Source organism: Alligator mississippiensis, chromosome 1 (genome assembly GCF_030867095.1).
Source record: "Alligator mississippiensis isolate rAllMis1 chromosome 1, rAllMis1, whole genome shotgun sequence".
Taxonomy (NCBI): Eukaryota; Metazoa; Chordata; order Crocodylia; family Alligatoridae; genus Alligator; species Alligator mississippiensis.
Genome location: NC_081824.1, coordinates 434,520,244 through 434,808,601, shown reverse-complemented (window position 1 = coordinate 434,808,601; position 288,358 = coordinate 434,520,244). Strand labels below are relative to the sequence as shown.

The 288,358-nt window shown below is 44.8% G+C and overlaps 3 protein-coding genes across 15 annotated transcripts; 2 read left to right on the top strand and 1 right to left on the bottom strand.

The window, feature by feature from the left end:
- The first annotated feature begins 72,192 nt into the window (after positions 1-72,192).
- RNF17 (ring finger protein 17) lies at positions 72,193-196,268 on the top strand. Of its 5 annotated transcripts, none has more exons than XM_059720734.1 (38): positions 72,193-72,269; positions 74,297-74,394; positions 78,239-78,324; positions 79,998-80,092; positions 86,584-86,657; positions 89,325-89,438; positions 92,243-92,343; positions 93,953-94,124; positions 95,307-95,383; positions 115,541-115,615; positions 118,942-119,240; positions 122,134-122,211; positions 123,516-123,677; positions 127,745-127,934; positions 133,972-134,143; positions 135,681-135,871; positions 136,759-136,894; positions 137,919-138,072; positions 138,930-139,045; positions 142,183-142,303; positions 143,121-143,244; positions 147,788-148,015; positions 151,229-151,379; positions 151,890-152,008; positions 153,752-153,842; positions 155,512-155,627; positions 155,960-156,273; positions 156,891-157,054; positions 158,670-158,801; positions 159,336-159,416; positions 168,984-169,109; positions 170,865-170,921; positions 177,246-177,359; positions 188,883-189,042; positions 190,432-190,567; positions 192,535-192,724; positions 194,589-194,690; positions 196,064-196,268. In XM_059720734.1, the coding sequence occupies exons 3-37, from the start codon at positions 78,278-78,280 to the stop codon at positions 194,685-194,687; spliced, it is 4,776 nt and encodes a 1,591-aa protein (XP_059576717.1). In that variant the 5' UTR covers positions 72,193-72,269; positions 74,297-74,394; positions 78,239-78,277; the 3' UTR covers positions 194,688-194,690; positions 196,064-196,268. The 5 variants fall into 5 exon arrangements, with proteins under 5 accessions (XP_059576717.1, XP_019337532.1, XP_019337531.1 ...); XM_019481987.2 differs by lacking the exon at positions 72,193-72,269 and adding an exon at positions 72,321-72,402 and having other exon boundaries at positions 89,346-89,438; XM_019481986.2 differs by lacking the exon at positions 72,193-72,269 and adding an exon at positions 72,321-72,402 and having other exon boundaries at positions 158,670-158,789.
- A 5,225-nt stretch (positions 196,269-201,493) lies between these two features.
- CENPJ (centromere protein J) lies at positions 201,494-222,802 on the bottom strand. Of its 9 annotated transcripts, none has more exons than XM_019481984.2 (17): positions 222,560-222,802; positions 219,981-220,141; positions 218,211-218,334; positions 217,355-217,642; positions 216,228-216,375; positions 214,582-214,687; positions 212,697-214,350; positions 210,778-210,910; positions 208,414-208,579; positions 206,682-206,924; positions 205,946-206,045; positions 205,452-205,552; positions 204,680-204,766; positions 203,684-203,824; positions 203,519-203,603; positions 203,316-203,436; positions 201,494-201,857 (listed from the first exon to the last, which is right to left on the bottom strand). In XM_019481984.2, exons 1-17 carry the CDS (start codon positions 222,699-222,701, stop codon positions 201,665-201,667), a joined length of 3,993 nt encoding a protein of 1,330 aa, XP_019337529.1. In that variant the 5' UTR covers positions 222,702-222,802; the 3' UTR covers positions 201,494-201,664. The 9 variants fall into 9 exon arrangements, with proteins under 9 accessions (XP_019337529.1, XP_019337526.1, XP_059576680.1 ...); XM_019481981.2 differs by having other exon boundaries at positions 219,981-220,488; positions 222,560-222,639; XM_059720697.1 differs by lacking the exon at positions 222,560-222,802 and adding an exon at positions 221,986-222,233 and having other exon boundaries at positions 219,981-220,488.
- A 25,598-nt stretch (positions 222,803-248,400) lies between these two features.
- On the top strand, positions 248,401-283,202 carry MPHOSPH8 (M-phase phosphoprotein 8). Its single transcript, XM_006274083.4, has 14 exons — positions 248,401-248,720; positions 253,973-254,125; positions 256,309-257,160; positions 261,734-261,833; positions 264,367-264,618; positions 267,809-267,934; positions 268,018-268,106; positions 270,869-271,009; positions 271,646-271,732; positions 274,774-274,928; positions 278,474-278,628; positions 278,911-279,038; positions 279,981-280,064; positions 281,001-283,202. Exons 1-14 carry the CDS (start codon positions 248,532-248,534, stop codon positions 281,040-281,042), a joined length of 2,553 nt encoding a protein of 850 aa, XP_006274145.1. The 5' UTR covers positions 248,401-248,531; the 3' UTR covers positions 281,043-283,202.
- Positions 283,203-288,358: the final 5,156 nt, after the last annotated feature.

Genomic DNA, 288,358 nt, shown 5'->3' with positions numbered 1-288,358 from the left:
GTAACTTTCAACAGCATTCTGCTATCTGGCTTCACATTGTGCCAAACAGATGTCAACAGGTTCTCCAAAGGGGACTGAGCGTGCCCTGCACCCTTCATCAGGACCACTCATTTATGCAGGGATGGGCAAAATTCAGCCCAGGGGCTGGATGTGGCCCACCAGGCCATTCTATCTGGCCTGCGGGGCCCCTAAAAATTTAGAAAATTAATATTTATCTGTCCTGGGCTGCCTGTCATGAGGTCCTTGATGGCTTGCCAAAACTCAGTAATCCACCCTCCGCCTGAAATAATTGCTCGCCACTGCATTTATGGATATGTTTAAAATAGGGTTTCACCAAAAGACAGTATCCTCAAAACTCTGAGCAATTTTTCAGGTAAATTTCCACTGTTCATTTTAACATAGTACCATGAGTTCATTTCAATTACACTTTTAATATACATATTGGTAAAGGCACATGAGTCATACATGCATCTTTGCAACAGTTAGCCAAATTAATTAAGTGATCCTGAGCTCCCAACTGCATTTTGCAATATGCTACTGAACTGTGGGTTCTGCTTTCTGTCTTAGGCCTAAATTAATTATGTCAGATACTAATAGAACAAACACAGTCCAGATTTACAGTGACTGTTACATTACAAATGTGTGAGGAATCATTAATATGTAGTGAATTACAAAGTTCATAGCAAACTAGAGAACTGAATTTACCTACTGCTGAATGTATTTGTTATGTAACACATTAGAATAAGTGATTAATTCTTTGGCTAGTCACCGCTGTAATAGTTATGATTTATGTACTTTAGAAGAACATGTTTGTGCGGGCCGGGCCCCGATCCCGCCCTCGTCGCCATGCGCAGCGGTGATTCTGATCCCATTCTGGCCGCCATGGGCAAGCCAGGGGCGAACCGGGGTTGTACCGGACCCGTCTCCGGTGCACGCGGGTTGTGGCCAGCAGCCTGGGCACGCGGGGTGGGAGAGAACCACGGGGTGGTTTTGCGCACGCGAGTTAGAATTAGTCATGGAGGCATAATGGTTGATTGAAAAGATTATTTACTTACACCCAAAGATGGTATTGGTGTAGGCTGGACAAGTTTCCAGGCACAGCTCCTGCTTGAACCCTCGTTGGAGGACTCTGACAAATCGATTGCTCCCACGGAGTTTGCTAGGCTCCGCGGGTCCGGTTAAGTTGGGTTCGAAAAGTTTCCCCGGAGTTATTCAGGCTCCGCGGGTCCGATAAGTTTTTCCCGGAGTTTGCTAGGCTCCGCGGGCTCCAAAGTTACAGGAAAGGGATACATCTAGGATTGCACTCGGCGACGGGGAGAGGCGAGAAGCGAAAGCTCCGTAGGCTCGGTTCTATTGCCTCTCTTGCCTGCTTAGGGGAGGCGCGCCGGGTCCGCGAAGGTCCACAGCGCTTGGAGATCTTCACACAGAATCTCTCTCTCTTCCTCCCTCCTCCAGCTTGGGCGGAAACTACCCAAGCCTTTTGTACAGCTAGCAAGACAATCGCTAGCCACCACGTGTGCCTAAATTAGGAATCGACCAATAACATGGTGCGGATCCTAATACAAATGGCGGGAACTTCTTTGCAACGTGTATCACTACAGTGCAAGAAAGAGATGCACACTGCAAAGAAGCTGCAATTTGGCAGGAAATCCCCCGTTGCACTAGAGTTCTCTCTAGCAGCAGAGAACTCTACCGTGCAAAGAAAACGACAAATTTGGCGGGAAATAATTTAGCGGTGCCGAAGCACGCACACAAACAAAAAATCACAACTTTGGGTTGTGACAGTGTTGACTATCATTAAAAGTTACCAGCATGTATTTAAACTCTTCCCAGAAAACACTCTGAAACACACTTTTATTTAGATAAAATAAATTAAACATTTATGCCAAACTTTTATTAAATGTACCATCTAAATGCTTTCTTCAGACATTTCAAAAGAAAGAGAAAAATTCTTCTCTTAGAACTGTCTCAGACAGCCAGAGCCAACTCAAGGTGATCTAATAATTACTCATTCGTTGGGCGGGCTGGTGAATAGAGAGGCGGACAAAGCTTAATGGTTGTAAAACTTTACTTACGCCACTTGTGGTTGCGACGCAAACGGTCCGGTCATCTGAACAACTATGTTAGTTGTTCCAGCTGGTAAGGCTCAGGCCAGTTCATCCGTCCACAAATCAAGCCGGCGGGGAAAGGGTACTTCTGGGATTGCGCTCGGCGACGGGGAGAAGAATCGATAGGTGATCAGTCTATCGATCAGCTCAGCCACAAGTCAGATCTCTTTCAGAAGCACTCTGCAGCGTGCTCAAAGTTCTCCGACTTGGGCCCAAGTGGCACAAAATTTTAAACGGCTAGCAAGCCAATTAATAGCCGCCACGTAGGAATAATTTAGAACTGGACAATAGCAGGACACAAATTTGCATTCGAATGGCGGGAACTCTCTTGCACCGGGGTTTTCTGCTGCAACAGAAAACCTTTACTTTGCAAGAGGCTCTCATGTGGCGGGAAAATTCCATCGTGCCGAGGCACCAAAATCACTGGCTTGTGACAAGAACAAGGAGTTAAAAAAATATTTACAGATTGAATGTAAACTCATTTTCACTGCAAACCGAAACACTAGCCACAAATATTTTTTCCACATCTAGTCCAAACATTGTATTATCTTTTGCCAGTAATAAAGTGATTACTGTAGATCTTTGGCCTCTGTAATGTGAGATTTCTGGCTCTGCACATGATCATCTTGGAAGTGATCATAATGTAATTAATTAGGTTAAATCCCTTGATTAGAATTGTATGTAAATGTAAAAAGTCTTTATCATTTAGATTTTGCTCTTAACTATCTCTTCTTTTTCTCTGGGTAATCATCATCATGGTAATGACAATGATAAAGGGATATATGTTCCTTTATCTTGCATGCTGCATCTTGAGTGTGTGAAGTGCGAGTTAATGTAAAAATGGCCATAGAATACCCTGCATGAGATAAAAATGCCAGAGAAAGTGAATTGCCTAGAAGCCAGGATGTGCACATACTGGAAGACTGCCAAATGAAATGAGGACATGGTTAGTCAGGGGTGTCAGGGATCAGCCAGGAGTGGGAACAAATTTGTTGTATGGTTCCCCCTTGAAAATGATAGATATTGCATTTGTTAAAACTAGATATGTTAAAGGTCCCTGACGCAACATTAACTCACAATGTGCAGGAACCACAGGCTGCAGATGCTCCTGTCAGCACTAAATCCAGTTTCTGAAGACTGGTTATATGTTAGTTTTCTGGGGCCAAATCCAGATTAGTAAATTAGATGCCTAGTGGCACTTAAAGACAATTTAAGCCCCAGAACAAACACAAAAATATAATCCAAAATGCCACCCCTCCATTCACATTCCAATAGCCACATAATTTAGTAGGCATCCAAATTCATACCCTGCCTGCAATTAAGACTGCAAAGATGTCAACATCCTTGTTTTCAGGCTTCTACACATGTTTGGAAGTGGTCCAGTCAGAGTAGCTAGATACTAGCTCCTACCTAAATCAGTCAGAGTGGCTAAATCCCACTGTAATCCAGTTAGGAGGTGGAGAAATGCTTAATCTCTAAGGCAAAGTACATACAGACAAAAAGCCTGAGGCTGAATTGATTCGGCCTTTGCAGGTTAGTCTAAACTACAGAGATTGAACCGGCAAGCAAGTGACTAGACATTCACTTCTGATTCAGGAAATGTAGGCACATGCCTGCAGTGACTCAAACCAGAAGCCAGGGGTTGCTAGAGCATGCCTCCCAGCCTGCCAGCTCCAAAGTTTCCCCCCCCCCACCTTCCTGCTCAAGTGGAGGGGGCATGGCCAAGCTACAGCCCAGAGCTGGCTGGAGGGTCTGCCAGGGTAGAGGCAGCACCTGCCAGGCTGAGAAGTGGGTGGGTGGGGAAAAAGGTAGTGGCACTGAACTCATAAAAGCTTGAACAAGAATAGTCCTTTCTCTGAAGGGAGCATGTAAGTGTAACAGGCTGTAATAAAAGGGATACTTACCTGTAGGGGGCGTCCCATGATGAGCCAAAACCAGGCTGAGCCTGAGAGATTTCTTTATCCCCCTGAGGACACCAGAACAAAACAAATGAAGAAATTCTGCCTTCAGGCCCTGGAAACAGGGTCCCTCTCAGAGCCCCCCAGAATTACACACACAGGATCAGCGGTTGCCAGGGGCTGGGGCAGAAGGTTGACAGCTGGGGACAGCTGGGGAGCTGAGAGAGAGAGAAACTGTTGTGAGGGGACTGCAGAGATCTCACTGGGGGACCAGAGTGGTGAATGAGGGAAGCGAGCAGAGCCCAGAGGCGAGCCCTGACTCAGATTAAGGAAGCACCTGGGGCTGGGAGTTGGTAAGTGGGCATAGTCCTCCCCTCTTGTAGTGGACCCTCACATGGGGAGCCCTGAGGGAGTGAGCAACGAGGACCGTATACCCACCAGCCCTGTCTGAGGCTGTTTCCTCCTCCCCTCCCCTCCCCTCCCTTGAGCCCTGCCCCTTGCCCCCCAACCCCTCTGCTCCAACTTTGAGTGGGGAATGGCCTGGCAGAGGCTGCCCCATTCCCATCCCCTTGTCAGCCAACCCTCAGTGCTTCAGCTAGGGAGCAGAGGGGCGGGGCTAGTCATGCTTTCTGGAGCAGACAGTACAGCCCAGCCCAGGGCTGCAAATCATGCAGGAGGACTCTGATTTAACTTGAACCAGGAAGGGGTCTGGGACAGAAGTTTCATAAACCAATTTGACACAAATCAGTTAAGTCTGATACTACAGTCAACCAGATTTATCTTAAACCAGTTTCAGCCATTTCAAAATGGGTTTAGGTGCACTGAATTTCTGTTCTGTTACAGGTTTAAACCAGTTTCTGACCACTTAAACCAATTTATGTGTAACTTCTTTCCCTAACCTAAGGCTCCTAGACATGTGCAGGGAGCCAGCTCCAACACACTGGAAATCCAGCATGTTGGAGCAGACACAATTAATTGAGCCTGCTGGAGCACAGAAATAAACATGCTCCAGCAGACTCTGGCATCACATGCATTAGTGTCCCCATGCCAAAAATGGCAGTGGAGTGCTTTGAACTAAAGCTTATTCAATAAGCTTTAGTTCAAAGCACCCCATTGCCATTTTTCAGCAGTGCTTGGGCGCTTTTAATTAAAAGTGCTCACTAATTAAAGCGCATCTCCCAGACCCCATGTAAAAATGGCCAAGAGCCTCAGAGGGCCTTATCAGTTATTTAAGACCACTGAATTCAATGCAATATATAACAGCCACAATCATTTTCACTCAAAAACTCAAAAACAGTCAATCAGTAAGTGCAAAACTGGGTCCTTCTCCCCCTGCAGGTATTATATCTCCATCTTCCACCTGTTCCATCCTCCTCTCCTTTGAGAGCTGTGCCACTGTGGAACTAAGAATGCAATAGTCATGGGAATAAGAACAGCAAGAATGGCCCTTACTCTGTAGCCTAGTGGTTAGAGCATTTAACTGGGAGGAGGGCAAACAGGTTCCAGCCCCTGCTCTGTGAGTTATTTTTCATTTTTGCGTCCTCAGTTTAAACGGATTTAGGACTGATTTTTCAGAGGTGCTGAACAATGCATTTTGTATTGACTTAAGAGTGCTCAACACTTTTGCAAATCAGATCCAAGGTGTTTTGAGTTGGGCACCCATGATCATTAGTTGCTTTTTAATATGTTGTTCTTGACCTGAAGTACAGAGGGCTTTTAACAGCTTGGATATACACTTTCTCAACATTCAAAGAAAGGTAGCCAACAAAAAGTCATCCTACTTCAGCATATTTGTGGGCTTGATTTAAATTCACATTTCAGTTGTTGATCCAGAAGATGCTTTGTCTTCCAGAGGCCTAGCCTCATTAATTCTGACTTTAATCCTTTACTACAGAAATAAGGGATTGGTGCCTTAATTTAAAGCAGATTTTTTGATTGCATTTATAAACAACAAGGCAGAGCTGAGATTTTTGTATGACTTTTATCTTCCCTCTCCATTTTTGTCAAATTAAAAAAAAATATCGTTGCTCTCAGTTTTACAATTTTTGTGGGTTGCCATGCTACATTAGAACTGCCAGTTTGTCTCCCTGATCAGAAAGCTACTACTCATTGATCATGATCTTGAAGGACTGACCTTGATTCTCCCTTTCCAAGTGAAACAGTAGATGCTTTTTGGAAAAGAATCCAACAACTTGTTTAACTGTGCATGGAATAGCTTTTTGGTGGAGTCAGTTCTTTTTGCCAACACTGTAAGCCTTGCAGAAAGCTTTCTGGCTTGGGGAAAGATTGACTTTTTCAGCACATGCTGCATGTCCTTGTTCTTCTACCTTAAGGCATGCTTAGTCTTAAATCAGGCAGAATTCTAGGTCAGGTTAAGGAATCTTACTGAAAGGGAAGGTCTCCTTTATGCAATCCCCTGAAAGCCTGTTTCAGCACTTTCTGAAAGCTACAGATGATAAACCATTGTCTCAGACATGACAGACAGAAGGCAAGTCCATCATTAACAGAGTTTGCCATTTCACATCACAGATGACCTCTCTCCAATGCATACTCAAACACATTTGTTGCTTCTGCAGGAATTATGTCCAACAGGGAAAAAGAGCTGCCTCTTGAAAATGCAGTATATCTAACGTAGATCAGAATAAATGTCAAAGTTTTTAATTGTGACCACCGTTGTATTACAGCTATCAAACAAATACTGACTGGTGATTTTGATGAAGCTCCTTTAATGCATTCAGAGTCAACACAATACTTTTGACTCCTATAACAGCTGGTATTACTGAAATCTATTCTGAGTGCTACATATCTGCTTTATAAGAAGTTATAAAAGTGTTGTTGTGACTACAGAGTGGTAATTAAGTTTATAACGATGACCCTGGCAACGCATTTGCATTTTCACAGGCCTGCATTTTGCATATTGGCTTCTATTCCATCCAGGAGAATACAAGACAACAGCAGACTCTCCCTATGCCTGAAGAAGGGTGTTTGTGCCTGAAAGCTTGCAAAGAACAATTTTTCCAACTATTTAGTTGGTCTAATAAAAGATATCACATTTGCCCAAAGAACCTTGTCTAACAATGTCCACTGCATATAGAAAATATGGCATTAAATGAAATAAAAGTGTCAATCAGCACCATTTTCTGACCATAAGGGTGTGTAAGTTACTGCAGTTTAGATTCAGATTTTTCTAGGCTCAAAATTCTTAGCCTTGGATTCCTGGGGATCTTCATACATTTCCCAAAAAATAAATTGGTCATAACCCCTCTCTCTCTCTGAACATAGCCTGAAGTGGTGAAACTTACATGTAGCAGGGGGCATTAAAAAGCATAGTTTAGACAGTCCCTTATGTTCATTTAAAGTAGCTTCTGAATTTGACCTTCCATTTAAAAACTTGGTAAGGAATTTCTTGACAATGGGGATCACTGTTTTTGCCCACCGCCCCATTTCCCTTTCAATGGTGTCTGCAGGTAAACACTGTGAGACAAAGTATCACTGTACTCATATCAGAAAAGGGTCCTGACTGTTCTCTCCAGAGAAAATGACTTTTTATGAAATCTATTTAAATCAGATAGCAGGATGGTTTCCATTTATCTGAAATTTCAGCCTTTCTATAAACCAGTGTCTCCTTATCTCAGCCCTGATCATAAACTTAATAAAAATGTATTTGCATAGCTCACAAATGTCTCTTTCCTGAAATTACTGCAAGTCCCTTGCTGACATCAACTCTGAGGAATTCCTGAGGTTAGTTAGATTTACATTATTCAGTGTTTAGATTAAGAGGAATTTAGGTAGAATTATGGTAATGGAATACCTCAGAAACCTGTTGGATAATTATTTGCAACCCAAGTGGTTAGTACTGTATGCTTAGTTTGAAATATTGCATTTACCATATATATTTTTCTGTATTAGAATGTAATCAGTCATGTTACTTGCATTATATTATATCAGTTATCTTGAAACCTGCAACAGGTTACTTGAAAACAAAAGACTTTAACACTCATTATTGTTTTATATGAAAATGTAGTTGGTGTCAATGATGTTTCTGCTGATGGTTTGGAAACTTCATGTTGAGAAGTAAAGCTGGGGCAAAACAAGATAAGAAATGGCAACAACTTTTTGGAGGGGACAGAGAAGAAAAGTGCAGAAAAAGAGGGACCAGCAGCATAGACAAAGGAAAAGGATGGCAGGAGACAGCAAAATGGAGAAACAATATGAGATACAGCCCACAGTGGAGGGAAGAAGAGACCAAATTAAAATTGTCTTCTTCAATATTTCATGCAAAAAATATTAACTGTTATTTGCACTTTGCAAATATTTTTGCAAAATGAAACACTTTGACGTGTAGCAAATTCTAAAATTAGGGCTTTGTGGGTAATCTGAGTTCCACCCCATTGTACCTAAATGAAACTAGTAGCATCCTATTATCTAGTTAAAACCTAGTATCATTTGTTTGTATAGGCAGCCTATATAGTTGAACTTAAATGTAAGTGCTTGCTGGTGCATCCTAAAAACTTTTTGTAAGTAATTTTGTAACATTAAAAAAAAAAATCTATTACTTTTTAACAAATAAACCTCTGATTACATCTACACAGCAAACATACTGTCCCTGGAAATGGTGCCCTCAAGCATGCTATGTGCTCTGCGCCAGCTGCATCCAAACAAAAAGCAATGTAGCCACGTTGGCACAGCTCTTTGCTGGGCTAATGCCCTCTGATGAGTGACAGTGCAAATTAGGCTGCCCACTATTAATCCTCTCCCAGCACTTTGCTGGTGGGGATACAGTGCTACCAGTTGGGAGGCAGTTGGCACAAAACAGCATAGTATTTTAGCAGCACCACCACTGAAGACAATTCATTTGTTATATAGTCTTAATCTCTGATGCTTTAACAACAAACTCTGAATGTGAACTTTTAGTACAGACTTGAATCATCCATGCTACAGAACTAACTAAACAACCAGCACTGGCAGCATCCTGTTATTACAGACAGAGATGGGCTGCTTATCCCATGTGGTCAATCTGAGGTATTTATTAGGGGAGTATGGCCTAGTTCACTGTTATCCACCTTTTCCCATGAGTAGGGACCTACCAAATTCATGGTGGAAGTGGGGTGTACTGCAGCTCCTTTAATTTTGCAGGTTCCCCTGTGTGCCCCCTCCCCCCCCACTGCTGATTGGTGGAGAGGCCCCACCACTTCCTGCTCCCCACTCACTCCTGATCGGCATGGTTTTAAATATGGTGCTATTTTTGCCTCCCCACGTGTCAGATCAAGCAGCAGGGCTGCTAGGGCTCCTCAGCCAATCCGTGGCAGACGGCAAAAAAGATGCCATATTTAAAACCATGGTTAAAACCATCAGGAGTGAGCAGGGAGTGGCAAGTGGTGGGGCCTCTCTGCCAATCAGCGGGGAGGGGCATTTGAGGGAATCTGCAAAATTAAAGGAACTGCTGCACACCCCACTTCCACCACAAATTTGGTAGCTCCCTAACCATGAGGTGCTCCCAGAACAGGGAATGGGCTGCTGTTCCTATGTGTTAAATGTGGGATACAATCAGGTGTAAGATGGCTGATTCTGTTCAGGTTTTGCTAGTACAATTTCATGGGGCAAAAGCACTTCTCTAGTCTGAGGACTTTCCCCCTGCCAAATTTCAAAGGCCTAGTACAAAAAGTGGCAATGTTACAACTTCTCAAAATAAGTTGCAAGAATCTTTGCATAATGGATAGTGTTTGGCAACCTAAGTAGAGGGCCCCTCTATGATGAAAGTCATTTAGCCAAAAGTGCACATAAAGGGGCAATTCATTCTCTGCATTCTAGCATAACTCTCTACTGACTCTCCACTGTTACCATAGGCTTAAAAAGGTGTGAACTTGGTGTGACAAAGTAGAGAATTGTTTCTTTATAATTTAATACGTGGTTGCAATGCTGCCTCTTTGGTGCACGTGAAGCAATCTCATTACTATTGAAGAAAGTGTAAGTACTGATTTGAGGGCATAATTTTGCAGTGATTTTAAAACCCATGGTTATTTCTACAAACTAGATGCTATACATCAGAGAGCAAAACTTAATTATTTCATAGCTGCCCATAGCAACCTTAATAGTAATTTGATTTTCCAACAAGATTCCTAGGTGTCACTCTAATTGAAATTTAATGGGCTTAAAGTAAGCATAGTATGAACCTAATCAAATCTCTTGGAGTCCCTATGAGTCAGTATCTGGGGAAGATTTAACCTCAACTGCCATGTTTATGCAGTATAAACTCTTTCCTTTTGACTGGCAAGATATAAACAGAAGTCAGAGTGATTCTTAATTAGAAGGATTAGCATCCCATGGCAGTGGCCTGCCTCTTCCCATTGTTTGTTCTCCTTTTGGTCCTATAATTTTTGCACTAGGTCCTATCATTTTTGCACTTTGGTCCTATAATTCTTGACAGCTGCTGAAGCCATCCCCTCCAGCACTTCCAAACCTCCCCCCAGCCCCAGGCACCTGGTAACTCCTCCTCTTCCAACCCCAAAAGAGCCTGGAGCCCCCTCCCCACCCAGGCAGGAAAGGCAGACTGACACACACTCTGCCTCCCCACTCACACAGTTTGGAGTCAGCTGCAGCTCCTTGCTGCAGCCACTGGGGACTGCCCAAATCATCAAAGCTCTCCAAATCTTTGTGGAAGATTTAGAGAGCTTTGAATTGATTCAGACCTTTAAATTGGTCCCCTAATTTGATTTGGATTTGGAGATTCGGCCACCGAATCAGGCCAAATCTCCTCCAAATCAAATCACTACCTGAAGCTTTGCACAGCCCTAGTGAAGCCAGGGGTGCGCTCCAGGCAGCAAGCCCCAGCCACAACCCGCCCCACAGAGCGCAGCGGAGTGGGAGCTATAAGGGGGCTGCAGCCACCCTAAAATTCCCTATAGCCTCTACCACCGGCCCTGCCCCTATCTGGGTGCACATGTCTCCCCCCCCCCCCCCCCAAAGCCCTGCTGGTGCTTGCCCAGCTGTGACAAAGCTGCAGCTTGTCTGGGAGGCACAGGGAGGCTGGAGCGGCTTCTGCCGCTATGCACCATTTGTCTGAGGCAGCACAGCGGCACCATCCTGTGCTTCTCCACCCCGGCTGGACAAATGGCATGAGGGCATAGCCGCCACTCCCAGTGCCTTCTGCCACCCATCCGGAATGCAGCTCAGTCCAGCTTGCTCCACACAGATCCGAGGGCACATGCCCACTCCCAAGCCCTCCTGAACCAGCTGCAGGAGCCATCAGAGGAGTCACCAGAAGAGCAGCTCCCAGGCCGGCAGCACACAACAGCACGTAGCAGCTGGTGCCCTTGTCCCCAAGTCCCATGCTCCACCACCCCAGCTGGGCAGCTTGTCCCAGCCCAGGCCCCAATCCCTCCCTTGCTGTGGGGGCATTGATTTTTCCCCCACCATGCCCCTTCCCTCCCCCCTTCGCCCACCACAACAGACTTACCAGCTGGAGGCAGCTGTGTCCAGCGTGGTCAAGGACTGTTGCCTGTTTAGTCTATGGCCAAACCTCTGAATTAGCACCGAATCTCCAAATCCAAATTGAATCGGGACAGTGTTTTGAATCACCAAATCAAATCAATGTCCCTCTGAATCAGCTAAATCTGAAGCAAATACTTGCTGCTTCACACAGGCCTTATAACAATGATAATGAAGCAAGTGTCACCACACTCATATGTCGATAGTATGAGGGCCAAAAAGCCAGCAACAGGTAGAATGAGACTATGGGTGTCCAAAGGAGGACCGTAAGGGCATTTATAGATGTGGTCAGCTATCTGAGCTCAAGCACCACAGCTGCAGCCAGGGTCATTGGAGAGGCTCCAAGAGTGCATGCTTGCCTTAAACTGTCCAACACCCATTCTGAGGCAGCTAACAGTAGTCCAGGCCTTGCAGGGCAGCTGCCAGACTGAGGGGTGGAAGCTGGTATTGGGGATTGAGTTCTTATGCAGCATATTACCTGCTCCACTGATAGGAGGTCCATGCTGTAGATGACATGCCATCTGCAGATTCAATGAGTTTATTGGCCTGAGTGGAGAACAGGTTCCAAAACTTCAGGTGGTAGCTGGTTTTCTGGTTTACAACTATTAGGCTGGAGTGCAAAGAATGGTCCAGATCTTGGGCTTTGAGGCCTACGGCCAAGGTAGCAGGGAAGAAAAATGCCTGAGAGGACTGGTAAGTAGTCAACTGGAGTTGGCATAAGGCATCCAGTGATGGTCCACATAATGCTGCTAAGGCTGGACTCCATTAACTTAGTGTGCATGCTCTGCCTCCATACTGTTGCACAGTACTCAGCAGGAGCACACACAAGTGCCAAAGCATAGGTGCGAAGTGTTTGGAAACTTGCACCCCAGGTGGTATGATAAATAAGAGCTCCTCTATACATAACAATTAGAATGTACCAGCTGCTTCTTTTATCAAACACTCCCCTTCTGAAGGGGCTCCAAACATTCATGTGTCCACACCTTTATTCTCATCTCATTAATCTGGGTTCATAGGGGTTTCATATGTCCCAGATCATAGTTTTGTCTGAAGCAGAGGAAAGCTCCAAAAATGTTTCCCTTTATTGCATTTGCTGATACCACAACCAGGGAGGCAGTCTTTATACTATCCAGGGCCCATCAAAGATAAGGTCCTCTTGATCCCAAGATGATATCTTGAATGCATGGCATCTAGATAAAGCTCCAAAGCTGATGTATCTATACACTTGTATGATGTGGTGTGTTGAGCCCACAGGTTCATGGGAGACAGCCAAGTTTATCAAATTGCCAGCATCTCCCTGCTACTCAGTGAGACATCATTGCAGATTGATATAGTAGACCCGAGCTGTCAAAGCAAACTGAAGAAGAAGATACTACAATTTTTTATGCAAGGCATGATAACTTGATGGCAAAATGACTCCATAGGAGACCCTTTATTCCTTATACCAGGTACCCATTTATGAACATCTTCTTAATTGTATTCTCATTTAAAAAACTGCATATAGTCTGTTGAACCTGACACAATAGGGAATCAGACTAGCAATACAAACCCTGACCATAATCAGCAAGCTTATAGCAAGGCAATATTTCCATACCTGAGAGCGAAAATAGGGAAATGGGAAAGGTGTCATTTTGTTTTGCAGGGAAAGAGGTAGAAAAACAAGTTAGGTGTGAAGCAAAGCATGTATTTCAGATAGATACTAATGATACTATGGGTATATTTACCCAACATAATGCAGAGCCTTGTAGGTACCCACACTAGATCATCTATTTAGTTAGCTCAGGTACTAGAAGAATAATTGCCATGTTAGTCCATATGGCATGCTGTCCCTGCTAATTAGCCCTGTTCAAAAGCAGGATTTACTGGCCCAGGGAGAGACTCACAGTATACATCTCTACATGTAAATACAGAATTTCATCAGGTACAATATACAATATGCCACTTAAAATGATTTACACACACACACACACGCATTTTTCCAAAGATCATAAAATTAAATCATGACAAAGTTATACGTCAAATATCTTATAATTAAATGTTTCTCATGTACTCCTACTTTCCTTATACAATGTAGCTATGGTCAACTGCCTCAAATGGAACACTAACATATTTCTTTTTCTCTTTGGAAGAGTCAGAAATTTTTCTGTCTTATTGCTTCTAACTACAACATATATTTCTATCTAAATAAAAAGAAACTGCTCTTGTTCTTGCAAATATATTTTCCTAGTTAATTTTAATTTCTGTAAGTGATAAATTTGCATTGGAGAAGATGTAATAAATTTGATGTCTAAATACCTTTTTCATCCATAGAGCACATATTATTTTCTTAATATTTTCCCCTTTGATCTCATACATTATTCAAGATAGATAGATTGTTGCCAGAGAAGTGAGAGTTGACTTAAGGCAACAAACAGGTTTTATATAAAGCATCTCAAATCTTCCAGAGGTGCCATCTCAGATTTAACATATTCAGTCCAACTGATAGGTTTACTGCAGAAGTTTTTAAAACAACGGACAAGTGCCTCAGCCTTTCAAGATAGATTACCTACATTAGTATCATTCTTGTGGAAGTACTGTGCAAAAGAATCTTCTGAAATAGCAGTGCAGCCCAAAAAAGCAAGATATTTTCCTATATCAGTTATGTAAACAGCCAGGATATATTCTTGTTTTCAGAAATGCTAATCTTTCTAGAATTGACTGGTAATTTTCATATGAAATTAAGAGCAGGCAATAAGGTGATGGATCTAAAACTAGTACTCGGGGATAACAAACAAAGCCTGCTTAACCTACAGCCAGGAGTGGATTCAGGATTTGGCAGGGAGGGATGTGAGATCAGCCACCTACACTACTCGGGTGGCTACATCCCCGCTCCCAGCCTCCTCCCTGACATCCCAACAATGCAGATGGGACAGACTGCCGCAGGAGCCTCTGGGGACTTTTTGAGCATCCCAAAGCAGGTAAGAATCCCCCTTACCACCACCCTTCCCTTCTGTAACATATTCCCTCCTCTCCCCCATTTGTCCCTGCTGCTTTCCCCACAGTGTCGATGAGTAGAGTAGTGGGGTTCCCACACCATTCCCAGTCCCCTGGGAGCAGGAGCAGGGAGTGGGCATTCACCCTTTACCACTGTTGCCGTTCCCAGCTAAACCAGGCCCCCACATAGCCTGGCTGACTCCCTGCTGCAGGGACAGTGGTTTGGTTGGGAAGCAGTGGAAGGGGAAGGAGAAGGAGAAAGAAAAGGAGGGGACATATCCCTGAGTACAAAGGGGAAGGGGGAGTTCTCTTTAAGGATGTTATCAAGTCCCAGAGGCTCCAACAGCACAGACCAATCTAACAGGGGAGTACAGCCAGGTCACTGAACCCCTCTGGACCTACCCCTGCCTACAGCTGTGGGACTCTCTGATTTGGATGATTTAGAAACGTCTGAGCTGACTGCAGCTTTTTGTTTTCTGTTCTTTTTCCTTCCAAAGATTCACTGACATAACATCACTGACTTTAGTGGAGTTGTTCCTATTTACATTCAGTTGTAAAGGAGAAAAGAAGCAAGCCCAAATGTTGTGAGTTGTAATGGGTCTTCAGATAGTAGCTGCTACTAAAGTTCTTATGGTAGTAGCTGCTAAAACAGAATTCAAATGGTAGAAGAGAAACCAGGGGGTAAATGTGATTTTCAATACCTTCTACCTCATTATCCAGTAGGATAAGAAAAAGATATGCTATATAGCATTGTACTACGCATTCACACCTTTCCATTATTATACAGTCACCATTTCTGCTTGTAGTAACTTGCAAGTTATTGACTCGTAGACTTACTACAGCCCCTTTAGTCAAAAGAGTATATTTTTATATTTATCCAAGCTTAACAGGGCATATCTGCATGTTCATTAATGTGCAGTGCCTACTGCACATTAAATTTAGTACTTGCACAATCAAGCACTAAATAAATGCACATTAAAGTAATCACATGCTTTTTGTGTAATACTTAATGCACAGTAGACTAATACTACTGCGCATTAGCATATTAGCACAGTTTTGCCAAGCACACTGATGCACAGTAGAATTAGTTTACTGCATATTAAGCATCGCATGTAAACACACTCACAGTAGTGTAAGAAGGGGGGCAACTAAGGGCATTTGTACACATGCTTGCACTAGCATGTACACAGCAGCCCTAGGCACTGGCCCTAGGGTGGGGCAAAAATATCAAGAGCTGCACTACTGGCCCAGCCACCACACTGTCACCTCCATCTTCCTATAGGTGCAGGATTGTCCCTTACAATATATTTTTCTATTTTTTTCTGTAATCTCTAATTCTCCAAAGAATTACGACAATTTCCTTAGCAGCCCTTGCATGGCCATATACATCTTATTGTAGTTCCCAGAGCATGTCACTAATACTCAATCCAACATTTGTAAGAGGTATAAACACCCAATCCTAAACATACAGTCTTAGCTCAAGTAAATCCTTATTCCAGTCAATGGGAATGACCCTTGTTGAAAAAAGCCAGAGACTATGGCTAAGAATGGAGAAAGAACTCAGTCAGGATGTCTTTGCAGATAATGCAGCATAAACAAATCTATATAAGGGTATCTGCTAAAATATACAGTCAGACTAGACTAATATCTAATGACTATGTCCAAACAGCTCCTTTGTAACTCAGAATATACATCCCAAAGTGACTATGCTACTTCAGAAACAGATTATTTCATAATGATCAGAGTGCTTCTCTGTTTGTCCGTCACGCATACAAAATAATGCCATAATTTAGTGCTTAGGCACAATTCAAAAGAGGTTAATAAAAGATCAGAGAATAAGGAAGGCTTCATATATTGCCATGTTACCATGAAAGGAAAGCTTGAAAATAGAAAGGGATGCATATGATTTATAAAGATGCATTTTACAGGCAGCATAGTCACCCCACCAAACAGATGCTTAATATATAGTATCTCTACATTTTGGAAAAGTCTTATGACTGGTGTACGCATTCCAGGATGAACTACATAGAGTAAATCTTTCAGATGAAGTTAACATCATCATGCCTAGCAAAAGACCCTCTCTAGTGAAAAGGGAGTCAGCTGACAAAGTTCAACTGAGTGAGCTTTTCAGTTTATACTTCCCAGGCTAGTTCAGGAAAAGGACTAAACCTCTTGCCAAAAAAACTTTGAAGAATTAGTGGAGAGCTGTATATTTATTAGAAGGTGTGTTTGGACAGCCCTGTTGGCAGAGCATGGTAGTAGACGAGAACAGGTTGAGAAAGTGCCAATTTACTGACAGTATGGTTTATGCTAATGAGATTTTAATTATGTTTAATGATGTGAAGGATGCCAAGGGTACAAGCTATTAATATATAAAGAAATAAATAAAGTAACAATGGATTTTGATTTGCCTGCTTTGCAAGATCTTTCCCTTCTGCTTTTATTTAAAACTGACTGGGAACTGCTGCCTTAGGTCTGATCATTAGGCATGAGTCTTGGCCCTCATTTCAGACACAAATTTACTTTTATTTCATACAGACTGTGTATGATGTCACCTCTATTATCATATTCTATATGAGAAATATTGAAACATGAATCTGAAGTAGAACATGTTATTCAGGCAAAAGAACTGATTTCACAACATTATAAATTCTTTTACAATTCTTGAGTTCCTTATTCTAGGCCTTATCCTACCTTACTTGCCACATTTAAATCCACAGAAGGTCTGAAGGTATTATGTATGTATAGCATGTGCTCAAGGCAATATTTATATCATTTCATGGACATACTATATCATCAACAAATCAGCATAATGCAACACCACTTTTCAGAATAAATTGAAATGTTCTGTACATTTGACACAGAGAACACCACCAAAATTCCTGTCCAATTATTCAATCTACTCCTATCAACCTAACATCCATCTACAGGTGAGCTTTTCCAGAAAATATGTGAGCAAACATACATGTCTTAGAACATGTATGATAACCCCTAAGGTCATAGACAACACGTAGGGGAGGAATGGGGGGGTATATGCCCCCCCCAAGATTGGCCAATGCCGAAGCCACCGCTGGCTTCTTTGGGCAGTCACCGTCCCCCCCCTCGTTGCTGACACAGCCATCGATGGCTGCAGGCAGTCCCCACTCACCACCCGCTCTTTACCACCCCCACCCCCCTGCTGCTGACACTGCCAGCAGCGGCTGCGAGTGATCCCCACTCTCTGCTGCTAACACCATGGGCAGCATCTTTGAGCGGTCCCCACTTGCTGCTTGTCGCTCGCTGCCATGGTGCCCCCCCAGTTGCAGGAGGGACCAGTTGTTCATGCCTAAGGTTATCATACTCAGACTGTAGTGAATCGAAAACTGAGTTGACTTCTACAACTGAGATTTCTCCACCAAGAATGTCTTCCCTCTATTTTCTAAGATAATTCCCAACATTTGTCAATTAAAGCAGCATGGAAGATCTCAACTACCTACAGTATGCATACTATACACAGACAATCTCCTACCTACTCAGGAACTCAATCATCTAGAGCTTTAGAGTTAAATACTTACCTGTTTAAGCTATTTCTCTGATCGCAGATGTATTGTAGATGCATGTGAACATTGCTTCATTCTCATTTCAATTAGATATAAGTTAGCTTACTGCTGTCTGGACAAGTTGTCCTCATTTGCTTGTCTTTGGTAACCCACTTAAGCCCAGTAAAGGCCAACATCTTCCTCTAACAGAAGGGCTGTACTATGTATACAGTACCACAGTTAGCTTTTTTAAGTGAGCAGCAATAGAAATTCCATCACTCAAGATTCCTAAAGCTATATTGGAAAATGTGGAAACTGTACTGTAGGAAATAGTACTGAGCTAGCACAGATGTACTCATATTCCACTATGCCTCTCCAATCTCTGTGATTCTATGGCATGCTTACAATTCTAATATTATAAAAACCTAAGTCTGTCTGTCTATCCATAATGCTTTATTCACACTCTGATTGGTTGATGAAAACAGCCAATAAGAGTGCTTCAAGCATGGGGGAGCACCACCATGATTCTGAAGCCACGCTGAGGACTGGACAGAGGGTGGGGGAGCCAAGGCCAGCCCTGCAAGAGGCAGAACAGCAGCAGCATGGGGCATTAGGTGGTAGAACTCCATCCCAGCTCTCTCCCGGCCGCACCCCACCATTCTTGACAGGCAATTGGCTAGTCTACTTATAATCTCTTAGAACTACAGGCCAGGTAAAGAGGTGTCTAACATTATGCTGAAAGGATTGTTAAATTTTATTTTGATATTAATGATACAACAAAGATCAATTCTATCATTACAGTCCATGCCATCAAGATGTGCACCTACTTAGTCATCCAGCAAAGACGATTAAATGTATGAAGGAGTTGTTTTTCACTTTACAGCAAAAGTACTAGGCCTCTTCCTTATTCATGAGCTTAAAATAAAAAAATCCACTATCAAAATTCCTATTACACAAAGGTCACAGGCTGTATTGGAGTTTTTAGAGGTTTTGAGAATTAATCACTTGCCAGGCAGGCTAGAGTAGAGACAAGTTTTAAGGCCACTCCCATTTATTCTTCCCTAGAAACGGAAGCTTATTCAAAGCATAAGGCTATAATTTCCCTGAAGGTGATCATAATTAAACCTTTTTCATATGAAGTAGGTATTCCATGTCCAACAGTTACTTAGGAAAAGTGGCATTGTTTAAAATATCCTACTGCCAACATATCATCCACAGTATTTTCCACATCTTTATTCTTAATCAGTGGCTTTGTACCTGTCCTCAAGGTAAATGCCAGTGGTATTCTTACAACATGTGTTTAAAGCACATAAAAACTATTTAAAGCATGAATGGCAAAAAAAGAGAAAAATACCAGAAAACCCTTTGTACTGTTCCTAATCTTTACAGAACTCTGAGGACAAGGATGTTGATATTCAGATCCTGATAATGAACATGACATTTTCAGTTACATTAACGTCTCTAAATGTCAGCAGTACAGAGTACTCCAGTCACAACACATTATGGCAAAACAATCAGTGAACTTAAAGGGCCTGATGCTTCACATCCTCACACCAGGTTTATGCCAATGTGACACACTGACATTAATGTAGGCATACCAATGGAAAGCAGGTATTTTGGAATGGAAAACAGAGCCCAGTGTGTTGAATCTAGATTTTCATAGGTGACATTTTTAAAGTAAGTTTTCTCTGTATTGCCAAGAATGCAAAATAATTACACTTTAAACAGAAATCAGCTAAACTATTTTTTTAAGATTTTGGACAATAAAATGCCTAGAGCCTCTCTTACATCTAAAGCAAAGTGGACACTCTCTCTGGTGTTTGACACCTTTATAAATGATTCTGAAAATATGAGCTAGACTTGTAAGAGGGAAATTTCCAAGATGGTGAGCAGAACATACAGTGAAAAAAATCAAGCACAATGAAACACAAAAGGATTGATGCATACATTTCAAAATACTGTTCCAAAGCCCAGAACATTTTTAATCAATGCAGCTGGAAGTGAATTTGAGCCAAGTAAGAGCACATTCGTATGTAAAAGAGCTGTATCCTTAATGTTTTCTAGATTTTGCTACTGAGAGAAAAATGGTCTATCACATTGCTGAACTCTCCACATTCAAAATATGAAATTTGCACCTTAAAATACAAAATATATACTTGTTCCTTGACCAGTATATCTGTATGAAATATATTGGCAAAATAATTTGGGAAATAATGTATAGACAAAATAATTTGTCTGGAACATGCTATTCATGCAGCTTGGGAAGACTGGAACGATGTCAGAAACTTTAGGCATGTTGGCCTCTGCTTCTAATACAGCAAATTTTCTGGCTCAAAAACCCAACTTTGAGAGATACACAATAAAAGTATTCCATTTTAAGTCTATATTAGATGTATATCAGGCCCTCTGACATTATACTTGTAGATCACTTCCTGATTAGGAGGAAAACACAAACAAGTTACCACAAGATAAAGAAAGTGGGACTTTACATTGGTCACTTCACAGAAATTGTCTAACCTGTGGTAGGTTTCTATCATGGTAATAGCATGCACATGGACTATTACCATGAAGCAGCTGAGGCACTGTAAAAGCTCTGTCTACCTTTACCTAGTGGTAACTTGTGCCTATGTCTTTTTTCTCCTACTTTGCCTAAAATGCAGATTTTAGAAGACAAAGCAAAAAAAAAAAAAATTAAAGTATAACTAAAAAAATGTGAGATTTTATTTTGGAATGTAGTGGTGTGCTGTACTGTGTTCAGTTTCAGGGACCTCACTACAAAAAGGATATGGAGAAGTTGAAGAGAGTCCAATGTAGGGCAACAAAAATGGTGAGGGGGCTGGAGCACATGACTTATGAGGAAAGACTGAGGGAACTAAGCTTGTTTAGTCTATAAAAGAGAAGACTGAGCGGGGATTTAATAGCAGCCTTCAACCACCTGAAGGGGGGTTAGAAAGAGGATGGAGCTAGACTGTTCTCAGTGGTGGCAGATGGCAGAACAAGGACCAGTGGTCTCAAGTTGTAGCAAGGGAAGTTTAAATTAGATATTAGGAAGAATTTTCTCACTAGGAGGGTAGTAAAACACTGGAACAGGTTACCCAGAGAGGTGGTGAAAGCTCCATCCTTGGAGGTTTCCAAAACCCCGCTACACAACACTTTGGCTGGGCTGATCTAGTCGGAGATGGCCCCCTAATCTCCCCTAATCTCCTGCCTCTTGTCTACCATGTCTGTGATGGTCATAGTGATACACTCAGGAGACAAGGTAGCAATGTCTCAACCACCTACATACCAGGTTTGGATGCTCCAAGGAACTAATGAAGAAGTGAAGCTATGCCATTGGTTCAACCACCTGTAACTGGCACAGAGCCTCAGACTATGCAACACCTGCTGCAATGCCCACTGTTTGAAGGCACATGTATAATGAAAGACCTCACAAAGTACAATAAATGAGCCCAAGCATGTGTAACAAAATGTTCAAATGTGGTATAGAGACACGAGGAGAAGAAAACTTGGGAGGCTGCCTCTAGAGCAGGGGTGGGCACTTATTTGGGTTGGTGAACCATTTAATGAGTTTTGGTGACCTGTTGAGAGCCACACTTCTCTCTCCCTCTCCCTGTTGATGTCCTTCCTTCTTGGGACACTGATTAGCATGGAAGCCTGAAACCTCAGTTACAATTCAGACACAAACCCTGCCCTGGGTCTCTAATAGCTGCAGCACTCCTGCCATAAGGAGCTGACTTGTTTCCAGCCTCCTAGGTACCTCCATTATTCTTTGGCAGCCAGCTCTGTCAGTAGCTCCTCTCCCTATAGCCAGGAGATCTAGACTGCCTGCCCTAGTGCAGAGACTGGGCTTATATTCACCTAAACCCTACTCCCTTCCAGTCACCTGACAATAGTCTTTGAATATGAGTCCAGGGGTTTCTACTCAGCTCAATGGCTGGCTTAGTCCTTTAGCCCTGCAGTCCTCCTTAGCTATTCTGCAGTCTCACAGCTTTAGAGTTTGGGTTTTTGTTGTGGCTGGATGTTTTGTTGTGGCTGACAATCTTACAAGTAGTCATCTAATCCAGTGGTGCTCAACCTTCTGGGCCTGTTGGCTAGATGAGTGGAGAAGACCTGGTCTGAGACTGGATCCTGTACACAAGGCTGGTTTCATGTGGCGGTCCAGCCCCTTGCATGGGATCTGGCCCCAGAGAGACCCCATTTGCCAGCCCCTGTGTGCTGGCATGATATAAGAGACAGGGCCATGTGATTTGGACTGTGGGGCTCCCCCCGGTCCTGAAATTTGGCAGCAGGGGAGCAACAATTAATGCTACCATCATTCCCCCTATGCCAAATTTTTGGACCTGTGGAGAGATCCATGGGGTGGAAGGCATGACCTCAAGGGCCAAATCTGGCCCACTAACTGGAAGTTGAACATTAATGATCTAATCCAATGACTTGAAAAGAAAATATATGGCAAAAATCCCCAGTCTACAACACAGCCTATGATCTTTGTCCTTTAATCTACCATATGCTATTAAACACGAGACTAAAACAACTGTTCACCCAGGAGAGTTTATTGGCTAAGGCATCTATATTACTTCAGTTTTGGGATATAGAGCACACGAAGTTAAGGTGATATGTGTCACTGTGATTTCCACTAGCTGGATCTTGAGGTAGATCTTGAGGTTTGCTCTCACCCCACAAAAAATTTCATAGATTTCATAGACATTAGGGCTGGAAGGAACCTCGGAAGATCATTGAGTCCAGCCCCCTGCCCCAGGGGCAGGAAGCCAGCTGGGGTCATAGGATCCCAGCAAGAAAAACATCCAGGTTTCTCTTGAAGGCATTCAGAGTGGGTGCTTGAACCGCCTCCGGCGGCAGACCATTCCAGACCTTGGGGGCTCAGACAGTAAAGAAGTTCTTCCTTATGTCCAGCCTGAAACGGTCTTGCAGGAGTTTATAACTGTTCGAACTTGTCATCTCTTGGGGCGCCCTGCTGAACAAAAGTTCCCCCAGATCCTGGTGGAATACCCCTTATAAACTTATAGGTGGCCATCAGATCACCCCTGAGCCTGCACTTTTCCAGGCTGAAGAGTCCCATGGCTCTCAGCCTCTTGTCGTAAGGTCTGTTTTCCTGACCTCTGATAATGCACGTAATACCAGATAAATTACCTCCCTGATACCATATCCTCAGGGATGCTCAACACTTTCACTCCCCATAAGTGACCCTTGGTACCAATTTCTTCTTCCAGTAGAAAGTGGAGCAGCCTCTGTGTTTCAGGGGGAGATGCTGTGTTTTCCTTCCCTGGCTCCATAGAACCTCTTCTAATAAGAACACCATAGATGGCTGGACCAATTTTCAAAGTTATACAATATACGTGGTGATGAAAATGATAAGAGCAGACTCTTCTTCAGTTAAGGGTCAGGAATAAACTCAATACAGATTAATACACCACTTCAGAAATCTAAGGACCTGATGACTACAAACAATAACGTGAACTACTCCAGCCACTTCTCTGCACCTTGGTGCAACTCTCCTGCACCAGTGTAACTGAGAAAATAGTTGAGGCTAAAGTTTGAGGTTCTCATAGTTTCATAGTAGTTTCATAGTAGCTAGGGTCAGGGGGGACCTGAACAGATCATTTAGCCTGACCCCTTGCCACAGGCAGGAATGAATGCTGGGTTCACAAGACCCCAGACAGGTGATCATCTAACTTCTTTTTTAATTTACCCAAGGTAGGGTGAGGACTACTTCCCTAGGAAGCTGGTTCCAGATTCTGGCCACCCTAACTGTAAAATATTGCCTCCTGATACCTAGCCTAAACCTATTCTCCATCAGCTTATTACCATTGTTCCTCGTCACCCCAGGTGGTGCTGGGGAGAATAGGGCTCTGCCTATTTGCTAATGATCTCCCCGATGAGTTTGTAGGCAGCCACCAGGTCCCCCCTCAACCTCCTCTTGCCAAGGCTGAACAGGTTCAGGTCCCTCAGTCTCTCCTCGTAGGGCCTGTCCTGCTGCCCTCTAACCAAATGGGTGGCCCTCCTCTGAACTCTCTTCAGGCTGGCCACATCCTTTTTAAAGTGCGGCACCCAGTACTGGACACAGTACTCCAATTGCGGCCTGACCAATGTCACATAGAGGGGGAGTATCACCTCTCTGGACCGGCTTGTGATGCATCTTTGGATGCATGAGAAGGTATGGTTGGCTTTGCTGGCTGCGGTCTGGCATTGGTGGCTCATGTTCATCTTGCAGTCAATAATGACTCCAAAATCCCTTTCCGCCTCTGTGCTTTCAAGAGGGGAACTCCCCAGCCTATATGTATGTTGTGGATTCCTTCTCCCAAGGTGCAGCACCCTGCATTTGTCTACGTTGAACCCCATCCTATTCTCATCTGCCCACTTTTGTAGTCTGTTTAAATCTAGTTGCAGCCTCTTTCTCCCTTCAAGTGAGCCCACCTCGCGCCACATCTTAGTGTCATCAGCAGACTTGGACAGCGTGCTTTCCACCTCCTCATCCAAGTCGCTGATGAAGATGTTAAACAGTGTGGGCCCCAGGACTGAGCCCTAGGGGACCCCACTCCTCACATCTCACCAGGTTAAGTATGACCTGCCCACCACTACTCTCTGGGTGCACCCTATCAGCCAGTTTTTTACCCATCCAACTGTGTAGGCTTCAATGCCACAGTTGCTTAATTTATTAATGAGACAGTGTCAAAGGCCTTCTTAAATTCTAGAAAGACTACATTCACGGTGACACCATCATCCAAGGATTTAGTTACCGGCTCATAAAAGGCAATCAGGTTGGTCAGGCTGGACCTGCCTTTGATGAACCCATGCTGATTGCCCCTGAGCATGATATTCCCTGTTGGCCCCTCAAAGATGTCCTCCTTGATGATTTTCTCTAAGAACTTCCCTAGGACCAAGGTGAGGCTTACGGGCCTATACTTACTTGGGTACCCCTTCCTCTCTATCTTAAAAATGTGGACCACATTAGCTAGTTTCCAATCCCCCGGCACCTGGCCTAATGACCACGAATGCTCATACAGCCGGGCTAAGGGCTCCGGAATGACCCCTGCAGCTCCCTCTGAGCACTCTTAACACCCTTGCTTTTCTCAGGGACTGTTACCCTTTGGGCCTGGAGGATCACCCCCTAAAGGTACGACCATCCCTCATGGACTCCCATCTCCTCTACCTTCTGGGCCCTCAGTGCCTCCCCCACTAATCTCCAAAGCTCATTGAAGTTGGCCTTTCTGAAGTCAAGGGCTTTAGTCTTGCTATAAGCCCTTGACACCCTGTGCTGGATAATGAATTCCAGCAGGTGATGATCACTATTGTCCAGGCAGTCAAGGACCTGCAGTCCCCTCACCAAGTCATCCCCAGTGGCCAGGACCAGGTCCAGCAAGGCATTACCCCTAGTGGGGCTGTGCACCTCCTGGATAAGGTGAAGGTCCTGTAATACAGCCAGGAACCTATGCGATCAGTCAGACCTGGCTGTCTGCTCCTCCCAGCAAATGTCTGGGTAGTTTAGGTCACCCATGACAATAACATCCCTTGACCTAACTTCCTCCATAAGATGACCGGAGAAGTCCCAGTCCAGCTCTTCCCCCTGGTTGGGTGGTCTGTAGTAGACACCCACCGTAAGGTCCCTTTCACCACACCCCCTTTGTAGTTTGACCCACAGTGTCGCCACCCGACCCTCCTCTAACCCGAAGCTAATCCTTGATGATGTGAGTTGCTCTTTGACATACAGCGCGACTGCCCCTCCTTTCCTCTCTGTCCTGTCCCTTCTATATAGGGTGTATCCCCGAATGCCCACCACCTAGTCGTGGGTAGGGTCCCACCAGGTTTCTGTGAGTCCTACTAGGTCTGGATTCTTACTCGCAATCAGGAGGCACAGTTCCTCCTGCTTGCTCCCCATACTATGAGCATTGGTGTAGAGGCACTTGAACCCTTCTGAGGGTGCTCGTGCCTCCCCCCTACTCCCAGGATGTTGTTGCTTACCTGGGCATCCCTTTCTCTTGTCACCCTACATGCTGGCAAAGCATCCTCTCCACTCGGAGTGGCCCCTTTAAACAGTGAAGCTAGTTTAAAGCCCACCGTATGAGATCAGCCAACCTAGAAGAAAAAATACATTTGCCCTTAGGGGAAAGATGAAGCCCATCCCACCCCAGCATGCCCTCTATACAGAAATATGGGTCATTGTCAAAAAACCCGAAGCCCGCCTCATAGCACCAGCTCCGAAGCTGCCGGTTAACTACATTAATGGGGGCCTCATGATGCCTACCCCGTCCACTTACTGGGAGAATGCAGGAAAATACCACCTGAGCTCCCATTTTCTTGAGTTGCTGTCCCAAGGCAAAAAAATGTTTTTGCCCTCTCACTGCAAAATGTAAGCTATTTCATTTGGAATTCATTCTTTTTTGATGTTGTGGTTATTTAATGCAGCCTGTATGCCATTGCAAGGATTTATACTGATTCTTCTATGCATTTATTTTTTTTCTATCTCTTGGTGCTATATTCATTTTTTCTATCACAAATGAAATAGTTTCACATGAGTTATGTAAGATGACAAAAGATATTATAGAGAATAAAATATTGGAAATGTCTTGATCCCAAAGGGCAAGTTGATACAAAGTAATTTAATGATAACAGGATTTTTCCTCTCAAGAGATCAGTTTTTATATTTTTAATCCTGTTGTTGTATGCAAGGGAGAGAGTTAAGTTAAATCACTCTTTTTAATGTAGGATAATTTGATTGAAATAGGCAAACATAAAATCACATCTCCTGGATGTTGGTTACATCTTCCTTTGACAGCTTGTGCAGGGCAGTAGTCAGTCTTTCATCAGTCGGTCTTTCATCAGTCCCATGAGACGCCCATGCCCGCTACAGAACAGGAAGGTCCGGGTGAAGGACATCCCCTGCCCTCCATCAATGCTGACCTCATAAAGGAACACCTTGAGAGGTTGGATACCTTCAAGTCAACTGGCCCTGACAATCTACACCCCAGGGTACTCAAGGAGCTGGCAAGCATCATAGCCCAGGCTCTGGCATGGATCTTTGAGAACTCCTGGTGCTCTGGCGTAGTGCCTGAAGACTGAAAGAAGGCCAATGTGGTGCCTATCTTCAAGAAAGGGAGGAAAGTGGATCCAGCAAACTATGGGCCCATCAGCCTGACTTCTATCCCAGGGGAGATCTTAGAAAACTTTATTAAAGAGGCCATCCTTAATGGACTGGCCGATGACAACATCCTGAGGGATAGCCAACACAGGTTTATTGCAGGTAGGTCTTGCTTGACCAATCTCATTTCCTTTTATGACCAGGTGACCTATCACCTGGACAAGGGAGAAGAGATTGATGTCATGTATCTTGACTTCAAAAAAGCCTTTAATCTAGTATCTCATGATCACCTCTTGGCGAAACTGGCCAATTGTGGCCTTGGGTCCACCACGATCCGCTGGCTGGGAAATTGGCTCCATGGTCAGACCCAGACGGTAGTAATTGACAGAAGTCAATCGTCATGGTGCCCTGTGACCAGCGGGGTCCCCCAAGGCTCTGTCCTTGGACCCATATTGTTCAACATCTTCATTATTGATGTGGACACTGGAGTCAGAAGCGGACTGGCCAAGGTCACCGATAACACCAAACTTTAGGGCAAAGCATCCACACCTGAAGACAGGAGGGCGATCCAGGCTGACCTGGACAGGCTCAGCAAATGGGCGGACAAGAACCTGATGGTGTTTAACACTGAAAAATGCAAGGTTCTCCACCTTGGGAGGAAAAACCTGCAGCATCCTTATAGGCTCGGCAGTGCTACTCTGGCTAGCACTACGGAAGAAAGAGAGTTAGGGGTCATCATTGACCACAAGATGAACTTGAGCCTGCAATGTGATGCTGCAGCTAGTAAAGTGACCAAAATGCTGGCTTGCATCCATAGCTGTTTCTCAAGCAAATCCTGGGACGTTATTCTCCCTTTGTCCTTGGCCTTGGTGCAGCCATAGCTGGAGTACTGCATCCAGTTTTTGGGCTCCTCAATTCAAAAAGGATGTGGAGAAGCTTGAGAGAGTCCAGAGAAGAGCCACGTGCATGATCAGAAGACAGGAAAACAGACCTTACAACAACAGGCTGAGAGCCATGGGGCTCTTTAGCTGGAAAAGCACAGGCTCAGGGGTGATCTGATGGCCACCTATAAGTTTATCAGGGGTGACCACCAGTATCTGGGGGAACGTTTGTTCACCAGAGCGCCCCAAGAGATGACGAGGTCGAATGGTTATAAACTACTGCAAGACTGTTTCATGCTGGAAATAAGAATTTCTTTACTGTCCGAGCCCCCAAGGTCTGGAACAGCCTGCCATTGGAGGTGGTTCAAGCGCCTACATTGAACACCTTCAAGAGTAAATTGGATACTTATCTTGCTGGGATCCTATGACCCCAGCTGATTTCCTGCCCTTCGAGCGGGGGGCTGGACTCGATGATCTTCCAAGGTCCCTTCCAGCCCTAATGTCTATGAAATCTATACTCTGAAGAATGTACTGTGGTTGGTGTAGCATAGTGCAACTGTGTTTAAACTAGTTCCTGAATATAGTGCAGGTGTTATATAGGATATTGCACTTAGATTTATTGGTGATCAAAGTACACCTGGTTTATTAGCTTGTGCTAGTCATGCTCCTTCTGACTGCTGCTGAACTTAAGGCTTGTCTATACTGGAAAACTGACCACAACAAAAGAACAGGGCCCCACTTGTTCTGGAAGTGGATTAAGCTTCTAGAAAAGGGCGCTCTTTCCAGAATAAGTGTGTCCATGCAAGGATTTCAGTATAGCTATGGCTTTCTAAGTAGCGTTGAAGCGATGTTGTAGCTGTGATGGTCTGGGAAATGTGTAAGGCAAGGATTTTTGTGGGTGATGTCTTTTACTGGACCATCATTAGGATAGATTTAGACAAGTTTTGTGTATCACAGTATCCTGTGTACCTAGGAAAATGACTAGTAAGACCCAAGGAAGGATACTGTGATACCTAAAAGCTTGTCTAGGTCTATCCCAACCATGTAGTTGATCTAAAAAAAGATATCACCCACAAGAATTCTTGCATATGGCTTTCTAAGCCATTTTAGGCAGTAACATTGAAGAGGTAGATTCATGCAAGTATTACAAAAAGGCCTCAGACACTATTTCAGTCTGTAGGCAGTAAGTTGGAGTGTTGTTGCACCCATTAAGGTCCAAGAAGTATAAAAAAGACAAGGATTTTTTGTGATACCTTTTATGAGACCAACTGTGTCCAAAAAAAAATCAGCTTAGATCTGAGGAATGGGTGCCCAAAAGCTCTATGGTGCTTAGTGAACATCCACATTGAATATATTGACAAAAGTTTTCTTAAGTAACTGAAATAAAAAGATTTTTATTTAACATTTTTTCAATAGCCTATGTTAAATTGTTCTGCTGCAGAATAGGAACAAAAAAAATAAGCTCGTAATGGTAACTCATGTACAATATATGGATGGCATCCAATATAACTTGAGTTAATCCTTAGCTAGGTTTTTAATTTCACATGAAAACAAATCTTTGCTTCAGCTGGATCATGAAGAGTAACAAAGCTTTGTTATTTTTGGTAATGATAGTAGTAATAGTAGTAGTAAAAACAGAATTAGTAGTTTAAATGGTAAGTCTGGTATTTTTTTAAATAAAATATATTTTAAGAATTATTGAAAACAAATAGTATTTATTTGTGCAGAGTTTAGGGAAATTTTTTCAAAATATTTTGTCAACCCGAAACCTGGATGAGCTAATGTTGGCAAAATACAAGACTGATCTGACATCAATCCCTTATATGAGACAGATATCAAACATACAGCCAATGAACCTATTCTGGCCCATATAATGCATTTATATAGTGCACATTACACATACACACAAACACACATGCACACATGCACGCACACGCACGCAGGTACACACACACACAGATTCTCCAAAATTTCAACCTTCATTTTAAAAAAAGGCAGCTAACCTTCACGTCTGCAGAGATCTACAAACCTGAACCAACCAAGTGTAACCAATGCAGTAATACCTGCATTGGTTACACTTGCAGATGTAGCCAAGTAATTCTAATATTAGAAAAGCTTACGTCTGTCTGTCCATAATGCTTTATTTGCACTCTGATTGACTGACAAACAGCCAATCAGAGTGGAAAGAAGCATTCTGACAGAAGGCAGCCTGCTGCCATGATGGTGTGGATATGGGGGTCAGAGCATGGGGGAGGGGGAGGCCAGAGCAGATGGCCTCGCCCCCCCCCCAGCTCCCTGGAGGCAGCAGAAACAGAAAGGATGGAAGGGGGGGTGAGGCCAGCAAGGCTGGCTTCACCCCCCCTGCCCTGCTCCCTGCAGGTAACACAGGGGGGAGTGAGCCCAGGCCCAATGTGGAGGGGAAGGCAGCGGGCCTGGGCCCAACACAAGGAGGGGGAATGGGCCAGAGCGGGAAAAAAGCCGGCCTGCAGCAGCGGGAGAGGGGGTGGGAGGGAACAGCCGGCCCCACCCCACATGGGCAGGGAATGAGCCCGAGCCAAGGAAAAAGTCGGCCCACCATGGCAGTGTGGGGAGACAGCGGGTCTGGCCTGGCCCAGTCCAGCCCAACATGGCAGCTGCGGGGGGAAGGGAGAAGTGAGCCTCCTCATCCTGTCGGGCCCGGGCTCACTCCTCCCTCACCCCCGCTCCCCTACATTGGCCCTGAGCCCACTCCTCCCATCCCCCTGCTGCCTCCAGGTCTGCCCAGGCCCACTGCTCCCCCCATCCCCCCACCGCAGCAGCCCAGCTTCTCCCCACCCTTGAGCCTGGTCCTCCCCCGCATCGGGCCTGGGCCTGCTCCTCCCTTCCCCCCGCTGCTGTGGCGGGCCGGGGGGAAGTGGACCCAGACCCCAAGCAGCAGGAGAGAAGGGGGAGCAGGCCCAGGTGGGGGGGGGCACCCCATCATCATTCTTGATGGGCAATTGGCTAGAAACAGCCAATCAGAGTGCTCCAAGCATGAGGGAGCACCGTTATGATTCCAAAGCCGTGCCAAGGACTGGACAGAGGGTGGGGGAGCCAAGGCCAGCGTTGGCCTTACCTCCCCCACCCCACTCCCTGCAAGAGGCAGAACAGCAGCAGTATGGGGAGTTAGGTGGCAGCACTCCATCCCAGCCCTCTCCCTTCCTACCCCCCACCCCCCGTCATTCTTGATGGGCAATTGGCTAGTATAGTAATATCTACCTGACTGCAGACAGCTCCAAAATGGACTGTGATGGAAGAGAAACAGGTACAGGCAATGGTGGCCTAAGAGAGATTTGTTTTTAATTCAGTGGTAAAAAACATGACAAGGGAGCACCAAACAAATAATAAATAATTAAGCATTTAGTTTATATAAAGCCTTATTCTCCCTTTATTCCATAGGCAAGCTTCCTACAGATGGCAATGGAAGAGCACAGTACACTCTGCAAATATCCAGCCCTAAAATTAAAGCCATGGACCATACGTAATTACACCATCCTTTAAATAATTTTTTCACCTCTCTTGAAGAAAGTAAAGGTATCCCTAAAAGTCTAAAGAATACCAGAGTATTTTCCAAGATTTAAGGTAAATCTTTGGGAGTTACATCAAACGTGAAGGCTCCATGCAGGCCTGTGTCTATATACAGGTCTGGAGTCGATGCTGGCTTTGGGTGTTGCCAAGAGTGGATCTAGAGGGAATGCAGTGGTGTAGCTGCAACCCCTTTTGGACTGACCAGGTTATGGGTGTCTCTGGTAACTTATGTAAAGTCCCCAAAGCAGATGAGAATCCCCTCCCCCTTCCCCTCTGTGCTCAAAGTCATGTCCCCTCCCCTTGCCACTTCTCCCACCTGCCACTGCTGCTTTCCCCACTGTCCAGGGGGTGGGGGAAGCTTCAGAGCCACTCCTGTCCACTCTATCCAGGCTGCACAGGAGCTGGACTCATCTGGGACAGTGACAGCAAAAGTAGCAGCACCTGCTCCTGGGAAATCAGGCAAGGTGTGGGAACCCACCCCTCTGCCCATCACCACTGATGCTGTCAAAGCTGAGCCCATCCCCTGGGCTCCCTTGCTGGAGCAGGCAGCAGTGGCTCTGAAGCTTCCCCTGCCCCTGGGACAGTTGGGGAAGCAGCAGCAATGATTGGGGGAAGTGTGGAAAGCGGGGGAGGGGACTTGCCTCTGAGCATGGAGGGGAATGTGTGGGGATTCTTACCTGCTTTAGAGACTTTAAAAAGCCCCTAGAACTCCTGCATAGTCTGCCCACACTGGTGGCAGGGGCCAGGGGGCAGGGAAGCGGGGGGAGCATGACAGCAGAGATACAGCCACCCCTGCAACTCAGCTCATTTCTCCCACACCCACCTTTACCAAATCCTGGAACCACACCTGGGCAGTGCATAACCTGGCTTGGATCCCTGTGCTGTAATGTCTCACAGGAAGATGTGTCCAAGGGCAGATCCAGGAAGGGTGCCATGGTATGATTGCACTCCCCTTCCACCATTGCCACTGCTGTCTCCAGCTGAGCCCAGAACTCCATGCAGCCTCTCCCTGCACTTAAAGCCCCCCAAGCTGGCAGGGGACACTGTAGGGAAGGAGGGGGACCTGGACAGGGGGCAGGAACAAAAAAGGAAGACCCACCTGCTCCTGCCACTGACCCCAGCTGACCTTAACATGGGGAAAGCCCAGAGCCACACCTGCCCCACTCCAACTGTGAGGGGCAGCTTTTCAGAGTGCTAGGCTCTACAGGGAACAGCTGCAGTGGTGGGGGGGAAGGGTCTTCCTGGCTTGCTCCCATCCAGCAGGGGACATGGGGGGAGGGGGCAAGTAGGGAGCAGGCACAGGAAGGAGGAACCTGCTCTCCACCACTGCTGTCCTCAGACAAGCCTGTCAGCCTGCCCAATCACACCCTCCAGGTACCCTTCTGCCCCCCCTCAGGTCCTATGACATAAAAGGAGGAGCTCTAGGGCTCTCCCTTGCACCCAGATCAGCCAGGAAAGTGGCAGCAGGGGGCAGGTTCCCCCTTTCCTATATCTGCATCCTGTCCTGCTCTGCCCCTTAGTGTCCCTGCTAGCCCCAGGGCTCCAACTGCGCCTCACCTGCGCCCCCCACCACAGTCTAAGCAGCAGTGTGCCACACCCCCCTTTACTAAATCCTAGATCTGTCCATGGAGGTGTCCATGATGGACAGTGGCCATTCCTTCCCTCCACCTGGTAGCCTAAAGAGGGTTGACATCACCCACCAAGTGTGCAGCTGAACAAAGATAAGGCATGAGGCGGGCATTTGTAATGGAGAGAGCCAAGCTGTGTTGTATTGAGTGATCACAGTCCATGATGTCTAGGTCCTTCCATGTTACTGCAGGATATATCACTGGGAGACTACTTTAGTCAGAACTGTCAGTCTGGAATGAAACCAGCATTTATTAATTTGTTTGCTGTAAATCAGAGCAGAACAAATGCTCAATACTAATTACTTCAATTTGGCTTAGCTCCTGATAAATAAAGCAGCACATTCCGTTTCTTGCAAGAACAGAAGTGTGTTTCCATTAGGGTTCCTTCCACTCCCCAAACTCTCACTGAGTTTAAGTCATACTCAGATCTCTATGCATCAAGTCCTTGTACTATACACTGTATACACTGTATATATTTGCATGCAGTGGTCTTGGACTTGATTGTCCGGAAGTCACAAAGAGAAGTCTATTGACAGAGAAAGGAAATTTCTTAGCAGGCAGTAGGTAGAGGTAATACTGCTTTTCAATCCAAAGATCTCTGCAGCACAAGATCTAACAGAGAGAGAATCCTCATGTAACCCTTCTGCCAGGTACTGGTTGGCAACAACAAGGGCTAGGTTCAAATTTCAGGGTATCTGTAGGAGTTCGGTGGCATGCCACCTGGAGCCGAGTCCTCTCTCTGTTGAGATTGTAGTGTTCTGTCCTTCGAAAAATCTTCTGCCATGCCTTGATGTTTGAGAGAGAGGTGCCAAAATACTCTTGAGAGACAAAAAGGTTGGTTGTAGGGTCCCAATACCCTGCCCTAACCACACCAGATGTTCCAAGAGTACTGTTGCTTGCCTATAATGCTGAGGATCTGGTCTCAGTCTTATGGGCCCCTTTGCTGGAGTCCTCTTAAATTGGCTGCTTGCCCCATTCTTCCCTGCACGGGTCCCAAGACAGCCACTTCTTAGTTCTAATCCCACCCATATCTTCAGGGCTGGGATGGATTTACCCACTCCTTGGGTGCAATCTCATCCATGTCTTTGTTCTTCTCTAGGTTGCCAAAGTGGTTACCTTCACCCCGCCCGGACTGGACTCACCAGCAGACCAGTCTCCTCCGTTTTTGTGCTGGCTCTCAGCAACCGAGCAGCCTCTTCTTACTCTTTGCTGGCTCTCACCGACAGAGCAGCCTCTTCTGCCTCTTCACTGGCTCTCACCAGGTAAATTGGGGGGCTGGGGCTTTCCTATAAGCCCTGGGGTCAGTTCTCTCTCTCCTCGGTCTCCACTGTCTTCTTTCTTCTTGCCTCATCTCCCCCTTCTTCTGTCCAACCCCCGACACTCCCTCAGCATCCCTTTAAATTTCCTTTCTGTCCGGCTGGGTCCACCATGGCAGCGTCCAATTCGCTGCCTTCCTGACTCAGCTATCTTCTCTTTAACTTTTCAGCGTGGCTTTTTCTCTTTTCTTTGGCTGTGCTGTTCTTCCTAACTTGGGCTTGAGCCTTGGCAGCTGGATTTGCCATGGCAGCCTTTCATCTGCTGCAGCCCCAGCTGGTTCCCTTAATTAGTCGGGGCGTGCCATCTTTCCCACCCTGGCTCGCCACAGTTTCCTCAGAGTCTCTTGGTCAGTTTATTGCCTTTGTTTTATTCTTCATGTTCTCGTGGCAGGGTGTTTCAGCCACCCTGTCACAGAATCCAATAAGTTTTCACTGTGGCTTGAGCCCCCACACAGAAATATGGAATCACTGAATTTTGCTGGGGTGTCCCGCATAAACAAAATCCCCTCCGCACAAGCACTGTAAACAGAGAACAGATTTATTACAGAAAAGTCAAGAAAAACAAAGGAAAACATCAAATTCAATTTTAAACACTACCAACTACAAAGTAGTCTCTAGTTTGCACCCTTTTTGGAGAGACTCCACTCATGCCCAGGCAGTCTGAGACGTGGGAGCTCACCCAAGGGCTAGTTCTGGGGGCCTGTGCCCCTATACCTGCTAGTCAGCAGGAGAGTCCTATAAGCTGCTTCTTGGGTTTCACTGCATCTCAGGGAACTGCTAGTGAGCATAGGTCCTCTGCAGTGCAAAGTGCCCCTTGTTGCTCCCTGGGAAGCTTTAGACCTGTGATCTCCACTTCCACATGGTGGCTTTTGGGGGAGGGTGACCGCACCCCAAAATTCCTAGTCCCAAATCCCACAGCTCCACCTGGGACAAAAACTGCAAAATAACTCAAAAAAAGGGGAACCAGGCCTATCCTATTTCCTGGGCTTGCAGATTGGCTCAGCTACCAAGCTAGGCTATGACACAAGAACTGCTACAGCCACAACAGGAACCAGGCTTCAGACCCGGACCCACACTTTACCACGTTCTAATCCTTGTGGTTTGCTCCAGGGTTTAAATACCTGCCACAGTATTATCCCACCCCAAACCCAGAAAAGCAGAGAGGGGACAAGAAAAGGGAGAGGAGAGGAGTCCCAAATTAAAAGATTTTCTTACTCTCCTGTACTGAGTTCCCCTTCACATTTTTTTTCTCTGGCTAGGGCCCTTCCTGGGGTTCCCCCAGTCCCCCAGCTCCCTCTTCCTATGTACCTCAGGTGACATCACCCCAAGTATCCAAGCAGGGGTCACCAAGCTTCTAGGTTTTTTTTCTCTTAACCAATTAATTTGAAAAAAGAACACTGCCCAGTTAGCCAGTTAGACCAGGGGTCTGATTTCCCCAACTTACATGACAAGAAGCTAGGTTTCTTGTTCACAGTAAACAGAAGGGTAGGTTCTAAACAAAAGGTCTAAACAAAGGAGCGTTTCATGCCTACATGCTAGCACAGTTCTTTTCAGTTAAGAAACAGACAAGATACAGCAGAGCAAACATATTAAACCTAGTCATAATCAAACTAAAACAATATTTTACAGCAACATAAAACTAGAATACTTTGCAGTACAAAATGCTTATACATTTTACACTCATTAGAGATGATGTAACTTCTGTTAAAGTTTGGTCACATGCAGATGTTCCTGGGATCCAATCTACAATCATATGGCTGACTTTAAGCAGCGTGATCATAGATCAAGTCCCCACTAACATACACATTTGCTGGTCCTGGGAGCTGAACTGGGAATATGATCTAAGTAAATCAGGGTGCAGGGAGAGGTGGACAGGATATGGGGATCTAGCAGCTCTGTGTAGGGTTTTTGGGGTCTGGAGGTTAGGGGGAGAGTTCACGGGAACAGGGAGGTGGGAAGATCCAGGACAGTATGTTGGTGGGTCTGCAGGGGAGTTGTCCATCCAGAGGTGTGGGGGGAGGTGGAAGGCTAAAGATAGCCCAGTCAAGGAAGCTGGATGGTAGGAAAAATGCAGCCCTAGGGCTGGGGTGAGTGGCTGGACTTCTCAGTCCCAGGGCCGCACTCTAGCACGTACACATATTCAGTGGGTCATGTGCCGATCTTACTGGAACTGGATCTACAGTCACGTAGCTTACTTTTACTCTCAGTTCTAATCCTCAAAGGGAATTACAAAACACCTTTCGTAGACAAGCCTACGAACTTCAGTTCATAAATCTACTGGATACAAAAGTTCATGGACTAAATATAGACATTGGATCAGGTCCCATTTGTATAAATGTTTGCTGGTGCCAGGAGCTGTGCCACATATGTGATCCAAGTAAATCAGGGAGGGGCTAGTGGATCCACAAATGGGGGGTGTAGGTCAAGATTGGTTTGGGTGGGATTGTGGGGAGAACATGGCAAGTCCACAGAGAAGGTGTTGGTTGATCTGCAAGGGGGGTAGGGTGTTCATAGATTCATAGATTCATAGATGTTAGGGTCAGAAGGGATCTCAATAGATCATCGAGTCCGACCCCCTGTGTAGGCAGGAAAGAGTGCTGGGTTTAGATGACCCCAGCTAGATGCCTATCTAACTTCCTCTTGACCCCCAGGGTAGGGGAGAGCACCACCTCCCTTGGGAGCCCATTCCAGACTTTGGCCACTCTAACTGTGAAGAAGTTCCTCCTAATGTCCAGTCTAAACCTGCTCTCTGCTAGCTTATGGCCATTATTTCTTGTAACCCCCAGGAGCGCCTTGGTGAGTAAAGCCTCACCAATTCCCTTCTGTGCCCCCATGATGAACTTATAGGCAGCCACAAGGTCGCCTCTCAACCTTCTCTTGCGGAGGCTGAAGAGGTCCAGGTGCCCCAGTCTCTCCTCATAGGGCTTGGCCTGCAAGCCCTTAACTATACGAGTGGCCCTTCTCTGGACCCTCTCCAGGTTATCCACATCCCTCTTGAAGTGCGGCACCCAAAATTGAACGCAGTATTCCAACTGCGGTCTGACCAGTGCCCGATAGAGGGGAAGTATCACCTCCTTGGTTCTGTTCGTCATGCATCTCCTGATGCACGATGAAGTGCCATTAGCTTTCCTGATGACTTCATCACACTGACGACACATGTCCATCTTGGAGTCCACTAGGAATCCAAGATCCCTTTCTGCTTCTGTGCCTCCAAGCTGGTCATTTCCTGGGCAGTAGGTATGCTGGATATTTTTCCTCCCTAGGTGCAGCACTTTGCATGTCTCCTTGTTGAACTGCATTCTGTTGTTTTCTGCCCATATGTCCAACCTGTTCAGGTCTGCTTGTAGTTGTTGCCTGCCCTCCGGCGTGTCCACTTCTCCCCACAGTTTTGTGTTATCCACAAACTTGGACAGAGTACACTTCACTCCCTTGTCCAAGTTGCTGATGAAGACATTGAAGAGTATCAGTCCAAGGACCGAGCCCTGCAGGACACCACTGCCCACACCCTTCCAGGTCGATACCAACCCATCCACTACGACTCTCTGGGTACAACCCTCTAGCCAATTCGCCACCCACCAGACTGTGTAGTCATCCAAGTCACAGCCTCTTAACTTGTTCACCAGTATGGGGTGGGATACCGTATCGAAGGCCTTCCTGAAGTCTAAGTATACGACATCCACCCCTCCTCCTGTGTCCAGGCGTTTCATAACCTGGTCATAAAAAGAGGCTAGATTAGTCAGGCACGATCTGCCTGCCACGAACCCGTGCTGGTTTCCCCTCAGCATAATTTGTCCTGCTGGGCTCTCGCAAATGTGAGCCTTGATAATTTTTTCAAAGACTTTGCCTAGGATGGAGGTGAGACTGACTGGCCTATAGTTGCCTGGGTCCTCCTTCCTCCCTTTCTTGAAAATGGGGACCACATTGGCCCTTTTCCAGTCCTCCGGGACCTGGCCCATGCGCCATGAGTGTTCAAATATTCCCACCAGTGGCATCCAGTTCCTCCAAGTGCCTCTGCACCATCTCAGGGTCTACGCTTGGCAGTCTGGTGTCCTGCTGCTGCCTCTCTACTATCCCAGTGAGAGCCCTGTCTTGCCCCTCATCAGGGAGTGGGAGGGTTGGAGAGCTAAAAATAGCCCAGTCAGGGTTGGATGCATAGAAAAAGCACAGTTGCTTGGCTTCCCAGTCCCAGGGCTGCACTTGGGATAATTCAAGTTAATCTGTGTCCAATGGAATTTAGTGCACCTCTCAGGTGAACTAAGTTAGATCAGGCCAGCCATTTTTTCCTTCAGTTTAACCTCCCTGAACATATTCAGCACTTAGACTGACCTAACCCTCATTAGCTCAATCTAAGTAAAGTCTTCAAGTACTCTTAATTTGTCAAGATGGTCTTTGAGCTGCTTTGCTTATTTGTGTCTGGGCTTTCAGACCTTATGAACTCACAGTCAAATGAAAAGCTAAAATGTATGAAACAACATAAATTGCAGAGCACTGGAGTGCAAAAGGTTAAATGAAAAGGGCATACCAAGAGGTTGTTGGTTATAACTATATTGGTCTAAGGATATAGGCAGACAAGATTCTTTGGGTAAATGTGATATCTTTTAACTAAATAGCTGGAAAGCTTTCAGGCACAAACACCCTTCTTCAGGCATAGGGAGAGTCTGCTGGTGTTTTGAGTGCTCTCCTGGGTGAAATGGAAGCCAATATGCAAAATGCAAGTCTGTGAAAATGTAAATGCATGGCAGTGAGAATCAGAGGGAATGGGAGACAATAGGTGTGAGAGGAAAGGTAATGTTGAGTTGGTGATAGAATGTAGCTGGTAAAGTGCAGACAGGATACTAGAAGAAGGCCCAATTCTTAAAGAGACCTTTCCAGAACCACCCATCCTAGCCTTTAAACAAGCACCGAACCTTGCCAACCTCATCACCAGAAGCAAACTTCCTATGGCTCAAAGCACACCAAATTGATCCAGGCCACACCGCAACAAGAAATGTAAAATCTGCCAGTACATCTCTACCACTCCCACACCCTCTCCCCAGAGGAAATACAATACCCACCAAGGTGTGTTTACTACTGGCTGGAGAAAACCATGAACGTGGCAGGAGGTAATATCCTGACTGAGGTAATGCATAGTTAGCCTCCCACTTTCACTTCCATTGGGAAGATCTTGGCTATACACTGACTTTATCAAAATGGGAGACTCCTCCCTAGCTTGCTCCTGTGACCATATGGTTGAGGGCAAGCAAAACTCAGGGGCATCTGAATCCCAAGCCTCCAGGCTTGGGTCTGCACATAGGATGCCTACCAAAGGATTTGGATGTATCTGAAGCCCCAGGTGCAAGTGGAGGGTGCTTTCTGATAGCAAGGCCACATATGGTTCTTAAATGATTCACACGGATTTATAATTGATTTGGCCGATTTGACTTGGGACACAAAAAAAATTCCTTTAAAAAAAAACAACAAAAAAACACCACTCCCACAATAACCACACCCCACAACAGAACCATCACTAGTCCTGGATCTTATACTTGCACCTTCAGAAATGTAATATATCTCATCCCATGCACTAAATGCCCTGATGGAAAATACATAGGAGAAACCAAATAACAACTGCATACCAGAATGAACGCACACTGAAAATCTATCAAAGACAAAAACATTCAGTTACCTATGGGTACACACTTCTCATAAGACAACCACTCTCTCTCCAGTATCTTAGTTCTAACCCTCAAACAGAATTTACAAAATACCTTTCGTAGATGAGCCTACGAACTTCACCTACCTGTCTCACATCTATTGTCTCCCATTTCCACTGATCCTCACTGCCATGCATTTGCATTTCCACAGACCTGCATTTTGCACATTGGATTTCATTCCACTCAGGAGAGCATACAAAACACCACCAGACTCTCCCTATGCCTGATAAAGGGTGTTTATGCCCAAAAGCTTGCAAAGAACAATTTTTGCAACTATTTAGTTGGTCTAATAAAAGATACCACATTTACCCAAAGAACCTTGTCAGCCTAAGGGCATACCAAAGCACCTGCTACCAAAATGATATATTCCTATAAATATACATGTATAAATATTCTGGTCTTCAGAACTTGTAGTAGAGATCATATCTTTTATTGGACCAACAAAATTATTGCAAAAAAATGTTTTTTAATTTTTTTGCAAAAATCTTGTTGGTCTAATAAAAGATATCATCTCTACTACGAGTCCTGATTGCTTTTTACTCTAGACCAATATGGCTACAACCTGGATACCTGGTCTTCAAAGGATTTAAGACCACTGAACTCTATTGGATACATTTTTTACCTAGTAGATTATGTTAAACTGGGTGACCCTGCACCCTAGTGGTCATTTTCAATTCCGCTACAAGGTGGCTTCTTCCTTCACAGTACTTCTGTAATTCAACTTTTCTTTCTGTGAGAACATCTGCATTAAACTTAAGTCACACTGCCACAGCACACAGAAGTAAGAGATGAAATAAAAGGGCAATAAGATCTTTATTTAGATTCTGAAGAGAAAGGCAAAAATTAAAAAGGCAAAAATTAAAAAGTTAGCATATCATTTAAAGCTGGAACTTGGAAATGATAAACTTCAATGCCTCTGCAATGAACAGTTGAGTAATCAAAAGATACACAGGAATCTGTTTTACCAAAAAGTCAAAGGATTGTGATGAGATCCTCCTGGAGTAAAGGGTTCTCAGAGTGTAGAAAGAAAACAGGGAAGCAGGAACACCAGGACCTCTCTTCCCTTTTTTGCCACTGTTTTGTAGAAACGTAATCCTTCTTTGCCTCTGTTTTCTAATCCATCAAAATAGAGGAGCCAGTTGCCTAAATACCAAGGTTTTAATTACAAAATTGCAAATTTCATTGAAAGTCTCATTTAATGATACTTCAGAATCAAAATATTACTACTTATTTTCTACCACTTGTGCAGACAGTAAAATCAAATTTAATTTTAAAACATTATACTCAATAAATTCACTTAGGGAAAGAAAAGACAGCAATATACAGCAGTCTTTAAATCCTTTTGTTTACTGTGGCACTAGACTTTCTGTAATGTTTTTCTTTCTGAAATATGTCTGCCAATGATATAAAATTATTGTAATGCAATATCCTAAATGATTTTATCATATGTAATTATTTATTTTCATACCATTCGGAAATCCTAGGCAAATTGCCACCTTGATGATTATTTTTTCTCCCACAAAATATTTAACAAACAAGAGACAAAAGTCTTCAAAGGATCAAAAATAGAAATGTTTATATAACTTGCCACTTGAACTATTAGGAGAGTGCTGCATTTTATTATGCTAGGACAAACTGATATGTTCTTATCAATAGTTTCTTTATACTGTTTGCCTTGAGCTTCTCTCAGTTAATTGCAGTAATAATTACAAATGAAAAATAAAAAATACACAATGATTGCAAATACTATAGATCCCACTTGTTAAACTGGACTTGGGCCAAATATCTGTAATCAGAACAACTCCTTTTATTTGTTAAAATGACTGCATGGCAGCGCTTTGTGCCTCGCAAATGTACCCTAAAGCCCTGGGAATGATTTCCCCAAGGCTAGATTCTTAAGCTGTCAGATGAAGGATGACAACTATAGCCACATTTTCTTATAATTCTGGACTGAATTAATTCTGAAAATTCAACTGCTGTAAGAATATAGAGCTAAATGCCAGGGTTTTTTTCCATTGGGTTTGAGATTTAGAGCCCTTTTACACTTCTGCACATTATCTTAAAGCCTCTGTACTAGCAAAGAAATCCCTTATGAGTCCCCTTCAAGTTTGCTTGCAACAATTAACAAATTCTGATCCAGACTTGAGGGAAAGTCCTCTGTCTAAGAAGTGATTAACAGAGCTGCTTTTTGACCACAAATTCATTCTCAGAACTGCACTAGTCCCAAGACCTGACAAGCTTCCCCTTCTTGAGATCCCAGTGCCTGTTTATTGATTCTTCAGGTGATATGCCTAATGCCAAGTACCACTGCTAATGAGACAAATCCTGAGCATCAGCAGCTGAAAACCAGAGCAGCTGGCCTTCCCATGTTCTATAGCAGGGCTTTTAAATAGGCTCTACAGGCGGGATAGAGAATAGGCTTTTAAATAGGCTCTGTAGGCTCTACAGGCGGGATAGAGAAGGAAGGAAGGAAGGGAGGGGGTGTGGCACTCTATATCAAAGAGCAATACACATCTTCTGCCAGCAAAATGGGGTCAGAGGAGAGGCAAGCTGAAGTGCTCTGGGTCAAGATACAAGGGGGTTGTGGGGAGAGGGATTTAACAGTGGGGGTCTACTACAGACCCCCCAACCAACCAAGGGGAGGAGCTGGACCGGGAATTTTCAGGCCAGCTTGCAGAGGCACTTAAGGCAAGGGATGTAGTTGTCACGGGTGATCTAAATTACCCGGACATCTGCTGGGAGGAGCAGTCAGCCAGGTCAGACTTTTCCAGGAGGTTCCTGGCCGAGATACAGGACCTCCACTTAACACAGGAGGTACACAGTCCCACCAGAGGAAATGTCCTGTTGGACCTGGTCCTGGCCACAGGCAATGATCTGGTAAGGGGGCTCCAGGTCCTTGACCACCTGGGTGATAGCGATCATCGCTTGCTGGAATTCACCATCCAGCGCAGGGTGTCAAGGGCCTGCAGCAAGGCGGTAGCCCTAGACTTCAAGAGGGCCAACTTCAAAGAGTTGAGGAGATTGGTGGGAGAGGCACTGGGGTTCTCGAGGGCAGGGGAACTCAGTGCCCAAGATGAGTGGTCGCTCCTTAAGGAGACGATACTCGGGGCCCAAGGGGTGACAATCCCAACAAAAAGCAAGGGGGGCAAGAGTGCCCAAAAGCCTCCCTGGCTCACCAAGGAAGTCTGGGAATGCCTGGTAGCCAAGAAGGTGGTGTACACCTGGTGGAAGGGGGGGCTATCTCCAAAGAAGAGTATACCTCCACTGCTCAGGCCTGTAGCGGGGCTGTTAGGAAAGCTAAGGCGGACATAGAGCTAGGACTAGCGTCCAAGATCAAAGATAATAAAAAGTCCTTTTTCAAATATATAGGGAGGATGAAGAAGGCACCGGGAAATGTGGGGCCCCTGCAAGATGCACTGGGCAATCTGGTGGTTACACCAGAGGAGAAGGCAGACATCTTTAACAAATTCTCCACCTCCGTTTTCTTGTGCAGGGACCAGGACTCCCCCACCGTATTTCAAGACGGACTCGAGGGGAACGCCTCCAGACCTAAGGTTGAGGAGGACCGGGTTAGAGTGCTTCTGGAGGGGCTGGACGTGTTCAAGTCAGCAGATCCAGATGCTCTCCACCCCAGGGTGTTGAGGGAGCTAGCAAGGGTTATTGCTGGGTCCTTGGCACAGCTTTACAAGCACTCGTGGTGCTCGGGCCTGGTGCCAGATGATTGGAAGATAGCCAATGTGGTCCCCATCTTTAAGAAAGGGACGAGGGAGGACCTGGGCAACTATAGGCCTGTCAGTCTTATCTCAATCCTGGGAAAACTCTTTGAGAAGATCATCAAGGAGCACATCTGTGATGGGCTGGCATCGGGGTTGATGCTCAGGGGTAACCAGCACGGTTTCATTAGGGGCAGGTCATGTCAGACCAACCTGATTGCCTTTTACGATCAGGTCACAAAAGCATTGGATGCAGGTGTCGCTGTGGATGTAGTCTTTCTGGACTTCAGCAAGGCCTTTGACACTGTCTCACACCCCATCCTCATTAAAAAACTAAGCGAATGTGGCATTGATGCCTACACAGTCAGATGGATTGCTAATTGGCTGAAGGGTCGTACTCAGAGGTGTCGGGACCCAGGGCAGCCGGCCAGCAGCTCTCCCTGACTCCCACCCGGGCAGATAAGGGTTCGGGGCTGTAGAAGGCCGTCAGGCGGGAACTTGTGACACGTGGAGTGGAATTAATTAGGCGGACGCTTATCGGTTGCAAAGCAAGATTGTTTACTCATGTCAAGGTGGTGTAAGACGGAGGTCAGAGATACTTAGTTAGTTACAGCTTAGAGATCGTCGTTCAGTCGTTCTGCAGATATATATATACGGGCCGGCAGTCGGCTTATCGGGCATGTGGGGCAAGGGTACGCCAGGGAGGTCGCGGCGAGAAGACGCTGACAACTGATCAAATTGTCAGATTTACTCCAAGGTATGGGCAGAGTTGTCTTCGACTTTGCAAAAAATGTAAGCGGGTTTTGTTTGTATGATAGCCAATTGTTTTTCGCCACGTCATAAATCTAATTAGAATCGCCAATTATCTAGCGGGCTTTGCTAGGATGTTATTTTCACAGGGTTACTCCTTGTTTTCTTTCACCAATTATAATGATTTATATAAAGCAAAGAAGGCAAAAGTTTTTATCTCTGTTAGTGGCGCAGCTATAAATTTCTTTTTGACATGCGCAGAAAAAAGCGGTTACTATCATTATTGTTAACTCTTAGTTAACCTAGTGCAGAAAAAACTGTTTTAAATGGTTATTACTTGTTTGTGACATGGGCACTACTTAATTTGGTTGTGACAAGAGGGTGGTGGTGGACGGGTCATATTCGACCTGGGGGGACGTGGGCAGTGGAGTCCCCCAGGACTCTGTCCATGGGCCAGCACTGTTCAATTTCTTTATCAGTGATTTGGACAACGGGGTGAAAAGCAACCTGTTCAAATTTGCTGATGATACCAAAATTTGGGGTGAGGTGGGCACGCTAGTAGGGAGGGAAAGACTGAAGAAAGACCTGGATAGGTTGCAGGGGTGGGCTAACAAAAACAGGATGCGTTTTAATACGGACAAGTGCAGGGTGCTGCACTTGGGCAGTAGTAACCGGCAACACACTTATAAGATGGGAAACTCCCTTCTTGAGAGCACAGAGGCAGAAAGGGATCTTGGAGTTATTATTGACTCCAAGACGAACATGGGCCGACAATGCGAGGTCACGGTCGGCAGGGCTAACCGGACCCTATTGTGCATCCACAGGTGCATCTCAAGTAGGGCCAAGGAGGTGATCCTCCCCCTCTACGTGACACTGGTCAGGCCACAGCTGGAGTACTGTGTCCAGTTCTGGGCACCCCACTTCAAGAGGGATGTGGACAATATTGAGAGGGTCCAGAGGAGGGCCACCTGCATGATCCGGGGACAGCAGGGCAGACCCTACAATGAGAGGCTACGGGACCTGAACCTGTTCAGCCTTCACAAGAGAAGGCTGAGGGGGGACCTGGTGACCATCTATAAACTCACTAGGGGGGACCAGAAGGGTTTGAGGGAGACCTTGTTTCCCCTAGTGCCCCCTGGAATAACAAGGAATAACAGCCAAAACTTGTTGGAGAGTAGGTTTAGATTAGACATCTGTAGGAACTACTTCACAGTTAGGGCGGCTAGGATCTGGAACCAACTTCCAAGGGAAGCGGTGCTGGCTCCTACCCTGGGGGTCTTTAAGAAGCAGCTCAATGCCTACCTGGCTGGGGTCACTTGAGCCCAGTTTGCCTCCTGCCCAGGCAGGGGTTCGGTCTTGAAGATCTACAAGGTCTCTTCCAACCCTACTTCTATGATTCTATGAAATCTTTTTTAATAAGTGTCCCCCTTCTGACTCAGAGTTTCAGCTCCAGTACCCTGTATTTTTTTTCCTGTTTTTAAGGGGGGAGGGACAGATTGAGGCCCCTATGGTGCGGGAGGGAGTGGGGCTGCAGCAGGCATTGCACAGCTGGGGCAGGGTGCAAGACAGAGCTGCAAGCAGCTTGTCCAGGGGCACGCGGGGTGGGGCAGCTCCTGCTGCTGCACACACTTCAGGAGGGCTTGAGGGGTATGTGTGCCCCCGGATCTGCACGGGACAGGACATACTGCGCTGCCCCAGCAGTGGGAGAGACAGTGAGGCTGGGGCTGGGGCTGGGGATGCCCAGCCGGGGTGGTGTGTGGGAGTGAGCCATGCAGGGGGGCAGCTCCCACCGTTACATGCACCCCAGGAGGGCATGGGAGGCGTGTGCCTCTGGATCGGGGAGGAGCAGGCTGTGGGCTGGGGTGGCACCGGGCTCTTCCTGTTGGGGGCTGGGCCAGGCTGCATTCTGGGCAGGTGGCAGTGGTGACGCTGGGAGGAGGCTACAGAGGGGGGCTGCAGCCACTCCTGAATTCACCATAGTCCCCCCAACCCCCCTCTCAGCAGAGCTGCTACCCACCCCAAGCACAGCACAGCTCAGCCCCCCCACCGGGGAGCCTGGTGCAGCCTGCACCGCCCTGCCCTGCCTCACACAGACCTGGGCTCATGCTCACCCCATTCCCCTGGGGGTGCACATAGCAGTGGCACTGGGAAAGGGGGCTGAACTGGGAGAGAGCTCACAGGCAGCGGCCGCCATTACCAATCAGGGGAGCAAACTGGGATAGGGGTTGGGGAGGCGTCGCAATGCACTGCATGGGGCCAGCAGTGCCCGGCACACCCCTCCCCCAGGTACCAGGCAAGCACACTGGGGGAGATGCCACCACCGCACCGTGGGGCGCACTCCATCCCCTCCCAACCACACATACCCCTGAAGACCTTTCTAAGTACCTCTGGGGGTATGCGTACTCCTGATTGACAACCCCTGTTCTATGGGTTTCATGCTATATTTGACAGCTTACTCCCATGTAGAGGAGTGGAAACTGAATTCATTGATTCATGGACATTCATGGATTTAACTGAGAGTAGAATATAATCCAACTATGAAAGGACTATCAAAGTTGGCATCCCATATGTGCTGTGCTCTTCAACGGGATTAGAGCTACATTGACAGAAACAATGTTTTAGATCAGCTCCTAGAATATTAAAAAACAGAAAGAGGAATAAACAAAATCCTGTAAGAACTCTCTGGGTATCTTCTCACTTCTCCTGGGAATTTTTTCGGGGGCAAATACTTGCTATTTATTGAAATACAATGTGTTAAGAACAAATGTAAAACTAATTTGTTCTGCAAAAATATTTTGACCAGGGATAATTGCCACTTCAAAAAATATTGATTTCTTAAGGTGTGGGAATAATCAACCAAAGAGCATATGCTACACACAATGTCGTACTATTTTGTAGTGCTGTAACACTGACTGCCTCAACATTTCTGCTTATTGTTCTAAATAGAATTTACTGTATACTTTTTTGAGTTTTAAATTCAAACAACTTTTTTGTAAGCTGGAGTACTTCAGTTTTGTTCTCACCATTTTGTTTTTGTTTTGCATCTTTCCATCCAATTTTACCTTCCATTAGTATTATTCTTCCGCGCTTTCTTTACACCTTTCTTGTCTGTGTCTCTTCATTTTCCTCTCTTTGGGTGCTGTAACTTGCTGTACCTGTCTTGAGCTCCCTGCTTAAGTTTTTCTAATTGCCCAAAGCTAACTGCGGCCTTGCAGACTGACAGTTTGACCACTGGCACCAGTTACTAAGACCACTGATGGTTCTCTCCTGCCACATCTTTGATGAAACTTCACTCTTGGGAGAATGGTGTTAGACCCCGGATCAGTGGTATCTTGTTAGGTCTAACTGTTAGCGTGAGAACGCTAGGGCCCTGCCTCACCTACACCCTGCCTAGCACCAACCTGTTGTTGCTCTGATGTTGCACGGAAGTAATTTCACCTTGATTTAGTTCAGTCCCACTCTCGGTTTGGTTCTCCAAGTCTATATTTGGCCCCTTTTAGGCTCATTCCGAATCAACTAATATACCCCAAAAGGATGCAAGAGGATCGTCAACTGCCTCTTGTCCTTCACTCATAGTTCTTTACTAGTTGTCTCTCTCTTCCTGTCCTGCAAATCCACCGCTGCCTCGGCTCCACTCTCCAAAGTTGGACCTCCACGTCCCTCTTCCCGGTAAGTCATCTGACTCCTCCGAGTCAGCTTGTAGGGACAACTCCTCTGTCAGAGGCTGCCACCAATCACCCCTCCCAGAGCTTGTAGCTTGACTGCAGCATTCCTTTGGCTGCCGGGAACCCACTTCTGGTTCCCCTTTTGGGCAGGCTCACGGGGGTTTTGACTGCATCCCTCGGTCCCTGCCAGTAAATCGGTGTTGGCACACGCTTACAAAGTGCATCCACGCTGGCAGCAGTGGTTTTTTCCTTCGGGTACCCCTCGCCCCTGCTGGTTGTGGCTCGGGCCGCAGCAGTGCCTCTGGTGATCCTTGCGGTGTGGCGGTCTCACTGTTGCTGCCATGGTTCCACGATGTGGCAATCTTGCTGTCCCTGCCACGGGTGTGTATACACATGAATATTAATGTAACACAATAAACTTTGGCACAGTTGGCACCAGCATGTATTGCTCCCAGGCATAGCATTTACACATGTGCCAGGACTGCAGCACTTTGAGCCAGGGTGGTGCAGTCCCATCTGGTAAGGGGCCCAGAGGATCAGCCTGCTAGCCTAGGGCTGCTCCAACCTGACTCAACAGGATGCAAAGGGGCTGGCTGGGGCACAAGGGTGCTATAGTGTGGCACTAGCTAGCAGGCAGCCCTGCACTATAGTGCCCTCGTGCCACAGCCAGCCCCAGTCACCATCTACACATGCATTGTGGCAGAGTAAATAACTCCACCAAAGGATAGTATTCATATCAGGTAGTACTAACCTACAGCACAGTTAGTTAGTTTACTCCAGCCTAATAGCTCCACACGTGTAGACGCAGACACTTTACTGCAGAACTAATTAGACAACTCTTCAGTAAGTGTCTTGTGTAGATGCCCCCAATTTTCTTTGTTCCTGCTCCTCTTCTATCTCAAATCCTCTATCTCACCATCTCTTTTCTCATCTACTCATTTAAGCTTCACTTTTTCAGTCCTTACTTCCCCACTTTCTTTTTTCCCATGCACATTTCTAGCACCACTACATATCTTCCTCTGTCCTCCACTTCACACTCAACTAATCTCCCCTCATTTTATATCCATAATGTTTTCCATAAATTAATAAGAATCTGCTTTGAACATCCTGGATTAGCTTTCTACCTATTCTAACCATTGCTTCTGTCCTTCTGCCTGGCTGCCTGTGGCTATGCTGTCCAGGTTAGAAGAACTGAGTTCAAATTTTCTATTTAGGGACTCAAATGATTCCCAGGACACATCTAAATTAAACTGAGGAGTTTCCACAAATGATTTCACTGAATAGCATGAAGAAAACACCTGTGACATCCTCTTTCTTCAAGATAGACAAAAAATTGTGGAAAAAGTTTTCAGTCTATTTATTTTCCTTTGGATAAATTGTTATCGGTGAATTTTATTAACCGTCCTCTGAAACTCTGTAACATTGAGACTTAGTACAAATATTCACAAACATACTCTTGAGCTAAATTTAGTAAAAAGCCAGATTGCAAGGTCTGGGGAAAACAGACCTCTACTATCATGAGTGCCTCCCCCCTATTCCCACCTACATGCCTTCAGCCTACAACAGAGGGATAGCTGGAGGAGAGAGAAAGGTTTCCCACTATCAGGTAAAACAATCCCTTCCCTGCTAAGGTTAATGTGCCAAATTAATAAGACAATCATGATGTTCTCCACATAGCAAGGAAGGACTGGACTGAAAATGCTAACAGTTTAATTGATTCTAATAAACAGCTATAAAGCATCTGCTTTCAGTAACTAATGGCTACTGCATTTAAGCCAAAGACCTAGAACTAATTTTACCCACTGATATGTGTGGCTGTGTATGCATGACTATGCAGGTGGTGTCACCAGCAGGGATTCAGCTTCTTCAACCATGGGATGTTGTTCCAAGAAGAAGGATTGCTAGGAAGAGATGGGACCCACCTGATAAAAAGAGGGAAAAGGATCTTTGCAGACAGGCTCACTAACCTAGTGAGGAGGGCTTTAAACTAGCTTGGCCGGGGGATGGAAAACAAAGCCCTGAGATAAGTGGGAAAGTGGGGGACCTGAAGAAGCAGAAGCAGGAGGGGGCAACAGGGGAGGCCTCATTCTCCTGAGGAAGTAGGGCAATCAGCTAGTGACCTCAGGTGTCTATACATGAATGCATGGAATCTGGGAAACAAGCAGGAAGAATTGAAAGTCCTCACACAGTCAAGGATCTATGATGTGATTGGGATAACAGAGACTTGGTGGGATAGCTCACATGAATGGACCACTGTCATGGATGGGTACAAACTATTCAGGAAGGACAGGCAGGGGAAAAGAGGAGGAGGAGTTGTGCTATATGTAAAAGCTGTGTGACTGCTCAAAGCTCCAGTATGAAATTAGAGATAGGCCTGCTGAAAGTTTCTAGGTTAAACTTATAGGGGAGAGCAACAAGGGTGATGTTGAGGTGGGTGTATGCTATAAACCACCAGACCAAGAGGATGAGGTCAGACAGCTAGCAGAAGTTTCCAGATCACGGGCCCTGATTCTCATGGGGGACTTCAATCTCTCTGAATCTGCTGGGAGGGCAATACAGCAATGCACAGGCAATCCAGCAAGTTTTTGGAGAGTGTTGAAGACAACTCTCTGGTGCAAGTGTTGGAAAGACCAACTGGGGGTCATGCTCTTCTTGACCTACTGCTGACAAACAGGGACGAATTGATGGGGGATGTAGAAGTGGGTGGTAAGTTGGGCAGCACGAGATGATTGAGTTCAGGATCCTGACAAAAAAGAAGAAAGGAGAGCAGCAGAATATGGATCCTGAACTTTAGAAAAGCAAACTTTGACTCCTTCAGGGAAGTAATAGGCAGGATCTCCTGGGAGGCTAATCTGGGGGAGATAGGAGTCCGAACCATGGGTGTCTGGTGCCTCTTGAGTCAGGGGGGGCATGTGCCCCCCCGAAACCAGTCAGCAACCAGGAGGAGGTGGGATCCCCCAGTGGCCAATCCTGCTGACCAGGGAAGCAGGGGTCCCCTGGCAGCTGATACCACTGGCTGGGGGCGGGGGGGGCCCCCCAGCAGCCGATCTCACTCCTGGAAGTGGCATGGCCACTTCTGCTGATGGCCCCGCTCCCTGGCTGGTGCTTGCAGGGGGGGGGGGCACCGGCACTCCCACCGGCCCCCCTGCCGATCACCTAAGCAAGGAGTATGGCCGGTCAGGGGGTGCACGTGCACCCCCGTATACCCCCTATGCATTGCCACTGGTCCAGACAGATGGTTGTATTTTAAAGAAACTAGACTGAGGGCACAGGAACAAATCATCCCAATGTGCAGGAAGAGTGGCAAATGTGGCAAATGACCAACTTGGCTTAGCAGTGAATACTTCAGTGAGCTTAAACACAAAAAGGAAGCTTACAAAAAGTGCAAACTCAGACAAACAACTAGGGAGAAGTATAAGAAAATTGCTTGGGTATGCAGGGATGAAGTCAGGAAGGCCTAAGCACAACTGGAGTTGCAGTTAGCAAGGGAAATGAAGGGTAACAAGAAGGGTTTTTACAAGTATATTAGCAACAAGAGGAAGGTCAGGGAAAGTGTGGGTCCCTTACTTAATTAGGGAGGCAATCTGGTGACAGATGATAAGGAAAGACTGAAGTAATCAATACCTTTTTTACCTCAGGAAAGGTCAGGTCCCAGACTACTGCACTCGGCAGCACAGTTTGGGGGAAGGTAAGCAGCCCTCAGTGGTGAAAGAACAGGTTAGTGACTATTTAGAAAAGCTGGACATGTAAACATCCATGGGACTGGATGCAATGCATCTGAGGGTGCTGATGGCTGATGTGACTGTAGAGCCACTGGCCATTATGTTTGAAAACTCATGGCAATCGGGGGGGGGGGGGGGATCCCAGATGAGTGGAAAAGGGCAAATATAGTGCACATCTTTAAGAAAAGGAAAAAGAAGGATCCAGAGAACAACAGACTAGTCAGCCTTACCTCAATCCCCAGAAAAATCATGGAGCAGGTCCTCAAAAAATCCATTTCTAAGCACTTGGAGGTGATTAGGAACTTAGATGGTGATTAGGAACAGTCAACATGGGCAAGTCATGCCTAACCAATGTGATTGACTTCTATGATGAGATAACTGTCTCTGTGGATGTGGGGAAAGCAGTGGATGCAATATACCTTGACTTTAACAAAGCTGTTGATACCATCTCCCACAGCATTCTTGCAAGCAAGCTGAGGAAGTATGGGTTGGATGAATGGACTGTAAGGCGGATAGAATGCTGGATGGATTGTCGGGCTCAACAGGTAGTAATTAATGGTTCAATGTCTAGCTGGCAGCCGGTATCAAGTGGAGTGCCCCAGGGGTTGGTCCTGGGGCTGGTTTTGTTGAATATCTTCATTAATGATCTGGGAGATGGGATGGATTTCATCCTCAGCAAGTTCACGGATGACACCATGCTGGGGAGGTGTAGTAGATATACTGGAGGGGAGGGCTAAGATTCAGAGTGACCTAGAAAAATTGGAGGATTGGGCCAAAAGAAATCTCATGTGGTTCAACAAGGACAAGTGCAAAGTCCTGCACTTAGTATGGAAGAATCCCATGTACCACTACAGGCTGGGGATTGACTAGCTAAGCAGCAGTTCTGCAGAAAAGAACCTGGGGGTTACAGTGGACAATAAAATGGATTAGAGTCAGCAGTGTGCCCTTGTTGTCAAGAAGGCTAACAGCATACTGGGCTGCATTAGTAGGAGTGTTGCCAGCAGACTGAGAGAAGTAATTATTCCCCTCTATGCTGCACTGGTGAGGGCACATCTGGAGTGTGGTATCCAGTTTTGGGCCCCCCACCTATAGAAAGAATGTGGACAAGTTTGAGGGAGTCCAGCGGAGAGCAATGAAAATGGTTTGGGGGGTGGGTCACATGACTTATGAGGAGAGCCTGAGGGAACTGGGTTTATTTAGTCTCCAGAAGAGAAGACTATGGGGGGCTTTGATAGCTGCTTTCAACTACCTGAATGGTGGTTCCAAAGAGGATGGAGCTAAACTGTTCTCCGTGGTGACAGATGACAGAACAAGGAGCAATGGTCTCAAATTGCAGCAAGGGAGGCTTAAGTTGGAGATGAGGAAAATCTGTCTCACTCAGAGGGTAGTGAAGCACTGGAACAGGTTACCTAGAGAGGTGATAGAATCTCCATTCTTGGAGGTTTTTAAAGCCCAGCTTAACAAAGCCCTGATTAGAACAATCTGGTTGGAGATGGTCCTGCTTTGAGCAGGGTGTTGGACTAGATTACTTCCTGAGGTCCCTTCCAACCCTAATTTTCTATAATTCTACGATTTTATAAGGGAAGTTCTGGGTTGACCTGAGCCAACCCAGACCCTTGCATGCCCTCACGTGCCTTGTGGCCACTTGCAAGGACTAAGAGCCCCAGCAGGGCTCATCATTGGCTGCAGCTGCAGCCTCCCAGCTCTAGATGGCACTGGACATGCCAGCTGCTTGCTCTTGGCCCTATCCAGGCTCTGGGTCCAGGTGGAACCCAGTTTCCTGCTCCCAGCCCTGTGCAGGGGATGGGCACATGGGGAGTGTGTCTCCTGACGCTTCCCTGCCATACCCCGTGAGGGAGCATGTTGGGGGACGTGCTGCCTGCCCACAGGCTCACCACCTGCCGCTGGAACAGTCCAGGATCCCACAGACTGCAAGGCACCCCAACAATCATTGCCCTGGTGAGTGCAGGGCTGAGCCGGGTCCCTGCTACAGTGGCATGAAACTTTTTTTCACCTGGCATTGTGTTCTTGATTGCCAGGGTTCAATTTGATCCTCCAAAGAGACAGGACATATTGTATTATGATTACCATATATGACACATAAAGTAGTGCCTAGATACCTCAAAAGAAGTCACAGAGGTTTTGTTGAATTTATTCTAATATACTCTCTATCTGGTAGCAGTGCTTTCCCAAATGGTATCTGTGCATAAGCATCATTAATTAAATAAAAACATCTATGAGAATAATCAATTCCTTTTGTGAAGCCATTAAGGAAAGAATAACATAGTGTGTTGATTTTTTAAGACTGCATCTCAATGATAGAGGGATTTAAAATTTAAAACAAACCAATGCAAACCAAAAAACTTGATCCCAGTTTAAGAAACATCCATGCTGAGATTTCAACTCTTTTGAGGGTATCCCTTTAAATCCAGAATCCTCCTTTGCTATCCATCAATATTCTTGTCAGTTTGGATTAGACATGGACAACACTAAAATCTAAGACATAAAGTACCTTCTGGTAAAACACCTAAACATCATTCCTTGTATGAACACAATCTGAAGTAATGATGGCACCAAAGATCAGTGTTCTGTGTGTCCTATTCATTCTAAACAGTGTTGCTTTCAGTGATATTATAGTGCAAATAAGTGCAAAAAGTGAGCACTAACTTTCAGATGATTCTGTCCACATCAGCAAAAACTATACTGTATAAATATGTAGACAATCAGAAGTCTTTGCAGCTTAGAGGCCCCCCTGGTAGGCCACACCTCAGATGCTCCTGTGACACAGGACAAGACACCTACATGGGCAAATGCCTCTATAGCAACATTCTGTATTTTGTCTTGTGTTACTTTTAGTTATGTAGATCAAGTAGGTGCCCTGTTTATCTCTAAGGAGAACAAAAGACTGGGTATAGTAACAGGTACATAGATACATAGATATATAGATACTGGGGTCAGACTGGACCTCAACTAATCATAGAGTCTGACCCCCTGCCCTGGGCAGGAAAGAGTGCTGGGGTCAGATGACCCCAGCCAGGTGCCTATCCAGCCTTCTCTTAAAGACCCCCAAGGTAGGAGAGAGCACCACCTCCCTTGGAAGCCTGTTCCAGATTCTGGCCACCCTTACCATGAAGAAGTTCTTCCTAATGTCCACCCTAAATCTTCTCCCTGTCAGTTTGTTACCGTTGTTCCTTGTTACCACAGGAGGTGCCCTGGTGAACACAGCATCTCCAATACCTTGCTGCCCACCCCTAATGAATTTGTAGGCGGCTACAAGATCACCTCTCAGCCTTCTCTTTCAGAGGCTGATGAAGTCCAGGTCCCTTAGTCTTTCCTCATAGGGCACGTCCAGATGAGCGCACATGTGCCTCTTGCCCCACCTCAAACCCCTTTGGACAAGAGGCACATGCAGGAATGAAAAAAAGTTCTCTGCGCTGCAAGTTTGCAGCCCAGGGAGAAAATTAGACCCCTGGATATCCAGGGGTCTAAAAAAACCGCTCCGCAATAGAGCAGATCAAGGCAAAGTTCAAGACGGTGCCTTGCAAGCCAGTCCTCCAAAAGAGATGCTCTGGTTTTGGCCAGAGCGTCTCTGGTGTTCCTGCTGCCCCCGGCGCTGTCCAAGGTAAGTTGGGTGGGGGGGGTTTCATGAGTGTGGGTGGATGAGGGGTGGCAGGAGGATGTGGGGGCGGGGCTTGGGGAGTGGAGGGGGGGATGTCCCCGGTGCTGTAGTGTGGTGAGGACCTGGCCCAGATCCCTGCAGCTCACTAATCCAGCTTTGCACCAGAGCAGGTCACACGGCTCCAGGAGGCACGCACAGGAGACGCACCTCCCAGAGCCCTGTGACCCGCTCCGGTGCAAAGCCAGACTAGCAAGCCACGTGGGGCTGGGCCAGGTCCTCACCCCCCCTGCAGGAGCCGGCCCTGGGGCCCAGCCCACGGTGACAAGACCTGGCATGGCACATGGTCCCTGCATGCCACACTGGGTCCTGCTGCCAGGCCGGGCCCTTCCTATAGTGGCAGGATCTGGCCTGGCATGTGGGGACCGCACGGAGCCAAGCCAGGTCCTGCCGGCCCTGGGGCTGTTCATGCCACCCGGCAGCCAAGCAGCACAAGCATCCCCAGGGCCAGCAGGGCCTGGCTCGGCTCTGCGCGGTCCCCACGCGCTGGTCCAGGCACGAGCAGCCCCAGGGCCAGCAGTTAAAGGTTAGTTATGGGCCCTGGGCAGGGGGGCTGGGGCCCTTCAGGGTGGAGCTGAGACCCTGAAGGGGTGCCCTCCAGGGTGCCTGGGCACAGGGGCTGGGGCCCTGTGGGTGATAAGGGCTGTGGCCCTCCAGGGGGGAGCTGGGACCCTGGGCGGGGGGGTGCATTCCACGTGCTGGGGGGGGCTGCACCCTGTGGGGGCCAGGGGACCCACCCCTCCTGAGCAGTCCCCCCACAATGCCCCCCACAGTCCTCTCAGCAATTGCCCCACTCCTACCCAGACCAACCCACATCCCTCCACACACACACCTGCCTTCCCCCCCACCCCTTCTCACCCTCTTTCTGCAAACACCACATCCCCTCATCACACACCCATCATGTTTGAAGAATACCAAAAGCACACAACACATATAGGTATTTAGAATTTATTTTATCATGATGATAGAGACACTGGTAGTCTTCCAAATTGCTTTAACGTTCTAAATATACCAATAAAGCATTAACCAACTTATCGCTGTCTCTGTCTCTATTTCTCTCTCTCTATAGGGGTGTGTGTGTGTATAGAGTGGTTTTTTGTTTTAACTGTGGAAGAACATGGATTTTGGGGTATTTTTAAAAATGGATTTGGGATGCTGCTGCAACAGTCCAGTTGGCACAAGGGGTAATGTCCCCAAGTATCAATTGGCTGGGCTCCAGAAGCTCCTGAGAGCAAGTAGCCCTGAGCTGCTTGCCAGGGCAGGTTTTGTATGGATGGGGCCAGGACAGGGCAGCTTTTTATACTGCTGGGAACAGCTCAGGTGCTGGCCTAGGGCTCTAGCTCCCCCTGGCGGCAGATCCAGGAAAAGCCAGGCAGGGTTATTTTGCCCCAAGTGGCACAATTTGCTCCACAACAAAGTGCATGTCCGAGCACGTGCGCTGAGGCAAAAAGCCCCGGCTCAAATTTGCACTGCTTCTATTTGAGCTGCTGCAAGTGCACATGCTTGCATGTGTGGACGCGTCCAAAGATTCATAGATTCATAGATGTTAGGGTCGGAAGGGACCTCAATAGATCATCGAGTCCGACCCCCTGCGTAGGCAGGAAAGAGTGCTGGGTTTAGATGACCCCAGCTAGATGCCTATCTAACCTCCTCTTTAAGACCCCCAGGGTAGGGGAGAGTACCACCTCCCTTGGGAGCCCGTTCCAGACCTTGGCCACTCTAACTGTGAAGAAATTCTTCCGAATGTCCAATCTAAATCTGCTCTCTGCTAACTTGTGGCCATTATTTCTTCTAACCCCCAGAGGTGCCTTGGTGAATAAAAACTCACCAATTCCCTTCTGTGCCCCTATGATGAACTTATAGGCAGCCACAAGGTCGCCTCTCAACCTTCTCTTGCGGAGGCTGAAAAGGTCCAGTTTCTCTAGTCTCTCCTCATAGGGCTTGGTCTGCAGGCCCTTAACCATACGAGTGGCCCTTCTCTGGACCCTCTCCAGGTTATCCGCATCTCTCTTGAAGTGTGGCGCCCAGAATTGCACGCAGTACTCCAACTGCGGTCTGACCAGCGCCCGATAGAGGGGAAGTATCACCTCCTTGGATCTATTCGTCATGCATCTGCTGATCCACGATAAAGTGCCATTGGCTTTTCTGATGGCTTCATCACACTGTTGACTCATGTTCATCTTGGAGTCCACTAGGACTCCAAGATCCCTTTCCACTTCCATGCCACCCAGCAGGTCATTCCCTAGGCTGTAGGTGTGCTGGACATTTTTCCTCCCTAGGTGCAGCACTTTGCATTTCTCCTTGTTGAACTGCATTCTGTTGTTTTCTGCCCACTTGTCCAACCTGTCCAGGTCTGCTTGCAGCTGTTCCCTGCCCTCCGGCATGTCCACTTCTCCCCATAGCTTTGTGTCATCTACAAACTTGGACAGAGTACATTTCACTCCCTCGTCCAAGTCGCTGATGAAGACATTAAAGAGTATCGGTCCAAGGACTGAGCCCTGCGGGACCCCACTGCCCACACCCTTCCAGGTCAAAACCGACCCATCCACCACGACTCTCTGGGTGCGACCCTGTAGCCAATTCGCCACCCACCGGACTGTGTAGTCATCCAAGTCACAGCCTCTTAACTTGTTCACCAGTATGGGGTGGGATACCGTATCGAAGGCCTTCCTGAAGTCTAAGTATACGACATCCACCCCTCCTCCTGTGTCCAGGCATTTCGTAACCTGGTCATAAAAAGAGGCTAGATTAGTCAGGCACGATCTGCCTGCCACGAACCCGTGCTGGTTTCCCCTCAGCATAATTTGTCCTGCTGGGCTCTCGCAAATGTGAGCCTTGATAATTTTTTCAAAGACTTTGCCAAGGATGGAGGTGAGACTGACTGGCCTATAATTACCTGGGTCCTCCTTCCTCCCCTTCTTGAAGATGGGGACCACACTGGCCCTTTTCCAGTCCTCGGGACTTTGCCCGTGCGCCACGAGCATTCAAATATTCCCGCCAGTGGCTCTGCAATGATGTCGGCCAGTGCCTTCAGCACCCTCGGATGGAGCTCATCCGGGCCTGCCAACTTAAAGGCATCCAGTTCTTCCAAGTGACTCTGCACCATCTCAGGGTCTACGCAAGGTAGTCTGGCACCTTGCTGCTGCCTCTCTACAACCCCAGTGAGAGACTTGTCGTGCCCCTCGCTTAGGAACACTGAGGCAAAGAACTCGTTGAGGAGTTCAGCCTTGTCCCCCCTGTTCGTCAGCAATTGTTTCTGCCCATTTAGCAGGGGTCCTATTCCTCCCTGGGCCTTCCTTTTACTCCCTATATATCTAAAAAAACAATTTCTTGTTGTCCTTTACTTGGGATGCCATCCTCAGCTCCATGGTAGCTTTGGCCCGTCATAGGGCATAGCCTGCAAACCGTTAACCATACGAGCGGCCCTTCTCTGGACCCTCTCTACGTTATCCACATCCTTCTTAAAGTACAGCACCCAAAACTGGACACAGTGCTCTAGCTGCAATCTGACCAATTCCACATAGAGGGGAAGTATCACCTCCTTGCATCTATTTGTCATGCATCTGCAAATGCATGATAAAGTGAGGTTAACTTTGCTGATGATTTCAGCACACACATCTCTGAATCTGTTGTTATGTTGCTCTTTGACTGGCTACTCATTATGCTATGTTTAAATTTTGTATTGAGTACATATTGAACCGTAGATTAAACACTATGTTTTTGCTGCACACTGTAACTGGTGCTAAACTCCCTGGGCTTGTAAGATTGACAAGTGAGTTCAGTAAGACGTTGGCACATGGCCCAGTCCTGCAAGGTGCTGAATGTTGTCTCATTCTCCAGAGGCTTCTTTAGCAAGTCAAAGCAGCACCTGTAATCATATTTTGAACAATCTGTTGTGAATGGGATCCTATTTTACACTTCTCTGGTTCAGTGGTTCTCAGTCTTTTCAGGGTCACGGCCCCCCACCACCACTTTTCGGAATGTGGTAGCAGCTCTGGCTGAGAACCACTGTTGGTGCTGCCTTGGCTTACCCGAGTGCTTCTCAGCTGGGTTCTGCTACCAGGAAGAGCTGTTAAAATGCATGAAACTGTCCCTGCTGCATAGCCACCCCAGGAAAACCATGCCACGTGTGCAGACTCTTTCTGAATTAGGACTCTGACCTGCATAAAGCAGACAGGAACCGTCTTGTGCAGTGCTGCTCCTTCTGGTCCAACACCCTCAATGCTCCTAGAAACAGGAGCAGATTGGAAAGTTCCACACATGCCTGTTTCCAGGAAGAATATAGGGGGTTACAGACCAGAAAGAGCTATCAGGCACATACCAGCTTTGCTACCTGTTTTAGACTGATTAGAGTCCTAATGTGGGGGAAGAGTCCATAGCAGTTTTACCTGGCTGATGCTGCCACCGCAGCACCCCTGAAGGAGTCCCATGGTACACAGCTGAGAACCACTGTTCTAGTTGGTAAAACTTAATGTGTGGGCAGAGGCGGGAAATCTACACTGATTGTCTTTTTCCTTCACAGCCAAAGCTTGACCCCTAGAAAGTACAGTATTTAAAGAATATTGCAGATTCTCTGAAAGAAAATTGAGGCTTCTAGTAAATTTGGCTCCTTATAAGCTGCGCTCATGAATCAGGGGAAATGAAGTAGATTTATTGAAAATGTCTGGACAAATGTCTCTTTTAAGATGTTGAACTATGAACACATTCTGATTTTTAACCATGTTGACTCATTATTTAAACTTTTTCAAGAAACATCTAGAAAGTTGTCAATAGGTTTTTCAAACCTTGTCTCATCTCTACCACAGCAGCACCATTTCCTGGCTGGGGTGTGCCCTAGGCACACCTGGCAAATACACTGCCCACACACACCTGCAGGCATGCTGCAAACCAAGAAGTGCACTGGCAAAGATGCTGAGGCTGCTCTCTACCCCTTGGTTTCTGGTATGTTTAAGAGTAGCCACTGGGACAAGCCAGCCCAGTCGCATTGGTATACAAGGCTGGAGCATGCTTGCAGGTACAGGTGGATGGTATGGGCCATGCTCAGGCTCATCCTGACCAGGACACACCGCAACCGCAAACAATCCCACAGACATTCTTGGCAACAAGGAAAGACTCCTGTTCTCAGGAAATTAGACAATTTCTTTCTACCTTTCACTTTCTTTCAACTTCTATGATGGGGTAAAAGATTAATCTGATTCTGATGTAAAAGCATCACTTTTAAGAAGCTACTTCTGTATTTTCATTAAGATTACTATTGCGTACTTTTTTCTCCCTCCCTGGCAATTCAGTTTTGCTGAGGCTTTAACAGTCAATCTACCTCTTGAACTGCTTGCAAGCTGGGATTCTGATTGTGCTGTTTCCATTTGCACAAGATCATGTAAAACACTAGTTCCAGTTTTAGTGAATCTTGAGAGTGGCCCATAAGTTAAAGGGGAAAAAGACAACCTGGAAATAATTTACCTAGTTGTTTGGTCTGTTGTCTGAAGTCACCACTTCCTAAGGATAGAAGAAAATAGGGAGAAATAGGTCATCCTAGCTTTCCTAAGGATTTTATCTTACCTTCCCACTACTGGTGGACTGCAAGTTAACAGACTTCATAACAGATGATCTCTCTAAAATAAAAATACCAAATTGACAGAAATCCAGGACTCAACAAATTAAATCCTAAACTTTAAACACAGTAAGCTTTGATCCTTGTTCTATCCATGCACATACAATATTACCAATGGTTAATATATGTATTATGTAGCTACTCCAACCTGTACAACCAGGAGTATCCACCTGTACAACTTGTACACAAGGAGTATCCATCTTTTTCTTACTTGCTAACATTAGGCCAAAAACCAAAACAAGGAAAATAATTAATGTTTAAATGATTAAACAGAATATTTAGTAAAATAACAAAGGAAGCTATTTTCTCTTTTTCCATGCCACTTCCATGAGCTTAGATGCCACAGTGATGGGCCTACTATCTAAAACTGTACAGAAACTCTGCTTGTTCTTGATATCATGGGTTTTCCCAGTGCTTTCCTGTTACACTGACTTAAGTGGGGGAAAGAAAGTACACCACCTTTTCTCAAACTCATTGATGAACCTTCCCTTTTTTATTCTTAATTTACACCAATTCTTGCAATTGCACTCTAAATATTCTTAACTCAGCGCCAAAGAACAAAAGGAGATACAGTGGCCTGCATGGGTTCAAAGTGCCAATATGTAAAGGAGAAAGGCTCCTTCATACACTTTCCAGTTTTCACACATCACCTTCCAATAGCAAGGGAGAAAAACTCCTTTGTAGTTGCCCATCTCTAAAGTTTCTCTCTTCATTTCCTGCTCATTACACTCACTTGCTGCAGTTCGTCTTTAGTTAAATTGTAAGCGCTTTGAGGTGGGAGCCATGTCTTTGTATTTGCATTATAATGTAGGATCTTGAGGCACGTATGAAACCTGACTCCTTGGATCAAGGTTGTGATCCTTAACTGTGTAAACAAGCCAGCAAACCCCATTCCTGACACTTTGGAGAGCTGGGCCCAGTTCCATTTTCATGAAAGTCTGATTCTTTTTGTATAACAACAAATCCACCAACTTACTGTTTGAGTTTGTTTGGAGTTTTGTGTTATTGAAAGGAAATTGTCAGCTCAAGTGTAGTTAAAAACTAAGCTTTTGCAGGGTTTCCGATTAATAAAAATTTTGCCATGGCTTTTTAAAAAAGAGAGCTTTTAAACCAATAGCTCCTCTGAAGTGTTTACAGTCCAAATATTGCAGCATGAGAAGTAGAAAAGGAAATTGGCTAGCAACAAAAGTGAAATTCGTAGCTCAAAATTAGAGACCTTCAGCTTTTAAATAAAGGATAAAATAGAAATCTGATATTTTAAAAATGTTTAGTACTAATTATCTAAAATGGTACTAATGTTCCAGCTATAGAAATAGGTCTGGGGGTGTTTCTTAAATATGGGACCAAGCTTTTTTTTTTTTAAGTACATTATGCCACTGTGCTACCTCAGGAGTTTGCAGTGGGAGGAGAGAGGAAAATATGCATTAAAAGATTGCATGTACACTTTACCTTTGGATAGTACCAGTTGCTCCCCACGGCTGCATCAGTGAGTCAGTGGCCATGCCCCATCCTCTTTAGCATGAACTGCACTCCTCAGCTACACACAAAGAGGAGTCTCAATAGTGTAAGAGGGATGTTGTAATCATGATGGTCCAGAAATGATGCAAGAGGCAAGGATTTCTTAGGGAAACATTTTTATTGGACCAACTATGATGTTGGGATAAAGTTAAATAAGCTTTTGAATACATGGCATTTTTCTTTGGTTCTCTGATCACAGAGAGCCAAACACAGAGGAGTCTGAATTCTGGACTGCAAGGGCTGTGATTTTATGTATTCTTTTCAGTCACAGTTTCTTTTGACTTAACAGGCAAGTTTCCATCTCTAACACTGAAGTTATGATTAGGCTGCAATTGGAAGTGTGATTGCATGGAAAGAGAAACCCAAGCTATGTTTCATTCAGTTAGCTTAGATAATAGAACAGTGAAGATGCAGAGGTGTGAGCAGTAGAAGCCCATCACGTCCCTGGGGTGACTGAAGACAGGGCCACCGTATTTTCAGTGCACTGTCAGGCAAGACCACTAAGTTAAAGGTAGCTTGGGTCTGTCTTCCCTTTGTGCTACAATCACCTCCTGATTGCAGACTAGAGATAGCCTGAGATGAATGAAACCAGTTAAACCAGTTAAATCCAAAACCAGTTAAATCCAAAAGCACTCTTTGAGGAAAGTGCATTACAGTATCTTCTGCCTTATTCTCTATCCCTTTCTTAATAGACTCTGGCATCTCTTTTGCTTTCTGACAGCAGAGACACTGAAGGTACATACTTTCATAGAGCTGCCCATAATGATACCTTAATCAAATTTGAAATGCATCAACATGTAAGAAGAGATAAAAATGTGTTTTTTTTCCGGAGTAGGTTATCTCGCATTGGTCAGTGTGTTGGAATGGCCAGCTTTTCAGATTTCCTTGCCAAAACAGCATAACTCATATTAAATTAATTTACCTGCAGGCTCCAGATGCCAATAGTGGCTTAAAGTCTATAATAAAAAGTGAGATAAACAGTCAAGGATTAGCTTTAGGCTAGGTTACAATGGGTTTGAAACAAATAATAAGTCCACTACTTATGCTACTGAGTTCTTAGGAGCTGTATGGTTAGGAGTGAAGAACCAATATACATTACATTTTTCAGATTATTGTTTATAAAATATGCTATAATTTATAATATAGATCAAGGTGTAAAACATAGGGACAGCAGCCAAGGAATTAACACCATCACCACTCAATCCAGCCCCTTGCAGTAGCTGCTAGAGCAGGGATGGGCAAAATACAGCCCGTGGCCTGGATCAGGCTCACCAGCCATTTCCATTTGTACTGTGGGGCCCCTCTGTAAGCTCTTTCCCTGGGCTGCCCCTCTGCAAGCTGGTGCTTCCATGTAGGAGGTGCTGCTCTGGCTGCTACACAACCACACCCCACCCCAGCCTGGCCTGATCTGCCCCAGCCCCAGCCCCAAACTGGGACCACTAGAGAAGAGAAGCTTCTGTCTGGCAGAGGCTTTTGCCTGGTGACCCCCATGGCTGTTTCCAGCCTCCCTGGCTGGAGAGTGAACATTTAGGTAAAGGCCCCACTGGGTCAGGGACCCAGGACTCCTGCTGGGGGAAAGGGGACCAGGAGTGCAGGGAGCCACATGCTATGGGACCAGGCTGGGCTGGTCCCACACACTGCAGGAGCACAGAAACTGCACATTATGGGGCTGCGTCGGGCTGGCCTCGCTCGCTGCCACCACATGCAACTCCAGGTACTCTCACACTCCAGAGACTCCAAGACTCCAACACATTCTCCACCACACATACACACCCATTCCCCAACCACAACCCCCCCAGCATACACCCCCTTACCCCCACACACACTATACAATGTATTTAGAGCAATTATGCAATTGCCTCTAGATACACTACACAAACGCACATAAATCAGGACATAAATATATAAATATATTTTTTAATAAAATTAAAATAAATTATAGTAGATGCTTACTATTTTTTTAGTACAATTTGTTTTTTTCCATTTGTTTCAAGATGGCAATGCCCTCTTCCCAAAAGGAGTACTTCCAGGGCAAGGGTAGGGACTTTCAGTTGCAAAGGTCAAAGGTTAGGGGCAGGACTTCTGATCCCAAGATGGTGACCAGGGGCTGGGGCACCTGTCAAGGGGCGGAGCTACCCTTGTGGCCCTCGACAGCTCACCAAACTCATTAAGTGGCCCTCCAGCCAAAACAATTGCCCACCTCGGTGTTAGAGCCACAATGTCAGTGAAGCAAGTACCCAGGAGGTGAGCCGTGCCTCAAAATTTAGTGTATTTAGTGGCCTCTGGAAATTAAAATCAGTAGTGCTGACCCCCTGGGTGAAAGCTGCCTGACACTGAGGCTCCAGCAGCCACTACAGTTCTTTAAATGCTCTACAAATCTTCAACATCCTTTGAGGGTCTTATCATATTAAACTGTGGACACTGAACCAGGACATGCTATTTCAGTAGTAGTCTCACGTGCTGCATACAAAGCTAATTTGTCTTCCAGATCCCAATTCCCTCCTGCTCTAAGTTTCAATAAAGAAAGTAGCATTCAAAATTAACAGACATTTACAAGGAATTTAAAAGAACAGAACTTTTTTCAAGAATTCAGAATGCATTACAAAAAGCCAGCTAAGTTTTAAATACCCAAATATATAATTCTACAAATTTTCATTTCATATTTTACTCCTAATATAATCTGTCTGAAAATAGGACCAGAATATTGCATATACTGTCAAATAGAAGACAATTTTTAAATAAAAATATTCCACAAAATAAGTATACTTGATACAAAAGAACATAAGGAAAAATTCTGCTTGCAATTCCAGATGATTCATTGCATGTAAGGGAGTTGCATGGGATGAGAAAAAAGCATGTGGTTCACTCTAGTGTTAATTTCATAGGTAGCAAACTAGATAGTTAATAGAAACCTAGCATATGCTTCCACTTATTTAACCAACATGCCAAAGGAAAGAAACACAGTTGTGATGACTTACATGTAACTGGTGTTCTGTTTTTTAAAAAGTGGTTTCTGTGGATTTCACACAATAATAACTGTATGAATTTGTTCGATACGGGATGTATTTTATGCTTGGAAAACAGTCAACTCAATAATTACAGTAATTTCACATTTCCACCCATAATCTAATTGCCTGGCATATTCATATGGTCAGTTTGAAATGTATTCCTTGATTTGTATTAATTCCATACTGAATGGATACTGGTAAGATGAGCTAAAAATGTGCACACATTCTCCCTGGTTAAGTGCAACTAGCTAGAATGTTTAAACACAACTGTCCTGCCCCGCTAAGACAAAGTTCTGTTTAACATCATGCTTCTACTGCAGTAAATTTTGTACTATATGTAAAGGCAATGAAGTCAATAGGACTACTCATGTGAGTAAAGGTGTAAAGGGCTTGCATTAGACAGAGCGAACATAAGAGTTAATCCATGCTGCCATCTTGTGGCTATTACTTAAAAAGAGTCTTACCAGTTTTCAATGTGTGTGTTAATTTTAAAAACTAACATGATATTAACATTTAGGAAAAGGGTTTTTTCCTAAACAAAAAAATTCAGATGTAAAATGTTCAACATGGATAATTATTGCGTTCTTTGTTGAAATCAGATGTAATATTCAATGTGCATAACTGTTGCATTTTTGGTGAAATTATACAGTATTTAGCCACTTTTCCTTGGACTTGAGGAGAGTGGTGAACAAAAGGCTGAAAGGGATTAATGGACATTTATACATGAGAAGTTTTTTATTATGCAGTTCATCTTAATTTGTTGGACAGCCATACAGCAGAGTATGAGATTTAAATGAATTAATAAGAATAAGATAGTATCTACTAGTGGTGCATGGATAGAGATTTTTGGGGCCAATACCAATAGCCAATTTTTAAGGAGGCACATGGGCTACTACTGATCTGATTTCTGATACGCAGCCTGGCAGTTTGAAGAGAAGTGTCCAGCTGGTAAGTCTGTCGTGGTGGAAGGGGAGGGGGAAGTGCAGGGGCATGGGGGTGCAGATTGAGGCTCCTGCAGTGGGGGAGAGAGTGTGGCTGGCCAGGGGCTAGGCCAGGCACTACCCAGCCAGGGCAGGGTGGGGCAGTGCATGGGATGGAGCCATGTCTTGTCCGGGAGCGGCTCCTGCCACTGCACGCACCCTGTGAGGGCATGGGGGGGCAGTGTGGCCCCAGATCTGTGCAGGGTGGGGCAGCTGGTCAGGCTCTTTCTGGCAGGGGGGGGCTGGGCCAGGCCGCGCTCGGGGTGGGCGGCGCTGGAAGGCAGGGTTGGGGGAGCAATGGCAAATTTTGGGGTCACTGCAGCACCCCCCCCCACCCCTCTCCCAGTGCCGCCACTGCCTGCCCCAAGTGCAGCCTGGCCCAGCCCCCACCAGGAAGAGCCCCACCTCTTGCAGATCTGGAGGTACATGCCCCTCTCCCCCCCCCATGCCCTCCTAGGGTGCATGCAGCGGCAGGAGCTGCCCCCCTCCCCATGCCCCCCAGATAAACCGCAGCTCCATCCCATGCGCTGCCTCTTGCTGGCTGGGCAGCACCTGCCCCAGGCCCTGCCCCACTATCTCCCTCACTGTGGGGGGCCTCAATCTTCCCCCCCAACTCCCTTTCCCTTCCCCCTCCCCTTCCACCACAACGGACTTACCAGCTGGACTCAGCTCTCCAAGCTGCTGGGCTGAGCTCCTGGCCCCATGCATGCTGCAGCTGCGCACATGCACAGGGCATTTATCAGCCACATTATGAGCCGCATCAGGAAAAATAGCTGATTTCCAATACAGTCAGTTTTCTTTATATGATGCTGATCCGATATTGGATGAATGTATTGGTGCACCTCTAGTATCTAGTCTATGAAAAAATTGATTTGTTCATTCATTTATTAAATGTATCTAAATTCCAAACAAAAGCAAAAATAGACGCATCCCTCACTGAAGAGCCAACTCTGCCTGTGATTGTCCTAGAATGTGCTAATTTGAAAGGAGAAGGGCTGCGTAGGAGACTGGGCAGGAAGAGACATTACAGGAAAGGGGATCTTCACACAACTTTTCCCTCCACTCCTTATTTATCCTATCAAACATAAACTGCTTGTCTTTCCTTTCATGCAAACTTATCTATACTGTAGCTATCTGTCATCTTCCATTCATGTCAAAATATCAACTCTTCCATAACTGCTTTGTTAGATTTCAAACAGGCACCATCCCCATTCTACCCCTCATGCTTGAGAGGAGCTGCCCAAAAATATTTGCAAAGTCGCTCAATTTTTTTCTCAAAGCTTTCCTTGGCTGTGATGCCTAGAAAAAATCTGCATCGTTGTTAGGTCAGAAGTGTGCTGAAACCACTGTCTATAGTGCTGACCTATTATTGTGACCTATGTTAGAGAAGTACCTTGGAGTACTAGGGATGGATTAGGACTTAATTGTGATAGACACTGTATACATACAAAACTAAAAAAAAGTCCCTGCTCCAAAGGTGTTACAGTGTAAGCATATAGGAGACAACAGATGGGTACAAACAGATGTGGGAATACAGATATTATCTATTTTTTGCTTGTATTCCCTCTACCTCATATTTGGATTATAAACTCTTCAGGGCAGGCACCATCTTTCTGTTCTGTATTTAGTTGTCCCTATCAAAATGGGGATGCTGTCTTTGACTACATCACCTGGGTGTTACCATAATACAAATAATTAATAAGCAGCTATTTTCAAGCAAGACTACCTTTAGGACCGTAGCTGCCATAGGCATACCAGAAAGTGTGTACCCTTCACAACATAGTCATGCAACTAAGCACTGTTAATATTAAACAGATAGACAGTAGATAACAAATAATAATTTATAACAATCAAAACTTGTCTCGTTTGGGATTGTTTGATAATGTGGGTGAAATCCTGTTTACATTGAAGTCAAAAGTAAAAACTATACATTTCTTAGCTTAATCACTGCTCTGCTAATGATAGTATTCTTCCCTTTGTACCATCCCACTCTTATCACTATGCTTTCTTCCATATTACTCCCCTTTCAAAGGAGAAATGAGAGTAAAACATTCAAATAAGGGCTGAACCCATCAGTAAATCTAAAGTGGTCTGTCTAGTGCCTCCCCACTGGACCCTATGAATGCCCAAAAGTAAGAGCTTCCTGGTTTTCTGACTGGAATCCCTCTCCATTCTTGGGTGACAAGGACCAAAATCTGCTCCTTCAGCTCCTTTCTCAAAATGCAGCTGTGGTCAGCATAAACAATAACCACAGAAATATTTAGACTACCAGTTATAAAAATGTTAAGTACAAACCAGTGTGGCAGACTGTGCTTTGTTGCCTGAATCACAGGCTCATAGTATTCCCCTTCACATTTGTTTTAAATGTAAGAGTAAGCCTTATGTTTATCCTTGACATTATAGACTTGGGTAGAACCTAGCTGAACTGTGGACTATATTAATTTAATAAAATGGCCTTAGCTTTGCTTAACTGACTTTACAGCTGAACTGGGTTGGTTTATTGGTTCACATACAAACTATCTAAAACATGCAATTTTCCCTAGCCCTGGCATAAAAACCTGGAGAAATTCAGTGGGTTTCACTAACTTTTGCTTCAGATGATTTGGAACAGAAATCCAAAGGGGAGGTGTCCATGCTTAGCAAAAACAACATATGGGCATGAGGAACAAAGCAATGATCAGTCATTATTATATTATTATATAAGAACATAAGAACTGCCATTTACTGGATGATAGATTCATCTTGCCCAGTATCCTGTGTCACACAATGGCAAAGAGTAGATACTGAAAGGGAGAATGAACTGGGTACAACCAGGGTTTTTCCTCTGTTCCTCTCCCACTTGAGCCTCTAGCATTTAAAGTCTAGGAAGTTCTGATTCAGAGGTTGAATCCCTAACATGTTCAATAGCTACTGGTGCCCCTTCCTCCAAAATAATTTGTCCAACCCCTTTTGAATATGGCTAAACTGTCAGTGTCCACAACCTCTGGTGTCATGAGTTCCACACTTAAGTTACATGCCATGTAAAAAAGATCTTCCTTTTGTTCATTTTTAATTTACTACCTGCTCATTTCATTTTGTGAGTCCTAGCTCTTATGTTGACAGTAAACAGTAAATCTCTAGTTGCTTTCTCTTTGCTTTTTAGCATTTTGTAAACCCTTATCGTGTCATCCCGCCCCCCTGCCCAAGTGTCTCTTTTCTAAACTGAATAAGCCTCACCTCTTTAGTCCCTCAAATACAGCCCTGCTCTGGTTTCAACTTAAAGCTGGGTAGCAACCAGCTATAGAGTTATTACACATTTTCAAGCACTAGCTTTATAGCTGGCTGGCCCTTTTTATATCCAGATAGTCATTTCATGGTGTGATAATTTTTGCACAGTTGTCCCATATACATTTATTGGGCACTTCACCAGTCAATTGTTAAATATATGTAAGGTGTAACAGGGACCTCACCTGGAAGCCCCTCCATGCCACTAATCCTTATGGCCCTTCCCTTTAGAAAAAGAAGGATAGAGAGCAGTCCTGAGGAAAGGAAAGAGAGAGCAGCAGAGTAAGGACCCTGGACTTCAGAAAAGCAGACTTTGACTCACTCAGGGAACACATGGGCAGGATCCCTGGGAAGCCAGAATGAGTGGGAGAGGAGTCTGGCCAGGAGAGCTTGCTGTACTTCAAAGAACCCTTACTGAGAGTGCAGGAACAAACCATCCCGATGTGCAGGAAGACTAGCAAGTATGGCAGAATACCAGCTTGGCTTAGCAGGGAACTCTTCAGTAAACTAAATCACAAAAAGGAAGCTTATAAGAAGTAGAAACTTGGACAAATAACTAGGGAGGAGTTTAAGAGCACTGCTCAGGCATGCAGGGTTGAAGTTAGGAAGGCCAAAGTGCCCTTGGAATTGCAGCTAGCAAGGGATGTGAAGGGTAACAAGAAGGGTTTCTACAAGTATGTCAGTAGCAAGAGGAGGATCAGGGAAAGTGTGGATTCCTTACTAGAAGGGGGAGGCAACCTAGTGACAGAGGATACAGAAAAGGCTGAAGTGCTCACTGCCTTTTTGCCTTGGTCTTCACAGTCAAGGTCAACTACCAGACGACTGCATGAGGCAGAACAGTTTGGGGAGAGGGTGAGCAGCCCGCACTGATGAAAGAACAGGCTAGGGACTACTTAGAAAAGCTGGATGTGTACATGTCCATGGAGCCACATGGGATGCACCCAAAGGTGCTGAGGGAGTTGGTGGATGTGATTGAAGAGCCATTGGCCATCATTTTTGAAAGCTCATGGCAGTCAGGAAAGGTCCTGGATTATTGGAAAAGGGCAAACACAGTGCCTATATTTTAAAAAGGGAAGAAGGAGGATACAGGGAAGCCGTAGTCAGCCTTACCTCAATCCCTGGAAAAATCATGGAGCAGATCTTCAAGGAATCCATTTCTAAGCACTTAGAGAAGGTGATTAGGAACAGTCAGCATGGAATCACCAGGGTAAAGTCATACCTGACCAACCTAATTGCCTTCTATGATGAGATGACTGGCTTTGTGGATGTGGGAAGACCAGTGGATGAGGTGTACCATGATTTTAGCAAGGCTTTTGATACAGTCTCCCACAGCATTCTCACAGGCAAGCGAAGGAAGTACAGGCTGGATGAATGGAATGGATTTTAAGGTGGATAGAAAACTGGCTGAAGCATTGGGCTCAGAGAGTAGTAATCAATGGCTCAATGTCTAGTTAGCAGACAGTATCAATTGGAGTACCCCACGGGTCGGTCCTGGGGCTAGTTTTTGTTCAGTGTTTCCATCAGTGACCTGAAAGATGGTATAGAGTGTGCCCTATGGAGCTAAAGGATGGAGCTGGACTGTTCTCAGAGGTGGCAGATGACAGAACAAGGAGCAAGAGTCTCAGTTGCAACCAGGGATGTTTACGTTAGATACTTGGAGGAATTTTCTCACTAGAAGTCTGGATCAGTTTACCCAGAGCAGTCTCCATCCTCGGAGGTTTTCAAAATCCATCTGGACAAAGCTATAGCTAGGATGATGTCTTTGGGGCCAGTCCTGCTTGGAGCAGGGGTTTGGACTAGATGACTTCCTAAGGTCCCTTCCAACCCTAATTTTCTGACGTATGAATGCATTTAACTGAAGGAGCTGGAGTGTTGGTGTCACCGTGAGGAGCCAGAGAATATGCAAGAAGCCAGGAGGGGCTTTTCTATGCCCTCTTGTACCAGACTAACTATCCAGTGGAGCAAGATGCCAGGCAGCTTCCGGTCACCACATGCCCAACCTCAGTTCTGCAAACGTAACCGCTGCTGCCCCGCCCCCCCGCGGGCGGTTGGGCCAATAACCGTCACCAAGGAGCCGTTACTTGCTTCCACGTATCCCCCAACCGCCGGTACTCCCGCCCACCCCGCCCCCGAGGCCACGTGATGCACCCCCACTTGCCTTTCAAATTCGCTGGGAGGCGGGGGCAGCCCCCCGGAGGCGTGTCCGCCGTGCCGTGGTTGGTTGAGAGTAGGGAGCGCGAGCTTCTAATTGGCTGGGTCGTGCGTACGGCGTGTACAGCGCGTGGCCGGCAGGGAGTGGGGGTGCCATGGCGGGCGGAGCGGGGCGGCAGCGGTACTGGAAGCCCCAAGGTGAGCCTGGGCCTCGTTCTCTGCCCGCGGCGGGCCGAGGTCCTGGTCGGGCTGAGGCGACTCCGTCGGTGGCCTCGCGGGCGTCGGGGGAAGCGGCCCGTGTAGGCGGGAAAACCCGGGCTGCAACTCTCGAAGTCCTGAGCCGCCTCCTCGAGGTGGCGGCAACAGGGCTTGGGCTCTTGTTTTCGTATCGGTAGAGCCTGCCTGTGCCTCTCCTGCGCTTCCGCAGGTCGTAGCCCTCCGCCTGGGCTGCCCCGCCTGCCTGCGGCTCTAGGATGGGCCCCCCATGAAGTGCTGACACCCGCCTAGGAGGGAGCCTGAAGAAACCAGAGACTAGCTCCCGCCTTGGCATGTCTGACTGGGAATGAAGTACTGTACCTGCCTGTCTGCGTGAGCTGGAAACTGTTTTGTGCAGAAATGGAAAGAAGTTTTGGCATGTTTCTGGCTTTTGCAGGTTTCTTCTTAGACCGTCCAGTTTGCAGGGTGCTCTGCAGCAGTGAGGATGCCAGAGTGGCTGGGACAGGACAGCAGCTGCAGGAGCTAGTTAGGGAGCAGAATCCCCTTCCAGGGTGTCTAGCATGTATCCCTGTCCCTACCTGGTGATGATGAAAGCAGTCCTGCCCACCCCTGGGTGTTTAGCATGCAGCCCTGGCCCTGGGGCTGCTGGCATGCCCTTTAGTGCCCTGCATGCAAATTGCCTGGGACTTGGAAGTGGCTGCCTGGTCTGGGACTGCTCACAGATTGGGAAGTTTTAAAGGGTGTGCTGGCAGCCTTGACAATGGGAAGCAGCTCCCCATTCCCTGAGTTGGTGGCACAGACTTTAAAGTGCCTGGCCTGTGAGCAACCTGGGACTAGGAACCAGCTTCTTGCACACACAGTACTTCAAAGGGGGCACTGGCAGCCTGGACTGGGAAGTGTTTCTTCATATAGTGACAGATTGACTGCCCTGTCCCTGTTGTCCTTGGGCAACAATGGGAACAGGGCTGCCTGCTAGCTGCTACTGCAGCTGCTGCTTGTGTAGAGGCAAGGGTGAGTGAGGGAGCTCCCTGGAAGTAGTAGCAGGAGCTGATGGAGGGTTAGGTGGCACAGACCTTGTCTTTGCAGGACTTCCAGGGACAACCTTGGTTGTGTGGTGAGGCTGGGGGCACAGCTTTCATCTGTGCCACACTTAACAAGCCAGGCACCAGCTGTGCTCCCGGCTGAGCCCTCTAATTGAAGGTCTGCTCTGGGAACCAGGCAGGAGGCTTTGCCCTGCTACTCCAGTCCCCCTGGGACTGGGAGGAGTGATTCCCACTTGTTTCCTAGACTGATCCCTGGTCCAGGGAAGGTATGAAGGGCAGCGGAGAGGGGTCAGCTGCAGGCTGTATGCTTGTGCTGCTTCCTCTCCCAGAACAATTTCCAGTGCCTGTTGGCAGCCTCTATGCTTGCATATGTAAAAGATGTAACCAGTTTCTAATATCTTTATAAATAATCATGTTCCCTGGTATTTGTAAATTTCCCCTTTCAGAACAATCCAAGAACTCGGGTCCACCTGAAAAAACTGGAGCCCAGTCAGTTTTGCTCTTAATTTTTTGAATCTCAAGAAAGCTGCATAGCTGTGCATAAAAATTGTGTTGAAAAGTGCTAGGCTTTGAAGACATGGATCTTTTTACTTGTTTGGTTTTGATTTTGTTGTTTTCTCTCTCCACCATTCTTTTCAAATATCTTTTTGATAACTGCTAGAAATTGTGATTTTTGTCCTGAGATTCCTGTTTTCTTCTTAAATAATCCTACTGTTTTTGCAAATTGGGTGTCTTTACATGGGAACTGTCACTTAAAAAAATGCTCAACTGTGAAAAATGCTGAAATTGCATTTAGATACTGCTAATATTTACTGCTTAATTGATTTAATCAGGCAGTTGTCACCATGCATCACACCGTGGACAGGACATCTGTGAATTACATTTATCAGTAGCACATGGGTCAAGTACGAAAATACCTCATGATTGTGAGGTAAGTGTTGGTAACTTCTAAATGTCAAGTTAGTTTGCTAATGAAAATGCTGCCCAGCGATAGCTCAGATGCCATACTTATATCCTATTATAAGGAAAAACTTAGCTGTAATTGTTGATCACTATTGACCTTTTAATGCAGCTGTTTCAAATAAAAATGCATTTTTTTTTTAAATCAGTTTCTTTTTCAGTGCTGTTTGTATATGGGGTCTTAACCTTATTTGGTGTGCAGTAAATGTGTTTGTTCAAGTAAATAATGGTAAGAGATTAACTTTGTAATGAAGGTAACTTGAGTCATGGCTTGAGTTTTTCCTATCTTTAGTCCCATCCTTACACACAGATGCTTAGATTAACTATGGTGATGCTTTTGTTTTGGCTGACTTTGGTCTGCCAAAGCTCAAAATAATACAGCTTGTTAACTGTTAACAGTTCCTCCATAGTTCACAGGGAAATTCTAGTGATTCTCAGGCAGGGTGCCATGGTATCCTTTTAAAGGTGCTACACAATATTAGCCCCAATAGGTGTGCCAGGTACCTACCATGCGTGATTTTTCAGGACAAACCCAGATATTTCAAGTAAGAACCCATAATGTCCAAAACATTCTGGCCTGTTGTGGTCTTTGAGTTCATTGCAACAGAAGAGTTCCTCTAGTATTTTTCCACAATCAAAAAATAAGTGAAAGATAAGAAGTGGCATTTTTCAAGTGGAGTCTTGAAAGCTTAAAAAGGTTTAAAACTACTGCCATAGTGACTTAGTTTACTGCAGTGCAAAGAACCATAGAATATGTCCCAGAAGCCTAGTTGCTACATGTGATTAGGTGGGATTACAGCGGGATAAATAATTGTTGGGGGGGGGGTGCTTTGGGGTTTTTTGCAAAGTGGTTACTCGGGTGTTAATTTTTTTTTTAGGAAAGCCATACTCTTAAGACAGTATCTACACTTAAGACCTGATAATTGGTCACCCAGCCAGATGTTCAATCCATTAATGCTGTGATGAAAGGAGGAATAAGCCATAAAGTTATTCCACAAAAATATATGTAATAACTTTGTGGTGCGTTACTATCACGCCATTAATTAAATGATCAGTTGGTATGGTTAGGCTACAGCCCTGTGCCCTGCTGTGGTCACAAAACTCATGGGTCCCTTCCCTGCCCTCCTATGTATCACCTATGCCCCCACCCTCTCACACATCGCCTATGCCTTCCTCCACAGACCTTCAAGTAGGGGCCTGGCTGCATGCTCGTGATGCGCAATGTGGGTGTATGCAAATGCATATGGCCCCCTGCCTCTGATCACCCTCCTGCCCCTAAGCAGCTCCTTGCAGGCTAGAACTTTGCCAGCCTGCAAGGGGAAACCTATGGTTTCCTGGCTTTTTCTCCTTTTTAAAAAATCCAACTATAAGGTTAGTCCAATAAAAGATGTTATCAAACACAATTTTGCCCACCTCTAGAGTGGGGAAATAAAGGAGTTGGGAGCATAAGTCCTGTTTTGGGAACTGGTTGTTGGGCATCTCTATGATAGATCCTGTCCAGTGATGCCATATAAGCATGGCTCAATGCTAGTGGTGTTTGCTTGAGCCAGAATGCTGGCATTCGCTGTTCTGTCCTTCCGGTTGACATGGAGGACTTTCTGCAGACATCACTGATGGTCACATTCCAAGGCTTTCAGGTGTTTCTGGTAAGTTGTCCAGGTTTTGCAGCCGTACAACAGGGTATAGTGACAACAGCCTGGTAAATGAGAAGTTTGGTTTGGGTTCTGATGTAATGATAATCAAAGACACAATTTTGGAGATGACCAAAGGCAGCGCTGGCAAATTTTATTTTGTGTTGAATATGTATGTTTATTAGTCAGGGTGGGGGGAAATGACTACACAGGTAGGGCAAATGCTTAATGTTCTCCAGAAACTAAACTCTTAATTGTAATATGTGCAGAAGCAGCTGGTTGGTTTTCAGTGGGTTGCTAAATGATCTTGGTTTTTGTGAAGTTGACGGTGAGTCCAAGCATTTCATAGAAGCAATTGAGAGTAATGTGAAGCTCTTCCATTGAATGGTCCCAGAGGATGAAACTGTCAGTGTACTACAGATCAGTAATGGAGGTATTGGGAGTCTCTTATTTGGAATATAACTGGTTGAAGTTAGAGATTCTCATCTGTGCAATTCTGGATGATGACTCCAGATGGAAATCTGTCATCAATGAGCTATGGAATAACTGCGATACAGATTTGTAAAAAAGTGGTGGTGCAATCATTCATCCTTGCTTGGCTCCACTTCTGATGGTGAAGAAGTCTGTTTCCAAGCCATTGCTTAGGACAATTGCTGTCATGTTGTCGTGAAGAAGTCTGATGGCAACATTTTGGCAGGCATCTGAATCTGATCAAGATCTTCTGTAGGGCCTCTCTCTCAACCAAGATCTATGTTGCTCATGGCACTTCTGCAGCTGTGTAGCAATAAAGATCATGTCTGTTATGCCTCCAAATGGTCTGAAACCATATTGGAACTCGGGTAGAAGCTCCTTGGCATGGGGAGCGAGTCTGTTGAGAATGTGGGTGAGGATCTCCCCAGCTATGGACAGGAGTGCAATGCCAGGGTAATTGCTGCAATCTGATCTATCTCCTTTCTTGAAGATAGCTACAATTCTAGCATCTCTTAAGTCTCACTGGGAATCTGTTCATGTTTGCAGATTTTCAGAATAATGGCATGTACTGGGTGAGAGGAGAAGTTTTTTGTGGGGGGAGTTTCTCCCACCATGCTTACAGATTTCTTCAGGACCACATGCTTTTTTTGTTGCTTATTACCTGCTCAGCAGCTTTTAAAGCCTCTTGATTTAAGTTTGTACATCTGCAAGGTAGTCCTTAATGTCTTTGGTATTATCTTTGACACTAAAATCTCATTTCAAAAGCTCTTGAAAGTATTCCTTCTACTGTGCATTGATGGAGCTATCTTTTAAAGAGTGTTTGTTCCATCCTCAGACCTCACAGGAGCGGCGTCTAGTGTGTTTGGGCCATAGATAGCTTTGGTTGTGCTGAGAGAACTACACATACTGTGGCTGCCAAGTAAACTTTTGTATCTTCTTTCTTTGTCCTCCTGCCACTTGTTCTTTTTGCTCTTGAATTTTCTTTTGGGTCTCTGCTTCAGTGTGATTTAAATGGCAGATGCCAATTCCAAATGGAAGCAAGACAAGCTTTGAAGGCTCTCCTTTTTCTGTCAATAAGAGCTTGAATTTCCTCATCAGGGCTTGTTTGATTGAACATGATGCTTTTTTGTGGAGAAGTCAAGATATTACCGTATGCCAGGGGTTGGTAACCTTTTAGAGTGGCAGGCTGCTGATTCCATCCACAGTGCCCAAGCCTCCTGCTGCCACCTCCATCATGTACCATCCATTACTGTTCCCAGTGGCATTGGGAAAGGGCCACATTCAGCAGTGTTGGAGGCAAGAGAGAGCAGCAAGGAAGGCTGTGGAGGAGAGGGATCAGTGGCATGGCACAAGAGTAGAGAAGGGGGATGCACCAGGCTTATCTGAAATACTGTGGAAATAAAGGGGTCTGTAGCTGTATTTAAAGGCTTTGACATTTATTTCTGTTCAGTCTACCCAGTTATAGTGCATGTGTTCTTAAAATACAGCCTTCTAGTGTTAACTGAAAATGCTGGCAACATTTTTGTAGAACTTGAGTAGGCTCTTAATTATTAAGTCTTTTCAGCCAATTCATTTTTTTTTAATCTGAACTTTGATTGAATAAAATAATTTAATTATGGGTGCATAAAATTGAGATCTGAAAAGTGTGGCGTTGTTTAATACAACGTAACAATTGTTAAATTCATGTTTTCTGTTGGTTTTATTTTTTGAAAGGCTATCACCACTGTAACTAAGTACAAGCATTTCTGCCAGATGGATGACTGCGAAGAGCTTCATACAGGAAAACTGCAGTCTACAAAGTAGGTGCAAATCTTCTTCTGCCTTTAGATGTGCTTGTTCACTTTCTATTAGAGTGTGAAAAAGCAGACTTGATTAATCAAGTCTGTTCCGCATTCTAATTATAACACTCTAGCGTTGCCTCAGTGTCATGTGTATTAAACTCCCACGTGTTTAAAAATAGCTGTGGGACGCTAACTCGGGTAGGCGATTTATTTCGGCTGAAGGGCTGCTTAACAAGTTTTGGTGAGTTGTCAAGGGCTGCAAGGATAGCCCTGCCCCTTGACTGGTGCCCTGCCCTCTGGTTGCTATCTTGGTACTGGAAGTCCTGCCCTTGCCCCGGAAGTGCTTCTTTTGGGAAGTGGGGTTTGCCATCTTGGAATCAGAGGGGGAAAAAAAGTATATACTAAAAATCTAACATCCAGAATAATATTTTATTTTTAAAAGATTTTGCATCATGTGTATATAGAGAGGTGATTGGATAACAGCTCAAAATACAAGAGGAAGTCTTCATAGTGCAGGGGGTGGGTGGCTGGGCATGGGGTTTGTGGGGAGCTGTGGGTAGATATGGGGTATGGGGTGGACGTGGCAGTGTGTGTGAATGTGGGTGGGTATGAAGGGCTTATGGGGGTATGTTTTGTAGGGATGTGTGGGTGAGTATGGGGTTTGTGGGGTGGGTAGAGGGGGAGGGTGGCATGCGTGCAGGTAGTAGTGAGCAGGGCTCCCCCCTGAAACCCATGGATGGGTGTAGGAGTGTGAAGTTTGTGAGGAGTGTGACTGACTTGTGTGTGGGGGAGAGTGGGTTTGTGGGTAAGATGGGGTGTGTATGGGAGTGCCCCCCCCCCCCCATGAGCAGATCGCCCACCCCTACCCCGCAACAACCCAAAGCCCAAGTGCCATGCAGCACCTCCCCACCACTGCCAACAGAGCGCAGCCCAAGCCCCACCCCACACCTCCTCTGGACTGAACCCAGCAGAAGCAATCAGCCGGATACAGGCACAGCCCTGACCCAGCCCCCGTTCCTGCGCTGCACCGCCCGCCTGTTGTGCATCCTGCTACCCCCTGGGCGTGCAGCGTGGCTGTGGTGGCTTCATGCAGGACTGCCTTTCTAGGCAGCTTCTGGCCCCAACCCCACAGTACTGGAAGGGAACTACACGCAGCCCTGCCCTGCCCCATGCCTGCTCACACTGAACAGCGGCGGCAGCAGCAGAGCCGGTGGGGCAGAAGTGTGCTTGGTGCAGGGGAAAAATGGCACTGTCCCTTCAGTGCTGCCCAGCGCTTCCTGCAGCAGCCATGTGGATAACTTTTATTATGGTGGCAAACTGTGTCAACAAGTCACTTCTCCAGTCATGCAATTTGCAAATAAGCATAGAATGGTTCTTTTATCACAGAAGTGGAACTGATTTATTCAGTAAACTGCTTCTGGTTGAATAACTGTATTAAACTGAGTAGCTCTTAATTATGTGTACAGTATTTTTTCAGCCCATGTGTCAAATACTTTGAACTTTAGCTACAATAATGCCCATGTTAGTGATGTGGTTGTTACCATAGATTTTTGTTGTTGTTCCTGTGTCTCCACTTGAAAGCATGTTTGTCCTACATAACATTATGTTTAGTAAGGGAGCTGTATCTTGGGGGGGAGTTAAGAACTGTAAATAGTCATGTCCCATTGACCTTAAAATCTTAATCTCTGAAGGAAATGCCATCAAACATTGCAAGAGAGTGTTACCAAATCATACAGAAGAAAACTTTGTGTGTGTCGCTCACTAAAAAAAGAGGTGAATGTGGAAGGTAAGGGCTTGATTCTAATTATTTATCTTCAATTTGAAAAGTTTTGTCTAATACTTCCTAGATGCATTGTTGAACTCCAGAGGTAATCTGGGGTTCCAGAAGTTAAAGCAGTCTCTGTTCCAACCAGATCAAATCTGTCAATGGAGTGAATGCTAAGAGAAACTTTGTTAAAGGTCTTAAAGTGTTTATTGCAAGCAAATGAAGGCTAATACAATTAAAAAAATAGATAACAAGAACATAATTAGATAATGTGTATCTTTGTAACCCAGTACTCGGTAATTTTAGGTTTTAAGATTATTCTTTCTGTTGAATTTTAAGTTTAAAATCTTAAGAATCCTAACAGGTGGCCTGCATCTTAGAGAAATCTTACCCAAGTTTTGGAGACTGTTTTAAGAATAACTGCTTTGCGTGCATCTGTACACATTAACCTCATCTTAGGACAATGCTTCCTTTTTATCTTGCTTGTTGCAATCTAAAACTTAAAGTTTTTAAATAAAAGTAGCACAGATATGGTAAAAGGTGCTTTAGGTCATCCTTCAGGGCTGTACAACTGCTGGGCAGCTGGGGGCCATGTGTTGAGTAGGCTGTAGACCCTGGGGCTGCACACTGTGTGAGCCACAGGCTCCCAGTTCCCTCCCTGTCCTGCAGCAGTCCAGCTCTTCTGCCTCCCTTGGCATGCAAGCAATGCATGCAGCCCAGCTCTCTCCCATCTCCCCAACTTCTAGCTTAACACTACCAGCCTGGGTCTTTTGGCCCTGGATGCAGGATGAGTAGTCTGGGTCTTATGGTTGCACAGCCAGCATGGACAATCTAGCCCCTCTCTTCCCGTGCTGGCGGTCTGGCTCTCCCTCTTGCTATGCATGCAATACCCTCCTGCTGACCCACTCCTCTGGAACGGGGGTGAGGAGCAGGGGAGGAGAACAAGAACCAAAAGCCGGAGGAGGGAAGAAGAGCCCAGAAACCCCAGTTGCTACAGTAACTGGAACTGTGGAGGATTGGACTGCATGCAGCCTTCAAGCTACTAGTTGGACAGCCCTGCTATAGTTAAACTAGCCTTAAACCATTAATGTAGATTTTGGTGCCCTAGAACTGACCTAACCTTATTCCTAACATTGATTTGCACACGAATGAGTTCTTTTGATGGCATTTCCCTTCCTGCCTTATGTTAACTTGGCTTTAGCTTAAATTTATCTACTTCTAATAAGCACCCTAAGGCCTACTAAAGAAGTACATGGTACAGAAGCTAATGGAGAATACACATTTCTTAAAAGTCTACAATCTGTGTAGCTAGTTACAAGCTTCAATTTTTGGAAGAGGGGTTATCGTTTGAGTTTCTTATTTCCGTTTGAGTTCTTTATCTATTTTGAGCATGCTTATTATGTTCTGGGTTGGCTGTTAAGACGGGCAACAGCAGAAAAATACTTCTAAAAATAGTATTTTTCAGAAAGAATGTTGCTATTTACATTCTTGTCTAGGTTTTCAGTATGTTAGTTGTACTATCCTACTTGCATTATTTTTGACCAAATTAAACCCAATAGAAAATGACAACACATTTAATAAAAATGAGACACAAGAAAGTTAATGTGACAATTTTCTGAAAGCTGCTTGGTAGCTCAGAAACATGGTTTTTGAGTGAATGCTCTGTACTAAAACATTCAAATTAGAGTTGTATTTTGAATTATAATTAAGGATTACTTCTTTACCTTTGCAAATATTTTAACATCAGTCTGTACATAATACAAACTGTTTGCTAAAGCAACAGCCTGTTGGCAGGTTCAGTCAGGATTTTTTTTATTAATATTATTAGCAGGGATCATGGCTTTCTCCATTTCAAAATCCCAAATTCTCAGATTTAAAACAACCAAAATAAGCATTTTTCTGTGACTCTTTTTTTTCCATTTAAAAAAAAAAAAAATGCCACTATGTGTAAGTGTATAAAATGGGTATGAGTTGAACACAGTGGTTTGTTGGTATATTTACAATTTTAAAGCAATTTGGAAGCCTACCAGTGCCACAATCATTTTATAATACAATAAATTCTAACTACCTATATAGGCAGACAAGGTTCCTTGGGTGAATTTGATATCTTTTATTAGACCAACCCAAATGGTTGGAGAATAGTTATTAAGCAAGCTTTCGGGTTCAAAAACCCTTTGTCAGGCTAAGGACGCTGCAGCAGTTGCTGCGTGCTCTTCCTGGATGGAATGAAAAGTAAGCAAGCCAGGGGCTGGGCTGGGGAGTCAGTTGCCAGGCAGACTGTAATGTATCAAAAATCCAATGTCTATGTTTAGTCCGTGATCCCTGGTATCCAGGAGGTTGATGAAATGGAGCTCATAGGCTCATCTCTGGGAAGTGTTGTGTAAGTTTCCCTTGAGGATCAGGACTGAGAGATTGGAGAGAGAGTGGCCCTCCTGTGAGAAATGTGCCCCCACCGGTAATTGGGTGTTTCTGTCTTTGATGGATTTCCAGTGTGCGTTCATTCTGGTGCGCAGTTGTCTGGTCTCTCCTACATATCTTCCATCAGGGCATTTGGTGCATTGGATGAGGTATATCACATTCCTGGAGGTGCAGCTGTAAGATCCTGGGATGCTGATGGCTCTGTTGTGGGGTGTAGTAATAGTGGAGGTGGTGGAGATGTGGGGGCAGGTTTTGCATTTCTTGTCATGGCACGGTCTGGATCCTTTTCTCTAAGATCTAACCATCAGATAAAGGAGGAGCCATAGTCATCCTAAACCGTGAGGATTACATAAAGGAAGCCAACAGACAGCTCTCTGACACCACCTACTACAAAGAACTACAAGAAGATCCTACTCCCCTTTTCACCAAAAAACTCAAAATACCATCAAATCATTTCCACCAAGATTACAAGAAAAACTACAGACCTTGATCCCCCCCCCCCACTACCTAACCCGGGGACTTTTTACATGCTCCCTAAAATCCACAAACAAGGGAACCCTGGCAGACCTATCATATCCAACCATGGGACCCTAACTGAGGAAATATCAGGTTTTGTTGAATCCATCCTAAAACCACTTGTCACCCACAGAGCAAGTTTTGTCCAAGACACCACAGACTTGCTACAGAAACTTAAAAACATAGACCACCTTCCCAGCAACACACTCCTAGCCACCATGGACGTTACCAGCCTATACACCAACATCCCACACCAGGATGGCATCCATGCCTGCCTTGCATATCTACAGGAACAAGATTACAACCCAGAATACAGACCCAAAGATATCACTGAGCTTATACACTTCACCCTCACACACAACAATTTCACTTTTAATAATCAACACTTCCTCCAGATGATGGGAACAGCTATGGGCACTAAAATGGCCCCACAGTATGCCAACCTTTTTGAGCCACCTGGAAGAAGACTTCCTCAAGAACTGCACCATCAAACCCTTGCTGTACTTACGATATATCGATGACATCTTCATCATTTGGACTGAGAACCTGCAATCTCTGATTGAGTTCCACCAGAAATTCAACAGTCGCCATCCCTCCATCCGACTTTCTTTAGAATACTCCAGCACCAACATCCCCTTTTTAGACACAATGATCAGTATCCAGAAGGGTAAAATACAGACCACAGTATACAAGAAACCCACAGACCAACACACATCTGCACAAAACCAGCAATCACCCGAAACACACCAAAAAAGCTGTGATATACAGCCAAGCCCTCAGATACCACCGCATTTGTACTGAAGAGAACACCTGGGATTGCCACCTCACCAGCCTTTAAAAAGGCTTTCACGCAGCAAGGACACTCCTCCAGAGAGGTAGATCGCACGTTTGAAAGAGCCACCTGGATACCACGTGAAGAACTGCTGCAGTGCAGAAGAAAAACACCCACAAATCGCACACCGCTGGTTATGACCTATCACCCATCCCTTGAACCTGTACGGAAAATCCTCAAAAAATTGCAACCCATATTAGAAAAAGACCCTATTCTTAAAAAAATCTTCCCAGAGCCACCGATCCCAGCCTTCAGACAAGTACCGAACCTCGCCAAGCTCATCACAAGAAGCAAACTTCCTCAGCCCCAGAACACACCAAAAGGATCCAGACCGTGCCATGACAAGAAATGCAAAACCTGCCCCCACATCTCCACCATCTCCACTATTACTATACCCTACAACAGAGCCATCAGCATCCCAGGATCTTACAGCTGCACCTCCAGGAATATAGTATACCTCATCCAATGCACCAAATACCCTGATGGAAGATATGTAGGAGAGACCAGACAACAACTGCGCACCAGAATGAACGCACACCGGAAATCCATCAAAGACAGAAACGCCCAATTACGGGTGGGGGCACATTTCTCACAGGAGGGCCACTCTCTCTCCAATCTCTCAGTCCTGATCCTCAAGGGAAACTTACACAACACTTCCCAGAGACGAGCCTATGAGCTCTATTTCATCAACCTCCTGGATACCAGGGATCACGGACTAAACATAGACATTGGATTTTTGATACATTACAGTCTGCCTGGCAACTGACTCCCCAGCCCAGCCCCTGGCTTGCTTACTTTTCATTCTATCCAGGAAGAGCATGCAGCAACTGCTGCAGCGTCCTTAGCCTGACGAAGGGTTTTTGAACCCGAAAGCTTGCTTAATAACTCTTCTCCAACCATTTGGGTTGGTCTAATAAAAGATATCAAATTCACCCAAGGAACCTTGTCTGCCTATATCCTTAGACCAACACGGCTACAACCTAAACCCCAACTACCTATATATTTGTTTTGTTTTGGTTTTTGTATCGTGGAAAATCAGAGCTCTCCCTGCCCCCTTTGCTCACCAGGACATGGGTACAGCTGCGGCAGTTCCCCTCCCTCCCTCCTCCCCCCCAGCTACTTTGTGGTGCTGAGTAGCCCTGATTAAGCTGGTGCCCTGCCCCTGGCCATGCTGGTGTCCCTCACTCCCAACCTGCAGCCCCTGTGCCCCCTTCCCCCCCCCAATCCATGCTGGTCCCCTCATGCCTGACCCACAGTCCCCTAACCCCTCTACCCATCCCAGTGTCCCTGACTCCTCCCCTTCCACCCCATCGCAGCCCCAACACACACTCCTCTCCCTCCCCCCCCGGTCCCAGATGGTACCCTGGCCCTCCAACTCCACATCCTGTCCCATAGACTTAACTATATCCAGCTGCTCCCACCACCCTGCCTAGCTCTATGCCAGCCATGTGTGTACATATGCATAAGCCCGTGGCTCCCCCTGTCTTCAGTTGCCTTTGTGCCCCCCCCCCCCCAACTTTCCCCAGCCCCAAGCAGCTCTTTGCAGGCTGGAATGCTGCTAACCTTCAAGAAGAAACCTGCAGTTTCCTGTGTTTTTCTTATTTAAAGAGGAAAATCTGTGTTTTCCCATGGGGAAACAGAAAACCCAGATCCCTGATTTATTACCATAAAAATAATAGATACTAAACAGACCTTCTCCATTCCATTATTGATCTTCGGAATATATTCAGTCACTATAAAATGTTTGTGTTCACCTTCTTAGCCTTAATTTTAAAACATACTCATTAATTTTGGGAAAAAATGTCCAAAGGAAGAAAAAATAAATGGAAAGAGTTTTATATTATTACTTAATACATTATATAATTTATGGAAGGAATCCAGCTACATTGTGCAAGAATGGATCTTTCTTCTATATTATAGCTATACAGTCCTTGTGTGGTGTTTTTTACTGCTTTTTTGTATTTTCTCTGGTTGTTTTGCCACAGGAGTGGGCAAAATACAGCCTGTGGACCAAATCTGGCCCACCAAGGGATTTTATCCAGCCTATGGCAGGTACCTTAGCTTGCCTGGCCCAGGCAAGAGGGGCAGCCTGGGCCATAGCTTGTGCCCCCAGGCTTGCAGCAGGCCTGGCCATTAGTGGCCAGGCTCAGCTTCTTGCCAGCCCCAGCTCCTTTTAGCTGCTGTTGCCAGTGTCACTGCTGCTACTGAACCTAACCCTGCTGCCCTAGCAATCCTGCTCATCTGCCCCACACCCACTGCCAGGAGTGCTGGATGGAGCTGGAGGGTGGGGTCTCCATGGAACCTGTTCAGGACCCCCGTAGGCAGGGTGTGCTCAGCCAGGCGGATGGGAAGGGCCGCAGGTGGGCAGGAAGCAGCATCCCAGAATGGGACAGGCGAGCAAGCATGGGGTCATGGGGTAGTGACAGTGTGGGGCCTGGGCAGAGCTGTGATATGCTTCCCACACATCTCTGCCTGTGAAACTAGTGCCCATCAGAGGAATGTGCAGGGAGTAGATCGCAGCTTCGCTTAGGCCCTGGCCCTGCACTGTCACTGTCCTACAATCCTGGATGCCACTCCCCACAGCCCCATCCCATCTGCCCAGCCTAGCACATTCTGCCCGCAGAGGTCCCAGGACGGTCTCCATGGAGATCCCTCCCCTCCCTCTCCAAAATTTGGGATTTTTTTTTGATTAAATTACTTGCTAGCTGGTTAATTGTGAACACTGTTTCATGTACTTGCTTTTTAGATTTGAAACAATGTTATCTTGGACATCTTGAAAGAGATGAAGACTGTGATCCACATGACAGCCCTTCAAAAAAAGTAATTCTATTTTTTTAATAAAGAGATCCAGCTCACTAGAACAAAATAATCTGTTTGTCCCAGAGAGGACACTTCAGTATGTTTACTGCGGTTACCAACTTCAAAAGAATATGAAGAAACAACGTTTAGCTTTTCAAACCTAATCTGTGTGAAAACTGTGCAAGACAAGTTAAGGACCCTTGAAGACAGACTCTGTGTTTGAGAAGTAATTTCAGTCTGCTATCAGTAAGCCGTTTTTTATTAATGCTAGAAATGCAACTGTGAGAGCTAACAAGTCTTCTGGCTCTGATAGCTGTTTCTCAAGAATGTACTGAGCCTTTTCATTAAGCATCTTCAGGCCAGGCACTTGCACATGATGGTCAGGGTAGGAATGAATTAAATGAAATGAGCATGACCTAACAAGCTTTCATTCAAGTCCATGCTGTTGATCAGTATGAGCTATTCAATGATTGTGAAATCATACTTGGATAGCAAACATGTGCTAAGTCATAGCAAACATGCACGTGTGCTTAGCAAACCTATTCCACAGTGTTTTTACTGCTGCTGTTACCCATGCTAGCCAGACTAAACTAGTACAGGCTACAGTATCACCTTCATGCTGCTATATTCACTAAGACTCCTCACTTTAAGTCAGTTTGTTCCATATTTGATGGGCAGTGTAGGTCCTTAGTGGCTGTGAAAGCTGCTTCTCTTGTTTTTGCTCAATAGCACAAATCTGGGAGACAAATTGATGGCTTCTTGGCCTCTTTCAGATCAAGTGCCCTTAATTCTGTCTTCCAGACATACATCATAATAAAATTGAGACAGCCACTTCAACAGATGAGGATGTGTGTTATTCCCTGATGCTTGCTGGGAGGGCAATATGGAAGTGAACAGGCAACCCAGGGAGTTTTTGGAGCATGGTAGGGACAACTTCCTGGTGCAGGTGTTGGAGAAGCCAACTAGGAGACATGCTCTTCCTGACCTGCTGCTCACAAACAAGGAAGAATTAGTGGGGAATGTACCAGTGGATGGCAACTTGGGCAGCAGTGACCATGAGATGATTGAGTTTAGGATTCTGAGAAAAGGAAGGATGGAGAACAGCAGAGTAAGGACTGTGGACTTCAGAAAATCAGACTTTGGGCAGGATCCCATGGGAGGCTCCTCTGCAATAAAAGGAGTCCTGGAAAGTTAGTTGTATCTTAAAGAAACCTTACTGAGGGTGCAGGAATTAATCATCCCAATGCACAGAAAGACTAGCAAGTATGGCAGAAGACCAGCTTGGCTTAACAGGGTACTCTTCAGTGATCTAAAACACAAAAAAGAAGTTTACAAGAAGTGGAAACTTTTACAGATAACTAGGGAGGAGCATAAGAGTATTGCTCAGTCATGCAGGGATGAAATCAAGAAGGCCAGATCACAGCTGGAGTTGCAGCTAGCAAGGGAAAGTGAAGGCTAACAAGAAGGGTTTCTACAAGTGTGTCAGTAACAAGAGAAAGGTCAGGGAAAGTGGGTCCCTTTCTGAATGTGGATTAAAGTCAGATGATGCAGGAAAGTCTGAAGTACTCAATGCCTTTTTCACCTCAGTCTTCACAAGAAAACTCCTTCTCCTCATAGGTGCCACACTTAATGAGAGTTCTTGGTACCTTTGTTGCTATCATGGTAGCATTTTAGGCCATTCTAATTTGGGTTTCATTCTTGGGTTTTTTTGGTCAACATTTTCCTGGACCTTCTGTGAATGACTCCACCATTCTTCTAAAGACTGAGAGACCTTTTGGAGTCTGAAGGGCCTTGTGGTGAATCAAACTCAACATGAGCCAGCAGAAGCAAATACAGTTTCTATTTGTATATAAGACCTGGCAGGTGATAAACTGTGTTCTTCTCAGAGCTGGTTAGTACATCCAGTTTTGGGCCCCACATATTAAGAAGTTAGGTATTAGTCTGTGAATGACTCCACCGTTCTTAAAATGTGGGGCCCACAACTGGAGGACTATACTATGTTCTAGTGTCTGTGAACATTCTAGTATCTTCTACCTACACTCACAAAAAGTCCACAGTGCTTCCGCAGATGCCTCAGGAATGGAATGGGTTGAACATCTTCACTACATGAGCTCAGTTTTTCAATCCAGTCCATATAGTCACACATGCAATTGGTCCCCATTTCCACAAAAGGACAATCCTCAAGTCATCTACTGATTTTTAGGTGCACTATATTTTTTTTTTTTTTTAAGGATACATGAGGCAATATTTTATTTTATTTGTGTAATGTTGCAAATTGAAATTTCATTATAATGAAGGCATAATAATATAAGGCATCTTCCCAGTTTCTTCAGAATGTTGGTCCTGCACTAAGTGCATAAAAATTGAACCTTGTTAAGCTACATCCCTAAACCTCTGAATGTGTTTGCTATGTGCGTTGCTGTAGTGAATGCTGCTGGCTGCAAGTTCTTGAATTTACGTATTGGAAGGTGTCTTCTAAAGACAGAGATGCCACACATGGAACCATCGCTAATAACTGCAGTTAGTAAGGCAACCATTTCTTTGTGGTGATAGTATACAGTAAGCTTTTAATAATTGTCATTTATTGTATGTAAGTATGTGTCAAAAGTGCTGTATACAGGTTCCTTGTTTAAAGATCTTATAACTTGAAAAAGTAGTCAGACACTTAAACTTACTTGAATACTACAGAAACTTAAAGTTCTGTGGCAGCTCTTTTCACAGGACAATATAACCGTACAAGATATTGATGAAGCTTTGCAGCTGGCTGGCTGTAATCTTGAGCAGTTAAATACTGCAGAGAAGGTGAGGTTGATTCATTTTTATTTCAAACTACATTTAATTCCAGTTCTGTTCTGATGAGTGACAGTCAGATTACTTAGTACAGTTTTTACAGAAAGATTTCTGTTTAATGGCTGAACTGTTATTGTTTGTCTTGTTCTCATCCCTTCTAAGTCCTTTACTGCTCTTTGACTTCTGAAGGATTGTTACTTATGTAAACAACTGAGCTCGTTTCGGGTTTTGCTGGCTGGCAGTAAAATCCAACATCACTTCTCACTAGCAACTCAGTAGTTAGCATTGTTGATTTTTGCCTCCTAAATTTGAAGGTTCTTTAAGTAGTATTCTTCATTAATATTATGGGCACTATTTATCTAAATAAAAAACACAAAATGCAGATTACACAATCAAATTATGTATCTTTGCTCTCTCGTTTCCTTTTTTTGTAATTCAAGTTTAAACATATAAATACCATTTGTTAGAATGTTCTGTGAACTATTCTGTTAATTTATGTGCTACATGGGAACATAAATGAGTATACTCAGATAGCATCAACCTGTAATGTGGACCCAGCTTATCTGTTGAAAATGCCTTATTCACTTTGTGTGGTGAATTGTTATTTCAGTACAAAGTACCTTTATTCTGATATAACTGCATTCATCTTGTCAGGGGAGCATCACTGAATATATTTGTAGAAGTGTTAAAGTTAGTATGCTGCAGAGAATGAAAGAGAAAATTACAAAGGACACCCTATTTTTGGGAGCCAGATTTTAGTACAGAATAGGAACCTACGTTGTACCATTATCTCCGAAACCAGTACTGTATTATTCTCCAAATTCTCTGATTTTAAAGTAGTTTTTAGTAACATAACATCTCTCCAGCAGTGCTCAACTATTAAATCTCTGTTGAAAAATTGTTAAAAGACCTCAATTTGGTATGCTTGCTCTACAGCGTGCAAGAGGACAATGGTTTACTTCAGGGGTCAGCAACCCCTGGCACGTGTGCTGAGCGTGGCACGCAAGGCCGTTTTGCTTGGTACGCTGCGGCCAGCCCTGGCTCTGGGAAGCTGCTGCCAGCGACAGAGCCCGGGCTGCTCTGAGCAGGGCTTGCAGCGTCCCAGCTTTGGCTGGGGGGCAAGGGGCAGTAGGGCTGGGGGGCAGAGGCTTTGGGTGGGGGGCCAGGTGCAGCAGGGCTGGGGGCCAGAGGCTCTGGGGTGGGGGGGCAAGGGATGGTCGGGCTGGGGGCCAAGGGCGTTGGGTGGAGGGCAAGGGGCAGTAGGGCTGGGGGACAGAGGCTTTGGGTGGGGAGCAAGGAGCACAAGCAGGGCATCCTGCCATGTACCCCTTGCCCTCACTTTGTTTTTCTGCCATGCCAGCACTCCGGCACCTTCGGAAGTAGGCATTATGGTGTTTTTCAGCACTCTGGTCAAAAAATATTGCCTACCCCTGGTTTACTTTATGATATGAATAAATGTATTTGGCATTCAGTTTTAGTATAGTTCTTCTTAACTGCATGGTATGAAATGTCATCAAGCATTTGCAGCAAGGCTATACTTGGATATGAAAATAAAGTTGTGTGGGAACATTCTACACCAACTACCTAGCCCAAGAAAAGAACAGAGTTTGAAAACTTTTCCTGTAAGTAATCCAAAAGCACAGTCAACAAAATAGTGTTAACAGCAAAATTGAAAATATATATATATCTTCAAATTTGCTGTGTGTATATATAATTTTTTTCTTCAAATTCAAGTGCGTATGTGTATATACATACTAAAGTCTGGCTCCCAATAAGAGGGTGTTCTCTAATTCTCTCTTTCATTCTCTGCAGCATGCTAACTTTAACACTTCTACAGATATATGCGGTGATGCATCCCTGCTCCCCTGCTAAGGTGAATGAAGTTATATCAGAATAAAGGTACTTTGTGCTGAAACAACTATTCCCACCCCAGGTGAATAAGGTATTTTCAACAGATAAGCTGGGCCAACATTACAGGTTGATGCTATCTGAGTATACTCAAGTATGTTCCTGTGTAGCACATACAACCTACAAAGAAGCTTCTCTGCCAGCTGCTCTTCTTGATTTTTACTATCCTGTTTCAGATTCCTTCCTTTCTTTCTCTGCAGTCTTCTTTCATGTGTCTCTGGGTCTTTTTCCTTTCTCGGTGTCTGAAATATCACCAGTTTTAGGTATTTTTTTCATCTCCCATTCTTACCCTGTGACCTGTCCACTTTGAATTACATTATGCTGTTCTTTGCTTGATTCTCTCTTCTGTCTGTGTTTGTCTGTTTTGGCCAGAAAACTTGCAGGATTCAATATATAAAATATTCTACCTTCTTTGTAGGTCAGCTTTCACATTATTACTATACTACCATGTGGTAGTCTTGATTTTACATTTCTGTTCAATAACTATTCTGTTCAGCTGCTTAAGTGCAGATCTTGCCACTTGTATATAATTCTGGCTATCTTAGTCTCCTCCCATGTTTTTCTGGGTTGGTTTTTCTCTTTTGGTTTTCAGATGCAGCAAAACCAACTGTTTGTAATATCCTTTAGAAGACATAGACAAATTTGAGTATCTACATTGGTTTTTTTTTCAGTTTGTTTTCTTGACGTTTGATTACTAGTCCTACATGTTCCATGTTTGTTCAGGATCTTCACAGTGCTATTTGATTTGATCGCATTTTTTATAGTATGGCACATGTCACTGCCCCTGCAATGTTTGTCATTATGTTTCTAATCATTGGTTTTGTGACTTTTTTTTTTTAAATAAATGCTGCTTATTTTGTGTAAATAAGTTAATATACATTTATTTATTAATGTTTTAAATGAAATAGATACTGGAATATTTGGAATCCAAGGCAAAGAAGGATGAAGGCAAGATTGCAGAAATTGTGGATAAAGAGTTTAGTAATCTTATTGCTTCCCTTCAATCAAGGTAATACTCTGTGTTTTTGTTTTCTGGACAAAGACTTAAAAATCATTTAACTGGTTTCACTTCTTCCTTAATATTTTAGATCCTTAATAACTTTATTTTGGTTTTACTATGAACAGAACTTCAAAATGTATTTTCACTACTAAGAGAGAAGTTATTCATTTTATTTATGTCTACTTGTTATTTTTCTAAGATTAAATTTCAGGTATTTCTATTGTTTCTGTTAAAACAGTTACAAGACAAAACAGTACAAGAAGGAAAGCCCCCAGTCTGAAATCTGCAGCTGACTGTAAATAACTCCTTAAAACCAAAAACAGGGATGATCTCAGCAGGCTTCTCTTTTAACCTTTAATAATTATATTTTTTATACTTGAATGGTCTTGGGGGTGGGGGGGGTGCTGAAGGAGTCTTTCAAAAAATAGCAGAAGAAGCTTACTTCCACACTTCCTTGTACACCACATGACCTCAAATAAGATGCATACCTTATTTAAGACAGCAGAATGAAGAAAAAAAGCTTTTTCCAGTCAGCTGAATTGTGACTGCAGGGGTCCTGACATTGCGGCCAGTGCTGCTCTAGCAAAACTAAGGTGTTAGCCCTCAGTCATTGGTGAACTAGCAGCAGCAGCTCAGTTAAACTGTTAATTTGGCAGTGGCTCTGTAAGGGTTAACATTGAAGCTCTGACTTTGACTTTGAAGGGTGAGCTCTCTTCCTTCCCTCCCTGAGTCTGGTAGGTGGAGAAAATTTGTTTTCCTGCTTGACACATGCCCTAATTTGGAGAAATATTTTTGGGGAAAGGTGCATGTGGGATGTGAATAAATACAGTAAATTTTAAAGTTGTATCTCAATTTTCAGTCCTCTATTGAAGTATGTGGGAATTGAATTTTGAAAATTGAAAGAATTTTAAAAACCTAAGAAAAAGCATAGACCAGTAAGTACACTGTCTGTAACAAAAGTGTGTTTGTCCATACCCAGAAAACAAATATTTTTACCTGCTTTAAAAGGGAAGGGAGAACTGGTGCTTGGGAATGAAAGTAGGACTGCAAGGGACCTCAAGGACGTCATCTAATCCAGCCCCCTGCTCAAGGGAGTCTCACTTGATCATCCCAGCCAAGTGTTTATCCAAACTGCTTTTGAAATTTCCAAGGATAGTGATTCCACAGTTTCTCTAGGTAGTCTGTTTTGGTGCTTGACCACCCTAGTTAGAAAGTTCTTCCTAATCTCCAACCTAAATTTCCTCTGCTGCAGTTTGAGGCCATTTGTTCTAGTTAGACAGGACTTAGATGGCCTCAATCTAGGCCATCTCATTTGCTGCAGTTTGAGGCCATCTGGTCCTGTCCCCTGTGGCCCCAGAGAATGGTCTACATCCCTTCTTTTTATAACTGTCCTTCAGATATTTGAATCCAGTTATCAAATTCCTCCCTCAATCTTATCTTTTCCAGACCAAAACATCTTAGTTCCTTCAGCCTTTCTTCACAAATACCTAGCTAGCTGTGACATGGTTCTATTAAAATGTTGTAGTTTTGAGGGTGGGGGTTAGTTTTAGTTTGGTCTGTACTGTTTCATTATCTGTTGAATTCTGAAAAATAATCTGGATAATTGATATATTTCTAGGAAAAAGCACTTGCATGCAGAATTAGAGGAGAATACAGACAGTTACATATCTGATGTCTTGAAGGTTAAGCAGCACATTGAAGAGAAGAAAAACAAATTGATTGGAGTGATGAGGATAGCAGAGGAGTTAAAAACTACACCTTCACTCAGAACCTGTTGTGATTTGAATCAGGTATCTGTAACATTGTTGTGATTAATCCACTCAAATGCTTTCTAGATCACCAGTGTTTAAAGATTGAGATGTTTTACAATAAATTATTTAAAATCATTGAATTTTGAAAAGGAACCCTGAGATCTAGTTGAAGCCTCCTCACTGAGGTAGGATGAAATATGTTTAGACCCTGTTTGTCTAACCTGTTCCTAGAAACCTCCAGTAAAGAAGATTCCAGAACATCCAAACATAGTAAAACATCAGAAATGGCTATACTAAACCAGTGGTGCTCAATCTCCAGCCCACAGGCCAAATCTAGCCCATGGGGCCATACCTGTGGGGAGCCCCACAAGCCAAATGACTCTGTCCCACATTGGATCCAGCATGGAGTCAGCCCACACACCAACTCTGCCCACAGGAACCAGCCCAGAGGCTGGCCCCACATCACTCATCCTGCCAATAGGGCCAGAAGGTTGAGCACCACTATACTAACAGCTAAAAAATGAGGGTAAGTGGTCATGGGGTTGTACGATAGGCTAGTAATATCTCTTTATGGTTGCATTCTGAGGTTGCGTACAAGTATTAGGCACCCTAACCAAGCTTCAGACGATCTAAGTGGCTGGGTGTGCAAGCATTCACGAGGCTTAAGTCACCTTAAAAAATGGTACTACCAATCTAAAGTTAGTTTTCATCTGATAAGAATTAAATTTTAGATTGGCATGGGTTGACCCAACCTAACACGGGTTACCTTCTCCCCCTGACTCTTTATCCCCCTCCCCCCCATCAACAGCACTCATAGCTAGTCAGCCATGCTGCATGAGGCACCTGCTCTAGCCAGTCTGGGACCTGTGCTACACGTAGCGCCTATGGGCTCCATGTGTGGCACGGTTCCTGGTGCTGCTGGAACAGGTGCTCACACATGTACACACCCCAGGCCCTATCCATAGGGTCAGTCTAGGTCCATGCAACCTAGGGGAAGCACCAGGGGCTGGATAATGGGGCTTTGGGGGCCAAATTTGGCCTGTGAGCCACATGTTTGACACCCCTGTCCTGTACAGTCCTTCCTGCTAGACTAAGTCACAGTTGCAAACGTTTTATAAATTGCCTACTTACAATTATGGTTGAGGAGAATCAGGTGGCTTCTAAAAGATCTTGAACATGTCATGATGCAATAGAAGCTAAAAATGCACTTTCTAATTTCAGGTTATTTACAGTTTAAAGCTTACAGTTGAGAATGAGCTCTCAAGCGTGGATACTTTGAAGGAAAAAACACCTCTAACGTAAGTTAGAAAAACCTGAGGTACACTGAAAGGTAGAAATTGTGTGTTGCAATATAGACATATAACAAAAGAAATCACGGATACTAATAAGAAAACCTATCACTACAAACTTGAGTAACTCGTATTGTTTGTGGTTGATGTAAAATATATACAAAGTCATTTAACTTCTTTCTTTGACAGGATAAAAATGGCCTATTGAATTAGAGGAAGAACTTGATGTATAGTACTATACTAATGCTTATGCAGTCATAAGTAGACTAGGAAAATAGAGTCTAGACACATTTGCCAGAAGATGAATGAACAATTGGCTTAAAGTTTCAAAGAGTAGTTAACAATGATTCACTGCCAAACTGCCTTCCAATTTCAAGTCTACAAGGATCTATCCTGAACTGTTTTCTAGTTGATATTTTCATTTATACAATTTGCAGATGGATAGTAACAAATAACACTTAAGAGTATGGTTGTAATAGCAGAGTTTCTCCTTTTTTTTATTTCTTTCCTTGTCCCTGTCACTCATTGTTTAAAACAATGTTCTGTAAAATGTTGTCAATATACTCTCAGGAGGTCCTGGGTAGAGGGCCACACCTGCTAGAGGAAGGCAAAAACATTCCTTCCTAACCTCAAATATAGCAGTCAGTCTGACCCAGAGCAGAGGGGCAAGGCCCTCTAGCCAGGAACCTCTATGCTCCTTCTAGCAGGAGCATTGGCACATCCCATTTGAGGTCCTCAGCCTTGGCTGTAGGCAATACCCAATGCTTCTGGGAAGGCTTAAAATCTGGGGGTCCACCGATTTTAAAGATTTTTTTTTGGACTGATACCAGTGGCTGATTCTTAACCAGCCATGTTGGCTGATACTGATCCAATATGCAGCACAGCAGCTTGGAGAGCAGCATCCAGCTGTTAAGTCGGGGGATGTGGGGGGTGGGGGCAGATCAAGGCCACCATGGTGAAGGAGGGAGTGGAGCTGGGGCAGAGGCAGGGTGTGGAAGAGAGATACAGGTGTTTTGTCCAGTGGGGTAGGGAGAAGGATGGCCCCCACCACTGCATGCACTCCAGGGGAGACATGGGGGGCATGTGCCCCCCTGGATTTGTGCACTGGGCGAGGGCAGGCTCGGAGCCAGGGACTGTTCTGGCCTCTTCCAAGTGGGGGAGCTGGGCCAGGGCTGTGCTCAAGGGTGAGTGGGGGTGGGGTGGGCGGTGGCAGCACTGGGGCAGGGATATGTTGTGGGGTACAGCTATCCCAAAATTTGCCGTGGCCACTCTGTAGTGCCCTGCGCCGCCCCCCCCCCCCCCCCCGGGTCCCCCCAGCACTGCTGCTGCCTGCTCCACCCCCACAGGGAAGATGCCAGCGCAGCCCCTGAGCCTGTAGCTGGCTGCCTGCTCTCACCCTGTGCATAAATCCAAAGGGGCACATGGTCCCCATGCCTCCTTTGGGGCTGCATACAGTGGTGGGAGGCTTGGTGCTGCAGCTGCTGGGAGCCCCGTGCCAGCCACAGTGCCATGGGGAGGCACCCCTGCCCGCCTGGCAGCAGCAAGGGGGGCACAACTCCACATTGCCATCGCTACCTACTGCTGCTGGCTACCACTCCTCCCCACCCCTCTCCTCTAGACGAGCCACCCACCACTCCATCCCACACCCTGCCCTGGCTGGGCAGCCCTGCCCCACTCCTTCCCTCACCATGGGGATCTCGATCTGCTTTCCCCTCCCCCCCCCCAACTTAGCAGCTGGATGCTGCTCTCCAAGTTTCTGGGCTGCATTTTTGGCTATGTGCATGGCCGCTGCACACATGCACATAGCATTTATCAGCGACATTATTGCCTACACCAGCCAAAAAAAGCTGATTGCCGATAATGTCAATTTTCTTTTTATCAGTGCTGATCTGATATGGACTGATATATCGGTGCACCTGTATTAAAAACACCCTGACACGCAGCAGAAAAATGTGTCGGGGAGGGGAGCAGTTAATAAAGCCTGAAAGTATGGGAAATACCCTTGGTAGAAAGTTAGACATAGCCATACCTTGATTATTCCCTGATCAGTGGCTGTCCAACCTCATCTTGAACACCTGCAGTGATGCAGCCTACAACATCTGTAGGCAGTCTAGTCCACTGCCTTTATATTCTAACAGCGAAGAAACTTTTCTGGATATCCATTCTAAATTTACTTTGCTGCATCTTCCTCTCTGCAGCAAGAGAAAAAAGGTGCTTTTCCTCTTCTTTATGGCAGCCCTTCATGTATTTGAAGATTACTATCATGTCCCTTCATAAACACCTTTTCCACCAGCTGAGCATGCCTTGCTCCTTCAAACTCTCCTCGTATGACTTCCATTCCAAGCAGCGTTCCCTCTAAGCTGCACGGCCACGCACGCCACACAGCTTAGAGGGAACACCGGTTGAAAGCCATTGATCATTTTTGTTGCCCACCTCTGAACCCTCTCTAACTTTTCCACGTCTTTTTAAAGATGTGGAGCCCAAAACTGCACATACTACTCCAGATGAGGCCTAACCAGTGCCAGACACTATCATCTCACATGTCCTGCACTTAATGCTTCTGTCTACGCATCCCAAAATCACACTCCACCTTTTATGCGGCTGCATCATGCTGCAGACTCGTTTTGAGTCTGTGGTCTACCTTTTCCATAGAGCTGCCATTCAGCTAGCTGTCCCACATTTAGTATTTGGTGTTTTGATTATTGATCCTGAGTTGTAGCACCTTGCATTTGTCCACTTTAAACTTCATCCTGTTAAACTGGAAAGCTGGGCTAGAGCTGTCAAGATCCTTCTGAATTGCATTCACATTCTTCAACATGTTCACAATTCTTTCCAGTTTCATGTCATCTGCAAACATGCTCAAGAAGCTCTCTCTGCCAGTATTCAAATTGTTAATAAGCATGTTGAACAGCACTGGACCCAGGATGGACCCCTGTGGGAACTCCACTTAAAACCTTCTGCTAGTCTAATATGGATCCATTAATAATTACCCTTTGCTTGAGGCTGCTGAGCCAGTTATCTCTCTACCTTGTAGTATTTTTCTATAACCCATGTTTCTCCAGTTTGTTTATGAGAAGGTTGTGTGGGACCTTGTCAAAAGTAAGTCAAGATGCACTATATCCACAGCACTTCCTTCATCCCCGCAAGTAATGTATGAGTCTAGTTTTAAGTCAGTACAGCTTTAGATCTCAGTTCTATGAACTGACTTTTATTTTGATGTTAGAAATACTTATTTATGTTTGTTAGTCTATTTCTCAGACTGATTCTTATCATAGGGGCTCCTGGCTTTCTCTGTTTAAAAAATCCAGAATTCTCTGATTTTAAAACAGTATCTGCATTTTTCTGCAATTATAAAGAAACACCAGTGTGTGTGTGTGTGTGTGTGTGTGTTTGTGAGTTGAGCACAATGTTTTATTGACATTTGCAGTTTGGAAGCCTACGTGTGCTTCAATCATTATAATAAAATAAATTCAAAATACCTATATATTTCAGTACTAGATTTTGATTTTTTTCTATGCTTAAAAAAAAAAAAAAATCAGAGCTCCCACTTTGCTCACCAGGACACAGGTCCAGCTGTGGCTGCTCCCCCTCTGTCACTGCTTTGTGGTGCTAAGCATTCCTGATACACTGGTCCTTGCCCTTACCCATGCTGTTGCCCCTCACTTTTGATTCACAGCTTCCCATCCCTGCTACTGCCTCTCACTCCAAACCCCACTAACCCTGCTGGTGCCCCTCACTCTCGATTCACAGCCTCCTGTCCACCCCCTCCCCCTGCCAGAGAGGGCCCCCAACTGCCAAGGCTAGGGGACCCAGCAGCTGCATCCTCCCTGCTCCGCAGGCGCCAGCAGCACCCAAGCCCCAGCTGCCATGCACAGGTGCCAGCAATTGCTGGGGTGGAGTGTGGAGCCTTCACCCTCTTTCTACCCCTTCCCCCCCCCCCCCCCCCCCCCCCCCCCCGCTCGCTCCAAGTGGCACGCTCAGAGAGGAGTCAATCAGAGCCCTGGGGGGAGCAGGAAAGAATGCGGGCTGCCTGCTGTGGGACTCCCCACCCTGCTGCCCTCCACCTAGAGGCCTCTGCGGTCCAGTGGGCAGGACCCAGCGCAAGAGGGCAAAGCAGGGTGGGAAGACTCATTGCTGCTACTGGGAGCCCCACATCAGTTGCTCTGCCATGGTGAGATGCCCCCTGCCTACCCAGCAGCAGTGGGCATGGCGATGGCAGTGTGGAGTTATGCCCCCTTTGCTGCTGCCAGGCGGGCGGGGGTGCCTCCCCATGCCAGTGTGGCTGGCACGGGGCTCCCAGCAGCAGCAGCACCAAGCCTCCTGACCCCACTTCTCCTTCCCATGCTGGGTTCCACCCACTGGACCGTGGAGGCAGCCAGGCTGCAGCTCTGCATTCTGCTGTGGGTCCACAAATCTGGGGGGGTCATGTGTCCCCTCCCCCCTCACATAACCCCTCCAACATGTTGCCTCTGGCATTCACACTCCAACTGGGAGTGTGCGCAGTGGCGAAGAGCCAACCCCTTCCCCCCCCCCCCCAACCCTTTGAGCCACCCAAGGCTCTATCCTGCTCTCCAGATGGGCCTTGCAGCTGCATATTCCCACCTAGGCCCCAAGCACTGCCCCGGCTGGGTAGTGCCCTCAGCCATCATCCCTCACTTTCAAAGCTTTCTCACTTGCATTGAAGAGCTCTATCCAACTCAAGAAGTCTACGAGTTGACCAGGGCAAGGCACTGCTATACTTGGTTCTGGCCAAAGGGGACAATCTAGTGAGCAACCTGAGGATCAAAGGGAAACTGGGTGACAGTGATCATAAGATGATCACTTTCTCCATCCACCGTAAGTCAGGGAAATCAGACAGCAAGATAGAAATCCTTGATTTTAAGAAAACTGACTTCCACAAGCTTAGGAGATTGGTTGACGAGGCCCTGTGGGACCCTGGTCTGATGAGGAAAGGAGTACAAGAAGAGTGGTTGTTCCTCAAGGAAGCAATCTTAGGAGCACAAAGTCCATTCTGTTTCATAAGAAAAACAGTAAAAGGGCTGGGAGACCACCCCCCTCCCCCCCCCTCGCTTGATAGTGAAGTCATGGACCTCCTAAAATTAAAAAGAGAAGCTTACAAGGGGTGAAAGCCAGAAATAACCACCAAAGAGGAGTACTCAACAATAGCCTGCACCTGTAGGGAGCAGATTAGGACAGCAAAGGCACAAACTGAATACAAATTGGCAACTGGAATCAAGGACAACAGAAAGTCTTCCTTTAGATACGTAGGAGGTCAGAGAAAAAATAAGGAAAGCATAGGGCCCCTGCTGACCAAAATGGAATGGCTGACAACTGACACTAAAAAAAAACAAAACAAAACTAACTTCTGAATGAGCACTTTGAGTTGCTTTTCCACCAGTCAAAGGGTCTTAGCTTGCTTGATAGGGAAAAATGGTGATCAAGGTGGGAGTGATCACCCTCCTGTAGTTGGCAAAGATCTCTGGGGAGAGCACCTACAGAAGCTAAATATCTACAAGTCAGCAGGACTGGATGAACTATACCTGAGAGTGCTAAAAGAACTGGCTGACGTCATCGTGCAACATATGGCAAAGTTATTTGAAGACTCATGGCACTCAGGAGAGGTCCCAGAAGATTGGAAGAAGGCCAATGTGGTACCTATCTTTGAGAAAGGAGGACCCGGGGAATTACAGGCCAATCAGCTCGACTTCAATTCCTGGTAAAATCCTGGAAAAAAAATTATCAAAGAATCCATTACTGATAAGTTAACACAAGACAGTATTCTGAAGAATATCCAACATGGCTTTGTTACGGGTAGTCATGCCTGACCAACCTAATTTTTTTCTATGGTCAGGTAACTCGCCACCTGGATAGGGGAAATGAAGTTGATGTATACTTGGACTTCAAAAAGGCCTTCGACCTACCCTCCCACAATGTCTTCATGGTAAAATTGGGAAAATGCAGCCTCAACTACTTTACGGTCCAGTGGCTAAGAACCTGGCTCCAAGGTAAGACCCAGAGAGTTTTGACTGATGGAACTAAGTCAACATGACAGAAGGTGACCAGTGGCATCCCTCAGGGTTCGGTCCTTGGACCAGTGCTTTTCAGCGTGTTCATCAATGATTTGGATTCGGGTATTAAAGACAAACTGGCAAAGTTTGACGATAACACCAGATTATGGGGGAGTGTGGTCACACTCGAGGACAGGCTGGCAATACAGACCAACTGTGATGGAGGCAAAAGCCTTGAGCCACAGGGCTTAGGCAGTGGCGGCAAACCCCCAAGCTGTGGGGCTGAGGTGGTGGCGGCAAAAGCCCCAAGCCATGGGCGGCATGCTCGCATGCTGAGCCGTGGGAAGCATGCTGGCAGCGGAAAGATTGCTGCACTGTGAGTAACGCTGGCAACCCCGCCAGCAGCAGCCCAGCCCCCCAGGACCAGGGAGCGGGACGGCAGTGGTGGGCCATGAGACATACCAAGAACACTGCGGCATCCCTTGCCACAGCCAGCAGGGGCCCGGAGACAGGCTGAAGAAAAAAGACTGGCACCAGTGTGGACATGATTTGTAAGCATGTGCCAGAGCCGATTTGCCAGCCGGGGCAGCAAGGCGGCAATAAGAGCCCCGTGCTCCAGTTTAAGGCGGGGACTGGAAGGAAGTCCACGGCAGCCTAGGGCAGGCTGCAGCTAGAGTGGAGAGCTGGAGGGCAACAGTTGGTGGCAGCCTCCGTGTGTGGAGCTGCCCCCATGCACTGACTCAGCAGAATCAGTGCACTTACCTGAAGAAAATACTTTGAAGCCCAGTCGTGGAAAGGTCAGAGAGGATGATGACAGACCTGCAGGATGGGATGAAGGCAACGACTGGTAACAATATTGCATCTGTCCAAACATCAAAGTAACAACGGGTTGGTGCTAGGGGGGGTGTAAGGGAGGTGGGGCCCCAAAATCTTCGCGCTGGTAAGTGACCTTAGTAAGATACCACTTCACTAGGAGTAACACCAATCCCAAGATCAAAATTTCCATCAAAGACATGGCAGACAAGAAGCTTTGGTGGTCTAGGTAATGGTTGCCGGGGGCAAACTGTTGGCCTACAGGGCCACGGTTGGCTCGGGACAGCTAGATAAGGCCAAGCAAGGAGCTCTGGATATGCACGGCAAGTTAGAAATTGGTGTATTGGCCAGGGATAAGGGAACCCTGGAGACTGACACTGAAATGGAGGTTAATATGATACTCCAAGTAGAGCTGTTAGGACAAATGCTACAAGCGGTGACTAAAGTACTCGAAGTCCAACAGCAATAGGCCCTACAACAAAGTGAATGGCTTAGACGTAACTGGTTTGCCTTTAAAACTCATAAGATGTTGAAAGACCATGACACTGAAGTATTTATAGATGCCTTTGAAAGGAATGCCATACAAACTGGATTGGCTAGGTCCCTGTGGGCTGGGCAGCTAGGGTCGCTACTGATCGGAAAGGGCCAAGCAGCATATAGGTCCCTCCCCAGGGATGAAGCATATGACTATGATAAAGTCAAGGGGGGCAATTCTCCACCAGCTCCAATGAACCCCAGAGCACTACAGGAGACTCTTTAGGGCTACAAAAGGGAAAGATGAGAAGAAAACCCAGGTCATGATGGAACTGTTAAAAGATCTGAACAAATGGGTCCCCCCCAGCCACAGTAGGCAGGGAGGTGCTTGCAGAACAAATATTGCTAGAACAGTTTATTCAAGACCTAGAGGAAGTGACCCAATTATGGGGAAGGTGACACCTACCTAAGTGAGCCAAAGAGGCCCAGAGAATTCCCAAAGCCTATGCAGTGTCAGAAGTGGAAACGGGGAAGGCGAAACCTTATAAAAGTGAGAAGAACCAGTTCCATAGGGATGAGGAACGTTATCGAGGCCCATTAAGACAGGCAGGCAAGGGAGTGCTGTGCTATTGCTGTAGGCATACAGGACATGTGGCCAGAGAGCGTCCTCAAGGACTGCATGACTGGTGGAGACCATCAGGCGGCACCACGGGCCCCTGGGAAAAACAGGATAATAGCGAGCCCATGGAAGAGATGGACTTGTAGCTTATGCGGGGGGGAGCGAGGTTACGGTATAGGACCAAAGTTAAAGCATGGATATCTGGATGAGCTTTATGTGCCACACTCAACACAGGCTGCTCGCAGACCCTTATAAGATCTGGCCTGATACTGGAAAGTGCCATAACGTGGTACAGGCCTGTTGAATGAAGGTGGGGTTTGCCCCAGAGCTCGCTAGGGAAATGATCATGGGGAGAGATTGGCCCCCACTATATGATGTCGTACATGAAGTAAAGCAAGCCGAATTGGAAAGGAAAGGATGGCCCCAAGTGGAAGTCTGGATAGCAGAGGTGGAAGAGCATGGCTCCTCTGAGGAAGAACCATTTATTAGCTTGGGAGGGGCCCCAACAGGCTCACACTTCAAGATTGCACAAGATGAAGTAGCAGAGTTTGCAAAGCTCAGCGAAGATGAAGTCGCCAGCATCAAAGGACAAGTGGTGAGTGAGACTGCAGCTACAAGTAAATGACCCACATTTTGAGATTTGGGATAGGTTATTGTACCAGGTAAAGCAACTGGATGGGGGTTAGCACGTCCAACAGCTATTGGTGCCCCGAGCGTTCAGAAGGAAGGTGTGGGATATGGCCCACACAACACCTATAGGTGGACACTTCGGGAGAGAGAGAACTTTAGGCAAAATTGAGCGATGATTATTTTTGCTGGGCATGCGAGAACAAGCACGCCGGTGGTGCGGGTCCTGTGTGGAGTGTTAATTGGTGGAGGAAAGATGGCCACAGAGAGTGCCCTTGCAGGTGATGCCTATTATTAACACCCGCTCTGATCAAGTTGCCCTTGATATTCATAGTTTCGTGGTTGGTTGGGTTGGAAGGGACCTGAGCAGATCATCAAGTCCGACCCCCTGCCATGGCAGGAAAAAGTACTGGCATCAAACGACCCTAGCAAGGTGTTCGTCTAACCTCCTCTTAAAGACCCCCAGGGTGGGAGCCAGCACCACTTCGCTTGGAAGTTGGTTCCAGGTCCTAGCCACCCTGACTGTGAAGTAGTGCCTCCTGATGTCTAGTCTGAATCTACCCTCTGCCAGCTTGTGACCATTATTTCTAGTCACTCCTGGTAGTGCTCGGGGGAACAGGGACTCCCCCAATGCCTGCTGGTCCCCTCTGACTAGTTTGTAACAGGCCACTAGATCCCCCCTCAGCCTTCGCTTGTGGAGGCTGAACAGGTTCAGGTCCCTTAGCCTCTCCCCGTAGGGCCTGCCCTGCTGCCCCCGATCATGCGGGTGGCCCTCCTCTGAACCCTCTCAATGCTGTCCACATCCCTCCTGAAGTGCGGTGCCCAGAACTGGACGCAGTACTCCAACTGCGGCCTGACCAGTGCCTCATAGAGGGGGAGGATCACCTCCTTGGACCTGCTTGAGATGCATCTGTGGATGCATGACAAGGTGTGGTTGGCCTTCCTGACCACGTCCCCACACTGTCGGCCCATATTCATTTTGGCATCAATAATGATTCCAAGATCCTTTTCTGGAGTTCCCCAGCCTGTAGGTATGCTGCTGGTTCTTCCTCCCCAGGTGCAGCACCTTGCACTTGTCAGTGTTGAAACCCATCCTGTTCTTATCTGCCCACCCCTGTAACGTGTTCCTCCCTTCTAGCGTGCCCACATTCCCCCACATCTTAGTGTTATCAGCAAATTTGAATAGAGTGCTTTTTACCCCCTCGTCCAAGTCACTGATGAAGATGTTGAACAGCGTGGGTCCGAGGACCGAGCCCTGGGGGATCCCACTGCCCACATCCCTCCAGGTCGAAAATGACCCATCCACCACCACTCTCTGGGTGCAGCCCTCCAGCCAGTTAGCAACCCATTTAACTGTGTAGGTGTCAACGCCGCAGTCCCCTAGGTTTTTAATGAGAATGGGGTGAGAGTGTTGAAGGCCTTCCTGAAGTTCAGAAAGACTACGTCCACTGCTACCCCTGCATCTAAGGATTTTGTAACCTGGTCATAGAAGGCCACCAGGTTAATATTGCGGGTCCGCTCACAAAAAGTAGTGCAGGGCACCAGTACATACTCGTCTTAATTGACTGTATCACCTGATACCCAGAGGCAGTACCACTTAAGACAGCCACCGTGTGCCAGATTGCAGTAGAATTGTTAAATTGGATCTCCCATTTCGGTGTACCCAGGAAAATCATTACCAGCCAGGGTACGAATTTCATGTCAGGGGTGTTAAAAGTCATATGCCACGTGCTGAACGTTAAGCATTTGCGAACATCAGTTTATTACCCCAGTCAAATAGCTTGCTTAGGCAACTAAACGGCACGATTAAACACCTATTGCGACAATGCATTCAGAAAGAGCCCAGGAAATGGGACCTGCTTCTTCTGCCACTAATGTTCGCTCTCAGGGGTACACCACAAGCGTCAATCCAGTTCATGCCTTTCAAATTGATATTTAGCCACAAGCCCCAAAGCCTATTGCAAGTAGCCAGGGAAGCATGGGAAAGGCTGCACAATCAAGTCAGGGCCCAACATTATAGGCAGGATACAATGGAACGCTTCAAGCAAGCACAGCGGTTAGCGCAGGTGAATATGGAGAGGGGGCAACAAAGACAGAAAGCCAGTTATGACCAGAAGGCACAAGAGAGAGAGTTTCAGCTGGGGAATAAGGTGTTGGTTCTGCTTCCCTCCTCCGCAAATAAATTATTAACCAAATGACAACGGCCATTTGAGATAACAAGGAGGGCTGGACCTGTAGATTATGAAATGCACTGCCCAGGGCACATAAGGGAACACCAGATCTACCATGTAAACCTATTAAAGGCGAAGATCTAGGCCCCGAGGCAGGAAAAAGCACCCAGAGGAGCAAGATAGAGATAGGAGACAGCCTCACTGATGAACAACAAAAGGAGGTGGGGCAGATCATTGACAGATTTGGTGATGTATTCAGCAAGGTGCCTGGAAAAACTAGGGGCGTGGTCCATGAAATAAATGCCAAAAGGGATGGTTGTGAGAGAAAAGTGGAGGCCGGTGCACCACCACCTGCAAACGTGGGTATATGAGGAAATACAGAAAATGCTTGGGCAAGGGGAGATAGTACCCTGCAGAAGCCCCATAGTGGTCCTTCCAAAATCTGATGGGTCACTAAGGAGCTGCATGGATTTCAGTGGGCTCAACGTGGTAGCACATTTTGACGCATTCCCCATGCCACATGTAGAAGAATTACTGGAATGGATAGGTCAGGAAAAATACATCTCTACTCTGGATCTTTCCAAGGGCTATTGGCAGATCCCCATGGCAGGAGAAAGACCAACAAAAAACAGCTTTCAGTACACCAGGGGGCCTATTTGAATTTACCCAGACTCCGTTTGGCCTCTACAGCATGGCAGCCTCCTTCCAAAGGCTGATGGATAACATCCTTACCCCACATACAAGGTATGCAGCGGCGTACATTGACAATATTGTAAACTAGTCTCAGTCATGGCCAGAACATCAGCATCATGTTGAAGTGGTGTTACAAGAACTTACATCAGTTTAAGATGACCACGAACCCTACAAAGTGCATTGGGAATGCGAGAGACTGACTACCTGGGGTTCTGTGTGGAGCAGGGGCTTATACGCCCACTGGCAAGCAAAATAGAGACCATAGAGAAATACCATCCTCCACAAACAAAGAGACAAATGCACTCCTTTCTGGTTTTGGCCAACTACTATAACAGTTTATACTGGACTGTGCAGAGTCGGATGCACCCTTAACTGACTCCATAAGGGGAAAAGTACAGGGCGCAATAAGATGGACTCCCCGATGAAAGAGGCCTTTGAGAACATCAAGAGGGCTTTGTGTAGTGATGTGCTACTAAGGACCCCTAACTTTTCTAACCCTTTTACCCTACAGACGAGCACGTCTGAAATGACTGTGGGGGCAGTCTTATGTCAAGAAGAAGATGGGACAGAAAGGCCGGTAGCATTTGCAAGTAGGAAATTAAGCACAGCAGAACAAAGGTACTCCACAATTGAGCAGGAATGCCTGGCTATCAAATGGGCAGTCACATTTCTGTTATTATTTAATGGAATGGGAATTCACACTCATAATGGACCATACACAACAACAAAGTTGCTGATTTCTTGTCCCAATGTAGTGAACCAGTAGCAAGGCCCAAGGAGCAGACAGCATGGCAGGAGCAGAAGAGTGGCCGAGCAGGCCCAGGAGGTGACACACATCAGACACCACAAGGCAACTTAACAAGGGAGATATGTGATGGCAGCAAAAGCCCTCAGTCGTGGGGCTTCAGCGGCAAAAGCCCTGAGCCACAGATGGCATCCCTGCACACTGAGCTGGGGAACCACGGCGGCAGCAAAAGGATTATCCCGCTGCAAGCAACGCTGGTGACCCTGCTAGCAGCAGCCCAGCCTCCCAAGACCCAGGAGCAGGACGGCCGCTGTGGGCCACAAGACATAGCAACAACACTGCTGTGTCCCTCACTGCAGCCAGCAGGGGCCTGGAGACGGGCTGAAGAAAAAAAGCTGGCACCAACGTGGATGCATGCCAGCGCCGATTCGCCAGGTGGGGCTGCAAGACGACAATAAAAGCCCCGTGCTCCAGTTCGACAGGGGGACTGGAAGGAAGTGTCCCCGGCAGCATAGGGCAGGCTGCAGCCAGAGCGGGGAGCCAGAGGGCGACGGTCGGTGGCAGCCTTCCTGTGCGGAGCTGCCCCCACGCACAGACTCGGCAAAGTCAGTGCACTTACCTGAAGAAAATACTTTGAAGCCCGGTCATGGAAAGGACAGAGAGGATGATGACAGACCTACAGGATGGTGTGAAGGCGACGACTGGTAACGATATTGTGTCCATGCAGACATCAATGTAACAACGGGTTGGTGCTGGGGGGGTGTAGGGGAGGTGGGGCCCCAAAATCCTCGTGCTGACTTGAACTGTAAAGTCCCTTCTAGCCCGTAACGTACGAAACCCTGTCCCACTCCCTTCCCTCACCATGGCTACTACCGCCTCAATTTGCCCCTCTTTCCTGCCTCTGCTGCCCTACACTTTACCTATGCCCTGCCCCCATAGGTTTACCTGCAGGCAGTTGGGAGAGCTGCTATCCACCACTGCCTGGCTATTCCTGGCCACATGCATGTGCGCTCAGGCACGCATACATGTGGCGCCCCCTGTGTCCTGCTCCTCCCAGGCCCAAGCTGGAGCTCTGCTAACATGGGCGACTGGTGCCACTTTAGTCAGGGGAGCATATGCTCCCCCAGTGACCAGGTGAGGGGGATCCCCCCTGCAGCTGATCTCACTGACACAGAGGGGGTGTTCTCCCCACGCCTGATCACAAGACAGCTGATTGCTGCAGCCGCTTCCAGAAATGGCTGTGGCTGCTTCCGGGAGCACCACGGTGCTCCACTCCCCAGCTGGCACTTGCAGGGGTGGCACCAGTGCTCCCGCCTGCCTGTCGCGTAAGCGGCAAGCATGGCCAGTCAAGGGGTGCACCGGTGCTCCCAGGGGGTCCCTCTGTGGCCAATCTCGCTGATGTGGGGGACAGACAATTGCTGCAGCTGATCACTGCGGCCACTTCCAGAAGTGGCTGTGGCCGCTTCTGGGAGCACCACGGCTCTCCACTCCCCGACCGGTGCTTGCAGGGGGGGCACCAGTGCTCCCACCTTTCCCCCCTTGTCCATTGCCTAAGCGGAGAGTGCAGCCGGTCAGGGGGTGCACGGAAACCCCCATGCACCGCCACGTGTTGCCACTGTCTGCCAACCTGCAAGGGGAAACCCATGTTTTCCTGCATTGTTCTCCTTTAATTTCATAGATTTCATAGACGTTAGGGCTGGAAGGGACCTCAGAAGATCAACGAGTCCAGCCCCTTGCCCCAGGGGCAAGAAGTCAGCTGGGGTCATAGGATCCCAGCAAGAAAAACATCCAGGTTTCTCTTGAAGACGTTCAAAGTTAGGTGCCTGAACCACCTCCAGCGGCAGGCTGTTTGGGGCTCGGACAGTAAAGAAGTTCTTCCTTATGTCCAGCCTGAAACGGTCTTGCAGGAGTTCATAACCATTCAACCTTGTCATCCCTTGGGGCGCTCTGATGAACAAACATTCCCCCAGATCCTGGTGAACACCCCTGATAAACTTATAGGTGGCCATCAGATCGCCCCGGAGCCTGCGCTTTTCCAGGCTGAAGAGTCCCATAGCTCTCAGCCTCTTGTCATAAGCTCTGTTTTCTTGACCTCTGATCATGTGCATGGCTCTCCTCTGGACTCTCTTAAGCTTCTCCACATCCTTTTTGAATTGTGGAGCCCAAAACTGGATGCAGTACTCCAGCTGCAGCCTCACCAAGGCTGAGTATAACAGGAGAATGACGTCCCGGGTTTTGCTTGAGAAGCATTTATGCATGCAAGCCAGGGTTTTGCTCGCTTTACTAGCCGCAGCATCACATTGGAGGCTCACATTTACCTTGTGGTCAATCATGACCCCCAAGTTCCTTTCGTCTGTAGTTCTAGCCAGCGTAACACTGCTGAGCCTATAAGCATGCTGGAGGTTTTTCCTCCCAAGGTGGAGGACCTTGCACTTTTCGGTGTTAAACACCATCGGGTTCTCATCTGCCCATTTCTTGAGCCTGTCAAGGTCAGCCTGGATCGCCCTCCTGTCCTCAGGTGTGAATGCTTTACCCCAGAGTTTGGTATAATCGGCGAACTTGACCAGTCCGCTTCTGACTCAAGTCCACATCATTAATGAAGAAGTTAAACAATATAGGTCCAAGGACAGAGCCTTCAGGGACCCCATTAGTCACAGGGCACCATGATGATTGACTTCTGTCAACCACTACCCTCTGGGTCCAACCACGGAGCCAATTTCCCAGCCAGCGGATCATGGTGGACCTGAGGCTGCAGTTGGCCAGTTTTGCCAAGAGGTGATCATGGGATACCAGATCAAAGGCTTTTTTAAAGTCAAGATATGTGATATCAATCTCTTCCCCCTTGTCCAGGTGATAGGTCACCTGGTCGTAAAAGAAAATGAGATTGGTCAAGCACGACCTACCTGCAACAAACCTGTGCTGGCTATCCCTCAGGATGTTGCCATCGGCCAGTCTGTTAAGAATGGTTTCTTTGATAATCTTTTTTTTTTTTTTTCTCATAGAAGTAGGGTCGGAAGGGACCTTGTAGATCTTCAAGTCCGACCCCCTGCCTGGGCAGGAGGGAAACTGGGCTCAAGTGACCCCAGCCAGGTAGGCATCAAGCCACTTCTTAAAGACCCCCAGGGTAGGAGCCAGCACCACTTCCCTTGGAAGTTGGTTCTAGATCCTAGCCGCCCTAACCGTGAAGTAGTTCCTACAGATTTCTAATCTAAACCTACTCTCCAACAACTTGTGGCTGTTATTCCTTGTTATCCCGGGGGGCACTAGGGGAAACAAGGTCTCCCCCAAACCCTTCTGGTCCCCCATAGTGAGTTTATAGATGGTCACAAGGGCCCCCCTCAGCCTTCTCTTGTGAAGGCTGAACAGGTTCAGGTCCCGTAGTCTCTTATTGTAGGGTCTGCCTTGCTGTCCCCGGATCATGCGGGTGGCCCTCCTCTGAAACCTCTCAATATTGTCCACATCCCTCTTGAAGTGGGGTGCCCAGAACTGGACACAGTACTCCAGCTGTGGCCTGACCAGTGTCACGTAGAGGGGAGGATCACCTCCTTGGCCCTACTTGAGATGCACCTGTGGATGCACGATAGGGTCCGGTTAGCCCTGCCGACCGTGAGCTCGCATTGTCGGCCCATGTTCATCTTGGGGTCAGTGATGACTCCAAAATCCCTTTCTGCCTCCGTGCTCTCAAGAAGGGAGTTTTCCATCTTACAAGCGTGCTGCTGGTTACTACTGCCCAAGCGCAGCACCCTGCACTTGTCCGTATTGAAACGCATCCTGTTTTTGTTAGCACACCCTTGCAACCTATCCAGGTCTTTCTGCAGTCTTTCCCTCCCTGCTAACGTGCCCACCTCACCCCAAATTTTGGTATTATCAGCAAACTTGAACAAGTTGCTTTTCACCCCATCGTCCAAATCGCTGATGAAGAAATTCAACAGTGCATGCCCAAGGACCGAGCCCTGGTGGGACTCCGCTGCCCACTTCCCCCCAGGTCGAATATGACCCGTCCACCACCACCCTCTGAGTACGACCCTTCAGCCAATTAGCAATCCATCTGACTGTGTAGGCATCAATGCCACAGTCGCTGAGACAGTGTCAAAGGCCTTGCTGAAGTCCAGAAAGACTACATCCACGGCAACACCTGCATCCAATGTTTTTGTGACCTGATCGTAAAAGGCAATCAGGTTGATCTGACATGACCTGCCCCTAATGAAACTGTGCTGGTTACCCCTGAGCATCCTCCCCGATGCCGGCCCATCACAGATGTGCTCCTTAATGATCTTCTCAAAGAGTTTCCCCAGGATTGAGGTAAATCTGATGGGCCTATAGTTGCCCGGGTCCTCCCTCCTCCCTTTCTTAAAGATGGGGACCACATTGGCTACCTTCCAATCATCTGGCACCTGGCCCGAGCACCACGAGCGCTCGTAAAGCCGTGCCAAGGGCCCAGTAATAACCCTTGCTAGCTCCCTCAAGACCCTGGGGTGGAGAGCGTCTGAACCTGCTGACTTGAACACGTCCAGCCCCTCCAGAAGCACTCTAACCCAGTCCTCCTCAACCTTAGGTCTGGAGGCGTTCCCCTCGAGTTCGTCTTGAAATACAGTGGGGGAGTCCCAGTCCCTGCACAAGAAAACGGAGGTGAAGAATTTGTTAAAGATGTCTGCCTTCTCCTCTGGCGCAACCACCAGATTGCCCAGCGCATCTTGCAGGGGCCCCACATTTCCTGGTGCCTTCTTCATCCTCCCTATATATTTGAAAAAGGACTTTTTATTATCTTTGATCTTGGACGCTAGTCCTAGCTCTATGTCCGCCTTAGCTTTCCTAACAGCCCCCCTACAGGCCCGAGCAGTGGAGGTATACTCTTCTTTGGAGATAGCCCCCCCCCCCCCTTTCTCCCGGGTGTACACCACCTTTTTGGCAACCAGGCATTCCCAGACTTCCTTGGTGAGCCAGGGAGGCTTTCAGGCACTCTTGCCCCCTTGTTTCTTGTTGAGATTGTCACCCCTTGGGCCCCGAGTATCGTCTCCTTAAGGAACGACCATTCATCTTGGGCACTGAGTTCCCCTGCCCTCGAGAACCCCAGCGCCTCTCCCACCAATCTCCTCAACTCTTTGAAGTTGGCCCTCTTGAAGTTTAGGGCTACCACCTTGCTGCAGGCCCTTGACACCCTGCGCTGGATGATGAATTCCAGCAAGCAATAATCGCTATCACCCAGGTGGTCAAGAACCTGGAGCCCCCTTACCAGATCATCGCCTGTGGCCAGGACCAGGTCCAACAGGGCATTTCCTCTGGTGGGATTGTGCACCTCCTGTGTTAAGTGGAGGTCCTGTATCTCGGCCAGGAACCTCCTGGAACAGTCCGACCTGGCTGACTGCTCCTCCCAGCAGATGTCCGGGTAATTTAGATCACCCATGACAACTACATCCCTTGCCTCAAGTGCCTCTGCAAGCTGGCCTGAAAATTCCCGGTCCAGCTCCTCCCCTTGGCTGGGGAGTCTGTAGTAGACCCCCACCATTAAATCCCTCTCCCCATGACCCCCTTGTATCTTGACCCAGAGCACTTCAGCTTGCCCCTCCTCTGACCCCATATTGCTGGCAGAAGATGTGTATTGCTTTTTGACATAGAATGTCACCCCCCCCCCTTCCTTCCTTCTCTATCCTGCCTGTAGAGCCTATAGCCCTTAATGCTAATTGCCCAGTCGTGGGATGAATCCCACCACGTTTCTGTAAGCCCCACTATATCTAGGTTTGAACTGGCTATTCTGAGGGCGAATTCCTCCTGTTTGTTCCCCATACTCCGAGCATTGGTATACAGGCATTTAAGGCCTTGCATAGCTGTGCCTGCCACCCCCCAATTAGGAGGACTATCCGGACCTCTGTTTCTTACCTGGGCACTCCTTGCACTTGTCACCTGTCTTGCTCAGGTGGCGTCTCCTTGTCTTCCTGTGGCCCCCTCCCCCGGCGAGGCTAGTTTAAAGCTCGCCATATGAGATCAGCCAACCTGAAAGAGAAGACACGCTTGCCTTTAGGAGAGATGTGAAGCCCATCCCACCCCAGCAAGTCCCCCGCCTGAAATCATGGGTCATTATCTAGGAACCCAAGGCCTGCCTGGCGGCACCAACTCCATAAGCACCAGTTGACCTCGCCAATGTAGGCCTCGTGTCGCTGTCCCCGCCTACTCACCGAAAGGAGAGAAGAGAATACCACCTGCACCTCCGTCTCCTTAACTTGGCCCCCAGAGCCTCGAAGTCCTTCAAAATGCTGTCAGGGTTTCCCCTGGCTGCGTCATTTGTTCCCACGTGAATGACCACCATGGGGTACTGGTCTGCAGGTCGGATGTAGGCCGGGATCCTCTCCGTGATGTCCCGAACCCGAGCCCCAGGCATGAAGCAGACCTCCCACGTCACGGGGTCAGGCCCACAGATGGGACCTTCCAGCCCTCGTAGGATGGAATCTCCGATGACGAGGACTCGGCGTTTCTTCCTGCTGGTGTTTGATCTCCACCCAGTCCTTGTCGTGTGGGGAGTGGCATCGTCCCCTCTGGAGGCCTTTGCACTGTCTTCCTCCGTCACAGCTTTTCTAAGCGTTCACAGCATTTCTAAGACCTTCCCTGGGATAGAGGTCAGGCTGATGGGCCCGTAGTTTGCCAGATCCACTTTCCTCTATTTCTTGAAGATAGGCCTTCTTCCAATCATCGGGCACTTCACCAGAGCGCCAGAAGCTCTTGAGTATCTGTGCCAGGGGCTGAGCTATGATGCAGGCCAGCTCCTTGAGTACCCTGGGGTGTAAGCTGTCAGGGCTGATTGACTTGTAGGTGTCCAGCCTCACAGGGTGTTCCTTCACGAGGTCAGCATTGATGGAGGGCAAGGAACCACCCTCACTCACGCATCCCTGTCCTGTAATGGGCAGGAGCGTCCCATGGGACTTGTGAAAGACCAACACAAAGTACCCATTTAGTAAGCTGGCTTTTTCCTGGGTGTTGGTCGTCAGTTCTCCCATCTGGTTTAGCAGGGGTCCAATGTTGCCCTTGCTTTTCCTCTGGCTCCCCACATATCTAAAAAAGGACTTTTTATTGTCCTTGCTACTTGTAGCCGGTTGGAGTTCCGTGGTAGCCTTGGCTTTCCTCATTCGCTCCCTGCAGGTCTGGACCAGTGCAGTGTATTCCTCCTTGGAGGTGGATCCTGTTCTCCAACCTTTGTAAGTCTGTCTTTTTAGACGCAGGAGGTCTGCTAGTTCCTTTTTGAGCCAAGGGGGCTGCTGTGCCCTCTTGCTGCCTTACCTCCGAGATGGAATAGCTGTAGATTGTGCATCTAGGATCACTCCCTTGAGGAGCAACCATTCTTCCTGGACTCCCCTCCCCTTGGGGTCGTGGTCCCTTAAAGCCTCACCGACACGTCTCCTGAGCTTGTCAAAGTCAGCCCTCCTGAAGTCAAGGGACTTTTTAAAGGAGAAAATCTGTATTTTTCCACAACAAGTGGACAACCCAGATCCCTGCTTTTACCATATATGGATAACTTGTAGAGTAGCTGGAAAAGGAAAGGATAAAAAGGTACTTGGATTTGTTTTTCTGAATTAATTCACTAGTTTTTACTAGGAGGAAGAAAAATAGCCTTTACTGATGCAAGAAAAGTAGGATCAAAGAAGAATGTTGCTGTCCAGGTTTTGTTGGAGGCTGTATTTATGTTTTTGCTTCCCTAGGGAATGTTGGATAAGGTTAAGTGTTGACATAGAAACTCAACTCAGATGCAGAACTAACGTTGCAATAGTGGGGGGGAATTATGTAATATAGGGGATTTTTAATGTAAATCTAAATAAGAAGCGAAACATGCTGCTAGTGAGCTTTTCTCAATGTCTCCAGTAGTTTTCTTCTTTAAATTTGGAGTAACTAAACTGGAAAACTTAGCTCATTTTATTTTTCCATATTGCATGATGTACTGCATGATCATTCTAAATGATTTGTAAGCACTTCTGTAAATTGCCTCATTGACTGAGACTTTTGTGACCTCTACGCTTTCCTTTATTTTAGGTTTCTCATAAATTGTGATGAGATTACATCTGTTTTCAAAAATATAGGAAAATTTCAGTGGGAAAAACCTACAAAGTAAGCATTTTCTTTTTCATTAATAAAGGAAATATACATTTATTTCAGCATTCTTCTAGTTGCTGAACACTTTGCAAAAGTTCCTAATGTATGCTTACCAATTTTAACTTTAACGGGTACCAATGCAACTAGAAATCATAGGTTGGAATTCAGTCATTCATGTTTCACCCAAATAGGAACTAGGACTTTATAGGTTAAAATATTTCTGGAGCATTGAATCTTTTCTTTTATTTTTTGTGCGTCATTTTACCTTAGAAAACTAATAGAGGGATTTCCTTATGCTGAACACTATATTAGTGACAAACCAGGGTTGAATGTTCAGGATGCTATTAAATTTACTATGTGCACATTTATCTGAATCCAGCCCACAGAGCCGTGGCATGTACTTCACAAGACCCCCACAGGTTTGGAAACTTAGCAGGGGGAGTGATGGCAGTTAGTGATGGCAGTTAATGCCACCAACTTCCCTCACTGCTGGATTTTCAACTCCTGACCCCTATGGCAGGTCAGAGCTGGACCACACCCCATCTAGCCATGCAGCTATGTCGGGGCTGAGTCATGCTCCCTTCCCCCTAAGTGCCTAGGTTGGGGCCAAGCTATGCCCCCTTCTGCACAGCTAGATCAGGTTCAGGCTCCCCCTTCCCCCTGCACCTGCCAGATTAGACCACCAGTCAGATCTTGCAAAAAGATTGAGCACTGCCTCTCTCTCTCTACAGCATCCACTTCTGCCACTGTCAGAAATAGGATACAGGGTTAGATGAACCATTGATCTAACCTAGCATGACATTTCTTATGTTCTTATGATCTTACTAAATACCAAATTGAATATCAAATTCTGATATGAATGGAGAGAGGAGGTTTGGGACAGGGTGGCAGTAAAAGACATAAGGTGGCTTTCTGTAACAGTGATTCTTAGCCAGGGTACTGTGTCACACTGGGGTGCTGTGAGATGCTGTAAAGAGTGTTGTGAAATGTGAGATAAACAAGTAAGTGCAGACTCAGGCTTGTTTTTGCCTGGCCAGTCTCCCACCCTCACTACCTGGCTCCTCTGAAAAAAAGTGAGCACTGCAATATAGTAAACTAGTTCTTAAAATTGGGTGCCACTCAGTTCACAGAATTTATAGATGGGTGCCTCAATCCAAAAAGATTGAGAACCACTGCTCTGTTTTTTTGTTTTGTTTGTTTTTTGCTTCTTGGCCTCTTGAAGGCTCAGATCAAGTATATAGACACTTATAGTACATATGCAGAAGTAATATATTAAACAGCCAGTCATCTGCTCTTTAATTCCGTACCCAAACTTTACTTAGAACACTGCTTTCATAGACCACTTGATACTGGGAAAAAGCTGAAAGGAGTTTCGAGAAAAGCAAGGAAAAGATTGTGATACTAAAAGTAGTTTACTTATTAGAGAATATTAAGAATGTCAAATGCTTGCAGACATAGCTTGACTTTGCTTAATGGGGACCACCTTTTTTAAAGGATATGTCATGCAGGAATAAGAATGTTTTTGATGCATATACCATAAGAATAACTAGATAACATAAAAAGAAATACTCAGTTGATTTTTAGGTTGATTGTTTGGATGGTTATCTTGTTATTGTATTAATCTCCCTGCCCATCTTCCCCAGGTCTGTTGCATGCTATCTAAAATGCAAATTTTCTTCTATTCCAGCCAGTTTCAGGTGGTACTAATGCAGCAAATACAATCTAGGAAACCACAGTTTACAAAAAGGGACACCTCTCTAACCAACCCTAAAAAAACCCTCCAAAACTCAGCATGTTTCTATTCCAATATGTTGTACTGGTGCAGTTGTGTGAGGATCTGGCTGCTAACTTCAGAAATTTGGGCAAATTTCCAGCAGAAATAAAGCCTTTAGACCAAGAAATAATCTCCCAAGGGAGTAGCAACAGTATGTCATCTGACTCGTTTAAAACTGGTCTGGCCAAAAAATTCAAGTTTGTGCTGTAGGAAAGTCTTACTGTATTCAACCCTATTCTGCTATACATGTGTATATGTGTAATTCCCTGATTCCGAGCTTTCTAGAAGGAAATAAATTAAGATCTGCTCTTCTGAAATGCTTCACATTTAAATGCTGTAATACTGTAATTGCTGTTTGTGGAAACAATTGTATAGAAGTTTCCTTTGTGTTATTTAAAAATAAGTTCTGCCAACAGTTTCTGTCTACAGGGTGCAAATAGATTTAAGGGTTCATCCCAGTCTGAAATAGTATACTGCAGAAGTCTATGTTCCCCTGCATTTCCCTAACCTTTGTGGGAGAAATGTTGAGAGAAGGTTTTTATGGAGCATGTTGGGGAGTGTGTTTTAGGATAAGAAGTTGCAGCCAAGTAGTGGTGGTCTCTTGAATTTAATAAAATGGTTGCTTTTAATCAGAGATGTCAAACAGAATAGGTCTGTGGGCAGTATATCTGGCCCATCAGGGTACTAGCAAGCCATTGGAAGTTGGCGGGCATGGTCGAGTGAGCATGGACTATCACAGAATCTGGGGCCCTCAAATCCCAGTGGACTTGGCGATCAGCCACAGAAGGACCAACAAGAACTAATACAGCCCTGGTTGCCCTCCAACACTTTGCCTATCACCCTGCCCTGGCCCTACCTCCCCAGCCCTGTGCTCCAGATCAGAGCTGGAGCTGCTGCCTCTGTTGCCAGATACTCCAGGCGAGAGCCAGAACTGCTGACACCACATGCTCCAGGTCAGAACCAGAGCTGGAGCCACCACCATCGCTGCTTCCTCATGTCCCTAGCTGGAGTCAGCTCACAAGGAGCACCAGGATGTGGATCTGGCCTGAAGCACAAGTTTGACACCCCTTCATTAAGTTACCATGGCATCAACTAGGGCACTGGGGCCAACCTTTTTGGCAGGTGTTGTGGAAATTAGCCCAGCACTCTCCCAGAGTGGGCAACAGAAGGGGATCAGAATGACAGTCTGCTGCTCCACTTTCTGTTCCTTGCCATATGCTTCCTGCCTGATGTTATGTTCTGCTTTCAGCTTTCTGCCCTATCTGTTGGACTGCTGCCTGTCCCTTCCCTGATCTGTTGCATGCTGCACACAGAGGTATGCCTCTGCCACTTGTAGCATGCATGTTGCAAGTTGGCTACCCCTGTACTAGGGGATCACAGGCACTATGATCTTTTGGAAAGTTGCTTTTTATCGCTTTTAAAGTATTAAAACTATTTTAAAATATCAACTTTCGAGACAGACAAAATCTTAGTGTCTTTCATAGTATAATGATAGCTCAGAATAATAATTCTTCTTACTGGTAGTCTTCTGTAAAAAGAAAGCTGAAAAAGTTATTTCTCCAAACAGATGTTGCCCTGGAAAAAGTGAAGACAATGGACAGTCCATTCTGATGTTCAGTGATAAGGGAGAAATATCAGACTGTAACACTTACTTGTGTGTAGAAACACATAAACTTCCAACACTGATCAAAAGTAATGAAACGGAGACTCTAAGATATGGAACACTTGGCAGTGTGCATCCAGAAGTAAATAATATCCAGGTACAAGAACTGGGTACAATACCCTCTCAGATTCCACATGCTTCACCTCAAATGTTATCTAGTCCTGATGTAATAATAGAAGAAATCTTTGAAGATAACCAAGAAAGTAAGTGGTTTTAAGTTAAATTTTAAACATTACTTTTAATGCCATTGTTAAAATACTGATTTTTGTAATTAAGCATTCTTCTGCCAGTTTAGTGCTTTCCAGATTTCTTTCTGTTACTTGAACTACTGCATCTGTTGGAGCTAAGATTTTTTTTTTTTATACTTGAAATTTGTTTCTGGATGGTTTTCATTACCTCCTTTAATTATCTCTCCCTTAGTCTGTACATTACTGGCTTCTGGAGGTTTTATCCTGCCAGATTCTCCCAACTCAGTCTGATTCAATTTAGGTTCCTGTTCTGACTAGTCTACGTAACATATTAAGGATTAATATTTCTGGTTTGGGACAGTTCTTCGCAGCTTCTTTCCTTCATTTCAAATTAACCTACTTCCTTTTGTCTGTTCAAGTTTCCCTCCTCTGATCCCAAAGATGTAAGTGTGGGAGAAATAGTCTCTTTTTTCTTACAAAATCAAGTATTTTGAAGGTCTTACAGTATGTCATGCTTATGCTTCTACTACAGCATAACTAACCTTTTCACCTCTCAGTATCTCCTTCCTGTGCTCACATTGCCTTGCAGCCATCTTGTTCACAGCCATTTCTTTTATCATTAGTTTCAGCTCATTACTTTACAACTGCTTGGATTCCTGAAGTTAGAGTTTTTATTTATCTCTCTGGAACGCATCAGAGTAATCATTACCATTTGTCAATTAGTTGTTCTCTTATATTATAAAATAAAGGTATAATTTACCAAAAGAGATGTGCTGTGTGGGGATGAGGTAGTTTGACTTCAGAATTGTGTGCAAGGAGCATTGCACATTCAGTCTTATGGATATAGCTGTGTATCATATTTTCTCACATACCACACACAACTTTCCCCCAAATTATCCTTCAAAATCAGGGTGCATGATTTAAACAGGGAAGCTGATTTTTTTTTTTTCCCCACCAGGAATAGAAGTATGGAGACTTCTATAATGGCTGCTTCTTCTTTCTCTGGCCGCTAGAAGGACAAGGCAGATTCCTGTCTTCAGCAGCAGTAGCTACGGTTTTAACCCTTTCAGTTTCATCCAGTTTGGCTGTGGCTTTTGAGATGGTTAAAGCTGTAGTTTTTGCCTAAGCAGAAAAGGGATGGTGAGTGACCTGAAGAATAGGTGCTGTCCCTGCTCCATTAGGGATGTGAAAGGTGTTAAATGATTAATCATTTAACCTGTAAGTGCATTGATAACCAGTTACCTTACTGGTTATCTTTTAGCTTGGGGGTGGGCACAGTCTAGCAGGGAAGGGAAGCCACATGGTGCCTCAGCAAGAATCAGAAAGTAGCAGGGCAGGCAGGAGGGTGGGAGGAGGAGAGGGTGGGGGAGAGGTGAGGGGGACTGGTACCCATACCATAAGAGGAAAACAGGGGGCAGCTTAATAACTTGTCAATTAAACAATTTGCTGCTTGTTCACAGGTGCTCTCTCCCAGTGCAGGGCTTCAGGTGGGCTGTGTTGTCTGGCTGGGCTTGCTTCCTCCCTCCCTTCCCCCATCAAAGGGCCCCAGGAGCTGTGTCCCATCTGCTGTGTTATCAGTTAATCATTTAGCCAATATAATTAGAGGAGATAAAACAATATTTTAAAACGATATTTACATCTGTATGCTCCATGTGGCCATAACTAGAATTTTTTTCTTCATTCTGCCTTCCCAGTACAAAGTGTGTTTCTTATTTGGGGCCATGTGGTATGCGAGAAAATAAGGTACTGTTTTGTAACTTATTTGAGAATAATTGTGGGAGCAAAATGTGCTGAGAAATTGGAGGAGTGTGTAGCTATGTCTGATTTTTATTTCAGAGCTTTAGTGTACATTTTTATCAGTATCTGTGCACACAACAACTGAACCATTTTCAAATGTCACTGGTTGGGAACCAGTTCATAGTTCTTGCAGGTCAGAGCAGTCCACATGTATAGTGTCTAGCATCCCAGGTAGAACCGTCACCTTTTAGGCATTGAAATGCTGTGGCTTTGATAGTACGGGAGGGCATGTGAGCGAGCACCCAGCCCAGAATGCCTCACAGTGAGTGGTGGGAGAAGAGGAGAGAGTGCTGGCACCATTGCTTTGGGGATCCCAGAGAATGAGTCGCCTGTGCTTGGGGGTGTTCTTACTTTCCCTTCTCTCCTAAACATGAGTTAAGTAAAGTTTAATCGTCTGCACTTGACAAAACTGCAATGTGCTTACTAAAATTGGGGTGCCTGAGTGGGAGCCAGGGAGAGAGTGCTTGAACCCACATTTTTGGGTTCCTAGCAGCTGGAAGAGCATGGTTGAGTAGGGAATAAAGACATAGATGATTGTTAGAAGCAAAGTTTTTATTGCAAAAGGAGTGTAAGGGAGCTTATTGAATTTTTAAAAGTGCCAACAAAATGGGAGAAAATAAAGGGGCCAGTAGGGTTCTAGCTACGTATCAGAGAGCAGTTACAGCAGTGGGGGCAGTGCAATGTGGGGTGCCTGGAAGACTGCCCAGACCCATGTCTTGGAACACTTGGTGTCCATGCGTAACATTGACTTAGGTTACAGTAAACTAGTTCAAAATAGTACTGGATTTTCCAGATACATTTTTGAACTGTTCCAGGCAGTTTTAAACTGGTTGAACAGGCTTGTATATCTGTCTAGTTCAAGTTTAAACTTCATTCAAACTAGTCCATGCTATGTGTGTCCATACCCCAACTAGCATATGTTTCAAAATGAACACAGTTGTCTAAAATAACACATTAAGAAGTATATCTGTTTACAAAACATTCTGTAGCAACAAATTCCTCTTACTTGCAGCACAGTACACACAGTCCTTGTACATTTGTAACCTTGCGTAGTAATTGTTCTATTATCTCATTCAGTTACCTGTTTAACTGTGTTATGCTTTCTCTAAAGTACATTCCACAGGATCTCTTAAAGATACTCAAAGAAAAAATTTCCAAAAGAAATGGTTGCCATTTGGACGCAGACCAGGTGAGTATTTCTCATGTGATAAATAGTTTCTTTGACAGATTGAAGTGACATGTTAAGGCAGCATTATGAATGTTAGCAAACTGTAGCAAGGATGTTAGTGAAAAAATAAAGGTGTGGTAGACACATTTTGTGATTGCTTTGTGATGTTTCCTCTTCCCCCAGTCTTTCTCTGAAGCTTGAATAATTGCTTTGCTTAAAACACTGCAAAATCATCTAGTTTAAATTTATTAGAGAAAAGGAGGATACTTGAGACTGTTTTGTTTTTTTATCCCTCTAGACTTCAGCATCTTTGTCCATTCTATTTATTGCACTCATTTTTGTGTGTTTTTCTTTAAGCTTTAGACTGATTTTGTTGTGTACAAGAGTGTTTTATAACCTGTAGCACAAACAAAAATTAACTTTTGCTAGGCTAGTAGAAGACATGGTAAGTGAAGCTAACCAAGAAAGAAATACTTAAGGTGGGGGTAGAAAGCTTTCCCTGGTGAGTGACATCAATTTAAGGATCATCACACCTAAAAGTAGTCAACTTTATGAATTATCTAGTCATGTCATTTTTTGTTCCTGTACCACGGGAGAAACCTTGTTATGAGCACTCCTTCAGTAACTGATGTGGCTGCCTACCATGTTTCCCAGAGGCATGTGAGCCTGTTATTTTAGTTAAACAGTCTGTTGGATACTAGCTCTTTCAGATTTCTCCATTTTAAATGGTAAGTTTAAAGAAACAGATATGAATGATTATGAATGTGTAGGAAGATATATTTTTGAGGAAAAATTGTTCAGATTATGTACTTTTTGGGGAGGAACCTTCTTGATACATTTGTGCATTGGCTAGCAGAGAAGGACCTAATCAAAACTAATAATTACAGAAGTTGGAAACAGAAAATATATGGGGAAGAGGTAAATAATAGTGTAGGGAAGGAGAGACTGCTGTAGAAGGTGGAAGTAAGGTTGAGGAATGCATGGTAGAAAAGCTCTTGCTGTACTAATTGTAGACTTCCCCCTCAGACTAGATGTTGGGTAAATCTTTCAAACTCCATTTATAGAAATAGATCATTTATCTTTTAGTTTATTTGTAGGATATGGCAACTCAGCTGTCAAATAGCATTTAAAAGACCAGACTGGATCTCAGAAGTGATACAGAAGTGGTCAAGAATGATATAGTGGGCAACCTACTCGTAACTTCTCACATTGAATGTTTACTATACAACTTAAAAGTAGCTCAACATAAAAAAAAATTAGGGAAGGAAAGTTTTATATATCTAATAAGTTGAACATCAGTTGATTTCTCTACGGTTTTTACACAGGTTCTCCAGAACTGGTTTTCCTCAGCCATGTAATACATCCATGCCACTTCTATATTCGGAGATATTCACAGAGGAAGACAGCCATTTTTTTGGAGAAAAGGCTGAATTACTTTTGTAATAATATGAGCTCATGGTTTAGTCCTTCAGATGTTTTGGAACTGGGTAAATCAAATATTTCTGAAAAGTTTTTTATTAACTTAAAAGTCCATGCTATAGTATACATTTAGTATAATGTATACAAACTTGCAATATTTATTTTTGCATTAATTAAAGTATAAAAGACCTGTTAGTGAAAGTACCCCAGAGATTCTATATCTCTTGTGCTTCAGCGACATCATTAAGGCTTTAGACTAGAGGTATAGGGCAAATATCCACACTTGACTCACAGTTAGCACTTCCATGAAAGCAGCAGAAGTCTATAGAGTATCCATATTCTTGATGTTTGACGGGTGTTGAGTGCTTGGCCCATCTGAAAAATTTGCCACTGCTTGGGTACGTCTGCATGCTATTGCACATTATTTAGTAACTTTAATATGACATGCTACATAAAGGTGCATTAGCCCACGCTAATGTGCAGTAGCAAAGGCAAACTTTTTTATTTGTGATGCCTCGCTAATTATACTGTGCATTAGCAGTTTTTGTCATGACACACTAACGCACAGTAGAACAGTCCATTGTGCATTAAAGTGTCTTGTGTAGCTGCACCCTTGTGTACCTGGCTGTAGATTTAGATGCTTTCACTTTTCCAGACTCTGGACATGATTGTTAATTTTTTGGTGGGGGTTGCAGTGGTGCCCTGCTCCTGCCCCTGCCCATTCTGTTGCCCTTCACTGACAAGCCACACGCCCCCCCCCCCCCCCCCCCAGCCCTGCTGCTGCCCCTCACTCCCAGACAGCAGTACCCAGCCCCACACCCCTTGCTACTGCCCCTCACTCCCGACCCGCAGCCCCTGGCACTGCCAGTGCCCTACACACCCAACCCACAGTCGCCCATCCCATCCACTGTGCCCCTCACTCATGATCTGCAGCCCCCTGCTGGTGCCTCTCACTCCCAACTCTCAGCCCCCTGCCCTGCCCCCCAGTCCTGCTGGTGCCCCCCACTCCCAACCCACAGACCCCTGCTCCCCCTAGCCCCGCTGCTCTCACACGCTGTCTGTCTGTCTCTCGCTCGCTGGCTTGCCTGAGCCTGCACAGGGAGCACGTGACCCCTGACAACCAATCACATTGCCCACTGCTCCGAGCCCAAAGCAGCCAGTCTAAGACGGCAGAAAACCTGCACATTTGCTCTTTTTTAAAAAACCCGGCTGGACGTAGCACATGGGTCCAAAAAAGATGACTTGTCCAGGAACCCCCTGACATATGGTAAACCTATTTAAAGGGTCCCTCCATCTTGGGGGGGCAGCAGGCATCTCTGGAAACACAGAACCAAGCTGAGGCCTCCAGAATGAGCTCAATCAGGCTCTGGATAAACATGTGAGTAAATTACCTGAAATTTAGCCAGTAACTTAGAATTAAGTGATCTAGACATGTATTAAAAGGGGCAAATGAGCCTATGTTGACTTCTTCAAGGCAGTTTCCTTTCAATATTCCTTTTGTTTTGTATTTCTTCCCCATGCTCTCCCTCTTTGATCAATAAAGCTATCTGTTAACTAGGAGCTAACTCGGAGGACCAAGTTAGAGAACTTCTGGAGGGGGCTGGGTGTGTTCAAATCAGCAGGTCCAGATGCTCTCCACCCCAGGGTGTTGAGGGAATTAGCAGGGGTTATTGCGGGGCCCCTGACACGGCTTTACAAGCACTCGTGGTGGTCTGGCCAAGTGCCAGATGACTGGAAGAGGGCCAAGTGCCAGATGACTGGAAGAGGGACAATGTGGTCCCCACCTTCAAAAAAGGGAGGAGGGAGGACCTGGACAACTATAGGCCCATTAGTCTTATTTCAATCCTGGGGAAGCTCTTTGAGAAGATTATCAAGGAGCACATCTGTGAAGGGCCAGCAGCGGGGATGATGCTCAGGGGTAACCAGCATGGTTTTATTAGGAGCAGGTCCTGTCAGACCAACCTGATTGCCTTTTACGATCAGGTCACAAAATCATTGGATGCAGGTGTCGCGGTAGATGTAGTCTTTCTGGATTTCAGGAAGGCCTTTAACACTATCTCCTACCCCATTCTCATTAAAAAGCTAGGCGACTGTGGCATTGATGCCTACACAGTCAGATGGATAGCAAATTGGCTGTGGGGCCGCACTCAGAGAGTGGTGGTGGATGGGTCATATTCGACCTGGAGGGATGTGAGCAGTGGAGTCCCCCAGGGCTCGGTCCTTGGGCCCACACTGTTCAATTTCTTTATTAGCGATCTGGACGAGGGGGTGAAAAGCACCCTGTTCAAATTCACAGATGACATCAAGATCTGGGATGAGGTGGGCACGCTAGAAGGGAGGGACAGGATACAGCTAGACCTGGAGGGGTTACAAGGGTGGGTAAATGAGAATAGGATGGGATTCAGTACTGACAAGTGCAGGGTGCTGCACTTGGGCAGTAAGAACCAGCCGCATACCTGTAGGCTGGGGAACTCTCTTCTCTAAAGCACAGTTTCAGAAAGAGATCTTGGAGTCATTATCGATTCCAAGATGAACATGGGCCGCCAATGCGAGAACACAATCAGTAGGGGTAACTGCACCTTGTTGTGCGTCCACAGATGCATCGCAAGCAGGGCCAAGGAGGTGATTCTCCCCCTCTATGCAACACTGGTCAGGCTGCAGTTGGAGTACTGCGTCCAGTTCTGGGCGCCACACTTCAGGAGGGATGTGGACAATATTGAGAGGGTCCAGAGGAGGGCCACTCGTGTGATCCGGGGACAGCAGGGCAGACCCTACGAGGAGAGGCTATGGGACCTTAACCTGTTCAGCCTTCACAAGAGAAGGCTGAGAGGGGGCGTGGTGGCCATCTGTAAACTTACTAGGGGGGACCAGCAGGGAATAAGAGAGACCTTGTTCCCCTAAGCGCCTCCCAGAGTAACAAGGAATAACGACCATAAATTGTTAGAGTAGGTTCAGACTAGACATTAGAAGGCACTACTTCACAGTCAGGGTGGCTAGGATCTGGAACCAACTTCCAAGGGAAGTAGTGCTGGCTCATACCTTGGGGGTCTTTAAGAGGAGGCTTGATGATTACCTAGCTGGGGTCATTTGAGCCCAGTTTTCTCTCCTGCCCAGGGCAGGGGCTTGGACTAGAAGATCTGCAAGGTCCCTTCCAACCCTACATCTATGAATCTGTTATAGCACGCCTCACTGTGTGTGCTTGAGGGTGAGATTGGCCTTATAGCTCTCTTTGCTTGGCTAGCTAAGGGAGGCTACTCTTAATGCTTCCGGTTATAAGGAGCACCCAGATATATCATGCTGAGGACACAGCACCCCCAAGGTCTACAGGGTCTGTGTACTCCAGGCTGCACAGAGTCCTAACAAAGACCCAGGCCTGGTTGGTGGTGGCAGTTACCCCTGGTTTGTGGGTGTGCTCCAGAAAGGGCATTGGCCAGATATAGGCTCCTCAGGGGAGACGCCCAAAGCATGTTTTTTTTGTTGGGCACACAGTGAGGTGGATGGCTCAGCTCAGGAGTGCCCCCTACTGACCCACCACAACTCCTATATAGAAACTTGAGTAATAAGGGGGATTTAGTCGGAAGTTATTGCTGGATGACAAGTTTAGCCATTTTTTAGGAAGTGAAGTTAAGGTTACATGTATGGTGTGAAAGGTTATGCAGCAATGAGAAACATAGTAGATCCCTTAACTTTAATTTCCAGATGTTCTAATATGGGACCTTGGTTTTTTGTTGGTTTTTTTTAAGGTGTAGAAATTTTAGTAAAGGAAACGATAAACTGGCTCTGGTCTCTAACTTCTTGTATCAAAATGAATTTGCAGCTGAAATGCTAACCATGCCTGTTAGCCATCCTGACTATGAAAATCAAAGCTATAAATGTTTTAGTATGAAGTATATCTTAATGCAAGTTTTCTGCTACCTAGTTATGTAGATATTAAGCATGTAAACATAGGGGCAAGACTTGTCTGGGGTTATTGTGAATGAAATCTTTCTTTTAAAAGTCAGTAGATCTATGATCTGAATTCTTACATCTTGTGTTTAAAAAAAATTGCACCTATTTTATGGTACATAATGAAAATTGAAGACATAGAAGATTATACTAAAATGCCAGTACCTTTTTTTTGTTTGTTTCTGTTTAGGTTCAGACATCTTTATCGACAGTAAAGAAAATGGAATGTGGTGTCGTGGAACTATCACTGACCTGATTCCAATGGAAAGTAAAAATGAGGGAAAGCTTCGTGGTTCAGCAAAATACAAAGTTTGTGAAATTGCAGTAATGAAAGTATTCATGATAGATTTTGGAAATTCTGAAGTTTTCGTTGTTTCAAGGTATTAGCATAATCTTTACACTGTTTTTACATTAAAAAAACAAAACAAAAAACCCAAGGAGAGAGTCTCTTGTCCTAAACCTCAGTATATCAGCTATTTGTCTGTAGTACTCATTCCACTTTGGAAAAAAGACACTCCTGATAACTGTGTGAAAAGGTAGGGTTGTTGTACACATTTGACTATTACTGTATGCATTGCATACACATGCACTTAACTGTTTTGTGTGCATTTTTTGAATAGTTGTATGTGAAAATAAATAAATAACTGTACATGATATAGTTTACATGAGCTATATATGATATAAAATATGAATGCTTGAAGTAGCAGACCTAGGACAGTCTGTGACTGACCAAAATGCACTTTCACTGTTGCTAGCTGTTATGGCAAGTATCACAATAATTGATCTTATCTTCATCAATAGTTGAGTCATAATTCAGAAGGTCTTGGAAACGTTTTTTCCAGCGAGCACGGATTAATTCACTGTCTGTCAGGAATGTTGTTCCATCCTTTTTAACTTAGAGGCTTAAGGCCTTGAGTGCTAGAGCTGTAGACAGATCTGGTAGCACTGGAGAAGCCACGAGTGTCACGGAGTTCAGCAAAATGTTGGATTTCTTTTGGTTTCTGAATCCACCACTCATTCTTCAGCTCTCGTGTTCTCTGCACCTCTGATTTTGCTTGTTGGTATACATTTTTCTTGATTGCAGAGTTGATGCCATTCTGCCAGGCACAGAAAGCTTTCCATTTCCTGTCGATGAGACCTTGAATTTCAACGTCATTTTCATCAAACCAGTCATGATGTTTCCTGGTCTTGTATCCTATGGTATTTTCACAAGATGAGAGAACAGCTGTCTTGAGTCCCATCCAGTGCTCCTTGACTCCTGGGTGCTTTGTTGGTAGTGTCTCATTCAAAAGTTGCTTGTATTCTCCCTGCTTGAGTGGGTCCTTCAGGCACTCAATGTTTAACTTGGGCTTGATCTGCTTCCTTTGCATTCTTCATTTAGGAGCAGTCCTGATGGACATGCAGGAATGGATGAAGCGGTGGTCAGTCCAACAGTCCCCAGCACTAGTCATGGCTCTCGTAACCAGGACATCCCAGCAATCACGAGTCTGAACAATCATGTAGGCTGTCAAATGCCATTGTTTTGATCTAAGGTGTTTCCAGGACATCTTGAACTTGTTCCTTTGATGGAACAGGGTATTTGTGATGACAAGTCCATGTTCTGTGCACTTTGTCAGGAGAAGGACCATGTTAGCATTTGAATTTCCAATACCTTCTTTTCTGATAGTACCATTCCAAAGTTTTGAGTCTCTTCCCGCTCTGGCATTAAAATCTCCAAGCAGGATGATCGTATCTTCCCTTGGGATACTTGAGAGGATGGCGTCAAGCTGTGAGTAGAAGTTCTCCTTCATGATCTCATCGGCATCAAGAGTCAGGGCATATGCACTCACAATTGATGCCTGTTGGTTTTTGGTGAGTTTCAAACAAACTCATGGTTTCATGAGGCATTCATTGACACCAATTGGGAGTTGTGAGAGTCTGTTCACAAGTTTGTTTTTGATGGCAAAACCAACTCCATGTGTCCGTGGCTCTTCTTCTGCTCTCCTTCCACCTGTATCCTCCACCTTCTTCTTTCAGATGCCCTTCTCCAGCACATTGAGTTTTAGATATGGCAGCAGTGTTGACGTTGAACTCCCTCAGTTCACGAGAGACAATTGCTGTCCTTTCCACAGGGCAATCGCTATTTATGTAGTCCATTAAGGAAGACCTGGGTTTGCCGCCTACCCTGGCAGAGGTCGGGAGTGCCATTGGGAAAACGAAGAATAACGAGGCAGCCAGTGTTAACGGAATACCTGCGCAGACTTTCAGAGGAGGAGAACAACTTACATGTGTCAGCTTCATGTCCTCATCCTTTTAATCTGGAGCAAGGAAGAAATCCCAGCCGACCTAAGGGATGCCTTGATTGTTACCATCTTCATGAAGGGGGACAGAGCTGTTTGCAGAAACTACCAAGACATCTCATTGTTGGCCACTGCTGGCAATGTCATCGCCCATATCTTCACTAACCGCCTTCTCCCATTTGCAAAACAAATTCTTCCAGAATTTCTAAGTGACTTCAGACCATCTCAAGGAACTGCAGACATGATCTTTACAGCATGTCAAATCCAGGAGAAGTGCCATGAGCTAAATCGAACCTCTTTATTTGGCCTTCACTGACCTTTCTAAAGCCTTCAATTCTGTAAACTATGAAGCCCAATGAAAAATCCTATCCAAAATTGACTGCCCAAACTAGTTCATCAGTGTTCTGAGACTTCTCCATGACAACATGTCAGCAAGGGTTCTCAGCAACGGGAATCAAACAGAACCATTTGAGGTGAAAACTGGAGTGAAACAAGGTTGCCTCATCGCTCCAGCTTTATTTTCCATCTTCATCTCCACCATAATGCACCTCATTGACAGAAAGCTCCCACGTGGAATTGAAATTGTGTATAGGATGGATGGAAGACTCTTCAATCTCAACAGATTCAAGTCCAAAACAAAGACCATGGCAACATCAATAATGGAGCTCCAATATGCAGATGACAATGCTGTCGTTGCTCAATCTGAAACAGACCTGCAAACCATTCTTTATGTATTCTCGGAAGTCTACAAGAGTATCGGCCTAACTCTAAACATCAGGAAAATGCAAGTTCTTTACCAACCTGCTCTAAATGGAGACACAAACCCCAACTCCATTCAGATTAACAGAGAATTGCTGGAGAACATGGATCACTTCTCTTATCCTGGAAGCCATCTTTCATCAAAGGCAGACATGGACGCAGAAATACAACAGCACTTGAAATGCACGAGTGCAGCCTTTGGACGTCTGAGTAAGAGATTCTTTTTAAATCACAACATCCTTGCTGAAACAAAGCTTTTGGTTTATCGAGCCATTGTCATTCCAACTCTGCTGTATGGCTTAGAAACTTGGACTACATACAGAAGAAATCTCAAGAGCTTGGAAAAAGTACCACCAGCAGTGCCTTCACAAGATCCTTCAGATTAGTTGGGAGGATAAACACTCAAACATTAGCATCTTGGCCGAAGCAAATTCAAACAGCACTGAGGCCATGATCATCCAAAACCATCTTCACTGGACAGGTCATGTTGTTTGCATACCTGACTCCCACCTTCCAAAGAGAATCTTTTTCTCACCGCTGAAAGAAGGTCAGCGAAGTAGCGGACGGCAAAGAAAGTGCTTCAGAGACACCCTGGGCTGCATCCACACATGCAAGCATGTGCACTTGCAGCAGCTCAAATAGAAGCAGTCAAATTTGAGCCGGTGCGTTTTGCCTCGGCACATGTACCCAGACATACACTTTGGTGTGAGGCAAATTGTGCCACTTGGGGCAAAATAACCCTGCCTGCCTCCTCCCAGATCTGCAGCCAGGGGGAGCTAGAGCCTGCAACTAGCACCCATGCTGGCCCCAGCAATATAAAAAGCTGCCCTGGCAAGTAGCTCAGGGCTACTTGCTCTCAGGAGCTTCTGAGGACAGGCCAATTGGTATCTGGGGACACTAGCCCTTGTGCCAGCTGGACTGCTGAAGCAGCCCTGAGAGTTCCCTTCAACCTCTACCTACTGCAGCAGTCTGGCAGTGAGGGCTGCTGCCTGGCTGTGACCTGTTGCCACCTGCAACAGCATGTGGCCCCAAACCTGCGCACCTGCCAGTCCCAGATGGAGACTGCACAGCCAGGAGAGGCACCTTCCCCTTTGGGCCAGCTGCCAGTGGGCTGTGGCTGCACAGTTGCCTTTGTGCCCCTGCCTGGCCGTCTGGGCAGCTATCACCTGTAAGATGTTCCTATGTAGTGGCCTGCTTTGAACTGTCAAAGCATGTCCTCCTGGCCCCAAGTGGCCAAAAGGTCAGCCACCTTCAGCTGGATCCCAGGTGCCAGCCCTGAGCAGGCTTTTCTGCATGGGTCCTGCCACTTTCCTCCCTAGTAGGAATTCCAGTGTTCCCTATTTAAGACCTGTAAAATCTCTGAAAAAAAAATCCCAAATTCACTCTTTAAAATACCCCAAAATCCATGTTCCTCCACAATTAAAACAAAAGACCACTATAATTATATATATCTAGAGAGAGAGATCAGCTGGGCAATATTTTATTGGTATATTTACAATTTTAAAGCAACTTGGAAGCCTACCAGTGCCTCTATCATCATAATAAAATAAATTCTAATTATCTATACAGTTTGGCATTGAGTTTGGGCTTCTCTGTCATAGAAAAATCAGAATTGCTCCTACAAGCTTTGCTCACCAGAATGTGGAGCACTGAGCAGCACTGATATGCCACTGCCCTGCCCCTACCCCTGCCCTTGCCCCTCACTCTCAACACACAGCTTACCCCCTGCCCCATTCCCCTCACTCCTGCCCCACAGGGCCAAGAATGTGGGTGAGGGATTTTTTGCAGTGGCTTAGGGGTGTCGGGTTTGTGGGTGGATTGTGGGGGGAGCGTGGGTGTGGAGGGGGCTACAAGGGGGGACTGCTCAGGAGGGGTGGGTCCCCTGTCCCCTGCAGGGCACAGCCCCCCTGCACACCTCATGGGCTCCCCCCCCAACACACACACAGGGGCCACATGCCCCTCACACGGGCCAGAGCAACTAGGACCTCGGCTCTGTGCCACATAAGTAGGGTGTGGGAGGAGCAGGGAGGACTACTGAGGGTGTGGGGGACCATGGGGAGACATCTTGGGAGGGGTGGGTCCACTGGCTGCCCCCCCCCCATGGCTCCAGCCCCCTGCTCAGCTTGCAGCCAGGTGCAGCCTCCCCTGGTCAGCTACAGCCTCCTCACTTTGCCTGCACCTGGCTCTAGCCCCCCCTGCTTGGCCCATGGCCGGGTGTAGCCCCCTGCTCGCCTCCCTGCTCAACTGCAGCCCGCGGCAGGGTACAGCCCCTGCTCACCTTCCAGCTCAGCTACAGCCCCCCACTGGGCCTGCATCCGTCTCCAGCTCCCCCGCTCGCCTCCCTTCTCGGCTTTAGCCTCCTCGTTCGGCCCGCACCTGGCTTCAGCCCCCTGACTTGGCCCGCAGCTGGGTGCAACTCCCTGCTTACCTCCCTGGCAGCCTCGTCACTCAGCTCCCTCTCAGCCCGCGGCTGGCTGCGGCCTGCTTGCTTGCCCCCCACCCAGCGGCAGCCTCCCCGCACGCTCCCCCCCCCCCCCCCCAGCTGCAGCCTCCTTGCTCACCTCCCACACAGCTCAAACGTCCCCACAGCTTACCAGCAACAGCAGCAGCGCTCTTGGCCTCGTGGCATAGCCCCCCTGCACAGCGAGGGGCAGCGCAGCTCGGCCCCCGCCACCACGTATCTGCTCAGCCTCTGCCACAGCACACTGCTGCGGCCCAGCTCAGCATAGTGCAGAGCCATGTGTTTTGGGGCAGCTCCGGGCTGTCACCTGGTGCTTCGCACCGCTCACGGGGACCACTTGCCACACCGGCCTGGGTCCTGTATGCACAGAAGCTGGACGTCGCAAGGCTCATGCACGCGGTACATGGGCCAGTATGGCTGGCAGTCCCCGCGAGTGGCGCACAGCCCCAGGTGACAGCCCGGAGCTGCCCAAAAGCACATGGCCCCATGCCGCTCTGAGCTGGGCTGCAGCTATGTGCTATGACAAAAGCCACGTGGATACCTGATGGCTAGGGCCAAGCAGCACTGCCCCCTGCTGTGCAAGGGGGCTGTGCCACGAAGCCAAGAGGGCAGCTGCTGTTGCTGGTCCCTATCATCATCATCACAATAATTGGCATGTTGCTTAAAGTGCTTGCTCCTTGAGGCATGACTGTATTGTTACAAGCCCAAAATGATGATTCCTCTTTGATAAGAAACTTCTTTTTATAAATAGCTTTTACTTGGTCACAGTCCTTGGGATTGTATCTGGAAGAGTTAAATAGTTTAGAAAATAAGAGCCCATTCCTCATGCCTTCTCCAAATATGCACTTTGATACTTTAAGAACTTGTTTTAAGAAATAAAATACTGCATTTTTTTTATTGTCATTATATTCCCACTAGGATTGGTGATGTCCCTATGCTGAAGTCAGAACACGTTGCTCTACAGAATTTAATAGTGAATGACTTATGTCTGCTTATAAGGAAGCCTGATCCACATATGGAGCCACAACTTGGGGCTATTCATCCTTTAGCAGTACAGTGCTCTCTGAAGGACATTGTTCCCAAAAATTCAGTAAGAAAGAACTATTTGATATTTTTAGAAACTTTCTTCTAATCAGTTTTTCTTATCAAATAAAAGCTTATAAAACTTATAGAAGTTGTAATTAAATTCTAAGTACCATATCAGTTTAGCAATCAGTTTAGCAAATAATCTTAGAACGGTGGACCCATCTTAAAAATAATTTTAAAATAATTGTTTTTGTCATAAAGACTTTATGACAATAGCAGATTTACTTGATTAGTTTGGGAATTTCTGGAATTTTTTTCCTTCCAAAAGAGAAGTATAGGGTCAACAGACCAGTTCTTTGGCTGTCTGATATATTTTTGGCAAAGGTATGTCCCCAAAAAACACTCGTTCATAAATAGAATCTATTTCTTAAGCAGATCACATAATCCCAGGGATACTTTCTTCACTTGTCACTTTATTTGTGTTATCCTCACTTTTGCAGTACAGGCAGTCCTCGGACTTAACGACAAAATTGGTTCCTGAAAACTGTGTCTCAGGTCGAAACATTGTAACTCAGATTTCTTTGAGGTGACTGGACTTTCTGAAGGACTCTTGGTTGGACTTTTTGAAGGGCTCTTGGCTGGAGTCTTCTCAAGAGTCTGGCTGGAGGTTTTTCTGGAGTCTTGTCTGCTTTCTTAAAGAAAATGTCCAAGGAAGTTTGGACACATGTTCTCCAGGGAGATGGGTGACGCAGAGAACTTGTTCGCTAGCATGGCGTTGCATTGGATCAAGTGTTGTAAAGTCGAAATTGACGTCGTAAATTTGAAACAGGTTGTCAATTTATAAACGTTGTAAGTGCGAAATGTAGCTTGAAACGTTGTAAGTTGAGGACTGCCTGTATTCCAAAAAGGGACAGGTATCTCTTTCAAAACATCTCCACCTTTCTAGCCATGTTACTCTAGGTGCTTTTAAATGGCTGAAATATTCAGCTAGTATTATGCTGATAAAATAAATAGCCAAAGACAGCTCATATATTTGAGTGAAATGTTCTCTGCCTGCTTATATCTCTTAAATAGCAATTCAAAGCATTGAGGCGAAAACTGCTAAAAAGATCAAACTTTTTTATTGAAGCACTATTTAAAATAATCAATAGATAGTAAATTAGTTGTTGCCATGAATATACTGAAGCCCATTTTTTTTTAAATGTTTTATTTTTTTTACAGATTGGATTTCAGTGCCTAGAACTATAATCTTGTCACTGTCACTTGTCCTTACAGCAGTTTGAAATGGTAGTTAGTTTAATTGTTTAACCACAAATAACTGAGCTTTGATTTTAAGTTTAAGTCAAGTTGCTCAGTTTGTGTTTTACATAGTTTTGCTTCAATTGAGCCAATGTTATGTGGCCTTTTTAAGGGGGGGGGGGGTTTAGCTAATTTATTTGGCAAGGGTTTTTTGTTCTGTTTTGTCTCTTACATATGGGTGAACACCTGGGTACCTTAAAGTAAATTGAGGCTTTTTCCTCTAATGTCAGTGGATCCTTCTGAGTGTAATATTTGGATGGTACTGAATTTTTTTTTTTCCTCACCCACTCCCCTTCATATAGAATGAAAGTTGGGAGAAAGAAGCAAAGACGGAATTTCTGAGAATGGTAAATAACAAAGCTGTTCTAATGAAAGTGTTTAGAGAAGAGGATGGTGTACTTATTGTAGATCTGAAGAAACCACCAGCTAATAAAATAAGTAGTGATATGCCAGTGTCTCTCAGGGATGCATTCGTTTTCTTGGAGTTAGCAAGGTATGTGCCATCAAAAATGGATTTCAAACATTTCTATTCTAAAAAAATGCCATAGCAGCTCATTTAGGCTACTTGTTTAAATTTAAACAACTTCATTTTAACTAATGTTGCTTGCATGTTTAAAGTCCGGCAGTTGGCTTCCTTAAATTTTTGCATTCAGAATTCCTTCATTTATAAATAGTGTGTAGACCTTTTGGATAATTATTCTAATCACTTAATCTAAAATGGCAATTCTGTTCTCAAGAGTCTGACTTAGAAGTAAGTTTTTTAGGAGTTGAGTGGTTATTATGTGTCTTGTGGTGTTTGCGTATAAAACATTTGACACGCACTAAAAATATAGGACTTTGTGACTAGCTGTAATTTGTTTTAACCCTTGTGGACATTAGCTGTCAGGATGAGAGGGGGAAGATCAGTGGGAGATGTCTTATCCACTGGTAAATACCTTCCTATAATGGTAACTTTCTCTTAAGAAAAAATAAACTCTTCAAAGAAATGCCCTTTCTTTTTTCCAAATAGTAAAAGCTTGCTTTCATGTCTAAACTGTCTAAAGTATTTAGGTACATCCCTTTCCATAAAATAAAATTTAAAAAAACAGTACAAGTTGTCATTTGAAAAGCTTTAGAAGGGGAAACTGTCACACAGATCTCACAAGATGTTACCCTTTTGACGGAAAAAATTAGAAAATTTGTTTCTGAGCACCACAAAGTTCAAGAGCTGTTCCTCCAAAGCAGTATTGTATTGGAACTCAAACATTTGCCAGTTAATGGCAGATTCCAGGTAAATGTAGAATAAGAAGGTTTTGGCACTGCTGTAGAATATTCTACATGAAAGTGATACTTCCACAACTAACATTGACAGAATTTATTCAGGGCCATTATTCTCATTAGGTTTAGATCACTTCCTGGTCAACCAGAAGATAAAATGGTGTTGCAGTATAGTCCACCTACATTACCCCAAGAAAAGGAAGAAGTCTCCATTGTGGTTTGTCATGTCAATAGTCCTAATGATTTCTACCTTCAGTTGGTAAGTTTAGAGATGTGGCATATTAAAATCCATTAATATTATTGAAAAAAATGGCTTCTAAGTAATCCAGTGTTAAACTACAGAACAGGTTATTTCATTAATCAATTGATGTACATTTTTACCAGTTTTTATAAGAAATTATTACTGTAGGCAGATATATGTTAGGTACTGTACAGACACAGTGGGGTTTTAGTCTTAACTGTGATCCCTGGATTCTGCCATAATATTAATAAAGAAGGGAAAGGAAGAAGGATGGGAGCATACCAGGCTAGTAAAGTATTTACCTTGCTACTTTGAGGTACATTTCTTTTTTTGGAGAAAAGTGGGTGGCCCAATCCCTCCTTTTTTTTTCTCCTATCCCATTGGTGTTCCTGGTCTTGTTGCCAATAAAAAGGGAGGCTCCTTTCTAACCTTTTTATCTACCTTATCTACTTTTCCTATATGATGCTGAGACTGAAGTTGATACCCAGTTTTGTTTGGGGTCTAGAAAGGATTTTGCCTGTATGGTAAAACTGTTGAGCTGCTATGTGGATTTTTCATCTTTTATCTGGAGTTCCAGCCATCTAGTTTGGAGGACCTAAAAAGGGTCCTGTGCAAGTTCTTTACTAACATGTAGTCAGAGGAGGACAGTGCACTTTGAGATGGTATGTCTACTCATCTCTCATGCATAGGACTTCTCTAGCATCATATCTGTTCTACTTGGAAACGAAGAGAGAAATTGTGTGGCACTGGCACATCTGTCGGTGTAGAAGGAACACTGCCTTCATATCCACTCTAGGTTTGCATCAGTTAAATATATTGCATGCAGTGTGGTGATGTGGTGCTAGAAAATATTTTATAAAATCTCTTTCAATCTAATTTGAGAGTAACATGCAAAAGCTGGAATGTTGTTTGGGGGTGTCTATGTGCTCATGCTGCCTTTGGAACTGCAAGTTACAATTCCTGAAACTCAAAATATTTTAAATAATAATTTACTTATTCTGATATGTCTGTTGCTGTGTTGTTTTTTGTTTTATTATTTTAGCTAGAAAGTCTTGACTTAGTAATGCTCCTGAAGAGAATTGAGGAAGTATATAAAAATGAAGATGGTGAAAACCTAGAAATCCTCTGTCCAATCCAAGGCCAAACCTGCATAGCAAAGTTTGAAGATGGTGATTGGTACAGAGCACAAGTTATTGGTAAGTCAGCAAAGTACTAATTATTAACAGTGGCATGCAGCATCAGAAGTGGCATATGCTCAAAGTGAGCTGGTGGGCATAAATTATAGTCCAGTAAACGACAATATTTATTGCTGCTAATGTTAAAAGTAATTACCACTACTAAGAGTCAGCCTCACAAGTTTTAAGCATGCAGATTTATAAAACTTTATCCTATTTTGCTAAAAAAATCCTCTTTGTGTATTTATTTCTAAAAACACTAGATCAGAAAATTCATTTCACTATAAGTGTAAAGTGTATAGTGGCAGCTCAGTAATCAGTGTAATAGTCATAACCAAATGAACAAATCAGTCATCCTCTGTTATGTCTGTTCTTTGCTGGGTGGGTACAGCATACAGGAACATTGAACTAGAAAGAGCCTCCTGGGCTGTTGAACAATTCCCTTTGAACAAAGGGATTAGTTATGTGGGAGAGTCCACAGAATAAGTAGTGATAGTCCTCTACTTCTAGGAACATTAGGTAACCAATTTGTCCCCAACATTTTTGGGGCTGCTATAAACTACAGCAATCCCTTGCTGACACATGGTTCATTAGTGATTATATGGTCTTTTAGTCATATGCCTCATCTACCTTTACACACAAGATTCTACCATCTCTTTATACCTACATTAACTTTGTCTCACCTAGAGTTTTCCCTGAACTGGGGGAATCTGGAGCTTGTTCAAGGCTGTGAGTTGGGAATCTCTATGATTTCTTTCAAATATGGTGCAAAAGATTAATTTTGAATCTGGTACTCTGTGTTTTAATATTTGTACCAGAAAAGTTTTGAATGTAAATATCTTCTAATTTGTTTACTTGATACTGTGTTTTCTCCGAAGGTTTGCCAGGGAATCAAGAAATTGAGGTTAAATATGTTGACTTTGGCAACACTGCCAAAATAACTCTTAGAGAAATGCGTAAAATAAAAGATGAGTTTTTGAGCCATCCAGCAAAGGTGAGTTAAAAGGTTGCTCTTTGTATGAAAAGGCTAAATCTTAATCTGTTTAAGGAAGTGAAGGTCAAATTATTCAAGTCAGAAGTTCTTGGCTTACTTTCTTGAGTTTCTATTCACATACTTCAGTGTAACACTTTGAAAATGCTTTGGGTACAAATGGCATGAAAAACTAGCATTTATATTTGTTCTTAATGCTGCTTATTTTTTAAATTGGATTTTTTTTAAACAAAAATGTCAGTTTTCAAATATCTTCGCCTGTTCTATGGAGACCGTCTCAACTTAAATTTTCGTGATCATTATTTTCAATAAATTATCCAGTATTCAGTAAAGGACTCTTCTTTTTTTAAATGATACATCCTCAGTGTTTGGAAGGGGAAAATTCTTTAAAACATCTCAAGGGGTTTTTTTCTGCTCTTTGATTATCTACATGAAGTCCCTAAAGGGACTATACAGAATGGCTAAACTAATGGCTTAGACTGGGTTAAATAATGCAGCTAAACCAGAAAGAGAGGGGGAATATCCTAAAATTTTTGTTACTTTAATTTTAGATGCTCTTTTATAGTTAGAGTATATACAAAAGGTTTTAAATAAATAGGGCCCTTGATTTAATGGTGGCCTTTTAACCTATGAGAGCCAACGGAGGTAGCAGCATCTTAAAGTTGACCAAAAACACTTGTGTAAGACTCTGTTCTCAGTCAATTTTAACTTTTTTTCCCCCAAAATAAATTTTTCAGGTAGATGGAAATTTCAGCTAAAAAGGTTTGGTCTTCTTTTTTGGAGAAAAAAGTTACAGTCCATCTTGTCCACGGGCAAAACTTTTTGCATCTGTTATGTTTCATAGATTTCATAGACAGGGCTGGAAGGGACCTCGGAAGATCATCGAGTCCAGCCCCCTGCCCAAAGGACAGGAAGTCAGCTGGGGTCATAGGATCCCAGCAAGATAAGCATCCAGTTGGCTCTCAAAGGTGTTCAATGTAGGCGCTTGAACCACCTCCGGTGGCAGGCTGTTCCAGACCTTGGGGGCTCGGACAGTAAAGAAATTCTTCCTTATGTCCAGCCTGAAACAGTCTTGTAGTAGTTTATGACCATTCGACCTAGATGTCATCCCTTGGGGTGCTCTGGTGAATAAACGTTCCCCCAGATACTGGTGGTCACCCCTGATAAACTTATAGGTGGCCATCAGATCACCCCTGAGCCTGCGCTTTTCCAGGCTAAAGAGCCCCAGGGCTCTCATGTATATGAGGTGGTATGTTGAGATACCACCATGCGTTGGACCTAAATAATCGTATTTTGGTTGCTGTGTGGGAGCAAGTGTAGATGCCTCAGGCCTGACTTGCAAAAATGCAGAGTGCTGTCCGCAATAAAATTGATGGAAGCTTCGTTCTGAACATATGAAGTACTATCAAATGCTAGCCTTTTCAAACTGGATGTCCAAATTTAGTGCATTCTAAAGACAATTTCAGCTTTAAAACTTTGGATCCAAGTTTATCCTGTGTAAATGGGGAGGATAATATATTTTTGACAAGTTTTTGTGCATATGCACATTCCATGGTCAGCATGCATTTGTTTTGGCAGGTATTTGAGCTTTGAAATGTTTTGCTTGCCATCCAAAGTACTGGCACACACGTAGTTCCTGCTTCTCCTTGTGCCCTCCACAGATGGCATAAAGGGAATTGCACAGAACTCCTTAGGTGATTAAGAGGAACTTTATTGGCTCAAGATAGCGTTCCTGTTGTCTGCACAGTCTACAGTTTTGGCTTTCTACCCGTACTTGTTTAATTAGCAGAGTCCATCCTGAGCACTGAATGAAACAGGAGTTCTGTTTAAAATGTAATTATAATACTGGTTTCCTTCGCCAACCATGGTTTTGAGTATCCATGGTTAATATTCCATATATCATTTTGGCTACCGTGGAATACAGTTTTGAGCAACCACGGTTAGTGTGGCCACGCATCAGCCCTTAGTGCAGCTTCATGTGCAGGAGGTGCATTGCCAGGGCAATGCAGGGCAAGCAGCAGCCAGTGAGGAGATCCCTGCATGGCTTCTCTGCTCCCTGCCACACCAGGTTGCAGGGGAGGAAAGCAAAGTGGCAGAAAACACCAGGCTGGACTGGGTCATGGGACAATCCGGGCCCAGCAGCTCATCCAGGGATGCAGGTGGGTGGCTCCTGCTGTTGCCAGGCTCGGATTGTCCCACGACCTGGCCCAACCAGCCAGACCAGCCAATCACGCACTGCCAGAGGCAGGCACAAAACACTCACACTCCGCCATTCAGACAGGTGTGGGCAGGGAAGCACCGTGGTGTGCCTGCGTGGGGCCAGCTGGCACATCCCTCCCCTCCCTTTCCCTTCCCTCTATCCTTTCCCTCCCCCGGGTAAAAGGCGAACGCACCAGGGGAGACGCTGACACTGTGCCCTGGGTGTGCTCCATCCCTGCCTGCCAATGCATACACCTAGGGGTATGCTTACGCCCAGTTGACCACTGTCTGTATTAAAGGTAAGTAAAAATTATTTTTATACTCTATACTGTACAGTATTCAAGTCCCTAACCCCATTTTCCCCATAAACTTTTAGTTTTACCAACCGCAGTTTTGCCAACCATAGGAACTTTCTGGAACTTAACACCTGTGGTCGGCGAGGGAAACTTTTACAGCAACAATGGCCAGAGTATCTGTTCATGACTAACTGCAGTTTATTTGACAGCAATTGGCAAAGTCTCTCATTCCACTGCTGCTGAATGTGTTTCTGCTCTTCTTGCCTGTCTTGTCAAAAACAGGAAGAGTAACCAACCCAAAAGACTTAACTCAAAATTCATTCATAGAATAAATAGACTTTCTTCCTTATTAAGTTGTGTTTGTCAGAATTAGACTAACCAATGCCTTTCAGAAAAAAATGGGCGTTTGTCTTAGGAATTGTATTTTAAAATGTGATGAAGTTTGTATCTGTTCAGAACATGTCCTCCATGCAACAGCCCTCCTTACATTGTAACCTATAATATGTGTAGTCCACCCAGAAAACTAAGAGAGCCTTATATGCCTCCTTACTCCCCTCTGCACATACATGACCAAATTAGTAATTTGATCTGAAGTGGATGCTGTGCAGGAATGACAGTGGGCATCTGATCTGATTTATTACTTAGGCCATAAGGACTAAGCTGGCTTATATTGAACCCTACAAAGGAGCAAATGAATGGAGTAGCAAAGCAAAGGAAAGATTTGAAGAAATGACTTGTGATAAATCCATGGCATGCTCAGTTGTTAGTAAGTGACCAACTGAGTATCTCTCTCTCTTACATAATATTATTTCTAATTTAATAAAAGAATGTGCACGTTTTGATTATAACATTATAAAATAAATATGTTCTGATACTGAGAGAAATCCATTATGCAGTGTTTACACTTTCATAGTCTTGTTTAGAGAGTTGCCTTTTTGCTAGGAAACCTTTGTAATTGTAGGAGGTGGTCTAGGTGAAAGTTTCCAAATATAAATTGGAAGGAAATTTAATGGGTTTAAAAACCAAAATGCACTAGCTTTTATGTTCTCTATTCCCTCCAGGTACCATAAGTGTTAAATGGTATAGACATTCTGGTCTAAATTAACAATAGTAGGGGTTGATTCCAGAGGTACTAGGTATCGGTAGCTCCAGCTGACTTCACTGGAGCCTATGGATAACTAGCACTTGTAGAAAAGGTCAGTAGTGTCCATGCTGTTAAATTTTTCCAAATCACTGTTTTTGTGGGTTTTTCAGTTGCCATGTTTTGCCATGGTACAGCTGCTGCTTTATCAGCACAAAGATTTTGGAATCTGCCAATTAAATGGAGTAATAGTTGTCTATATTGACATACAAGTTGTCCTTTAGCCACCAAAAACTGACCTTTAATGAATATAGATCTGTATGAAGTTAGACACCTTTAACAAACTAAATAAAACTTATTTTACCAATCGGATCTTCATAGATTTAAGTTGTTCATAAAATATTCCCTGTTTCTAAAGCATTTGCTTATTTCCCAGACAGCCAACATTTTCCATATTGTCCTCAAATAGATACAATATTAAAAATAAAACTTTTATTTGTAGGCATATTGCAAAATGATGTGTTGTGTGTCGAACTATTTGACTCTTCTTCAAATGTGCTTGGAAAGAGATCCTGTAGTATTAACAGCCAATTAGTTGAAGAAGATCTGGCATCTTACGTACCTGGGCAAGTATTTTGTGCTTAGTCTACACTTTATTAGTTATTGTAATTTGGGTGGGTGGGTGAGTGTGTTTGTGTAATTCGTGATGCAAGTATAGTATTTGACCATCAAGGATTGGACTTGTCACATGTAATCTGGATGATACAACTGAAAGTGGAAATGCTTTCCTTATGACAATGAAGTTGAACGTAAATGATAAATCTGGAGATTTATATGTCCTAACAGATTTTTGGGTACTCCTAACAGAGTGAAAAATTTCTCCTCTTCCTTTTTAAATCAGCTAATTGCAAAGGAACAACAGGAAATGCAGCAAGAGACTGGCTAGGCTAACCAGCAGACTCTTCAGTGAGTTGAAACTTAGCAACAATTTTCATAAAAATGAAAACTTGGTCATGTTACTAAAGATGAGTTTAAGAGTATAGCATAGGTATGTAGGGAGAAAGTCAGGAAGGCCTATGCACAAATTGAGATACAGCTAGCATGGTTTAGCAATAAGGATAAAGTAGATAATCAGCCTAGAACAGCCATGTAGAGTGGTGCTTGTGCTTGTGACCAGGCTGCAGTCATAGGCTTCCAGTTTCCCCACTGATCCCCTGCTGCTCCTTTCCCTTCCCAGCACTCTCCCCCCCACTCTGTTTACTGGGTGGTGCTAAAAGCCATGATGAACACCAAGGGGGAACAGAAAAGCACAGGAGGCTTTAAGTCAAGGGTGCCAAACATGGCCTGTAGAACCATTGTACCTGGCCCACCCGTAGTCTGCTGGATTAGTGGTGCTTGCCCTTGGCTCTGTGCTGCTGCATACTCATGGCACTGCCAGCTGGATGGAGTTCCGTTCTACTGGGCAGTGGCCTGGAGCTAGGGGTGTGCGACTGTATGATTATGACTCCATGCAGCTGCATACCCCCAGCTCTGCCAGTGGCACAGTACTCTAGCTAGTCAGCAGTGCCGGGGCATTTAGGCAGCATAAAGCTGGGAGCATGCATCCACATAGAGCCAGGTGGTATGCAGCAGTTCAGAGTTCTAGCTGAATGCATATCTTAATCACTGCTCATCCCCAGTGCCCTGCCACTGCCCAGCCAGAGCTCTGCAGATAATGCTAAGTAGCTTTGGGTAGTAGACACTTTGTAGAATAGAACTGGGATTCAGAATGACGTTTAAACTGGAGAAGTGATCTGAAATTAATCCAATGAAATTTAATAAACAGAAACGTAAAGTACTAAACATAGGATGAAAGAATCAGATGTGCAAATACAAATTGGGGAATGACAGGTTAGGCTGGAGAAAAAGGAGTTTGGGATTATAAGGGATCAGTCAACAGCGTAGTCTTGTTGCTGCAAAAAAAGTCAAATAGCATGCTAGAATGTCAGTAAACATCTAAGTATTACTGCCAACATTTTGTAATTTAAGTTTTGAAAGGTAAATGCTTTAGAATTGCTCTCAATGTGACTTGATACCCAAGTTAGATGCATATTAATTGGCTATCTACAGCTGCTGTTTAAAAAACTTAAAATGTCCATTGCATCCTGTTGATAAATCAGAAGAGAAGGATTATAAATGACCTCTTAAATGGGGCAACAGCTGTCCCATAGCACCCCAATTCTACATCATATTGCTTATTGGTGGACAACTAACTCTGTCTTCATAGGTCTTCAGTAGACTGCAGTGGTTTTGTACTCCATACAAAGCCAGATAGTGGCCAGAGGGGTTCGTTGACTAACCTTCATCAGTAAGAAAGACTTTTTGGCTTGCTTGAGAAATTTTGTGGCATTGCTGGCTGAGGTCTGCTGATGGATGAAGTATTCAACTATCATATCATTGCTTTTTAAGTCTACCTACCTTACCATATATAATCTGATCTGTCAGGTTTCCATGTTGGGAAGTAGTGTTTCTGTTTAAGTCTGTTGCTTGGTAGTAACTATGGCCCAGTTTCTGCAAAGTCTTCATGTATAGCTTTAACTTTACATGATTACCATTCAGTCTCCTCTTCTCCAGAGTTAAGTAATCCCATTTTGGGATTCTGTCTAGATATCTAACAGATTTTTGGTCTCTCCTCCAGATTTACCAATTTGTCCAAATCTTGTTTGAAGTGTGTTTTTGGAAACTGGACACAGTACTGAAAATTAAGTCTTACCATGGCTCAGTAGAATAGAAAAATTCTCTAGCACTCTAAAATTCTCTAGCACACTAAAATTCTCAGTAACACTCCTGTTACTGGCTTTTTGCAGTAATATTATGCTATTTTACCTGTAGTGCATTTGCAGCTCACTAAAAAGCTTTTCAGCAGTGCTGCATTCTAGCCAGCAATTCCCAAGCTTGCTCCATTCTAAGCTCTGTGCTTACTTTTACTTATTGAATTTCAACATAACTTTGAATTCTGACCCTGTCCTCAAAAATGTGTACTACCCTACCACGCTTGAGATCATCTGCAAATTTACTGTGTTTAAAATTGCAGTAGTTCCCTCCTCCAAGTCATTTAATGAAGGTACTGGACAATACCAGACCAAGGACAGAGCCATGAAAAACCCTACTTGATACCTTCTTCCAGTTAGAAATGGAGCCACTGGTCACTGTGACCAGTCATGCACCCACATTAGAGCAGTTTCAGTTCTATTTCCTTTGCTCATTTATGCAATAAATCATGGAAGTCAGTAACAATAGCATAACTAAAATCTGGTATATATAATCCAGTGTTCTGTCCCCATCCACACAAGAGATCGAGTTGGTGAAGCATGACTTGATCTTGACAGATTAGTATTGGATGTCCTTCTGGTTTCGTTGTCTCTCTGTGTTCCACTATCTGTCCTGATATTACTCTTCAGCCTAAATTTGATATTCAGCCTCATTTTAAACAGATATAAATAAAAAATTTTTTTTTACTTACTTTAACCAACCATTAATAATATAACTCTAGAGCTCTGTGTTTTGCAATTCCTGGAGCTGCACATTTTCCAAGCTTTGCCTCATCATGTATGCCTTGGAGATACTGGAAGTCACGCAGCCCATCAGAAGTTTTACCACAGTGCTGAAAAATGCTTGAACAAATGGTAGTACTCATATCTTCTGCCCTTAGCAGTTTGAAAACATGTACACTTAGAAATCAGGTTTTTTAACTTGAAACTAGTATAGCCTCTGTAGTCTTTATTTAAATTACAGAGTCCTAATATGTTGTTTTAATTTCGTTTTTTCAGCCTTTTTTGTACTTGAATCCTGTTCTTGTTTTATGAACAAAATAGGAGGAAGGCAGGCGAAAACAAGTGTATGAAATGACTATAAAGCAAGTGTGGGCAAAAATATGGCCCACAGGCTGGATGTGGCCTGCTAATTGATTGTATCTGGTCCGCAGCTGCCCCTGCCAAGTTCTGCCTGGGGCAAACTACACGACACTCCTGCCATACTCACCCCATACCTGCCAATGGCACTGCCCAAGCCCCGGCCCCTGCCAAAGGACACAGCACTGCTGCTGCAGCCACCCAGGTACTACTTGCCCCCCCACGCCTCCAGTGGCTCCTCCTCCTACCCCTTCTGCACCACTGCAGGTAGGAGGGAAACTACAGCCAGGTGTCTCCTGCCAGGGGCTCCAGCTCCTGGCCACTCTCTACCTGCTTAGCCACCCACTAGTGGCTGTTCCTCACGCCGGGTGGGCAGAGTGGGTGAAAGGCAGCTTGAAGCTGGAGCCCTATGCGCTGAGGAGAATCTGTCTGGCTACAGCTGCCTGGCTGTAACTTCCCCCTTGCCTAGAGAGACCTCAGAGACAAGAGGAGGCGGAGCTGATGGAGATTCAAGTGCAGGGTGGGGGCTGAGCAGTAGCTGGGTGGCTGCAGCAGCAGCAAAAGCAAGCCCCATTGGGAAGCTGTGCATGCTGACTAGGGCCAGGGCAGTGCCGTCAGCAGGCACAGGGAGGGTGCAGGTGGGGCTCAGTCTTATGTGGAGTGCCTCAGGGCAGCCATTAGCCAGAATGGGGGGCAGAATGCACCTGCACCACACTGCCTGGGCAAGCTTTGCTGCATGAGCGCCCTGCACCCCTGGCCAGCTCTGAGGAGGCACAGGCATCCCCCACACACATGCACACACGCATACATACCCCACATCCCTGACTCTCACACCCAATATACAAGAATAAGACTTTATTTTGAGCTACTATGCAATTGCCTCTGTATACAATACTCAAAAAACATAAATCGGGACAAAAATATTGTTTGATATAATCACATATATTAATTTTATAGTAGATATTTGATTTTTAGGATATGTTTGGTTTTTATCTATGATTTGTTAAAATAATATCTTCTGAAATATTTTGTGTGTGGCCCTCCACAGCTTACCAAAACTCTTTAAGTGGCTCGCCAACCAAAATAATTGCCAACCCCTGCTATAAAGTGTTGAGCAGAACTAGAGTTTTCTCGGTATCCTTTGCCAAGACCTTTTCTTTAGCTTATGTTATCATAATATACTTTCCACTTCTATTTCTATTGATCGTTAACAAATTTTGGATTGAGGGTGTAAAACTCAGCATGAAGTTATTCTGGTATCTTGTTAAATTTCTTGCAGATATATGAAGAGTACTACCACAGAACATAATGAAGTGTGGGACCCTGACCTAGAAGAAGTTTCTGAATCTATAGAATCTAAACTGTTTGAGGCTTTAAACATAGAATCTCTACAGAACCATGATTTGGAATCACTTTGCAACAAAGAACTACAAGTGCAGATTAGTCATGTGGTATCCCCACATAAGATCTTTATACAGAGGCAGTCATCTGAAAACTTACTGAAAAGGTATTAAATAATTTAGGTAGTTATAAACTTATTGCTTGTATTAGTGTCTTTTCATTCTAATCAATTAAAAATATACAGGTAAAACAGAGGTAGTTAGCCATGTTAGTCTGAAATCAGCTGACGGGGGGCCATGATGCACTGTGATATGATGGAAGTCACTAAACTGAAATGGCAAGATTCTAAACGAAACAATTAAAAACTCACCAGTTAAAAGACCACTGTTTCTATTTTTTTGGAGAACTAACCCCCTGTCGCACGTACAAGCACCCTTAGAAACTATCTGATTCAGAGAGGCATGCCCATTTGTAGATGACAACCTGCTTCATCAAACGCTAGGAATGGACTGGTAGAAAAAGGAACAGGCTAAGGGGAGCAGACACTGCTAAAGTAATAAGTGTATTAACTGTAGCAGATGAACAAGACAGTTAACCTCAGGTGTTATGATTTGTGTTACTTGGTCCAATGATGATGATGTCTGTGTCAGTGAAGAGGATGATTGGCATCTGGAGCTGTAGCAAGGCCCGGTAGCTTGTTGAGAACTGGAGTCAGGTAAACTGTGGTTTATGCCTCTCTGAGCCAGTTGGGGCTGTGTGGTACCTTAGGGCCTTGTTACACATTAATTTTAGGTGTGTCCTGGAGCTATTAACCCAGGGATGGGCAAAATGGCAGATCTGGCTGGTGGTTGGACTCCATTTCCCAGCAGCCTCTGCCTGTGTCTCTGTGGCTGGTTTCCATGCAGAACCCCGGAATGGCAGTGCTGTGACAGTGTAGGGCTATGGTTTCCATGGAGATGAGCCCCAGCAGCGTTGGCAGGGCACACAGCTGGGCAGGGAGCAGCTCTGGGGCTGTGGTTGGGGCTAGGATCTTGCATTGGTGACAGTATGGTCTGAAGCCAGGACAGAGCTGTGATCTGCTTCCTGCACGCCTCTGCCCGGGGTGTGTGGGCAGTGGACCGCAGCTCTGCCTCAGCTGTGGACCACGCTGTCACTGCTGCAAGATCCCAGCCTCAGAACAGTTCCCTGCCCAGCCGCATGCCCTGCCAGTGCTTCAGGGGCCGGTGTCCGTGGTAACCCTGGCTTTGCACTGTCATGGCCCTGCCACTTCTGAGTTCTCCATGGAAACTGGCCATAGCAACATGGGCAGGGACTGCTGAGAAATCGAGTCTGCTCCAGGCCCAATTTGGCTCACGGACTGGACTTTGCGTGCCCTTGTCTTAACCCCTGGATTGTCCACACATTAACATCTGAGCTAGTTTTAAGCACACTTTAGGTGGCTTAAAGTTGCACCATTCCAGGGCAGGTTTCTCTGATGTGTGTTACCCAGATTGTGTTCCATTAATTGTGTGACCACTCCCCACAGATGAGCCGCCCAAGTTGTAGTTCTCCAGCATCCCAGGATTCAGTGTCCACACATTTACATTTGAAACTAGTTTTAAGCAACCCCATTCAAACAGTCTCGAGGTCACATGCCAGCTAGCCAGGGTCGCAGGAAGTAGGGTCTAGCAGGGAGTGGGGTGCAGAACTGGGTAGGGAGCAAGGGTGGGAGTCCCCATGAGCTGGGGCTTCCTTCCTGGGACAGGGCCAGTCACTCCCCAAAACTAATTTCTCTCACCACTCCTACCTCTCAGCCATCCCAGGAAGCACAGCCAGCACCCCCATGACCCAAGTCCAAATCCCAAATTATTAAAACACGAGACCTTTTTTAATTCACTATTACTTTATATCTTTTCTAATTTGCTTTTACTTCTTTTTATTTTATCCTTCAGTGGCTGACTTCCTTCATTTCACCACCTTTCTCCCACCCCCATTTCCTTTCTACATCCCATTACCTACCCCCATCCCATTAACACTCTGTGTTTAACATCCCGGCTTCATGTTCCCACCCCCAACTACAGCAGGGATAGAAGCACGTCCTGGTTTACCAGCCCTGCAGTAGTAACTCACAGCTGTAGCTCCTAGTCAGAGCCTTGTTTGCCAGCCCTCTAGTGATGTCACAGCTGTGCAAGTGGGGGACAGTCAGAGAAGATTTTTAGCCTTAGGGTGTGACTGCTTCAAACTGGAGCTAGCACTAACACCAATTTAACATTTGAGCAGCTTGAAGTGTAACATGTAACAAGGCCCTTAGAGAATACCTTCTGCCAAACACGAAAAACAAAAATAGTGTATTTTCAGCTGTCCTTTTGCATTTGAGTAGTCCTTAGACTGGTTTTGAAAGGGCTGAGTTTTGTTTATTTTTTGTTGGAAAAAATATGTACTGGCACAGAAAATAGATTTGCCCTCTAAAATAATTTGTTAAATTTATATGATGTGAAATTAAGTGCGTGATCCAGCTTCCATTTCAAATCAATTAAAAAATCTTAATCTTTTGATTCCAGTGATTGGAATCAGAGCCAAAGAAAATTACCAAAAAGACAAAAAACCTGCACTCTGGCTCTTTCATTTGTATTCTTTCTGTGATGTCAAACACCAATTTGAATATTCGTTGACAACATACTGTAATACATTTTTTTCCAAGAGTTCTACAGATCCCTGGTTGGGTTGTACCTTTGGTAAACTTCAGTCATTTTACCTAACTACAACATGTAACAGGTGAAAACTTGGAAGCAGCTAAGGCATATTAATGTAACGACTTACTTTGTAAAAGTACATTAATATTCAACAGCCATTTTATGCAGTCATAAGTTGTCCACAGTAAGCCGCTGTGCTAATCACTATTTCATGCCTTTCTTTTTTTGTCCCTTCCCTTACTACTTGTATAAATGCCACCTGGATTTCTTTTATAGCTATGTTTCATGGTGCCGTAGGAAGAGACAAAATATATTTTCTTAGCATTAATTCTAAGGCATTCTTATCTAAAAGGATGGAGTTCTTTGAATTCAATTAATTCATTATGAGAATGCAGTAACTTCACTACATAGTTACTAGGGTCAGTACTGTGTACTGCCATACAGTAAATGAAACATTACTTCATGATATTTTAGAAGTGATTGGATAAATAATATGAGACACTACATGTTTGGTCATGGAAGAAGTTAATCTGGATTTCATGGTTTTGAAATAAGACAGGGCAGAGGAGTACCTTTTATAGGTGGCACTTGTTCAGAGAGTTATTAGTTTTGTAGGCAGTAGCTGTATGAGTTGATCTAAAAGGTGCCCTGCCTTCTGCCTAACTTCAGACTAAAATGGATAACTATCTCTGTTTTTTGAATGTCAGTTTACAGGAAAAGATGACTGGTATCTATGAAGAATCCACGTTTGAGCAAGTGAAGTGGGAAATTGGCATGTATTGTGCTATTTGTAAACGTGATATGAAACAGTGGCAAAGAGGCCAGATTAACAGAGTTCTTTCTGAAACCACTGTAGAGGTAAATGTTGTTTAAAAGAAATCATACTTTTGATTTAAATTTTAGCTTAAAATATCTCTTAGGAACAATAGGCGTTTTCCAACTTTCATGTTGACTTTCATACTTTTGGCAATATTTAATTGCATTATTGCAAGAAAATTACAGTCTGATCAAAATCCAAAAGGAGGAAAGGAAAAAGAGGCTCACCTTAGAAAACTAAGGGAACAGGTTCCAAAATCAAGCACTCAAGATACAGCCTGGGGAATTGGGAATGCTTCTTGAAAGAAAAGTGTCTAGTGCATGCAGCAGTTTGAACAATAAAAATAAAGAATAATAAAGATTTGAATCTTACACTTGAAAGTAAGAAAACAAGATAATTTCAGCACAATTTGAATTGTGTTCAGTTAAGCTTTAAAAGTACGTTTTACATTGCTGTATGTGCACAATATTGTCATTTTATTTTACAAGATACAGCTTGTCTTAAGAATTTTTCAGTTTCTTTCAGCTCTCTTCAGTCTTGTCTTTTAACAGGTAGTGCTGCTTGATTTTGGTACAAAAGAAATAGTGAATGTCATCTGTTTAAGAGAACTAGAGGAAAATCTGAAGAGAATCAAAAAACTAGCATTGGAGTGTTCCTTGGTAGATATAAGGTAATCTTTCTAGTGAAGCTTTCCCAGGACACTGGACTGTGACAACCATATAGATACACTTCACTACATCCTGGAAAAAAGTGTTAGCACACTTTATTTCGCATACATGTGAGAGGGTTGCCCTAGACCAGTTCCCCATAGGTCTGTATGTTTGCAGCTTGGCCTGGGACAAAATGGTTTCACTCAAAACAAATATGACCTCTTAACCCCCAGAGACCACACTCAGAGACCACCAAAAAAAAAAAACTTTAAAAGCAGGTTACATTTTGCATGTTCTGTTACATAAGTAAACATTCTGTAAAATAAACTGTTTAAATGGCCATCGTGATTCCCTTAGCATATAGGGGAGAATACAGTATTAAAAAAGCCCCTCGCATGGATGTGTGCTTGGGCTGCATCTACTTTCAGTGCCCCTGCCTTGGGAATGGATTCCATCTTGGTTTCACAGACATTGTGCATGGTGCAGGTGGAGATGAGGGAGCAGGGCATCCAGGCCTATCCTCAGAGACCTCCAGTGAGCCTTAGAGTGTCCCAGTGCACGCTCTACAGGCATTTGGCAACTGCTGAGATAGTAGTTAAGCAGTTCCTTACAGGCATCTGTGCAATCCATCAACAGCTTCATAAGCTTGGTAGGCAGGGCCCTTAATCAAACCCACTGTTGGAGTCACTCCAGCACCTTGACATTGGGCATGCCAGGGGCATATTCCCCTCTCCATCACTTCAGGGACAGCAGTGTTTCTGAACAACCTGGTGTCATGTACCTTGCCCAGGATGATCCACTTCCACCCATTGCTGTTCATCATCCTGAAGCAAAAGAACCATTCCACTGGTTTGGAGATTCTCCCCCAACAGCTAAGATGCATTGTATTGCACTAGCCAGCACCTCCCTGGGGCTGCCTGTGCTGGGGGAGGGGTAGAACTGGACACATAGCCCATGATTTAATATGAAATCCAGGAGTTGTATAGTCATCTCCCTTTTGAAACATTCATCCTCGCTGATTTTGCTGACGAGAGCTGCCACTAGTCCTGTTACCGCATAACTTGGGAGCACAAGCTCCTGACATTGGGTGACCATGACCTACTGGGCAAAGATCATGTACAGGTCAATGGGCAAGTCCATTCAGCAGACCCATGGAAGCAGCATGGTAGGAACATGGCAGCAGTGGTGGCAGTAGTAGGAGGTAGCAGTGGATGGATGGTCCCATTCAATCACTCAAGCATTCCCACCAGTGGGTGCTTTCTACCCACTGTGGAATCCCTGGGAACCTCTGGTGACTGCAAGGCATGCTGGGTTGTATGTTCTTGCTAGCCACCTATGGACAGTGAAGCAGCCACGCAACAAAGTAATACTTGAAAAGGTGTACACAACAGTTAAGAAGGAGGAACAACTTTTTTACTTGGGTGAAACAACCCAGTGCAATGTCTGTTCATCCCCTCTGTAACACATTTCTGGAATGCTTTCTTTACAAGGATGTAGTGCAAGTTTTGTTTTCATATATCTGAGGCCTTCCTAAAGTACTTTAGTTTTTTTCCTTAACATCATTTTGAACTTGAGGCAGGTAGTGGCAGTGCTTCTTTTCCCTTTTGTTGACTTTTAATACCTGGTTTGTTCCCTGTCAATCTGGATAATCTATAAAACTATTACAGTCTTGATGGTGAGTGTTTTATTATGTAAGCCTTAAAGACCATAGGACAACAGAAAATGAGGTTTATACTAAAGCATATTTTAATTTTACATTTTAGACCAGCTGGTGGGAGTGAGCAGTGGACAGCAACGGCTTGTGATTGGGTCTCACGTTACCTAACTGGAGCAGTAGCAACCATAATCATACAGGTCTGTAATCAAAATGTGTGCAATGGAATTTGTCCCAGATTAGGGAAGAGAGAGGGTATTTAGTTACGTATTCCATGCTGAGATTTGTTCTTTTAGTTTACATATCCGGGAGCATCACTTTTCAGATTTTCTTAAGCAAGGACCTGACATTCTTGAGGCTTACAATCTTAACAGTTATTGCCTTCTCTCCTTTTTAGAGAGGCTTTCATCAAATAGTGGTTAGAAAACCATATTTTGAATTTGAATTTTTCTTGATACTTTGCGATACTTTTTAGATTCAGATAGAGCATGACTGTAGTTCTTATTTGTCACCTTTTTGCTGTAGACATTATTTAAATACTTGGCTTTATTTTTGTTTAAGCTCTGTCAGGAGCAGCCTTTGAAACTGCTGACCAGAGTTTTTACCAGTTGGCCTGCAAACCTAAGCAATGATAGTATTTCCCTTTGAGTGACTTTTCTCTCTCTTTTGAAAGAAATAAAATTGGCAACCCAAAAAACAAAAAACCCTTTCCTTTTTGCATGGTAAAGAATTATCAGATAGCTCCTGCACACTAAGTTAGACTCTACTGAGGCGATAGTGAGATGGATTTAGGCTGTGGTGCTTCCAAATATTACATCCAAATATGGATGTAATAAAGTTCTGTCTCTTCCTCTTAATTTGGACATGGCTATTGATCAGCTTTCCCTGTGTAAAAGAAGGGATGATTTTACAGTTGACAAAATGAAGATTGTTAGTAGTTCAGTGGAAGCCACAAGATCAGACACTTAAGATTTTATTAGTCCTCTTAGCTGAGTGAATTTACTCAACGCTGGTTTCTAACTTACTTTACTACCATCAGTTGTTTCTGAATGCCCAGGTATCAGTAAAATCAAGATATTTTTCTTTAAAATATCTTTCTTTTAAAAGTAATTTTACTACCTCCTTATTTCCCATGTAGATTTTGTCATGGTTATATATAAACTTTGTCACCTCACTAACAGATTGTTTGTTGTGGAAGTTTCAAGAACATTGATGTTCTCATTATAGGATATTCGCTACTAAAGTAATGGCTCTTTCATTTATTTTTGTTCCCAATACTTGTGTTTTTGAAATTTTTCCAGCTTTTCTTAAATTTTATATAAATGGTGCCTTACTTTTTGGTTAAAATATACTGTATTTTTTTATGTGCGTATATATAGTAAATATCCAGGAATTGAGGTTAGCACTGTTTTCCAAGAGAGAGGGCAGCTGAGACAGGAAAAGAGCAACAAAAATAGTGGCTACACCCTACCATGGTTTGGTGGCTAATATATATATGTACATTCAGAATAGCATTTCCTTAATGCCATTTTGTAATACCTCCTTTTTAAATAATGCTTTCAACATTTTAAAATTATTTCTTCTCCATTTTTTAAACTTCTTTAATCACACTTATCTGTTTTCTCATCATGTTATCCATTCTGCAGTAAATTGTCATCTTCAAGCCCTTCTTCATTGCCATAATACAAAACTTAAGTAGAAATACTGGCAGAGATCAGAAAACAAAGAAAAGTTGCTAGGCAAGGAACAATGCCTTGTATAAAAGGCTTAGGCAAATTGCTGATATGACAAACAGTAAAAATAAAAAACCAGTATTTAAGAAAACTTTTAATTTGGATTGTGTTGTGTGACCTTTTAAATGTCTCCCAGGAAAAAGATGCAACTCAGCCGTTACCTGTGAAAATATTTTGCAAAGGTGAAGCAGAACAGCCTGTTGATATTTCTGAATATCTTATTTCAAAAGGCTTGGCTCTCAGAAACAGAAGGTACAAATATTTTTGGGGGGGTTAAATATAATTGTTGTTTCATATCTTCAGTTGCCATCATAGTTGACACAAAGATTGGTATTTAACTAGTAAATCAATGGAAATTTACATGCTCTATTTCAAGCTTTTTGTAGGCACGATAGCATTTTAAATTGGCATGATGATATCTTCTTTCACCATCACATTCAAATGCTTTCTGCAGTTATTTATTCCAAGATCAGATATAGACTGAGAACTGATTTTCAACTGTGCTCATCAAATAATGATCTAATTTTTATTCTTTCTCACTTGCAAATACCTGATCTTCTGATTTATTGTGTTGAATCTGTTAGAGTTCATAAAATTGACACAAATGCTGTAGTCCCAGAGGAATATCTTGAAGTTGGTTTGAAGCAAGAGAGCTCAGTCTTAAACAAGCTGACTCCAGAAACTAAAAGTATACCAAAAAGTTCTGTTCCAAAGCAAGAAGTTGTTGTTTCTAGAAGTGAAGAAAGTGAATCCAAAGAATGCAAAACAAAGTCAGTACTAAAGTCAAGGCCAGACGGAGCATATAAACCACCCCTTGTACCAGATGAAGAAACTTTTCAGGCTCGAATAAGCTGTATTGGAGATGATGGAACTATTTATATAATACCAAAATCTTTAGGTAAGATTTTATATGTATGGAAAATAAAATATCCTTGTGGTATACTTGTTATTACTGGCATTGCAGTACAGTACGAAAATGAGTGCCAAAAAGCTGGGCCAGGCCGGGCCTGGCCACATGCCACACGTCACCTGGGATGAGATGCATGCTATATGCAACCTTGTATTTTCAGTAGCAGCCGTATTGTCATAAAACACGTGCTGATTTCATATTTTATCCTGTTATGACATTCAGTAGAAAAATTACACTTTTCAAATTTAAGATTTTTTTGTAAATAAGAAATTACTTTTTAGAAGTTATTTTAGGTAATTTAGGGATTGTATTATATAGTTACAGTATTTCCATATTTTCCATTTTATAATCTTGAAATTATTGCTGCTGTTCCAAAACAGTAAAATTATCAGAACTTGAAATCAAGAATCCCAACCCAGTTGGAGATGCTTAGGAATAAAAATGTGCATTGAAATTTGCTGTGAAAAAAGCTGTGTATTTTATTCTAAAATATTATAGTTCAACCTTAACATTAATGTAAACTTTTATTTTTGGTTCTAACAATTCAACTAAAGAAATCTGGTATCCACTTTTTAAAAATTCCATTTTACCCCATTTTTATTCAGAAAAAGCATTAAACGTATTGATGGCTGATATACAACATAGCTTCAAATGTCTTGGTCTTCTTGAACCATATTGTTGGAGAAAAGGAGAAGCTTGCGTTATAAGAGGATCAGATACCATGTGGTATCGAGGTAAAGTTACAGAAGTTGTTGGTGGTGCTATCAGGGTAAGTTTTTTTTTTTCTTTTGTAACTTATTTTGTATGACAGAACAGTGTCTGTATCTTTATCTTTGTGTGCTTTAGCATTTTTCTCCATTCAGGAACTCTTGGCCATCAGAGACATTATCAGGGATCACTGTGTGGAAGTGGCTCTTGTTGATCCCCTTTTATAACTGACAACAGTATAAACATTAAATGTGTAAATTATACTCGTTCTGTAATTCAGATGACTACTCAGTCCGTATAAACTACATATTTCAGTACTGATTCAATTAAAAGAGGGCAGTCAGTCTGCTCTCTCATGTTTGCTGATTTTGACGAGTTCTGTTGCTTAGGACTAGACTAATAAACATTTACGTCTTTATTTTCTGAATATGGAGTTTAAGCGTGGAGCCATTTCATGAGGAACAGACTTCTCTCTACAAGTATTTATATTAACATTTTGCTGAAGTATTTTTGGTGAAAATTGGACTTTCTTATTAATCTGAGGGATAACCTTTGCATACTTGCTCTGACCTACCATTTCCTCAGTAAATGGATTATATCCAAAGTACAAAAATCAATGAATCATGTGTCACAGGCCGGCTAGGCGCTGTGAGTGTATCAGCTGTTAGGCTGCTGGGTTCATAATTAAGGAGGCGAGGCGGGAGTGAAGCAAAGGCAAATTTACTGATAGGTCACACATACAACAGTTAAAAGGAAAATTATTATGACAAACAAATAGAACAGTAATAAAGAGCTAATAGTGAATAATAACAACAGATAAAATGACAGAGTTCCCACATGAGGTTGGCAACTTATCGACAGTCCCACTATGCCAGGTGCACGCCAGGTTATTCCAGCAAAGTTAGATGTCTTTGATCAACGCTGTCCAAGGGGTCACCGGGAAGGTCTCTAGGTCAGGATCCGGTCCTTACTCACACTGGGAGTCCGGGGTTCAGGCTTGGTACAGCGATGGTCCTTCTGTCCCATCCTTCATGCTGGTCACTTGGCATACGTGCTTTTTCATACCTTATTTTATGCTAATCTGTTAGCTCAGAGCCACTCACAGTCTTGTTCTACAGCTGTTACCCTATGGGATTAAAAGGTGTTAGAAATTATCATAAAAGGTTACTGCCTAAACTTGGACTCACTCAATAAGCAAATCACACCACATCACTTTGGGGTTTGAGATTAGCATTTACTCCACCCAAGTTCAACCCCTTTGTTTCTTCCTCTTTTTCAGCTCTTCCTTGGATTTACAAAAGGTGCTAATTATATTTTGTGGTCAGGGTTTGTTGTTATGGTTGAACTTGAAGTAAGAACTGTTAGATTAGTTGATGTTTGCAGTTTTATTTTTGGGGCTAGTGATCAGTGCAGACAGTTTCAACACTTTGGTTAAACTTATGACAGACAAGTTACATTTGCAAATTACAAACTTACAAGCTTTGCATTAGCTAATATTAACTGTCAGACAATTACCAGATGTTTCCAAGAGCATATATTTATTGATTTAACCTCTCTGGTTCTGGCCATCACAATCATGAGTTTTATCTTTTTAGAAAAAACAGTCTGTTGAAAGTACTGTCTAATACCCCTGCTAGAGAAGAACATTTTTTAAAGTAATTTTGTTTTTTATGTAGGTAAAATACTTGGACTATGGCTACATTGAAAAGATCCCTCAGTGTCATCTCTATCCAACTTTGTTATATGCTGAAATACCTCCATTTTGCATCCCGTGCCAGCTCTATAAAACAGTACCAGTGAGTAATTTGGTAAATTTGGTTCAGATTAAATACTAATGCCTTTGTGTCTATCTAAACCATTTCATGATAATGCGAGGTTTGACAAAAGTTTCACTTGAAATCATGCCATGTAAACTGTGCATTCATTTAAGTGATTACATATATGTATAGATATAGTTACAGGCACGTACAAAAGCATTCTAAGCAAGTCTGTTCTGTAGACTGCTGGATTATCTCATAAATTGGAAATCAGAATGAAAGAAGCAGTTTAGTTACATGTCACGAATATTTCATTAGTTTCCTTTGGCATTTCCCCTCTTCCCTCGAAGTTGTTAAAGCTTACGTTCTCTGGAAAAGTATTATTAACACAGTAAAACTGATTTGATTTACAATAATGATGTAGGTACGACAATATTTCTAAATATAAATGCCTAAAAATTACTACATTTTCACACTCTTAAGATCTGCCCTTGTCTATGTGGAAATGCATGCCAGTAGGTAATACTACATTCTGTTTGTTGGCATTTGTAATGTGTGTGTGGGGTTTTTTCCTTCACCATCTAGGTTGGAAGTTTTGGGCAGCCAGATGCAGTAGAACTCCTTCAAGAACTACTTATGGCGAGAGTTGTTGAAGTACATGTTATGGTAATTTAATTTATGTTTGGGTATAAGGAGTAAAGCCTACTAAATGCATGTATCTTTTAACATATACTCTAAATAACTGATGCAGTGGAATAAAACTTGTTGCCTCAGGCTATATAAGAAATCAGATGGCAGTGATTAGTGTAATCTAATATATGGAGCAGTTAACAGCAGATTTTGAGTTTTCAGGGAATCTGGTATGCTCGTGCTTGTTTCCCATTTCCCCCCATGCTTTCACTGTGTGTGGGTCATGTTCTTGGGGGGGGGGGGGGGGTTGTTTGTTTGTTTTTTGTGTCTGTTCTCTGCTTCTTTGATGTTTTAGAGTGTGTTTCTGTTTCCCTAAGTGGGTTTATGCTGATGTTTTTGTGAGAGAGAGAGAGAGAGAGAGACAGTTCCTTAAAAAAAGGTGCTGGCAAATAGTGTCAGTAGCTGAGTTGCTAAGCATGGCTTGATATCTGAGGAGGATAATGTGGAAATTGTGGGGTGTATATCATCTTTCAATGTATTGGAAGTGCTAGCTGTGTATTATAGCAGTGTTTCTCAACCAGTGGGTTGCAACCCAAAAGTGGGGCGCAAGAGTATTTGAAAGGGTTGTGAGCAGGTCCCCAGAAAACTGCGTGAAAGCATGGGTTTCCCCTTGCAGGCTGGCAGCGTTCCAGCCTGTAAGCGGCTGCCTGGGATGATTGGAGGCAGCGGGAGCGCGTGCACAGATGCACACAGCCAGTACAGAGCAAGGCTGGGTCATGGGAGCAGCCCCAGCCACTGGACACAGGTAAGTATGGGGAGTGGGGAATGGAGGTCCAGGGGATTGTCCAGAGGGCTGGGGGGGAGCGGGGGAGGGCATGCCTACTTGCCAGTTCTGAGGACAGTGGCTAGGTGCAGGGTTATGGCAGGGCAGGGAGAGCAGGGGGAGAAGGCACCTGGCCCTTCACCAGGGGAAGGGAGGTGAGTGCGGTCCTTCCCAGTGGAGAGCTGCGTGCCTGGGCTGGCATCATGGGGTCAGAGCTCATCTATGCAGGAGCCTGCACTTGCTGCTCACACTCTGACTTGAGGGACAGAGGCAGCTGGGGGGCCCCCTCCAGCTGGGCTGGGCAGGGGTAGAGGGCTGCAGATTGGGAGTGAGGGGCACCAACATGACCACGGGTGGCAGGGGGCAGGGGGCTGTCGCATGGGGGAAAGGGCACCAGCAGGACCAGGGGGATGTGGCTTGGGGTGAGGGGCTCCAGCAAGGCCCAGGGGGCAGAGAACTGTGGGTCAAGCAACAGCAGGGCCAGGGGGTTGTGGGTCAGGACAAAAGCCATTGAACTTGTCAGATGGGTCCCTCTATGAAAAAGGTTGAGAACCACTGTATTATAGGACATATCACTTGGTGGTACTTGTGGAGAAGATTAAAGGGCTGGAAATGTAACTCAAGACAGTGGTGGAGCTCAGGCAATATTTTGACCAAATGACGGACAAAAAGAGTTGAAACTGGGCCTGTGCAAATAGGGAAGTGTTTGATTTGGATTCAGCCAATTTGGAGGACAGTGATTTGATTCGGTGATTTGAATCACTGTCCCCATTCAATTCGGCCGAATCAGAATCAGAGATTCAGTGCTGATTCGGAGACTTGGATTGGCTGGGGAGAGGCAAGCACAGCCAAGTGGCTGCAGGTTCTGTGGCTCCTCTGGCTGTGCCTGGGTGGGGGGAGCTGCGGGAAAAGCCCCCATGGCTGCCCTGCCCAGCCCCAGCTTCCCAGCACTTAAAAAAAAAAACAAAAAAAACTCCGCATTCACCAGCTGCAGCAGCAGGGATCAGGGCCTCTGGGGACTCATGGTAGAGCCCTGCCGCACAGCAAGGAGCAGTGGGGATTGCCTCCCCACCCACACTTGGCACCCATGCAGCTGCTGTCACATTGCGCAGATGCAGCACAGCTCAGAAGGGCACTGGACATAGTCTGGGAGCTGGGGCGTTTCCAGCAGTCAGCCAAAGCCTAGCAGCGTTCAGCCCCAGTGACCCCAGCTCCTAGACAGTGCACAGTGCCCTTCCGAGCCACGCTGCACCCACACCATGGGGCAGCTGCTGCACAGGTGCCAGGCGGGGGGAGGGGCAATCCCTGCTGCCCTGCATTGGGTGGGTGGGTGGGACCAGGCAGGTGATGGGGCTAGGCAGGGCAGCCACGGAGGTTTCTCCTGTGGCTCCCCACAACCTGGGGAGAGGCAGGCATAGCCGGAGGAGCTGCGGCAAAACCTGCAGCCGCCCAGCTGTGCCTGCCTCTCCCTGGCTGATCCAAATTTCGCCGAATTTTTTCCGAATCGATTTGGAGGCTTCAGATTCGATTTGAACCTTTTAACAGGTCTCCCAATTCAATTCGGATTCAGAGATTCGGCTGCTGAATTGGGCCAAATCTCCTCCGAATTGAATTGGCAACCGAAGCTTCGCACAGGCCTAGTTGAAACCACACATACAAATTAGAAACCTCTGACACCTGCCAAAAATGATCACGTGGGCAGGCCTTCAGAAGAGGAGAATCTGTGATGCATGCAACCTTGAAAAAAAGGCAAAACTAATGACCAGCTAGTGGAGATGAAATAGAATTGAGGAACTGGTGTAATATGTTGATAAAGAACAGAAACAGAAGAGATCAGTGGGATGACATGGAAGAAAGATTTGGCCTAGAAAGAGGGCAAGAGAATTAAGCTAACAGGTGGCCAGAGGCCAAAAGGTATTTAGGGAAAATAAAAGATGTGATTTCAGACAGAGGGAGGTTGAAAGGAAGACCAGAGAGTGGTGCCAGCACCAGGAAATACAGGTTTAAATACAGGAAAACCCCACTTAGCACTCTTAATTGGTTCCTGAAAAACCAAACGTTAAGTAAAACCTAAAGTTTTTGATGACCCAAGATGGCAACTGCAGGTATTTTTAATGACCCAAAAAGGTGACTGCAAGCCTTTATAACAAAACTCGCTGAGCGTTAAGTGGAATCAGATATCAATTTAAGACGAGCATTATAGCAAAATAGCTCTAAGTGAAACAGCGCTAAGTGGGGGTTGCCTGTAGTTGTGGATTTGTTCCTAAGAGTAGGCAGACCAGTCATAAGGGAATACCTAGAAAACAGAAAGAGCAAAGGTATGGCACATAAGACTTTATTGAAGAGGTTTCTAATGAGATGGGACAAGAATAGGTTGGTCTTTTATGTACTAGCCAATGATATGGCCAGATACTTACCGATTTTAAAATGAAGAATGAATTTGCTAGGTTGAAAAAGATGTTTAAAGAAGCAGAAACTCAAGCGATCTTCAGTGGGATTCTTCCTGTCCCAAGCGAAGAAGGTAGGAGGCAGGTCAGGATGATAAAAATTAATGGATTGGTACTTTCAGGAATATTTGGGATGCCTGACTAGCAGGTATTCATAGACAGAGGACTTTTCTTTAAAGATTAGTTTCACCTGAATAAGCAAGGAGATAGCCACCCAGTGTGGAACATGAAACCAAATGTTTATAAGAGTAACCAAAATATGGTTGAGTAGTAACCATGAAATGTAGGTACTGAAGGGCACAAACTGTTTAGGTAGGATATCAATTAAATGGTAGAGTATAATGAACTAAAATGTGATTGCATAGCTTTCATAGACATTAGGGGCTGGAAGGTACTTCATGAGATCATCGAGTCCAGCCTCCCTGCCATAGGCAGGAAGTCTGCAGGGATCAAATGATCCTGGCAAGGTAAACATCCAAATGCCTTTTGAATGAGTCCAGAGTAGGTGCTTGCACCACCTCTAGGGGGAGTCTGCTGTAGATCTTGGACATGCGGACAGTAAGGAAGTTTTTCCTTGAATCAAGTCTGAATCGGCCTTCTAGAAGTTTGTGGCCATTAGACCAAGTTATCCCTTGGGGAGCCCTGGTGAACAACTGTTCTCTCAGATCCTGATGCATCCCCCCCATATACTTATAGGCAGCCATCAAGTCCCCCCTGAGCCTTCTCTTTGCCAGGCTGAAGAGTCCCATGTCCCTTAGTCTCTCCTCATAAAGCTTGCTCTCTCGGCCTTTGATCATGTGGGTGGCTATCGTTGGGACTCTCTCAAGGTTATCTACATCCCTCCTGAAGTGTGGGGCCCAAAACTGGATGCAGTACTCCAGCTGTGGTCAGGCAAGACCTTCTAGTAATAAAACCATGTTGGCTGGCATTCAGCAGGTTGCCTTCCATTAGCCTGTTGCAGATGGATCCCTTGATAATTTTCTCCAAGATCTTTCCAGGGATGAACATCAGGTCTGTAATTCCCTGGATCTTCTGTCCTCCCTTTCTTGAAGATTTGGACCACGTTGGCTCTTTTCCAGTCTTCCAGTACATCACCCAAGCACAAGCTTTCAAATATCTTGGCCATAACGCATGCTCTTTTAAGACTCTTGGGTGCAATCCATTCGAGCCCACAGACTTATGGATGTCAAGCCTCTTGAGGTGTTTTCTCACTTGACCTTCGTCAGTTGTGGGCCCATCTCCCGAGCCCTGAATGCTTTGCGTCCTGTCTGACAATGTGACTCCCTTGGGTGGGTGGAAAACTGATGCAAAGTAATTGTTTAGGAGATTGAACTTTTCTTGGGCATCAGATGTCGGCTGCCCCATTTGATTTCGCAGGGGGACAGTATTGCTTTTGTTCTTCCTCCAACTTCCCACATATATGAAGAACGACTTCTTGTCATCCTTGATTCCGGTGGCTAGCCTGAGTTTAGTTGCTGCCTTGGCTTTTCTGGACCACTCCCTACAGGTACGGGCTAGTGCAGAGTAGTCCTCCTTGGTGATGATTCCAGTTTTCCATCTGATGTAGGCTTCTCTTTTTTGTTTCAGGGGGCCCAGAAGTTCCCTGTTGACCCAAGGGGGCTTCCCTGCCCTTTGAGTGCATTTCCTGCAGGACAGGATGGACTTCCCTTGCGTTTTGAGGATTGTGTTCTTTAGGAACAACCACTCCTCATGGACTCCCCTTCCTAGGGAGCCATGGCCCCTTAGTGCCTGACTGACCAGTTTCCTGAGTTTGTGGAAGTCAGCCTTCCCAAAGTTGAGGATTTCTGTTTTACTGAGGGATTTGCCCACCCAGCATTGGACAGAGAAAGTAATCAGATCATGGTCGCTGTCACCTTTGATCCTCAGATCAGTCACCAGATCATCCCTTTTAGCCAGAACCAGATCCAACAGTACCTCTCCCCTAGTTGGCCTGTAGACCTCTTGCGTTGGGTACAGGTCATCAGTGCAGGTGAGGAAGTTGTGACCGGTCAGACCTGGCTGTGTGCTCTTCCCATAAGATGTCAGGAAGGTTGAAGTCTCCCATGATGATCATACGTCGTGAACGTGCAGCCTCGGCCAGTTCCCTGTTGAATTCAAGATCTAGTTCTTCTTGGTTAGGAGGTCTGTAATAGACTCCTACAAATATATACCCTTCCCCATGCTCTCCCCCCCCCCCCCTGTATTTTAACCCAGAGGGTCTCAAGACACCCTCCATGGTTAATTAACTCAGTTTGAAGGGAAGAGTACTGCTCCTTGACATAGAGATCTACACCCCCACCCCTCTTCCCAACACAATCTCTCCTGTAGAGGGTATAGCTTTCTATACCTACCAGCTAGTTGTAGGAGGAGTTCCACCGGTCTCCGTTATCCCTACAAGGTCATAATCTTCATCGACCAGAAGAGCCAGCTCCTCTTGTTTGTTAACCAAGCTCCTGGCATTTGTGTACAGGCAGTTGAGTTTCCTTATGTGATGGGAAGTGACCTTTCCTTGAGCTCTCGTCAGAGTGGGTTCCCTTGTGCTACGTAAGCTGTTACTACTGTGATTGGCATGACCTGGGCTAGAACTGTTGATTGACCACCCACCCCCCTTTGATGGCATAATCATAACAGAATATGTTTGAGTTTGTGTTGTGGAGTTTTTTTAGACCTCCAGATGTGGAAATAGGGAGGGATCTTGGGTCTTGAAGCATTAAGTAATGGTTGAAATTGTATAAGTAGGATATTTTCTTTTTTATTTCCCTCATGTTGATTGGATAACAAAAGGAGAGTCTGATAGGGTGCCTTCTTGATTAATCTGGATATGTGGATGCAAGCATTTGGGTTAGACTTTAGAAGGAACTGTTTCTGTGCAGAAGGTAATTCCATTATTCAAGGGTTTGCTGGTTGCCTGTAGGAGCCAGGAAGGAATTTTTATTTCCATTATGAAGGCTTCATTTCCTCGTAGGAAAGGGGGTTGGGGGAGAACAGCATCCCCCCTCCTTCTGCTTTCTCAAAAGAAGTAGCTATTGGTCACTGAAAGTAGTAGTTCTGATTGGCTGTATGCACTAGTCCTTCTGTTGGTAGTCAGATGTATGGCTGGAGGGTTTTACTAGTCTGCTCAGGATCAAACACGTTGACTTGAGGGGAAAAAATCCTTTTCTGATCCTCGGAGCTAACAGATTAGCAAGGACGGTTGGAGGTTTTGCCTCCCTTTGTAGCATGAGGAAATATCCTAAAATCATTTCAGCCTATGTTAATGGAATAACCTTTACCATCACAGTGGCTAGCTTTGGTGGTATCCTTGTCTCCCATGCTTTTTATTTGTGGAATATTGTAGTGGTTTTTTGGGGGTATTTTTCATAAAAGGCCCTCATACGTATTACATTTAGGGTATATTACCTGGATTACATGTAAATTTGCAAATTGGCTTCTGATAAAAGAGGCAAGAGACAGGTCTGCAGCCCAACCTTTTATTGCTTACACCACAAAACACAAAAACAAACACTTATCCTAGTCTGCTTGCCTACCCATGAAAGCACAACAGAGATTATTACCTGTACCAGCTGGGAAGATTCAAAAGGGGGTAGAGGAGGGTGGCACAGAGACTGACAGCAGGACTGCTGTGATAGTTGTTAAAATATGCTTGAGAGATCCAAGGAAGAAGGTCATGCCTCCCACTGCAAAGGGAGGGAAAAACCAACAGACCATACCAATCTAACCATAGGATAAAATTCCTTCCTGGCCATAATACAGCAATCTGTCTGACCCTAAGCAGAGGGGCAAGACCCTCAGGCCAAAACCTCCAGATTTTAGTTTCATAGTATTGCCACACTCCCCCAGTCAAAATTTCCAGCTTTAACTATAGCCAACACCCAATGCTTCTGAGAAAGGCAAAAAAATAAAATAAAAAAAACAACCCAATGTATAGTAGCAATAGGAAGGGAAGAAAATTCCTTCCTGGCCCCACGTAACAACCAGCAAAGCCCAGAAGCATGAGAGATGCCCATAATATACTATTGGCATAGCTAATCCTACATCGTTCCTAACCAATGCTTGTCCAACCTCTTCTTGAACACCTCCAGTGATGAAAATTTCACAACTTTCTTAGGCAGTTTATTCCATTGTCTCATTATCCTAACAGTGAATCAGTTTCTTTTGATGTTCAGTCTAACCCTACTTTGCTGTAAATTCAAGCCATTGGTTTAAGTTCTGCTCTCTGCAGCAAGAGAGAAACAGTATTTTCTTTCTTTTATAGAAGCATTTCGAGCATTTGAAGGCTGCTGTCATATCCCCTCTTAGATACCTTTTCCACAAGCTGAATGTACAAATTTCCTACAGCCTCTCCTCATATGACTTGGCTTTCAAGCCCTTTATCATTTTTGTTACCCACCTCTGAACCCCCTCGAATTTCTCCACGTCCTTTTTAAAACGTGGAGCCCAAAACTTCATGCAGTACTGTACGAGAGACCTAACCAGTCCAAGTGGAGAGGCACAATCACCTTCCGTGTCTTGCACCTAATGCTCCTGCTGATGCATCCCAAAACCTCATATGCCTTTTTGTGCAGCTATATCACACTATACACTCATATTGAGTCTACGATCCATCAAGATTTCTAGATTCTTCTCTGGTACTGCCATCCAGCTGCGTGGTCTCCCGTTTTGTATTTTTGTTATTGATAATTCTTCTAAAGGTGTAGCACCTTGCATTTGTCTCGATTGAACTTCATCCTGTTAGCTCCAGCCCAGCTTTCCAATCTGTCCAGATCCTTCTGAATTGTGCTTCTGTTTTCCACCTTATGCACAGTCCTTTCTAATGTTGTCTGCAAGTCTGCTCAAGAAGCTCTCTATTCCAGCATCCCTGTGGGACTCCATTTGAAACCTTGTGGCATTCTGACACAGATCTGTTTATAATTACACTTTGATTGCAGCTATTGAGTCCATTATCTATCCACTTCATACTAGTTTTGTTTAACCCATATTTATCCAATTTTTCTGAGAAGGTCACGTGGGATTTTGCCAAAAGTCTTTTTGAAGTCTGGATGTACTGTATCTGTTGCATTTCCACCATCCACCCAAGTAGTTACTTGGCATGATTTGTTTGGCAAGTTTGTTTAGCCTTGGTTAGTAAGTCTATGCTGCTTCTTTATGGTCAGCCTTGCCTTTTCGGGATGCTTGAAAATGGACTTCTGTATATGCTCCAGTTACTTCCCAGGTACTGAGGTGAGGGTTATGTAAGTGCGTCTGTAGCTCCCAAGGTCCTCCTTTTTGCCTTTTTTTTTTTTTTAGGGCATTTTGTTGGCCCTTTTCCTGTTTTGATACTTAGGCATTTATGATGCCTATGCCTATGACACCTAGGGTAGCTGCTGGTAGGCTCTAGATCTCTCTTAAATCACCTTACAGTGTAAACACTACTAGTATATAGTAGGGGCAAGTTACTGTAATTATTGTGGTTCTTTGAGTAGATGTGATATCTTTTATTAGACCAACTGAGTAGTTGGAAAAAAGTTCTTAGTAAGTTATCGGGCACAGTCATCCTTCAGGCATAGGGAGTCTCTGCCAGTCTGAGACTCCAAGGAATAAGAGAAGATAAAAGTGTGGCAGGATGTCAGCAAGAATGTAAATAGGTAGGAATTAAAAAGACTGAAGGTAAAGCAGGAAAGGGAGGGGGGAAGAAAGCAGAGGAAAAAAAGCCAAAGGGAGACATTACAGTGATAGCCTCTTTTCTACCTTGTATTCTATCTGTGAAAAAGGAAATAGTTGGAGATCAGGAAAACAGGAATGAGAGAAGCTAAAAATGTGACAGGATGTCAGTGAAAATCTAAATAGGTAGAAATTATAAAAACAAAAGGCAAAGCAGGGAAGGGAGAGGGAAGAAGAGGGGGAAAGCCAAAGGGAAACACTACAGTGGTAATAATACAAGATAAAAAAGAGGCTCTCTATGAAAAAGAAAATAGTTGGAAATCAGGAAGACAAAGAGCAGAAAAGTAGGGGAGAGGACGGAAGAAAAGGTGGGGAAAAAGAAAAATGTAAGCGGTCAGGTCAGGCAGGTACCTGGTGAATCACGTCAGGCAGGTTGTAATGTGTCATAAATCCAATGTCTATACTGAGTCCACGATTTTTGGTATCCAGTAGATTTATGAAGTGAAGTTTGTAGTCTCATCTACGAAAGATGTTTTGTAAGTTCCTTTTGAGGATTAGAATCGAGAGATCAGAGCGGGGGTGATTATCCTGTGAGACGTATGTCCCCACAGGTAGTTGGGTTGCCTTTGTTCTTTGTGTTTGTGAAATATAGATCCTGATATGGTAATACTTTATTTCTTTTGTCTTAAATAGGAACGTCCAGATCATCCATGGAGCAAACTGCCTGTTAATATCTATTTTGATGGGGTATCACTTTCTTCTTTTATGGCATTCCACAAACACTATGTCCTTGAAGATGATCAGACTGGACTAGGACTGGTAGGTAAAATCCGATTTTAGTTTTTGCTGCTTTAGTGAATATAAAAGATGTCAGCCAGTGGTTGGTTTTCCGCATGTTGTTGTCATCCGCATGTTATAATTCTTTATCTAGTTTTACAGATTTATATGTTATTAGGGTAAGAAATTATAAACATTACTATGACCAGAATTCATTGCCAGTAGACCAGAAAATTACTAGAGAATTATGAATTGTTTTTCTTTTTAATTCATCCTGTGTAAGAACAGTGGTTAGTAAACTGAAAATGAATATCATCATTAGTGAATTTATTTTCCTAAAACAGATACAAAAAGGTGTATCAAAGAACTGTCATGAAAAAAGGTTTAGCCCAGGGGTTGGCAACCCCCAGCCCATGTGCCAGAGCATGGCACATGAAAACATTTTTCATGTGCCAGAGCATGGCACATGAAAACATTGGCACGTGCTCTTTAGAGCAGATGGCAGGGAAGGGGCTAGGGCTGCATTGCAATAACAAGGATCAGGCCCCTTCCAGCTCCCCCACTCTCCGCCCCAAGATGCTCATGCACCTGCTGCCAGCAACAAGCCAGGCTGGGGCTCTGCAGACCCGGGTGCAGCTTCTCCACTGCCTGCTGCAAACAACCCGGGCTCTATGGCAGGTGGCAGGGACCTGCCCAGAGCCCAGGGCAGCTGTGGCAAGCAGCTAGGAAGCTGCAAGTGGCTCTAGTGTGGTCCGCAGAGCTCCAACCCAGCTTGTTGCCAGCAGTGAATGCACACATACCTTGGGGCAAACAGTAGGGGAGCTGCAAGAAGCCCAATCCTTGTTATGGCAATGCAGCCCTGGCCTCTTCCCCACTGTCCAGCCTGAGATGCGCGTGTACCTGTTGCCAGCAATGAGCTGGACTGGGGCTCTGTGGACCCTGGTACAGCTATTCTAGCCTCCCAGCTGCCTGCCACAGCCAGCCTGGGCTCTGGGCAGGCCCCTGAGCCTATCCGTGGCACACCAACATCTTACTTATTTAACTGACTTTGGAGATGCACCAAAAGAGATAACTAAATGGAAATTTGACTGAAACTTGATATAGCACATTGTAGTGCTGTGAAGAAAAAAATAAATAGCTGTGTTGAGCACGGTGCTAAAATGTCTTTGCTGCTTCCAGTGTCTCAGCTAGCCGGGAGATCTCTGCACTCCATGCTGCTGTGCCATGTATACATACCCAAAGCGTGTTGGAAAGTTTTGAAAGAAGGCTTCAGTAGACTTTTGGAGAAAAGCTGTTGTGAAATAGCTGGCCAGGAGAAACACATTCTGAGAGAAGCAATAGTCTCATGTAAGCAAGACCCTGTGGTCAGTGCAGGGGTTGTACTGGTTTTTGCACCAGTGGACAGACAGCTTACACTTGGAAAAAACTGTGTTTAAGATGTAAACAAAAGTTTGTCCATCCTTACTGGAAAGCAGTGCCTTTTTTATGTACAGCTTTCCTTCCTTGTAATGAAATTGGCCTGATTCTGTAATTCTGTCAGACAAAATTGCTATTGCAACTCATTGAGAATTTTGCCCTATTACAAACTGCAAAATCATACTCAAAAGCCTACATTCATTTTGAGCATGTGCTTAACTCCTGTTGATTTTATTCCCATCCTTTCCTGAATTGAGGTCTATAATGAGAACTAAAGAAATGCTGCCTTATTATATAGTAAGTATAAATTATCTCTGCATATTTCAAATATTTCTAAAGAACCTGTTACATACAATGGTATGTATGCTACTTTCGTTATAGGAAGTCATAAATTGCAGTGAAAAGTATTTGGAGGACAACTTTGAAATCAGCTTTGAAGTAAGTTTCAGTGTTCAATTTCTGTTTCATTTTTGTGGACTTATCCTTATCTCAAAACATAATTACCTTACCTAATAATTTGGACTATATCATCTACATCTGTTTCATTCAGATCCCTGCTAAGGACTTGCTTCTTTCTTGAAATCTACAATGAGGTGAAGTAGAAATATTTAACTTAAAGAAAAAAAATCCCATTAACTTTTCTTTAAGCTATCAACATATCTCAACCGTAAACTTTTTGCAGCAGGAACTCTTGATAATTTTCTTGTGTAATACCAAGTCTCATTACTCACATAATATATGTTCAAGGGTAGATATTACATAGGTGCATACGTACCTCATGCATAAGATATCAGAAAGATGGATGCATAGGTATATATCTTCTGTCTGGGAGATTCCACTAGCAGATGTTTGGTCATCTCAACAAGCTCCACAAGGGCACATAAATTGTGAGGCTAAAATTCCATCTTCTGCAACAGTTATGAGACTGAGGAAATTAACTTGAATTCAGTTAATATGCAAAACATCTTCATTCAGCATCCCATCCAGTTGGCAAGCAACACTAAAGATCAGTGTTGCCTTTCTTAATACACTCAGATGATTGATATTAAATTAGAGTACATGGAGTGTTAATCATTGGGGTTGCCAGCCCTATGATAGATCATATTTATTTGCACACTACATGCACCTTCCCCCCCAAAATCAGTCCTCTGTATTTGAGGGATGTTTTATTAAGTGAGGAAACTGATTTCTGCACCGAAATGGAGGCACAAGAATGCTTGAATGGCTGCCTGGGGTTTTGGTCCTTTCCTGGCTGCATGCGGGAAGGGCAGGATCCAGTCCTCAGTGGCACTTATCCTCTCTTAGTAGCTGCACATAGACAGGTTTAACCCTGTCACACCTTTGCTAAATTGTCAGTAGCTCACTCTGTAGCATCATGGAAGCCCATCTCTTTAGGGCAGAAATTTCCAGCTTCCACTGTAACTCCTATTTGACTCTGAGGTCCCTAGCAGATGGTACACTTAAGATTTGATTAACAAGTTAATCATGTCTTGAGTACCATATTTACTCAAATATAAGATGACCCTGATTATAAGATGTCACGACACAGGGTCCCTAGGGATGTCCATGATATTCCTAGGGCTCTGTGACTGTGCCTGCTCTGCCCGAGGGTGCCTTCTAGTCTCGCCTGCCACATGTTCTTGGAAAAAGAATAAGTAGGGAGGCTGCCCACGAGTTTGTGTAGCCATGGTCCTGTTGAACCCTACTAGACCCAACAGGTTCTTGTGCCCCTTGCTGGGTCTCACCCAAGTCGGTGCCTCACGAGACACCATAAGCCTTATGGGCTAATTGCATGGCTCCAAACCTCCCCATACTACACCCCATGCTTCACAGGTGTTATACGAATGTTGTCACCTCTGTTGGGGCTTCAACCTACTTGGCCATGGCCTCTTTAATGTGGCTGGGCCTTCTAGCCTAAGGCCACTGTGTTGGATCTGGCTTTGAGGTGCTAGCTCTCTGTTGTGCCCCTCTGGCGCCAGGCTCTCTGGCCCCTTATATGCTCTTATGTTTTATATGCACCCTCCCTGTACAGGCTGTGTAACAACTCAAGCACCAAGCCAGCTGCTGACATGGCCCAAGTCAATCGTGTGCCTCCTTTGGGCACTGAGGCCTCCATATCTCCCCTCACAGCCTCATCCCAAACTATCAGTTCAAAAGACAACACAAACATCAGCCCCTGGGCTATAACATAACAATAATGATGGGGTCACACTCTGCCCCTTTGAGAAGGCAAACTTCTCCCCTAGTCTAGCATGCTACTCTACCCAGGGTACCTTGTGAGTCCTGCAGGCAGCAAACCAGACAACCATACATCTAAGGGCAGCTCTTTCATGCAGCAGCTCCTTCCTCTGGCGGTTGCCAGAGAATTAACCCCTGCCAGTCCCAGCCAAGAGACTTGTATGTGCCCAGGGCCCTGCCTCCTTCCGGTCAGCTGACTACAGCATGCAGGTGCCAACTAATTCCCTCATTAGCCTGCTGCTCAGGCAACCTACAGGGCTCTCTGGCTAGGCTGTTTCTGCCCTTAAAGGAGCAGGCACATCTTAGTGCCCTGGGACATAAGACAACCTCCCAATAATTCGATTCTATATATGAAAAGTTGATAAATTTGATATAGTTTTCCAGATATAGAATCTTATTATTGTAGGTTTGTATTGAATTTGTCAACCTTCCACTGCTATAGTAGGGATAATAAATCTGGGGGGGTCATGTAGCTCCTGCCCCCTCCTTACTGTCACTGCTACACTACTATGCTCCCTGAGTACATGGAAGTGAGGAACAAAACTGAAAAAACTGATCTTGAAATAAACATAGCTGTAGTAATTTGCATATAGTACCCATAGACTTAGTTCATCCAAAATTGATACATTTTACCATTTTTGAAGCTGCTGCAAGTTTTTTAGCACGTTCTCCATAAACCCCCCTTTAAATAGCACCTCTATTTACATATAATACAGACTTTGGGAAGGCATTTGACACCGTCTCTCACCCCATCCTGATTAAAAAATTAAGTGGCTGTGGTGTCAATGCCTACACAGTAAGATGGGTCACAAATTGGCTGGAGGGCCACACCCGGGGGGGGGCAGGGGTGGACAGGTCATTTTCGACCTGGAGGGACATAGGCAGTGGGGTCCCCCAGGGCTCAGTCCTCGGGCCTGCACTGTTCAATATCTTCATCGGCAACTTGGACGAGGGGGTGAAAAGCACCTTATTCAAGTTTGCAGGTGACACCAAGATGTGGGGAGAAGTGAGCACGCTAGAAGAGAGGGACAGGCTACAACTAGATCTGGACAGGTCACAGAGGTGGGCAGATGAGAATAGGATGGGTTTTAATATGGACAAATGCAAGGTATTGCACCTAGGGAGGAGAAACCAGCAGCATACCTACAGGCTGAGGAACTCCCTTCTTGTCAGTGCAGAGGCAGAAGAGGATTTTGGAGTCACTATTGATTCCAAGGTGAACATGGGCCGCCAATGTGGGGATGCAGTCAGAAAGGCTAACTGCACCTTGTCATGCATCCATAGATGCATCACGAGCAGGTCCAGGTAGGTGATCCTCCCCCTCTATGCGAGACATTGGTCAGGCCGCATTTGGAGCACACTGCATCCAGTTCTGGGCGCCACACTTCAGGAGGGATGTGGATAGCATCAAGAGGGTCCAGAGGAGAGCCACTCGCATGATCAGGGGGCAGCAGGGTAGGCCCTATGAGGAGAGGCTACGGGACCTGAACCTGTTCAGCCTCCACAAAAGAAGGCTGAGAGGGGAACTGGTGGCCACCTATAAACTTGCCAAGGGGGACCAGCAGGCCATGGGAGAGTCCCTGTTCCCCCAAGCACTACCGGGAGTAACAAGGAATAATGGCCATAAGTTGACTGAGAGTAGATTCAGGCTAGACATCAGGAGGCACTACTTCACAGTCAGGGTGGCTAGGAGCTGGAACCAACTTCCAAGGGAAGTGGTGCTCGCCCCTACCCTGGGGGTCTTCAAAAAGAAGCTAGACAGTCACCTAGCCAGGGTTGTTTGATCCTAGCATCCTTTCCTGCCCATGGCAGGGGGTCGGACTTGATAATCTGCTCAGGTCCCTTCCAACCCTACCAACTATGAAACTATGGGCACATCTACACGTGCATTAAGGCACTTTTTCTAATGCACGTTAAATTTAGTACCTCCAATGTGAGGTACTAAAATGAGCATTAGGCTGCCTTAATGTGCAGCAATGAATGAGCACGTTTTTTAAGTGCGCAGTAGTCTATTTTACTGTGCATTAGCATAATTGTGCATTTTTTTACATGATGCTTTAATGTGCAGTAAAATAGTCTCCTGAGCATTAAAGTGCATGTGTAAACACACCCACTATACATGATACTGGTCCAAAGCCAAAAGGCATATTATTTACCACATAATTCATTGGGCTGGATCTCAGCAGAGCAGAGTCAACAGCATTTCAAGCCACAGTGACCCCACAGTGCAGCATTGCTCAGTATGTGTGTGTACTTCAGATGTCCCCCACAAAGGATCCATGTGCTAATTAGCCCCCATTCATGACTGGAACCAGGTGTTCTAGTCATAAATACTAGGTTCTTCCAGAATCTGTGTTCAGATGAGGCAGTCTGGTCTGGTTTCACGTCATAGAGGTGGGGGCCACACTAATCTGTGACAGGCTGAGAGAGGGGATGCCAGAGAGAGTCTGGGTGAACTGTTTGGGGCCTTGTTTGGTGATGTTTGCTAGACATTTAAGGCTGGTAAAGAAACAGGAATCATTGGAAATGGGAAAGAAAGGTACAGCTCATTTGTGGAAGTGAAGAGGAAGTAAAAATGTGTACAGTGTAGTGGCTTACCATGACTTTAAAAAGTAATCACTGTAGGGAACTGCACTCAGTGGGCACTAACATATCATATTCAGATGGATTGCACTAACCTAGCCTTGTGGCAGTTTCCCATCAGCATGTTTGCCCCGTATGAGCCATGTACTTTATAGTCATGCTTAGTGTTGGCTGCATTTCATTAATTTTATAGTTGGTTTCCATTACTAAACACATGCTGCTTTTAGCAGCAGTTCAAAGATATACAATGTATTTAACGTGGTTTCCTTGTATGTGACTGAGAGACAAGGGCTTTTTCTCCCATGTTCATTGGGGGGGAGCTCATTTTATATTCAAGTAAATATGGTAGTAACCTTGCCATATGTTCACACAATTAGTGGCATGATAAAACAGAGAATAAACCACAAAGTAATTACCATATTTCACAGTCTATAATTTAAAGTTTGAAACCAACATATTTACCCTTAAATTTCCACCTCAACTTAAACGCCTTGTGTTTCAAAGTTTGTTTGTCTTCAGCCAGACCCCACGCCAGCGCTCTTCCACACCCAGCCCATGGGGAGGTGGTGTGCTGGTGTCTGTGCACTTCCCCAGTACTAACTGAGGCCAGGCCAGGCTCCTGCGTCCCCCTGCCCAATACCCTGGAGCTGGCCTGGGCGCCCAAACCCCACGCCCATCAAATCTGGCCCAGGGACACTTCCCCGCGGCCCAGTGGCTGCCCTGTAGGTAGATCTTGGCCAGCAGGGTGGAGCCGCCACCCACTGCCAGCCGTACCAAGGCGCAGAGTAGCAGCAGTGAGTGGTGCTTGCCAGGCAGGTGTCACTCGCAGCCCCCATACCGAGCTCCGCTGCTGTCCTCCGGGCTGCAGCTCATGGTCTCCGGCTGTAACGGCCACCACTGACCCACATTTATAAGGCACCAGGATGAAGTGACAGCCAAGTTGAAGTGCCTGACGCCTCCCCTGCAGATGGTTCCAGCAAGGCAGGGTTGATTTATACACTGGGTCTGCAAAATTCCTAACTTTTTGATAAAAAATATGGGGTTGATTTATACACTGAGTAGACATGTACACCATAAAATATGGTACACAAAATATGTGTAATCACTTTGTGACTGGTATCCATTGCGTCTTAAATTGAATTTAGGGCCAGGCCAATCAACTGATGGCCACTACCAGCATAGAGCCCTTGCGCCTCCAAAGCCTGGGAGGACCCATCACCTGACTGGCAGCCCAAGCGAGGCGCACCTGGCACCTCGTTTGCTACTTACCAGTGCAGGGGAAGATCAGGATCATGATCCTGGGTTTCTCTTGCACTGGCAATAGAGTGTGTTTGGGATCTGATCCCTGATCCCGTGATTATACCTTCTGCCATGCATGTGTAGTACAGCAGGAGATGTGATTGTCGGGATCACGGATTAGATCTGAAAATCTGCTGGGGTCTGATAAGATGATATTCACTTACAGTCCTAAATGTTTGCTGTGCACAATTAAATATAATTATACTCCATCTTACATAACTTTTTTTTAATCGCACAGGAATGCTATGAGGCTTTAAATTACTTTAAAGCCTTCTGCAGTCCTTGCAGATGGATCACTCTCTCTTTTTAGTTTCATACTAAGTACTTGTTTTTAGTGGGTGGGAGGGTTAATATTTTCAACTATTTAGAATGATCTGGTTATGTTCTTTAAGTGTTTATATCACTCTTTTTCAAATTTTTTGGGAAGTAACTAGTTTTGTTCCCAAGTCCTTATCTAGTTAAAAATATCTCATGAGGAAAACAGAACCACAGGAATTCTTTTTGTTTCATTGTCAAGGATTTCTTTAACCATATTTGAATTTGCCAGTTAAACCCTTCCTTTAATGAGAAGTCACAGCATTGAAGACTTCCAATTTAGTTAACGAAAACATAAAGCTGTAACTAAACCCTGCCTTGTTCTAGGAGCTGTTACTTGAAGTAGAGACTCCAGTTTTGCCACCGTATACTTTGCCATCACTACCTCTTCCGGGAGAATGCTTTCCTGTTAAAGTTAAGCACCTTGTTTCACCTAATGAGGTAATGTTGTAATGGTTATAATCTTTGCTAGAGTATGTCTGTGACTATACAACCTTGTGGATACTGTCATAGAAAAATCAGTGTCAGTACAGAGGTAGTTCAGCTTACAATTGACCATTTAATTTTCTATGAATAACTGATGTAACTGCAGGTGCCAGTGTGGAGGTAATGCAAATTTGAATGTCATTCCTGATCTTTAAGAAAAAAAAATGCAGGTCTGCTTGCACAAAGAGTTTTTATGAAAATGTTTGAATCCTGAAACCTCTTTTAAAAAGTCACGCTTTCACTCATTTGGTGCAATGGCAGAGTTTTGCCCAAGACTCACCATGTTGTCCTCAGCCTAAAATTTCATGTCAGTTCATACAAAATAAAATATCTTTTAAGCTGTTCACAAATTTAAATACAATAGGCCTTTATTAAAAGGCTGGATTTGACACGTAACTCTAAAGTCAAATTACATTGAAGTGTAAAGCAAAAACCTGGGATCCATATGACTCTGTTTTTTGGCATTCAAAAATCCAGATACCATTCTTTAAGGGATGGCTTGTGTTGTTCATCCTTTGCCAGTGAAGACAACCATATCCAGCGGGGAGAGGGGAGGGAAGGAGAAAAGGGGAAAGAAGGAAGAGAAGAAAAAAGAGGGAAAGGAAGGAGAACAAAGGAGGGTGGGGGCTAGGTGACATGAATACGTAGGTATCTTATAAATCCAGTCTTTGCTTTGAATAATCTGCTGCAGCAGAGGCAGGAGTGTGATGAAGACTGGATACAGGAGTTTTTCAGTTTCCTGGCCGCGCATTTCTTCATTGCTTCTGCCATGCATTGCTGTTCAAAAGCCAGTGCTCCGTTCTGGATTTGGGACCTCCAGGATGGACAGTCATGAGAGATTTGCTCCCACGACTCTGGGCCGATGCCGAAATTCTTTAGGGACACCTTTAGGGTGTCCTTGTACCACTTCTTTCATGCGCTGTGAAAGCGTACTCCATTTGACAGTTCGCCAGAAAATACTTCCTTTGGCAGGCACATTTCAGGCATACTTGAGAGATGGCCAGCCCATCTTAGCTATGCCAGTTTCAGCAGGGAGTGAATACTGGGGAGAGTTGATCTTCTGAGCACTTTGGTGTCCAGAATCTTGTCCTGCCGCTTGATCTTCAGTATCTTTCTCAAGCAGCACAGGTGGAAGTGGTTTAGTTTCTTGGCATGATGCTGGTAAATGGTTCAGGTTTCACAGGCATAAAGGAGGGTTGGAAGGATGATGGCTTTGTAAATGTCCCAGGGGAGCGGGGACGCCGGGAAACCCCCGCGGCGGCAAAGGGTTCCGCTTACTTCCCGCAGGGCTGGAGGAGCTGCCGGCGTGGGTCATCAGCTGGCCGTTTATCCGGCTGCGGCTGAGCGGCGGCGGCGGGGCACACCAGCCGGGAGAAACAAAAGGCAGCCCCGCCGAGGCAACGGGGCGGCTGGACGAAGGAGGCTGGGGAGAGAAGCCCCAGCAAGCGGGGAGTCAGCTGCCACCCGCGGAGTGCGGGAGCGGAGGAGGCGGAGCCAGGTGCGGCTCCGAGAAACGGAGCAGAGCAGCTGGCAGCAGTGCTGGTGGAGAGGCCAGCACTGAGACTATTGGCAGAACCGGTGGAGAAGCCAGCGGCAGCGCCGGTAGCCGGACGGAAGGAGGAGCTCACCGGATCCCAGGTTACAGAGCGGGGAGCAAGGGCAGCTGCAGCGGGAGCAGCAGGGAGGCCAGCTGCAGTAAAACAGAAGGCACCAGTGAGGCAACCGGGTGCCTAATACAGAGCAGAGCCAGCAGGAGGGACAGCGCCCCCGCGGACCCCTGGGGGAGCGCAGGTACAAGGACGGAGGGAGCGGGCTGGCGTCCCCATAGGCAGTACGCCCAGCCCGAAGACCATTGCTGATGGACAGCGTGTTGAGGCAAGGGGGTGACAAGCCAAGGGCGACGTGGAGACCCCCAAGAGGAAGAGCCTAAGGTGGCGAGTGGACGGGGTGTAGGGGAGGACGGAGCCCCAAGGTTACCTGCCAAGGGACGCGCTGACACCGGTGGATACCTCAAGGGTGGGCCCCCCCCACTGAAGATATCATCAAAGTCGTGGCAGGGGAGTTCAGGGGCCCCCCCTGATACCAGCCGGGGTAACCTCCGGGGTACCTTTCCAGAGTCAGGGCGCACGAAGCCCGGGGCTCGGGCAAAGGCGGCGCGCGAACACCTGGTAAAGCGGAGGCGGGTACAAAGTGGTGCATTGGCCGGGAACATGGAAGACCCAGATATGGCAGCCTATGCCGGCGCCCAACCCGTGTCTGACAGCGCTTGAGGTTTTGGGACAAAACCTGCAGGCCCTCACCCAAATTGTCGGCTCTCAGCAGCAGATGTTTGACCAACAGCAAGAATGGCTCAGGCGAGGCCAGGTATCTTTTAAGATGCCAAAAATGACAAAGGACGATGACCCCAAGGCATACATAGAGGCCTTCGAGCGTCACGCCTTGATGACTGGCCGTCCTCAGGAGCACTGGGCCAGCCAGTTGGGAGCCCTGGTAGTCGGGGTGGCACAGGCGGCCTACCGGGCCATCCCATGGGAGGAGGCCCAGGACTACGAACGGGTGAAACAAGCCATACTCTATCGACTGGAGATTAGCCCAGACTATTACTGACACCTGTTCCGGGCTAAGAAAGGGCCTGACGAGAGACGTCCCCGGGTGCTACTGCAGCTGCTGCGGGACCTGCTCGACAAATGGGTGAGCCTGGTGGGGTCCGACCGCGAGGATCTGGCGGATCAGGTCATTCTGGAGCAGTTCCAGATCGACCTGGAAGAGAGGACGCAGCGCTGGGTGCGGCAACACGCCCCTCGGAATTGTGAGGAAGCATTAAAGCTGGCAGAAGCCTACGCGGCTTCAGAGGCGAGTTATCCGAAGGAAAGGAGAAACCCGAGGCCAGTGTCACCGCTGCTGAAAGAGGCTGAGCGGCGGCGGGCCCCTATCCGGGGTGCTGGCAAAGACGTAGTATGTTTCCGCTGCGGGCAGAGGGGGCACCTCTCGCAAAAATGCCCTACGCAACCCGCTGCATGATGGGTCCCAGCTAATCAATCCAGAGGCTTCCCTGACTGGTGCCGCAACACGGAGGTGGGGGAACCTATGGATTGCAGCTGTGCCAGCTGTGAGGGAAACGCAACGTGGAGCCGCCCGACCATCAAAGCCTGGGTGGACGGACGGCCTGTACGGGCCACTCTTGACTCCGGGTGTGCCCAATCTATGGTAAGAGCCAACATGGTCTGACGGCGAGACGGAAGGGAGGCCCCACCAGTGATGGTGGCCTGCCTCCATGGTGAGACCGAACGCGTAAGGCGACAGTGGATACAGCTGCACATCATGGAGCACCAAGGGGAGCTGCTCGTAGGAGTGATGCCGAAGCTGGCGTGCGAGATGCTACTAGGCCGGGATTGGGCACCCCTCTACGATGTGCTGGAGCGAGTGAAAGACGTAGAACTCGCCCGTAAAAAGATGGGAGCCAGCGAAGGGTGGCTGGGCGAGGAAGAAACGGATCCGGCCGACGTCGAGGGACCCATAAATCTCGACCTAAGCCGTATCACCAGTAGCCGACAGTTCCGGGAGGCGCAGAACGAGGACCCAGAACTCAAAACCCTCTGGAGACGAGCCCACGAGGACCGGGATGAGGCCACGTCACCCAGAGGAGAGCAACCCCAGTTCGAGGTAAGGAACCACCTCCTCTATCACGTGCCAGGGCCCAGGCGGGGGGGCCCCGCAGAAGCGCAGCTGGTGGTCCCGAGACAGTTCTGCCAGGCGGTCTGGCAACTCGCCCATGCCAAGGTAGGACGGTGGTTCTTTTGGCCCGGGATGGGAGAGGAGGTGGTCCGCCAATGTGCAGCCTGCCCAGAGTGCCAGAAGACCTGGACCGAGCGCCCAGCTAGGGCCCCTTTACAGCCAATGCCGGTCATAGATACCCCTTTTGTGAGGGTAGCCCTAGACATTGTGGGACCCTTACCCCGTAGCAGTTCCGGCCACCAGTATGTTCTAGTCATGGTGGACTACGCGACGCGGTATCCCGAAGCCATCCCATTGCGAGCCGCCACGGCTCCCCAGGTGGCGGAAGAATTGATAAAATGGGTCGCAAGAATGGGGGTCCCTAAAGAAATCTTGACCGACCAGGGCAGGAACTTCTTGTCCGGCGTCATGAAGGTGGTGTGTCAGACCCTGCAAATACGGCAGATACGAATCGCGGTGTACCACCCCCAAACCAACGGGCTGGTGGAACGCCTGAATGGCACCCTAAAAAGAGTATTGAAACAGTGCATCCAGGGGGATCCTCGGAAATGGGATTTGCTGTTGCCGTTAGTCCTATTCTCTCTCAGAGATACCCCTCAGGACTCCATGAAGTTTTCCCCGTTCGAGCTGATCCTCGGGCATCGCCCGAGGGGATGGCTGGAGGTCCTCCGAGAAGAGTGGGAGCGGGATGCCAGGGGGCTGCAGGACCCGGCAGGGTATCGTCAGGCTTTCCAACAAAGGAGACGAACGGCCCAGACTATAGCCCGCAAGAATTTGAGAGGCTCCCAGGCACGGCAGAAGGAGAGATACGACGACAACACCAAGGAGCGGGTCTTCGAACCTGGGCAGCAGGTACTAGTGCTGTTACCCACGTCCACGAGCCGGTTCCTAACTCAATGGCAAGGCCCCTTCGTAGTCCATGGGCCCAACTTGCCGGAGGATCTCGAAGTGCACCGGCCAGGACATCGCCGGGAGAAGCAAATCTTCCACGTGAACTTGCTGCGGGAATGGAAAGAACCGACAGGCTGGATAACTTTCAGGGAAACTGAAGGGGAGGATTTGGGGCCCAAAGGGCAACAGCGAGACAGGACACCATCCGGCGAGGTAGAGCAGCTAATCGGGATAGAAGACTTGTCTGAACCACAGAAGCAGGAAATACAGAAGGTAATTCGGGAATTCCGGGATGTGTTCTGCAAAGAGCCGGGGTGGGTCCAGGGCACAATGCATACCATTAAGACACCCCCTGGGGCTATAGTAAGGGAGAAGTGAAGGCCTGTTCCGCACCACTTGCTAGACGCTATGCGGGAGGAGGTGGACTCCATGCTGCAACTGGGAGTGGTGAGACCTTCCCAAAGCCCTTGGAGAAGCCCATTGGTCCCCGTACGAAAACCAGACGGGTCGCTGCGACTATGCGTTGATTATAGAAGGTTAAACGCACTGGCAGCCTTCGACGCATTCCCCATGCCCCAGGTGGACGAGTTAATAGAGAGAATCGGAGAAGCCCAATATATATCAACGTTGGATTTGGCCAAGGGAAACTGGCAGATCCCAGTGGCCCTGGCCGACCGACCCAAGATGGCCTTCGGCACGCCCTGGGGCCTATACGAATTCATAAGGATGCCCTTCGGGTTACACAGGGCAGCCGCAACTTTCCAGCGGTTGATGGACCGAGTGTTGGCACCCCACACAGGGTACATGGCGGCCTACATCAACGACATAATCATATACTCGCCAACCTGGACGCACCATAAGCAGGCCCTCCAGGCCGTATTGTCAGAGCTAAGGCGGGCCGGGCTTGCAGCAAACCCGCAGAAATGTGCCTTAGCAAAAAGGCAAACCAAATACCTAGGATTCCTGGTGGGGAGAGGCACTATCGGACCCCTGGCCGACAGTAGAAATGGTGTGGAGTTTCCCAGCCCCTCAAAATTGCCGTCAGCTCCGATCATTCCTGGGGCTGACTAACTACTACTGGAGGTTCGTGCCCTACTTTTCGGAACTGACGGCTCCCTTGACAGAGACATTGAAGGGGAGGAAGAATGGGGCGGTAAGGTGGACGGAGCAGATGGAGCAGTGCTTTAGAAAATTAAAACGGGCCCTCTGCGAGGACGTGATAATGCACACTCCTAACTTTGGGAAAACTTTCGTTTTACAGACGTACGCGTCCGAAACGGCTGTGGGGGCCGTCCTCACACAGGAGGAGGAAGGAATTGAAAGACCAATAGCATATGCCAACCGCAAGTTGACGCCGGCAGAAAAGAGGTACGCCACAATAGAGAGGGAATGTTTGGCCATACGATGGGCCGTGGACCATTTCCGATATTATTTAATGAGCCGAGAATTCAAGCTAGTAACGGACCGTGCCCTGCTCCGATGGCTAAGCACTGCCAGGACTGATAATGCCCGGATCACCCGATAGGCATTGGCCCTACAGCCTCACAAGTTCCAAATCGTGTTCAGGCCTGGAAAATCAAACAATGTGGCAGATTTCCTGTCTAGGTGCAACAGCAGCGACTCGGGCGAAACAATGGAACCACAGACAAGCAAGGCGGACAACTCCCCCGGTGTGCCCCGGAAAGGTAAAATAGGAACGCCCCAAGGCATCTTGAGGGGGGGGGTTGTGTCCCAGGGGAGCGGGGACACCGGGAAACCCCCGCAGCGGCAAAGGGTTCCGCTTACCTCCTGCAGGGCCAGAGGAGCTGAAGGAAGTCCACGCACCAGCGCTGCTGGCACGGGTCGTCAGCCGGGCGTTTATCAGGCTGCGGCTGAGCGGCAGGGGCGGGGCACACTGGCCGGGAGAAACAAAAGGCGGCCCCACTGAGGCAACGGGGTGGCTGGACAAAGGAGGCTGGGGAGAGAAGCCCCAGCAAGCGGGGAGTCAGCCGCCACCCGCGGAGTGCGGGAGCAGAGGAGGCGGAGCCAGGTGCGGCTCTGAGAAACGGAGCAGAGCAGCTGGCAGCAGTGCTGGTGGAGAGGCCAGCACTGAGACTGTCGGCGGAACCAGTGGAGAAGCCGGCGGCAGCGGCAGTAGCCAGACGGAAGGAGGAGCTCACCGGATCCCAGGTTACGGAGCGGGGAGCGAGGGCAGCTGCAGCGGGAGCGGCAGGAGCAGCAGGGAGGCCAGCTGCAGTAAAACAGAAGGCACCAGTGAGGCAACCGGGTGCCTAATACAGAGCAGAGCCAGCAGGAGGGACAGCGCCCCCGCGGACCCCTGGGGGAGCGCAGGTACGAGGACGGAGGGAGCGGGCTGGCGTCCCCATAGGCAGTATGCCCAGCCCGAAGACCATTGCTGACGGACAGCGTGTTGAGGCGAGGGAGTAACAAGCCAGGGGCGACGTGGAGACCCCCAAGAGGAAGAACCTAAGGTGGCGAGTGGATGGGGTGTAGGGGAGGACAGAGCCCCAAGGTTACCCGCCGAGGGACGCGCCAACACCGGTGGGTACCCCAAGGGTGGGCCCCCCCCCTGAAGATATCATCAAAGTCGTGGCAGGTGAGTTCAGGGGCCCCCCCTGATACCAGCCGGGGTAACCTCCAGGGTACTTTCCCAGAGTCAGGGCGCACGAAGCCCGGGGCTCGGGCAAAGGCGGCGCGCGAACACCTGGTAGAGCGGAGGCGTCTACAGTAAACCTTCAGTTTTGTCAACATTCTGATGCCTCTGTGGTCCCAGACTGACTTACGGAGTCTGCCAAAGGCCACACTAGCTTTCACTAATCTCTCATTGACTTCGTCATCAATGTGGACAGCACGGGAGAGCATGCTGCCTAGATTGGCAGTACCTATCTAGGGATGATAGAGGAGGAGGAAATAGGTATTTGTATGGATATTTTCTCACTGTTTTTTCTGTTATTATTGGAAAATGCTCATTTGAATCCAAAACATTGGAAATTTGAAAGCAGGGCTCTGACATAATTTGTCATAGTTTCTGTCCAGCTTACCATGTGAGTTGTTTCCTGCCTCTGGCTGCAGTGCTGACCTACCACTGATCTGGGAACCCAAATCTTACAGGTCATTACAGTAGAGCTAAAGGTCTTGATAGAACAAGGAGCAGTGGTCTCAAATTGCAGCAAGGGAAGTGTAGGTTAGATATTAGGAAACATTTTTTCACTAGGAGGGTAGTAAAACACTAGAACAGGCTACCCAGAGAGGTGGTAGAATCTTCATCCTTGGAGGTTTTTAAGACCCAGCAAGACAGAGCTTTGGCTGGGATGATCTAGTTGCGGGGGACAGGGCTGCTTTGAGCAAGGGGTTGGACTAGATGACCTCCTGAGGTCCCTTCCAACAAATTTTCTGTGATTCTGTGAAGCCTCAACTTCATGCAGAGCTCTTACCGCTTTTGAGCTTCTAGCTTCATGATGAAGGATTAATGCATGATTCCCATGCCAGTGAAGTAGATCAAGGAGATACTTTGCAATGATATAGGGTGGTGTCCATCTGTCACACTGCTTCTGCAGCCCTTTCCATGTGTTCTGAGCCCACCATCACCGTGATGGATCAAATGACCAAGCATGCCATTCTTAAGGGACAACCAGTGTGGCCCTTGGGTTTGCAGTGCAAGAACATTTGCTTTGTACAGTACTACCATATTACTGGGATTCTAGATCAGTCCCACATACAAATCAAGTATGATTGCTATGGTTCTTTTTTGGGAAGGAGGAGGTTGATCTATAAGCAGAACAATGCAGAAATACTGGAAGCAGGGGTCAGCCAGAACCCAGCATTCTCTCCATGGTGTAAAATCAGGTTCTCTCTTGTTTGCTCTTCTGCCCCCATGACTCTTTCCATCTTGGCTGACCAACAGGCCAGCTTCAAAAAAACAAAGCAGGGAGGGAAATAATCCAAGGAGCTCACAACTATGTCATCCTTATAGCTTGGGAGTTATGGTACTACATTAGAAACATAGAAGATGTGAGTTCAGGCCTCTGGAGGGGGAGGGGAAGGGGGGCTGAGAAGGCTAAAATGCATGTAATTACAGTGTGTCAGAGCAGACTTCACCAATTGAACACACTTTAGTTACAGTGCCCCCACTGCCATTTTGATGCATGGGGACACTGATACACAAGATGCTATGGGTGCTTTAATTAAAGCGGGTCTCAGAGCTGCTCTGATTAAGGCATCCCCCACCTCTGGAGCATGTGTAAAAATTTCCCATGTTATCCCATGTTTTGTGCTCTAACCCCCACTAAGCTATTTCATAGAATCAGAAAATTAGGGTTGGAAGGGACCCTAGGAGGTCATCTAGTCCAGCCCCCTGCTCAAAGCAAGACTGTCCCCAACTAGATCATACCAGCCAAGGCTTCACGTAGCTGGATCTTAAAAACGCCCAAGAATAGAGACCCATCACTTCTCTGGGTAACCTGTTCCAGTATTTTACTTACTACCTTCCCAGTGAAAGAGTTTTTCCTAATATCTAACCTAAATGTCCTTGCTGCAACTTGAGACTGGTGCTCCTTGTTCTGTCATTTGCCACCACTGAAAACAGTCTAGCTCCGTCCTCTTTTGAACCCCCCTTCAGGTAGTTAAAGGCTGCTATCGTATCCCCCCTCCGTCTTCTCTCCTCTAGACTAAACAAGCCCAGTTCCCTCAGCCTCTCCTCAGAAGTCATTTGCCCCAACCCCTTAACCATAACTATTTGAGGAAAATGATCTCAAGCATATGTTTTCTGGCTCTGATCAAAAGTTCTGCTAAAACACATGCCATATGCGTGGGGAGTAAAATTTTGAGCAGTGGAGGCATTTAGCATAGGTTAAAATACCGTACTGAAATGAACAAAGCTTGGTTTTTTAGGGTGTAACAGAGCACAGGGCATAGGCAGCAGCCAGGCAGCCTACAGCTGACTGTGATCCCAATCTGGCACTGATGCCTGATTGGGGAACAAGGCCAGCTATTGTATATAAGGGCTGGGTACCTAAACTGCAGGGCAGTGGTTTGCTGCTACCAGCTGAGGAGGCAACATCCAGCTGAGCTGATGCCTGGAACCTCAGAGGTAAGGGCTGGGGCTGTGGGGAAGGAGGCTCCATGATTCTGGGCATGACCTGAAACTGCACCCTGCTGGGGACAGGTTGACTGGTGGCGCTACCTGTGGTGGGGTAGCTCCCCAGAAGTGCCAGGCCAATTACCTCCCCAGTGAAAGGCGAGTAGGGGTTCCTAAAAACCCCATTCCCTACATCCCTGGTAGGTTAATCACAACAGGGACCTGAACATAGGGAGCTGGGTGTTAGGCACGAGAGAGGGATGGGGCTTGGAGCCTCAGTCCAGGAGTAGGGACTTGGAGTGAGTTGAGTGGGCCTGGGGCCCAAGAGAGAGATGGAGGGACAGGACTGACTTGTAGCCCAGGGATGGGGCTTGGAGCCCCAGGACGGGAATTGGAGCCTTAGACATGGAGGTTGTAGGGCAAGAGATGGGGTCAAAGGGGTCTGTGGAGGCCAGGTATGTGCCACCAGACTAGTGCTGGTTATAGGCCGTGTTGAGTTGGAAGCCAGGTGAGGCCCTGTGAAAGCAGAAAGCCAAGTGAGGCCCCACTGAAGCAGGAAGGCCAGGTGAGACCCCCGCTAAACTAAAGCCAGGTGTCAGGCTGCGCAAGCTGGAGGCCGAGTGGTAGGCTGAGCAGGCTTGGGGCCTGGTCTGAGCCCAGGAAACATCTGCAAGGCATGAGACATGTCAAAAAGAGGTCGGAGGCCCTTGTCATCAGGGCAGGTAAAGGACAGCCTCCCACCTGATTAACATCTGACAATCAGGAACATCAAGGCATGTTAGGAGAGACAGGCAGGTGGGTAGCCTGGAAACCAGTGGGCAGGCCTATTTTGAGATCGGCCCTAGGACGCCCGTTTGTTACATAGGGCAAAGTAAAATTTACCTCTGGGAGTGATATTAGCTCAGGGGCGGGCAAAATGTGGCCCGCAGGCCATATGCAGCCCTCCAGGCCATCTATCCGGCCCACAGGGCCCCTAAAAAATTTAGTAAAGCAATATTTATTTGCCCCTGGCTGCCTGTCATATGGCCCTTGATGGCCAAAACTCAGTAAGCAGCCCTCTGCCCGAAATAACTGCCTGCCCCTGTAATAGCTGCATGCTAGCTTCCCAATGAAAATATAAGAAAACTTTCTGCTTCTGCACATGCAAAGTACAATGTCTCCTTGCTTCTAGTTCTGCAGGCTAGCACTTTGCCAGTATCTATGTATTAAATGCCTATTAAATGAAATGGTAGTGTTGGGGTAATGTTATAGCCAGGGATCCTGATATTCTCTGATTTTTAAAAATCTCCGATTTTTGGTTAAAAAAAGTAATCCCAAATCCACATCGTTCAATGATTAAAATGAAACCACACGCACGCACACACACACACATGTAGTGTCTCATTTAAAAGCTATGGAAAAACATGGATTTGGGGTTACCTTTTTTTAACTGAAAATTGGAGATTATTTTAAAACAGAGAAAACCAGGATCCCTGGTTACAGCCAGGATGGTCCAAAGAAAAATGCAAGAGGCAAGGATTTTACTGGGTGATCTCTCTGATTGGATCAGCTGCGTAGTCAGGAGGGATATAGACAAACCTTTGGTTACCAAGTATGTTTCCTCAGGTTTCACCTGAATTCAATTTAGAATTTAAACCAATGAATCTTAATGATAAACTTCTTTCAAGATGGAAGTCATTATCCTTTTAACATCACATTAAATTTGGAGTAAGTTTGATGTGATCAGTCTGCAGAATTGTAGTTTGTCTCTTAGAAAACTCTGTCCTCTGCCTTAGGTGTACATTTGCCTTGATTCAGTAGAGAGTATTGAAGAACAAAATGACACAGAAGATGGTAGGGTTGACTGGAACTCTGAAACTGAGAGCCTGGATCAAGTCCTGAGGAGGTGTAACAAAGATGTGGATTCTCTTCCTTTTCTAACAGATTTTAGAACAGGTAATTATGAAAAGCTTGTATATTCTGTATCTAATTATGTATTTTACAGAAAGCATAAAATAGAAATTTCTCCTTTGGGAATGGGATTTCCCAAACAAGCTCACTTTTATTCTACCACTTTCCCATGGACTTAATGGATGAGAAATATCCTACTCTGTTCCAGTAGAACAGGCTGTCCTGAGGGGTTAACCTGCAGCCCTCAGCCCCCACTGGGCTGGGTGCTGCTCCTTGCTCCTGCTGCTGGCTGGAGTCTCTGGGCTTCCCCTCCCTCCTCTAGCTTCTGCTTCATGCCCCCTTCTCTGTGTGGAGGGGGAGGGGGAGGGCGGTTCACCCAGGGAATCTGTGGCTGGAGGCCTCAGTGGGGAACTCAGGGTCTCCACATAGTGTTGGTGCAGCACAGCAGGAGTTGCCTGCAGCACAGCATGCAGCCTGTGCAGCATGTGGCCAAGGAGCCTGCAGCTTTTCTCTACTCATGCTCTTTAATCCAGATAATTTACCCTTGAGGTGGGGGTTCTTCATGTGTACTTGAATCATTTTTTGTCACCTGTTGTCAGCCTTTTATTAAAGAAAAACAGAACAGATTGAGATTAGGTCTTTCTCCCTGCAGAAAGCTGTTTCTTGAGATGGATCAGGCATCAAACGTATGGCTAGTGGGCAGGATCTGGCCCTCAACAGTTCTCTATGGCTGGACAACTTGCTCTTGCATCCAGCCCACAGGAATTCTTGGCACAGCTGCTAGAGCTGCTATGCCAGTGCAGGCAGCAACCAAAAGATAAATGCCACCTCTTCCCCCCCCCCCCCCCCCAAATTATTGTTTAGTGTACTCAGCTGAATCCAGAGGTAGATTGTTCAGCCACCAAGAAGGCCCACTGTCCAGATCAGCCCTCCAGTGCAAATAAGTTTGACATCCCTGTTCTAGATCATCCTTTATAAGTACTCTCCCCTCTGATGGGACTGTTTCTCCCAGTTCTTAGATGAATCCCATATGCAAGGGCTGTCTAACTGGTTACCTTCCTTGGGCTCCCACTCGACCAGCACTCAATGCATTGTTCCTACTGCTGCAGCAGCAAGAGTCTCTGGGGCAGGGCAGCATGATGGAAGGACAACTGGTTAGCCAGCCTGATGCTGCCCAGTGAACGGGGGGCAGGAACCATGCTGTTTGTGTGGTGAGGTGTCCACGTAATGGGGGAGGAGGATGCATGTGCTATTCCTGGCTGCCCAAAAGTTAAACATACACTATATACCTGTCATGTACTACGGAAGTTACAAAGAGTGGCAGTGTAAGAAAGAGAAAACAAAGCCTTTTGTATCTTGATGACATAATACAACTCAGTTTAGAGTTCAGTTAAAGGATCTTCTAAATCTTATGTTTAATTTTTCTCCTTACAGAAATGCCTTGCCTTGCAGAGTATAGTGATGGCTTATGGTATAGAGCAAAACTTCTTTCTATTAAAGATTTTGACCCTGTTACTATTCTGATTCAGTTTATTGACTATGGATCAACTAAAATGCTACCAACAAGCAGGTAAATGCAGAGCATTTATATTTTTAACTTCTGTTCAAACACAAGCATCTTGTCTAAGTTGGATTTAATATTAACATTAAGCATTTTCTATCTGTATGTCCATCTGTCTTGGGAACATATATAGTCTGCATTATTGAAGTATCTGAATACCTCACATTCTGTATTCTTAGAACTCCCATAGAGAGAGGATTGTGCTTTTATCCCCATTTTATGCATGGGGAATTGAGATGCTGAGGGGCTACGGCCGGGATCCACAGGGTATTTGGGGTTTAAACCATATCTTTACACCTCTAAATCCATTGTGCAGCTGCCATTGACACTTACAAAACAATGATTAGCTGTAACTAAGTCCTAGACACAGATTAGCTTCCATCCATTAGCATACATAAGGCAGCCTTAGCTGACATTACCACGCTAGCCCTAGTTCAAGATGACACTTCAGAAGCTGAAAAGTACCAAGTGTAACTTCCCTGCCTCCCCCCTTCCTCCCCAGTTAAATGTTCCACCTTTGCCAGCAAGGCCCAAGCTGAAACCAGATGCAACTTGCACAAAGGGCAGCTTGTGAATGGGGTAGGGTGGGTAAGAACAGAACCATCCCTAGGGGTGTGTGGGGCCTGAGGCATACCAGCCTGTGTGGGGCCCGGGGAGGGGAGGGGTGGCAAGTAGCGGTGCATGGCGGCTGCGCCAGGGCCTGTACAGCACTGTCTCCAAGGCCCGGGGCAGTTGCCCCGATTTTCTCTCTCTCTCTCTCTCTCTCTCTCTCTCTCTCTCACACACACACACACACACACACACACACACACACACACACACACCCCCCACCCCCACCCCCAGCCCTGGGTAAGAATGTCTGTCCCTACCAGTGCTTAGGGCACTCATCTGGGATGTGGGAGACATGGATTGAAATACCTGCTCTGCCCAATTTGGAACAGGGACTTGAACCCACTTCTTCCACAGCTCAGGTAAGTGCCCTGACCACCAGACTTATCAGCATTCTGGGGTGGGTCTCTCTCATTCTCTCCTGTTTTTGGGGTTGTTCCGTTCTGTAGTAAGTTTTTTATTTTGAGTTGAAGACAGACCAACTGTAGCCTAGGGCATCTGTACACATGCTCTGGGGTAGAGGGACATGCGCTTTATGAGGTGTTCTAATTAAAGCACCTACAGCATCACTTGTATTCAGCATCCATGCTTCAAAATGGTGGCAGGGTGCTTAAACTAAAGCTTATTCAACTGCTAGAGGCTTCTGGAGTACATTAATTAACACAGTCCAGCAGACTCAATCAAATCTGCTCTGACACATGCTAATTAGCATACATTAGAGCAGACATCCAGCATGTGTATAGGTGCCCCTAGTGCTTAAGATGGTCATCTGAGATGGGGAATCAAACTGGCACAAGAGATTTGAACCACATCCCAGGTGACAGACCTAATCTTTAGGTGGTTAGGATCTCCCTCAACACCGTCCTTCCTTTCTGGGAAGAAGACAGTCAGACTAATGCAGGATTCATGATTGTGGATCCTGAGTGAAGAGATGCCTCTCCTAGCTACAGATAAGTGCCACTCCTTATCCAGGCACAGCAGGTTAGGAGCCTGTACCACACTCGTATCCCATGTTGGGTTTTGGGGGGTTTTGTTTTTTTGGTCCTTGGTTCCAAGTTAAGTGGTTTCTCAAGATCTCTTTTGTAGATGCTGGACTCTATACACTGTAGGGGAAGCCAAGTATGGTTAGATACTGCAGTGCTGAAGTACTTTGGAGACTCTAGGCCTAAGTGACACGTCCAGCATCACATAAGTCATCCGTTGGAAATCATGGTCTGTAACGATGAACTCGCATCTCCAAGGCTCTAACCCAGTTCCATAACCATAATTAGCACATTCTCTGTATCCTTCAGTAACACCTTTCAGTTGTAGATTTTGAAAAACTACCATCTTCCATTTCATACACAAATGTTTTCATTTTGCTCTAGATTACGTCAGATTCCTCCTGTTCTTATGCAATATCCTGCTCAAGCAGTGAAAGCTCTGTTGGCTGGATTTAAACCTTCTTTGCTTAATACAGAGAAAGTGAGAATTCCATATTGCCCAGAGTGGAGCATGGAAGCATTGTGGGCAACAATAGACTGCGTTCAAGGAAAACAGCTCTTTGCTTCCACATTGGTGAGTTTTGATGGTGGAGGTGGGGTCTCCTGCCCTCTAGTTCCTGTCGGACACAAATGATTTTTCTTGTTAACATTTTCTGCAGTGAGTGTGAATGTTATAAAAACATTTTTATTGTGACCTCTATTCTGTTAACATGGATCTGTACACTATTCAGTATTGAAATAATTTTGCAAAAGTGTGTCCACAACTTAATCATATGACAGAGTCCAGTGCCCAAGCCTTCTTGTCTGAATGACTTCATTGTTGTGCTTTCCACAGTATTTCCTAGTATTCTTGCTTCTGTTTCACATTCCCGTATGGGCCAGTAGTAACGAGTGCCACAAATGAACACAAGGGTTGTAATCACTAAGGGCTACCACATCCTTTCCCTGCTTTCCCTTGGCATCTTCTGTTGCCTCCTAAGGTTTCTCCTCTTCATCCACCATGGCATTCAGACTTGCAAAGTGAAAATCATTCACACACATCATAGGGAGTCTAAGGGATGCTAGAGAAGATGCACAATAAAATGTTAGAGGGCTTTATGCTTGCTTGCTCATTTTTCAGTCCATTGAGTTAGACACTTAAGTATTTGCTCAGGCCTCTTATTTTCTGTTTTTTTCTTCCCTGCTTCCACCTGCTTCATGCCACCTTCACATCTGCTGACCTTCTGCACTCTGGAACCACTTCTGTATGTGTCCAAAATTTCTATGCATTGTTGATCAACATTAAGGATATTTTGCCAATTCTTATCATTAACCCAATTTGTGAAATTTTAGGGTAATGGGTATTTGTATAAATCAGCCTTGTCTCATCTGTATTTTTAACATCAAGTTATTAAGCTCTTGCTGTATAGTATTGTTTCTGCAATAATTCAAACAACACTATTTCTTTTAACATCAGAATTATACATTTATTTAATACATATAAACTGTTAACCCTAATTTGCAAATGTGAAACTCATGCTTGTCCAATCACCAATCTCAGTCCAATTACCTAAAATATTTCCTTTCAAAATACTGTAAGCTTCATCATGCACATTAAGCATATTTTTTAAAAGAATTTGTAAAATAGAACCATAGAAAGTTAGGGTTGAAAGGAACCCGAGGAGGTTATCTAGTCCAACCCCCTGCTCAAAGCAGGATTGTCCCCAACTGGATCATCCTGGCCAAAGTTTGTCTAGCCGGGCCTTAAAAATCTTCAGGGATGGAGATTCCACAACCTCTCTGGGTAACCTGTTCCCAAGTTGTACTGCCCTCCAGTAAGAAAATTCTTCTTAATATCTAACCTAAACTTCCCTTGCTGCAACTTGAGACTGTTGCTCCTTGTTCTTGTCATCTGCCACACTGAGAACAATCTAGCTCCATCCTCTTTTGAACCTCCCTTCAGGTAGCCGATGGCTGCTATTAAATCCCCTCTGTTTTCTCTTCTCCAAACTAAATAAGCCCAGTTCCCTCAGCCTCTCCTTGTAAGTCATGTGCCCCAGCCCCCAAAAGATACAAACCTTTCAATTCACCATAGTTCATTTATCACTATTTCATGTTCTTCTTCAGATCAATGGAGTACCTAATAAATTCCTTTTAAGTGCAGCATCATTGCTCTTCTTTCTACTCATGCAGTTAATTTAATGCTTCACTTATTCCTGTTACCTTGTTTTTCTTAACCCTCAGCCCACTGATGGCTCCTGTGCCTTTTAGATCTCATCTTTTTTAGACTGACAGGGATTGTCACTGTTATACGCAGCACCTAGCAGAAAGGAGTCCCAACCTGGTTGGAACATTAGGTATTACTGCAATGCAGAAGAATAATCATAGTGTTTAATCAGTTTTTACTATTTGAAACCATTCCTGTATTTCTTAAAGCTGCATGCATTTCTGATTTCCAGACTTCATCACCAGAGTTCACCATTTTCTTGTACAACGATGAGCAAAAATTAGTTCACCTGAAGCTGATAGAAATGGGACTTGCAGAACTATATGAGTGACATGTAAGTACTATATATATGATGGTTGTTGCAAAGCAGGACTATAGAAGGTAAGATTTGCACACTGTTTATTTATTTATTTATTTATTTATTTATTTATTATTAGAGTTATGTTGTACCCTCACTGAAAAACTAAGAGCAGCTTACAATAAACAGCCACAGAGGATTCTTCCAATAACATCCCAAAATCTGAAAACACCAACTGCCCCCCTTAACCCCAGCCACTGGCTCCATGCCCAAACCCCCACACAAGCAAACCTTTCTGCCAATTTCAACCACACCTCCCAGCCATCCCTCCCATCCAGATACAAAAATCTTTTTCTACTCTACTTATCCACTCCCCTCACCCTGCTTGTCACAGGGAAGATCAGAACTGGCCAGGTTTGTTTATCTCTTTGTAGCCTTTTGGATGCCAATGTAGTGACATTTTTTTAAATACTGTTTTTTAAGTTGAGTATGCACAGGAGAGTATGCATTGCAGGAAAACAATCGTTACAACCTGTCTGATACAGCAGCCGGTAGCCTTTTATAGGCTGCAGGCCAAAGTGATACAGTTCAGGTCAGGGGGAACCCAGCCACTTCGGCCCACAGTGCTATAGAGGGAATAACTGCTACTGAAGCCCCTTACCCCTGAAGGCTGCCAAAGTCCACCATAGATTTCTGACTGCTAGTCTAATATCATCTGTATGATCAGATCCTACCCTTACAACCTCTGCTCTCTATTCTGACTCTTTCTAAAAGCAGCAGTTTATGGTCTGAGAAACCAATCCTGGTCTCTGCTTAAACCAAAGTTTCAGGTCTAGTGCAAGTGCCAGCAAGGACTGGAGAAACAGTTATATTCAAGCACTGCAAATAGGGAAGGGATTTGTAAGGACTGCTTATGCTGGTAATTGCTGAAGTAGGCAAAATTGCAATTGACTGGTAATCTGCAACAAATTATCCTTAATGTTTGTATATATTGTATTAGTAAGAACCAAGTGCTTCCTTCACTATAACCACTTTGCCTCCCATATATACCAGGGGTGGCCACATGGTCCAATCACCCCCACAAATGCTGGAATGGTATTCCTAAACCATCTCAGACCAGTGCTTATGCAGTGCAATCCCAATTGCAAGAACTGATGTTTTCCTTATGATGCAGCAGATTTTCAAACACTATTCTAGAAAATGCCTGCTTCTAAAGGGATTTTTCTCTGAATCCCAGGGAGGTTCATTATGAGTTATACTGTGTATTTATATGAACTCATGATGAATACATTTCTTGTTTTATGTTTGGTGCCATTTAAGGGGGTCTGTGATAAGTGGTCTATGTTTGTGATTTAAGGTGGTCTATGATAGAAGATGCCTCCTAATTTTAACACTATTTTTTGTTTCAGATTTACTGTATTAAGGAACTTTTGTTGAAGACCTCACTAACAGAGGAGTAAAAGTTTTGTTTATATTTGTTCTGGCATTTTTGCTTAGTTTAGTACATTCTAAGTGCAACAATTATGCACAATACCTGGAATATTTAGGTGTGTCTAGTTCAGTTATTTGCAGAAGTTTGTGAAGGATGTTAAAATAAATATTTCTTTTGTTCAACATGCATCTGAGATTTTGTTTTTCCCTCAAACCTTCACAAGTCATCTGTTCTGCAGTGTCTTTTCAATGAACCACCATCATCCATGACTTCTATCCCTGGGAAGATCTTAGAAAAGTTTATTAAGGAGGCCATCCTTAATGGACTAGCTGACGCCAACATCTTAAGGGAAAGCCAGCACGGGTTTGTTGCGGGTAGGTCTTGCTTGACCAATCTCATTTCCTTCTACGACCAGGTGACCTATCACCTGGACAAGGGAGATGAGATTGATGTCATATATCTTGACTTCAAAAAAGCCTTCGATCTGGTGTCCCATGATCGTCTCTTGGAGAAACTGGCCAATTGTTGCCTTGGGTCCCCCACGATCCACTGGCTGGAAAATTGGCTCCGGGATCGGACCCAGAGGGTAGTAATTGATGGAAGTCACTCATCATGGTGTCCTGTGACCAGTGGGGTCCCCCAGGGCTCTGTCCTTGGACCCATACTGTTCAACATCTTCATTAACGATGTGGACACTGGAGTCAGAAGCGGACTGGCCAAGTTCGCTGATGACACCAAACTTTGGGGCAAAGCATCCACACCAGAAGACAGGCGGGTGATCCAGGCTGACCTGGACAGGCTCAGCAAGTGGGCGGATGAGAATCTGATGGTGTTCAACGCCGATAAATGCAAGGTTCTCCACCTTGGGGAAAAAAAACCCGCAGCATCCTTATAGGCTCGGCAGTGCTATGTTGGTTAGCACTATGGAAGAAAGAGACTTGGGGGTCATCATTGACCACAAGATGAACATGAGCCTGCAATGCGATGCTGCGGCTAGTAAAGCGAGCAAAACGCTGGCTTGCATCCATAGATGCTTCTCAAGCAAATCCCAGGACGTCATTCTCCCCTTGTACTCGGCCTTAGTGAGGCTTCAGCTGGAGTACTGCGTCCAGTTTTGGGCTCCACAATTCAAAAAGGATGTGGAGAAGCTTGAGAGAGTCCAGAGAAGAGCCACGCGCATGATCAGAGGTCAGGGAAGCAGACCCTACGATGACAGGCTGAGAGCCCTGGGGCTCTTTAGCCTGGAAAAGCGCAGGCTCAGGGGTGATCTGATGGCCACCTACAAGTTTATCAGGGGTGATCACCAGTATCTGGGGGAACGTTTGTTCACCAGAGCGCCCCAAGGGATGACGAGGACGAATGGTCACAAACTACTACAAGATCGTTTCAGGCTGGACATAAGAAAGAATTTCTTTACTGTCCAAGCCCCCAAGGTCTGGAACAGCCTGCCGCCGGAGGTTGTTCAAGCGCCTTCATTGAACACCTTCAAGATGAAACTGGATGCTTATCTTGCTGGGATCCTATGACCCCAGCTGACGTCCTGCCCTTTGGGCGGGGGGCTGGACTCGATGATCTTCCGAGGTCCCTTCCAGCCCTAATGTCTATGAAATCTATGAAATCCATCTGGAGTTCAGCAAAGTAGGAAACACCCCAAGGTAGCTGAAAAAAGGAGCATCTCCTAAGAGGGTCTTCCCCTTCCCACTAATAGATGAAAGGTATTGCATAAGCTTATATGCCAGCCAGCGGGGCTCAGGTAAGCTATTATCCCCTCTGCACCTTGGGAAGTAGTTAGTTTAAACCCTGTCCTTTCAGCCTGAACTCCCTCTAAGACTTGGATAACAGCCACAAGTGCAGAGCTTGCTGTACTTTAAAGGTGCCAAAGCAAGCTATCCCAGTGCAATGAAAAATACAACAGGAGACCAGCCTGACTAAACAGTGGTCTCTTCAATGAGTTGAACCTCAAGAAGGAATCATAGGAAAAGCAGAAACTTAGTCATGTTGCTAGGGAAGAGCGTGTGCCATATGAGCAGGCAGGGAGAAAATCAAGAGGCCACAGCTGGCAGAGGATATAAAAGACAATAAAAAGGGATTCTATATAAACGTTGCAAGTGACAGAAATCAAAGAAACTGTAGGCCCCTACAATCAAAAGGTAGCATAGTTACAGATGAGGCAGAAGGCTGCATTATTTATTTAATGCCTTTTTTACTTCAGTCTTTACAAATGATAAGAAAAGAAGGCAAACAGCCTAAAGTAGTGGAAGAAAAGGTTAGGGTATTACTTAGAGGTGCTTTCAAGGCTGTGGTCTGGGCAAATGAGATGAGTTGCTAAATTATACAAATTATGATAAATCTCAAGGGGGAGTAGATGCGAGTGGTTGGTAACTGACATTCAGTACATATAAGCTTTGAGTCCAGCATGAAGATTAAAGATTATCTGTATGGATCCACTGTGCTGCTGCTTGCTTTGAAGTAGTATGAGGTGTGATCCATTCCTAAGCAGACATTAGTCCCTCTATGCATATTTCACAAAAGAACAGGGTGGACATGGTAGATACAAAAAAAACGGTCTTTTAAAAAATTGTCTTCTATCTCTGTGTCAAGTAAGAACAGAGATTAGGGGGTCAAGATGAGTACTTGTAAAGTGTTTTGAAATAATTTAGTGATTCAGAATTGGACAGAGATGGGGGCAGGTGGGGAGCGAAACACTGCAGTTCTGTTCCTTGTACCCCAGCCCTGAAGATCACTAAGCACCCAGGCAGCCCCTGTTGGAGGAGAGCAAAGTACTGTGGGATGCTGGGGGATTGAGAGCGCCCCTATAGTACTACAGTGTCTTGTACACAGAGTACCTGTGGTGCCACAAGAGGCAGCATTCCAGAGAAGTACCTGTTTCATCCAGGAACATTTTTGTGCCATTTTGGTAGAGCTACAAATGTAATGTCTGTCTATAGCCTCAGTGTACACTTCTACCACAGCCCATTTTGAGGGAGCTTGCACCAAGGAAGCAGCCTATATTGCTGTCACAGTCCTTGGACAAGGAGGTAAGTGCTTGCTTCCTTCTCCCCTGCTGGATGTTAATATTTAAATTAAGCCTTTGCTATCCCATAGTACCTATATTTAAAAGGACAAAAGAGAACCTGAGAAACAGACCAGTCAGCCTGACTTCCATACCTTGGGAAATTACCAGAGCAAATTTTAAAAGTCAGTTTGTAAATACCTGGAAAGGGAAAGGCTGATCACTACCCACTTTTTATTAACAACACATTATACCAAACAAACTGGATTTCCCTCCTTGACAAAGGTAACTCATTTGAGGAATGCAGTGGACATAATATACTTATTAGGACTCTAGTAAGGCTTCTGATGTAGTCCATATGACAAATGAGAGGAGTTGTAAACAGGTGGGAAAACAGAATTTAAAAGGATCTTGCTAGACTAGAGAACTGGGCCAGAGGCAACAGAATGAAATTCAGCAATGACAAATGTAAGGAGCAACATCTAAGGAAGAAAAACCAAATGCACAAACACACGTGAGGGCTAGAGAGCTGACTGGGTAGCAGCATTGCTAAGTAGTACCTGGGGTTATGGTGGATATCAGACTTAACGTAAGTCAGCGATGTGGAACAGCTGCACATAAAAAGGAATTGTGGGAGGCCTTATCACTAGACTTGTTAGGACAGCAGTAAGGTGATATAACACCTGTAGGCTTTGCTGGAGTATGGATTAACACAACCATTGATCAATGCTGGTAGTAGGATCTGTGACTTGTACATGCATGAACCAAAGTAGGCCTCACTGAAACAAAGCTAGGCATACTGTATATGGGTTGAACAGAAGTGCTGGAAACATAACTTGCTAGTTTTAGAGGTGCCTCTATGTCCAACAGATTAAATGAATTATCTAGTACAGGACCCCCAAAGCAACGATCATTGTGACCTGGCAAATAGGCATCTGTATCTGATGGGAAGGTTGCACTAATTGGTGAGAAATAGGATGTGGATGCAGTAACCCAGAGGTATTTGGGTAATTGGGGAGGTGTGTAAACATTTAAGTTGTTTTGACTGGTGTATAAAAAGGGACCTTGGAATACTTTGTACTGAACTTGGGCATTGTTTAGGCATGAACATAACCCCTACAAATGACACAGCTAGTACCATGGACATTAGTCACTAGGGTTGTTTAAGTGAACTCATTTTCACAAAAGCTTGTGCTCAATTTATCTTACTGAGTTTGTAAGGTGCATCTCTACTCTGCCTTCGGCCTGACTTCAGACTAATGGTTAACAGACTGTGATAAACTTGGCCAGGCTTCTTGAAACCAAAACCTGCAGCCTGGTTTCTTGTAACAATGAAGTCATTAGGGGCACAATGCCACACACAGTTTCCTGACTGCGCATGCACAGACCATCCAAACTGAGGGAACATGGTATAACCAGTAACATCTAGCCTCTGAAAAACACTAGTTGAATCAAATAACAATAGTGGCAGAGTCCACACTGACAGCCCTGGAGTCTTACAGCACAGTTCTACTCAGCGTGGGTTAGAACTCAGCTAGAGAGCTGCACTTCTGGGCTCTGCAATATAAAGGAGTTAGTAAACTGTCTGAAGAAAGGCTGACAGCTAGGTAAGTTTAGTCTGGTGAAAAGGAGATTAAGCAGTCTTCAAAACATTTGAAATGTTCATAAAGAAGAGGGAAAACAATTGCAGTGTGTTTAGCAAAGCAGATTTAGATCAAATACTAATAGGATAGGGGATTGTGCAAAGGATCGGGCCAGGTGACCCTGAGGTCCCTTCCACCCTGGTTTCATTTAAGCATTCATTCTCTACTACCGCACTGAACACACCTGCTGTTCAGAGGAAGGTACTAAGGTAGGAGGCATGTAAATTGCCCATGCACAGAGCTCAAGTATGTTTAGCTTCCGCTTCTGCCTCATGTTGCTCTTCCAAGCCCACTAATTCTGCTACCTCCTAGCTGCTCAGAATGAACAGAAAGGCAAAAGAAAATAGTTCTTCTACAACAATGCATTTTCTCAGTTCTGCCTTGAAAGGATTTGCACAATTTGTATTCCACAACTGAAGAGAAATAGCACCACAGACCCTTGTAGACTGCTCAACTTGGTCTTGCAGCATTGTATGCAGTTTGCTTATTCTTGTTAGTCAGGAATCCTTGTAGCAAAAATATCAGCTGTAGTTTTAGACAATGGCAACAGATTCCCAAGGTTTCCTTAATATTTTGATGTAAGCTTGGAATCATTTTTGGCCTTAGCTCTAGCCACAAAATGTAAATTCTCAACTACATGTAATACGTAGATACTACATGAAAGAGGGTTTAGGAATGGCTACTTAATATCTAAAAAGTGGACTGAAATTTGTCAAAGCAATCCCTTTGTTAAATCAAGACAATCATGCCATTTCATCACTTTAAAATAAATTTATTTCAGATAAACAAACTATGAACAATATTTACATAAAGGAACTCAAGTTGGAAAGGCCGGGAGGGGATCTCTCTCCAGAAACACACACTTCTATGTTCTTACAGCTACGTTTGCATAAATAAATAAAATTCCTTAGATTCATATTTGTCATAACTTTGTGTCCATTATTATATTGCCATCCTTGTCCTTAACTCTGATTCTTCCACAGACATATTTTGTTTCCTGGTGGCCGTCAGCATACACAGTTTTGACAGTGCCATCTGGATATTCCCGTCTCTTGAATTCCAGCGTGTGCAGTTCTCTCTGACCATTATTAAATTCTATAGTTTTGCTTCCATCTCTGTATTAAAAAGTTCACACAGGTATACAATATATGACAGTCACCGTAAACTGACGGACAAGTGTAGAACTAGCAACATGAGTTCAGGTAGGAATGTAACATTAGGCGGGCCCAAAAGATCCAGAAATTTAAGAAGGATGAGGATTGCAGGAAATATATAACTTTACTTCAGAATGTTAAAAATGCAGTATTTGTTGAAGGCAAAAGTTTTATTAAGACAAATATCACGTTAGCTAATCACTGTATTTGCAGTTTTAAGCAATGCTAAAAATATACTAAGTTTTTAAGAAAAGGTGAAGTGTGCCATCTTACTAAAGCAGGCAAACAGATAAAGATCCTTGGCATACAAGGAAATAGCAGTCCCCAGAAACATGAAGGTTTTGAGAGCTGAGTCTTAGTTTAGTTCAGGAGTTGGCAACCCCTGGCACACGTGCTGAGCGTCGCATGTGAGGCCATTTTGCTTGGCACACATCAGCCAGCCCCGGCTCCGGGAAGCTGCTGCCAGCGACAGAGCCTGGGCTGCTCCGAGCAGGGCTTGCAGCAGCCCAGCTGCCTGCTGGGAGCTGCCTGGGATCCCGGCTGGCAGCAGCTTCCCGGAGCCGGCAGGTGTGCCGGGCTCCAGCACCAGCTCCACACCAGTGCAAGCAGGCACGCCTGGGAGCAGGCAGTGGGGGTGGGGCCTGAGGCAGTGCAGCCCCAGTCTCCCCTGCTCCTGGCATGGAGGCAATGAGCCTGGCACAGCTGTTTGTAGCCAGCCCGGGTTCTGGCTGCAACAGTGGGCTGGCTACAAACAGCTGTGCCGGGCTCATGGCCTTCGTGCCGGGGAGAGACCAGGGCTGCGCTGCCTCAGACCCCACCCCCACTGCCTGCTCCGAGGTGCACCTGCTCGCGCTGGTGTGGAGCTGGTGCTGGAGCCTAGCACAGCTGTTTGTTTTCAGCACTCCGGCCAAAAAACGTTGCCTACCCCTGGTTTAGTTAAATTACAATATAAAACGTGACATGCTACTCTAGTTGACACACAAAATCATTTAAGCATGAGCTAAAAGCACTTTCCTGATTGAAGCCTAAATTAATTAGTACACCGTATTCAGACAAGGAATCAAAGTATTCATTAACAGAGTTCAAGCAGTATTTTATTTTTACAGTGAATGTGTCTAAATACAACCTACTGTCATACACCATGTTTCCTTTTTATATCAAATCATTTAAATAATTTTAAAGTACTGCTTCCCAAAAATTGTTAAAGAGTTTAACAAGGTATTAAAAATCTAAGGAGTCTCTCACTATTGCACTTTATAGATCCATTTGCAAGACAACACATACTAGTGAGAGACTCCTTATATTTTCAAAGCCTTACTTAGCTCTTGAGATAATTTTGGCAACCAACAAGGGTTGGGAGCATGTTTTCATTTTTTTTTTTTTTTTTTTTTTTTAAATAGAAAGGAAAAAAACGCTTACCTCAGAACACGAACAATAGTACCATTTGGAAAAATGCTTTCCTCTTGCCCATCTGTAAGTAAATTCTTAATAGTTTGATCTGGGAATGTAATTTCCTTCCTTCCATCAGGGTAGTGCTTTTCTGAAATGTAACAGGAACATCTTGTTTTTTAAAAAAATAGAAGAGTTGATAAAGTATAAAACAGATACTTCCCAGGCTTTACCTATTTGTCCATTTGAGAAATGTAAGACCTCTAGGCCATCAGGATAGGTAGTGTGAGTTGTCTTGGCATCTGCATAATAATAAATCTGTGGGGAAAAGGTTAAGATTCTTTATAAGAATGTCTAACCATATAACTGAAAGGTAAAATATATTACTGGATACATACCACAGTTTGATCTGGCATAACTTGTTTCACATCTCCATTAAAGAAAGTTACAGTTATGGTCTTTCCATCAGAACTAACTTCTTTCCGTGTGCCATTAGGGAAAAATATAAGGTGGCAGCCATTTTTTAAAATCTTTTCAACCTAAAAGATAGGTTACATAAAAGCAGATATTCAATCAAATGTTCATACCTGACTGATGTATTAACCAAGTTTTCAACAGCAGTTTCTGATTAAGTTAATTTGGGCATCTCAGCAGCCCTATAAAGTTCTAAGCAAAACAGTAAGAGAATATATGCCTTATTTCTGTACCTAATTTAAGTTCTTAACCTTTGAGAATCAATGTTTGTTTAGTTTAGCTGGTTCTCATCCAACCCTCAGTTTCCATGCAACTCTCTCCTATAATTTTAGTTCAGCAACCATAGTAAAATACTGGTGGAGGGACCATTCTTGAGGACTAGAAAGCAATATATAAGGATGGCTTTTTACTAATATTCAGCCAGGATCACAGACAGTATTTCTCAAATTCTTGTCAAACTTGTTCCCTCCATAAGGGAGGAAATTTTAGTTTCCTTAATTGCACCCACTTCAATAAAAGATGCATCTGACCCAAAGCAATGTTTTATTTCAAGCACCAGACTGAAAGTAAAGTACATTTAATCACACGGAGAGCATACGTTCAGTTTCCTTTTGTGTTGGTTTGGGTGATTTTCAACTGAACTCCCAAAAGAAAAGTGTCCCTTACGTATTTGGAACTGTTCAGGGAACAGTTCATTTTGTTTATGAAAGTGATGTACATATTCAGATTTTAATTAATATGCATCTTCAACTCTAGATGCCTCGCAAATGAAAGGGACTGTATTCATCTCACATAATACCCCCATTTATAAACTGAACAAAGGCAATGCAGCTCAACAGCACTCCAACAAACGAGGTCCTTTTTGTGCCAACTGTCAAGCCTACCCTCAGAAACTCTTAAAATAGGAGATCTGATCTTACCTTTCCATCAGGATAGTTAATTTCTCCCTGTATTTCTTTACTGCTTGTTGACTCTGATGACTCACAAGTTCCATTGGGGGACACATCCTGAAATGACAATACTACTCTAGTTGCCAAATAAAACATTTCTGGGCATTTTTTTCAATGTACAGGTAAAAATAAATCTAGTTTTTCCATCACAGCCAATGTCTTTTTCTAAGCAGCTGACCCTTGGGTAGGCAGCTCAGGATAACAAGGAAGGACCAGAAGAGTCAACTTAAGACTAGGGCTCACAAGGTTCCTGAAAAGATATGATATGGCTTAGGGGATCATGACATACAAACTTCACTGAGTGTTGGCAATATGCTTTCACCCAGACTGGTTAAGTGGAGCTCAGCACAGAGAATTTTAAATTTGATGCCTAATTTCAATCATCAGTTCCAAAGTATGAAACCCCTAATGAAATTTCTTAAATCCTAGCAGTGATCCATACAGAGGATCAAGTGTAAAGATGGACTCTGTAATTCCACAAAATGTTTAACTTCCTTCCTTCCCCACAACCAAAAACAGAATTACAAGAAATGGGTGGTGTAGTAAAATTAACTCGCTGTATTGCTTTACCATCCCAGGGAAGGGAGTTTAGTATTGTAGCACTTAACATAAGTGCACTAGAAGGTTCAACCAATAGCTTCACAATTCACTTTTCAGTCTCCTCATTTGTGCAGTGTAGATAACTATTATTCTACTCTTCCAAATCCAATCAGGATAGACAGCATTCTGGCACAGGACTTACTATTGTAAAAGTCCTAGAGGAATCTTCCAAGGTCAGCATTGTCTTGTCACCGTTATTCAAATCACTCCCAAGTGCTGATTTAGGTCTTCTAGAAGCCTTTCCTATGCAAATACAGGTTGTAAAAATTGTGAATTTGGCATCAAATCTTGGAATGTAACAGCTGCTGCAGCTTGAAGCAGGAGTGCCTTTTGAAACAGCTCCAAATGTCTACACCCTATAGATCTTATTGGACAGAAGTCTTTTTCAGTCTAAATCTGGTAACCACTCAGGCCTAGGATCTCAAAACAAATGAGAATACGCAGAATAACCTGTCAACTACCTTCCCACATGCACCCCTGCTTCCTCCCCACTCCCCCTGCAGTCCTTTCATAGGAAGAGAGAGAAAGTATGGCCTGGGGAAAGAGAAAACCTCACAGGCAGACCAAACCCAAACCATGCGCATCTTTCATTTAAAAGAATTAAAGAGGATTTTCCAACTAAATAAACATTTATACCTTTGGCTGGGGAATAACTTTTTCTGCTCATCTTGCTGCACTTTTCTGTTGGAGGAACTGGAGGCAGAATCTGACATTTCTGGAGTCCTACTGACAGACACTGAAAGCATATTAGAGAAAGTGTAGTTACTATTCCAGAAAAGGTTTATTCAACAACATAATACAAATAAAGTAACAGGACCCCAGATCATTTACTATAATACTGTACTATAGACACTGTTGTTAATTATACATTTTGAAATGAATGTTGGAGGGAAGAATGGGGTAATGCTAGATTTTGGAGCTCTTCCTCTACCCGATTCTTCATCATCCACAATTCCAGAATTCCATCTCGGTGCAGCAAACAGCAGAGAGTCAATCCTTAAGATCTAAACTACTGTTAACAGCCTAAACCAAAAGAGAAGTGGCAAACTGATTGATTTCACTAGCTCATATTGGGAGGGGCAAAGCATTTATATCAGTTACAAGTGATCATCCCAGTAGCTGCTCAAAGCAAAGATTCAGATTGATGGAGATAAAAAGAAAAAGCAGCAAAGTTGCAAGATGAGTACAAGCTCAAATTAAATGAAAGCTTCAGCTTGGAACAGAAGGGACAAACTATAAAAAAAAAAAAGAGCCAAAATTCAATACACTTGCACAAATGTATTTAAAATACCTTACTTTGTTTAAAGTTTAAGGGGGAAGGTGTCATCTTGGATTCGGGTAAATACAGTACCTCAAAATAAGTTTAATTTACCATAGACTCTTCTCTTTTCAATTTTATCCCACAACTTTCAGCTTTCCTTTTGCTTTCAGTAGCTGACTCTTTCTTCCAGGCTTCTAAACGAAACCTTTCCATAATTCTGATCTCTTCTCTTAGTTCCGCATTCTCCTTTGTTAAAGCTTCGATCTGGTGTCTAAGACGACCCTGAGTGCTTGACCATTTTGCCTCCCTCCGTTTTAAGTCTTCCTGCAAGTCTGCAATCTGCTGTTTTAAAGCCTTAATAATAAATAAGCATTAGCTGTAGTTCAGGAGGATACGGGCCAGGCATTTTTTCTATATTAAAATGCATAACTAGAGAAAATAGAAATCATTTATCAGTGATACAGTCACAGGAGACAGTGGCTCAAGGAAAGGGAATCCTGCCTTGTGTGAATGGCTGAAGGCTAGAAATTATGTGGGGCTTTCCTCCAAAGGCAGGAGTTATTCACCTCATAATTAGAATTGATTTATCACTTCCCCAATCACGAAAAGACCTCAACTCTTCAACCAGCTCCCCTTATGCTAGCAGAAAGGTCAGAGCAAGAAAGTTATACTGGCAGACACTGAGTAAGACACATGAAAGTAGCTTAAGACAACCCCCGAACAGGTTCTGGCATAAAGGACATAAGGAGGGTGGGGCTGCAGCACACAATTGCAAATGCTCTATGTAGCCTGGCATAACTTACACCAGTTTCTTCACGGCTCTCCCACTTCCAAGCAGCCCAAGATGAGATAGGCGACTTTAGATAGCTTCTGGCTCAACTGCAAGGTCTATACTTCAGGACATGAAGCACAGACAAGTCGCAGAGAAAGAGATGAGGGAAAAGGGACTTTCTTCATCATGTTAAAGATTGTATTATTGGACTTTTTTTTAAACAGGGATATAAAATAAAGCTAGCACATACAGGCCCAGCTGGCCAGTTGGTTTGACAAATGCCATTCAGACTACATGATATTTGGAGCTACTTCAAAAAAATAAAACCTGTCATAGGTCTAGTGCTATATATACACTGCCAGAAAAAGTCCATCCTACTTCCCTACCCATCACACAGTTATTCATAGTTACAGGCCAATAATGAGTGAAATAATTTTTTTAACTGCCTGAAAGTTAAAGTATAAAAGTGAAATAAAAAGCAGCTGTTTATTTTCCCCTCCCAAACAAGCTCACCAAAGGTCATATATTTAAATTTCTTTAAGTAAATATATACTAGCTTTTTTATTCTGATCTATTTAGATTGATCTGATCTATTTCGGTTGTGCATCTTTGACAATGTTTTTTATTTAGTTCAAAGTGATAAAAGTGAACTTAACAGAAATAAGGAGGCAGGTCTGTGCATAAGATGCATGACAACTAACATCTGTTAAGAAACAGTTGTTCCATATTAAGCACAGCTACCAACAAAATAACACTTAAATTAGGTTTCATTTGGCATTCAGTTCACTACAGTAAATGCATGTTTACAAATCTACAATAATTATAGTAATGTTCTGTCAAAACCAATTAATTTAAAAGTCATATTCTTCTTTGTTCCACACCCTTTTTACATGGAAGCAATAACCTAACAGAAAAAGGCTATTTATTCTTCAAGTCTTTTTGATTTCTGAACAATACAAAACACTTGAAAAGTCTAAAATGTCTCATATGGGAATTACTAATGGACAGAAGCTTCTTCAGTTATACTATTTGTGATTTTCACATTGAAAACTAATCATTATATTTTCATACCTGAATTTCATCACGTTCTTTTTTATCTGGGATGGCTCTAGCCGCTGTAGCATATTTTTCAAAAACTTTACGTTCTTTCTGCAGTTTTCTCATTTCCTCTTTCTTAAATTCTTCTAACCGGGCCAATTCTTTTGTTTTCTGCTGCTCAAAGTCTGCAATTTCTTTCCTGAAATGACACAAAGCAGCCATTTGTTCTGGAACAAGCCACCAGCAAGTTTTTATTTTCTAATAAAAACCCCCAGATTTTAAAAACTGGTATTCACATTCATTCAAAACCATGTCTGCTACCCCCCAGGAAAATTTCTCTCTGTAAATACTTGTGTAATACACATATTACACATTCAATGAGAACAAATTTTCTGACTGCTATTATTGATGCTCCCACTCACAAGAATTTCCTCAGTATTTCACAAATGTTTTACCTGAGAAAAAAATAGGACCACTTGTACACGTGACGGGGGTTTAGTTCTCCCTAAATTGAAATGGTGGGTTTTTAATTGTGACAATTAAAAACCCACCATTTCAATTTAGGGGTTCCATCACTTTTACAGCGAGGGGCCCAATCTTTTTTTTTCCTCTGGCAAAGCCTGCCTGTGGCTGGGGACGATCTGCCAGTGGGCCCTGTGCTGCTCTGAGCCGCCACCCGGCCTGCTAGCACCGTGCCTGGGTGGTCCCAGGGGACACCACCACCACCACAGAGAGAAATACCCTCGCAGCTTAGATGCTGCAGGCAGTTCACCTCCTGGCCACAGGCAGGCTCTGCAAGGGAGGGAAAAAAAAAAGCAGGCCCCACACTGCTCCCCCCACCCCAGACGCACACTGGGGCTTCCCGTGCCCCATGCACTGTCCCTGCTGTCTTCCCACCGCCTGGGACTGCCCGGGAACAAGCTGACTTGACCCTGGGGTTGCTGGTGTGCTGGTGGCTGGAGAAGGCAGTGGGGATGGTGCATGAAGTCTGCCATGCTCAGGCTTCCAGCACCCCGTGCGCTGTCCCTACCACCTTCTCCGGCCGCCAGCACACCCAGCCGCCCTTCCTGCACTGCCCCAGGGGTAAGCCACCTGTGGTGGTCCCAGATGGCAGGGACAGTACACAGGACCCTGGAAACATGCAAAGCTTCTTGATTCTGCCTCAGTACTAGAGGTTAGACTACACCTCTTCAGTTAATATCTAGATTTATATTTCTACAGTAGTTCAACATAATGTATTGTCCTTGCATTCCCCAGCTCTACAGCAGTACAAGTCTGTGAGTATCCAGAAAGATTTTTCCAGGAATTAAATATGCAATCAAACAGCCAGTGCCAGGAAATTTTGTGGCGGGGGGAGATGGTCATTAATACAGCCACTCCCTCCACTGCCAGATTCCCAAACCCAAGCCCCACACAGCCAGCTAGGGCCAGGCCAGGCTGCAACCTCTTCTCTCCCCACTTGGCCATGCCCCTTTCCCCACAGGGAGCCTAGCCAAGCCCCCTTACTGCCCCCCTCCGCCCCCCCAGGAGGGCCAGAAAAGCCCCCTTCCCTCTCTGCAGGGCCAGGTTGGGCTTGGCTAGGCCACCTTCCCCACTCAGGGCTGGGCCACACCCCCCTACTCCTGCAGAGCCAAGCCACACCCCCTTCCCTCTCCAAGAGGCTGGGTTAAGTTTCTTTCCCCGGCAGGCCTACATTGGGGCTGGCCAGCCCCCCCTGCCCCCACCTTTGCATAGCCAGAAGGTGCCCGCCATGCCAGCTCAGGCACTGACCTGCCAAAAAGGTTGGGCACCACTGTTTAAGACTGTCACCTCAAACACATCAATAATTTACTAAGGTAGCAACTGAAATCTGAATACTAGTCAAGTTTTACTTTCTTCGTTGTACAAAATAAGCCACCACCAATTTCTTGGCCTACATTTCCACTATGCTATATTCTGAAAGACAGAATCATAGAAAAGTAGGGTTGGAAGGGACCTTGATCATCTAGTCCAACCCCCTGCTCAAAGCAGGCCCATCCCCAATTAGATGATCCCGGACAAGGCTTTTGGCTAGTTAGGTCTTAAAAACCTCTAAGGATGGAGATTCCACAGGTTACTCTGGGTAACCTGTTCCAGTGCTTTACTAATTTTATTTTTTATGATCGAGTCCCTGCCACACCTCATGAGAACATTCCCCCCAAACCCCAGTCCCTGCCAGTTAATTTTCAACAAACCGTAATTAGATATCTGGCATTCCAAGACCTAGGAAGTCGTGTTAGAATTTCTACCAAATTCTTGTACTTTTGCCTGAAAATTGACTCAATTATTTACCTGTAACATACATTGATTTTAAACAATTAGGGGAATGTTTTTATGACAGAAATGAAACACACCAAGATATCTGTACTGAAAAATTACCTAAGGTTTTCTAAGGCACATTCTCGCTCTTGCCGGAGTTTTGTTAGAGATGCATTTTCAGCTCTGAATCTTTCAATTTCTGTCTCCAACTCAACAAGCTTCTCTCTCAAAAGCTGAGCTCGAACAGTGTCTCCTATAAAGAAACAGGCAGACAGCTATTAAAGAAACATTCATTTAAAGTATTAAGGCGTATACCAAACTGTCATATTAGTAATGTTTCATCAGCTGTTTTTACTTTAAAGTCTCCATATATTACAGCAGATGAAACACAAGTCACTGAATGTCAAAATAATCTGTGCGTCTCATTCAAGCATTTCAGATATTCAATATATTTGTTATTCTAGCAGAAGAAAGTATGCAAGGAATATTAATCCAAATATGAAAATGTTTTCTTTTTTCAAGCAGATATACTCTTGGATTGAAATAGTGATGGGAGCAACTATAGCACTGTTCATAGTCAGAGATCAAACTGGGGGCACCTATCCCTTACCGCTACCTATCCAAACCCTATCTGTTTGAGTCACTGAAGTGAAAGTAAATTGTGCATATTCCCTGGGTTCCTTGAGCTCAGGCTCACAAATGCCCAGAGGCTCTGTTTGGTTTCTTGGGTTTGGCTCTTTGACTGGAAGGAAAAACAAAACAAATGGCAGAATCTCCCAAGTGTCACTTACCTGTGGCAAAGTTTGATGTTACTGAAAGTAAACTGTTCAACTCTACAAATGAAACAGTTAGTTAACATTTACATTACCACTCAGCATCTCCCTACATTGGTTGAATTACCAGAGTCAGAACACTAGACACTTTCACAACAGCAACAAAAGTTGCAAGCTAAGATCCCGGACAAGACAACAAGCAGAGAAGTAATGGTATGCCATACCTCCATGCTGTGGTTATAATATACAGGTTACATTTCTTTTGTAATATTTTTAATTTTTGGTAGTATCAGTATGATTACTTGATATAACATATTTAAATAGTTAATCAGTAAGAATAGCTGGCTTAGACACTCAAGTCCAGGAAAAGATTCTGGGTTATACAGCAGAAAGATACTACCTTCCTACAACCCCAAATTAGATATCTACACCCATTATTATTTTCCCTCCTTGCTAAACCCATGACCACTGCCAAGGAAGAAGTCCTGCTCGGGGTTCAAGACTCACCCCTCCCCTCATCATTTCCCATTGCATGCATAAAGGAGCTCCAGTACAGTTTTGCGTATCTTTGTTTTAGATGCCCAACTCTCCCTCTGCACTGTACCAGGGAAGCCTTAGCACTTTATGTGGCACTGAGAATTCTGCAAGGCTGTAAAGCGCCTACTGTACTTCTTTTTAAGACTCTAGCATTATGTTCTAAGGAGAAAGATTATAGTTGTGGGCAACTAGCACAAGATGAGAATTTTAGACAGTGGGGGGGGAAAAACAAGCTTTGTATGAGTTGAGAATTGGTTCCTAAATATGGATATCAGGCATGAACTCCTTTCAGTAAAGGATTAATAACACCTACAAACAATGTGCTTGAAGTATATAAACAAGGCAAAAAAAGTGTGTAGTGCCTTTTTTCTACTGTTCCTCATGATTCTCTGCCTATACCCATCTGTAGTCTCTTCTGCTTAGACCACAGGCTCTCTGGGGGGCAAAGGACTGTCTTTTTGTTCTGTCAGAAGAGCACCTAACTCCAGGCACTAGAATAATTCTGCAAAGCCCCAGTCTGACCACTTACAGTTTTCTCCCTATTACTCTATGCTGAAATGCTACAATATCAGCAGCAGGTCATAACAGCACAAACCAAGTTCATTCTCACAAGGGCGATGATAATCAAAAACTGTAAATCAATGCCAATGGAGTTTTCCCATTTGTTTCCTTGCATATTTTATGACTGCAATATTCTAACATCTAGTGCTCAGCCTGTCATTCTCTTACCTCCTGATTCCTCCTGCTCTGCATATGATTTGTCTTCTTGTTTTGAATAAGACTCAGCCTTCTGCTTAGGTTTCAGTGAAGGAAAAAGTTTCATCATCAGATCTGATGTGGGAGGGATATTTGTATTATTGTCTGTCACCCTCTCTTTGGGGAGATCATCTCCTCTCTTTATTGAAGCAACCTTTCTTTTTAGTGCTTTGTCTGGGATACACACTTCACTCATATTAGAAGAATTACTTTGGAGAGGTATTTTAATGCTACCATTTTTAGGAACTTCAAGCTGAATCACATTTTCCTCCAGATCACTCCATGTTCTATCATCATCAAACTCATTATTTCTACATAGAGAAGACGAGCTTCTTTGAGAGCCAGAAACTTTACTACTACTTTGGTTTGCTACCCCAATGGATTCATCACTGCTATAGTCTTTGTCTGATAAATCAAGATCAGCATCTCCACTTTTGCTTTCTTTGCTGGTATCTTTGACAGGTCCTCTATCACAGAATTCTGGATTGTCTTCTCTACTGCCCAAAAGAAACTTTTTATCATTTTCATTTGAACCTGTCAAGGTGGTCTCAAGTTCTTCTTCAGACTCTGTCATAAAATCATTGCTTTCGTCACCCTTAGTTTCATTTATATTCCATTCAGTGCTTTGTAAATTTGGAATTGCTACAGTGGAAGAAATCTGAAATATTTTATTATCTGTTTTCTTAGAATGATCCTTCAATCCAATAGATGTCCCCAAATCTGAAACTGTGTATGCAACTGCTCTGTCATTTTTATTTCCCTGTGAGATATTGTCCACTTTATTTTTGTTATTTATAGCTGTAATAACCAATGTATTCATCTGCTGCTGTGTTGTTTTGATAGGAGTAGAAGACATTCTACGGCCTTTTGAAAGTTGTTGATCTTGTTCCAAGATCCTCTGTACAAATGAAGAATTACTTGAGAAAGATATTTCATCAGCAGCCTGTTCTAGAAACAAAAATTCATCCAATTCCATGTTCTCTTTCTCCTTTTCTTTTTCCCAGTTTTCCAACTTATTCTGGAATGAAAGCTCTAAACAAAGTTCTACGTCTTTTGCAGGGCGACCCATAGAACATTGGGAAAGGAAGGCTGTTTTAGTCAACTCTGTAGGCACCTGATACTTTTCTATATGTGGTAAATTGCTTCTGTACTTGCTGCCAATTTCAACAGATTTTGCAAACTCCATTATGTTTTCTTTATTTTCTAATTTATTGTTGATTTCTGATCTGCAAGATTCTTTAAACTGCTCATCTAGATTCTTCTCAGTCCGGACTGCTACTTTTGACGGCAAAATAGTCTTCCCATTATGATTCTTGAGTACCATGGTCTGCCTTTCTTGCCCAGCAGGACCATTCTTTGTCTTAATAGTTTGATTATACCTTTTGGATGGAATAACAGAGTTCTCAGAAACCAGTTCTTTGCTCAAAGTCACAGTTTTCCTCTGTATATGGGGTCTCTCTGCTTTAGCAATATTTCTGTCCTCTGAAGTACTTTGTTGAAACATTACTTTCCCTTCTTTATACTTAGTTACTTTAGATCTGATATTAGTGAACCTAGATAAGCCTTCTCCTCTTTTTAGGAAGGGCCGTTTTGTTACTTGTTTCTGAGAAGTCAATTTCTCTGCTTCCTAAATATAAAAAAAAAATTGTTAAAATTCAATTTACTTACTTAAAGACATCAAAGCAACACATGCTAATATAAAGAAATACATGAAACATTTAAGATAAGTCAGAATGTTAAGAGCTTAAAAACTGCATGAATACAAACAATAGAATACTAAGCTTTTCATTGTTTGTAAACTTCTAGTAAATTTTGAAGAAACATATAAAGCCACAATTGCACTTAATTAACAATTAACCTGTAGCTGTTCCTTTTTCTTCAGGCGTTGTTCTTCCAGTTGTATCTGTTCTTCCAGGAATTCTTCAAATGTCTGTTTCCTGTCTTGAATCCCAGCCTTAATAGGCCTAGTATAATTTAAAGATTCAAAATGCAATGTTAAAAGTTAAATCTTTGAGAGGCAATACAATTAAAGGGTTTAAAAAAAAAAAAAAAAAAAAAAAACATGATATCTAAAATCCTATTATATCAGTAGGTAAGAAATTATAACATCTTTTAGTCAGTCAGATATCTAGCGACAAAAGTAAATCGTTTAACATCAATATTTCACTGACTGTTCTCAAAATGTATTACTTAACTATCCAGGGCATGTCTAAGTCTTATGGCTATGTTGTTCAAAGATGAGACCCTCTCACTTTGACTAGGCCCATAAACTTTCATGAAGATCAAATTATTTCTTAGTTGCTCAACATTACGCTCTCAAGTCAATTGAAAATGCTGTACTAAAGTCATTTTTCTCACCTCTCACTGTCATTCCTACTAACATAAAAATTTCTTGTCCTTATTTTCAAGTCTATTCATAAATTATTTTCACCTTCTACCTTATCAGGTGATGCTTGTCTTTACCCTTCCTTGCTTAGCATCTCCCACAAGCACCTTGATCCTTTCTTTCTTGTCAACCAAAAAAATTTTTTTTGAAACAAACAGCATCTCATCTTCCTCCCTATCATTCCTTAAATCTCACATCTGCATAAAGCCTGCAGAACAGTCATTCCATAACAATCAGGCAGGTGAAGTGTAGGGGTGCACCAACGGGGATGTTGGGGGCTGATACAGATAGCCACCCCAAATTTCGCCACAGCTCCACTCCCAGCCCCACGCCACCGCAGCCCCAACTGAACACCCCGCCTTCACCCACTACCGGGAAAAGCAGCCCGCCCCGCACCGCACAAATCTGGGGGCACATGCCCCCCACCCTCTGGGGGTGCAAGCAGTGGTGGGAGCTGCCCCCACCCCGAGCCGCGCCTCTGTCCCATGTGCCACCCCCCAGCCCACCCACCGCCATGGCTGAGCAGCACCTACCCCTGCCCCCTCCCCTTGCCACGGGGAGGTGTTGATCTGCGCCCCCCTCACCCCTTCTCTCCCCCCTCTCCTTCCAACTTACCAGCTGGAGGCAGCTCTCCACGCTGCGCACAGCACAGGCATTTATAGGCCACATTATCAACCTCATCAGGCTGATATCCAATATAGACAATTTTCTTTATATTGGTACCAATCTGATATTGAAACCAATGTATCAATGCACCTCTTGTGAAGAGTTGCGATTACTGCTCCTGGACTAGCTGCTTATTACAACTAAAACTGTGCACCTAGTAAACTATTGATAAAACAAGCTGTTGCTCTACCTTTACTTCATCCCTGAACTCAATCATTTGTTTCATCCAGCTATTATATATCGTTCATAACATAACCATTTTGAGCATGGTGCTGTCTTACTCTATGCTTCTACAATGGCTAACACAATGGGACACCATTTGGTTAGAGCTCTTCGGAGGCACAGAATTGAGAGTATTAAATAAGCTTGTTAAGTTCCTTTCAATCAGATCTCAGAATTTGTTCAAGAGAATTACTTTACAACCATGTCATTATGCAAACAATTATATATACCTTTCTTCTGTGTTAGCCATTTGCAAGCATTTTCTTCCATTGGGACCTTCAGAGAAATCTGCATTTCCTGAATGTAACCCATCAGCATTACAGTTTTTACCTTCTGCTGATTCTCCCATCTTTTTATCTAGACACCAAATGCTTTTTCCTAAGAAATGATAAGAAAATGTCACTTTCTAACCTGAAAGCACTGATTGGCTTACACTTCAAAAACATAAACAACACTCAGATGAAGTTAACCACTGTCATATTTTGCATATCAGAACCTTTAACTTTTTTTTCAGAATAACTGCGACTATGACCTACTCTCCTTGTTCCTAGACTTCTGCATGACTTTACATCTGACTGTTTAATAAGCATACTGTTTTCACATGCCAAGTTATCCAGGTCACTCTGTATCAGTGATGTCATCTTTATTATATACCATTCCCCCGGTCTGTCATCTACCAACTATATTAGCAGTGATGTTATGTTTTCCTGTAGTTTATTGCTAAAAATTATGAACAGCATAAAGAGCTTTTAACATAATTAAAGTGCTTGATTTTGCTCTCATCAATAACTAGCAATTTCAACAGAAGTAATACCAGGCCATGAGCAGCAAACATGGTGCATAGTTAAAGGCAACTAAAGCATAATCAATACTTAACAGACAAATTTCCTGTAAATCAATAGATCTCAACCTTTTTGGATTCAAGACACTCCTTGTTAGACTCAAAATGCCCCCGAGACCATGCCAGCCAGTGTCTTTCACTTGTTTCTTGACTACAGAAAAATAAGAGCAATTCTTCAGATGCAAAAATCAGGAAGACCACAACAGGTCAGAATATTTTTGACACTATGGATTCCTCTTTGAAATCTCTGGGTTTATCTTATAAATTATACATGGGTGTTTGCATGCCTAACATTATTAATATTGTGTGGCACCCTAAAAAGGATCTTGCCTGCTAGAACTTTTCCAACTTAGTGAGAGCTTAGCTCCGTCTTGCAGAAAACCAATATGGCACTCCATTGTGTTGCAACACCCTGGTTAAGAATCACTGCTGTACATACAAAACAAAAATAAATCAATAACTATGTAAAACCTACATAATCTCTCAAAAGATGTGTTTTTCAAAGATTTGACTAACCAGTGTTTTTTTTGTCTTCCTCACTGTTCTTCAGATTGCTTTGTGGTTTCAAAGATGCCTGTATGAGTTGTTTCTCAGAGACAGAGTTTGCAGAGAAATGGCTCTTCAAAGATAAGATGCACTCCTTGTTGTTTAACTTTTGTAGATGTTCACTAGAAAAATCATCCAGGTGACGAGCAATGTGTCCACTATGATTCTGATACATAACTGATGGCAAGTGGGTTGCAGAGGTTGAACTAACTGGATGTTCATATCTTTGGCTCTGATCTTCTGCTAGTAAAGTGAAACCTTCAAAGAAAAAAAAAAAAAGAAAGAAATCCTAATGAGAGTTTATTTCCGTTGTATTATTATTGGACTTAGGGATTGCCCATGTGGGTCCTATCTCTAGAGGCCCAATCAACAACATGCCCTTAAAACATATTTGACTAGTCTGTGTGACAGGCTTTTTTATTTGCATCAGGGTTGAGTCTGGAGCTATTCTTGTGGGATGGGCAAATGGGAAGAGACGGAATGGGCAGGGAAGACAGTTTGTGTCAATGAAGAGACACCAAGTTTTCAGAGACAGCTGTTCAGAGAAGAGGAGGAGGTGGAAAGGAAAAAGTTTGTTTCATACTACTTCATATTTTGCTTAATACAGCTGTTTCTTCTATTAGACAGAAAAATATTCAAGACAAGGTTCCATCATACTGTGTGTCTGAAATGCACCAAACACAAAAAAGAATTAACCCTGACTATGTTAGTTTGGATGCTAGCATAATGTGAAAGTTAAACAATGATTTAAAATTAAATCCAATATTAAAAATTGTAAATTATAGTTTATTTTAAGGCATGTTTTATGGCTCATTTCTGTACTTACAAGGAGTTGCTTGTTGGCCAGATACCAGAGTAAGTAGTTTCTGTTGCTCTTCCATAAGCCTTTGAAGTTGTTCCATCTGTTGCCTCTTCAACTGTTCTTGTTTCTGCTGTTGAAATTCCTTTAGCTTTTCAAGAACAAAAGTAAATGTGTTTGAAGGCAAGTTTATTTAAACATACACTGGAGTAACTGACAAGAAAGCAGCACTGTCAGAAAACACAACTATATTAGAACAAGTGCAATTTAAACACAATCTAAAAAAAGTCCAGGTGCCCTATCCATTTTTATTCTATGCATTCCACTCTCACACACACTATAATGTAGCTTTTTCTACCAAGGGACCAATCCTGTACTAGTTCTACTAGCCTTTAATTGACAATTTGTAAATAAAAAAAAAATGCTGAAGACTAATTGTGAAAAAACAAAACTTTAAAAAAATCAAGTTATATAATTGCTTACTCTTATTCTCCCATACTTTTATTACAACTTGAAATGCCAAATTAAAATGGGATCCTCATTACTTAGAAGTTCTTTGTCTTGTTCATTTCTCAGTTGAACTCATACTACGTTCGTGACACCTCAGCTTCAGTGGAAACTGCTGTTAACAATCAAGACGGAAATAAGTAGAAGTAGCATCAAAAAACCATAAAGCCCCTAGAAGGCATGACAGCTAGTACAGAAAAACTGAGCAATTGGCCTTGGTCACAGTGTAATTCACCCTTACACTGAATAGCAGTACTAAACGCTACTAACTGCAAAGGGGTAACTTGCAAAGTAAGTTACAGCATGCGTTTGAGCAGCAAACAAATACATACAAAAAAATGGAACTGCTCCAAGATAGGATGTCAATATTTTCTAAAAGATACCAGGTATTTTTTAAGCTCTTAGAACTCCTCATTAAATATCAATATCAGAAAAATAACTGCTTCACGTTGTTGATGCTACTGGGAAAATATACTTTTTTAATATGTAAAATATACCTTCTGGGAGAAAAAAAAAAAAAAGGTGTGTAAGCTTATCAGTGACACTTGACTCTGGAGTTCCAACATAAGTAAGGCTTTGCTTTCTTTAAATTTCTAAATGACTCCTTAGGTAGACTATATCTAACTAATATAAACTAGAACTACAATCAAATAGCAAGTCAAGTAATTGCTAAAAGCTATACATTCCTTTATTCTGAAGTTATAGTTCATGAAGAATTAGAGAAAGTAGCAAATATTTCACATAAACTGACAGCACTAATCCCTTCACAGCTACTGCAGACCCAGCATTTTACAGCACATTAATATTAATCTTCCATTCACAACATTTTCCTCCTCTCTAATAAACTGTGTGTACAGCTGTATATAGTATTTTAAGTTTTTAATATTATCAGAAACTGGTTATATACTCAGCTATACATTTCAATTCTAAGGGCCCTGGGTCTTGAAAATGACATTAACATGAGACTACAACAATGTTTAAGTGGAACTTTTTGATTTCATATAGAGGCACACCATGATGCTCCAGAACTAAGAACTAAGTGTTTCAGAATTTGATCCCACTCCTGTTGAAAGCACTGGAAGTAGGATTAGGCTCCCAATACAGAGCAGCATGAGAGAAAAAGTATTAACATAGCTTGGAAATTGTTCTTCAAATTAGCATTGTTCTGAAATCAAGCAAAATCTTTTTGTCCTGGGCAGCTACAGTCATCTAGAAACTGACAGAAGATTAATCAGAGACAAAAAAATTCTAATGAATACGTGTCAAGATGATGTTCTCTTTCCTTTTTACCTGCTCAAGCTTTTGTAAAAGTGGGTCACTGTAATCTGCTTCACTCCAATCATCTGCCTTGTCATATATAAACTCAGTTTCTTGCTGCCCTGTAGCATCTTTGAATGCTAATATTTGTTTTTCTTCTCCCAAATGAGCAGGAAGAGTTGTTTCTGTTGTACCTGGGAGAAGACCATGAAAGGTGTCAGATTCCAAGGTTTTTTCTTCATGTAGGGAGTCTTCACTTACAGAACAACTGCTGTTTGAAAAATGCAGCATTTCAAATGGGTAGCTTGTGATGTCTGCAGTTCCAGATGACTGACTGGCTCTATTAGTTTTCAAGTCATGGAAACTAGGACGTAGTATAACTCCTGCACGAGAAGTTTTGGACATCCAGTGTGCAGTAAAGTTTTGTTCTCTACTGAAACCTGCAGTGGTTGACATTTGGAAAACTTTGCTCCTATTTAATCTGCTATGCAGGTAGTAGCACAATCAGCAAGGCTGCAGTGTAACTGTTGACTTTCAGTACCTGTCAATAAATTTTTAAATTAGAGTTGAAAAGGATTTTAAAAATGTAAAATGTACCTACAAATAACACAAAGCTGCCACCTTTCTACGATCTCTTCAACATATTTCCAAAAAAACTGAATAGTTGTTTAAAGTACAGGCAGTCGTCAACTTACAACATTGATTTGAGTAAAAAATTCTGGATTATTTTTGGTGAAAAATAAAGTATTGGGCCTTGGTTCAGGAACCAATCCCCCATTTATAACATTGTTTCCTATGGGAAAAATCGGTTCTGGGTTACAACAGTTTGACTTAAGACACAATTGGTTCCTGAAAACTGCATCTTAAGTCCAAGGACTGCCTGTAGTACTTGCTGAGAAAAGCACTTTATAAACGGCAAGCAAAACAATTAAGCCTTTCAATTTAGTGTCAGTTGCAATCAAATAAAGGAATGACATCCCAAATATGCTCAAAATCATAGCATGTATAAACTCATCAGTGATCAAAATGAACTATAGTGAAGAAGCAATCAGGTTTTAAAATATTCTGGACAACGGCATGAGTGGTTGTCAGGAAGACGTTCCTACTTGAGCATTCAACTGAAGGCAGCATCTTCAACTGAAAGCGCTGGCAAGACCAAAGAGTTTCAGCCAGGCCTGCGGTGCCAGTCGATTCTTTTAAGGGTGCCACACAACATTAGTGCTCTAGGTTTTCTTACATCTCGCACATGGTTCACAACATAAACTTGGAGACCTCAGAGAGGAATCCACAATATCCAAAACACTCAGCCCTGTTGTGGTCTTACTTCTTTGCAACAGAATTGCTCTAGTATTTTTGCACGGCCAAAGAACAAGCGAAGGCCAAAAGCTGACAGTTTCCAAGGGCTACCCCGACTCCAACAAGACTGAGAACCGCTGCCCAGGACCAGCCGCACGCAAACCTTTTGCTCCATGGGCCGGCTGGGAAGTGCCAGGACCCTCCATGGGCCAGATCTGACCTGGCATGTGGGACAGGTGCCACAGGAGGCCAATGCAGCCACGGGGATGTGCCTGGGCCCGGCCGGGCCAGGCCGCGGTGCTCGGCAGCAGCCTGGGCCCAGCCCGCCCCGATGTGGCTGCACAGTAGCAGCTCGGCCCCAACCCACCCCTGCCGCAGCAGCCTGGGCTTAATGTGGCCCGGGTGGGCTTGGAAACCTGGCAGCGGGGAGCAGCAGCCGTGTAAACTGCCCCTGCCCGCCGCCAAGAGTCCCGACCCGAGGGGGCGCCGCGGCCCAACGTCAGGGCTAAGCCCGAGCCTGCCGAGCCGAGCCCACCCGGAAACCCGGCCTCAGCAGGACCCCACGCCCAGCCCGCGGAGGAGGAGGAGGCAGCTCCGACCCGGCCCGCAAACCTTTTAAGGCGACACTTCAACCCCTCCTCCACGTCTCCCCGCCAGGACCTTCCTCCCGCTCCGGCTACTACCCTGCGTCCCCTCCCCTCCCCCCCACGCGGCCGTTACGCGCCCGCAGCCGCGGACGAACCTCCCGCCATCGCGCGGCGCCCAGCGCCACTGGCCGCGCAGTGCGGAGCGGGGCCCGCCGGGAGCTGTAGTCCGGCCCGGCCGCCACGGGTGGAGGGAGCTGGTCCCGGCCCCCCGCAGTTACCGGGACTCATCCATCCCATCGCATCCCATCCTAGCCCGGCCCTGAGGCGGAGCGGGAGGCCGGCAGGCCCCAGGCAGCTCGGCCTGGGAGCGGAATGCGGCCGGGGAAACAAAGCAGACCGGGGAGAGCTGGGCCCGGCGGGCGCAGCCAGCCCCCGCCCGCGCACCGCCGCCACGGAGGGAGGGAGAGCGGGGCCCGCAGCTCGGCCTGGCGGCAGCTTGGCCCCTAGCCTCGGGAAACGGGGGCAGGCTCCGCAGCAATAAAACGAAAAGATAAGGATCGGGCCTCTCGCCATAACAGTGGCAGAAACCCCGAAATTGAAACCAGCGGGTTTTTAATTGTCACAAAACCCCACCCTTTCAGTTTAGGGGCATTAAAGCCCTGTCACGTGTACAAGCGGCCTTTTTTTCTTGGCTGTTCCTGGGGTTTCTTCTGCTGTTGCATTTCTTACCGTTGCAGACGGCGGAAGACCTCAGAGTAAGAAAGACGCTGACTCCCGGCAGGCGAATGTTCACAACTCTTCCCCTTCCCTGAGTGGGATTCCTTGCCAGGCAGGGGCTGGGCGCCTCCGGCACCTGTGAGGGGTGCGTCATCGCAGACAAAGGGGGGAAGCGTTCAGAGTTTTCTTTCTCTTCACTTGGCGAATCACGGTCACTATGTGCAGGCTCACGTCTAGTCTCTCCTTTTTTTCCATTGAGCAGAGTAGCATTTGATACAAAACGTGGGCTGTGGAATACTTGTATGGGTCGTCTCTAGCAGCAATGACCGTCTACATGGGCCGTTTCTTGAGTTACAGCACGTTGGTGTTGGTGAGACTGACATTTGTAAAATTATTTATGTACGTTTTCTACTGAATAAAAATCTCTGTAAGCTACGCATATATGCGCATTCCTAAAAGACAGCCTGTCATCAAACTATAAAAGAGGCCATACATGATTGAGTATAATAAGAAAAATCTTCTTTTCAGCAACTGTAAATTTTGAGGGCAGATACCAGAGATGGTAAATCTAGGGTTTGGACTTGACAGTACTGAAATCACAAATCATTCTGTGAGGTTTCACTTCCACGGTTTGCTATACAGAGGTGGTGGGCCTTGGCCCACCAGAAAACTAAGCTTCCCTCAGTTAAAGAGGCCACTAAATGGATAGCAAGACAATTCTTGGGAAAGGCCATGGGATCAGGTGGAGGAGGCCTTCTTTATACAACTGTTGGAAGCTTCTAAATCACAGGAGCTGGTTCTTGTGGGGAACCTTAATTATTGGGATACCTGCTGGGAGAAAAATGTGGTGGTCGAGTGGTAGGCCGAGGTTATGGCCAGTAACCCGAAACAGCAGGTGGGTACTTTTTGACAGATGGAGAGGAACTAGGCACCGAAACGTATTGGTTGTGTGCGAGCCGGGAGCGATCCAGGCCCTTTTTTCGTGCCGCGGGCTGTGGCCAGCAGCCCGGACACGCTGGGTCGGAGAAAACAGGCGACACGCTAGAATTAGGCACGGACGCGTAATGGTTGATTCAAGATTGTTTATTACACCGTAGATGGTCGCGGTGTAGGCTGGACAGTTTCCCAGGCAAAGCTCCGCTTAAATCCCCAGTTTGAGGACTCAGACAAAAACTCTCACACGGAGTCGTCGAAGCTCTGTGGATCCTTTTTGCGCGCAGGGAAGAGGGATACGTCGAGGATTGCGCTTGGCAACGGGGAGAGGCTAGAGGCTGATCAGACCCCTGTTGCCTTCTTGATATTCACGCTGGGTCCAATAGGCTTCGCAGCGCTTAGAGATCTTCACGAGATGTGAAGTCTCCTCCTCCTGACGTTCGTGGAGTCCTCCAACTTGGGCAGAAACCACTCAAGCCTCTTATACGGCTAGCAAGCCAATCGCTAGCCGCCACGTGGGAATAATTTAACGCTAGCCAATAATGAGGCTCGAATTTAAATACAAATGGTGGGAACTCCTTGCAACCTGCATTTCTATGCTGCAAAGAAGAAATGCACTGCAAAGAAGAAATGCACCCTGCAAAGAAAGCTTCAAACGGCAGGAAAATAATTCAGTGGTGCCAAAGCGCACACAAAAACAAAAATCACACCTTTGGGTTGTGACATCCCCCCTTGCTGAAGGCACAGCTGAATTATGCTGCACGCTCATTATTCGAGTGATCAAGAGTTTTATCACGAGTCGCCAAACAAAACAAACAAACACAACATTTACCAACATAAGATGTTCGTCCTCCAGGGATCGAACCAAACAATAACCAACACAAATACACACACATAATCAGATTCATAACAAAAACTGCACGATCAGGGCTTCAGTGGGCGTTATGGCAAAGTCGCGCGTCAGGCCCTCACTTCTCGGTGATGTTATCCTTCTTGGGGCTTCTCTTCACCACGCACTCTGAATTCCGGACCTATAAACAAAAAACTCTCAAAAAAAAATAAGTTAACGTATCTCAAAATATTTACAAGGTTTCCATGGAACTCTACTATCATTTTTAAAACATATAATACAGGTGTTTGCTACTTTAAACTACCCTGTCTTGCACACTTAACTAGATGAAATCGTCGAGGAGCCATCGTCTAATTCTTCTAGGAAACGGAAACCTAACTCATAGGCCAGTTGCCATTGGCCTGCGTCTCCTAAAATCCGAAGTTGACGCTTATTGAGTCCAGAATGCTGTAGGAGAAATCCAAACATGTATCGCTCTTCTGGTGTTCTTTGTGGCAACGATGGAAGATCGGATTCATGATGTTTTGCACCTTGAATCTCGGTTGGGTGTCGACGGTCCCGATCAATAGATAATCTTGGCTCCATCAGGATACGCAGTCGTGACAACTGATGAAGGAGATTACTTACGGGTTGGTTCACCATTGGGTTGAGCAGAATCCGGAGGACGACGATGTTCTTTTGCCCATAAACCTCAAGACAAGTATCTATGCTGTGAATGGTTACTGGAACGGTTCCAGGGTCTCATAGATGACGGTGAGGCCATGGTCTTATTCGCTGGAGTGATGTTAGTCCCAGCGCACATGCTCTGGGGTTCCAGGCACAATATGAGACTCCGATGATTGCTAGCATGAGATGTTCTGCGCCGGTATGTTCTGGCCATCCATCATGCCATACGTGGGCTTTCTGACCGATCAGTCCTGCAACAAGCGCTGGCAGTGGAATAGGCCAGTGAGCGTTGACCGCTATCATGTCGATGTCAGTGACATGTCCTCTACTCCATGAAGCTTGTCTGACCAAGAAGCTTGCTTCTTCCTGGTTCAGCAGGTCAGATCCAAGTTCCACGACCAAACATCCCAACCATACAGCTAGAGTTTCTTCAGGTTGGATTCTTGATTCTCTGCACAAATTCTGTAGTTCAGTTCTGGTGCGAGCATAGTAGGCAGTAGCAACTCGGTTAGTCATTGTTGTAGACTGAACTGCTGCTGCGGGAGTCACTGCTGCTGTTACTGCTTCAGGCAAGAGAGGCGGATGCGCTCCTCCACTCGACTCTCCCTTTCGTCAGCATGAAGGCGTGGTCATCAGAGGCGGCGCTGCGGCGCTGGGCGGGGTTGCCGGAGACGGCGCTGCGTCGATGGGCAGAGTCGCTGACCAAACTCTCGCGGATTCCTCCGAAGCTCCACCCTTCTTTTCTGGTTCTTCCACGCGGTCTCCCTCTTGCTCGGCGCCATCTTGAACTGGCGTTTCAGGGTCCCTTCTCTCAGCCGCTTCTTTGACCGCTTGAACAGCTATACACAGCTGGGCCTTCAAACTTAAATTCTTGTTTATTAAATCAGTTATCGTACAGAAAGTTGCACTTAACTCTCCCCCCTTGTCATACTGTAGGGCCACCCTCTCATCTGTGGGGCGTCCCTTCGTCTCCAGATCTTCGCGGAGCTCGGATGGAAGCTCACGACTCCTTAATCTAGACGCCACCATGAAAGGGGAGAACTGCCCGATTGGCACTGGTTCTTCACTCTCCCGAGCATATCATAGGCAACGGGCACACTCCTGGGTGAGGGTCGGGTTCACTTCGCCCGCTGGGTTGACCCTGGCGAGGGACACAGTATCAAAGGGCCTGAACAGGACCTGCTCATCGCTCATCATACACCCGAATGCCGCGGGGTGCAAATACACTTCCCTCTCTCTCGGGGCTCCGTCTTCAGAAGCTCCCTCTTCTCCCTTCAGCAAAAGACGTCCGCTGATATATCTCTCACCTGTTCCGCTCGCCTGGTGGTAAGCGATATGCACCTCCAGATCCATAAAACTTTTCACTTGGCGTTTTTCACCACGCCAAGGGCAGTTCTTAACTAATTCTAGCTCTAGCGTGTTTTCTCCTGATCCCATCCTCGTCGCCACATGCAGGCCGGGAGCGATCCGGGCCCTTTTTCGTGCCACGGGCTGTGACCAGCAGCCCGGACACGCTGGGTCGGAGAAAACAGGCGACACACTAGAATTAGGCACGGACGCGTAATGGTTGATTCAAGATTGTTTACTTACACCGTAGATGGTCGCGGTGTAGGCTGGACAGTTTCCCAGGCAAAGCTCCACTTAAATCCCCAGTTTGAGGACTCAGACAAAAACTCTCTCACTCACACGGAGTTGTCAAAGCTCCGTGGATCCTTTTTGTGCGCAGGGAAGAGGGATATGTTGAGGATTGCGCTCAGTGATGGGGAAAGGCTAGAGGCTGATCAGACCCCTGTTGCCTTCTTGATATTCACGCTGGGTCCAATAGGCTTTGCAGCACTTAGAAATCTTCACGAGACGTGAAGTCTCCTCCTCCTGATGTTCGTGGAGTCCTCCAACTTGGGCAGAAACCACTCGAGCCTCTTATACGGCTAGCAAGCCAATCGCTAGCCGCCACGTGGGAATAATTTAACACTAGCCAATAATGGGGCTCGAATTTAAATACAAATAGCGGGAACTCCTTGCAACGTGCATTTCTATGCTGCAAAGAAGAAATGCACCCTGCAAAGAAAGCTTCAAACGGCAGGAAAATAATTCAGTGGTGCCAAAGCACACACAAAAACAAAAATCACACCTTTGGGTTGTGACAGGTTGATCTAAGATTGCTTTACTTTCACTGCTGATGGTTACAGTGCAGGATGAAAACTGACTTAGGTTACAGTTGCAAACGAGACAAGAGCTCTTTGAGAACGTACGAGACGACCGTAAATGGCTTAACGAGCGCGCAGGGACGGAGGGTACGTCGAGAAGGTCAGTGACGGGGAGTCGCTGGTGGGTGATCAGTCCGCCAGGTTTACTCCGAGAAATGCACAGAGTTCTCCAACAGGGGCGGAAACCACTTCAACCTCCATATGGCTAGCAAGCCAATCACTAGTCGCCAAATATGAATAATTTGGAACCGGCCAATGGTGGTGTGCGTGTTTGCATAAAGTTGGCGGGAACTTTTTCTAAGTTGTAATTTTCCACTACTGTGGCATATAGTTATTGGGTTCTGACATAGCGGAATTTTCCACCGTGACCTAGTTACTGCCACCAGCGGAATTTTCCACTGTGCCATAGCATTCAGAATGATTGACAGCAGAATGATTGACAGCGGGATTTTCCACTATGGCGGGAGATTCCACTGTGCCATAGGCATCCAGCTACTAATGGGTTCTGACAAAAAACAGCAGTGCAAATTCTTGGAGTGTGTTGGGGATAACTCTGATACAGATGATAGAAGTCAAGTCGGAGGTGGGGGTGAGGGGTCTCCATTTGCTGCTCACAAAAAAGGAGGAATTGGTTGAGAATGTGAAGGTGGAATGTAAGGGGGGCAATGAATACAAAATGATAAGAGTTCAAGATCCTGAGAGAGGAAGGAAAGAAACAAAATAGACACTGGACTTCAGGGGGAAAAAAGACTTTTAACAAACTCGGGGGACTGGTGGACAGGATCCCCTGGAGGCAAGTCTTAAGGGGAAAGGGATCCAGGAGAGCTGGCTATTAGGGCTATGCAAACCTTTGGTAGCTGATTCAGTTCGGAGGAGATTTGGCCCAATTCAGGGACCAAATCGCCAAATCCAAATCAAATCAGGAGACCAATTAAAAGCTCCGAATTGATTTGAAGCATCCCAATCGATTTGGAAAAGATTCAGCCCCTTTGGAGATTCAGCCATAGACTAAACAGGCAGCTGACCAGCCTCTAGCTGGTAAATCTGATGGGATTGGGGGAGTGGGGAGGGAGGGATTGGGGCTGGGGCTGGGACAAGCTGCCCAGCTGTGGCAGGAGGGCACATTACTCAAGGAGGGGGGTGGAGGGGCATGGGATGTACACATGGCAGCACTGGGAGTGGGGGCTCTGCCCTGCTGCTGCTTGCCCAGCCGGTGGGGCGGGATGTGGGCACAGCTCACTCCAGGCAGAAGGCGGCAAGTGGCAGCAGGGCAGAGCCCCCACTCCCAGTGCCGCCATGCCCTCATCTTATGTTTTCCGCGCCAGCTGGCAAGCGGCAACAGGGCAGAGCCCCTGCTCCCAGTGCTGATGTAGGCGCAGCAGTGCTGGGAGTGGGGGCTATGCCCTGCTGCTGCCCAAAGAGCCGTGCCTGCATTTCCCCACCTTCCACACTGGCTGGGCAAGCGGACACCAGGCATAGCCCCCATGGCTCCCCCCACTGGGGCAGAGGCAGGCACAGCCAGAGGAGCCGCGGGAGAAGTCCCCATGGCTGCCCTCCCCAGCCCCAACCTCCCGGTACTTAAAAAAAAAACAAAGCACCCCATATTCACCAGATCTGGCAATGGCAATTGGGGCCTCATGGCAGAGCCCCCCCTGTACACACACGGCAGCTGCCCCATGGCACAGGTGCAATGCGGCTCAGCAGGGCACCACATGCTGTCTGGGACAGGGGTGGTTCCACGTGTCAGCCAGAGCCCAGCACCACTCAGCCCCAGCGGCCCCAGCTCCAAGACAGCACGCGGCGCCCTGGCAAGCTGTGCTGCACCCACATGATGCAACAGTTGCCACGTGGGTGTTAGGCAGGGGGGACACTATTTTTTTTTAAGTGCTGAGACTAGGCTGGGGCCAGGCGGGGGATAGGGCTGAGCAGGGCAGCCATGGGGGCTTTTCTCGCAGTTCTCCCTGCCTGGGGAGAGGCAGGCGGCTACAGGTTCTCCTGTGGCTCATCTGGCTCTCCCTGCCTCTCCCCGGCCGATCTGATTCATTGAATCTCTCTGAATCAGCACCAAATCTTCTGAAGCCAATTCAGCTGAATCGATTCAGGACAGTTATCTGAATCTCCGAATCAAATCACTGTCCAAATCCGAATCAAATACTTCCCTATTTGCACAGGCCTACTGGCTATACTTTAAGGAAGCCCTGTTAAGGGTACAGGAGCAAGCTGATGTGATAAAAGAATGGGAAATGCAACAGAAGGCCAACCTGGCTAGGCAGCAAGCTCTTCAGTTAGTTGAAACTTAAAAAGGAAACCTATAAAAATAGCTTGGTCATAGTACTAGGGAGGAATATAAAGAGCATCACATGGGCATGTAGAGAAAAAATTAGGAAAGCCAAGGTACAATTTGAGATGCAACTAGCAAGGCACATAAAAGGCAACAAAAAGGGATTACACACATATATCAAGAGCAAAACCACAGGGACCATAGGTCTCTTAATTGTGTACTTAACAAATTTGCAGATGATACCAAATTAAGTGGAGCTGTAGATACCTGGAGGGTAGATCTAAGATCCAGAATGACCTAGCTAGACTGGAAAAATGGTCTGCAATCAACCAAATAAAATTCATCAGGGACAATTGCAAAGGACCTACTGCACTTGGGAGAGAATAATTGCATGCACAAATACAGACTGGGGAATGACTGGTCAGACTGCAGTACTACAGAGGAGGACCTGGAGCTTGCAGTAGGCCATAAGGTGAATATGAGCCAACAATATGCTCTTGTGGGAAAACAAAAGCCAATAGCATGCCAGGTTGTATCAACAGGAGTGTCACTTGCAAATCGGGGAAGAGATTTTTCCACTGTATTCAGCACTGGTGAGGCCTCACCTGGAGTACTGTATCCAGTTTCGGACCCCATACTTCAAGAAGGGTATGAACAGATTGGAAACGGTCCAGTGTGGGGTGACAAAAAATTATTAGGGGCTGGGAAGCAAGACTTATCAGGAATGGCTAAAAGAGCTAGTTAAATTAGATGTACTAGCAGTGGACTAGACTAGATGACCTTGTGAGGTCCCTTCCTGCCCTGGACTCCATGAGGAATGGGAGTGTAGGTCAGTGGTTAATAATTAGTGTACTATAAGCGGGGTGGAGGGTGGACACCAAGCAGAGAACATGGGCTAATGCCTCCTGCCTCTTGAGCATATCTAAGGAGCCTCTGCACCTCACCCAGTGAAACTCCAAAGGAATGAGAGGAAAAGAGGCCCACAAGTTGCCTGGGTTTCCCCCTGGCTAGTGCTGCCTTCCCAGTCTGCTGGATGAGAAGGTTGGCCAGAGCCAGGAAGAAGTTGATCAGAAAGTTGCGGGCCAGCTTTAGCAGCAGGTTCCTGGGAGCACCAGTGCACCTCCTGTCAGGCCGCGCTCCCCGTGTAGCAGGCGGGCAGGGGGGTGGGAAGGCGCACCAGTGCCCCCCTGCGAGCGACCTCTGGGAAGCCACTTCCTGAAGCAGTTTAGCTGCTTTTACAGTGAGTGAGATTGGCACCTCCGTGGCCAGCAGGATTCTTGTTATACTTTTTGCAGTATTTTGTCAGGTTTTCAGTTTAATACTCTTTCTCTTGAAAGGTAAACAAAAGGGAAGATATTTTACTTCACACAGACAATGCAGTGAAGGAGGGAGCAGCCACAGGGGTGCTGACAGCAAAAATGATGGAGTTCTATTGAAGTATACATCACAAAACTGGAATAAACGATACTATTACCAAAAAGTTGTTATCTATCAAGCAGAACCTCTGTCAGGTTCTCTGTCAGAAACTCTTTCAGTTTGCTTAGCAAGCACCAATGTGTACTGCATAGGATTACTGACATGAGCAGTAATCTGAATCAGTCAACCCACCAATAGGCAGGATATTTTTTTAAGTGCTATAAAAATACAAGTCAGCTGTGAATCTAAAAAGCAACAGGGGAGTGATGCAAAAAAATTAAAGCATGGCACAGTTTTCTTTGAACCTTGGAACACTTCTGATACCAAAAAGTCTCTTATCACATAAGCCTTACCCATGACTGGTGACATGGCAGCAATATTTTTAGTTAATGTTATATAATCAGTACATGTACACATTAGGTGACACATTAGGATATCTTCATCGTTAGACACAGACAAGTGCTAGCTTGTTTGTCTTTTCACAGTGTCCCTATCCCCTGAGTAAGATTGTTTCCTGCTAAAATGTGGGAATTGAGTATATGTAGTCTTTTGTTTCTGTAATTAAAACCTTGGCTTTCCTCCCTCAGCTGTGTTCTGAAGCTTACATCTGTCCTTTGCATGTTCTGCTCTCCTCCTAATTGGTCAGTGGCATTGATTGGTTACAATATATGCTGTTGAGTGGCAACCAGGTAGCGGAGATTGGCTGGAAGAAAACCACAATGGCAGCCAGACAAACAAAAAATACTGAGTTGCTGAGCTGTTATGAGCTGGCCCAAATCCAGCTTTGATTTGGAGTCCTGTGAAAAGCAGTTTAACTGTAACTGACATATTTCTTCCCTTATAGTTTAGCTTTCATCAGGTGCCACACCTAGTTTCACTCTTGCTACACATACTGATGAATGAGTTGAAATATTTCCCTTTTGTATGTTCCAATATTGTTGGGCTGCAGTTTGTTTGAATAATTTTCTTCTGCTATAACTCAGTTTCAATTCTGTTTGAGTTTGGAATATCTTAGGTGTTTTACTTTGTTAAGATATAAGAACTATTAAATTGTAAGACAATTCTCCAGAATTCATAAAAGTAGAACACTATTCACTGCACTTCGCTGGTGAGTTGTTCCACTTAAGTTATCCTTTTTACTGCATTTATTTTGTCTGTTAGCTTCCTAATACTGTATTTCCTCAAATCTAAGATGATCCTGAATTTAAGCCAACCCCCAATAATTATATTCTATATGTGGAAAAATTATAAATTTGTTATACTTTTCCAGGTATGGAATCTAATTATCATGTGTCTGTCTTAAATTCATCCCACCCACACTGCTACAGCAGGGAAAGCAGTGGCTGGGGTGGAGGGTCATGTGGCTGGGGGAGTCAGGCAGCCCCCTTGCCCTCTGCTCTCCCCCACTTCTTCCCCCTGCAGCCTTTCTGCCCCCCTACCACTTGTACCCCCCAAACCCCAAGCTCTCCACAGTTGCTGCCCAGCCCCTCCCACACCCCACAGTTTCTGCCCCTTCCCCCACCCACTCTCCACAGTCTCTGCTCCTTGCCCCCCACAGTCTCTGCCTCTATTATGACATAGTTATGCTATGTCTGTTTTTTTCTCAGAGACCTGATGAAGGGTATAGTGATACCTATATGCTTGTCTATGTCCCTGCCAACTATATAGTTGGTCCAATAAAAAAATATCCCACAACAATCGTTGGCTTTCACTAATCATGACAGTATATTAGCTGTGCAACAATTCTGATTTCTATTTTCTAGCTAAACAGTAACACGCTTAACATAGGAGAAACAAATTTGCCCATCCATTGACCACCATCTCTTGCTAAATGCCAGGTTTTCAGGTGCAAAACTAAAGCTCTTGATCCAAACAGTGCAGAATTTCTAAATATTAAAAGTAGTTGTTAAAAATAATCACAGGTGAGTCTTCAGTAGAAACCGAAGATACCTGCAGTTGTATTAAAGGGATAATACACAGAATGTGTGCTGATGGAATGGGCCATCACATTCAACCACAGTAGAGATACTTGGCACAAGGAGGTCAGAATATAATTTCTTCCTGAACTAGCAAAACTATGAAGTAGGCTGGCTTTAATCATAAGCAATATCAATAACTGTCATTACACAAGTTCATAAAGATCATACCATAAAGATCTGCAGTTCACATATTTGTCCTATTTTCCCTACAGCAATGAAACTAAAAGAGCAGGAAAGAACATTGTCATATACTTTATCATATAGCACCAGAACTAGATGGGAAGCAACCTATGTTCTGTTCAGCAACCCTAGCAATTTGAGAGGGTGCCCTCTCTTGGGTGTCCTCACTTGGGCACTGAAAAATTTGGCAATTAACAAAATGTATCTTGGAAATTATTTCCCTGTTTCTTCTGCCCATTTTTTCTTTGATTAGCCACATAATATCTTTCAGTACCATAACCTCAATTTTGGAATAACTAGAAACAAACTCAGAAGTATATCTGATAAGACTGATAAAACTACTGCTTTTTATTTCCTTGCTGAAAGCATAAATAATTGTGAAAAGCACAGCAACTTCCTTTCAGGGGAACTAATTTTTAATTTGCATCATTTGTTTTTATGGTTTCTGTGTTCACTTGTGTTGTTTTTCAACTAAATCACAGCTATTTTTAAGACTAAAACTTTTAAAGAGTAAAATTATGATTTCATCTATGTTATAAAATAGCAATTTTCTTTTTATTCTTAAAAAATAAAACAGCAAACAGATTCCTCCCTCCTGAGTATTTTCAGATTAACTCTTCAAATGTAAATGAGCAGTATTTGGGGTGTTTACTTTCCTAAGGTGTATTTTTTATATTTTTTGTTTAACATTGTTGTAGCAGGGTAGCAGACTGCCAGCTCAATGTGCCTGGGGTAGTCTGCAAGGCTTGCATGGACTAATAGCCCTGCTATAAGCAGTACATGGGATTGCATGGTGCCTAGGCAAGGGGCAGAGCTGCCTTAGATAATTATCTGGCAGGAGGTTAAGAGGGCTCCTGAGGAACTTCCAGAGAGACTTCCAGAGAGGAACCAGAGGGGGAGACAGGTTTCCTGGGAGGGGGAGAAATCAGAGGGGTGTGAGAATTGGGCTCCTAGGGTGTCTTTACGCATGCTCTAGGGGTGGAGGTGGGTTGTTTTAATTAGAGCAGCTCCTAGTACCTCTCTAAATCACCCACAGCATCTCATGTATTATTGTCCTTGCACTCCAAAATGGCAGCAGAGGCATTTTACCTAAAGCTCATTCAACAAGCTTTAGTTAAAGCGCCCCCACCACCATTTTGAGGTACGGAGATGTTGATACACAAGATGTGGAGGCTGGCTGGAGCATGCTAATTAGACTCGATTAACTGAACCTGTTCCAACGCACTGTAAATACATCATATCAAAGCAGTGTCCCCGCATGTGTACAGGCACCCCTAGCGAGAGAGGCCTGGGACAGGCAGACAGTCAAGAACTGAGAGCCGAGACAGGCAGACAGCTGGGAGTAGAGGGTTGAGAGGCTGGGAGCCAAGGCCGGCAGAGAGTTGAGAGCCTGGAAGCAGACAGCCAAGAGCTGGGAGCTGAGGGGCAGAGAATCTGAGAGACTGAGGGCTGAGGAGGAAGAAGCTGGAGGCTCAGTATAGCATTGTCTGGCCAATATTCTCCTGGGAATATTGGCCAGAGACTGTGAATGCAGCAGAGACTGTGTATATGGTCTGAGTAAACCAGGTAAAGACCAAATGTTGGTAGTTTGGACAGTGATACAGTGGGAAAGCTTGGTTGTTCTAATTACCTTATGAGATTTGTCACTCAGAGTTTTAATTCCTGGTAAAAAAAAATATAAAAAAGTAGGGTCTGGTCCTCTACAAAGTGGTCTGAGCAACAAGCTAGCAACCTGTCCTTGTAAAAAAAAATGTAAAGTGCTCTTGTAGCCATGGTGGTCCAGAAATTATGCGAAAGAGAGAGAGAGAGAGAGGGATTTTTTAGAGTGATATCTTTTTATTGGACCAATTACTTGTAGATGGGATAAAGTTAGACAAGCTTTTGAATGTAAGACATTCTTCCTCTGAGAAACCTGAGGAAGAATGTCTTACATTTGAAAGCTTGTCTAACTTTATCCCAACTATGTAGCTGGCCCAATAAAAGATAGCACCCTAAGAAATCCTTGCCCTTTTTTAAAAACACAAATCAAGCTACTAACATGACAAGTTGTGCCAAACAGCTTGGCAAAGTAGTGAACTTCATCCTATGAGAAAGGACAAATCTTGTGAAAGCCTTTAGAAAGCCAAGACAAATAAAACAGAAATAAAATAAACAATGAAGGTAAGTTTTGTGAATGCTAGAACAACTGTGACAACAACAAAAGCTTATACAAAGAATGAACAAAACTGACAAATATAATCTTGAAATTCTTAGCAAAGATGACAGAAAATGTTAAATGAAAATAAAGCCATGATATAGTCAGGATGGCAATTCCATTGCATAAGAGGAATAGCAAAGTGGAACAATCACTTGGAGACTGGTAGTCAAATAACAGATTACTCTGAGATAGATTTCAAAATGATACCTGAAAATTGCAATGTTACAGGTGGATCCATAGACAACTATGATAATGAAATTTAAGACCAGTTTTATAATTGCTTAGAAGCTCTAACAAAATTGTTGAACATAGGGCCTGTCTAACAATGAAGAACTTCAGCAGCCTGTAGATGTGCTTGTTCGTGTTCTGATTAGAGCACGTTGGAACAGAGTTGATTAATCGGGCTCTGCTCCAGCCGCAGCAGCCGCTGTCTCCTGTGCATGGTAGCCAGGGCTCAAGCACTGCTGGGGGGAGCGGACAGGGAGCTCCGGGTCATGGCCTGTAGCCCTGACAGATGGGGCCCCCTCCGGCAGAGCTGGGGGTGTGGGGGACTATGGGTTGGGAGTGAGGGGCACTGGCAGGGCCCAGGGCCTGTGGGTCAGGAGTGAGGGGTACCAGCAAGGACTTGGGGGCTGCAGATCAGGAATGTGGGGCACCTGAAGGGGCTGGGGCTGTGGGTTGGGAGCGAGGGGCACCAGCAGAGCTAGGAGGGCTGTGGTTTGAAAGTGAGGTGCAACAGTATGGGCAGGGCACCAGCATATCAGGGCTGCTCAAAACCACAAAGCAATGTGAGGGGACAGCCACAGCTAGATACACATCCTGGTAAGAGAAGGAGGTAGGAGAAGTTCTTTTTTCCTATGATAAAATAAAACCAAAAATCAGTCGCCAAAATATATAGGTATGTAGAACTTACTATAATGATTGAGGCTTCAAAATTGCTTTAAAATTGTAAATATATCAATAAAACATTGTGTTCGCTTGATACCTGTGTGTGTGTGTGTGTGTGTGTGTGTGTGTGTGTGTGTGTGTGTGTGTGTGTGTGTGTGTGTGCGTGTGTGTGTGTGTGTGGTGGTGGTGTTTCATTGTCATCACAGAAAAATGTGGATTTGGGGTATTTTAATCAGACAACTTGTGAGTTTTTCAATCAGAAAATTTGGGATTTATAAACAGAGAAAACCAGCATCCCTGGTGATCAGGCCAGAGATCCTCAAAATAGCCTCCCCAGACTTATATAGAGATTTAAGATATAAAGACTGTAGGATAAAGTTTCAACAGCTCCAGGCTCTCTGTTCTGACACTAATAAAAACATTGTAATATTTTACAATACAATATTAAGACGTAGCTCTGTGGTCTGGAGATGCCAAGCAAAGGAGCTCTCTGCTGCCATCTACTGATAAGCTGAAAAAGGAATGTCAACAGACAGTAAATGCATGAACACCCTGGATGCCAGTACAAACACTTTGGTCACTTTTGTTAAGAATTTTTTAAGTCCTGGGGCTACACTTAATAAGATGTTGTTGTCCTTGTCAGGTGAGTGCAACTAACAAGCAATAGAGTTGGATCTAATATGCTGCGTGTAAATGGTTCACCATAGCTGTACTGGGGCTTGGCTTTGAACCTACTTTGCGTGAGCAGTGCTGACAAACTCTTATGTTCAAGAATGTCATGCCATTAAACCCCCTTCCACAGTATAATGCTAGGGTTGCAGTTAGAGTTCCTGTACTTCAGTGAGAATTTTGAAGTCTTCCTTCCAGACAGCAGCATGAGCTGAGTGATCTCTACCAAGGATCCCCCTTTACGCAGCCCCCAGAGAACTAATATTGCTTGACTGAACTTGGCATTGCAACGCGAGATGGCAGTTACCCTTCACTGATGATATAGATGGCAGCAATGGAGCTGATTTAACTCCAGTGGGTACGTCCAGACGAGCATGGCTGTGTGGTATGTGGTGCCACAAACACATTTGCAGTGCCACATACTGCACAGTCAGGCATCTTCTGTGCTGCAAGGGTGTGCTGCCTGAGCATGCCCTGCTCTGGGTTTTTTTTACCCCTGGATATCCAGGAGTCAAAAAAACCTCCAGAAAACCCAGAAAAACAACCCCAGAGCAGCACATGCTTGGGCAGCACACGTTTGAGCAGCACACGCTGCTGAAAAAACGGAGCTGGGCCACCTGAAGCTGTGCTGTAGCTGCTGGCCAGGCTTCTCCTGGCAGGATCGCTGCCACTGCAGGCCCAGGAAGACCCCAAGAAAGGCTGCTGGGGCCAGCACTGTGCTGGCCCCAGCCTCCCCTACTTCCCCCAGGGTAACTTGCGCACCAATGCGTGAGTGGCACAGGTGTTCCCCAGGGACAAGTAGCTGCAGCGCAAGGTACACCACTGCTATTTGTTCCCAGGAAACCAAATGTCCATGCACATCTGAACATGCCCAGTGAGTGCATTGAAACTTAGAGGCAGTATTGGGTCTGGAACTGACAGTGCGGAGACAGCGCCAGAGCTAAAGGCAGTGGCAGGGTATAACAGGATTGGGCCCCAGGGGCAACCACAATGCCCCCTAGTGGCCATGCAGTTTCTGGGTACCCTCCATCTCCTCCCATGTGCCACACCATTAATGTAAAAATTCGATTACGAAAAGGGAGGCTGCCCCAGGGTCCCAGAGTGAGCCCTTTTCTATTCTTGGTCCAATGGGTCCCTCCTGGGGCTCTCCTGACTCCATCTGTGCTCCCCAGGGCACCAGTCACCTTAAGGGCTATTCATGGCCTCCTTCTGCTCCTACAGCCACACCCATGACTCATACTTTAAATCATCTACTGGGCATTACTTTAAATCATCTACTGGGATCTATGGCCCTGCCAATTAATCAACTAATTTACCCAGCCTGCTGGGCCCCTGGCCCTGCATTGGCTCTCATCTCCCTGGGCTCACTGGCCCTGGTCTGTCTTCCACCAGTACTGGGCTTCATTCCCCTTCCAGGCCCTAGCCCCTCAGCTCAAACCTGTTTGGCTTTGGCCTCAGCCTTCTACTGCCTGAGCCCCAGGCTCCTGCCCAGCTACCATAGCCCTATCCTAATCTCTCAGCCTCCTAGGCCACTAACCCTAGGATGGGCTGCTTCTTCTCAGACTTCTTAGCCTGCTGAGCCCTGGGTCCTGGCAAGGCTTTCTCTGTTTTCTGGGCCCCTGGCCCTAATCCGTCTCAGGTTTAGGCCCTCACAGTTTAAGCCTACTCTAGCCTCAGATTTCCATTCTCTGGGCTCCTGGCCCTTGCACAGTGGCTGTGGCCCTTTCTCAGCCCTCAGCCTTTTGGGCTCCTGGCTGGGTTGCTTCTGCTACTCTAGTCTTCTGCCCTTGGGGTCCCTAACCCCAGGCCAGACTGCTCCCAGTGTCCTTAGCCCTCTTAGCCTCAGCCTGCTCCAGCCCACATTCTGTTTCACAGGGAAGGGGGCAGTTAGGAAACTAACCCTCTGGCTGCATCCAAACAAGCACGGCCATGCAGTATGTGGTACCACAGACACATCTGCAGCACCACATACCGCACATTCTCCGCATTGTTCTCTGCACTGCAAGGGAGAAGCACAGAGGGGGTTTTTGACCCCTGGATGTCCAAGGGGCAAAAAAACCCCACAGAGCAGCGTGGCTGGCTAGAGCTGTGTTTTGCTGCTGGCCAAGCCCCACATGGCAAGATTGCTACTGCTGCAGCCCCAAGAGGCCCCCAGGACCTCAGTTAAGGCTGCTGGGGCTAGCCCAGTGCTAGCCCCAGCCTCCTCTACTCCACTTGGGATAACTTACCACTGCTAGTTGTTCCCAGGGAACCAAACACACGTCTGGACATGGTCTCTGAGTATTTGGTTCCTACTGTACTCCTTTGCTATAGGACAGATATGTAATGTATTGCAATACTCAAACCCTGATGCATCTCTGGTAGTATATTGGATGCAGTCAGATGATACATGGCTTGATTTATAACAGGCTGCATTTTAGCTACGCTGACTAAAATCACAAAATTTACATTAAGTGTTTTGAGGTTTATATTTAAAGATACCGAGGATCATTGACTTAATAAAATGCTTTTTATTTTTAGGGGAAAAGCCCTTAGGCATTTGATTTAAATTACTTATCTACTTGTCCTTTGTTACCACCAATTACATTTCTACAATGTTTTGAATGCTTTATAAAAATCTTTGCCTTATCTAGATCTCTGATTATTCCATAAGGTGGCTTTTGGAATCTTAGCCCAGAACTGGGGCATATTTTGATACTTGATGTGGACTATTTAATTCATGGGTTTTTTTGCAAAAAAAGGCATTGGATCTGTTGGTAAACCAGTTTCTTTCATTCATTAAAAATTACTAGATTACATTACAATTTTACATTACAAGTGTAGTAATGTGTTCATTGTCAATGCATAGGGGGTACGCGCAGGTGCATGTGCACCCCCGATCGTGGCAGTGCACCCCCTATGAAAAGTCGCTGCTTGCCATCCCCTGGCCGCCGCCACCACCGGTGGCGTCTGTGGGCGGTCCCCGATTGCCACTGGCTGCTACTGACGCTGCCAGCACCATCTGCAGGTAGTCACCAACCACCAGTTGCACTCGCCACCCCTCCCCCCGCTGCCAACAGTTCTGCGGCTACCTGCACCATACTTCCACTGCCAACAGTACTGCCACTGCCTGCAGGAGCTCACCGTGCCCCAACAGCCTCCGGGGGCACGTGGAGCTCATGAATGTGTTCAATAGAACTAATGTCCCCTGAGGGGATTAGCCTTCTGTTTAAATAGATCTCTCAAAATGAACTATACTATTCATAGTGAGTAATTTAAAAAAAAAAAAAGATTTCTATTAAAGCATCCCTTTATTGCAACATCCTGCCTACTGAGCTGCATTTCCTCATGGAGAAAACATATGGCAGTGGAGGTTGTTTTAGCTCAAATTATTGTACCTGCTCTATATAAACAGTTCTAGTACATTCAATTACCAGCTATTACAATTTGCAAAAAAGATTTTGGAATTATTGTGGAAAGTCTCTGAAAACATCATAGTGTTCAGCAGCACTTATGGGTAATAGAATGTTAGGAATTATTAAAGAAAACAAAACAGAAAATGGGCCTCCCAGTGGCTATGGAATCTCCAAGTCGCATCACAATAAGACTACAAGCCAATCTACTTTCCCAAGTTAGTGTCTTAATTATATATTGAACACAAAGTGGGAGAAATTAAGCCCAAAATCTTGCCTCTTAAGCATCCTTTGTAACCCAATGAAAAAAGAAAGAGGTACAGTTACTTGTAGAATCTGTTTGAAAACTGCACTTGCAGAAAAGAGTGTCATGTAATTATTAGTCATCAAGCTTAACATGAAATACAGAAAGAGGGAAGAAAAAGAAAGAATAAACATCTAAACATAATGGTTAAATTAACAGTGTAACTGAAGTCCATTAAATTATGAAGCCTATGAAATTAAACTGGGAATTAATTTAGCTGTGTACCTCAGATAATAAATGTCTGCCAAAATGCAAGAATAGTAAATTATAAATTAAAGCAGATTTTGACACTATTTGCCACCACCGAATTAGAATTTGTCACTTTTTCAGGGGTTTAAAATGAGACATTCAAATAGACTTTGCTGACATGTGGAATATATGCTTTAAAAGACTCTGTTTTTAGAAGGAAATGAACCAGTGTATCAGAGCCTTACGATCATGAAAGTGTACAGACTGTATAAAAGACAAATCTTTTAGGGTTGCTGTTGGGAAGAAAGCCTTTGCAATGTAAATTGATGCACATTAGTTACTTTGTAGAGTGTGCACCCTGAACAGAAGGTGAAGTTTCCCTTCTCTCATCTGCATTAATTATTTAAATAACAACACCTAACCTTTTCACTGCTCTAATGATGCAGCCTGCACATGTCCATCTACAGTGCAAGCAGAAAAATGTGCCACCATCTGATGTTCCACACATCTGAATGATGTGCAATGCATTCCATAGGAAACTGGTGCTCAAACACATTAACATCCCAGCAGTATGGAAAGCAGCTACACAAGCAAGTATATTTTTTATTCCTGTAGAAAAGGATATCCCTGTAGAAAACAAAATGTTTGACCACAATCAGCTTGTCCCTAAGCAGTACTTGCTTATAACCAGATGTAAAATACTACTTCATAAAAACATGGAGATGTGCTTTTTTAAAAATTCTCCCCCTTAATATAGGCAGACAAGGTTCCTTGGGTGAATTTGATATCTTTTATTAGATTAACGCAAATGGTTGGAGAATAGTTATTAAGCAAGCTTTCAGGTTCAAAAACCCTTCGTCAGGCTAAGGACGCTGCAGCAGTTGGTGTGTGCTCTTCCTGGATGGAATGAAAAATAAGCAAGCCAGGGGCTGGGCTGGGCTGGGGAGTCAGTTGCCAGGCAGATTGTAATGTATCAAAAATCCAATGTCGATGTTTAGTCTGTGATCTCTAGTATCCAGCAGGTTGATGAAATGGAGCTCATAGGCTCGTCTCTGGGAAGTGTTGTGTAAGTTTCCCTTGAGGATCAGGACTGAGAGATTGGAGAGAGTGGCCCTCCTGTGAGAAATGTGCCCCCACTGGTAATTGGATATTTCTGTCTTTGATGGATTTCCGGTGTGCATTCATTCTGGTGCGCAGTTGTTGTTTGGTCTCTCCTACATATCTTCCATCAGGGCATTTGGTGCATTGGATGAGGTATATTACATTTCTGGAGGTGCAGCTGTAAGATCCTGGGATGCTGATGGCTCTGTTGTGGGGTGTAGTAATAGTGGGGGTAGTGGAGATGTGTTGGCAGGTTTTGCATTTCTTGTCCTGGCATGGTCTGGATCCTTTTGGTGTGTTCTGGGCTTGAGGAAGTTTGCTTCTGGTGATGAGGTTGGGGAGGTTCAGTGCTTGTTTGAAGGCTAGGATGGGTGGCTCTGGGAAGATCTTTTTAAGAATAGGGTCTCTTTCTAATATGGGTTGCAATTTTTTGAGGATTTTCCGTACAGGTTCAAGGGATGGGTGATAGGTCATAACCAGCAGTGTGCGATTTGTGGGTGTTTTTCTTCTGTACTGCTGCAGTTCTTCACGTGGTATCCAGGTGGCTCTTTCAAACGTGCAATCTACCTCTCTGGAGGAGTGTCCTTGCTGGGTGAAAGCCTTTTTAAGATTGGTGAGGTGGCAATCCTGGGTGTTCTCTTCAGTACAAATGTGGTGGTATCTGAGGGCTTGTGGTGGTATCTGAGCTGTATGTCACAGCTTTTTTGGTGTGTTTCGGGTGATTGCTGATTCTGTGCAGATATGTATGTTGGTCTGTGGGTTTCTTGTATACTGTGGTCTGTATTTTACCCTTCTGGATACTGATCATTGTGTCTAAAAAGGGGATGTTGGTGCTGGAGTATTCTAAAGAAAGTCGGATGGAGGGATGGTGACTGTTGAATTTCTGGTGGAACTCAATCAGAGATTGCAGGTTCTCAGTCCAAATGATGAAGATGTCATCGATGTATCTTAAGTATAGCAAGGGTTTGATGGTGCAGTTCTTAAGTAAGTCTTCTTCCAGGTGGCTCATAAAAAGGTTGGCATACTGTGGGGCCATTTTAGTGCCCATAGCTGTTCCCATCATTTGGAGGAAGTGTTGATTATTAAAAGTGAAATTGTTGTGTGTGAGGATGAAGTGTATAAGCTCAGTCATATCTTTAGGTCTGTATTCTGGGTTGTAATCTTGTTCCTGTAGATATGTAAGGCATGCTTGGATGCTATCCTGGTGTGGGATGTTGGTGCATAGGCTGGTAACGTCCATGGTGGCTAGGCGTGTGTTGCTGGGAAGGTGGTCTATGTTTTTAAGTTTCCGTAGCAAGTCTGTAGTGTCCTGTACAAAACTTGCTCTGTGGGTGACAAGCGGTTTTAGGATTGATTCAACGAAACCTGATATTTCCTCAGTTAGGGTCCCATGGTTGGATATGATAGGTCTGCCAGGGTTCCCTTGTTTGTGGGTTTTAGGGAGCATGTAAAAAGTCCCCTAAATTTCTGTCCAGAAAAACACCCTAATAAAATACTTCAATGTCGAGAACTAGAAGAATTCTTCCGACGCCTGCGCCTCAAGGAATATTTCCACGACCAAACTGAACCCACTCCCAACAACAACTCATCCTCTGACAACATTCAGGAAAGGATCAATGCCAAAAAGCCCCCAAAAACATCAGATTGGACACCTCGCAGTGGACGAAACCCTAACCTTGACCGCTACGTTGACTGCTTCAGGGAAAGAATGAACAATTAAATAATCAGCAACACATGCCACCACAACAACCTCTCTCTACCAGAGAAAAAGGCCATAGAATCTCTAAGATCTAACCACCAAATAGTAATAAAACCAGCAGATAAAGCAGGAGCCACAGTCATCCTAAACCGTGAGGATTACATAAAGGAAGCCAAGAGACAGCTCTTTGACACCACCTACTACAAAGAACTACAAGAAGATCCTACTCCCCTTTTCACCAAAAAACTCAACAATACCATCAAATCATTTCCATCAAGACTACAAGAAAAACTACAGACCTTGATCCCCTCGCTACCTAACCCGGGGACTTTTTACATGCTCCCTAAAATCCACAAACAAGGGAACCCTGGCAGATCTATCATATCCAACCATGGGACCCTAACTGAGGAAATATCAGGTTTTGTTGAATCCATCCTAAAACTGCTCGTCCCCCACAGAGCAAGTTTTGTACAAGACACTACAGACTTGCTACGGAAACTTAAAAACATAGACCACCTTCCCAGCAACACACTCCTAGACACCATGGACGTTACCAGCCTATATACCAACATCCCACACCAGGATGGCATCCAAGCCTGCCTTACATATCTACAGGAACAAGATTACAACGCAGAATACAGACCCAAAGATATGACTGAGCTTATACATTTCATCCTCACACACAACAATTTCACTTTTAATAATCAACACTTCCTCCAAATGATGGGAACAGCTATGGGCACTAAAATGGCCCCACAGTATGCCAACCTTTTTATGAGCCACCTGAAAGAAGACTTCCTTAAGAACTGCACCATCAAACCCCTGCTATACTTAAGATATATCGATGACATCTTCATCATTTGGACTGAGAACCTGCAATCTCTGATTGAGTTCCACCAGAAATTCAACAGTCACCATCCCTCCATCCAACTTTCTTTAGAATACTTCAGCACCAACATCTCCTTTTTAGACACAATGATCAGTATCCAGAAGGGTAAAATACAGACCACAGTATACAAGAAACCCACAGACCAACATACATATCTGCACAGAATCAGCAATCACCCGAAACACACCAAAAAAGCTGTGACATACAGCCAAGCCCTCAGATACCACCGCATCTGTACTGAAGAGAACACCCGGGATCGCCACCTTACCAATCTTAAAAAGGCTTTCACCCAGCAAGGACACTCCTCCAGAGAGGTAGATTGCACGTTTGAAAGAGCCACCTGGATACCACATGAAGAACTGCTGCAGTACAGAAGAAAAACACCCACAAATCGCACACTGCTGGTTATGACCTATCACCCATCCCTTGAACCTGTACGGAAAATCCTCAAACAATTGCAATCCATATTAGAAAGAGACCCTATTCTTAAAAAGATCTTCCCAGAGCCACCCATCCTAGCCTTCAAACAAGCACTGAACCTCGCCAACCTCATCACCAGAAGCAAACTTCCTCAAGCCCAGAACACACCAAAAGGATCCAGACCATGCCAGGACAAGAAATGCAAAACCTGCCAACACATCTCCACCACCCCCACTATTACTACACCCCACAACAGAGCCATCAGCATCCCAGGATCTTACAGCTACACCTCCAGAAATGTAATATACCTCATCCAATGCACCAAATATCCTGATGGAAGATATGTAGGAGAGACCAGACAACAACTGCGCACCAGAATCCATCAAAGACAGAAACACTCAATTACCGGTGGGGGCACATTTCTCACAGGAGGGCCACTCTCTCTCCAATCTCTCAGTCCTGATCCTCAAGGGAAACTTACACAACACTTCCCAGAGACGAGCCTATGAGCTCTATTTCATCAACCTCCTGGATACCAGGGATCACGGACTAAACATAGACATTGGATTTTTGATACATTACAGTCTGCCTGGCAACTGACTCCCCAGCCCAGCCCCTGGCTTGCTTACTTTTCATTCTATCCAGGAAGAGCATGCAGCAACTGCTGCAGCGTCCTTAGCCTGACGAAGGGTTTTTGAACCTGAAAGCTTGCTTAATAACTATTCTCCAACCATTTGGGTTGGTCTAATAAAAGATATCAAATTCACCCAAGGAACCTTGCCTGCCTATGTCCTTAGACCAACACGGCTACAACCCAAACCCCCTTAATATATATACATGTAGTGTCATCCTCCCCCCACCCTCCCAACACAGAACAGCCAGACATATATGGCCACAACCAAAAGACTAGTAATTGATGTGAGCCTCATTAGTTTACCATGGCCAGATAGCTGGCATACGGAAAAGTACTGTGGGAAGCAGCACGTCATACAGGGTCCTCTTCCACAGCTAGGGCTGTTTTTCCCCCTCACATTTTTAACCATTCCCATGTGGACAATCACCCTTGTGTCTTTGCTTTTGTTGCTCAGAAGACTCCCCTTGGACCTCCAGCAAGAGTACATACAATAAGCTAGATAAAGTCCCTGTGATATTCACACTGATGTTTCCGCCATAGAAACACTGAAACTGACTACTGCAAGAGAGGTTAGTTAAAAAAAAAAAGAACATCAGAAAGGTAAACCCAGTAATGGGGAAAAAATAAGGTGAAATGGAAGGACAAGTGTGTATCTAATGCAGGGATCCCTGACCCACAACCTCTGAGGTCTTCTGCCATTGTTGTCACTCATAGGTTGACAGTGATTACATGCTTCCTTTCTCAGAGCAGCTTAGTTCCTTGCTCAGTCTTGCTGTCTGCCCAGCAAAGGTTGGAGACTGCTAGCTATTTACTAGCTTCCCTAGGCATAGGTGTTTGAGTGCTAAAACAGTGTACTTCTCTGATGAGGCAAGCATCTCGTAGTGCTCTTCTACAGCTTCCTTTGAGTGGCTATGGAGTTTTTACAAGCTAACAAGTAATCTTATGGGCAGGCCAGTCTCACTATAATAATGATTTTACAGTACCTTTACTTCTGGATTATTATTTATGGAATATAAAAAAGTTGCCCACCCCTAAGAGCTTGCACTTCAGCCTTTACTTTGCAAACTGATATACAAGAGCATGGGTAACCCCAACCAATTCCCTGTGGGAGCACATTTCTCACAAGCTATTCTCCAATCTCTCAGTTCTAATCCTCAAAGGGAATTTACAAAACACCTTTCACAGACGAGCCTATGAACTTCACTTTACCAACCTACAAAAAATCATGAGCTAAATATAGACATTGGATTCATGATGACACATTATAACCTGCTTAATATCTCTAGTATGTACTTGCTACATTCATTCCTCTTCCCCCCTCACCAGTCTCTCACCCATTGACTACCTCAATTTACATTTTCACCGACTGGCTCTCACACGCATACCAATCTCTGGCTTCTTTATTATTCCATCCCGGAAGAGCACAGACCAACTGCAGATGCTTCCTCTGTCTTACCAAGGATACAATTGGAAAAATTATTTTTTGCAAGCTTTCAAGTACAATTATTTGAGTTGGTCTAATCAAAGATATCGGATTTACCCAAAGAACCTTGACTGCCTGTGTCCTTAGACCAACACGGCTACCCCTGAACCCAGTTAACTCCAAGCAGTGAAATAGCATAAGGTAGGGCCACCCAAAAAACACCAGACTTGTTCTGAAACCACAAGATTTTATTTTGGGTTAATTTATTGGACTTAATGATTTCTGAGCTTCTAAACACATTTGACTTACATTTTCAGGCTCTTTTCTGTAACAGTGAAGGCCAGTAAATTAGTCGTTTGGGTTTTTAATTAAAAAAAGGCTCCTGACAAAACAGCAATATGATGATCGTAACATGCAAACAACAGAGCATCCCTCCACTCCCAAAATGAAGCCACCTGTGAGGTGAAACATGGCAAGATGCTGTTCTACAGGGTGCCCCACTGGGCATGGATAGGAGCAAAGGGCACAGGCACCCCTTCATCTTTTGTTTCATAGTTTCATAGTTGGTAGGGTCGGAAGGTACCTGAGGAGATCATCTAGTTCGACCCCCTGCCGTGACAGGAAAGAGCGCTGGGATCAAACGACCCCCGCCAGTTGTTTGTCCAGCCTCCTTTTAAAGACCCCCAGGCTAGGAGCCAGCACCACTTCTTTTCTAAGTTGGTTCCAGGTCCTAGCCGCCCTGACAGTGAAATAGCGCTTCCTAATGTCTAGCCTGAAACTACCCTCTGCTAGCTTGTGTCCGTTGTTTCTTGTAACTCCCGGGATTGCTGGGGGGAACAGGGACTCTCCCAATGCCTGATGGTCCACTGCATTTGTGCAGGACCTGAAGGCAGGCCTGGCCAAGGGTTGCCAACTACGCATCTGATCCGGGAGGTTTCATCACATGGCAACGGGATGTTAATTGGGTGTGTAGACTTTAGGTCAGGACGACAAATGCACATTGCTATTACATTTGAAAAACCCCACTGGACTACTGTATACATCAGATTCAACGTCTGATATTGATTGTAATGAATGCCCTACCATTTATCTCTCGGGTGACTCTCAGCAGTCTGCTAGAGATTTATGTCCAATTCCTGGACACGCAAGGGCAATAACCGGGCCTTGGCCCCCTAGCGTGGCCCGGCAGGCTATCCAGCTGGAGACTGCCGCAGCCGTGCACCACGGGCGTAAGCACCAGCTGTGAGCCTGTAACGCGGCCGCTGCCCCGGGCCAGGAGGCGAGCAGGCCACGAGCAAGTCCTGCCCCGCCCCGGAGCGCAGACACCCCGACCAGACCCGGCTGCAGCCAGGGAAAGGGGCGGGGCGGGGCGGGGCGGGCCGGGGCGGGAGGGCTGTAGCTGCTTCCAGTCACAGCCCAGCCCCGGGATCAGCCCCACCCCCACCGCCCGCTTCGCTCTACCTCATTGGCTCTCCCCTACCGCGCTACCCATTGGCTGAGGGGAGCCGTCACTCCAAGCGGCCGCAGCCGCCGGGATTGGCGAACGGGCGAGTGGCGTCACGCGCAGCGGGGCGCCGATTGGCCGCGGGTGTCGCGTCGCTAGCGACCCGCCTGGCGGTGGATGTCGCAGCCGCTTTTCCCTGTTGTCGTTTGAAATTCGGTCCAACATGGCGGCGCCCGGGAGTGTGGCCGAGGCGACGGCGGCGCCCGCGGGTGCGAGGCGGGAGGAGGAGCCGGAGCCAGAGCCGGAGCCAGAGCCGGGCGCGACCGGGCCCAGCGGGGACGCGGGGGGCGACAGCGAGGAGGAGGAGGACGTGTTCGAGGTGGAGAAGATCCTGGATGTCAAGACAGAGGGCGTGAGTGCGGCGGGGACGGGGCTGCCCTCCCTTCCCGTCCCCGGGCGCCGGCGGGAGGCTGCCTTGGGCCCGGCGGAGAAGCGGCGAGAGGGAGCCCCGCGCTCCCGGTGTCCCCGCGGCTGCAGCCGCTCCGCCCCGCCCCGCCCCACCCCGCCCGGGCCGCAGGCTCCTCCCCTGCGCCGCGGTGCAGCCCCGTGGCCGTGCCCCCTGCCCCACTCAGGGGGCCCTCGGGTACGGCCGCGGGCTGCGCCCCTCTATGGCCCTGACCAATTCCCCTGCCGCAGTTTCTCAGCATTTGTCACCCACGGGCTTGGGAGCCCGGCTCTGCCGCTAGGAAACGGCCAAGTCGGCGGGGCTCAGAGCTGCAGGCCGAGCCGGCAGGGCTTTGGGTCCTGGAGCTGTGCTTGAGGGTTGTCCCAGCTGCAACAGCACAGGCCGGACGCGATGGCAGTGTCTGAAGTCTTTCCAAGCGCTGTAACGTTGGAAGAGTGAGAGGTTCTGCAGCCTGGGATACAAGGTCTTTATTCTCCCCCGAGTCGTTTTGGGCGAGGTTGAGGCACTAGGTCAGTCTGCAGGCCAGATCAGACCTACAGGCGAGACACAAGCATCAAATTGAGCACGCCAGTGTGGGCAGTTCATGCATCGCTTGCCCTGACCACCCCTAAGTGCTGCACGTGGGTGGGGCCGGCAGAGGCCATACTCTGTAGGAGGTGTCAGCACTAGGCCAGCCTCGCATGCTAGCTCTGGTGCATGGGTACAATCTGGACCTGCTTCGGACCCAGCATGTGGAGCCAACTTGGCAGGGTGCCACATGCAGCATGTGCCCTTAGATGATGCTTGTAAGAGATACCAAAATTACTTGTGTTACCTCTAATTTTATATAAAATAATAGAATTACAGAGAAGTAGGGCTGGAAGGGACCTCCAGAGGTCATTTAGTGGCCCCCCCTTGCCTAAGGTAGGATCATCCCTATACAAACCATCCTACACAAATCCATAATCTGAACTCATTTTTCATAAGACTACTGTCAATTTGAACACAAGACATAACACCTTAATCTGCCACAGGTAAAACAGGGGAACCACAACAGCTGATTATTACATTATTATAGTGTAGACACCCCCTGCCCTCCCATTTTCCATACATTAAATACATACTGTTCTAGATAAGTGTTTTATACTACTCCAAAACTAATACTAAAGAGCGTATAGATTGTATTGACTAGGGATTTTTGCAGTTCAATGTTAATGTGCCCTTTCATCTGGGCATTATAATTCTTTAATAACATAACACTTCCTTTTCTTAGAGACTGTTATTTTGTATTTGTGCCACCGCTAGCACAACGGGGTCCTTGTTCATGACTCGGATTCCTAGGAGCCACAATAGTCATACTGGTAGTTGTAATAAATTATTTTGTGAGTGGTCTTTAACTGAGATGAGGAATATAATATCTGCTTCTCCTTTGTGACCAAAGACTGCGTAGTAAGTGGTTATCAGAAACTTAAATAGCCGACCTCTATACAAACTGAATTGCATAATTTAACCAGTTCAGTTATTTTCATAAATTTTTAAAAATCTTTTCCTTATTCATTAGGTGCTGTTTGTCATATGTTTACAAGGCTAAATAATATTCTCATTTACTTTGATTTAATATGATTTGCATTGATTTAATATGTCATACACTCTCAAATTTCATTAGATGTACTCTGGATTTTCATTGTTGTAACTAAAAAAAGCTTGGTTTGAATAAAGCATCTTTAGTTCTTTAAACAATTCACTCATGCAAAAATATTAAATAGTTCACAAGAATCTATAGGGAAGCAGAGTCCTAAAATAAAAGGTAGAGTATGGTTGTGAATTAAACTGATATAGGAGAGAGTGTCTAGAAATAAATAATTAGTGTTTATCATGACAATATTAACAGCAAAGTTGTATTTGAGGCCTTCTGTTTAAATATACTTCAAAATTTGTAGAAAAATTACAGAGTGAAGTGGCAACATTTGCAAATTAGACCTTTATATTAAAGTAGTAGAGGTTAAGTGATGATGCAGGTCATTTGAAGGTCTTCTGAAATTTCTGCTCTTAAAATTGTTCCTGCTCCTGAGGAAAAAATCCACTCTTGTTTCTGTAGAGTCTTTTCCATTTATTGAATTTATGCCTTGTCTTAGATAAGCTGACACGGAATATTTGGAAATAATGAACAGATTTTTGACATTACGTTCCATTTTCTTGAGTAAACTGGAGAAACACATTTGAGTCTGTATGGAATTCTGTAAGTTAGATGTACAACTGATTGGATATTTTGCTCAGAGTAGCAATCAGCACCTTGATGTGAAACTGGCAGGAGAAGTATTGGGTGTGGTTCCCCGTATATCTGTCCTGGGTCTGGTCAATTTTGGGTACTAGTCAGTATTTTCACTGATGATTTGGAGGATGGAACTGAGTGTGTGCTCATTAAACTTGATGATGGTATCAAGCTGAGCAAGGAATCAGCTTGGATTAAGAAAGATCTTCATAAATTGGAAAAAATATCTGAAATAGGTCTGATGCAATTCAGTAACAATGAGTATTAAGTACTGCAGCGAGGACAAAACAATAAAATACACAAAGGCTAAGTAGGGGCCATCTGTCTAGGCTGTAGAAAAGGACCTGGGGGCCATTGTAGATCATAAACTGAATATAAGTCAACATATTGTTTTGCAAAATATTAGCAAGCTATTAACAGTTGTGTGCAAGTCATAGGAAGCGATTCTACAAGTCTTATTCAGCTCTGGTGAGGTATCACTTGGAGCGTTGTGTCCAGTTTTGGACAAATTTGAGACGGCTCAGAGGAGAGCAACAAAAATGTTTAGAGGTCTAGAAAACAGGACCTGAGGAAATATTGGAAGAATCCAGATTATTTAATTTAGAGAAGAGAAGACTGTTTGTGTTGGTGATGGTGGGTATAAGTCTTCAAGTACCAAAAGGATGTTTATAAAGGCAATGGTGATAAATTATTTTCATTGTCCATGGGGGTGAGAGGTGGGACAAGAAATAATGGGTTTAAATTGCTACAAAGGAGATTTAGTTTGGATAGCAGGCAGAACTTTCTAACTATAAGGATAATTAAGCATCAGAACAAATTATGTAGAGAGGCTGTAAGGTTTCTGTTTGTGGAAATGTTAATGTTCAGGTTAAATTATGTTTATCAGGGTCGATCCTGCCTTGATCTGTGGCATGGGCAGCTTCTGTATGTGGCACACAGCAGATCAAGGAGGGTACAGGCAGCACAGCAACAGATAGAGCAGGAAGAAAAAAGCAGAACATCAGATTGGGCAGGTTATGGTGATCAGTTTGGCACTTGAGGAAGGTATAGGTTTAATTTATAGCACACCTGGCACCCATTGGATGTTATGTTATTTCAAGGTCCTTTCCAGTGTGTTTTTTTTTTTTTTATTCTGTGGTACTGCAAGAATACCATTTGACATTGGTTTATTCATATCTGATGTGCTTTGATCCCAAGTTCTACATGTATACATTTCTCTTAGGCATTTGACCATGGTTATCTGATTTTAAAAAATACTACACAGAATTTATTGTACGTATGGAAACTAGTTATTCTTCAAGTAAGTGTGAATGGAATGGAATGGAGCACATTGTAGTAGGATTCTACAGGGATCCATTCTTAATTGAATGTCAGCATTTTAATTGGAGATCTGATAGAAATAAAACTTTGCTGGCATAACTCACAGGGATGAAAATTGATGAAGTGTTAATTATTAATGGGGCAGGCCATTTCTGCTGAGCTGCATGGTTTACTTGCTAGCATGACCAAAATTTGTGGTAATATAGCCAAGTGCAAGATCAAAAAATTAGTAGGCTACATTTTAACTAACTGAACAGTACTTGGAGGTCTTGATCCAAATACTGGACCCATGAAATAGTTGTTCATGAAATGTCAATGTGTTTTCGTAATTAAGAAAACTAATGGGGATCTTTAGAAGTATAGGCAAGGGAATTATCAGTGTATTTGTAAGGGTGGTATTACTTTTGAATATGTCATTAGGGAGACCTGCTGAAATACTGAAGTTTGGTGTTTGCACTGTAAAGGATGCTAACAAGTAGAAGAAGGCTTTTTGAAGAACTAAACAAAAAATTGGGATTTCAAAAACAGTCTAATAGAGACCTAGGAAGCTCAGTTTATTTAGTTTGTGCAGGAAAAGGTTAAGAAGCAACTTGATCGTGGTCTCAGAGTATCAATGTGAGGAAGAGATTTCTGATAGTGACACTTGAATTAAACAAGATGGGGTGCAGTGGTTGAAAGGTGAGCCTAGACAAATTCAAAACAGTCAGAAAACACAAACATTGAGGGTAAATATTAAAACAACCAACAGAGAGAAGTACAGTATTGGGTGCTCTGCCACTTGAAGCCTTAAATCAAGATTGAATAAAATTGGAGTGCATTGGGGTAGATGAATTTCAATTTTCTTGTTTTAAATACAAGAGAAATTGGCATTTGTTGTAAATACGATACAAGCTATATGCTTATCAGTTTTGTATTTGAAAGTTTTGTATTATTGTAAAAGAGGACCTGGACTAGCACTTTCAGCATGTTGAGCTTAATATTTTACAGAAAAATCTTTAAAAGATGACATTCTACTTAACCTGGGAAGTTAAGAGGTAAGTTTAAAGCACTGCATTTAGTAATCTAGTGCAAGAAAGTAAAGAAATGATATAAGTGAGGTAAAAAATATAATTAACTTGAATTTCTGGTTAAGTGAATATGTACCGTTTGTGAGATACAGAAGGAATTCTTGTCACTTGTTCTATAGACTTCATTTTTTGTGGAATAATCAGTAGGCATCACCCATGAAGGTATTTTTTTGACTTGGCAAGCCACCTTATTCATATTTGGTAGATGAAATCTGTATAGTTTATCAGAGAAAGAGCAAAAATCATTATAGGAAAAATGACTTGAATATATGTTTGGGGAACCTACAGTTTAAAAAACAAAACAACAAGTCTTTTGCCTCTTGTACTGAACACAAGAGAGTTATGAAATCTGTACTTTTTCAGATGGAGAAAGTTTGCAAGAATGATTGTAGCAAGACATGAGTCATGTGTATTTATTAGACTTAACACTGCCATCATATAAAATGACATTCAGCTATATAGTTATGCCTTCAGGTGCAAAGGAGCAAGAAGATAATATAAAGAATCCCTTAAATTCTCCACTGTTTTATAAAGAGTGTTGTTTTTTTCCCCACTTACAGGGTAAAATTCTGTACAAAGTACGGTGGAAGGGATATACCTCAGATGATGATACATGGGAGCCAGAGGTGCATCTAGAAGACTGTAAAGAAGTGCTGCTTGAATTCAGGAAAAAAATTGTGGATAAGCCTAAACCTGTTAAGAAGGACATACAGGTATGTCTGCTCTTCCTCCGTATTCCACTAAAGTCATCCTTGTTTTCTAGATCTCATTTTCTGATCTAAAAATGTTCTGTAAATTGTGTGCCAGCCCTAGAATATAATAAAAACTTCCTTGCAGTGGAAGAACTATGTTTGTTTGGGGTTTACTATTGTTAGCTTGGGTAAATTTAAATTACTTTTTAAATTGTGAAGAATGCCATGGGCATCCTATTATATCTAAATTATTACTGGTTCTTCTTGGTTAACTAGTATTGCACTTACATTCTGGTTTGTATTTTCATATTGTTTCTTTCTCTGTTGTTTGATTAATTGAAAACATTTCTAGCACTTTAGCTTTTGATATATATTTATTGTATCTGAACCATGTTCAACTGTGTGTTAAAGTCTCCTATGCCTTTTTTTCCTGATGACCTAGATATCCTTCCACTGTAAGACAGGTGGGCAAAATATGGCCCACAAGCTGGATCTGGGCTGCCAAGGGATTTTACCCAGCCTGCAGTGGGTTCCTCAGTCCCACCCGGCCCAGGAGCAGGGTGGGGAGAGGCAGCCCAGGCTGTAACATGTGCAGCCAATCCTGCCACACCCAGGCCCACAGTGAGACTGGGGCAGGGTTGAAACCAGACGGTGTCCTGGTGGTGGCGGCTCCTTTCGGCTGCTGCTGCTAGTGTGGTCACCACCACCAGACCTGGCATCCTGGCCTGTCTGCTCGCATCCTGCAATGGGTGCCAGTTTCAAGGGCAGAGGTGTGTACAAAGCAAATTGTAGCTCTGCCCCAAGCCCTGGCCTCATGCCATAAGGTCCTGGCCCTGCCCACCCATCCTGCTCCCAGGTCAGCTCCCTGCCTGCCTATGGCCCCATCTTATCTTCCCAACTGAGCAGGCCCTGCCTGTGGGGTCTCAGGCCGGTCTCCATGGAGACCCTGGAGCTGGGACCAGGATTGTCAGGTGGTGTCAGTGCAGAGCCAGGCCTGGGACAGAGCCACTTAGGGAGTTTGGGTGAGCTGTTGCAAGGGAGGGGGGTTCTTACCTGGCCTGCAACAGCTCACCCAAATTCCCTAAGTGGCCCTCCAGCCCAACTAATTAGTACTCACCCCTGCTGTAAGACCTCTTAAATGAAAACATTCATTTTGTACACTTCTAAATCCTCATTGAGAGGGTAACTGGATTTGTGAAATTCTGTGAATTGTTGAAGCTATCTTCTGAAAGCTAGAATTTTGGGTAGGAACTTTTTCTGGTCAACAATAATAGTGTTCATGCTATAGCAGTGGAAAATAATAAGCACAAAATGTGAAGTCTGATGTCAGTCTTACCACAATTTTTTTTTAGACTAAAATTTGGGGAAGATGGAGTAGAAGAGGAGTGAGGAGAGCACTGTAGTGAATCTCTTCCATTTAAAGCACTGTTCTTTTACTGATTTATTAAAAAAACCCAAAAACTAAACCCTGTTGCTGCTGTTTGCCTGAGATGGCTTTTATGTGTTGGGAAAGGGATTAATTCAGCTCATCCAGATTGATACCAGTTTCTTTGCAAAGCCTAGCTAGGACTATGTAAACATTACAGGGCCAGTCTGCTTAATCAGCAGTAAGCAGGCAATTAATATTTCTCATACCACCTTTTCCACTGTGGGTCCTTTCCTCACTAAATTCCTTTTTTTTTTGGTTTTAAAGTACTTTGTTTTTGCTGCTGAGGTTTGTTTGGTTGGTTGTTTCAGCACTTTTCCCATATGTGCCCCTACTTCATGTGAAGTAACAATAATAGGGGATGAGCACATGGCTCTTGTAGGGTTTTTACAGAGTCTTTCCCTCTCCTCTGGAGGAACAGTAAATAATCTTCACAATATGAAGTCAGTTACTATTGCGGAGGCTCCAAATTAGGTTTTTGCTTTATTTTGGTGCCTATTATAGCCATGCAGACATACCCTGTCTCTGAAGTATTTTTTCTCTCTGTGCCTGTTGTTTTTACTTCCAGTGGTGGCGTAAATTGATTTGGATAAGTGAGTTTGAGTATGAACCACTGCTACATATTTCAGATGTTGAAAAAGTGTTGAAAAATCAGGCTAGTTCAAATACAGGCTAGTGTAAGACCGTATGTTATTGATGGGGCTAAATACCTACACTATTTTGGGTAGTAAAGGTTTCTTCATTTTTTTTCTCACTTTTTATTTTTTTTTGTTTATAGAAGCTGTCTCTAAACGATGACTTATTTGAGGCAGAATCTGACAGTGACTGGCAAAGTGAAACAAAAGAGGATGCATCACCTAAGAAAAAAAAGAAAAAATCAAAAGATGGAGAGGATAGAAGCCCAGATGATCAGAAAAAGAAAAAGTCAAAGTCTGCAAAAGTCAAAGACAAACCCAGAATAGAACGTGAAAATTCATCTGACAGTTTGGTTTTAGATTCAAAGCCAAAGAAAAGGACTTCAGAGACTAGGGAAGATTCAAAAGATTCTAAGAAGCAAAAGAAAGAAGATTCTAAAGAATTCAAGAAAAAGAAGGGAGAAAGTAAAGATTCAAAGGCAAAATTTAAAGAGGATTCTAAAGAAAGTAAAAAGCTACGTAAAGAAAAACATGGTGACCTTCAGTTTGATTCTGAGTCAAGTGCTCTAGATGATTCATTTTTTCCAGCAGGTGATAATGAAAATTCAGATTTATGTTCTGAAAGTAAAGAGGAGAAACAAAAGGTAAAAAGTGGAAAAGAGAAATCAGAGCAAGAAATGGTTCAGAAGGACTCCTTTGCTGATAGGCAGCCAGATGGGTCGGCCAGTACTGAGGAGGATAGTATTGAACTTAAGGTTAAGAGAAAGAAGAAAAAACTTAAAAAACATGAAGATTACAAAGAGGAAAGTAGAAAAGTAGAAATGAAGGACACCCCTTTAGAGAAGAAAAGCATACACAAAAAACAAAAAGTTCAAGAAAAAGTCAAAGCTTCTACAGAAGTAGATAAAGTGTCACCTACTCCTGCTCCAGTGCAGAGAGCTTCAAAATTAAGTACTGATGAGAGAGGGCGCAGGTCTACTGATTCAACTGGAGAGGTAAGCAGTGTTAATAAACTGAAAAACAGTTTAAATCAGACTGAGAAAAATACAAATTGGAGAGATAATGAGGAGGATAAGATGAGAGACAGGCTGACTGCACTGTCTGTAGGTGTGACTCTGGAAAAGTTTTCCCCAGATTCTGAACATAATAAAGGAAGGAGTATGGTAGGAGAGAAGTTTGCCTCTAAATGTGATCTAAATACAGAGGACATATGAAAGTAAAGAGGCACCTTCTACAAGCAAATCTAAACTTGTATTTCAAAACTTAGCTTGATATATAAATTTAACTTGTCTCCTTTATTTAGTGTTCATCAGGGTATGAATTTCTCCACTTTTGTTATTTTCAGTTCAGCAAGGTGGTGGGTAAATTTAACTTTAAGAACTTTTATGTTGCCTGTTTTAGGTACTTATTGTCTACTTCCATACTTACCTTTAATTTGACACCGTTCTTATTTCTATGGTAAGACATTCAGCCTTCTGCTGATTGGACAATCAACAGTATGAAGTGTTTTTACATGGGATGGCTAATGTGCAGCCCCTCCCAAAGGCCAAGCCAGTGGTTCTCTGCTTTTTTAATTTGAGACCTCTCAATAGGCTTGAGGTACCCTTAGGAAAATTGTAGCTCTTCATTTCCTTCATTTTTTCACTACAGAAAAATAATAGAGCAGTTTTTCTGAGAAAAACTCAGAAAGACAACATGTTTGAATGCTTTTGACACAATTCCTCTTTGAAAACTCTGGGTTCATCTTGTGAATGATGTTTGCACCCAACAATTCTAACTTTGCATGGCACCCCACATCATCTTTGAAAGGATCTCGGGGCACCCTGGTTGAAAATTACTGGGCATAGAATACCACTGCTGTAATTTATGTGTATTGGCATCTAACTAGGAATTAAAATCCTAATATCACTTGTAAACTGGAGACTCCCAGATAGATGTTCAGTGGTTTTGCCTTGCTAGAGTTTTTCTATAATTTTTGAAGTGTAGAAAATACAGAATAAAATCTTAAAAGTGAGCATTTAATATATTCATAAACTTCAGATACAGGCTAATCTAAAAACATTTCTGCATCAGTCCATTCTCCTTTGCTTTAAAATATTATTATGTTTAGGGGTGCACTGATAAAGATTTTATTGGCTGATACCGATAGCTGATTATTAACCAGCCAGGAGTGGGACAGAGACATGGGCAGCGAGGGGGGGAAGGGGAGGTGGCTCCCTGTCACTGTGCACACCCCTGGGGGAAGCATGGCAGGGCATGTTTCTTCACCTCCCCACTGGATTTGTGTATGGGCCAGAGCGGAGTGCCCCAAGCAGGGGTAGTGCTAGGGGTCGGGCTTGGGGAGTTATAGCCACCCCAGAATTCCCTACAGGGCACCCCCCACCTGCCCCATGCAGCTGAACCTGCACTGAGCACCCCGGCTCAGCCCCCCTGGGAAGAGGCTGGCACGGTGTAGGTAAAAGCTCTGTTAAGCATAAACATGGTTAATCTATAGACCTGTGGACAGAGCAGAGTCCTTTTTAAGTGTTTTAAATCCTTAGTGTAGAGCAGTTCTTTGACCTGAGTAGTTAGCCAAAATTCAGGGTCGTCCAGGTTATTTTCATTGGGAAAGGAAGTTGTAATTGAGTCAGGTAGTAACAGGGATTTTTTCTTGTAGCTCCAAGTCGCACTAAACTCACTATTGACTCCACAACTCAGTGCAATTTCAGGCCGTTTTAAGTTTCCTTGCAACATCTCTCAGCCCCTCTAATTTTTCTGCTTGTTTCTCTCTGACATGCAAACAGAACTGTTTTCAGTGTAGTTAGTTCCTTAGCTCCCTGTTTCCTCTATAGTTACCAGCAAAACCTCCTGAGTCATGCAGTTCAGCTTCTGTTCAAGACTGCCATATGCCAGCATTCATGGTGTTGCTGGATGAGGGGTGCAGAGCTGGTCTGCAGGCTGGATCAGGGCCACAGGCTGGCCCCAAGTGTCAAAGCCAGCATGTTCCCTAGACTGGCCCTGCATGCCATATATAGTGTGTGCACCAGCTCCAGTCCTGTGCTCTGCGTGCAGTACATGCTGGCTCTATCCCTGCATGCCGTATGCAGCATGTGTTGGTTGACTTCTTTGCTCGCTTCAGCGCATGGAGCCGGTCTGAAGGCCTCACCCATCCCAGCCCCAGTTGCAATGCACAGGGCTGGTCCAGCATAAACCCCACATGCAGCATGCACCCTGGGCTGGCTCTGCATGCAGCATAACTGTCCCAGACCAGTGCACATATGGTGCATGCCAGATTGGCTCAGCATGCAGGGCTGGTCCAAGACCTACAAGCAGCGCTGTGGGTGGTGCTGGGAGGCGGGCTATGGAGTGGGCTTCAGCCACCCCAGAATTTGTCATAGACCCTGCTCCCAGTGCTGCCACCACCCACCCTGCCCCTGCCTGCTTCAAACACAGCCCCAGCCCAGCCCCCACTGGGAAGAGACGAGTGCAGTCTCTAGCCTGCCCTGGGCAGTCTGCCCTCACCTCATGTACAGGTCCAAGGGGCACTTCCTGCCTGCCCCCCTCTCCCAATGCCTCCCACCAGGGATGTGCACAGCAGTGGGAGCTGGGCCACCCCGCCCCCGGAGTTGCTTGTAGCTCTGCCCTGTGCCCCACCCTGCCCGGGGTGGGCACCACCTGCCCCAGCCCTACTCCCTCCCTCACTGTGAGGGCCTCGCTCTGCATGCCCAATGCCCCTTCCTCCCCACAGATTTAGTGGCCAGATGCTGCTCTCTAAGCTGCTGGGCTGCATTCCTGGCCACCTGCATGCTGTGGCTGCATGTATGCAAGCAGTATAATCGGTGACACTAGCCAATTGTCCATCAAGAATGATGGGAGGGGGGGCTGCAGCTGGGGACAGAGGCCTGCATCTGGCCCCACCCTCCCCCACCTTCGGGGCCAGGCCCGCTCCCCCTCTTTTACCCCCCCAGTCGCTTGAGAGCTGGAGCCAAGCCATGCCCCCCATTCTGTCTGCTGGCCCCGCCCTGCCATCTGCTTCGTTTCTGCCACCTGCAGGGTTGGGGAGGCCAGGGCCAGTGGCACTGGCCTTGCTTGCGGGGGGAGCACTGCTGGCCCATCTGCTCTGTTGCCACCGCCGGGAAGGTGGGGAAGCCAGAGGACCAGGGCCAGGCTCGCTCCCCAGACCCTCACCCCCCGCTGCTTCAGGGCTGGGGCTGCTCCCGCCACCCCCACCCAGGAGGCTGGCAGGGACAGAGCCTAGCGTCTGGCCCTGCCCCCCCTCGTCCAGCCTTGCCCCCCCAGTTCGGGCCTGAACCCCGCCCCCGTAGTTTGGGTTTGGGGCTGCTCCCTCTGTCCCCCCCTCGCCATGGCGGCCTCAACCCCATTCGTCCCCCCTCTTGCACTGCTGCCTCTGCCTCCTCCACCAATTTTCCTTTTATCAGTGCTGATCTGATATGGATCGATATATCAGTACACCTTTATTTAATAACACTCCAAATGTAAGCCTTGTTTAACACTTTCAGGAAATAATTTTTAATTTAAGGTGTATTCAGCCAAAAATGAGGTTGGCAGACAGAACTTTTTTACATTAATTTCTAAATAAAAAATCTTTTCTGACCAGTTACTATTCCTTCGTGCGCCCCCCCCCAGCAAGTGTTGCAAATGTAAACCAGGAAGCATAATTGAACCTCAGACAATAAATGTTATCTAATCTAAGTTAGTATATAAAGTTTTCAGCAGTAGTTAAAGAGAAGACTTGTCAGCAGTCGTGGCTTAATTTATTGAAGCCAAAGTTAGAAATCAGTAAAAATAAATAAATAAAATAAATACATAAAAATTGCTACTAGTATCAAGCAAAAATTTTAAAAGCAATGTGGTGTTCTCCAAGTTGAAGGTTAAAGTTTTTGGATAGTGAATTATAGTCGCTTACCAAAAAAAATGTTTGGAATAAGTTTTCATTGCATACTAGCATGCATGCAGCATAACCATTTTATTTTTATTTTTGTTACTCTTTACGTAGGTAGAATTGAGGAAAGTTTTGTCCTTACTTGTCATGATTGGTCTAAATTGTATCATAAGCTTTTTGTGGCAGGGGCTGTTTCTTATTATAAAGAACCTATCCAACTTAGGGCATTGTGAAAATAGAAGGCCAGGGCCTCATTTTTAAATTAAAAATGCTTTCTAGCCTCCTTTATTGTGAAGTCATAGCATTACAATTCATTGTGCTGTCGCCGTTTCCCAGTTCTGTTCTGTGCAACTTTGAGTAATACTAATACTGGTGTCTTACTGTGTGAACAGGCATTCATTAGAAATTGGACTGTAGGTACTACGGACATTTCATATAACTGTGGTCCTCTCAGTTGGTGATAACTTACTGTCGGTTTGGTCTTGGTTTTGAATCTGTAAATGGGACTGAATGACTGTATCTCATTACTGATCTCTTGGTCTGTGCACTCTGTCTTCTACCTCGGACTGTTTTTTCTTAGTGATTGCTATAGCAGAAGAAATGCGGAACACTATACTTGGATGTGGGCTGGTGAAAATGCCTTTCATTTTTTACCTATAGTACTTATCTTTTGTCTTCAATACCAGGAAAAGGAAGCAAAGAAAAGTGAAACAAAAGAGAAACCCCAGAAAAGATATGATTCTGAAAAGGAAGAAAAAGGCAGAAAAGAACACAAGGGACTGAAAAGTAAGTGAAAAACACTGGATCATATCAGAGGAAGTAAAAAAAACCAAACCAAAACAAAAACTTTAGATCTTTCTTTTCATTTAACTAGGGCAGAATATAGTTCCATTATATTATAATGCACATCAGAAATTTAGTTGGTGCTAAATTTGCCTTATAGTTCATTCTGGTAGCCCTTCAAAAAGGAAAAGATAATTTACAAATTTTATTTAGCAGTCTTGATCTTTTATAATTTCAGAATCCTTCTATTTTATAATGTGAGTCTTAGAACACCAAATAATTCTCTTCTCCACTATGACTTGCCTGTGCAGATTCTTGTCCCCTCCCCCATGATGGTGTCACTGTGCTCTCATATCATTGTTACAGCAGCAAACTTTGTGCTCATATCCATTTTTAACACTTAATATTTCAGGAGCTGTTGTAATGATACAGTGAATATATGCTTTGAATGTTAAGAGAATATTCACTTGCTTCTGAAATATTTTTGGTCCATTTCAGTCCTGTCAGCTCTCAAGAGGCTGAACTGTCTCCACAGTTGTAGCCAAGATTGGCTGTTGCAGCCCTGAGAATAAATTAATTGAAGGCAAATAAGCTGCATTTCACAAAGACAAAAAGGCCTGGAAGTAATTTTTTTGCTTGGTATAGTGATAGATTTTCTTTTTAAGCAGTATTATAGGGCAACAATGTTATTGCCTCTGTTTAGCTTAGTCAATTGTAAAACAGATGTATACATTTTACTAATGTTTTTATAACTAAGGGAGCCTGCCATAACTTCTACTTCCAACAGGGTCCAGGAGATCCTTTCTTCAAAAGGAGTAGCATATTTACTCAAATCCAAGACCAACCCTCTCCTCCTCTGCCTCCCCCCCAACATGGAAGCCCCTCATCTTCGATTTGAGTGCAAAGTGGGGTGGCAGGCAACTGCTGTAGCTCTGGCTGTGGCCTTAGCCCTGACCTGGGGTCAGAGCTGCTAATTAGATTCTATATTTGGAAAATTATAACCAATCTATAAATTTCCCCTGTATAGAATTGAATTGTGTATGGGGGTGGGTTGTCTTAAATTCAGTCGTCTTGGATTTGGGGGAATGCAGTATGGTTCTGTTCAGATCTTGAAGTTAGGAACATTAGGAATCTTTGTGTTCATTTCCAACCCAGATCAAACATATTGTAAAATATTCATGTCTGCTTTCATAAATGAGCAATTTATGAAGCGAATGTTGGGATACATTGAATATAGAGCACTCATTTTCAAACTGCCTTTTTGTGTCACTTCTGCTGCTGCAGAACCCCTACCTCCCCAATCCTGAAGACTGATGCGGAGCCAGGCAACCTGCTCTCACACATGCCTCTCAGACTGCTCTGCCATTATCCCCGATCTCTTTGTGGAACCCCTTGCAACTTATTATGGAACGCCAGGGTCCCAACAGTTTGAAGGGCACTGCCCTAGAGTATATGTTGATGCTTACTTCACCTTTGTCACTGTTTACAACAGGAACAGCAAATCATTGAAGTTATTCAGTTGTTAACTTTCTTTGTGCGATTGTGCATGTTTATTTCACTCTAGATGTGTGCAATATACCAGACAAGAGCTTCCTGCTGTAGTGTGTGTTATAGCAGTTTGCGTCCCATGTGTCATTCTGCTGCATTCGAGGTTGTAAAGGCCTAAGCTGCACCAGCCCCTTTCAGTTCCTTCTGACCACCCTTGGCTGAGTTGTGGAGCTCTAATGTGCTCTTAATTTTTTTTTTCTGATGAGCAACTTTGTTTTAACTATTCTGTCATGAGAGAGAACGTATTGCTTTAAAAAAAATCCTGAAGGAATCTTTGTTGCTCAGGGCTTGAGGCACTTGGCACTGCCTCTAGAATACAGAAGTGCCTGTGCTTCGAGTATTGTATTTTCCTGCCGTTACTTGTACACTTAGTTCTATACCCTTTCTTACTGCTTATTGTGTCTCAGTGCTCACTTCCAAGAAACCTCCAAGTACTGTGTCCAACATGAGATTGGTATCCATGTCAGCAATGCCTTTGGTACTGAGGCATCTTGCTTCTGCCTCACCCGTGCTAATGGGTTATACTTTATCCTTTCATTTGGCTTTCAGCAAACATACTGCAATTAGAGCAGTCACTAGGCAGGGGCCTAGGGGCTACAATTTAACCCCTCATGGCTGATAGTTAGCCCTGTTCTAATGGTTAATTTTGCCAACAGTGGATTTATTCAGCCTTTGGTCCACTATATTCCCCCAGATTGTTTTCTACAATACCAGTTATTCCCTGCTTTTTATTTTATATTTACATCAGAATGCAACAAGGGCTTAGACTTGTATATGTTAATTGGACATGAACAGTTTTCACTAAATCTGTTTTTTGTGTTTGCATGTGTGACCTTATATCATATCTGGCTCCAGGGCTTCTTTCTTGATAACCTATAAATTCAGTGTAAATTTATCTATGCTCAGCCAGTCACCAGAACCATCTCACACGACAGTCTTTCCAGCAGCTCATATATGTAATTTTCATAACGTTTCAACTAAATTTTAGGTCTAAAGGACATCAAAAGTGCATTTGATTTATTTAATATGACTTCAGAAGAAAAAAATGAGTATTCTGAGAATAACCGCAAAAGAGAAGAGTCTACTCTGGACTATAAGTTCATGGACGAGTTCAAATCAAAAGAAAATAGACTATACAAGGAAAGGAGGAGCATAAGAGATGAAACGGATACCTGGACTTATATCGCTTCAGAAGGTGATCGGGAAGTACTGGATGTATGTCAAATGGAAGAGAACTCTGGTAAGTGTTGAAAACAAATCTAATTATAATTGGTAGGGGTGCACCAATAAAGGTTTTCTTGGTTGATACCGATAGCTGATTTATTAATGGGCCATATTGGCTGATACCGATCTGATAACCGATTTACAGGAATGCAGCTGGGCAGTTTGGAGAGCAGCACCCTACAGGTAAGTCTGGAGGGGAAGGGATGTGTTGTGGGGGCAGCAGATTGAGGCCTCCATGGTGAGGGAGGGGGTGGGTCTGGGGTTGAGGGCGCTGCCCAGCCAGGGTGGTAAAAGGGACCTGGGGCAGAGCGAGATGGAACCGCAGGTGGCTCGTTTAGGGGATCAGCATCCCGGTGCTTAAAAATGACAGTGGGGGCGTTTGAACTAAAGCTCGTCAAATGAGCTTTAGTTCAAGTGCTGCTGCCACCATTTTTAAGTGCAGGGACGCTTTTAACCAAAGCCAAGCAGGGTGAGGGCAGATGTGGACTACCCTCTGGGGGCTCGGGGCTTTCTGCTCTGCTGCCTTTGCCCTGGAGGCTCCACATTGGCTATGTGTCCCCTGTCTGCCTGGCAACAGTGGGGGTGGTGAATTGTGCCTTCTGCTGCTGGGTGAGCAGGGGGACACGTGGGCGATGCCGGGCCCCTGGGGCAAAGGCAGCTTAGTGGAGAGCCCCAAGCCCACAGTGGGCAGCTTGGATCTGCTCTGCACACACATCTGGAGGGGCACATGGCCCCCCATGCCTCACCTGGGGGGGTGCATACAGCAGTGGAGAGCTGCCCCAACCTGTGCCCCCCAGATGAACCGCCTGCAGCTTCGCTTTGCTCCGTGCCCTGGCCCTGGGGTCCTGTTCATTGGCTGGGCAGTGCCCCTTGTCTCACTCCCTCCCTCACAGTGGGGGCTTTGATTTGCCCCCTTCCCTTCCACAGACTTACCTGCAGGGTGCTGCTCTCCATGCTGCCCAGATATGTGCATATGTGCTGCTGTGCGCATGCATGTGGCATCTGGGGGCCCCAGCCAGAAGGAATATTATATTTATCGGTGACATTATCAGCTACACCGGCCAAAAAAAGCCAATAGTCGATAATGTTAATTTTCCTTTTATCAGTGTCAATACAATATGACACCAATATATTGGTGCACCTCTAATAATAGGGCCCTCAAATGAGTCTTTTTCTTCCCTGTATTTGTCTTGTATTGCTCCTGCTCTTCCCTGGCTGATGGCTAGAATGATGTCCCTCTAAAACTTGTTATTCTTCAGAAGAGAAAACAGGTCTAGAAAAATGAGGCTTCTGAATGAGGATTATCTTTCTCTACTTATGCCCAGTATTCAAGTCTTGTCACTTCCTTGATCAAGCTTCTGAATTTCTAGGGTCCTGAACTGCCCTGAATGGGGAATGAAACATCTTCATCTTAGACCAGTGCTTCTCCTTCAAAGACAAGAGCCTTTCAGGGCTACTGCAACACAGGCACTGCCACCTTGCCTCAGCCAGGTAAAAAGTGCTCCATGTGCTTCATGCACAGACAGACCAGGAAGGGCTACAGCATGTGTGCATGATCCTGCCTGCACTGGTAGGTGTAAATCAGGCAAGAGCAGGCCCTCTCCGTGCTGTCCTTCCCAGTCTGACCCTGCATGTTCCTTCTGGAGCCCTGAAAGGCTCCTGTAGCACCTGGATGGAGAACCGCTGAGGTAAATGGGAGCAGCATTGTGATGGTTCCGAGCTGGGGTGCCTCAAATTTTAAAGAAGTTGTGGAGGGGTGCCAGAATCTAAAAAGGTTGAGAACCACTGATCTAGGCTTAGACATACAAACCAACACGGCTACCAAGGACACCCCTGATCTAGGCTTAGACCTACAGCATTTATGTTCTGTTTACTTTCAGTTCTAAGAAATTTGAAGTAGAGTATAATGAATATCTTCAGAGTAACTACTTGTTTATTAACCATCATCACCACCACCACCGTCACTTCCTTCACAAGGGATAAAACCAGAGATGTGGGGCAGAAAATTTTCCAGTGCTTTATTTTTTCCATGGGAAATTTTCTGTTTCTAAAAATTCATTGTTTTATAAAATTCATTAGTAACAATGAATCAGAAGTACAATTAGTGAAGAAGATGCAGTGTGATGATAAGTTGCCCTTGCCCATAGATTCATTGGTAAAACCATCCTTTAGGAAAAGAATGTGGTTCAAGTAGTTCTGAATCAGATTTGCCTCAGTCTGATTCAGAAATGGAACTAGTAATCAGTGCAAGTGATTCTACAGATAGTGACAGTGAAACTGGAGGTGCCACAATGACTTCAGTGGAAGAGAGTTAAACTCTGTTGAAGTAGATGAGTGGACAACCACAGCATATCATGCACAGTTCTTTGGGTGTGCTAAAGTTAGTGTGTCAACAGTTTTCAGTGCCTTTTTTTTCTTAAATTTAAACCAACAATGTAAGAGAAGTACATGCTATTGTGTACTGTCTTTACAATTTTAAAAGTATTTCAATAAAAATAATTTATTTCCAAATAAAGCTTTGAATGTGTTTGAATATAACATTTTAAGCCACATTAAGTGTGCCGTATTTAATTTTTTTCCTAATCATATATTTTGGTTCAAATACTTGTGGCTATTGGGACATAAAATTAACATGGGGATTCTTTTTTAGTTTCGTTTACTAAATATAAGTCAAATAAACATGCTAAATCGGATCACGCTCTATTTAGGGCATTGGAATTTTTTTTCCAATTCAAAATTTTCCAGAAAACCCACATCACTGGATAAAACTACCTTTTTCTTTTTAAAATTTATCTGAAGTAGTGGAGTGTTTGCATTAATGGTGAGTTAAAATCAGGAAAATTTGGGACATTTTAGACACCATCTTGAAATCTCATGCCATCCTGTAGTTAAGGGAAGGTAACCTTTTGTGGTTATGTTCTTGGACAAAACATGGTTCCTGCCAAATAATGATTGTATTTGGCAATTGGCTGTTTCCTCTTTTATCCATTCAGATTAATGAACAATTTTGTGTCAGTTTATATAATAACAGATGTTTGGAGTGATGTTGAACTGAATCATTCGCTCCTAATTTTGTTCTGAAAATGCATCGAGACCACACAGTAGTGTGCCACTGGTCAGTACAGAAAGAGTAGTTGATGACTATGATGCAGTCAACTTGTCTTTGTGTGTCTTTTATTCTTTCCTAAAAATAAAATATATGATAGATGGCAGGCAGCAGGTCTTGAGTTTGGGTATGGACATGCAGCTAGAATGGCTGACACTAGAAGACTTTCAAAAGCATCTTAATGGAGATGATGAGAATCATGCATCAACAGAACCAATTTCAAGTGGTAAGTAATTATTGTGAAGTGGGGAACTTCTTATTTGCTGTTTCAAGGTGACTGTTTCAACTGAACTAATTATCTCATTTTAGCTCTGCTGAGGGATGCTGTTAAAAATGGAGATTATGTTACAGTAAAGATGGCTCTTAATTCGAATGAAGAATATAATCTGGATCAAGAGGTAATATTTCTGTTTCTGTATTTGAAGGGCATTGTACAGATCCAGTATACTGATGAAAAGCTTTTGTAAAATTCCAAGTTAAACAGTTTGGTTTAACCTGGGTAAAAAGATCTGCTTAGAGTTAAATATAAAAATGCTTTTAAACGCTCCAGACTCATAAGTGGGCAGGTAGGTAAAGCAAAAATGGATTTTCAAGTGTTTTGATTTTAAAATCAATTGTATGCATACATTTGTTTGAAATAGTTGATGTATCTTTCTTCATTCACCTGTAAATGGAAAGTCAATTAATCTAATGGGTCTTGATTCTGTAACAGTTGTTCATAATGGAAACATTTTAACTTCTGTAGCAAACAGGGCTGAAGTGTTGGTGTACCTGTGATGGTCCAGGAAATGTATTTCTTGTGATATCTTTTATTGAAATGACTACATGGTTGAGAGAGCCATTGAACAAGCTTTTGAGCAAGTGATGAGGAAGCACATGTGATGCCCGAAAGCCTGTTCAACAACTCAACCAACTATACAGTTGGTCCAATAAAAGTTTGTCATAAATGGGAACGCACATGGCAAAACCATAGCTGCCTTGTCCCTGTTGGTGTATGTTTGGTTCTATTATTTGCTTTTTTTTTACGTTATCACTTCTTGGCTAGTAGAAAGCAGTTCAGGTTTACAAAAAACCAAAATTTCTTCTCTAAAGGGTATTTTTGCCACATCTAAAAGCAGCAAGATGACAGGTGGTGGGGCAGACATGGGGAGGAAAGCTGCAGAAGAAGAGAGGAAAGATTTAATATTGCTAATGCCATTTTGAAATATGTACACATATACACTTTTAATTTTGAACTTTATTTGGTGGGCACGCAGATGTCAGCAAGTGTTATGGGTGATCTTAACAGTAGATAATGAGAGAAGCAGTCATGAGTAACCATAAGCCAAACTAAAATTTATGGCAGACAGCAGAAAAATTTCTGGTAGACAGCATATTGATGAGATAAGGGGGATGGGGGACAGCGTGAAGGAATAGTCCCCTTGCAACGTTTGTTCCTCCCAGTAACGGAAACTAAAAATGAATGACGTAGACCAGTTATCTGCACAAGTTTCTTGATGTTTTCAGTGGGCTGAGTCCAAAAGCAGGTCTATGATTGTGGTAGTCATGAAGCCTGTTAAGCTGAGCGCAGTCTCTTCTCTGTACTTCAAGATTTAGAATAACCAAATAATATCCAACACTTTTTAAACCAGGATTTGTATCTTAAGTGCTAGGTTAGGGAATAACTATTCCCTCATACCTTGGGCTCGTATTTGCCCGTCTCTGTGCTGTTTACTACCACTCTTGTTTCTTCTCATTTCCTTGTTACTTATGTATTTTGTTGACTTTTCTCCCTCTCTCCTCCTTCCCTTTGTAGTTCTGATCTTCTTCACTTTTCCTCTACTCAAAGATACTAAGTGCTACTGGGGTGGGGGACTGTCAACTGGGGCCATGGAAGAACAGAAGAAAAATGTTGGGCTGACTTATCCTGCCAAAACATCTTGCAGCCCTATGCGAACTGCTCCTGTAGGAGGAAGGGAAGATATTTTTCCTGCAAATGTGATGGCAAATTTGCAGTTTCTGTGGTGTGATTAGTATCCTCAAGTTTGGTTCAGTACACGCTATGCCCTGTCTCCCTCCCTTAGAGTGAAGCCTTGGAGATTAGAACATTGATTTAATCTGTAATCGTGAATTTACTAAAGCAAGGTCCATGCTGAACGCTGAGGAATTTGCTGGTATGATATAAAGGCAAAGTGCTTCTAGATGCAGTTTATACCAGCAAATCTGTTCTGTTGATGGTACAGTGAGTGTGTCCATATTCTGCCTCAAGGAAAGTAAGCTATGCCAATAAAAGTTCAGTTTTGCTGATATAAATTGTCTGCCCTAGGTTTCTTGCTGGTTCACTGTGATCATTTGCCTGACAAATATAGAAGTAGTTAGCTGAAGTCAGGCAAAAGATAAGGCAGAGTGGCACCTTTTGTGAGCTCCTAGTTTTTCACTTGCTTTATTTTTTTGTAGTAAAAAAGAACAGTTCTTTTGTTGCAAGGAACTCGGAAAGACCACAACAGGTCAGAATGTTTTTAACACTATGAATTTCTACTTGAAATACCTTGTGAATCAAGTATTCACACCTAACAGTGCTAAGCTAATGTTGTGTGGCATGCTGTGGAACCCTTAAAAAGGACCTCAAGACATCCCAAAGTGCCTTGGGACCCTGGTTGAGAATCACTGCCTTAGACCAGCTGATTCAGAGAGGCATGAGATTTCATAGACAACATCCTGCATTGTCAGTTGCTGATGAAGTAGATTGTTGCCTATGAAAGCTCTTACGTCTGAACCAGCTAGTTTCTAAGGTGTTGCCCTGCCCTATCTTCTGACTGACTGGTATAGGCTACGTTGACAGTAAGATGTAATATAGATGGACTACAAGCCTGTTGGCACTACTCTTTTGGAGGTTATCTTGCTTAGAGTACAGTTGTCCCCAAATCCATTTACACCTGTTTCCCTTTTTATGTAAAGAAGATCATGATTGCATATCTGAATTGTACTGTTCAAGATTGTAGCAAGTGTCAGGGACAGTATAGTCTTGCCTGCCCTTGGATGATGCAAGCTTGTAAATGGGTCTAGGAGCAACCATGTTGTAAGGTAGCCTAGTTAGTTATATCTGTAGTGTTAGATTTCTTTTTTTTTTAATCATATGGAAGAAAATGGTTATAACTAAGGAGTATGTAACTTGTTGCAGGATTCAAGTGGAATGACTTTAGTGATGCTGGCTGCTGCAGGAGGGCATGATGACCTCCTCCGGCTCCTTATTAGGAAAGGAGCCAAAGTTAACAGCAGACAGAAAAATGGAACAACTGCATTGATACATGCTGCTGAAAAGGTTGGTTTCCTTTAATGACTTGTATATTCATCTGGCCATTTTACTTTAGATTTCATATTGCTAAATACAGCAGTTGGGGTCATAAAAAGATCTGAAGTATTCCCTTCCAAATTTGCATCTGTGCCAGCCACACAGTTTGGTTGGTGCTTATCTTTTGTCAACTGCATAAGTGGTATCAGTTGAAGACAATCTGCAATTTAGATGGCTTTATAGTGTATGAAAAATAAATGTTAAACCGATACAAAGACTTATTGTCAAAACTATCACTGACCCTTTTGACAGAAGCTCACGCAAACTTATTTTGTTTGAGAAGTAAACAGGCTCATTTGCTTTGTTCCATATTAAAAACCTCAAATTTGTACCATTTTAACTTCTGTTATGTATTAGTCTTTCATTTGAAGTTAAGATAACATATTTCTATGCATAAAAGTCCAGAACTGATTAATTGGAGATTCAGGGGTGTGGGGAGTAGGGTTCAGGGTATTCACCTTCAAGGTGTTAACTACTTTTTGTGATGCTTTATGTTGGTATCTTTTCGCCTTGCACCATAAAATATCAAGAAAGCACATACCTTGTTTTATATTTTATTTAATTTGAGAATATCTTAAATTTAACTGTCCTTTGTGTTTTTCTAAGAACTTCTTAACTACAGTGGCCATTCTTTTGGAGGCTGGGGCTTATGTGAACATCCAGCAGAGCAATGGAGAAACTGCTTTAATGAAGGTAAATGCAGTTTTGTCTTAACACAGTTTGGTATCTAGCATCTAGTGTACACTAAAAACATAGGAACATGTAGCTATTTCTGTGGCTTTTTCAGAAACCATTTTTTAAGTATTAAATGTTGAGCAAAGATCTACTCTGTGTGCAGGCCTCAGACCACTGTTATTTAGTGCAGTTAACTTCCCCCAAGTGCAGTTATAACTTCCTGAGGGGTGTAGTAGGTTTTGGCTGCAGCCAAAGCTGGGGATTATGGCTAGGGTGTGCCAGTGCTCCTGGCACTGGCAGGAGCTTTAGAGCTGAAGGTTCTTGGTTAGTAGATTTTGCCCCTCTGCTCAGGGTCAGATCAATTTGCTTTATTTGGGGTCGGGAAGGAATTTTACACCATGGTCAAATTGGTGCAGACAAGTTGGAGTTTTGCTTTACTTTGTAGCATGGGACGTGTCCCTCAACCTGGGATCCCTTGAGCCTATATTCACAGCCTTTTACAGAAGCAGGGCACTGGCTGCTGTGGTCTCCCTTTGGAATCCCTGTGGAACCCTGAAAGAACCACTGCCATTCAATGCTGATCTTTCAGTTGGTTCTTAATTCACTGACCATGCCCTTTTTAATCAGAAGATGTAGTGCTTAAACACCATACAGAAGTCTCTTAGATTTGTACTTACTTTTTAGCAATCAAAAATGAAATCAGTCCTGCTTTTCTTACTTTTGTTATTTTAGCCCGATTATTCTCTAGTACCCCAAAGTGTGATACCTTATTTACTCAGTTCCAGGATGAGGGTTTTTTCCCTATTCATCATGGGGAAAACAAAACCTTGTCTTTAGAATCAATTACAATATGTTCCAGCTGGAAGCTACGGGGGGAGTTGTGCAGGGAGCCTGGAGGAAGGGGGGGAAGGCCAGGGGGCAGGCTTCCGTTCTCTATGCCGCTTGTCTGTCCCCCATCTCTGCATCTTCCCCGTGGTTTTTTTTTTATCTGCTGCAGCAGCGAGGGGAAAAATGTAAGACAACCTTCCAATAATTAGATTCTGGACATAGAAAAATAATTTTTAAATCATAATATTTCCATATCTAGAATGTAATTACTAGGAGGTTATCTTAAATTCAAAGTAGTCTTGGATTCAGGTAAACACAAATAGCTTCTGAGTCAGTGGCTTCTGCAGCATAAATCTCTGCTGGGGAAGGCTTCAGCCAGAAGTCTGGGAGCCCTACAAGCTTATTGCTGCCCATGTGCAGCATATGCAAGATTATTTTCTTGCCTTCCCTTAGCCACCCCCTTCCCAGCAGAAGCCTGAGCTATAGAAGCTATTACCATATTTCATCATTTAAAACTTGCACCCTAATTTCCAGCAGACGATTTTTGGAAAACAGGTGCAAACTGTGTGTGGAAAAAATACAGTAGTTTTGTTTTTAAAAAATCTTAATTCTCTCCTGTCAGTGATGGAAAATCAGAAAATGTTTAAAATATAAGAAAATTATTATTAAAGATGGCAAGTCACATTGTGACTTTTTTAAATGGTGGATCCAGTATAGTCTTTTTAAGTAGGCTCGTGGTTTTGCTGCTTTCTTTTTTTTTCTTATTCTTCTGTGCACCATACTCAGTCTGAGCAGCAGGTATCTGTTTTTTTGGTGTTATCTTCAGTGTTCATAACCTGAATTTCCTTTAACAAATGAACAAACCCAAAGCTTGATTTTTTTTTTTTCCCTGTTTAGTGCATCTGAGTGAGGGAAGCACTTCTGTGAGAGCATTAAGTACTAGTTAAAGAATTACTAGCATTTTAGTAACTCGTGCTGTAGTCTCTCCCATCCCTGCTACTGGCCTGATGAGGTTCCCTCCCACCTAGGAATATGAGAATTCTTTGGCTTTTACTACAGTTGCTTCCTTTGCAGATGCATATGAGTTGTTGCACTGCTGCTTAAGCCCTCTTTCCGCCTGTGCTGCCAATCAGATAGTGCTCTCCCTGAAGGTTTCTTTAGTTTAAATAGGAGTTTAAGTCTTTTTGTCCCTCTTCCTTGGGTGTTAAAGCAGTTCTTATAAGCGGAGGTTATGTTCTGGATTGGCATAAGGCCAACAGTTTCTTTAATTCCTTAATACTCAAGTCTTCCCAGACCTTAACTGCTCCTGAAACCCTGACTTTGAGCTTCGAACCACAAATAACCTTGTTCTTCAGGCATAATGCAAAACTATGTGCTTTCTCTAATAGATTGTATAATATGGTTTACTCCAGTTATTTAGTTAATTGGCAGGCAAACTCTTGCCTTTTGTCAAGCTACAGGCACGTGTTCTCCCTGGTTCATGTATTAAGTGGGACCTAGGCACCTGTCTGTGTATAAATAGCATTCTCTTACAGATGTTCTTTGCTGAAGAGCATGGAGGGAAACTCAAATGAAAAGTCAGTTCTAAAAGAAATGCCTCATTAATTTCTGAGAGGAACTTTGAGTTTGCAGTGCCTTGCTGTTCTTCCCTAGGATTCTTCTCGTTGTCCAGAAAATAACATGCACTCAGGTAACATAGTGACTTCCTGATAGGAACAAATACCTGCCTGGGACAAAGGTGGAAACCTTATCACTTGTTTACTGTTTACTAGAAGTCCTACTTTAAATCCAAAGCAAAACATCAGTTTATTAACCCTGTGCACAGCAGATGCTTAGAAATTATACCACAATTTCTTTTTTCAGTAGGTTCAAGTGTCTAATAACAAGGCTATAAGAAAAAGGAGAGGTCCCATTATGCAGTAGAACACAGTTCACTTTAGAAGGGTGCCCTGATTGGGTCTGTTAACATCCTAATGGAAATGAAGTGCTCTTCTTTGGAGTTAGTTGTCAGGTTTTTTGAGTTACAAGATTTCTGAAATTCAAGGCTTCATTGGCTTTTAAAATGTAAATATTTGTTGCAGGCAAATGCATAAATGCAGGCAGAGTATTGAATCGCATAGCTTCATCCTGAATTGAAATTATATAATTAAGGTTTTAGTAATGTTTGACAGTCCTCATGTTGGTGTGTTTTGGTTGCTTTCATAAGTGCGTTTTTTTTCCTTTGTGTATAGGCTTGCAAGAGAGGAAACTCTGACATTGTACGACTAATGATTGAAAGTGGAGCAGACTGCAACATTTTATCAAAGCATCAGAACAGTGCACTTCATTTTGCTAAACAGTGCAATAATGTACTAGTGTATGACCAGCTCAAGAGTCACTTAGAAACGTAAGTTGTCTTTTTGACATTTGTGTATGTTGTTCTGTAGTGTTGAAAGCATTGTGTGTGTCATGATTGTGACTGAAGTACCATATTTTCTTGCACTCATACACATCTTTCCCCCAAAATTCACATGCTGGACATCTGGGTGTACATTATAAGCCAGGAAATACAGTAATAGCCATTTTGGCCTCTGCTGGTGAAGAGGGGAGCTGGGAACAGAAGCAAAGCTGCATGTGTTACACAAAGGGCAGTGCTTTACATAGATTCATAGATTGTTAAGGCTGAAAGGGATGTCGCAAGATCATCAGGTCCAGCCCCCCTGCACTAAGCAGGAAAGACAACTGGGGTCAGGTGACCCCAGCAAGGTGACCATCCAGTCTCCTCTTAAAGATTTCCAGGGTAGGTGATTGCACCACCTTTGGAGGGAGATTATTCCACAGTCTGGACACCATAACTGTGAAGAAGTTTTTCCTAGTGTTAAGCCTGAAACAGTCTTCCAGGAGTTTGTGGCCATTACTCCTGGTTTTCCCCAAGGGTGCTCTGGTGAACAGTTGTTCACCTACCCCTTGATGTACTCCCCTGATGTAGTGGTAAGCTGCTACCAGGTCCTCTCTCAGCCTTCTCTTTTTTAGGTTAAAGAGTCCCATGTCCCTCGGCCTTTCCGTGTATGGCTTACTGTGCAAGTCTCTGATCATATGTGTGGCTCTTCTCTGGACTCTCTCAAGCTTTCCCACATCTTTGTTGAAGTGCAGCGCCCAGAACTGGACGCAGTACTCCAGCTGCAGTCTCACCAATGCCAAGTAAAGTGCAAGAATCACTTTCTTGGTTTTGCTTGAGATATATCAGTTGATGCATGCGCCTAGTGTTCCTCATTCTCAGTTTTTATTTAAAAAAATTAATAAATGCAGGAATTTTGGGAGGGTTTATCTTTGAAACATAAAAAATGGGGTGAAATCAGCATAAAAGGAAGAGAAGGAAAAAGATTGGTTTAAATCGGGGATGGGGGGGCGGGAGTCGATGCTGAGGGAGGGAGGCTGGGACTAGGGAAGGGGCAGGGGTGCGGTGCAACCCGTCGGCTGCTTCTGGGGCTACAGCAGGGAGCAAAGTGGGGGGAGCTGTCAGTGGGCACAGGACGAGGGGGTTGCGGCTCTTGCTGCTACGGGTGCCTTGGGTAATGGGCACAGTGACACTTAGTTTACTGGCACCACCCATTTTTCAGTTCAAATCCCTATTAACTGGCACGAGTGGGGAATGGGCGATTCCCTACTCATGCCAGTTAACAGGGATTTGAACTGAAAAACAGTTGTAAATCAGTAAAAATCGAATTACTTAAGAAAAAAAAATCAGGGAATTTCTCAGTGAAAATTGGTAAAAACTGAGAATGCGGAACACTATGCATGCCAGAGTATTGATTGCCCTTCTGGCTAAAGCATTGCACTGATGGCTCATGTTCATACTATAGTATATTATTACCCCTAGGTCCCTTTCAGTCGTGATGCTAGTCAGTATAGTGCCACTTTGGCACAGGCTCGTGCTGCAGAAGCCACTAATCAAGTATATGTTGCTACTTACCTGTGTTATCTGTATTATCAAGGAAAGACTTTTTCTTCATTCCGCCCCCCTCCCCCTTTTGAAAACAAGGTACACATCTTATTCTGGGACGTGTTGTATGCAAGAACCATGGTAACTAAGAAGAAAATTAGGTGCCAAAAAGACAGTCTTCCCAGGGGCAGCAAACTGATGGCTAAACGAGATCAAAGTCAGGTGGGCTTGAGGTACAAGCCAGCTGTCAGTGACCCACTGCTCAGATGTGCAGGAGGAAAAGTCAGCAGACAAGTGGTGTGGGCTAGTGTGCCTTTTTTGGCTTATGAAAATGTGTCTCAAGTGTTCCAGGGGCATTAAAGCAGCCACAATGTGCTAAACTCTGCAAACACATTAAGGGTAGTACTTGCCTACTAAAGCTCTCTGTGTAAGAAGAGCCTCCTCCTACAAAGGGTAAAAGAGTATTAAAATGTACCCGGGGGGATGGGGGTGTGCACATGCAAGCTTAAGTAGCAGAGGACTACCTTTCTGCCAGTTTTCATTAAGGCCAAAGACAGTGCGAGGAAAAAACACCCAAACAAGCACTTTAGTGGAAGAGGCGTCGCTTCAGTTTGACCCAGTTTGCCCAACATCTGTATAGATCACACGCTTCAGCGGGGCTTTTTGGTGCTTTTATCTAATAGGTGATTTAATCAGCTATTAGATAAAAGCACCAAAAAGCCCCGCTGAAGCACGCAATCTATACAGACGTTGGGCAAGGTAGGTCAGACTAATGTGATGCCTCTTCTGGGCATGCGCTGTACTTAGCACAGGGATACTCCAAGCTGAACGTAAGGTGCTGGCTTTGTTTGTTCTTTTCCATGTCTGTAAACTGCTTAAGTGGCTAATACCCAGTACCGACCACGTAGAGTAGTAGAAGCAATTAAATGTTAGACCACTATCATCAAACAAACTGGTTCCTTCCAAATGCTCAAAACCCTTTACATCCAGAGCTGTTTTTCTTCTAGACTCACAATCAAACTAGGTTAAATGCTGGAGATTAACTTCAGTTACCACAGAGGGGAGAAGGTGGTCACTGAGTAGGACCTCAGACAAACCTATAAGGCTGAAAAGCAGGAGCTCATGGATTCTTACTCAAATTCTAATGTTGGCTAAGCCATTTAATACTCACTTGTCACAAAAAAAAATGGCTGTTTAGCTGCCTACTTGTAAAAGTCTAAAATTCCAATTACTGATGGATATTGTCTTTCCCTTTGAAGGCTTAGTTTCTGGCTGCTGGCAGAAAGCAACTAGAGTCCCTCACATCCATTGCACATTCTGTCTTTCAGTTCTGGGCTGTTTGGGGAGTTCCCTGTGCAGCCTAGAGCTGACTGGGACCTGTCCCAGAACAAGACAGTTCCTGGCCAGCCCTGGGTTGTGTGGGGAAGCAGAGAGCTCCCAAACCCCATCACTGCTCGGCTCCCAGCTCCTGTGGGGAGCTGGAAGCTGAGCAGTGCTGGGATGGGGGTGGGGACAGAGAGCCACCCCATCCAGGTGCTGCTTGTCTTCCAGCAGTGGGGGGAGCTGGGAGTTGGATAGTGCCAGGACCAGGAGAGTTCCCCGTCCCCTGTGGCCCCCCTAGTGTAGGGGCTGACTGGGAGTAAATTTGCTGACAGCCAGCATCTATGTATGTATTACTGCTCAGTATCTACCATGTATTTAGTTTAGTATCTGTATTTATAGATAGTAACTAACTGCCTGATAGACTAATTTACTGCACAGTAAATGTGCACGTGTAGATGGTGATGCTTTACTGCACAGTAGATTAGCCTACTGCACAGTAAAGTAAGGCATCTTGTGTAGACACCTCTTTATGCTTAAAGGTTGACATACGTTGTATTTAGAAGCCTTTTGTGCTTTATTTCCTATGGCCACTGTGTGTGGCACTCTTTGCTTGATGATAGTATTCCTGTTTAGGAGGAAATACAGTCCTAGCCCAATTAGTATAAACATCACTTGTTTTCTTGCAGACTCTCAAGAGTGGCAGAGGATACAATCAGAGATTACTTTGAAGCACGGCTTGCCTTGCTGGAGCCTGTCTTTCCTATTGCATGTCATCGTCTCTGTGAAGGACCAGACTTTTCTACAGATTTCAGTTATAAACCACCACAAAATGTGCCAGAAGGTGAATTTCATAACCTGCTTCTGCTCTATAGTGATGCAGTGTCAGTATTTTACCAACACCCCCCCCAAATTAAAATAATGAACATATAATTCAACATAAAATGTAGAAGCACGTAATTTCAGTGTTTTTTAAAAAAAGCAGATGCATCACAGTTGAATGAGGTTCTGTCTTGGGGATGGTGTTTCTAGGCATTAGACCATCTTTGCAGATGTCAGGTGTGCAACTGTTTGTAAATAGTAGATCTCTTTATTTCTGTTTCATATGATTGTCTTCCCCTTTTAGGATCTGGAATTCTTCTGTTTATTTTCCATTCAAACTTCTTTGGGAAAGAGGTCATCGCTCGACTCTGTGGACCATGCAGTGTACAAGCTGTAGTTTTAAATGATAAATTCCAGCTTCCTGTATTTTTGGTAAAACTTATTCATTTTAGTCAGATGTAAAGTGATGATTTGGAAAAAAACAAAATTTCCCAAGTTTGATCTTTGTAAATTCAAGAAATTCGATTTGTGCTTACAGGTCTGGCATTTGTATGTCCTAAGCTTTTTCACATAGTAACCAACATTTTGTTTTGCATAAGGAGGCCTGAACAATCTAGATATTTTGCAGTAGAAATGGCTGTTAAAATATTCCTATCAAAGGCCATTATTGAATGGCCATCACCTGAGTGTGCCTTCATTTAGTGAAGTCTGGCACATCAGAAGGGATGCTTTATTGATGACCTGAGTGGGGGATGGTAAACTCTGAATTTGAGAGCTTCGTTGATAACTCAAGCTCTTGAGACCCTCTCCTACAAATCAGCAAACTCAAATTTAAATTTAAGTACCTAGCATATTTAAGTAGACTAGGGGGTGGCCAGCCTGTGGCATGGATGCAGGTGGTGCAGACAGCCTGTGTGTGGCACATGGCATCTGGGGGAAGCGACAGGCATCACAGTGGCAGATACAGCAGAGAGCAGAAAGCAGAGCGGCAGCTTGGTCAGGGAGCACAGGGCAGAGAACAGAAAGCTGAGCAGCAGTTTGGGTAGGGAGAGGGATTGGAGTGGTACTTAGGGAGAGCGCAGGGCTAAAGTAAAGCATCCTGACATTTGTAATAATTAAATCTGTATTTCTAGATTACCTTTAATTACATGCTTCAGTATGATCAGCTCTTCAGACTAGCATGCTTTCAACCAAGGGCTTGATTTTGTGTCTTGGAAAAATCTTTCCAAAAGACCTTTGCAAAAAAGACTTGTAGCTACAAGTGAGAGATTCTTAATTCCAATCTTTCAGTGCTTGTCTTGCAACTTTGGGATAAATGCAGATGCATCTTCCACACACCAGCGCTAACTTTTTCATGTTTTTTTTTCCTTTCAGGACAGTCACTTTATTTATTCCTTTGGCCCTGTTACAGGCCTTAATAAGCTTTTTATACGGTTAACAGAAGCTCCAACTGCCAAGGTGAGAGATCTTTGCTGCTTATATGATACTGATGTACTAAGAGCAGGTGTTGAAATTATTTAGAATCGCCACTCTAATAAACTTTCCTCTAGGAACTGAAGTATTTTGAATCATAGGCCTTGCCTATAAATGTAAAGCTACTTAAAGTAGTTTTCCCCTTCAGTCCAGCTGCCATCCCTTATGCAATAGTCCCAGTCTTGTCCTGTTCACCAAGAGCCTGCACTGAAGTCCTGTCACATAAGTAAGCAGTTTGTTCACTCTCAGTGGAAATATTTTCTATAGTAGTGGGCTTAATTCACATCAGAGCAAAGTGACTGTATTATAGCAGGATATTTTCCTCCTCTGTTAGTGAACTGATAAGGATAACCAGCAGATGTGCTGAGTAATATCAGCTGTCCATTGCATGGAACCACCATCAAAAACCAGCTGTTTTTTCTTACTTTCGTGCAACTGAATCAGCGTAAGGAAGAATTTAGAAGCATTCACTGAAGGCCTGCACCAAAGGCTACGTATCATAAAAGTTCAGGTACCCTGCTCTGTGCTGCCAGGAGACTGCAGCACTCATAAGAGCAATCACAAAAGCAGTGATCGGTTGTTCCTATGCTAGTAACAGCTTCCTCCCAGAGATGTTTTTCACCTATGAACCAAGTGCTGCCTAATGCATTTAAAAGGAAATCTACTTTTGAAACCAGTTTAGAAATTGTTTAAATATAATCTGTACATGCAGCAAAGTTCTTGGGGAAAATGCTTACTATTACTTTTGCTGAATCATGGTTTTCAAACTGTTCTTGTTAGAAAATGGGGCCAATAAAATCTTGTTTCACCAAATGCTAGATTATAAGCCCCATGCTCTTCATACTAACAAGATTCCTAAACTTCCCCTTTAGATGAAATATATGTGGACACTCATCTGAAGCTTTGTTTCTCCTTTTACAGGTAAAGTTGCTAATAGGAGCCTACAGAGTGCAGTTGCAGTGACTTCATGGAAGTTACAAGGTGGTTGCTATGACTTCTTTTTATTTTGTTTGGATGTACTTCTGGTTCCTCCCTCCATTTTGACTGACAAAGCAGTTTGGAACTTTTAGCACCTCCATCATTCAGACCATGTTCCCACCTTAATGTTGTTCGTTGAGCAGTCTCCTGTTGGGAGATGCATGTTGGGTAGCCAGTGAATGTGCTCCACAGGTGGGACAGGGCTGTCAGGTTCATTCTGTGCAGACACGGATGTAAGTATTTGTGCCATTGGCTGTAATTCCATTTTTCTTTGTGGAGTCCAGACTGGATATCTCTGCTTTCCACAATGTGGAATGGTGCATTTAAGAAGTATTTAAGAAAACTAGATAAAATGTGTCTCTCTTTTTTTCTTTTTTTTTTTTTAATAGCAAAGATCTTTTTCACTTGTAAACTAAAATTTTCTACTTGTTCAAACTAATGTTTCTACAGGAAATGCAGATCTGTTACATTCTTAGAGCAGTGGGCAGAGTTATGCTTTACAGTTACTGCATTAAAGACTTCACTTTCGAATTGCCAAGAGTTGCACTCCTGGTCATGGAATGGGATCTCTCAGGAGCAGAATCTTTGCATCAGGAATAAGAGAGCGGTTATGTTTAAACATTGGTTACTGTAGATCATGGCTAAGTCTTTTGGCAAGTATAAATAAAGAATTTCTGAGTAAGCCTAAGGCATAATGGATGCTTAAGTCACAAGTTGTCTAGTTTAGATCAGATTTTAAAAGCTACTTTTGTACTGGAGGAAGAACTGATGGTTTGACAGAAACTTTAAACTTTCAGGTCTCTCATTTTTTGTGATGTACAAGAAAAATACCTAGCTGGAAAACAAACTAGAAACATTATATCCATGCACAGTATGTAGGTAAAGCCTCCTGTAGACATAAGGATGTAAAGGGTTTCAAGCATTTCCCAGCCTTTCAGGTGGGATTTCATGTATTGACCTCTAATTTGAACATTCAGTTCCTTAGTGCAAAGAGCTGTTATCTGTTATTGAAATGACCCATTCTGTCAGATGACAGCAGTCTTGTAACGGTTCTGTGCTATTAAATGCAAATGTAAAACTTCTGCATGAAACAGAACAATATTTTTGTTTATAAATTAAAATCAGTTTGAAAGGTAAAAAGAAATCCAGATTGTGCCTTTGCTGTTCTGGTTGCTCTGTGTAACTTACATGCCGCGATGTGCCTATATTGTTACCAAAACTATTGTGGATAAGTGCTTATTGTACTAGAGTGATCACCATTAAAATGGTGCAAATGTATTATGTATCCTTTAAGAACTGTGATTTTTAAGTTGTAGTTTCACAAAAGTTCATTGGTCTTCAGAATACAAAGCAGGAGGTTTTAGATGCCAAATTACAGTAACTGAACATACTTTCAGTCTCTCAAAATGTCTCGTGAAGCAAAATAAAACTAGAACAGCAACACAGCCCCCTTACATACCTGCATTTTTACTTTGGGTTGAAGTACCTGTCTCTTCCTCTTCTTTTTATTTAAACGCTATTGTGTTGGAAATGTTAAGTTTACCCTAAGATCTGTTAAAGTTTGGGTGCTTTCAATAAGCATGTCAAATACATCATTTCATAATCTGTCAACCTAATGTTTGAGCTGCAAAAGCAAACATCAGTTGAGGATAGAGTACTCTGGAGATCTTGCACAATTGCACTTGTACCCAGTCACTGTTGTTAAACTCATCTTCAGCCTTTTATAAAATAACCTTGAGTTTCAGGCAAAACTTGCACTGGTTTGTGGCCATGGCAAACAGGAGGAGGATCTGTTCTCAAATCATTGCCCAGGGCCCAGGCTCCAGCATGAGGCTTGGCTGAGCCATCTCTTTCAGATACTTGCACAGTTCCAAAGATTGGCCTGGCACTTGGGTGACTCACTTTGGGTGGAGAAGCCTTTAGGATGTAGGGTTGAGTCGCAGGACCTGTCTGAGGACTGGGAGAAAAGCTCTGTGAGCACAATGTAAAGAGAGACTGCAGTAATAATAAATATGGCCCCATTTGGAAACTGTTATACAGTGCAAGCTGCACAAAAAACACTTCCCCTCTCATTTCTTGCTGCTTCCTAAGCAGTCACGGGTTTGTTGGAAAAGCGTGTTGAGTAATAAAAGTGAATACATGGTGCTTTTGTCAGTGTTGTCCTTCTCTCCCATCTTGAGAATTCACTGCCCCCTAACATCAGAATCCCAGTTGCATTAACAGACCAGTAGGCTAGTGGTTTCCAGCTGCCCTAGTTCCTGCTGTGCTTTGTTTTGTCTTCTAGAAGTACAGAGCCTACTCTGGCTCCTCCTTCAGCATGTTTACCTCCTAATGCTTCTGTGGTTGAAAGGAAGAAGAAAATCAAGAGGCAGAGAGTGCTGAGACAGAAAAAGCCCAGTAAGCAGCTATGTTCAATTTACATTGCATCTGCCACAGTCATCTTGAAACCTCCAGATCTACGTGCTGCCTCAACAAAATATCAATAGTTGGGCCCTGGCTGCTTTTCTTGCTAGAAATTAGTTTAAGTAGGTAGACCCCTTGTTGACTGCCCAGCCCTGGCACAGGCCCAGCTCTCACTTGGTGCTTTGTGCTGTCACTGGGGAACAATGAGTTGCATCTTGCTTCCACATTTTCTTTCATCACAACTGTCAATTAGTTCCAAATTCAGTTAATTATCAATATGAATATGAATATGGAAGGGGAGCCTACCCTCTCCCAACAGTCTGCTGTGGTGGCTCTTGGAGTTCCTATAATGGACTTCTGCTTTTGAGCAAGAATTTCCAGGGATCGGTTGTACTCTAGGGTTGCCAGGGAGGGACACTGCCTTTGCCTTGTCATGCTTTGTGCTCTTGTTTCTCTCCCAGCAGTTGCCAAAGGCTTGAATTTGCTTGGTGCTATTACAAAACTGTGAAAGCTTTCTCTTACCTCTTGATGCATGTTGCTACATTTGCCTGGGGCTGGAAGAAAATGAGCCATTCTACAACTTGTTTTGTAAATGATGTACAAGGCTGAGCTTCCCTTTGTAAAAGGCTCTTTTGACACAAGGTTTTATTTCACTGTGCATCTGATAGTTTACATTTAATCCAAGTAGACAGGGTACATGAGTACAGTTTAGCATAGCAGTCATTAAAATTTTGCCTCATCCTACTCTCCCAGTTAGTACACCGCACTAACCAGAAGGGCACATGCTTAGCTCTTCCTCTTCATGGAAAGATGGCAGAATCCCTTTGGGGCTGAGAAAATAGAAAGCAAAAGGGATAAACTGGCTGTTTGAATTGCAGAGTTTAATGTTTTCTACTGTCGTATGTTCAGGATCTGAAAACATCTGCTCTTACAGGGGAGCTGCCTGTAGTTGCTTCCATTTCAATACCATCTTTGTACACTACTGCTTGTAGAGCAAAGGGTGAGATGCTACTTAGTCTGGTGTAACAGCCTACCCTTGAAGAAATTGCTGAGTGCTAATTTTCTAAATGGGCTAGCAGTGTGACTGAGACCAATGTTCCCTCTAAGGAGTAGTGGTCCGTGAGCGTGCTGCCTCGGTCTGGCATGGGAGCTGAGAGGCTGGGGTCGGAGGCTGGTGCTGAGAGGCTGGAGCCAAGAGGCTGAAGCTGGGGGCTGGGGCTGGAGGCCAGAGCTGGAGCCAGGGGCTGACGTGGGCTCCGCTGGCTCTGGGGAAGTGCTCCGCTCTCCCGCATCAGGGCCGGGGAGTGGAGCACTTTCCTGGAGCCGGCGGAGCCCACACCAGCCCCCTGCACCAGCCTCCATCCTTTCCTTGCCTCACCTCGGGGAGGAGCCACTGCCGGCCCCGAGTGAGGCTCTGCTGGCTCTGGGACACTGGGATATGTCCCATGAGGCCATGCAGGGGAGCGGAGCAATGTCCTAGAGCCAGCGGAGCCTCACTCGAGGCAGGCAGCAGCTCCTCCCTGAGATGAGGGAAGGCAGGGATGGAGGCTGGGGTGGGGGGCTGGCATGGGCTCTGGGGAAGTGGCTCCACTCCCCAGCCCTGATGCTGGGGAGCGGAGCCCTTCCCCAGACCCCCCGCCAGGCTGTAGAGAAAGAACAGGAATGAAGTTCCAGTCAGCATGATTTTGGAAGGCTGATCTGGGCAAGCTTTATTTTCATTTGTGATGTTAGAAAAAGTCCATTTATCCTTTCAAGCAGGCGTGATGTTCTGATTAAGGCCATTAACACTAAGCATGGCTTTGAAAAAAAGCACAGATTATATCAGGAGTGGGCAAAATTCAGTCCATGAGACCATTCCAGCTGGCTGGCAGGGCTCCTTACAAATTTAGAAAATTAATATTTATCTGTTCCTGGCTGCCTGGCAAAGATGACAGGAGCCAGGGGCAGTAGGCTTGCCTGCCCACCTCCTCCCAACCTGGGAGCCTGAGCCTCCCTGCATGAGAGAAGGAAACTCAGGGGGAGCAAGGCAGTTGCCCCAGTTCTGGGGCTGGGCCAGGCTGGCTCCTGCTGAGTCCTGCAGTTGCAGCCATGAAGCCAGGAACCACATGCTGGAGCAGCCAGCAGAGAGAGAGTAAGCGAGCGAGCACTGGGAGGGACAGAGAGAGAGTGTGTGAGTGTGTGTACGCACCCATGTGCAGGGAGGGAGGGAGAGGGAGTGTGTGCGCATTCATAGGGGGAGTCCCACATGCACATGCCACCATACACATGTACTACCCCCCCCACACTGCCATATATGCAGACCCCACACTCCCTCACTCACCCCAGCCGTTTCCCACAGTCCCCCACAAACTCCATACCAATCCACACACCACATATACACCTACACCCACCCCCATGGCCCCCAATATACAATAGTAAAACTTCTTTTTAAGCTATTGTGCAATCACCTCTATGTACACTACACAAACATGTAAATCAGGACAAAAATGTTTTTTGAAACCAAATTAATGAATGTTGGAGACATTTGATTTTTAGAATATAACTTGGTATTTTTCTGGTTCAGAGATTGCAAAACCCCTGGCTGAAAGGAGTACTTCTGGGGGCAAGGGGAGGGACTTCTGGGGTTAAAGGCCAGGGGTTGGGGGGAGAGGAACTTCTGGTTGCAAGATAGCAACCAGGGGGTGGGGAACCTGTCTAGGGGTAGGGCTACCCATGTGGCCCTCGACAGCTTGCCAAAACTCGGTAAGCAGCCCTCCACCCAAAATAATTGCCCACCCCTGGCATTATATAGATAAAGAGTGACATGGCCCAGCTGGTGTCAACAGAGGATCAGTGAAGTGCTAATGGAAGTTACTGTTCAACATTTCATCAAGAAGTTGGACACAACATGCTGCTGAAAATCTCCAGATGCCCCAAAGATCAGTGTACTGGCAAATGATACAGCCTACTCAACATGATTTTAATGCAACTGAAAGCCAAGGTCATACATCTAGGAACAGAACAGGGAGGGGCATACCTGTTAGTGAATGCTAGTAGGTTAGGTGTGACCATCTTGGGAACTTTACTGACCGAAATTAAGGTGTCTCCCTTATCATCTTGCATGTCTCCTGACATTGGTGACAGCCAAGCAAGAACCATGAGGACCTGCATTTTAGACCTAGGTGCCTCCTTTTATGTCCCTTGCCTTTAGGTGAGTGCAGTGGACAAGTCAGCTTCCTAAACCCTGCTATAGCTAACAAAATAGTTGCTGCTTGTTAAGGCATCAATATGCTACAGTGGCAGGAAATGTCATCTGAACATGGGGAATGTTGCTATTAAGAGGTAGTAACTCTTTTTCACCAGCTACTGCAAAGAAGTGCTAGCTGTTCCGGACTATAGACATGGATCAAGTGTACCACTGATGAGTTTCTACTGAAGGGGATGGTGGCAGTATTTTAGTAATAGTGCAAAAAACTATTTAAAAAAAAAATCAAAAGCTGGAGAAAATGTTTTCCACTAACAGACAATGAGTCCCATTAATTTAATAGAGACTGAAAGTGACTTTCCATATGTTAGTAGTGACATGGGCAGAAAATACCAGGTACTGAACAACTGTCAATGGCTGGATGCTCGCATATTAATATTTAGACCCACATCTTCAGCAGTGACTGACTAATTACTGGTCCTACCAATGGGAGTGGTGAATTCTATCTAGATTTTGTCACAAGACTGTAAAAGTCATGTTATGGGTAAGTAGTGAAACTTACTTGGGGCCTGGAGGCCCAACCCCAAATAGTCCTATCTAACTTTAAAAATTCATCCAGGAGCTGCTTGCTGTACCAGTATACTACTTCTGCATCGAGCCCTGCCTGCATATGGTTCCAGGTTCAACTCATTCTGATCCTTGGGTTTACTTATACTGGTGCAAGTCTACCACAGAAGTGCCTCTTTTCCCATGCTGTGTCCTAATATTTGTGATTTGTACACTGCCCTGTTTCTTTGCAGTGGTGGAGTCTGCTCTGTAGAACTAATTCTGGTGGATGACTAGCAAGTCCTCTGCTTCAACATGAAGCCTCCTCTCAAGAATTATTGGGTCTTTTGTGTGCTGTACCAAGAGAAATTAAGAGGTATAATCCCTTTTAGCAGGAGTGAGAAAATAGCTGCACTGTTGCAGCCAGCTCTTTCCAAACTTTAACTTTCCTTAGAGGGGAAATAGAAAGTCCCTTGGAAATACTATTGATGCATGAGCAGGAACAAAAAGAGACTTCTCCCTTAGCCGGTAATTATCACCAATCTTCTTAAATCAGTGATTCCTAACCAGGGTGCAATAGGATTCTTTTAAGGTTGCCACAGGGTGCCTCAATAGGAGCAGTTAAGTGTGCAGACACCTACATGTGATTTGCAAGATAAGCCCAAAACTTGCAAATAGGAGCCCACAGTGTCAAAACCATTCAGACCTGTTGTGATCTTTGAGTTCTTTTTAACAGAAGAGTTGCTCTATACAGGGGCGGGCAATTATTTCAGGTGGAGGGCCACTTACCAAGTTTTGGGAAACTGTTGAGAGCTGAACAGGTAATCTGTTCTCTTGACAGATGCCCCACCACTTGGTCACCATCTTGTGACTGAAAGTCCTGTCCCTGAACCCCTGACCTTTGCCACCAGAAGTCCCTCCCCTTGCCCCTGGAAGTACTCCTTTCAGCAAGAGGTTTTGCAATCTTGGAGCCAGAAAAATATCAAATTATATTCTAAAAAGCAAACATCTAAAACATTCATTAATTTTATTTAAAGAAGTATTTGTCCTGGTTTACATGTGTTTGTGTAGTATATATAGAGGTGATTGTATATAATAGCTGAACATGAACTTTTACTCTTGTATATATTGTGGGGCAGGGTATAGGTTTGTGGGGGGCTCTGGGTGT

Coding starts and splice junctions, on each gene's coding strand:
- RNF17 (XM_059720726.1), top strand. CDS start 72,360: ATGGCGGGCGGAGCGGGGCGGCAGCGGTACTGGAAGCCCCAAG. Junction 94,125..95,306: donor CCTGTTGTGATTTGAATCAG/GTATCTGTAACA, acceptor TTCTAATTTCAG/GTTATTTACAGTTTAAAGCT. Junction 156,274..156,890: donor TATAATACCAAAATCTTTAG/GTAAGATTTTAT, acceptor ATTTTTATTCAG/AAAAAGCATTAAACGTATTG.
- CENPJ (XM_019481981.2), bottom strand. CDS start 220,403: ATGTCAACCACTGCAGGTTTCAGTAGAGAACAAAACTTTACTGCACAC. Junction 214,688..216,227: donor ATGGCTAACACAGAAGAAAG/GTATATATAATT, acceptor AAATTATACTAG/GCCTATTAAGGCTGGGATTC. Junction 208,580..210,777: donor TGTGCCTTAGAAAACCTTAG/GTAATTTTTCAG, acceptor GTGTCATTTCAG/GAAAGAAATTGCAGACTTTG.
- MPHOSPH8 (XM_006274083.4), top strand. CDS start 248,532: ATGGCGGCGCCCGGGAGTGTGGCCGAGGCGACGGCGGCGCCCGCGGGT. Junction 261,834..264,366: donor AGAACACAAGGGACTGAAAA/GTAAGTGAAAAA, acceptor ACTAAATTTTAG/GTCTAAAGGACATCAAAAGT. Junction 278,629..278,910: donor ACCACAAAATGTGCCAGAAG/GTGAATTTCATA, acceptor TTCCCCTTTTAG/GATCTGGAATTCTTCTGTTT.